This window comes from Motacilla alba, chromosome 12, assembly GCF_015832195.1.
Source record: "Motacilla alba alba isolate MOTALB_02 chromosome 12, Motacilla_alba_V1.0_pri, whole genome shotgun sequence".
Classification (NCBI taxonomy): Eukaryota; Metazoa; Chordata; class Aves; order Passeriformes; family Motacillidae; genus Motacilla; species Motacilla alba.
In genome coordinates this window covers 20,813,131-21,098,413 of record NC_052027.1, presented here as the reverse complement: position 1 = coordinate 21,098,413, position 285,283 = coordinate 20,813,131, and the positions used below count along the sequence as shown (strand labels likewise).

General features: G+C 42.7%; 8 protein-coding genes across 29 annotated transcripts in view; 7 read left to right on the top strand and 1 right to left on the bottom strand.

Moving 5' to 3' along the window:
- The window catches only part of MAJIN (membrane anchored junction protein), a 21,303-nt gene extending 11,381 nt beyond the window's left edge, over positions 1–9,922 (top strand). For all 3 annotated transcript variants that reach the window (XM_038149577.1, XM_038149575.1, XM_038149576.1), the window contains 6 exons: positions 287–318; positions 1,109–1,224; positions 3,655–3,709; positions 6,950–7,022; positions 7,128–7,272; positions 8,061–9,922. In XM_038149577.1, the coding sequence (XP_038005505.1) occupies positions 287–318; positions 1,109–1,224; positions 3,655–3,709; positions 6,950–7,022; positions 7,128–7,272; positions 8,061–8,106 (467 nt within the window). In that variant the 3' untranslated portion in view covers positions 8,107–9,922. The remainder of the gene's footprint in view (positions 1–286; positions 319–1,108; positions 1,225–3,654; positions 3,710–6,949; positions 7,023–7,127; positions 7,273–8,060) is intronic.
- A 2,408-nt stretch (positions 9,923–12,330) lies between these two features.
- LOC119706243 (T-cell surface glycoprotein CD1b-3-like) lies at positions 12,331–15,472 on the top strand. Of its 2 annotated transcripts, XM_038149569.1 has the most exons (6): positions 12,331–12,523; positions 12,840–13,097; positions 13,257–13,538; positions 13,643–13,927; positions 14,034–14,130; positions 14,299–15,472. In XM_038149569.1, the coding sequence occupies exons 1-6, from the start codon at positions 12,445–12,447 to the stop codon at positions 14,357–14,359; spliced, it is 1,062 nt and encodes a 353-aa protein (XP_038005497.1). In that variant the 5' UTR covers positions 12,331–12,444; the 3' UTR covers positions 14,360–15,472. The 2 variants fall into 2 exon arrangements, with proteins under 2 accessions (XP_038005497.1, XP_038005498.1); XM_038149570.1 differs by lacking the exon at positions 14,034–14,130.
- A 2,331-nt stretch (positions 15,473–17,803) lies between these two features.
- Positions 17,804–23,466, top strand: LOC119706244 (T-cell surface glycoprotein CD1b-3-like). Of its 3 annotated transcripts, none has more exons than XM_038149573.1 (6): positions 17,804–17,905; positions 19,555–19,812; positions 20,356–20,640; positions 20,745–21,029; positions 21,152–21,248; positions 21,373–23,466. In XM_038149573.1, the coding sequence occupies exons 1-6, from the start codon at positions 17,833–17,835 to the stop codon at positions 21,416–21,418; spliced, it is 1,044 nt and encodes a 347-aa protein (XP_038005501.1). In that variant the 5' UTR covers positions 17,804–17,832; the 3' UTR covers positions 21,419–23,466. The 3 variants fall into 3 exon arrangements, with proteins under 3 accessions (XP_038005501.1, XP_038005502.1, XP_038005499.1); XM_038149574.1 differs by having other exon boundaries at positions 17,812–17,905; positions 19,636–19,812; XM_038149571.1 differs by having other exon boundaries at positions 17,813–17,905; positions 19,552–19,812.
- A 5,146-nt stretch (positions 23,467–28,612) lies between these two features.
- Positions 28,613–84,973, top strand: BICD2 (BICD cargo adaptor 2). Of its 2 annotated transcripts, XM_038149037.1 has the most exons (8): positions 28,616–30,807; positions 61,356–61,568; positions 64,457–64,609; positions 67,316–67,768; positions 68,747–69,766; positions 70,819–70,970; positions 79,591–79,801; positions 82,900–84,973. In XM_038149037.1, exons 1-8 carry the CDS (start codon positions 30,568–30,570, stop codon positions 82,903–82,905), a joined length of 2,448 nt encoding a protein of 815 aa, XP_038004965.1. In that variant the 5' UTR covers positions 28,616–30,567; the 3' UTR covers positions 82,906–84,973. The 2 variants fall into 2 exon arrangements, with proteins under 2 accessions (XP_038004964.1, XP_038004965.1); XM_038149036.1 differs by having other exon boundaries at positions 28,613–30,807; positions 79,591–84,973.
- Positions 84,974–96,256: 11,283 nt separating this feature from the next.
- On the top strand, positions 96,257–196,778 carry FGD3 (FYVE, RhoGEF and PH domain containing 3). Of its 6 annotated transcripts, none has more exons than XM_038148832.1 (23): positions 96,469–96,583; positions 122,876–122,923; positions 123,041–123,141; positions 123,274–123,473; positions 145,471–145,641; positions 150,002–150,170; positions 151,083–151,680; positions 159,149–159,238; positions 160,411–160,547; positions 161,838–161,994; positions 165,929–166,067; positions 166,856–166,914; positions 168,499–168,645; positions 169,307–169,399; positions 171,301–171,380; positions 171,811–171,841; positions 172,310–172,411; positions 176,519–176,581; positions 180,979–181,101; positions 183,370–183,522; positions 185,060–185,200; positions 189,368–189,456; positions 191,023–191,247. In XM_038148832.1, the coding sequence occupies exons 3-23, from the start codon at positions 123,113–123,115 to the stop codon at positions 191,099–191,101; spliced, it is 2,850 nt and encodes a 949-aa protein (XP_038004760.1). In that variant the 5' UTR covers positions 96,469–96,583; positions 122,876–122,923; positions 123,041–123,112; the 3' UTR covers positions 191,102–191,247. The 6 variants fall into 6 exon arrangements, 5 of the variants coding, with proteins under 5 accessions (XP_038004761.1, XP_038004760.1, XP_038004758.1 ...); XR_005258354.1 differs by having other exon boundaries at positions 96,470–96,583; positions 189,364–189,456; positions 191,023–191,245; XM_038148830.1 differs by lacking the exon at positions 189,368–189,456 and having other exon boundaries at positions 96,470–96,583; positions 191,023–196,778.
- Positions 196,779–201,387: 4,609 nt separating this feature from the next.
- On the top strand, positions 201,388–218,167 carry SUSD3 (sushi domain containing 3; the record flags this gene model as incomplete). Its single annotated transcript, XM_038149440.1, has 3 exons — positions 201,388–201,880; positions 215,490–215,683; positions 218,034–218,167. Coding segments are annotated over 3 exons (729 nt in total), but the record flags the coding sequence as incomplete, so codon positions are not given.
- A 17,665-nt stretch (positions 218,168–235,832) lies between these two features.
- Positions 235,833–248,324, top strand: CARD19 (caspase recruitment domain family member 19). 10 transcript variants are annotated; one of them, XR_005258362.1, is made up of 8 exons: positions 235,841–236,253; positions 236,653–236,700; positions 238,976–239,118; positions 241,021–241,174; positions 243,364–243,423; positions 244,335–244,462; positions 244,990–245,061; positions 245,768–245,837. XR_005258362.1 is itself a non-coding variant. In XM_038148849.1 (7 exons), the coding sequence occupies exons 1-7, from the start codon at positions 235,923–235,925 to the stop codon at positions 245,878–245,880; spliced, it is 921 nt and encodes a 306-aa protein (XP_038004777.1). In that variant the 5' UTR covers positions 235,859–235,922; the 3' UTR covers positions 245,881–248,324. The 10 variants fall into 10 exon arrangements, 4 of the variants coding, with proteins under 4 accessions (XP_038004780.1, XP_038004777.1, XP_038004779.1 ...); XR_005258361.1 differs by lacking the exon at positions 244,335–244,462 and having other exon boundaries at positions 235,840–236,253; positions 243,364–243,491; positions 245,768–245,800; XM_038148849.1 differs by lacking the exon at positions 244,335–244,462 and having other exon boundaries at positions 235,859–236,253; positions 245,768–248,324.
- Positions 248,325–254,564: 6,240 nt separating this feature from the next.
- NINJ1 (ninjurin 1) lies at positions 254,565–270,288 on the bottom strand. Of its 2 annotated transcripts, XM_038148854.1 has the most exons (4): positions 269,713–270,270; positions 262,435–262,669; positions 258,125–258,286; positions 254,565–256,250 (listed from the first exon to the last, which is right to left on the bottom strand). In XM_038148854.1, exons 1-3 carry the CDS (start codon positions 270,175–270,177, stop codon positions 258,132–258,134), a joined length of 855 nt encoding a protein of 284 aa, XP_038004782.1. In that variant the 5' UTR covers positions 270,178–270,270; the 3' UTR covers positions 254,565–256,250; positions 258,125–258,131. The 2 variants fall into 2 exon arrangements, with proteins under 2 accessions (XP_038004782.1, XP_038004783.1); XM_038148855.1 differs by lacking the exons at positions 254,565–256,250; positions 258,125–258,286 and adding an exon at positions 258,294–261,007 and having other exon boundaries at positions 269,713–270,288.
- Positions 270,289–285,283: the final 14,995 nt, after the last annotated feature.

Here is a 285,283-nt window from a genome sequence, read left to right as displayed (position 1 = left end):
ATGCTAACTATTCTTCAGGCCCTTCTCTTCTAAAGATACCTTTGACTTCTTTAAGACAAGTAATTGTCCCATCCCATTGATATCTGGTGTTCATAGCCAGGAATTCTGGTTCAGAAAGAGCTGTATTTGAACGTTTTCTATTTCAGTGTATCATATGCAGGTCCACACTGTTTCACAGTAGTTTATCTTGCTCCTGGAAGAGAAATTGCAGTGCAAAAATATACTTTTCAGTTGGTTAAAGAAAGTTGAGTCTAAATATTCATCAAGTTTTATATCTCTGTTGCAGGTAAAGAAGTAAACAAGGGCAGTGATGAGCTTGTAAGTTGTGCATTTGGTTTTTGTTTTGTTGTTTAATTTATGTTCTAAGTATTCTTGAGAAACAGAATATATGCCTTTAGGCGATGCTAGAGTTCTACCATTAGGAGTTAGGCAGTGTAAAGTGGCACCAGATTCTCACCTAGAACCATCCAAGGGGAGCGATGTTCTTCTGGCAGTTCTGCTGGGCCTGGAAAGCAGTCCTGTATCAGGACCTAAGAGCCTGCTGCCTTTCAGTTCCGTGGATTCTCTGCAAGCCTGACTGAGTGAGCTGTCCAGTGTTTTCATCACTGGAAGAATCTGTGAGGTTCATATTGCTGAGTAATTAAGTAGTTCCCTAGGTGCTGTGTCATAAGCAGCAAAGCTATGCTTAATTGAGAAGTTTTTGTGTAATGAGAGCTCAGGATAGGTTAATTTTCAATATAGGTAAGTGTCTGAAGTGAATTAATGAAGAATAATTCACATCCAAATTCCCCCAAGGAAGTGTCCAAATTCCCCTAAGGAATTTTTTCTATCTCTGCATTCCTGCTATTTACGTTCCTTGGCAGTCCTCTGAAAATGGAGAAAATAGGATGTCCTAGAAAGAAATACTTTGTTTAAAACTATTGAGCATAATTCTCTGGCTGACCTTCCAGTGCTTGTTTTAGTCCTGAATCCTTTTTTTTGTTTGTTTTCAGAGTATAAGCAGGAACAATTTTTGCAAAATATGAATGTACATTAACTATGAATTTTGTTATGAAATAGAAAAGTCAAAATCAATTGTTACCAATACCAAATTTGCAATCCTTTGAAGGTCAGGAGAAGAAATGAAATGTCAGAATGTACTGCAACGAAAGAAGCAGTGAAAAGGAGAAGAGTGGAAGTCAGAGATGATACCTCACGCCCACAGTCTTGTATGGATATGGACATGTAAGTTGACTCCAAAAGAGTCTCCCAGGATACATATTAATATTTTAATGTCTCTTGTACGTTCTTCATGCTTCATTTCTGTGCAATCCTTTCCCCCAATTTCCTTTTTCCTTTTCTTCCATGGCTTACAGAATCTAAGCATCATTGCTCGTATTGGGAAAAAAGTGGTCCTGTACTTTCCAAGTTCCCATACTATTGACCAGAGCTCTGCCTGTTTAATTTCTCCTGTATTTGCATCATCTTTTGAGTCACAGTGAGGTGATAGCTCAGCGGCCAGACAGAGCAGTGCACTGGCTTGCACACCTGAGTCTAGGACAGCAAGGGAAGAACTGGAACCAGTTTTCCACCTGCCTCCCAGCCTGCTCCATTGAGCCAGCTGATAAATGCTGCCCTTTTGGCTTGAGGTTGATGGCAAGATGCCTTGGAACTTGCTCTTTTCGAAGTGTTTTAAAGCCTCATGAAATTGCACGTGTTGTGTGTATACATGAGGATTGTCACACAACTTCACCATGTTTCTTCAGTAGCTAAACTTCTCATGGTGATTCCCAAGTAGATCTCTATCTCTGGATTTTACGGAATGGTTGAGGTTGGACAGGTCCTTTGATATCATAAAGTTCAGACCACTCCTGCTCAAGCAGGGTCACCCAAAGCAAGTTCCCTCAGGTCTTGAGTAGACTCTGAGGGTGGAACCTCCACAACTGTGGAGAGCCACTTGCAGTGTATGACCACAGTTGTAGTAAAAAAGGTTTTTCTTGTGTTCAAATTTAATTTCATATTTTGCAGTCTGTGCCCTTTGCCTCTTGTCCTGCCAGAAGACAAGAGGGTTGAGGAGAGCCTGGCTTTCTGTTCTCAGGTGTACATTGGTAAGATCCCATCAGGTGTACATTGGTAAGATCCCATCCAAGCCTTCTCCAGACTAAACAGCCTTATCTCTCAAAGCTTCTCCACTTGAAAAAATTCCCCAGTCCCATTATCATGTTTGCACATGGCCCTTTGCTGTGAGTCCCAGTCATTTACTGGGGTTTCTGGTCCAGACTGGGGCAGAGGGGCCTCAGCAGCCTTGAGCAGAGGGGAGAGATCACTGCTTGAGGGCAGTGGTTTGGCAGACCTCTGCCTAATTCAGCTCAGGGTGAATCACTCAGCTCAGCTGAATCACCCTTCCGCATGAGGGTACAGGGCTGGCTCTTGGCTAACCTTGTGCTTAGTTCTTGACTACCTCTCAGATACCCAGTGTTACTTACAGGCTGGCAGGCTTCTTTCTTCTTAGAGTGTATTTTTTAAAAAGAAGAAAATCTGCATCTATGCTGAATCCTCACAAGTTTGTGGCAAACAGTCCTGGATCCATTAGTGGTCAGAAGTGTTTATGCACACCTTTCCCCTCCCATATACAGACTAAATCCAATCATCTACCTTGGTGCCATATATCTTACCCAATTCCCAAGTGTGTTTCATGCAGAGATATTAACAAAGTCTGAAGCCAATTCTTTTCCTGCTCATGCGAATGTACTCATTTAATCCCACCCCCATCCCCCTGGCCTGTTTCTACTCACAGTACAACTGTTGGATATGAGGGAGGAATGAACCCAGGATTCAGATTGTTTTCTGTTTTTTTTTTCTTTTAGCCAAAGACACAAGTTGTAGATTAATAAAATACAAGGTCAAAAAGGGCTATTTCATGATCCAGTCTGGCAGTTCTCTCTAGGTCCTGAATCTAGCAGTTATCATTAGAACAATCTGTAATTCTTAAGTGTATGCTTGAATTCAAAATCAAATTGGCAAGCACTAGCTTCAAGCCTTCTGTCATTTTTTTCAGTTGCTGTTAGACTGAAGAGTTCATTCAGGCTGAGCACTTTCCCTGCCCCAGGAAGGAGTGTGTCTGCCATAATGAGACCACTCTTTGTCTTCTCTTCTTTATGGACCACCTCTTTTTCTCCTAAAATGTCTTGGGGGATTTGGGTTTTCTTGGGGTGGTACTGAGTGTTGAGAAATCAGAATCTCCAAGTAGCAAGTGATTCTGATCACCTCAAGTGAAGCTAAGATGGTTTTTCTGCACATGCATCCCTTCATACTTCCCCATATGGAGTTTCCTCTGCCATTTTAATGCTCCTTGACCAAGTCTTGCAAGATCTTTCTGTGGTTCTTTGCTACCTGCCCTTGTAACCTTGCAGGATTCACAAACTTTCTCAGCTTTCTCTGCTCATCCCCCTTTTCATGTAACACTTTTTAACTGCTTGTTTGTCATCATTGAGAAGCAGAATGAGTGCATATTTTCATTTTTAAGGAAGACTTTGAAACATGAGTACAAATATAGATTAAGGGTATATATCTTGTTGAGTCCTACTAAAGTCCTGGTTTCTAGTGAAGTACTTGGAGTGGCTGCTTCCTTTTTGTGACTTTTTGTAAACTCAGTTTTTGCTTATTTTTCTTTAGAACTGGAGCTAACTGTGTTCACCACATGAGTAAAGCAGAGCAAGGATTTGAAAAGGTAAGCTACAGAATATTCAGAAAGAGACAACAGCACCTATTTAGTCCTGGACCCTTACAGTGGCAAGCATAAAAATGCCTGCAGGTAATTTGTTTCCTTTTTCCCTGCATCACCTTTGACATTTTTGACTCCTTGTGAGACTTAGCAAAGGGATGAGTTATATTTTTTTTGAGATGACGCAAACTTTTCTGATTGTCCAGCTACAAGCTTAGGGGTAAGCTCAGCCTCTGAGAGATGAGCCTGAGGGAATGCCCTGTCTTTTCTCCAGGTCTCCAGTCCTCTGTCATCTCACATGGCCCTTTATGGAGAACTTCACAAAGGGCTAACAGTGAGTGCTGGCATCTTGTCACTGGCTTTGCTGTGACTCTGTGCCACTCCCCACCAGTGTCCCTCTCTCTGCTGATGACTGTGCAAGCATCACCCTGTTCCTGAAACAGTGCCATGCCTTTTCTCACTTTGTCACCAGAAGGCAGATTCATGACAGGATTGTTCCAGAGGGATTGGCTGTTGCTCTGTTCTCTAAAGACCTTGTTATGAGGAGAAGATTCTTTCTCTTCTAGCCCGCAGGTGTGGTTGTGATATTTTATGAAAATCCCTTTGCTAGGATTTTCTTCTGAGAAGCTGAGAGGGCCTCAGCTTCAAGTGTAAACAATTTGTTATCTGCTACTGTGGAATGCAGCAGGTGCTTCCTCGATTGGTCAATGTGGGATGTTTCTACTTGGTGACCTATCAAGAAAGCAGCAGCTCTTGGACTCTCTGAGAGTCAAAGAACTTTGTTGTTCATTCCTTTCTATTCCTGTCTCGCCTTCTGATGAACCTTTCTCTCTGTTCTTTGTAGTATAGTTATAGTGTGATCTTTTTAAATGTAATATATATCATAATATAATAAACCAGCCTTCTGAAATGGAGTCAAGAGCTCTCCTTCACTTCACCAAGTCCTGACTGCCCAGAAGACCCACAGTAATAAATGGTGACCCCAGACATGGCAATACACAGGCTCCAAGCCTGCTCAGATAGAGCTGCTCTTAGTCACACTCTAACGCCCTTGTCCTCCTGGATGTTGCACATCCTTCCAAATGCACTTTATATATTTTCTGGATACCCATTCTAAATTTAATTCAAATCCCTACCACACTATCACTTTTCTGGCTTTTCCCCCCCTCTAACTTTTTGGAAGAGAGTTTTTTCCAAGGAGGCAAACACATTTCTCTTGGGTTTGCTCACAAAGGAAGCCCAAAACATTCTTTCAGAACAGGGTTTTTTGACAGGTTTGTTGGATTTGCAGGATAGAAGAAGACTGCCTAATAACTCCTTGGGAGCATTCAGTAAAGAATAACTTACCTAAAACAAGCAGGTTTATTTGTCTCTAAAACTTGTATCCCTTCCCCCCACCCCCCCCACCCCGCTTATCTTTGCAGTATAGGTGACAGGTCTCTACACATATCCTCTCTGGCTTCTTTCCTCAGATACTCCAAACACTGTTGATGAGATAAGGATCATTTTCTAAAAGATGCTTTTTTGTTCTCCACTTTGCTATAATCAGTGTTTCCAGAATTCCTCTGTTGTTTGTACAGTTTTCAAGACATTAGAGTCCTTGAATGCTGGAGCTCCAGGTTAGCAGCTTGGACTCTGAGAAACAGTATGACAGGTGGCAGAGGTTACTCTAAGTTCTTCTTGTGTTAACTAATGTGGGAGGGCGTGTCTTGAGTGCTTTCCAGGTAAACTGGAACTGTCATGCAAAAATAACTCAGCAAATGCCAACTCAGGTGAGAAGAACCTTCTCTGGAACAGCTGCTTGTGATACCATGACTTGTCCTCGAAATTGAACTAGTTAAAGGCACTGTTAAACTGAGAGGATTATCTGGACACAGACTGTTCTGTTGATGAACACCAGATCAGGTGTCACAAGTACTGTGTGAAATCATGGACAGAAGGTCCTCTTACTAAGTCCTAACTTGCTTTTTTTAGAAGATGAAAGCCAAATATTTCTGTGGCATGCTTTCCATTTGGGTTTTGTTTGGTTTTTTTCTTTTAATTTGGGATGAGAAGAAAGATTAGGTTTCGGATAAAAACATGGCAGTAGCTCCTGTACTTTATTGGAGTTTTTCTGGTTGGTCTTCCAAGGCTCTTTCTCAGTTTATCAACAGTGTATGGCTTTGGTTTCAAATCCACCTGGTATTTTATAATGCTTCTCAAAAAGGGAAGGGTTTCATTAAACAGGAAGGAAATCTGTCTACGTATTCTGTATGGGATTGACTTATGGTTGTCGGGTTCAGCATGAGGAGCAAAGAAGTGCCACAGGCGCATGACTGTTCAATGGATTGCATTTTCAGCTCTCATCCAAATGTCTCCCAGGCCTGTGATGGTGACATCTGGTCAGGATGAATGTGGTCAAACCTGCACATCTTTTCACTTACACAGTGCACCAGTGAGAGTCAAAGAAAGAACGAGACTCAGCCTGTCACTCCAGAGAATTTTCGTAACTTAGTTAATGCTCTCAGACTAAACTGCAAAGATCTCAGGCCATCAGAGGCTTGGAATTTTGTGTTAACCTGAGCTTAGATGTGGCATTTGGGGACATGGTTTAGTGATGGCCTTGGCAGTGCCAGGTTAGCAGCTGGACTCAATTTTACAGGGCTTTTTCAACCTAAATGGTTCTGAGATTAGTGCAAGGGAAACACCATGAGGACTGTCATTGTTTTAGGGTTTACTCTCTTTTAGAAGTTTACCTGCTGATTTTGCTGTGTTTCTATATGCTTATTTTGTTTTGTGTGGTACTTTGTATTGATGATCACCTTCCTAATGGGTATTCCTGGCCCACCTCTTGCTTCTGGAACTTTTCATTTTTGTCCCTTCCGAATTAAGTCTGTGTCCTAGGACTATGTTTAGAAGGACGAATGTCCAGGGGCCTGCACTGTCCAGAGGCTGTCGTTTCCCACAGCTCTTCTATTCATGTTTTTTTAAATCTCTGCCTATTCCATAGCTACTATTAGTTCACTATCTGGTATGCTAAAATCTTCTAAATAAATTACAGCTTTATGTGATGTCCTGATGAAGGAGGTGTAAAAATACCTTGGTGAAGAAAGTCCGCATCGTAACAGGAAAAAATCCCCAAATGAAACCACACAACAAAGACTGTAGACCTTGCTTTTTAATACTTTTAGGAAGCAAGCTAACAAAAATCTCTGTACAATAGAATTCGGCATTATGTAACAGTTCTTGGGTTCCTTTTCCTTTTAGAATTCCTCCAAAGCAAATGAGCTTGAGTTCAGCCCAGCATCCCTTATTAAAGACTGTGACCAACTGAGCTTCTGTGAGTAAGGAATTCCTGGTTTCCACTGAGTTTCATTCCCCTGGATATGCAGGGAGTGTGTAGAGAGCGAGGTTGTGGTTTTGTTCTTGCTGCTGTTTCTTACAGGGGAGCCTGTGGAATTTGCCCTTGAACAAAAAAGAGTAGCCAGTCAGGCCAAGGGTGCAGTGCAGCTGCAGCAGCAAATGGACCAAACAGGAAAGAAAGGAAACATGAAGTCAGAAGGAAGAGGTCTCTCACAGTTCTGGAGAAGGTACTAATCCTACACAGATGAGCAGAGGGCAGTCCTGGCTCTATCCAAGCCTGTGTCAAAGGCCGATTCTGGCAGTGCCAGCTTGTCTCCATAATTTTGAAGGATGGAGACATGTTTTCTGTGGTTAAACCAAAATCTCCCAAGGCAAAAAAAAGGGATATCATTTTATCTCATGCTAAGGGGCAGCATTACCACTAAATGTTCCTCTTCTGAGCTGTCTTTGGGAAAAATTCATAATGAGAGAAGGTCACTGAACCTCCATCACAGCCCTTATACAAAGTAGCTTTTCTCAGCTGAGAAGTGCCAACTAAAAGGGTCTTCCTGGATGGATCATCAGCCCCATGAAGCTGCATGTGACCTTTATTTGGCCATTGAACAAATCTGGACTTTGTAACTCTGACTCCCAAAGGCACCATTTTAAATGGAAATCAGTAGCACTGTTCAGACACCTGCTGGCTGGCCAAAGGGGTTCTCTCATGCAGCTGAGGCTGGATGCTGTGAGTGCCATCCATCACTGCACAGAACCAGGTGGATATTGGCAGCTGCTGTTTTTGTTATTTAAAAAAAAAATAAAACTCCTTGTTAATTGTAATGTGTGCCATTCCTTTAATGACTGAGACCAGACCATTAGTGCACAAGTTATTGTTTCCTCTGTTTTTTCAGTTTCCCTCTGTATTGTTTTGTACTGGCATTGTGTCCTTCTGTTGGACAGAAAATAGTTTTTTTCCCGATATTTAGAGAAGTATTTTAAGTCTAATATGCTCTTCTTGTTGTTACTGTTTCCCCAGCATCATCTTTTCGCCACTACAACATCTTTTTGGTGGAAAAAACTGACCTGGAAGTACTAATTGTTCTGGAAAGGTAGATTTGTAGTATGGATATTGGGTTGCACTGTTTCTTCTGTAAGCATTGTCAAGCTTTCTTCAAGCATTGATTGTCTCAGCTATTAAATGCATTAAATTAAATTCTACTTTGCTAATATTTTCAAAGTAACATTCTGAAGACATTGGGTTAGAACAACATGTTGGGGTTTTCTTCACATCTTAGAGGTTTGGGAATAGAGCAATAAACTTTTAAGATTTTGATGCTTAAGTGTCATAAATTGTGAATTTCACGTTATGTGGTATTCTAATAAAACAAGTATCAATTTGGAACTGTGTGTTATTTTAATCAGACTTACCCATGTAGAAGATACTCTTTCCCTCAAAGAAGCAGCAGAGGTTTCTAGTATTAGATGGACTTCAGTACTATGCTTCACAGCTTTAAAAGGGTCAAAATTAAACATTTTGCATTAGATATTGCCACTGCACTACAACTTGGGTAATTATTTATGCATTCAAAATATAATGGGATGAGGTTGGAATTGAAGATTTCAAACATGCCAAGGCCACACTCAGGCAGCTTTTTGTTGCCATGCTTATGATTTTTTAATGATCTATCATTCTTGAATGACCCACTGAGCTGGGCAGCTGGCTATAGGTGACTCTGCTTGGGCAAGGGCTTGGGCCCAATGGCCTCCAGAGTTTCCTGCCACCCTTGCCCCCAGTGTAATATGAGGAAGTGTTTCCTGAGAAAGTTTCTTTCCCTTGTTAAACTGTCTTGTGTCTTGACCCATGAGTGTTTTCTCACATTTGCCTTTGTTACTATCTCCCCTGTCCCCCTGAGGGAGTGGGAGTAGGCAGCAGGATGGGGGGTCACCTGCCAGCCAGAGCCACCCCCTCCCACCCCTGAAGGGACTGCAATCTGCAGAGAAGACAGGTGGGAGCACAGGCAAAGCAAGAGCCCACACTGTACGCAGACCTTGTACCCTGCACTTAGGTAGTGGCATCGAGTGTGACTTGCAGCTGTAATGAGCAAGAGGAGAGAAGTCTGAGGGAAAGCTGAGCCTGGGAAAGGGCAGGAAGGAAGATTGGCCCACTTCAAATAAGCATGTGTCCTGGGTAACCCAAGATGTTATTGTAGTCCATATCTAGCTGTGCCCAGACTTGTTTACTGTCTCTTTAAGATCCAGTGCCATGGATGGGAGTTGACACACAAGGGACAGGGGTTGCTGGGGTTCCTTTTCAAAGTCAGGGGTCTCTCAGGCAGACCCCTCTTGCTTTGTTATATTTGCTCAAGGCAGAATCTTTGAGGTTTTTCTTTTTCCCCCTCCCTTTTGTTCCTCTTTTGCATCTTGGCCTGCCTCAAGGCAAATTCCAGGAGTATCTGTCAGCAGCACTGTGCCAGAAGGAACAGAGTGGCCCTGCTCCAGTCTAAGTTGCCCATAGCTTGCCAGCAGTGCCCAGCTGAGGCAAAAAGGCACCAAGTCACTCCAGCCCAGCTGCTTTGCCTTGCCATGCTTTGCCTTGCTCTTCTCTGCCACAGTGAAGGCAAAGTCTCTCCATGAGTTCTAGCTGTTTGCTGACTATCACCTGCTGGAATGTGCCAGCCACCTTTGCTGATGGAGATATAAGTAGGGAGGAAGGCTGACTGTATTTTCCCTTTGTCTCCCTAAGCATGTTTGCCTGTGGCAGATGCCATCTGGAAAGGGGGGAGTACCCCGCTATTTTGGGTTTGTCTTTGTTTCTGTGGAGTTTGTGGGATTTAGCAATTTGGTATCTAGTGATTATTTCCACCAGTAAGGAGAAATGAAATATGAGTGTATATATAAGTGGACTGTAGGTATGATATTTTATGAAAATCCCTTTGCTAGGATTTTCTTCTGAGAAGCTGAGAGGGCCTCAGCTTCAAGTGTAAACAATTTGTTATCTGCTACTGTGGAATGCAGCAGGTGCTTCCTCGATTGGTCAATGTGGGATGTTTCTACTTGGTGACCTATCAAGAAAGCAGCAGCTCTTGGACTCTCTGAGAGTCAAAGAACTTTGTTATTCATTCCTTTCTATTCCTGTCTCGCCTTCTGATGAACCTTTCTCTCTGTTCTTTGTAGTATAGTTATAGTGTGATCTTTTTAAATGTAATATATATCATAATATAATAAACCAGCCTTCTGAAATGGAGTCAAGAGCTCTCCTTCACTTCACCAAGTCCTGACTGCCCTGAAGACCACCGCAATAGTGGACTGTATACGCTGGACCTCATCTTGACCTACAGGGGGCTGCATGTTATTTGAGTTTTGTCACATGCACCTTCACAGGACAGAGGGCTGTGAATGGCCTCTCAGCTGCTCAGCAAGAAGTGACCAGCAGTTGTCTCAGGGGAGACCATGGGGACAAGTGATGACCTCACAGGACTGCAGAGACAAAAGCCCCCTTGTCTCTTCTCTCCTTGGCTGCCCCATGGCTGCACTTTGCCATCCTGACAGCCAAACAGTTTCCTCTGAGTCTAGGACTAGGGGGAGGGATGTGGACCTTGTGGTGGCATAGCTGGACATCCCCTGCGTCATGCTGCTGGGGAAGTTGGTGTCATTTCTGGGCCTACCAGGCCGCCACAGCATCCCTACTTCTCTCTGGGACAGCTCCATGGAAGGGAAGGGGTTTGTTGTCCTTTTGTCCCCATATCTGACTCATTGTCATGGGATGCTGGAGCTCATCCTGCAGCATCCCCATATGGACTTTCCCCATGTCCCTACAGCTGGAGGCGCCAAAAATGGTGACATGGAGCAGTGACACCTGGTCCCAGTTGTGCTTGGAAGGGTCACATACCAACATGGCTGTGTTTGGTTGTTATCACCTCAGACTTCCCCTCTGCTGTGGTTTCAGCTCTGCCTTCACCCTCAACATGGGCACCCCTAGGAAAGGGGGAGAGAAACTGCAGGAGGGAGGAGCAGTGGATATGGGATTGTGAGGAGAGGCTGGCTCTGGTCACCACATTGTCCCTCTAGCACTGGACACTGCTGCCAATTTGGACAGAGCAGGGGCATGGTTCCCACCATTTTTGTTCCTGTGCACAGGGGGCTCTTGGGGAGGGGGACCGGATTCCTCACCAAAGCTGGTGGGAAGGAACGGGGAGTTGCCAGGCTGCAGCCAATCCTCAGACCCTCCCCAGCTGGGGCGTTTAGGGCAGACTTCAGACTCCCCTACACTGCAGGGTACAGGGAAGCAGAGAGGCAGTTCCCAGGCCCCATGACATTGGATAGAGCTTTGTGGAAAGGGGGAAGCTGCATATCCACTGCAACTCCCTGGAATGGGCTTGATGGTGGGGTCCCATGCCCATCCCAGCTTGAAGATCCTGTCACTGCCACTGCTCCAGAAGTCTGATAACTGTCAATGAGAGACAGTCCTTTCCAGGCCCTGCAGCCTATCTCTCCCCTTGGGGACCACCACACTATAGCTGCTCCACTCTCTTCACTTCTTGCACCCCAAGAAGAGCTCCTGAAGAACTGCTTCTTCAGCCATCCCTGACCCCACAGCTGTGATCCAGGCTGGAAATGCTCATCACCTCAACTCTGGGAAGTCCCTTCCCCAGGATGAGACCAGCAGTGCTGAGGGGTCAAGGGATATTACCATCAACTTTGCTCCCTCACTCTCTTACCCTCTCCAAGCTTTCCAAGGCCACGGCCCAGCTCTCCTGCAGGTTTTCCACATCACCGGCTTATATACCTGTGGCCCATCAGAGTGGCCTGGCTGTGGGATGGTTGGGAGGTGACAAAGAAGCATGGGACCAGTGCACAGCCTTGGGGCATAGAGAGCCCAGGCATGAGGCCCTGTGGTCAGCATAGGGCTTGCCTGCCCTGTGGGAAAAACAAGCATGTTGTTGTGAACCTGGCAGTGCAGAGCAGGTGGCAATGTCTGTTCTGTGCAGGGCCAGATATGCCAGACATAAGTAAGGGGATTTCCTATCAGGGCAATTGATGCAGCACATGGCCAAGAGACACGTTGACCTGAAAGGGGCGTAGAACAGAGGACTCAGTTCATCCGCATCACCCTGATTGTCAAGGTGCTGCTGCAGCCATGAGGGACCTCTCCTGTATGCAATGGAACAATCTTGCTCACAATCAAATTCCCCTAGCACTCACAGCCGTATTCAGGATGCCCCAGTTCACTCCAAGTGGGAACCTCAGAGCCCTCCCCTAAACCTCAGTGCCAGCCCCATTGGCTGCCAGGGCCATTAGCACCAGCAGAGCTGCCCAGGGAGAGCTAGCCTGAGGACACATCTGAGGCCACATCTCTCAACAGTCTGTTCTTCCTGCTGCTGCACCAACTGCTGCACACTCTGGGCCTCACTGCTGGAATCATGCAGCCCCCTTGCTGCTGCCTTCTCTCCCTCCTCCTCTACCTCTTCCTCTTCTCTGGGACATGGGCAAACCTGGAGGGTAAGTGGGACCCCTGGCTCATACACACCTACTTCCATGGGACTCCATGGGGGAGAGGCTTCCTGCTTCCCACCCACCTTGAGCACTTGCTTCCTCACTCCTCTTTGTCCCTTGTCTCCACACCTCCTCCTCAGCAGGGATGCAGCCACCCCAGGTGGGTGCAGGAGATGGGAACTGGGGCTGCAAATGCTGTAAGGGGATTATGGGGAACCCACAGATCCCTGCAACCTCAAGGACCCATCCCTCAGTTCCTCCACTTTCCTCAGCCCTCTTCTCCCAGTGCCATCTCCTCCCTGTCAACCCTTGTCTCATGCAGGGACCTTCACTGTCCGGCTGCTCCAGACCACCACCTTCCAAAACACCTCATTTGCAGACACGGAGGGGCTGGGCCTGCTGGAAGACATTGAACTTGGTTCTCTTGATAAACACACATGGTCCATCCGCTTCTGCCAGCCCTGGGTGCGCCCAGCCCTGCCCCGTGCTGACTGGGACACCATTGAAAACCTGCTTAAGATCTATTTGCAGCAGTTCAACCATCTAATCAATGAAGGGGCCATGCAAAGGGACATCCCCTGTGAGTGCTCAGTCTTCACTGCATCCCCTTTCTTGAAAAGCAGCTGGGAGGTGGGGGAGGATCTGATAGTGCTGGAGCTGTATAGGAGACACTGACCATGTCTGCAGGAAGGCAATCCCAGCCCCTCACACAACCTCTCTCTCCTCTTTGCTCCACCAGACCCCTTTGTTGTTCAGTGCATGGCAGGCTGTGTGCTGTACCCCAACAGATCCTCCCTGGCCTTTGGCTATGTGGGTTACAATGGTCAGGATTTCCTCAGCTTCGACACAAAGAATTTCACCTGGACCCTCTCCCAGGACACGGAGTTGTCACGGTATGTCCAGTCATTTCTCCAGAACTACACTGCCTTGAGTGAGCTGGTGGAAACTCTCTTCAATGATACTTGTGTTGATGACATGGAGGTGCTCCTGCACTATGGGAGGGCAGCTATGGAGAGACAAGGTGAGACCACCCTGACCCTGCAACAGCCACCCCAAAGGCCTCCACACTGGGGCCCAGCTGTGCGTCACCAAGGCTTGCCTCACCCCTTTGCTCTCACTCCCCAGAGATGCCTGTGGCCACGGTCTTTGCCCGCACCCCCAGCCTAGACCAGCTGCTGCTTGTTTGCCATGTCACTGGCTTCTATCCCCGTCCCATCAGTGTGGCCTGGCTGCGGGATGGCCAGGAGATGCCTCCGGGCCCAGCGCTCAACACCAGCACCATCCTGCCCAACGCTGACCTCACCTACCAGCTGCGCAGCGTCCTGGCCGTGGCCCCCCATGATGGGCACAGCTATGTCTGCCGTGTGCGCCATCACAGCCTGGGCACCCGCAGCCTTCTCATCCCATGGGGTAGGTGCCATCCATGGGGAATGAGATGGGGGTGCTGAGCCACCCTGCCCCACAAGATTGAGCAAACCCCAGAAAGTTCATGGCAGCTTCTCCTTATGTTTCCCAGGGAACTCAGAAGTGGTGCTGATCACAGGGCTCATGGCCGGGCTGCTTGCAGCCATGGCCGTAGCTGCCATGTTGGTGCTTTGGGTGTGGAGACAAAGGTCAGTCCCTGTCTGCCCCACGGAGCAGCAGTGAGAGAGGAGGAAAAGAAATGCTATGGGGATTTCTGCACTGGGCAGCAGAGCTCTTGCTTGGGCCCTGGCAGATGCTGTCTGCACTCCTACAAGGTCTCTGCCATGGAGTATGCAGCCATCCCCCTCTCATTTCAGAAAGCACCAGCAGATGGAGGAATCAGAGTCCAGGAACTCCATCCTGAGCAAAGAAGCTTAGCTCAGAAGAGAGCCAACAGTCCGCATTCCCTCCCACTGCCTACACAGTAACAAGAACTACCTTTTTCTGCTTCACCTATGTTCTGGACATTGCCAATTGCAAGACTAACTTGATTCAGAGATGCACAAGAGAAACCTGGCAAGAGAAATATGAGCTTTTGACTCACCTGAATTTTCTAGACGCAAGTGCACATCTGCGACCTCCTCACTTGTTACACATGATCATCGCTTGTGGCACTAGCCAGTCCACCCACTGATGCTGTAGGGCACCTCAATACACAATGGCAAATTCTTCTGGTTCTGCTTCAGTAACACTTTTGTCAGAAGGTGGAAAGCTGTCCTCTTCTACTGTCACTTTCTCTTTGGTTTTTTTTTCTGAAAAATTGCCTTTATTAACCATATTCCAGAAATATTTGTGCTGAGACTGAACTGTTCCACACAGACTAACAGAATCTGGCCAGAAATGGCTTTACAAAGTGCTGAGTAACACTGAAAATCTGGTGTAATGTGTGGGAGCTGCATATGTGTATGAAATGAAAATAAACCATTCATATTTTCACTAAGATAATGTGCCTTTCCTTAGCAGTTCAATGGGCTTGGAGAGGTTTTGATCAGCCATGTATGCAAGTTGAAACACCGCTGAATTATTGGCACTAATTGCAGGAAGCACCAAGGCATGGAGGAAAAACAATACATGTGTGCCTGTGTATATATGAACATGTTCTCACATACTGCATGGAAATAAACAACTGTGCACATGGGGGTAAAGTGACCCCAAGACTCCCAATAAAGAAGAAAAAAGAAGCCCATGTCCCATGAAAGATAGCAGAGTTCACACACACACAGAGGAAGGCACGTAGTTCATGCTCCCAATCAACTTGAACATGTAGCTTCAAAAGGTTTGGTTTCACTGGATAACTTCCTGCAGTTTCCCAGGATAAGTCTGGCAGCCATGGCAAGCCAGAAAACTTGGCTGCCTCGTGACCATATCCATCACAAATCCAATGGTGTTTTTTCTCCCCTGGCGAGAACTTGGAAACCACCTGGAACCAACCAATGCTGGGGTAATTACTGTGTTTCCCTAGCAGCCAGAGTCACCTGCTGGCATCACATGGCTCAAGGACCTCACTGCAAGAGGGGTGACATCAAGCCTCTCCCAGCCCCTGCCGACTTGGGACAGGCAGATTAAACACTTAGGTGTGGGCATGCCTCCCTGCAGCCTTGGCACCCACAGGGCAAATGGGGCAATTCCTCTCCCAAGCTGAGTGGAACATCCTGCAGCACTCATGGTACCAGGTAGACTTGGAGATCAGGTGCAGCCAGTGAGGAAACCTGTTGACGAAAGCTGTTCATGTGAATGACCTCCCAAGAGACCCTACAGTAGCACACCCACAAACACCTGGTAGCAGGGGAGTGTCTGCAAGTGTTTGCTCATATCCCCTAAGAGATCTTAAAATGCCTAAGAACCCAGGCATTTTTAGAGGGTTCTTAAGGCACCTTATCACAGCCCAGTGCAGCGGTTGCTGCTGTTCACCCACCCATCCAGTATGGCACCCAGAGGCACTCCATCCCTGTCCACTCCACTCCAACTCCCCCAGGCACAGCTTGGGGGGGTTACAGACTTCACCTCAAGGGAGATTGCAAGGACCAATGTCACCTGTGGGGTCTTTGAGGACCAGTGGCCGCATGAGAACTTCAAAGTCCAATAGTGCTCTAGGGCAGGGGTGAAGTGAGGACCAGCAATCACTTCAGAGGACTGTAAGGACCAATGTCACCTGAGGAAACTGTGGAGACCAGTAGTAACCTGGGGGTGACTCTGAGGACCATGGTCACCTAAGAGGATTCTGAGGACCAATGGTCTGTGTGGACCAACAGCCCCCTGTCTCCTTGGGTCATTTTCAGACCAGAGAAGTGACAATATGAAGGAGGAAGAAGTTGTGAGAAAAAAGGAAGTGAAAAACCTCCAAACATGAGAAGAACATTCAATAGAGAAGAGGAAGGGCTAAAGCAGAAGTTTAAAGCAGATCCACTGAGAGAGTGGGAGACATCTGAAGGAATTTCCGAGGGGGCTGAACGCATTGTGACCACCCATACAAACCAGGTGCCTGCTCCTGTCCTATGAGCAACTCGGACAACTCACAGGACAGAGGGCTGCACAGGACAGAGGGCTGTGAATGGCCTCTCAGCTGCTCAGCAAGAAGTGACCAGCAGTTGTCTCAGGGGAGACCATGGGGACAAGTGATGACCTCACAGGACTGCAGAGACAAAAGCCCCCTTGTCTCTTCTCTCCTTGGCTGCCCCATGGCTGCACTTTGCCATCCTGACAGCCAAACAGTTTCCTCTGAGTCTAGGACTAGGGGGAGGGATGTGGACCTTGTGGTGGCATAGCTGGACATCCCCTGCGTCATGCTGCTGGGGAAGTTGGTGTCATTTCTGGGCCTACCAGGCCGCCACAGCATCCCTACTTCTCTCTGGGACAGCTCCATGGAAACAAAAGTATTCAGTGTTTGGACACTACCGAGCTGCACCCCTCAAACTAGCCCTTGGTTAGGATTTTGGTTCTGCCTTTGCCTCCAGTGCAGGCACTACCCAGAAAAGGGGATGAGAAACTGCGTGTGGAGGGGAGGAGTTGGGGAGGAGCAGTTGATTTGGAACATTGTGGGGAGAGGCTGACTCTGGTCACCACATTGTCCCTCTAGCACTGGACACTGCTGCCAATTTGGACAGAGCAGGGGCATGGTTCCCACCATTTTTGTTCCTGTGCACAGGGGGTTCTTGGGGAGGGGGACCGGATTCCTCACCAAAGCTGGTGGGAAGGAACGGGGAGTTGCTAGGCCCATCCCCAGGTGTTTAGAGCAGAGTAGGGGCTTCCCAGCAGTGTCCTACAACTTTGGTCTGGGTGGAACAGCTTGTTGTCTCCTCCCTAGGAGCCCCATCCCCAGGATTAGGCAAGTGATGCAGGAGCAGACTGAGCTGGAAGTGCCAGGAGAGGGAGGGAGTATCCTTTCTCCCTGTGTAGGGGTTTAGAAGACAGCAACTGTCTTTCTCCAGTCAGGTCTGAAATCCAAAAGCCATCATCACCTGCATTGGTGCTGATGCATCCCACAAGAACAGGGATAGGACAATAGGTGGGGAGGGGGAGTCAAGAAAACTCAGCTTAGATGCTTGAATATCTATTTTCCTAGTGCTGTTTCATGGGTCTCTCTTTCCCTGCCTTCTCCTTCTGGCTAGGCTTTCCCCAGCCCCAGCCTATCAGGGCACATTGTGCTCAAGACCTTATTTCAGCTTTTGTTCCTCCCACACGTCCCCAGCCTTCAGCTTGGGACCTCTGGGCCCCTCCCTTGACACATTGATTCTCCAATTGGTGGAGAGCCACCGCAGTGACTGCTGGGCTGGGTTGAAGCTTAGGTTCCCACAGGTTCTTCCTCCTCCCACAGTCACTGCTGCTGCTTCTTCAGCCTTGCCGCATGCACCATGCAGCCCCCTCATCTCCTCCTCTTCCTCTTTCTCCCGATCCTCTTCCCTGGGATGTGGGCAGACCCAGAGGGTAAGTGGGAGCCCTGGCTCACCTCAACTGCTCATACTGCCCCCACCCTGTCAGAAGACCCCACAAGTTCTGCTCAGGGGAGGCATGGCCAGGCCACTGTGCCATATGGGGGGGTGGATGATTCCCAGCATCAGAGGGCCACGTCCCATCGTGCACCACCCAAACATGCCTTGTCCCTGCTCAGCTTCTCTGTTCCTGCCTCCAGCTCAGGACTTCTGCCTCACCAGCTCCAACACAGAGCCTTGGGCACACAAGCAGAAGAGACAACAGTGGTCCCCAGCCAGACCTTGGGTGTGGAGTTACCCTGCAAGATGTCCTCCCCTGGCAGGGAGCCCATGGGTGCCAGGCAGATCTCAGCTCCACATGGTGCTGAGGGCCTCTTCCAGCAGCCTCTCGTTCGTTAGGGAGCTGCACCTGCCAGAGGTTTTTTTGGGCACCGCTGCCACACAGAGAGTTTTACCACAACCCTGTGAGACCTTACGCTTCCGGGGCAGACAGCATCAGACACAGAAAGTCAGGACTGATCTCTGGGCTTGGCTGGTGTCCTGGCTCTATCAGGGAGCCCTAAACCTGGACAAAATGCCCTTTTCCATCAACCATCCTCCATATCCTCTGTACCATGTCCAGATCTTTGGCATATACAGGTCCTAGCACAGATGTTTCTCCTGGGGGGGAAACATCACCCCAAACAAGCAGCAAGGTGCTCTTCTATCTGCTCTGCACAGTCAGACAGCAGCTGTGGCCAGGAGGGAGGCATGGAAGGGAGGGGAAAAAATGCCTGAAATCCTCTGCAGGAGGCAACCACTTCACTGAAAGTAAAATAGAGAAGGAAAAAGAGCAGTGAAGTCAGAGGAAGTTCAGACAGGAAAGCAACCCTGAGCAGGATGAAGAGCATAGAATCACAGAAGCGCAGAATGATTTGCAGTGAAAAGGACCTTTAAAGGCCATTTAGTCCAACCCCTCTGCCATGGGCAGGGACACCTTCCCTGCTCAGAGCCCCAAACAACCTGGCCCTAAATGTTTCCAGGGATGGGACATCCACCATATATCTGGGTAACATGTACCAGTGTCTCATTACCCCTCTATCGATGCAAAGGTGACTCTGATGTTGGTGAGGGAGAGAAAATGATGGATCTGACTCCAACTTATTAGAAGGCTAATTAATTACTTTATTATACTATACTATCTACATTTCATCTAAACTGAATCTGCCATGCACTCACTCTTGCCCACAACTGCACAGAACTGCACTCACCATCTGATTCTCCCGTGACTGTCTCGTCACAGTTCAACGCACACACATCTCTTGGCCCTAATAGGCCAAGGAAGCAAAACATCCTCCCTTTGGGTGGATGCATACTGCATTCTACTTTGGCATAACACAGGCACAACAAGTGATAAGAATTGTGTTTTCCCTTTCTCTGATGTTCAGAGAATGTGAAACCCAGAAATATTCCTGGGAAAAATTGTGCCTTGCTTTTCTCTATGAAGAGAATATGGCAACACCCCTCACTTAAAAAACTTCTTTCCTATTATCTAGTCTGAATCCCCTGTTTCCCCTCGAGCACCTCCACTTCATGTTTCCCATTTAGCACCTCCACTCATCTCCTTCCTGCACCCTTTCCTGTCTCCATCCTCTCTCCTAGCAGAGCCACAGGTTATCCAGTACCTCCTGACTAGCCTCTTTGCCAACATCAGCTCTGCTGAGGTGTCATGTGTGGCACTCGTAGGGGACATAGCCATCTTAACACTGGATCCGGCCAACTGGAGCATCCACTTCCACTGGCCCTGGGTCAGCCAGGCTGCAGCTGAAGGCGACGGGGAAAAGATGATGTCCCAGTACAAAATTGCTCTGCGCAATATGATCCGATTTGTGCATGACACAGTTCAGCAGACAAAACAGCACTGTGAGTACAGAAACAAGCCCTGCCAGAGCCCTAGTCCCTCTCCTCAGGTTTTGGCTGCGGCCTCCTCCCCACCAGGATGGCATTTGGGGGGGTCTCACAGGAGTGCAACAGCTCCTGAAACACTGCAGCTGCTGGGAAATATGACTAGCAGGAGCGGGTAAGGCAGCAGACCAAAAATACCCCTTGGGGCTTCTGCCATCTGGCACAAGGAACCCCTCTGTATGTCAGGGAGCTGCCACCAAATTTCCTGGAGCTGAAGGACTGACACAGCAAAGAGCATGAAAGAGATAACTGGGGGCAAATACTTTGGGGGACAGAATTCTTTTTAAGCAAGCACCCCACACCAGTATCCACTCCATTCTTCCAAGGGGCCTGAGGGCTTGCAGGGTGTCTGGGGTCTCCTGAAGCATGGCCTTATCCCCTGCTGCCCATTGCATCCTGCTTTCCACTACATCCCTGTATGTGCTCTCAGACACATCCCACCTCATGCCACCCACGTTCCACACACTCATGAGACCTCTCCATTGGCTTTGCTGTTGACAGACCCATTGGTGGTTCAGTTCCGTGCAGGCTGTGTGCTGTACCCCAATGCGACGAGCCAGGGCTTCCTGAATGTTGGCTGGGATGGCAGAGACCTTGTAGCTTTTGACGTAGATAAACAGGGCTGGGAGGCCCAGCAGCCATCCCACGTGGCAGAACTAGTCAGCAAGAGCCTCAACAGGCAGAAGTCTCTCAGAATACTCCTGGAGCACCTTCTCTCTATCTGGGTATGTCAGAGCAACTTCCTCACCCTGAAGAGGTATGGGAAGGAAATTCTAGAGAGACAAGGTGAGGCCACCCTGACCCTGCAACAGCCACCCCAAAGGCCTCCACACTGGGGCCCAGCTGTGCCTCACCAAGGCTTGCCTCACCCCTTTGCTCTCACTCCCCAGAGATGCCTGTGGCCACGGTCTTTGCCCGCACCCCCAGCCTAGACCAGCTGCTGCTTGTTTGCCATGTCACTGGCTTCTATCCCCGTCCCATCAGTGTGGCCTGGCTGCGGGATGGCCAGGAGATGCCTCCGGGCCCAGCGCTCAACACCAGCACCATCCTGCCCAACGCTGACCTCACCTACCAGCTGCGCAGCGTCCTGGCCGTGGCCCCCCATGATGGGCACAGCTATGTCTGCCGTGTGCGCCATCACAGCCTGGGCACCCGCAGCCTTCTCATCCCATGGGGTAGGTGCCATCCATGGGGAATGGGGTGCAGGCAGCAGATAGCAGCCACTGGCCCTGTGAGGGGCAGCTCCTGACTGGCACTGCCACCCTCACACAGTCGCCCCCTTCTATCCCTATCCCAGAAAACCGCAGTGCAGCTCCAACCATCAGCATCACCATTGCAGTGCTGCTTCTTGTGGCCACAGCCTTTGCTGGGGGATTTTGGTGGTGGAAGCGCAGGTGAGCTCTCTCTCCCATCAACTGCTGTAAGATTTATGGGCATATAGGTCAGTTCAGGGGTTGCAGCAGCTCTGTAGCGGTGAACTCCCTGAATGTCACCACAGCTCACACATACCTTTTGCAGGAAAGGTAACGAGGCTACATGGGAGACCCAGGAATTCATCATTTGAGGCCTGGTTGCCCACACAGCAACAGCTGCTTGCTCTTCATTCTTACTTCATGTCCCACTCCTGACCTATCAGCACGAACACGATTTTCTTCTGGAAAACCACTTCATTAAACAGCTACAAACTTCTTCTGATACATATGGCTCCTGTGTCTCTCACTCTTCTTCCCCCTCGGAGCTTTTCTCAGGAAAGCCCTTGGCGCACTACAGATACTCCATATGGCATCCAGAGACTCTTCCTTTTCCTGGACTCTGGTTGGTCTCCACCTGGCATGTCAGGAGAAGCCAGTCCTCTGACAGCCTCTCCCACATCTCTCCATGGCCAGTGTCTGTTCCTGACAGGGCAGTTATAACCCAAGGCCAGACCACTGTGGGGTTGCTGAGTGAGATGTGGGATGGAGCAGGCCACAAATCAAGGAGAGATTGAGAGATGCGAGTTCTTTCACTAGGGAGAGAAGGGAAGGGAGGAACCAAGTAGCACCCTTGACATCCCTGACACATTTTGAGCACATTGAGCTGCTCCATCTCCAGGGCTGATCTCACCCTCAGTCCAGAATGGTTTTAGATCAGGATCTCTTCCACTTCTGACTTCTGCCCCCATGCTTGCCTCTGTAAAAGCTGGAAGGATGTGGGCTTGTCACCCTTCCACTATGCCTGACAGCTATGAAAGAACCATGCTGAGGCTCTGGGAGACTCTGAGCAACACACCCCACAGCAGGATGTGATTGTCATCAGCTCATTTTGTATTGTCCATTGTTCCTTCCTCCTCACCCTGCTCCAGTGTGGAGTTCCACTAACAGGAGACAGTGTTCCACAAATGTCTCCAGCATGGGTCCTTTTCATGGGCTGCAGTTCATCACAAACTGCTCCAGCATGGGTCCTTTCTATGGGGTCAGTCCTTCAGGAACGGGCTGCTCCAGTGTGGATTCCCCTCAGGGTTACAAATTCTGCCAGGAACCTTGCTCCAGCACAGTGTCTCCATAGGGTCACAGTCTCTCTCAGGCACACTCACCTTCTAAGGCATTGGACTCCTCCAAACGCTGCAGGTGGATCTCTGCAGGTGTGGACTTTCATGGGCTGCTGCAGGACAGCTGCTTCCTCAAGGTCTTCAGCACGGGCTGCTTGGGCACCATCTCTTCTCAGTTGCCTGGAGCCAACAGGGTCCCTGCCGGGTCCCTGCCGGACCGCTCCCGAGGGAGCTGCCAATGGTGACCCGGACTGCACCTGACGTCACCTGGTGCCCGGTAGATCCCCGGCGCCTCTGCCCCGCCCGGCTCACGCTTCCATTGGCTATGCCACGGCCCGTTCGCCAATGCCATTCGTGCTCCTCCTGCGTCACCGGTCACCGGGCGAGCGTGGGACAAGCACGGCGGGGTGGTGGGGCTGACCCGGACTCCCAGTCTTTGCCCTCGGCCCCATCCAAACCCAGGCCTGCGCTTCCAAGCACTCACTGTGGCTTCCCGCCGATTCCGCACGTCCCCGGATCCAGCCCTCAGTCACCCCCAGCAATGAAGAGCCGGGGATGAGCTCAAGACATTTCTCGCCTCAGCTCCAGATTTCAAGATAAAGGCAAAAAGCCAGGAAGATGTTTGCAATTGTCAGGCCTGCTTAAAAACCCAAAGCCATTCTCATCACCTGTCTTGGGGAGCCAGAGAGACATGGCATGGTGAAATAATCGAACCATTTGGTCCAGAATGATAAGAGCACTGTGGACCTCATTGTCATGACATTGTTTCTCTCTTTCTTTCTGTATGCATATACCTATGTGTATGAATACAAAGCTTGTGTATAAAACTGCTGAAAATTTAAACTTCTAAATTTCATACCAAAGCAATAAAATCTCCCTGTTTGGGTGGGTTATCCTGCAATTCCCACTTCTTTTGAGAAACATTTCTTGCTAGTGGATATGCCAGGCAGAAATTTGAGACACCAATGTACTATCATCTTTGGGGACTGGCACCACCAAACTGCTTCTAATGAGCTCCAGGGTAAAGCCTTTATTGTAAAATAAATTAATTGATGGATATTATAAACTGAAGAGATTAAAGCTTACCTGATCTGTGATCCTTTTATCCTTCATTCAAACATGGTCTCTGGATGCTTTCAAAACCATCTGGCCAGTACCAGTTTATTTGCAGCTGGCTGCAAACCAGGAACAAACTTCTTAGGGGTCAGAAGGTGCCTTTGAATGGATACTTACTCTGATCCAACCATACCCTATAGCTGTACTGACGACCTTGAGTAAGAACAAGGCCTATACACTAATGATCAGGGTTTCTTAGGCCATTGGTTTCTCCCAGATAGTCACTAATCCCCAGAAAATGCTTTCCCACCTAAGCTGTTAATGCCTAACAACACCCCACAATGGTGATATCTCTGCCTAGATACAAGTTTTCTATTCCCCCTTAAAGGCATTGAAGAGTCCAATATTTCCCAATCAAGGCACACACTTTCCAAGAAGCACAGCAGCCCATCAGTTACACTCCAATTACTGGGAAATAAGATCCATGTGGAGTATACATATGTCAGATGACACTTTGTACATCTGCAGAAAATGCATAGCCATTAAAAACCTCCTCATCCTAAGACTGCATATACATTCCAGATCACTCTCTCAATGTCCCAGTGGAAGTTACAATGCAGATGACGACTGCTTTGGTAACCTTTCTTGAAATAAATGCTTTTTCAGGACTTCCTTCAGCTCAACCAAGCCAAGCAGAAAAGAGCAATCATGATGAAGTGGTTAATAAATTACTTTCTTTTCACTCCTAGTGGGCAACTCAAGTCTTACTTCCTGCATCCATGATAACTGCAAAAAAAAAAAAACAAACAAAAAAACAAAAAAACCAAATCCTTCTGATTATTGCACACAACACAGGTTTCACAGCATCTTTTTCCAGTCCTGTGGAGGGGTGGGATATTTGGAGCCACATTTTAGAGAGAAGGAGCTAAAGCAAATGGAGAGGGGGGTAATCCTCCCTCATTTTGCATGCTCTGGTCAAATAACCTGATATGGTTTTTCAGAGCACATGGAAGAATGTAGGTTACCCCTCCACTACTCCTCATATAGGAGAGACATCACATGCATCTCTACCAGCAGGGTGTAAAGCTTTTCACCTGATGACAGTTTCTCCAGACCTGCTTTTTAAACTTTTCTGTCTCAGGCAATTTCTCCATCACATTCTTCAGCAATGCCTACCTTCTTACTGGTCTGCAAAAATGAATTACCACCTTCCCTTCCATGCTTTCCACAGCAGTTCAGGACAGTGGAAAGTGCATTTGCATCCACAATTTATGACAGAGAAACCTAAATTATTCTTTCTAAGGTACTTCCTCTTTGGAGCAAACATATTTAGATAAGGAGAAAGAGCCATCTCTCTGTCATTTGTTTCCTTCAAATAATCTGAACTTAGTAAATTCTGGCCTGAATTTTGGAATCACATCCATCCTTGGTTAATAACACATTTCTTTATTGCCTTCTCTACTTTTTTATTTCTTGTCCTCTTGAAATCTCTCTAAGAGGCGCAGGGCCGATGCTTGTTGTTCACATGAGCTGCCTGCACCATGATCCCAGAACTGAGTGACTGGGAAAGGATGCAGGAACTGTTTCAGTCATGCTGCAAAATGACTTGTTCCAGATATTTGCTTCTGGAAACATGTTTCGAATTTTAATAATCATCTCAAAATTGGACAAGAGATAATTTCTCTCTAATAGTGACTAAATAGACACTCTTCCTATTTCTCTTTCCAGGATAGAAACTGGGTTAAACATGCTGAAAGCATCCAGCAAATTATTACAGCCAGCTTGACCCCTAATTGCTCTTGTGCTTTCCTGAAGGTAAAAGAAGAAGCTCTTAAACTCTATGTTCAAGGCCACAGCAACTTACCAGACAATCATCACACATACCAGAGAAAAAAGGGCCAGGAATCCTGGTGGATCCTATTAATCCTTTGCCATTACTATTTACCTCAGTTTAGCCCTTTTTCTGGTGGTTTTGTTTTGTGTTGTTTTGTATTGTTTTGGTTTTTTTTTCTGTTCAGCCCATGTATCTGAACCAGTAGCACGCCTATTTTACCTGGCAGCTAGAATCACTCAGCCCCATACCCCACATCACCTTCCACCAGCTCAGACCCATGTCCATGGTTCATCCAGCTCTCTTGGAATATTTCTCTGACTACAGCTTATTTTAGCTTCACTTTTGCTACCCACTCACAACGGTCTGTACTGGGACTGCAGTTCCTGTCAATCTGTGCTTGTGGAAGTGGGTTGTGTCTGATGTTTTCAAAGTATTTTTCCCCAGACCTAAAGGCAGCATCATGTGGAATGGCAGAGAGATGGATGGAGGACAGCAGTTCTGCCATGGAAGCCTGGGACCAACAGCTCTTGCCACTGGAGGTGACAGTTTGCCACCTGGAAGTTGCTTTTCCTTTCTCATGCTGTTGGCAAGAGCAACAGCTGTCTGTGAAAGGAAGAGCAGCATTTCAACTGGCAGTGAGCAAAACTGAAGGCAGTGGCTGCTCTAGCAACTGTAATTTTGAGGGCAACAAAGATGGACTTGAATACCAGAGTAAAGCTGAAATCTGAAAATATCCCTCTCTCTCTTTTTCCTCTCTCATTTCTCCCTCTCCTGCCAGCCAGAGCGATCTGAGCATTTGTGCTAATTCATCAGCTGATTCAGCACTTTGCTTGGAAATTTTGTTATAGATGACAGAGGTCACCTTAAGTCAACAGAGTCCCTGTGATAATAGCCTGAGGATGGAGATATCAGCTCCCTTTCGGTACTGGGATCTGGTTTCCTTCATGCTACTTGTCTTTTGGCAGGGCGAATTTTTCTTTTGGGGGGTTTTTGTGTTTTGGGGTTTTTTTAAATTTCTTTTGACCATCTGTATATAAAGACTTCAAACAAAGACAAATACATACTGTACTGAACAATAGTATGTTAAATCTTAATCCTCATAGCTGTGATAAACAGACAAAGAGCATCCAAGTCATTATCAACAATCTTCATTAAGTATATTGGTGCTGACAGACTATTTCTCTGGAATTTACTGGTTGTGTAAAAGAGAAGGAAAAAGCTTTTTTTCTCCTAAAACCCCCTTTGAGTATTTCCAAGGTGATCATGCAGTTCCTTTTTTTCCCTCCAGAATGAGTTTTAATACTTTGAAAAATAATAGAGGGTTTTTTTTTTTTTTTTTCTGACATAGGCTACATATACTGAACAGTCTAGAGGATTTTAAGTTCATTTTCACCTAGGGTCATTACCATACCTTTACCAAACATCTTAGCAGTCCCAAAGTCTTATGCCTAAAGTTGGTTTTTTTCCTGTAGAAAATAAGATGAGAAATTTGGAACAGCTTGCTAGGGTTTCTTACGGCTCTTTGAGGGCCAACTTAAAAACTTTATTGTTCTGGTGTTTGCTATAGCTAAGCTGTACACAAATGCAGTGGATAAAAAAAGAGATTGAAATTATGATGTGCTGTACCACCCTAATTGTGGTCCACTTGAACTTATCCAAAGTAATGTATGAAAAGAAAGACATCTAGGAGTTTCCTGTCTGCAACGACACCAATTTTAAGCACAGGTTAGATTGGTTTACACATTCATGTGAAATACAAAGCTGTGTTTCGTGTCAGGTACATACAGACAACGTGTGTGCTTGTGATTGTGATATGTGTGGAAACTGATCATGGGACAGTTATAAAAATGAATTCTAATAAATAACTGAGGGAGTAAAGCATGGAATAAAGCCTTTGAACTTATCCTTTGTTTGCAATTAACTTTTATAGCATCTGAATTAAAGCTTTAAGGATGTTGCTGCTGGACAGGAACTTTCTGCATGTAGCTAAGCATTAAACAGCTTTGCAATAATAACCTTTTGAAGTAGAATTTTAGAATATTGCTTGTAGTCAGGAGCTTTGAAACTATAGGTTTATAATATATAAAAAGGAAACATGCTCATCTTAACACCTTAGCAAAACAGTAAAAAGCAGCTTGAGAAAGGAAGATGAACATCAACCCAAGGATTGATAGTTTTGACCAAGGGAAGCTGGACATCATTGTTACGAGATTTATAGTCTTTGCAATTAAAAGGTGGGCCCACATCTGGAGTCTGGACCGCACCAGCTGGAAGACCTCTTTCTTCTTTCGGAAGCCGGACCCCACCATCTGGGAATACTCCTTTCTGGGGTACGTCCTGAGAACAACTAACTCACAATAGTGTATAGAATTGTGATGTAAAAATTGGGAATAGAAACTGCTGAGAAAGCTTATGTGTACCCCTATATATATCTGTACACCTCAACAATCATTGCGCAGCTGTAGGGAAAACTTCCCCCACTGTACCCAGCGCTGTTTTGCTCATACTTTACCATATTAATTAATAACTTGATTGCTGCTTGAATATTGGCCTAGTCAAGCTTCTTATTTATAACAATCAGATACCTGAATGTTTTCCAGAATAAAAACTCTGAATTAAAACCCTCCATCAGAACCGACTCCTTCCTTCACCATTGCCTTAAAGATTCTCTGTCAGTGGGAACCTGAGGGGCGGACCCTCTGCAAGAGGAAAACTCCAGCTCCGGCATCCCTGGACTTGTCCTCACGTCTCTGCTACAACATCCAGCTAGCCAATAGTGTCTCTGAGGTGAAACACCTCTGATGTCGCTTTTTGGTTCAGATGCAGGGCCAGGCAAGCCAAGGCACGTCCCTTCAGCAATATTGGTAATATTCCAATAAACTTTGACGAGTTACTCCAGTTTTCTGAAAATGGGCAGGAATGCTTTCAAATTAGCTATTGCAGTGTTTATAATTTCTGCCTTTGTACCTTGGGCAGTTTATAAAATAATAAACTTTGAAACCTAGAAAAAAGCGATAGTTCTAAATATGACCGAGAAAACAAATTACCCAGTGAAGTCTCTTGTGCTACAATGAGTTGATCAGCTCATCTCTATTAACCCCTCAAACTAGTCAGATCTCACAATTCACTTGTAATCCCAGAAATATTCAGGATGTGAACTGAAGCTCTGTGTCCTGTGAGTAAGTCATTACATGCAGGTTTCAGTTTAGGAGAGGGAGGAGCACTGGAAGGTAGCTAATGTGCTTGAGCACAGAGCTGCAGAGAAAACCTGGAATGAAGGCTCAGAAAGTATGAGGTAAAAGGAAACAAGCCAGTATTTATTATTAAAAATATCTTAATGATGAATCAGTTGTGAATGGGTGAGACTAGCAATGCTACCTGCTTGGGAAGACAGAAGAACATAAAAGGCCATGAAGAAATCCTAATACTGAAAAACAGTGTGTGGACGAGAGGTAGTGCTGTTATTTTCCTCACTTATATTTATCAAAGAATCAGAATGTTTAAACCCCTAAAAACATTCTGTGACAGTCATGATGGTACAGAGGCACACAAGAGTGAAAATGCCTTCTACTGAGAATTTTGACAGTGAAAAACGAAAAGAATTTCACATGCACACTCTAGGCTGAGGACATTGATTTGCTGCTTCTAAGGTGTGGGTGACTGAGTGTCACATCAGTGCTCACAGGACAAATGCATACCTGCACTTGATGCACAGGGAGCTCCAGACAGTGTCAGGACTCTGAAGAAAAATTGACCAAGGCAGCTTCATGACTAACAGGCAACATCCAACCATGACACAGCTTATTAAAGGAATAAGCGCACAGACAAAAGTTCAAAGTAGCTTGAAAAAACCCTGCAGCTGTGAGTAAATATGTTGCTTTATGTTTGAGACCTTGTGGAGTGCTCAAATACGTAACTGTTTTTATGATGCTTGCTATTTGCTCAGCAGTTAATTACAGATTATTTTTGACACTGGAAGAAAATCCAAGCCGCACTTGCTGTATGAAGGGATGATGAAGCTGTAGGGCTTCTGACCATGGGAGTGAAGTATCTCCCCACTCCACAGGGACACACACACACACCACCTTTATGGGGCTGCTTAGGAATTGCAATGGTCTAACTACTAGAGGTTTGTCTCTGTTCACTCATCACTATGCTTTAGAAATTAGTTCTACCCGTGGTGCCCCAATGAGTGTCCCAATCCCTGTGCTTTTGCCACCAAACGTGCCCAGTGGGTGTGACCTGGGGCAAAGACTGATGCCATTTTCTTCACAAGCTGGCAAATCCTTTTCAGGCAGCACAGTACAGCTGCCTAAGTGTCACTCTCCCATGGCTGGTCACGGCACTGGCTCTTGATGCAACCTATCCCTCCTTTCATCAGGTAGCTCAGCCATAGGGGAACACCTTGTCTCGCGGCCGTGGTTATCCCCGAGGATGACACGGGGGACATGGTTTGGTCCTGGTCGGTGAGCAGAGAAAACCTCGTAGCAGATAGTCCACCTCTAGATGCAGAACACCGGGAACAGTGAGATGCTGGAAGCTCTCGTGTGGGGCTGGCTGGTGTGGGACTGGTGCCAGTCTTCTGTGACCCTCTGTCCTCTCCGTGCTGCTGTGGCACCGGCCGCCGCACCAGAACGTCTTCCCCCCCTACACACTGTGGTGCACGGTCCTCATCTTTCATACCCAGCCGTTCCCGACTCTTTCTCAAACACGCCACGAAAGCCCTCCTGAGCATGGTCCTGGTCGCCAGAGCGTGTACGCAGGCTGTGTGCACGGGGTATGTGCCCGTGGTCCCGGGGCCTGTGCCCGAATTTGTATCCGGGGTCACTGGGGGAGCCCGGGGTGCGTTCGCTGTCCGGCCAGGCCGTCCCCGGGCGCCGCCAGCCCTACGCTCTCGCCGTCGCGCTACCCCACGCCTCCCGGCAGAGGTCGCTCTCCTCCCCGCCCGCCATCACCCCTCTCTTGTCGCGGTGCTTGCCGGGAGTTGTAGTCCGGCGAACAGCGCAGCGCGCGGCGCGGCGAGTACTGAGGACTCCCACTCCCAGTGTCCCGCGGGGCGCCGGCCCGGCCGTGCCTTTTGAATGATTTCACTGCGTTCGGCGCTTGCGGCGGCGGCGGCGGGCGGGATCCGGGGAGGATCTGCGGCGGGAGCGGCGTGCGCCTGGCCCGTCGATGGCGGCCCGAGCGGGCCCTGCCGTGGCCGCCGGCGAGTCGTGCCGCTGTTAGGAGTGGTAAACGGGCTGCGCGTTCACCGCTTCGCCTACCCGCCTCGGCGGCCGGCGGTCCCTCCGCCGACATGTCGCTGGCCATGGAGGAGGAGGAGTACGCCCGGCTGGTGATGGAGTCGGAGCCCGAATGGCTGCGGAGCGAGATCAAGCGTCTCTTCCAGGAGCTGGGCGAGACCACCCGGGAGAAGATCCAGGCCGCGGAGTACGGGCTGGCAGTGCTGGAGGAGAAGCAGCAGTTGAAGCAGCAGTATGAGGAGCTGGAGCTGGAGTACGAGACCATCCGCACCGAGATGGAGCAGCTGAAGGAGGTGAGGCGGGGCAGCGGCAGGTGGGCGGCCTGGTCCTGAGTGCGGCCGTGGCGGGTGGAAGGGCGAAGGCAGCGCGGAGCGGTGGGAACGGCTGCTTTGGAGGCGGGGGGCGGCAGGGTGAGGGTCCCCGGAGCTACTGTGGGGCGATCGGCGGGTTCCCGATGTTCGGCCTGGCTCCGGCAGGAGCCTCTGGTTGCCCCTTCCCCAAAATGACAGCTCCGAGGTGCCTGGCTGCAGACCGGCTCAGAAGAGGGAAGGGATGAAAAAAAAAAGGCCTTTCTGCTCCAATCCCCGCTGTGAAAGGGGATATGCGAGGAAAGCGAGTAGACGCTTTTTTCTTTCTCTTTCCGTCCCGTTCCGCCTCGGGATCCGGTAGGTGGGCCGCCCCAGGGCTGCTGTAGGGCGAGAAGCCGGCTCGGGGTTGCCCCTCCCCGGGGTTGGGGCTGTCCCCGGGCAAAACCCAAGCAGGCGGCGGGGGGCGAGAGCCAGAGCCAAGGTGCGGTGACAGTGCTGCCATATGCCTGCTTTTGTGTGGAAGGAGAAATCTTACGTTGGTGTTAATCACTTCCTCAGTGGGGACCACCACGAAAATAATACAGCAAACTTCAGTTCATATAGCTTTGTTTTGGTGCAGGTCCTGCCGTTGGCATATTTTTTTTATTAGTTTCTATTTTAAGGGACATTCCAGATCTAATCTGTACAGGAGAGTAAAGTTTGTCAATAGAAATGCTGTATTAGGCAATTTGCACATTAAGTTTTTCTCATGCAAGATCTCCTCTAGGTGTAGAATGTGGGAAAAGTGCTGCCCGGGGAACAGTCAGAGAATGCATAGTGGTGGTTTGCGCTCCTTATGAGCTGATCCTGTCAGCCCACTGTAGAGCATGGCCCATGGAAACTTGACTTCGGATAGCTTTGTTTGGTTCAGTGATTTGCATGCAGGCAAACCTTGTGCTGCTTTTCGTCTGATTTACGCCTTGCCTTGATTGAAAAACATCTGATACAGCCTAAGAGGTGAATATAGGTGGATTTGACCTGTACAAATTGTATCCGATGGGGGCTTAGTTTATTCAGTTGGAGATGGATTTTATGTAAAATCAGAATACAGTATTTCAAAGGAAAAATAAATCCTTATAACAGACTGGTACAAAATTAGCTGAATTGGTGAATGCCCTGCCTTCCTGCTTACTATATATCTTTTGGTCTTTTAAATAAAGCTTTATTTTGCTTTGATTGCATTAAACAAGTATAAGCAAGGAGGTTAATTACTTTGAATTACATGACTATGAACTTAACTAAATATGCAAGCTGAACGGATGTGCTGCTGTTCCTAATGCCACTTGAGACCAGCACATTTACAGCAGCATACAGGAAGAGAAACTTGGAAGTCAAGGGCAGAGGCAGTTGTAGAGTTGAGCTCAAGGGAGAGAAAAGTCAGTAAACCCAGTTGGTAGGTGGAATGCAAGACATAGCGTGGAGAAGTTACGGGATTGGCCCAGCCTCATTCAGGAAGGCAGTGCCTGACACACCAGTGGGAGCCAGGATGCCTCCATCACAGGTAGTGCTTTAGTCACTGGGGCTGTGCTATGTGTGTTTGGGCATTACATGTTTTGACATGCAGATGGAAAAAAGCTTGATGATACTGTCTTTCATTTAGGGCTGTAACAATTGAGAAGCTTGTAAAAGAGATTAAAAAGAAGAAGAAAAAAAAGAGGCAGAATCAGCAATGATTCACTCTTTTTTGCTTTTAATGTTTTGAAGGATTTGCTTTGTGTGTTCGTGTCCTGCTCTAATTAAGTCAAAATGTGGGAAGCAGACAATTCTGGGAACAGCTTGAGGACTCTGATAGCTTACTCAGGGAAAGAGCATTGCTCCTCTAGCTTTCTTGTGATGCTGTGCAGGAATCTGGTTTGCTGTTGATCTTGTAAACCTTTAGCAGATGTATGAAGCATATGCTTGGAGAAGGAATTTGTCATCTTTGCTGTTTTATGCAACTTCTTGTTTTTCCCACTCAGCTAGAGGAGCGCTGCATATGAGACTTACTACATGTCGTGCTCCAACATAAAGGGACTCCACCTTGGGTTACTTAAGTTGTTCTTGGAGAATGTGGGAGATTGATGTGAAACTAAGAACAGTATTGCTTTCCATCTCTTGCTTCTTAACTGTGAGTTCATGCAGCCTTTTAAGATATAGTCCTTTTAGTCTCTATAGAGCTTACTTTGTTCATCTATGTTGAGAGAGCTAAGCGGCACAAGCAAGGCCCTGTTAGGCCGGGTGTGGGGCAAGCATGCGGTGGCTTTGTGTCCTGCTGGGTATTGTAGATTTGGATATGCTTTAATTAGTTTAATATTATTAATAACTCTTGTATCATGGCCCTATTCATACCATAAGTTAATGGGTTCAGAGCGCAGGAACTTTATCATGCAGTTGGAAGTACAGGCTTTTCTGCTATAGTCATCAGATCTTTCTGGCCAGATTCTCCTCCCTGCGACCCAGTCCCCAGTGTGGCAGAAATTCAGAGCCTTAACCTCCACTGTTGTATCCCTTTGGTGAGTGTGAATGGCATTGTCAGAGTGGTATCCCATTTGGTAAAGGTGTCAGTGTACTCTCAGTATTTGCAATCCAAGTTGTCATGGTGAAAATGGGGAGCTGCTCTGTCCTTGCACTGCTGAGCCGCCACACCAACCCCTTTTTAACTGGGGTCAGGTTTTCTCTAAGTTTGTTCTTTTACTTGTATGTGTGCTGACTTGATCTCATGTATCTTTTAAGGTACTTTCTGCTGCATTTCTTCTGTCATTTGATTTGACAGAACAAAACTGAAATACAAACTGTCTTCCCAGGTAGACTTATTGTTATTTGATGTACCACCTTTGCTTTTGTAAAAAGGAATTAATTTCAAACTGCCATAAAGATTATGCTAAATGTTTTCCCTAGTTCAGAGAAATAAGATACTGGTTTCTTGTGGTAAAATACTACACTGTGTTGTGAACATATAATTTTATTCATTTTTTACTTCCTCTAGGAGGTGAAGTAACTAAGTTTTTTCTGTTGGCTTTGTTTCAGCTGGTAAGTCACCCTGCAAGCCTTTGTGATATTGCTAATTATATAAATGACAGGGTTGACTACATGCCTGAGCTAGGACACTTTTCTTACATGGATGATACATATGATCACGCCTTTGTGCACTCTAGCTCACAGAGTGATTGTCTGAGGATTCAGTTATTGCTTTCCTGATGATTTGTGGGGGAATGTGGCATGGAAGGTTTGCTTGAAAAAGAGGTTATCTGCTTTGCTCAGTACTTCAGGGTTGCTTCGAGATGTCAGATTCATAACCAGCTACTAGCTCAGTTATGAAACTGGCTGCTATCCAAAGCTCCTTTCTGATTAAGAGGTTATGTTGTATTGGTGGTTGTAGAATTGTGTTTAAACCCTTGGAAAATAAGGGTGTTATGATTAATTGTTTCTGTAACACTGCAAAAATGCATAAGTGCATTATGTCTATCCTTAAAGTCTAAAAGCACATGTCAGTAGGTCACAGTTAGTGTAAAGTAGATGGTTTGTGGTTTTTAAGGGTGGAACAAGCTTACAAGAGTACTGGCAATGATCTCCACAGGGCTCTTAATTTCTTTGTATTGTAACAGTGGCCCTTGTTTCTATTTTTTGCCTTTAAGAATCATGTATTGACTTTAATGCCATTTTATGACTTCTCTGTAGGTGATTCCTGGGTAATCGTGCAAGCTGACTTTGAAAGAAACACTCAGGTAACACCTTGCTGCTTCATTTCCCATGAAGCTCAAGTGGGGTGTATGATGCAGCTTAGGTGATGTGTCCCAGGCTGTAATACTTCTGCTGTTTGAGTTTATATGGGAGTGGGGTATAGAAGATCTGTGATCCCTGACAGAAGTTTTGCCTAATTGACTTACATATGTACTAGTTAATTTGGTACATTATATTTCATCCAGGCTGGTTTAACATTTCATTATGTTACATTTCATTAATGTAACGTTCAACTGTGCTTCTTCAGAAGTGAAGGAGAAATCTTCACCTTTCCTGTCTACCTCATGCAGTGCTGTGTACCTTGTAGACAAACATTGTGAACTGCTTGATGAAGTAGCAGTGATTTTCCCCACTGGATTTATCAGAGTATTTTGCCAGTTTGTACAGCTGTGCTCATTTTGTGTGTAAGAACATAAAAGCAAAGAGGGAAGAAACAGCTAGGCTAAAGGTACCTCACAAACTCATGACAGACTGGGATTAGACCCTCTGTGCACATGAGTCAATGCTGTATTGACCAAGTCTTTGTATTTAATCATGGTAAATATGATGTTCAGTTTCAGTACCTCTAAGGCCTCAGGTACATGTCTGCAGCCCCTTCCTAATAAATATTCAGGTGATATATTGATTCCTGCTGAAAGGAAAGGATGTTAATGTTTTTGAGTTTACCTCTAACTTTGCAGTGCTGTTAAAATCAAAGGATTTAATGCATAAAATAAATGTTTATTTAAATAGACCAGCTTGGGTGAAATTTAATTTTGGTTATACAGATGTAAATCTGCAGTAGGAAACTTACAAGTGCAAATTGAATTTAGAAAACTGATAGCAATTTTGCACATACTAACTGAAAATGGTTATGTTTTCGTGAATCTGTCTTGGGGACTTAGTGGTGATTGTTACTTGGACTTCAACAGCTGCCACACTTGAAATGTTAGAACACAATTGCCGTCTCTTCTGTCAAATCAGACTGAAAGCTGAAAATATTCCTGTGTAAATTAAGCCTCTTATATTTTGATAAACCATAGTTACTTTATTTGAAGAACAGAGGCACCCCGATATTAATCTGATATTTGCAGTGATATAGACACTTAGTACCATGTTTTGGAAAAGCTACTTTTCTCACATATCCTTATTTAGGAAAAAAACAAAATGTGAAAAATTAAACACTCCAATTCCTCCTGGTATACTAGAAATAGTGAACTGTAATGTTTCGTGTTACTAAATTAATTTTCTTTGCCAATGTTCTTTGAACTGCCTTTCTTAAAAATAATAAATAATGTTATTGAAGTGATGATTTCATATTATTTTATGAAATTGCTGGATGTTCTTCTTGGTCTTTTTCTGATAAAATTAACCATACCTTATTTATTAGAACAACCATAAGTATTTGGATGAATAGTAAGGAACTTCAGGTGGAATTGTTTTAAAAAACCCTATGTTTCTGCAGAAGTGGTTTTCCCTAAACTGCCGTAGTCTCATCTGAGAGCTGGGTCTTGGGGAAAAGTCATGTTTTACTTTTGGTTTGCAATGTTTGTGCCTTGGCACAAAATGAGGTCTGTCCCTGACCTCTAGTAAACATTAGATAATTTGTTTCTAAGTTTCTTCATTAAGTTTAACCCAAGGTTTCAATGTTTGGCAGCAGTAGTGCAATTTGCTGCCTATTTTTTCCCTGGAGGTGTGGCAGCACTGGGTGTTTGCTGTCATGTGGAGGGGATATAGTAAAACTATGCTGTGGAACTGAGCCAAATTTTCTTTGTTATTTTTCTTTCTTTCTTTTAGTTTTGTTCTTAAGTTAGGTCAGTACCCTACTTTGGGTCACAGGCATGTTGTACATGGCTGTGCAGGTACCATCTCACCTAGAGTGTGTTAAAGCAGCAGCAAACAAGGAATGAGAAGAGCATCTTCAGCTAGTCTTTCTGCTGAGCTTGGCAGTGAAGCTGCTGCCTTAACAGCACAGACAGAGGCTGCACAGTGAGCGGGGTCTGTCTGGCCTGGCTGCTGGCAATTAGCAGTCCTAGGGATGCTGCAGTGGCAATGTTGTTCAGGCTGGTGGCTTTGGTTGAGGTCTGTCCTGGGATGTAGTCTCTCTTGTAGCATTTCTTTGTCCTGGGATGTAGTCTCTCTTGTAGCATTTCTTGTGTTTAGACAAATAAATTGTTCATTAGATCCTTGCATTTGGCATCCTTCAATGTGCAGTACCAGATGAGGGTACCTGGGAGCTGGGGCTTGAAGGTGGGATGGAAGGCTGCCTGGGTGTTCAGAGAACCGGGGCAGACCATCTTCGCATAAGAAACACTGGAGCAAATGCTGCACACTTGTGGCTTCTCTGCACAGGTGCTGCAGGGGAAGATTCCTTCCAAGCAGTATTGCTGAGGACTGGAGTGAACTCAGAGGGCTTAGCAGTGGGGGATATCCATGTGTTCCCACACCTCTGAAGTGGAAGTTTGTGCAACCCCTGATGTGGCAGATGTCCTGCCTGGAAACTGAAAGTCTTAAACCTAGAGTCACTGGTGTTTCATCACATGGGCTGTTGTGGTTTCCTCATTTCAAATCTTGATTCATCCTTTCAAAATCGATGGAAACATGCTTGCTAGTTTCAGGGGTATTAATACCCAATATATCCCTTTGACCAGACTTTCTTCTAGTGAGCAGGGGAATTCTAATGATTTGGAAAATTGCCTGATTTTACTAGGAGGAGGCAGGAGGGTGGGAACAGCAGTTCTCAAGTCTATGCACTGCTCCCAGACTTAATAGGTTCACCATTTCCTCTTTCACTCTGTCATATGTGAGCTTGTGACTAATGTGTAGCCACTTCAGGCTGTAAGATGGCTTCCAGAGGGTGATGCATACTCCAGGCATTCATTTGCTTTCTCTCTCTGCTTTTGGCGGACTGCAGAGAATTGTTTGTTCAGATTTGGTAACCCAGCAACAGAGGAATATAGTGTGGGTTTGAAATATGGTCTACAAAGCCTCAGCAGAGCGAAATGACATAGATCAACTTTGCCATCCAAATGAATGGAGGACCCTCCATTGCAGGGAAGAGCCAAAGTTTTAGGTCTAATAGCTGTAAACTGTGGCTTTTTTTTCTTTTTCTTTCCCCATTCTCCAGTTTTAATGCTGCTGGCTGGGCTACGGGGTGTACCCAGGAGCTGCATCAAAGCCAGATAGCTCAGCTTGGAGGAGAGCCAGTCAGCCCAAGCTCTAGCAGCACCTCCAACCTGCACCTTAGCAAGCCTTTAGTGATATTCAGCTTTAGTGATTCTCAGCTCATTAGTGATTTCAGCTCTTAGGCTTGCTAGGCTCGGCTGGGGTATACAGCAGGCATTCGGTAGACCAGGAAAAGATGAGAGGAGAGAGGCTGTGTGAAATATTCTGCAGCGATGTCCTTTATTATCTTCTTTCTGCAAAGGGGTTCAGTGACAGCTCTTCTCTGATGAGCCGGGCAGAAACAGGGGTTTATATAGGGCAAGAGGGGATTGAGAATTGTCCAATGGTAAGGGTTAAAGGAAAGTGACCTATAGCCTTACAGAGAGATAAGCAAGGGTCCGAGAGCAGGAGAGAGGGGCTCCTATGGTCCAGTCATCGTGACTCAGCATTTTACCTGTCCTAGGCCTCTGAACGCCAAGGCAGGTTTGCCTGCGCCTGCTACACTCCAGCTCTTTCTACCTCCTACTTTCCTCCCCCTCCTCTCTTCTCAGCTGTTTTCTGGCTGAAATATACACCAGGCAGCATATGTCAGGCTCACCTCACTTTGGAGTGGGGATTTACCTGAGGAGTCTTCAAAAGGGTGTGATCTGTCTTACCCACCGATGGGTTTGCCACTGGGGCTCTGAGCAAGCAGGAGTATGGGGCTAATTTGGAGTGTTTGGCCTCAGCATAGTTGAAGCTCAGTGTGGGAACGGATATGGATTCTCTGCAGTCCTGTATCCATGTTTGGAAAGCAGCTGTGCCATATGAGGCCCTATACAGCTCTCGCTGAAACAAGTGGTATGTCTGGTGGGGTGCTGAGTCATGCTGGATGTCCCAGACTCTGCAGCATGCTGCAGTCCTTGGTCTCCTTAAATGATTTTTTTTCACCCCTCAGTCATTGCCAATGTGCAGTGTGGGGCTTGGCAAGTTCCTAGCATGGTGTGCAGAGTGCTGTGCTGTAGGCAGTGAGACAGTATTTGGTAAGTTCATTAGGAAGTCCTTCTGCATGTTCAGTGTCAGTGCTGTACAGAACTGGGCCTCTAGTTCAGCTCTGGCTCCAAGGCAGAGAAGTATACTGACCTAATACCATAACTGGGATCCAACCTGCCCAAACCAAACAAGATGCATTGCTTTCTGTGCACAGAGAATTTGTTGCATCTGATTCTCCAAGGTCAGAACCCACTGTATTTTCTGATGATGAAGAATGTTTGTTTGGAGCTTGTTGTGTTGTATGAATGGGTAATTCTAAACCAGAAGGGATTTTCTTGCATCTTGTTGCACTAGGCTGTGTGTGTTTTGAGGGAGAAATTTGGTTGTGATGCCCAAAGTGGCCGAGTGGACATATCGGTAGTCCACTCAGCCCTCTAGCTCTTGGAAGCTATGGTGAAACCTCTCAACAATGTGATACTAGGAAGGAAATTAAAAAATGCATTTTCGAGCAGTCAGTATATAATTATTTAGTGGTTTTCTACAATGTCATTTGGAGAGAGCATTTGGCCTCTGAAATAGGAGTTGGCTGTTGTTGGATGAGTGTGACTGTCCCCAGCAGGTCATAAGTGGTAACAAGCATGTCATGTAGCATGTGCCCTCAGCTTTGGTACATACTATCAAGTGGAGAAAGGTCATCTTGCCAAAACGTACTTTCCTAATAAATGCAGGTCTCCGATTCAGCAGAAATCATCCAGCAGAAGTCCGGATTTGAATTTTTCTCTGGGTCAGTTTAATACAGTAGCTTTATGAGACTTGTATCCATTTGAATAAAAGCTTCTGTCTAATTTGTATCTTGGTTCGCTGTGGTCAACAGCTGTCCAAAGCAATTCCACTTGGCTTCCTTTTGGGGATACTTTCAGAAAGTATATGGTTTTAACCAAGAAATGGCTAACTATCTTCACATGAAAGTTTGTCTTTGCAGACAGATAAGTCAAGTCTGTCAGTGGTGGAGAGCTGATGTTGGTCTTACACCAGATTTGCCTGTTAATAGCTTGGTGTTCTCTTGCTCAAGGTGGTTTATTGGGGCAAGCATGCTAGGTCCTGTGATGGTGAGCAGCAGAGGTGGAATGTTACCTGGGAAGGTGCCACACTGAAGCATATAGCTGACTTAGAAACTGGTGAGAGATTGTATTTTTTGAGTGAGATTCATGTTACAGTGGTTGGCATAGATTTAAAGGGTTCAGGCTGTGCTGTTGAGTAGCATCTGCTGGTAGGAAGGTTCATATGGATGCACTAGACACTTCTGGCTCTTGGTGCAGTTTACAGGCTTGAGTATAACATCTGCTTCCACCTGAAGCTCTGTCAGGTTGCCTTTCAGACACATTTGACTCGGAGACAAAATGCAAAATAGAAGGCATTTTTGCAAGTTTCTTCTTTAGGGGTTATGGATACCTCCTTTTTTTGCATGTATGTTTTATACTAATTGAGTCCAATTCAGGAAGCTACTTCAAGGTGGGCTGAAGCCAGGCTATCCAAACTATTGCCTGGGAAACAGGACCACTTGCACTTAATGCCTAAATTAGGGCAGTGTTTGGGGAGTAGGATTGTTTTAAAACATTTCCCCCTCCCCACAGTGGATACAACAAAGTCTTGTTCTAAGATCATTCAGTAGTCATAGAAATATTTTAAGACCAGATTTGAGTCACTTGGAGGAAATCAAGCTGTGGAGTTGTTCACCTAAAAAAAAAAGTTGTTCACCTAAAAACTAAAGACTGAGCCTTAGCACATACATAAGTAACCACAAACACAATTTGGCATATGTAACTTATTTTCTGTTCTTTGCCCATTTGTTATGTGGCCTTCATCTTGGGAGTCACTGAAATCCCAACTGGACAATGTCCTGAGAGTGTTTTTAGTGGTGACCCTGCTTTAAGCAGGGAGGTCGGAGTATATAACCTTCAAAAGCTCCCTTCCAGTCTTTGGTATCTACAATTCTGTTACTTTGTTGCTTACATATGTATGTTTTTTACATACTGTGCTTTAAAATATGCCCCATAGTTTAAATTCTGAAGTTAGAACTAATTTTTATGGTTCACCCTCTCCTGCTCTATTTACTCAGTGAATACACACTAAAGGATTGAGTAGCTGAATCTACATTTTACCAAGTGGAACATGTGAGACATATTAGTTATGTGTCTGGACTTCAGGAGGGCTGATGGAATGCTGTCTACTGTGATACTTGCAGTATTACCCCTTAGGAAAGGAATGCAGAGAAGCGTTAAACATCTGTCATTGTCAGGCATTTCACGGATTTTATAGTTTTATTCCTGCATGTAGGCTTTTGCAGTGATCCTACCAATCATTCTGATGTTTGGCAATTTTGAAGCCCTCCTCTCACCTCTGCATATGTTCTGCATCATTCAATTTTCTATACTTGTAAACTGCTAATGTAACTCCTTAAACAATGTGAATGAATTGTGATTACCTTTAACTTCTGGGGGGGTTCTGGGGTGGGAAAATCCATTATTTCAGGATTAATTTTCACTGATGTGAGCTGTATCACTTTTCTGTCTTTCAGGGTTCACAGTGGAGGTGAGCATAGTAGTGAATTGGAGTGAAACCATAGCTAGGACTCTTCATGGATTGACTGAGGCTTAAGTACATACCTTGTGATCTCTTCTTTCTGAAATCTAGGAGGGTTTTAGGAAGTAGAGAGGGCCTCTGAGGGCTGGGTTGTAGACTTATTGTCAAGGCTGCTGGGATAGTGGACTTGAGCATTGTCTGTCCTGGAAGTTTGGAGGAAAACTTTCCCATTGAAATATTCTGTTTTCCAGGCTCACATGGAAAGGAAGAGTGCAGTTTTCCTGGCAGTGTAATGTTTCAGACAGCTTTTCCACCTGAGCACTTAATAAATCAACTTGTTCTTATTTTCTCTCTGTAGAAGGAGACAGTGAGAAATGCCTACTCATTTCACTTGGGAAACAGGTAGAAGCCAAACAATAAGAGTACAGTAAAGGAATTTTGTGGGGAAGAGCAGCTATTATATGCAGACACACACACACATATGAAAAATAGCTACTCCTCTTGTTTGTAGCTGATTGTTCTTATGTAGCCTGTGTGGCCAAGTGCGCTAAAATATAAATGCCTTATTGGGACTGAAGCAAATGGATCCTTTTAGTGTGACACAAAGTCTGTTAACCTTAAAATTGATCTGATGTTCTTTTTACCTCCCTGTTGTTAGGGGTTTTGGGGAGGATAGTAAGGCATAAATTGCTTTCATGCTCCTCAGTGTGAGAGACTACAGCTGGGGAGTATCTTGGAATCTGGCTCATGCGGGAAGGCTTTTGGGGCTGGCAAAGCCTCTGTGAGGCATCTGTTTGCTTTTAAGGTTCTTGGCTCTCAGAATTATGAGAACGGGCCTCAAAGAGCATTTATCAGTCCTATGATCTGCCGCTGTCAATGTAGCTGTGTATGCTCTTTTTCCCACAATAGACCTGAAAGAGCATTAAGGCTGACACTGTATTTCTATGTATGCTTTATGAGAAATGTATTTTTTGGTTTATTATCATTGTTCTCTGTGGCAAGGGTCATCTCCATAGAAAGTGATTAATTTGATGAAAGTGTTTTTCTTGCCGTTAGCATCATTTGTTGCCTGGTACCATGCTGCGCTAGTCATGTGTTAGTTTTGCCTTACTGCACATAACATTAGGCTTTGTATGAAGAATGTGGCCTTAATCTTCTGCTGAACAAGGGAACAGAGCCTCCATGAGATGTGGAGTTCAGGCAGATCTAAGTTTTATTGCATTGCCTCTTAGTTCAATAAGGCTCTAAAACTAGATTTTACTTCTAAAGGATTCCAGAGCTATCAGGAACAGCCTAGTACTTGGTGTCTGTGTACCCAGGAATGCTCTCCAATGCTCAGGCTTAGGTTGTTTAACTCCTGAATTGTTTAACTTCTCTTCTTGTGTTTTAAGAACTGTCTTAATGCTGCCTTTGAAACTGGTACTGCAGCAGAGTGTAGTTGTGGTGTTTTCCTATTGGATTACTGATCTAGTGTCTTGAAATTTCAAGTCTGTAGATAATAGGTATGTGTCTGTTTCTCTTTGTTTTTGCAGTGCAGAAGACTGTAGTAATAATGGAAAAATTATGTTTGAGGAATTTGAATAACATCTATGGGGATGGCTAGAGTTCCTCTTACTCAATTTCTTGCATTTTTTCTTTAACTTTGTGGCCTTCATGTGCCTAAAACTAGTGTCTGTTTATAATGCAACAAATCAGCTTGCTGAAATTCAAGCTCTAAATATGAAATGAACTCCCAGAGAGACAGAATTCTTCTTTATGTTCTTAAAAAGTAGCACTGTTCTGCTTCAGTGTGTCATATAGTACAAGATGCAACTCTCAGTTCTATGTTGGGATCAGAATTTTATTTTGGATTAATTGTGCTTTGGACATCAGTCCTGTATAGATGTATCCAGTGTTTCATTTGAGAATGAGCAGCAAGGGTAGCAGTGACAGTGAATGCAAAGTGTAATAATGTCCAAGGATAACTAATAATATACTCTTGAGTTTTTTCTAAGGTGCTCTTGAATGCAATGCCAGGTTACTTGGTGTTGAACTTTGAAAACTTGGAAGTTTTTAGAAAGAATGCCCTGAGCAAATTACACAATTACTGGTCAGATTTTCTTCCAGGGTAGGAGACAAACTTCAGCCATGGGCTAAGAAAATGGAAACAGGGCACAAAGAGGATGAGGCTGCCCTTTCATATCTGAAGTAGACAAGCAGCAAACAGGCTCATGTCTCTTCTTCCCACTCCTACTTCATCCTGTGCTTGGTTTTGTTCCTCTTCATTGGTTTCCTGTTGAATTCCACTGTAGTCGCTGATCATCCTGCTGTTGTTACCCTGTGTCACTGTCTTGACTGTAATCTCTTATCTTTTCCTTTGAACACATGCTCTTTGCTTCTTCCTTACAGGACCTACTTTCTTCCTTGACACTAGTACTTCTCATGGCTCCTCATCTAATCAGTCACACAGTTTTCTTCTCCAGCTCCCAGCCTCCATGCCGCAGAGTTCTTTCTCCCCCTCACTGGTTCCCAGTAAGCTGAGATGGCTCAGCCAGCTGGACAGTGCCTTCATCTTTAAGGCTTGAGGCTGTCAGAAATGGCAGGCACTGCCTGGCATGGATAAGAAATTAAGAGGAAAGGGGTTAAACCTTGATTTAAGGCCTTTTCTATGCATAGAAATTATTACTTTTCATTGAACTTTTAAAAATAAAGCTGGCCTGAGTTAAACTGCTGTAGGTTTTGGAAATTTGGATTAATCCAGTGCAGATGTAAAACACACATTACTGCTGCAACAAAATCTGTTTGAACAAGAATTACATTTTCCTGAGTGCCAATCTGGAAGAGCATTTAGTGTTGCTCCAAAGCAGAAGACATTTGTAACAGGCTCCTGAGCAGCAATGGGCCACTGGGAACCCTTGGCGGGGATCTGGCAACTTTCCACCTGAGGCACGTCAGGTATCTGCTTTAGCAGAGTTATCAGTGCCTGAAAATACAGCATGATACCTCTCTTGTCCTGTCACTAGAGAATAGCAGAGCTGAGGTCAGTGGGGATCTTCCTCTGCTGACTGGGCCAGACTGATACCAGAATGGAGGAAGTGGGCATATCCCCAATACTGGATCTTTGCCCAAACCAGCTGGGTCCCACGGGGCAGAGGTCTGGGTGGTACTGGCAGCTGAGCCCTTCTGACAGCTTTGGCTCCTCAGTACACTGTGGCAGCCCCACATACCCTACCCAATGAATGCCAATGAATAAGGGCTTTGTCTCTTCAGTTTTAATGCAGCTGTGTGGCCCCCGCATTCTGCTCCATCAGTCCAGTGGCCTTGAGCAGCTGGCTGGGGACAGCATGGGCCGGCTCTCTGCTGCTGGCCTGGGAGCTGTCACTGACTGCCTGGAAGCTTTGCAGGATAAAGGCTTTTCATTGCTGCCAGTGTCTGCCAACTCCTATTGCAATTAAAGGGTAATCTTTTCTAAATGGTGCTAAATTAAGGCTTAATCCCTCCCTCATGCCACATAAGAGGATGAATCCCTGATTTTCTGAAAACAGCTTATTGTTTGGGCCACTGTCCAACCACCCTGTACAACAATGGTCCTGGATGGTTTGTGTGTGGAGAGGACTCACACTTTTTTATCGGTCTGCCTGTAGATGCAACTCCAAAGTCCCATATGAGGTGTATGGAGGAGTAGTTATTTACCACTTCCTTGTATGGCTCATACCATATGAAACTTGGAAGGTACCTGTTGCTGAAGTCCTGACCCTGGATGCTGTGCTGATGGGAGATGACTTTGCCTGTGACTGTGTGTGCGGGGTCCATGCTGTTGGCTGCCCACTCACTAGCCACCAGCCATGCTCTGTGTAAGTGTTGCATGAAAACAAACAGTCCTGGCAGTATGGATTGGTTTGTTTTAATCAAGACAGCTGTGTGCATAAAACTAGTTTAAATTACTGTTGTTGCATGAGGCTACTGCCACAACATAAATCAGTGAAGGGGGGTTAGCTTTTCACTACTCTTGGAATTACTGATCTGGATTAATAAACAACAAATTTCACCTTTGGGGACAGGAGGAGACTGCCTTTCGAGCCCTTGTTAAGACTAGGCTTTTATGCCTCTCCTTAGGGGAACTACTGTGTCTGTAGAGCAAGATGCAGTCAAAATATTTATTTGCTCATAAATATGTGGATTTGTTTAGAGAAATGTGGTCAAATAGGATGGAGGGAGGGAGCAGTAATGGGGACACAAGTTTTTGGGCATCTCATCAGTGGAACATATCCAGAAGCTTGCTTTGATTCCATGTTTTTACACAAGCTCTTTGAGGGGAAAAAAGTAATTGGGAGATTTTCAGTGGGATTCTAGCAATAGGATCTGAAATATACTATTATATAAAATCCTCTTAAAATCCTTATTATCTAAGACTTTTTTTTCCCATTCTGTTCACTTATGATTCTATATAGCAGTGTCTGTAACATTACTACAAAGATCAGACTTGATGTGGGCCTTCTTGATCTGTCTGCAGCCTAGGAGTAGATGGCTCCTGAATAGTTTGGTCCTCACCCAAGTGCAAGAGTGAGTGGTGCTGGCAGAGGGGTTCACACGTATCACCTCCTCAGGTGTGTGACCTTGGGCAAGTAGAGATGTTTAAATTATTAATAGAGGCAACAAAGCCTGTGTTGCGTTCCTACTGAACATGAGGTCAGAACTTAAGTCAAGGTGTGTTTATTTGTTTTAAAATGTGTTTTCAGTCAGCAACCACATGAAGGGCCTCTGGCTGGAGGATGGTGACAGACATGAATGAATCTGTGACAGGCATTCCCCATCTAAGAAAGCAAAAACATAGGCAAAACAGAAGAGCTGGTCAAACAGCTGTTGTGGTGACAAGTGGCCTTTGAATTAATGCTTGGAACAGTTAAAGAGTGATGGTCCCTTACATGTCCAAAATCCCAAATGAGGTTTCCTGTATACGGTTTTTTAAAAGATGATAATAACATTGATATTTTTTCAGTGGATCTGGCAGTGAGAGCACTGGTCAGGAATGTAAACATTCCTTCTGCTTTCTGCTGTTCAGCTCTGCTTTGCTGCAGTGTCCTGCCCTGCTGAAATCAGGGGTGTGATGAAATTATGAGCACAAAATAAAATCAGATCCATTATTTGGAAGAAAAATGCTTCCTTTTTATTTTTGAGTGATACTTTATTGTCTCTTCATTAGTACTCCTTATAAAAAGAGAGTCTGAACTTTGCCCGTACCTCTGCGTATGCAGTTCTGTCTTGTGTTGTTGCAATCTGGGATCTGCTATTCGTGGTCAGGATTTTGTGTTTCTCGTGGTGGCCGTATTTATTTCCTGCCACACAAACCACATAGTTCTGCACACCTTTACACTGGAGGTGTGAAATCATACGGGATGTGCATCAGTAGAACTTCATACCTGGGTTTGCAGTTGGAAGTGAATAACCATGGAGATTCTTGTCTGCTGAGATGATGAAGAACATGTAATTATTTTAAAATTTGTCTGGAGGGGGGAGAAGATAATTCCCTTATGCATACCTACAAAGTCTCAATATTATTAGTTGGAAATTAATTCTTTAATGAAATACAAGATTTATTTATTATTTGACTTAGCTGTGTAAAGCTATTTTAGGAGCTCTGTGATCTGCTTTCAAAGTCTTCAAAATTCACAGACTTGATTTACTGCCCTTTAATTCTGAATGTCCAAGGCCATAGGATAAAATAGCAATGTAGATTATTCAAGTTTCTTGTCTTCGACAATTTCCTTTCTAATGGTTTTGGCAGTTTCTCACTGTGTGTGAATCCATCATGCTCTTCCAACTCTTCCTTGTTTTCCACTGGATCCTCTGAAGCGCTGCTGTCATTTCAGCTTTCCGACCTTGGCCTTGGACTCCCAAGACAGCTTTTTTGAGACATCCTTTGGAATTTATAAAGATCCATATTTTTGTTAATTTCTAGCTGTAGTTAACTGCTTTGCTGTGCAATTTTCTGAAGAGTTTGGTAATTCCATCTTTTCAATGTTGAATCCTCTGAGTTTTTATGCATTTTATGCAAGACTTTTTATATGAATTTTATAATTTTTATGCAAGAAGTTTTATGCAAGAATTTTTATATGTTTTTCTTCTCTGACAAGGTGCTATACAGTTCAGCCAATAATTTAAAAATCTACACAACTTCTCTTTACCGTCTTGTAATTAACAAAAAAAGACCACCCTTTGCCATGTCAAATAATAATCAGGCTCTTGTCCTGTTATTATTCAGTCATTTATTTTAACTAATTCTGCTCTCTTTTCAGTAGCCAGCAATTGTGTTCGATTAATTTGAAATCTGAGGACAGCTTTTCTTGACCCTTTCCTGTTGCTTGCTTGCTGCTGCATTCCTGGCAAGGACAGAACATTGTGGGCTTTATTTGGGTGTTTTCTGAAGCCCCATTTTGGTTTCTGGCGGGGATTTTAATTTTTTTTTTCTTAATTTTATTTTTAATTACAGTTTCTGTGAAAGTTTTCTGAAGTCAGGAACAGACTGTGTTCACAAGCTATCTGTGGGTTTCTCAGATTGCATCCAATTTAGAGAATTCTCAAGTTTATCTTGATTTTGGACATAGGGCATTGCTGAGGTAAGGTCTCCCATTGCAATTGGCAGCTCTGTCTTGTCTCAGCAAGCAATGAGACTCATTGACTTCCCATGGTACCATCAGGCCTGAACTTTGGAGACTCTAGGTTTGCTCATAAGGTAGAGAACAAAGCTAAACTTAAATAATGAAAAGTATATGAATGTTTGGAGAGAAGAGGCACTTGCTTTGCAGCTGGTAGTGTCATGGTGATGTAGGGCGTCTCAGATGGCCACAGAGTAGTGACACATCCCAGGATAACCTGCAGTCTCTTTAGGTGTGCTGGATGCTGCTAGAATGGGCTTGAAGAAAGGGGCAGGATCCATAACACCTTCAGCATGTATGTGATGGTGTGCAGATCTCTCTGTTGGGCTCTCTGTTTTAGCCAAAACTCCTGCTCTTGCCAGCAAGGACAGTGCCTCTTATTGCTCAGTTTTTGACAGGTATTCTGCTCCAAAATGAACAGTGACTGCTGTAATCCTTACAAGGCCCTGTAAAAATAGCTGCCAGCATGTTTGCACTGTCATGTGCTGAGGGGCTTTCTCCCTTCCTGTGCAGTGCTGCTGGGACCTCTCCAGGGATGGGCCCCTAAGGGAAGCCTCTGTTTCCTGTTTGCCAATGTTTAAGTCATGCACCAGGGCTTCACTTCCTCCTGTATTTTGTATCTCTCTTTCCTAATCCTCCCCAGAGGATTACTCCAGAGAGTGTCTCATAGAGTTGAGCAGACAGAAGTGTACTTGTCCTCCCTTTTTTAAGCAATGGTAAAACCCTGTCTTTGAATTGTTTCTGACACTGACACTACTGTCAGACAGACATCTGAGGGCACTGGGCAGTACCTCCCCAGCCACATCAAGTATCAGTTGAGCTGTGTCCTCCAGATTAACTGGTGCACATCAGTGACGTGGAATGTGGCTGTTGCAGCTGGCAGTTGCTCTGTACAGGGTACTTGTAGAGATTGCATTGCAAGAATAAGACTGGGTTTTGTCCCTCTCTCTTCTTGCTTTTTAACCCAAACCTTAAAATACAGGCTCAAATATGTCTAAAGTTGTTTTTTTTAAGCAATACACAACCATGATGGGCAGTGGTAAGTGAACATGCTCTACTTCAGTGAGAAGCCTGGAGGTAGGTTGTAAGCAGAACATGTCAGGAGGAATCGAGAGACTCCTCTGGAGTTTGTTGAAAATACTGTCCTAGTAGGACACAAAAGATTATGCAGTTGTATTTGGGTTAAACTGTCTGGACCTTTGCTTAGGTTCTAGGGGAGAAATAAATTTGTTATTCAGGTGTAATGAGTTCTTAATGAAAGGGCAATTAGATAACAAGAAAATGTCTGCTTTTGCCATGCAGAACTAGCTACCAATGGTACATTGGATGAAATGCCTTGTGCAGTTGTGCACGTGTATGTGTGTGCACCTCTGTGAGAATGATTGAAGACAACTAAAACCAGAAAGCCTGACTAGTAGTTTTGGTTTTTATAAAGCTTTTTGCGTAAAAGTACATGAACAACAGAGCTCACGTGAGCACAGGTGACTTTGACATATGCAGGAAGTGATTCCACACAGCATTAGTCTCATTTAATACTTCAGTAATTAAAAATCTGCTTAGGTATTTTAAATAATTAGTTGGAGATTTAAGTTTTTTTTCCCCCCCCAAAGTGCCTCATGCCCTGGTTCATTCTGGTACCAGCAACTAGTAGGTATTTATATGTACTGGGCTGTGTTTATGCAGCCGTATTTCTGACTCCTTGTACAGCAGGGTTTGTTCCTGGAAGCCTCTGTTATTGTCACATCAGGGGAAGCCACTATGCTGGTAAATAAGTAGCAGTGTAATAAGCTGTACATTACATATGTTTTGCAGGATGCAACTTACTTCCTTGTGTTATTTCTAGAGTGGATGTGCCTGCACAGCAGGAAAGCTTTGTTCTTAGGAGGAGTCCTCTTGCAATGAGAGCTGTATGCTATTAGCTATTGTATTAAAAAGAGAAAGGAAAACATTTACTTGAGTATCACTGGAGGATTTCATGCTTACTGTTATCCATACAGATAAAATGTCCTTGGTTTGCAAGCAAAGCCATTGAAGAGGATGGAAAGCATTCTCTATCACCACTGTGTGTGTGTGCTCCTTTGGTTACCAATAATTAAAGAGTGAGTGGAAGCCGTGTCTTCTCATCCTGAACCTCTTAGTCTTTCTCCCAGTTAAAACAATTATCTTCTTGGTTCTCTAATTTCAAGTGCTGAGTTGGGGCAGAGGAGGTGAGAGAGAGGTTAAACTTAATTTCTTGGGACTGTCTGCTGAGCCAGGGAGCAGTTCCTTTGGTGCCAACTTAAACTCTTGGTTGACCTTGTAGAAGCCTGCACTTCAACATTGGTTGTGTAAGTGGATTGTGCTCATATGTAATAAGTAATCTTTCTTGTGTGGAGCAAGGATATTATATCTTGTGCTTTATTTTTATGTTCCATTTATAGAAAAGTAGTTCATAATCTTGCAGCAGCTTTTTTGAATTCTGGAGTTAATCATGTTGAAGCATGTTCAGCAGGCTTTTACAGCCGTAGATTGGTAGCCTGATTCTCCAAATTTCTACAATGTCACTTTGTTTCCTTACAGTGTATTACTTAGCAGGTACCTAAGAGGAACTGAGCTCTGCTGTAGGGCTGCGCTGCCAGGCCACTCTGGAAGGTATAATCCTTCTCCAGCTCACACCACAACATTTTGTGGAAGGCAAACTAGAATTACTTTGGGTGTTAACTGGGCTTTCTCCAAAGAAAGTCTAAACCATTATTTTAACAAAATGAAAGCCAGATCAAGGACTGGACTCTTTCCTGGAGTGTGCACAAATCTTCACCCTTGCATGACGTTTTGGAAGATGCTTGATGTCAGTATGGAGTGACATGGTGAGAAGTGATGTAATGTTTTGAAAAGCCTCAAGACTTCCCTGAAGGTACCAGATCTCTTTTGAGCTGTTGTTTGTGAGTCTACGCCTGCTGTGTAGTTTATGTTTGTGTTTGGCCCCTGGGGATATCTGTGTGTGGGAGAAAGAGCCTACTCCCAAACTCATGGAGCTCATGTGAGAGCTTTTGCGATGGTGAGGAGCAGATGAGGAGCTGAGATCTGTGTGGCTGTACTGGCGCCCAAGTGGTGGCTGGCCACAGGCTGTGTGTGGGCTGGACTGTGGATGAGAGAGGTAGTGGTGCTGGTCTGGAGATCCAAGGTTGCCAAGAGGAACTCAGTCACACCTGCTACTTGCAAGGCCACACACATTCCCAGTGCATATGCCTGACAGACTGCATGCAAATTGTTGTGTTCAAATAGAAAAAGAAAGATTTTTAATGCAAGTAGTGTGTGGGGCAGTTAAACTATTTCCGTTCTGGTCTAATGTGAAAGACAAAATGCATATACTGGCTTTGTGAAGTATAAGTTGGTTTTAGTAAGTTTATGAGTTGTATTTGGTAGGTATAACTCCTCCTAAATTTAAATACAGACACATACATGTTTAGAGGACTAAGATCTCATTTGATTTTTCTTTCATGCTGTTGCAGGATCTTTTTGTGGAAATGTTGTGTTTTAACTCCATCCAGCCTCCAGGCACCACACAGCCACAGGATAGGTTAAGGTGGTACCAAAATTGGCCAGATGAAAACTTTCTAATACGGTTTTGAGTATTAGAAAGCAGATATTCTTTATTAAAGCTGTGGTCACTTGGAGGATCCCTCCTCTGATTGAGTGCCCTGGTAAGCAGAGATTTTATGGTACACTCTGATTACATGTTCATTATCTGTGCCTGCTTACTTGATGCATCTGTGATACTTTCTTTTACATAGTTCCCCCCCTTATTGGAAGTCCTTCTGTGTTCTTTGGGGTCTTCTTTGGTGGTCTTCAATTTCTGGTGTCCTTTTTACATGGCTGTTTTTCAACCCCCACTTTTGTGGAAGCATAATATCATTGTTTTGCATGGCTTCTGCTTTGTCCGCCATATCTATTTCTCTCTCCAAGGTTACATTGTTCCCTTTATTTGATAAGAGTAAAAAAAAGTATTGTTCTCTTCTACTATCCTTATCAAAGATGAAGGCCGTGATGTCAGCAGAGGTACTCCATGATGCATTTGCTCAGTTTCCAGTGATTTATTGATCAGGCATTTGCTGAACAGCAATGGGTATCATTTGATTAGTAACACTAGATGAAAGTTTTTTTCTTCTGTGAATTATTATAATAAAGGCTGTGTGAGGGACCCTCCATTACATCCTCTGAAGGTTCATAACATATCTTCTCAGGACTAATTATGGGCTTTAGTGAAATTATTCTTTGAGGTCAGCTGCTAGAGATCTAACGTAATACTTACAGATCACTGCGCCTGGTTTTCCGTTTCTAAAAATTATTTCATTGTAGATAATATTTACATCAAGTTTCTGCACAATTGTTTGTAATGCATGTCCTGACAGGTGCTTAGCTCGAATGTCTGCAGAGGAGAGACAGTCTTAACAAGACACTACTCTACAGAGTCCATTTGCAGTCACTTCTCCTTTCATAATGTAGGGGAAGTTGACCCAATGACCTGCTTAACAGGATCAGCCAATGTTGTGAACTGGCCTGTACAAATAAATAACTCCATCAAATTTAGCAGAAGGGTTTAAAAATCAGCACTTGATGATCAAATTTCCTGCAGTGTGACTTCTGGGAAGAGTGAGTTTCAGCTATGTTTCAATACCACAGTGGGCAGGTTAGGGTACCCTTTGCACTTGTAAGTAGAAATCTCTAGTCTCCTCTGCTGTCTAGCTTCTAAATAGCGCTGCTGTTCAGCAGCATCAGCTCCTTCTCCTACACATGTCCATCTTTCTTTCCTTTGAGGCTTGGTCTGGAGCTGTGTAGATGTTCCTGGTAGTAGTTCATTGATCTGTTATGATGCATAGCAGAGAAAGATAGCTTGTTTTATGTTCTTCCTTAACCCATCAGACCTAAAGTTATCCTGAAAGGAGTACTTTTTTCTGTTGACTTGTGTGTCATTCCACCTCACCTTTCTCCCCTCTCATGCACCTTTATTTATAAGAAAGCAGAAATGAATGCTCATCAAAACTTCCATTCCTCTCTGGTTTAAACTCAGTGGAATGCAGTTGGGTCCTTTTAAATTCTACTTCCCTGTTAAAGTTATAGGATTTTTTTCTTTATAAAAACCCAACAAAACAACAAACAACCAAAACTAAAACCCCAGGCTTTGGCTGACTGCCTTATTGAAGTTGCTGACAACAGCTGGACTTGCTGGTGGGCTGTGCAGGGGCCTGCTGGTTGTGTGGGAAGGTGGCTAATGATGAAGGTAGCAGCAGGTTCTGCAGTGGCCATGGGGACACCATCCTGCCCACTGTCTCCAGAGCAGGACATTGGGGATGAGGAAATGCTCCACGATGTCAGGAAATTACTTTTGATGTCAGTAGTCGCATGTGTTTGTAAGTGACAGAGATCACATTTTGGGAGGATATGTATTTAGCTAATTTATAGCACAAGCTTTGAAACAAAAGTAGCATTCACATCCTCAAGAGCAGCTATGCCCACAGTCTTTCACGGCAGTGATGAATGACAGTGTTAAATTAAATACTTAGTGACTAATGTCCTTGACTTTTAACTCCCAAGTTTTCCAGGACCTCTGCTTGGAAGTCAGAGTGGACAGTAATGACTCCTGGCAGGGCTGGCTTTGTTCCCATACACCAAAGGGAGAGAGCATGTGTACCTTGATCACAGTTTCATGCCTGTTGCTGAAGGAGGGGAAGGATGAGTGCTGATCTCTGTTAATCGGTAGAAAGCCTCCTGAAAAAAGACTCGAATCTCTCTTGAGAAGTGGTAGAGAGCACCTGAAGGAAAATGTCTTGTTTGATGTTTAGTCTCATAACTTTTATCCTTATTTTTTTAAAAAAGGACATCTTGATTAATAGCACCTTTTTTATTGGGGGTTTGGGTTCTGTTTAATTTTTATGGGTAAACCATTCTTTCACTGCAAAAGTAGCTAATGATAGCCTTCTAAAAGGGGCAGTTTCTGCAAAATCCTTCTTGATCTTCAGTACAAAATAAACAGAAACACATCTACTAGAGTGCTCTCAAACGTCACCACAAAGGTGAATAGGCACCACTCCATGTGTTTCCTCTGGTGGTGGATGTACATGGTACTGCTCTTCTGGTACATGCATGCACATGGGCATCACTCTGCTTTTCAAATTTGATTGGGAAAGGCAGGGGACTCTTTTTAGACAAGCTCTCCTTTATTGCCGTTCTCCTGTGTTTATGTCAGCTTTTCTTGTCAATGAGTTTGAAAGTAATTCCTCTTCTCCCTAATGTGCTTCTTGGAGGAACTTGTGCTCGTTCTGGTCTGCTTGTGGTGGTGCAGCAGCCGTGTTAATGTGACTGTGATAGCAAGAAGGGCTGAAGCATCACTTAAACATCACTGTGTGAGTGAAGGAAAGGGTTAATGCTTCATGCTGCTTCATCTGTTGAGGATGATTAGCATCATATAGCAGTGTTTCACTGCAGAGAAAAAGCTTGTGTGACATTTACTAAGGACTGCCCTTGCTGCTTGACATTTTCAGCATGGTGTGTGACTGGATACACAGCCTGGAAAATGGGAAGAAATGAGGTGCACAGGCAAAGGAGTCTTCATTGGAGAAGAAATGAGCATAGGGATCAGTGATGTCCAGAAGTTGATTTGTATTGTGGAGTTCTGCGCTCTTTTAAGATTTTTCTCCCTCTTTATTATTTTTTCACCTCATGTATAAGCAATTGTCTCTCTCTGCTCCCTCCCTACTCCTTTAAATGGAGAACACAAGTTCAGGTTTAGATGACAAATGAATTTTTAAGCAACTTATTTTATGAAACTCCATCACTGAAATATTTGTGTTGTTCTCTGTTTGTTTGGGTGCATTTCTGCATGGCACAGGAACCTCCCTGTGATTTTGACTGAGTATGAGTGGGATGTCACTTCCTCTGTTTGTTCATCTGTGTCTTCTAAGGCCAGTGGGCTGTGACTTTCCTTGTCAGTATGTCTGCTTTAAGCATCTATGAGACTCTTTTTCTTCCCTTTCCTAGTTGCTGTTGTTATAAACATAATTGCCAATTAAATTGAATCAATAATTTGCGAGAGCCAAATTATGATAAAATAACAAAGTATAAAATTTATTTCGTGTTCAAATGACAAAATCGGGTCAGCCATGGGTCAGCCATGGGTCAGCCACGAATCGAATCAGACAGAGTCTAGCCTGGGACTAGGCTCTGGGTGACACACCTACACAGCTCTGAGCCCCTGTATGCGTCAGAGTGGTAGCGGCACACCATAGCTGTGTCCAAGTCCAGTTCTTATACTCCTTTTCTTGCCGCAGGCCAGGATGTTCTTTGTCCTTTTCTTAATCAAGTAAGTCCCAAAGCTTCTCCGGTCTCAGGATAAAGTTATCAGATGGAAGACAGTCCAGTTCTCCTATGAATTATTCCCAAGAATAATTCATAGGCTTCTTGTCTCCTGCTAGACAGAACTTGAGAGCCACGCTTACAATACACAAAACCCGCTTCTGGGAAGATATACAAGTTAAACAGTCCCTTACTGGCAGTTCTTTGCATGTTAAAGGATTTCCCAGAAACGCACTATAGGCTTGAATGGATTACCATCGGGATATGTCATCTCCTGTATCTGTAGCCAGGTGTGCGACTAATGGCTTACTCTTTACTTAGTTAGAATTTCTGAAATCCTGTGCTGCTTCCCCTTCTTCACATGTAAATGTAGTAAGGCTGTGTGTGGTATGTGTATGACAACAGATTTCCCAACCCCTGAAAGCCACTTTCCTTAGCTTTTGGGAACTTGCCTGGGCAAGCCTCCTGTGATAGTAAAAGAGACCCCAATCTTCTCATAACCAACCTTAGCCTATTCCATTATGTTCACATTTATAATTATATTACATTCAGCACATCACTTTATTTTCCTATGAATTTTGACACATTTATAACACTGTGGTTCGATGTGTTTAAGAGGACAGGTACAGAGTGAAGGTAGTGACAGTTCAGGGTAGCCTCCCGAGCCTCTAACAGTCCCTGTGCAGCACCTGGATTCTGATCAGCTCTTGACAGGCCTTTAGGAACATTGGCTCTTTGCAGAGGTTAGTAGAGGGTTTGAGATCATACTGGGTTTGTTCAGAAAAAGCCCTTTCCAGCATCTCTTTGTGAGGTTTTATTTGATAGTAGCATCCCAGTATTTTGTGTTACTCTTGTTTTTAGCAGTCTAGTACAGGAAATATAAAATATGAAATATTTTCCCAGAAAATATGGAAGCATAACCAGCATACTTTGGATGACTTTTGGGCTAAGTAGAGGTCTGGAGTGACAGATTATAGAGGCAAATAAGGCAGAACTCTTCTGATTTTCCTGAAGGCCTGAGAGTCTTGTTTTGAGCATGACTGAGATCAATCTGTGCATCTCCCATATCATAGCAGCTCTTCTGGGAGAAGCATTTGGAATTCTCCAAGAAGCATGTTTCAGAGATTCTTCACATTTCATGTATTCTGTGAACAGCTGCACTGTGATAAAGAACTTCTTTCAAAATATCATGTTTAAAATTTTAACAATGTTTTTAAGAACCTAATATATTAGCAGTATGCTAAACTTCACAGAATTGGGAAAACTTTCTTCTCAACACTTGGAATTTTATATGAAAGCATCCTTCAGTGTACTGGGTTTCATGCAGAAAACTTATCTGCATCTGCGTGACTGAGATCTTGTTCCTCCTGCAACATAAACATAAACAGATGGATCTTTGTTATCATCAAACCTAAAGGAAGCGTCACCATTTTTTAAGTCTGTCTTTTGGAAATCAGTACTTTAAACTCAGTCTAAATGTAGCTTGATCCAGGGCTTCATTTGAAGTGAACTGGGTTTGACCATTTTTATATAACATTGCAGTTTTTGGATGAGTCTGCCTCATCCATTTGCTGTCCAGATTCTTTTTTCCATTCATAATGGTTGTGGAGAGCTTTGAATTTTTTGAGATTTAAGACATTATCATCTGAAATTTGTAGTAATCTTCTTAATTTAGCAACGTTATTTTCTGGGCTATTTAAGAATATGATAGCATGAATTTTCTACATGCCTTGAGTCTGCTATGTAAGTAATTCTGCGAACATGAAAAAAATCATTTAATAGCATTTTCAGTACTATTTTTGGTAAACCTTCACCAGCAAATGATAGTAAATTTTCCATATGTGTCAGAGATGTTGTAATTGGCCTTTGGGCAATGCTGTCTATTGTATTTGAAGGAAGAGAGGAGAACAACCTTACGGACTGACGTGGCTGGTAGGGGATGGCAGCTTGACCAAAGGAAACCTGTCAGGGTTTCAGTTGATCTGCAGCTTTGGCAGCAGGTTATGAGCAAGGACCAAAAATTAACATCTGAATGAGTCAGTGCACTTGTACCACATAACTGTGAGTCCCCACTGGGAAGAGTTTCATGTTTGCCTGGTCCAGAGGTAAATGGCTATACAAAATTTGGAGCTGTGTATTACAGAATTTGAGGCTGTGTGTTGGGGGTAGAGGTTCATTTATGTTGGTTTCAGATGGTGTTAAACCCAAGGAGGGCTTTTGATGTGTGTCCCATGCAGCTTTCTGAAGAGATAGTTGTGAGTAAATTTTACCTTTGTCCAGAAAAGTGCTTTCCAGTGCACTGACAAGCACAGCTAAGCAAATAGTAGGACAGCATTTTGGTTCATGAACTCTTTGATTTTGCTTTTGCCCTGATCTTGGGAATCTGGAAGATAAGAATTTTGATAATCCCTTACATAAATGTCTCGTAATTCCTAGAGGCAGCTGCTGAGCAGAACGTTTTGAGCATGATGTTTTGCAGCCCTCACATCAGAAACTTTCATTTTGTGAAGAGATACTCCAAAGTATATCATTCCAGTATAACTGTGAACAGTTTTCTTCCCTAGTAGATGGAAGTAGAGGTTTTGGAAGAGGAGGAGGAGCAGGGTAACTTTGACTTCTGCTCCTGTGTTTTAGATAATGTTAAAGCAAAAGTAGATGGGCAGATGCTGGACTCCAGCATGTATGAAGGTTTAGGGGTTTCAGGCATAGCAGTAAAAAGTCAGCTTTCCTAGCTTGATTTAAGGCAGGTCTGGGCTGTAGCTATGGCAGGTAATTGCATTGCCCTGTAATTTTGCACAGTTTTGTTAAAAGTTAATTCCTGTGGAGAACAGGAAATGTATGAAAATGGCTTGTAACAGTCATGTCTGAGATTGTTTCTAAGTACACATAAGAGAGATAACAAAGTTGGAATGGAAGTGCTTTTCAGGTGTTGGAGTGGAAGTGCTTTTCAAGTGTTGTCTTACAAATGCATGTGGCTTGTATTGTTCCAGGCTGTCTGTTCTGATATCCATGATTCTGAAGGAGGTGTCTTGTGTTCTGTGTGTGTCAGAGGCTGTTTCACAGTTCTGTACTCCAGCCAGCAATACTCAAGCTAATGGCAGGGTTTCTGCTGACACTTCACAGTCATGCTGGCTGAGAGCAAATAACAGCCTTACTCTGCAGAAATAACTGGAGCCCACAGGAAGCAGCAGCATTCTTTGGTAGGAGTGACCATGAGCTTGTTTCTGCAGTTATTTTGTGTGAGCAGTTCCATATGGTTGGGTCAGCTGTGCTAGCTAGGACAAGCCATAATAAAAGGCAGTTTCTGAAAAGGGAGTCTGACTGTTGTAGTGAATGGAAAAACCTCTCACACATGAAAGTAGTGATAACTTACTGAACTTCACCTTGCCATCACCAGAGACTAGAGAGTTGTGATTTATGTCTCAAAAAATAGTGAGTGATTGACAGCTGACCATGGAATTAACACCACACCTTCAAGCCTCTGAATAAAAATATGCATTCTTTTATTGAAATATGGGAAACTTGTAAACTGATGAAAAGCTGTCATGTAAGAGTAAGATTTTATAAATATAGAATTCATTGTTGTAGGATTTTACTGAGGCCAAAAAATGCAGAAACCTCTGAAAAATAAGGAGCTATTTTACATGGGTAACTCAAAGTTAGTAGCTCTCCCAAATTTACGTTAGGCATTCTCCTCTGAGGCTTAAGGTAATCCCCAGTTTGAAGAGATTATGTGGTTTCTTGCACCTTTCTCTGAAGCATCTGGCATTAGCCTCTGTAGAAGACAGGATATTGGATTTTTAAAAAAGTCTTATCCTCTATGGCAGTTTCTGTGTTTAAATACTCCCTGTCAATTGTGACTTGGGCAAAATGATGACATTTTCTTTTCTGATGTTAAAGAAACCCATGGCCTAGCATCTGCCTTAGAACTTTCATGAGCAAATAAGTCATTATTTGTTGCAGCCAGAATTGCTGCTAGTAAAGTCCAGGGTAAGGAAGCAAAAAGGACCTTTGTATGGTATCCACAGATGTTTTATTCAGCTGCCCGGTAAAATGTTCAGGTCCCAGGCACACACACATGGAGGGTCCACGTTTTTCTCTCCCGAGGGACGCCGGGGCTGACCCTGGTCTCGGGGCAGTACAGAGATAAGGGCCAATCAGGGAATAGGGAGGGTGGGGCTCAGGGACATAGGAACAAGGGAAGGAGACAATGAGGTCTTAACAGCTTTTTGCGGAAGTTTCTTGTGTGTCCCTAAACCAGGAAATGCCCCCCAGGGCCTCCACAATTATTCTTAAGAATCCCTCCTTTAGCGACATTACTGAGCTCCTTGATGGAATCATGCTGGACTCTGAGGTCTGGCTGATCAGCTGTGGCTTTAAGCGTCCTGAACTTCCATTTGCTGTTTTGGCATCCTGCAGCTGAGCAAATGGTGGTACTTCACTGGGCAAAGAGATACCCATTGTCCCTTTCTCTGTGCCGGAGATTTGTCATACATACTGGTCTCTAAAGGTGGATCTTAGTTTATTACAGGAAAAAAATAGTGTATTTGAGGAGCTAGTGTGCTTTTTGTTATCCCTTTAACATTTATGGAGATCTTGGGTATTAGGCTTTTAAGCTGCTTTGTTGAAATTCATTTGACAAGGACTTGACAGCACCAGATGGTGCTTTTTGTCTGAAATATGACACTTTTTAGTTTCCCTTAGTATCTTGGTGAATCTGACTAGAATTTCTCCAGTGGGTATTTGTCTCCTATATCTCTGACTTGCTCATTTGAAATAGAATTTAGTCTGATAGGAGAAATATCTGTGTGCCTTTAATCATAGGCACAGCTAGCATACTTGATCAGCTGTTTCAGCCCTGGTATAGTCAGTAGTTTCTGTGCTATTAATGCGCCTACTGCAATATACAAAGTAATAAAACACTGAAATCTGTTTCTCTTCAAAGCATTTTTTTTTTACTTCTCTGACAGAATTTTTCTGAAGAGCTGGCATCAATTGAAAATGCATGACTAGATAAGGAGGTCCATGAGATGCTTCTCTGTCCTTTACTTGGCCTGATATTAACATTGACTAGGAAAATCTGCCATGTTTCGGCATCCCAAAAAGATGGCACTTTGAAAGCTCCCAATATGCCTTGGGTTGCATTGTGGTGCAAACGTGTGCAACACTTAAAAGATCACATTTTTAATGTTGTTGAATATGGCCAGTCTGCTGGGCCATGTGTTACAATTATAACTACTGGAAGTGGCCAGCTCTGCTCTCCAACATGTGCCAGTGACAGCCACAGGCTATTCCGTACCGCAGCAGCTGGGGTGTCTGTGGGCCGGGGGCACGTGTGGACAACACTACCACAGGGACCATCGCCTGCAAGGGTTTCAAGCAAAATGAAGACCCCCAAAAGAAATGTGAGGAGGCAAAATAATGCCAGTGTTAGGACTAGCCGGAGGCAGGCTGTGCCGAGTGAGTTAGACTTCTGACCTGCTTCTGAGTACCTTTGCTGGCACGCTGCTGGGGATTGATGTCTCGAGCTGGCTGGGAGATTGTCCGCTGACCTACTTCAGCCAGTGTGACCCCACTGGCTTAGCCTGGATCTGGAGCAGCCCTGCCAACGTCTCCATGCCCAAGGGAGGGGGCTGTAATCTACCAGCCAGGAGCTGCTGCTGGGAGTTCCCATCCTGGGAAAGGGAACAGGCTGCCAATGCCATATGTGTTCTCAGTGATTCTGGTTTTGCAGAAGTGAATCTAACCCCACTGTAGAGAAAATGCACGTGCAGCAGTGTCTGGTCGTCTTGCAGTCATCTGGCTGAAAGCCAGTCATATTTCAACAGCAGAGTCTCTACATTGTTCCCTCCCACAAGGGTTTATATGAGGTTCTACTTAAGCATTCTGCATCACAAAACACTGTGTAGATGCTGTGGTTTACTTTCAAGAGTGCAGTGTTGGCCACTTATTAGGATTTGTAAATCTGAATTGGAGGATGTAGGAAAAGGTTACAAAAGGTTCTTGCCTTGAAAAACTATATGAGGGTAAATGTTTTCAACTATTTAAAATTGAATTTACTTATGCAGAATTATAGGTAATAAAAGATGTGTTTTCTGCCTGTCCTAGGCTTTTGGACAGGCCCATACCAACCACAAGAAGGTAGCAGCTGATGGAGAGAGCAGAGAGGAAACCTTGATTCAAGAATCAGCTACCAAAGAAGAGTACTACATGAAGAAGGTTATGGAGTTGCAGACAGAATTGAAGCAGATAAGAAATGTCCTTGCCAACACACAGTCTGAAAATGAACGCCTTAATTCTGTTGCGCAGGAACTGAAAGAGGTGAGTGAAGATGCACAGGGTTCACTGCAGCTTGGATTTGTTACATTTTCTGGTGCTATTGAACCAAAAAAAGGGAAGATTCTTGAGCTGAAAGGCGATTTGACAGACACATGGCTGCATGTTTGGTCATGCTGATCCTGTGGGTACTCACATCAGTTCCCTCAGTTCCAGAGTTGCTGCCTTAAAAAGCAGAGGAACCTGTTTAGGCCAAGCACAGAGACCCTTGGATGTTCTTTGCTGCTTCATTCCCAGTGCAGATTTTCTGGCTGCAAAATATTTGTGGTATAATTTCTCTTTTTATCTCTTTTTCCTCCCTAATTTCTGAAAGTGTGGGATTATAACAAAACACTGGAATGCACAAAGAGAGGGATAGTCAAGTTTATAGTCTTATGTTTTCTCTCATAAAGCGGTGGCATTTATGTAGGTTGCTTTACATAATCACTTTGACCTTTTATTGTTTTGCTATTGAAACTACATATTTTTAAGGGGAAATAATTGCTGAGAAGTTACTTAAAGAGTTTAATTACTTACAAAATCTGTAGTTCAGCAGAAGTCTTTGTGGTACTGGTGCAGAAATGATTGTTTTGAGAGCTCAAACCATTGCTTAAATTCAGTCTGTTAAAACTACTGAGACTGGAAGCCACAGATGGATGGATAAAACAGTCAGCAGTTATTACTCCTGAGCTTTCTTGCACCTTCCTTTGAAGCACTGGGGACTAGTCTTGTCTAGTCCTAAGCTAATCAGCTGGCCTCCCCTGCCAGGAGGGAAGGCTATCCAAGAGCCCACATCTGAATCTCAACTTACTCCATGTGACCTCAGCTGCAAGTGTCAGCTGCAAGTGTCCAATGTAATTTCTTTAGGACATAGTAACAAATATGGGGATAATATTTGGTGGTAAAATGGATGAGGAAATGTGGGTTACTTCTCTGGAGATGTGGGGATTCACTGTGCCTCTTGTTGGGGTATGACAGAGAAGATTTGTGGTACAAGCGGTCACAAGTGATCAAACACTTACCAGTCAACTTCTCCTTTAACTTTGTAGAACAGAGTTGGAATCAACCCTTCTCCTTAGACAGGGAAACAGTTTGAGAAACACAGACAGAAACTTTTTGTCTGTATTTCTCGACCTTTAAGACTAGCTTAATAGAAAAACTGCCCACCCCAGAGGCAGCACGGTGTCTGTGAAGGATTCTGATCCCTTCTCAAAGTGTGCTGAGCAGCAGATTTCTGGTCTGCTTCCAGTGTCACTGCTACTGAGGCGGTTTTTCTTTCCAGATACTGCCACATTCCAGTCACCTTTTAAGGAGACATAAAAATATGAATTTATGTCAGCCCTCAACTTTCCCTGTGGCCCTGGGTTTGTGCAAAGATAGAGAGACAACACTTACTTAGGCATGGAATATGGGCTATAGCAACTTGTAATTTGTATTGGTGTACTGTAGTGTCTGATTGCAGCAATTTTGATTTCTTGGTGTGCTGTGAAGTTGTGCTCTCTTTGTGGCTAAAAACAAACAGACAATCTTATATATAGTCTAATCTTTACCTGATGTGTGGGGGTATTGTAATTTAAGTTTATTAGTCTTAACAGTTGCAGGTGATTCAGTGTTTGTATTCAAAACATGCCAGATTCAGTTCTCGGCACATCCTCCAGCTGCAAACATTTCCCTTATCTCAGTGTGCTGTGTGTGCCTGTTAGTACCTGTGTGGTTACTCAGTGGACCCCTGCTGCACACTCACAAGGGCTGAGACCATATTTAGTCATCACTGATATGCCTGTGTCTGGTCAGGTGTGGAGAGCTCGGAGGAAATCTGAGTTTGTACGCCTGAGGCTGAAGCTCGCTTGGGCTACAGGACAGGTGAGATCAGGCAAGAGGTCCTATATGCCAGCTGAAGTGACAGGCTGCCTCTGTCAGCAGCTAGCTGTGGTTTTGAATTAGAGGTGTGGAAAACCACTCCATTATATCATGGGCACAGCTACAAAAATACTATTTTTTTAGGCAACTATATTCCCTGTTTGCCTATATCTGAAGCTGATTCTGTTAATGTTTTAGAATATACTTTTTCAATTTGTATTAATTGTTTGAAGATAGGACTTGAAGGAAAATAATATTGGAAAAAATAAAAGCTGAGTGCAGTGAGCCATTTCTATAGCTCTGTATGTTCCAGCTCAATTTATTCAAGTGCCTGTACATTCATGAAAGATCCCAAGGTCATACTACACCAATATATCGCTTTTTACTTCTTATCTTTCAAAATAATGGCAACTTTTTCTTTGAAGTCTTTCATTAAGTCCTGCATAAGTCTTGGGGCTCAGGGAAGGGAGTATTTTATGTCAACTAGTTTCTGTTTTTTCTCAACCTGAGATCTTAGATTTCATGGGTTTTAAGTCAGTGTCTTTCTCCAAAAGGATTAATTGTATCATGTTTTCAACTTATTCCTCTGGTTATAAAGAAAATGTCTGTTGAAAAGCAGCAGCAAATACCTGTCCAAATAAGAACATCTGGAGTCATCTGAATCTGTCTTTCTCTTGTGAAAAACCCCTTCTTGTTAAAGTCAAAACAGATTTGGGTACTGACTTCTGGTCTGGAAAAGTTTTGCTGGTTGCTACAGCCAGTGAAACAAGACAGGTGTAAATGCTGCTTTCCCTGCTTGTTTCTTGACTTTTTTTTTGAGTGAATAGTGAGAATTTGTAAGAAAAGCAAGAATATAAAATCTAATTACTGTGTAAATGACTTGGTTTTCTGTAATTTCCGAGGGGGAGGGGAAGATATATCGTTTCAATATAATTCAGTTAATTAGTGCATATAAAAAACCAATAAAATTTTGCAATTTAATTGTAGTTGATCCAGGTGCCACCATTTTTGTTTTGTTTTGTTTGTCTTTCCAGGTCAACCAAAATGTGGAGATCCAAAGGGCCCGCCTGCGAGATGATATTAAGGAATATAAATTCCGAGAAGCACGTTTGCTGCAAGACTATACTGAACTTGAGGAGGAAAACATCTGTCTCCAGAAACAAGTGTCTGTCCTGAAGCAAAGTCAGGCAAGTTTTCCAACCAGTGGGCATTGCTTTGGTAGCACCAGTTAATTCCTGTGTTACAGAATGGTTCTGTTTCATGAGCATCCAACTAATTATTTTCTATCTTTGTACTACTTTTGAGACTATAAGCTCTGTATTTTAGCACCAAGACTTGTCCTTTCTGACTCTATTTATACACATTCATAATACTTCATTGCTTCTACTTTGACTTCCAAGTCCTTCCATTGCCTTCTCTTTCTCTGATGAAAGAAAAGGCTCTATCACTCTGCTTTGTTACTTGTTTTAGTCTTTTGCTGCAGTAGTTTTTCAGTGTCTCTTTACAGTGCTATCCATCCACCCATCTTCCATCCTTCCCCTTCTACAGTATCTGGAAATAGGAGTGTTTCTGAACATGTTACTGAAACATGTTTTAATTGCTACTTTATCCTTACCTTCTCTCTCCATTTCTATGCTACTCTTCTAGCTACTTTCAATAAACTTGGAATGCTGTTATAGTTGCTCTACACTGTCATATCTGTGTGACTGCTTGTCTGAAAGGTCACATTTAATTGTGCAGTTCCGGCTATTTCCAGAGTTTTAGAAAACTGCATTCTTGGAACTTCTTAAGAGCTTCCCTGAGTTATCATTTGTGGAGCTAATTAAGATTAGATGTGGTCTTTGGCATGGTTCACTTATCTTCATCTATCAGTGTGGGACTTGCTATTTTTATTCTTCAGGTAGCTCTCAGTCCCATTGCATAAATAAATCTCAGTTGGGAAAGTGAAGCACATAGATGCTGCCAGGGCTGGAGCCCCTCTGCTCTGCAAACATGTTGGGAGAGCTAGGGGTGTTCCGCCTGAAGAAGAGAAGGCTCCAGCCCTGGCAGCATCTATGTGCTTCACTAAGCTGGAAAGGGACCTTGGACAAGGGGAAATGGTTTCCCACTGTCAGAGGGCAGGGATAGATGGGATATTAAGTAGAAATTTTTGGCTGTGAGGGTGGTAAGGCCCTGGCGCAGGTTGCCCAGAGCAGCTGCAGCTGCCCCATCCCTGGAAATGTTCAAGGCCAGGTTGGGCAGGGCTTGGAGGAGCAACCTGGTCTAGATGAAGGTGTTCCTATCCATGGCAGGGGGAGGAATGAGATGAATTTTAAGGTCCCTCCCTGCTGAAACTATTCTCTGATTCTACAATTCCATGAAAATATCCCTAAAATCAAAGTTTTTTAGAAAACTCACTGTTAATACCATCTGTTGTGGTCAGCACATAGTAAAATGTCTGTAGAATATGCTGCAGAACTCCTTCAGTGTAATGAATGAAAGCTGCCCTGTCAGGCTAGATTTGTGGGATATCTAATGTATTTTATTTATGTGCAAGTGAAACTCTGTGTCTCTGTTTATTACTTTGGGCCTCACTGCGCAGAACAGGATTCCAGGTTGGACCTGTTCTCCTCTGCACATATTTGGTTTAATTATGCAGTTTTGGGCACTCTGACGTCCTGTAGTAGGGACAAAAGGAGCTGTTGTGCACTCGATGCAGGCTGGAAGAGAGAGGGAACTGGTAAAATCAAACCTATGTAGTTGGTTACTTTTGGGTTTTACCTTTTTTTTCTCATTCATCATATTCAAGGCAGCAGGTGAAAGTTCCCAGCTCCATGTTCACATTCTAGAATAACAATACTGGAGAATGCTGTCATTCTGGCCTGAGATAAATTTAACCTCAGATGCTATCTCAATGTTTGCTAGTAGTTATTGACTGCTGTATTTTTATTCTGGAAACTTTGAAAATAGACTACAATCTGAAGTATTTTATCTTAGTGGAAGTATACAGAACCAAGAGCTTGTTCTTTTTATGGCAGTGGATTAATTTTCTACCTTATCCTAATCCTACTTGAAGAACTTTTAATTATTCTAGTTTTTAATTGTTCTAGTTACTCATGCAACTATAAAGCAACCGTCAAGTTTTCCCAGGCAACACTGAATTAGCATACTTGATTCCTGATTTGTAAGTTGGGTGTGGTTCTGCACTCCCAGGTTGCTCTGTATTGACATCTAAAATTCATTTAACAATTGGCAAAAATTAAATAATGTGGCATATCATGTGGTATGAGTTCCTTTCTTTCAGGGTAAAGAAGAATATTTTTTGTTTGCTTCCTCCCTGCTACCCCCAAGTGATTAAAAATTTTACATGAATTGTTTGTGTACATAGTTTCAGTGCAGGGGAGGTTTAAAAAAGTGCAGTACTAGACATGATAGGTAGCATGCCATCAAGCTCATCAATGTGGATCTCAAGTGTAGAATCTGAATTGTAGCCCTTTCAAGATATGCTGAAATGATGATGAGAGAAATGTTAAAGCATTTTAATTTGAATATATAAAAACAGAGCTTGATCACAGTTTCAACACAGTGGTGTATATTTGAATGGCAGTGAAGCAAAGTGTACCTTTATCATGCCAGTTTTGGAAATATGAAGCTTAACTTTGTGGGAAGGCTGCCCAGGGAATTTTTTAATCAAACAAATGTTTGCATGCAGAGCTAGGAAAGAGTCTCTGTAAAGGTAAATTACATAAGCCATGTTTACAGTCATAGTGCTAAAACTGGACTCCAGAAATGGAAAAAGTATTCTATTTCTACAATACTTAAGTGCCATCAAACATTCAAAAGCAAAATGACTTGGTGCCTTGCAGGCAGACATTTTCATTAGAGATTCCTCCCCTCCATTTGTATATCTCCAGGTGGAGTTTGAAGGCTTGAAACATGAAATCAAAAGGCTGGAAGAGGAAACCGAGTTTCTCAATAGCCAGCTGGAAGATGCCATCCGGCTGAAGGAGATCTCTGACCGCCAACTTGAGGAGGCCTTGGAAACCCTGAAGACAGAGCGGGAGCAGAAGAACAACCTTCGAAAGGAGCTGTCTCACTACATGAACATCAATGATTCCATGTACAACAGCCACTTAAACATCTCTTTAGATGGGCTGAAGTTCAGCGATGAAGCCACGGAGCCCAATAATGATGAAATCATGAATGGATTTGAACAAAACTGCCTCAGCAAACTCAGCAATGGCAAAAACAGTACTTCAACGCCCAAGAAAAATGAAAGCTTCCCTCCAGCCCCAAGTCTGGTTTCAGATCTTCTGAGTGAATTAAACATTTCTGAAATCCAGAAGCTGAAACAGCAGCTTGTGCAGGTAAATGGGTTTCCTAAAGAGCTGTGCACTTCCAAATAGCTCCCAAAGTTTGTTTGGGATGTAATTTCAGTCTTTTCGGTATCTCACATGGTACTGTTTTATACTGTATTTTTAAAGGCTTTAATTGATTTAGAATTTGAGGATGTTAAGTGTTTGTCAATGAAAAACCACAGCTTTTTTTCTTTTCCTTTCTTTTTTTTTAATGCAATGGAGTTGGCAGTCATATATTTTCCCTGGTGGAAAGTTATAATGCATCTCCTTTGCAATACTTGCCGTGTCTACTTCATTACATCACTACCAAGAACAATAGTGGTTTGTTTCAAAATTGAAAGTTACTCCAATCACCTTCCTCAAAAGAAGTTTTGTACTCATGTTTTCTGTAATTAGTTCAAAGAGGATAAAGTCTTAATCAGCACCAAGCATTTCTGTGCTATATTTGTGCAATTAGAAGGTTGGAGAGTTTAGAACAAGGTGCACATTTCTGTTTCCTACTAATATTTTGTCAGACGTGTTTTAAATTATGTTCTGTAAGAAAAAGCCCTTATGCAAAAAGCTGTCAGAATTTTTAGAAATGGGAAATTTAAGAGGAGAAACTTGAAAAAGTTTTGGTATTTCTGAGTCTTTCATGAAGTTCCAAGCTTTCACTGTAGAGTAACTGTGTGTTTCCTAGAATTTACTCGATAATTTAGAAGAGAGCAATAAACTTGTCATTAGCTGAAAGAAAGTTTTCACAATGAGACCATCACCTAGGGAATAAATGTGTAAAAATGTGCATTTTGATGAGGAGATAAAGAATTGGCAATGAACACTGTAACTTGAGATAATTTTAGACTACATTGTGGAGACTTTCACATAATGTGCAAGTGATTGGTTTTCTGTAACCATATGGACTATTGGCTAAGTTGCTGTCTCTTAGAGTTAAAACCATTTAAGTGATACAATTCCCTTAACATAGATGTCTCTGTTCCTGCATTTCAGATGGAAAGAGAAAAGGTTAACTTGTTAACAACACTGCAGGAATCTCAGAAGCAGCTGGAAAATACACGGGGGGCCCTCTCAGAGCAGCATGAGAAAATTGGCAGGCTCACTGAAAATCTGAACGCCATGAAGAAGCTCCAGGCCAGTAAGGAGCGTCAGTCTGCCCTTGATAATGAGAAGGACCGAGATAGCCATGAAGATGGAGACTATTATGAAGTTGACATCAATGGGCCAGAGATCCTGGAATGCAAGTACAAGGTGGCTGTGGCAGAAATTACTGACCTGAAGGAAGAGCTCAAAAATTTGAAGGCAAAATACAAAGAATGTGAGTCTAGGTATGAGGAAGAGAAGAGTAGATATGAGACTGAGAGCCAAGCTCTCACTGAAAAGATCACCTCACTGGAAAAGTCCAGTAGGCATGATAGAGAACATATGGCCAGGCTGGAGAAGGAGCTGAAGAAAGTCAGTGATGTCGCTGGAGAAACACAGGGCAGCCTCAGCGTGGCTCAAGATGAACTAGTCACCTTCAGTGAAGAGCTGGCCAATTTGTACCACCATGTCTGCATGTGTAACAATGAAACTCCAAACAGAGTGATGCTGGACTACTACAAGGAAGGTAAAGGTGGACGCAGTAGTCCAGAGGCCAAGGGAAGAAGGTCTCCCATTCTTCTTTCTAAAGGGCTGTTAACTATTGAGCTGGGAAAGGCAGAGAATGGAAGTGGTGACAACAGTCCATCCCCAGTGTCATCTCTGCCATCCCCTGTGTCAGATCCTCGGAAGGAACCGATGAACATTTACAACTTGATTGCTATCATTCGGGATCAGATCAAACACCTGCAGGCTGCTGTGGACAGAACAACTGAGCTGTCCAGGCAGCGTGTTGCTACTCAGGAGCTTGGGCCAGTGGTGGACAAAGACAAGGAAGCTCTTATGGAAGAAATCCTGAAGCTGAAGTCCTTGCTGAGCACCAAGAGGGAACAGATAGCAACTCTGAGAACTGTGCTGAAAGCCAACAAACAGGTAACCAGGTCTTAGAGGTTTGAAGGTTACAGTGTCAGGCAACTAGGTCATAAGCACAAGAGAATTTTTCTTTGAATTCATTCTGTCATTCCCTCAGTTCTGTGCGTTGCTGGTATTTGGCTAGTCTGAGGCTGAAGTTGGCTGTTCCATTAGAGGCACCCAGCTGTCCCATGTAAAGATGAGCACTGGGGCTGTAACTGACTTCAGCTTCTCATGTACTCCTGAGACTTTATTAAGGTTAAGGTAGCTTCAATCTACTGTCTGTCTGAATTATATCAGGTTATATTTAATGTAGGACACCTAAAGTGAAGAGGTAATCTTATTTTCTACTTGAAAGCATTCTAGTAGTTACCCTTAAAAGAGTTCTGAAATTTGAGTATTGTTCTCTCTCAAACTCCAAAATAAAAGAGAGCCTTCCAAGATGAGAATGTGATATAAGAATGTGGTCAAAATAACAGAGGTGAAAGGTAAAAATAGTCTTTGGGGATTGGACATCCAGCATTAGCAGTGCAGTAGGTGAAAATAACTGCCATTGAAGCACCACATGATATGCTTCATCTTCTTCTCTACAATTAAATTGTCTTAAAAAAGAAGTAATTTCGTCTACTAAACTACTAGTGGTGTTGTTTAAAAATGAAATAAACACCTTAAGTTTTCTTTTGCACATTTTAATAAAGGTGTCCCAAATGTAAGATAGGTAAAGTGCTATAAGAGAGAACTGTGCTAGTGATTGACAAATTCATTTAAATATTGAGATACTGAGTAGACTGTTTTGTTCCTTTGTGTTGCTAGTAGATAGGTTTCACTATATCTGTATTCTGTAACTTCCTTGATGCTGCTGCATGGATAATGGGAGCAGGAGACGGCTATGTCTGTTCCCAGTGTTCAGAAATTAAATTTTATTTTATCTGTACAAGATAGGTTGACCACAAGTTTAACATTCCAGTACAAAGTAAATGTTTCATTATGTCAATAGTGATTGAAAATCTTTTAGCCAGCTATTTGATGAAGAGTTTCATTAAATGTTATGTTTCTGTTCTCCCTGGTAACAGACTGCAGAAGTAGCCCTTGCCAACTTAAAAAGCAAGTATGAGAATGAGAAAGCGATGGTTACAGAGACCATGATGAAGCTGCGAAATGAGCTGAAGGCTTTGAAGGAAGATGCTGCCACCTTCTCTTCCCTGAGAGCTATGTTTGCTACAAGGTAACAAATATAATGAACTCCACAAAATTTAATTCCTTGCTTGTGTGGGGAAGAGTTGAACATCCTTCCCATCCACCATGCAGAGGGTGAAGCAGTAGGTGCTTTTTCCCAAGGTCATTGCTTGCAGTGTGTGTGTGTGTCTGTGATATGCTCCTATTGATGAGGAACATGCATGGATATAGTGTACTGCTACAAAACATAAAGCTGTTGTGGCAATATTTATTCAAGTTGGCTGGGAAATTACCTGTTATCCCTTGTTCTTGAAGCCATTAGCTCTGAGAAGGAGTGACATTTAACAATGCAAAATGAGCATTTATTGTACACTGAAGATGGGACTCTGCTTTACTTTGATGATCTAGGAAAAGGTAAAGTTGTTGCAAACATCCTGGTGTTCTTAGGCTGTCCATCCTGCAGTTGGTATGTGTCATTTTCATTGACCTGTGTCAGCTGATTTGATTGCTTTGTCTTTGGAACTTGCTTCTGCTTCTTAGTTGTGCTTTGTGGCGTGATACATAGAATCACTAAATCATCAAGTTTGGGAGAGATCTTTAAGATCATCAAGTCCAACTGTAAACCCAGCACTGCCACTTAAACTCTAACCCACATCACCCAGCACTGCATCCAGATGCTTTTTGAACACCTCCAGGGAGGATGACTCCACCACCTTCCTGAGCAGCCTATTCCAATTCCTGGACACCTGAACAGTGAAAATATTTTTTTAATACCTACTCTGAATCTCCCCTGTCTCAGCTCAAGGCCATTTCCTGTGACCCTCTCGCTGCAGGCACAGCAGAAGAAACTGGCCCCACCTCACTACCGCCTTTCAGGCAGTTGTAGAGAGCGATGAGCCTCCTCTTGACAAGACTAAATAAACCCAGCTCCCTCAGCTGTTCCTCATTAATATTCAGAAAAACTAGACACAGAAGATGTGACTGAGCATTTTCAGAAAGGGATTCCCAGATGGGAATTACAGCATTTACCTCCTATTCCTAGTGCTAGATCTAGAGATGATGAATGGTATCTAGAGACTAAAAAAGGTCTGGGCTGCCAGCATCCCTGTGAAAGCAAGGAGATGTCCAGGCAGGATAAAGGCATTTCACTATCCAATGGACATGCTACAAAAACCCATAAATGATGTTGTGCACACACTCATATTTACAGCACTGAGGTGCCTGCTCTAGACTCTGTGTCTGAGAACCAAAATGTAGTGCTGCAAATGTTGAGATTCAACCTTGGTGAAGGTGCCTCTTGTAGATAGGCCCTGGACCTGGGTTGTAACACTCCTCTTCCAGAGATTTGTTGAGGTGTCTATTTCCACACCACCTTCCCGTGTTCCTGGTTTTCTGCTTGAACGCTGCTACTAAGGAGAGTGAACCACAGGATGCATTCCTGTGAAATAATAATGATGCAGAGAGTACACTGTGCCAGCTCTTGTTTGGCAGTTTGTCTGCCCTTTTGGTTTTAATCAAAGTGAAAAGTGAGTTACTTTAAAATACAGGAGATTACTGCAGCAGCAATTATTTGTCTCAATGGTTTAGATTCATAAGTCCTGGTTATGTTTGACAATTCATAGAAAGTGTCAGTGCTTGTATGATGTAAAAAGCACAGCACATACACAGCTTGACTGGCGTGGGGTGGGGAGAGTTGAAGAGCTTGGAATTAGAGCCTGGGGTAAGGAAAAGGTGGGGGGAAGGTGTTAAAAATCTGTCTTTAGTATTAATTTCTAATATAAAGATTGAGTTAGAAGCAGCAGGTGGCTGATCTCTTACAGCTGAATGCAGTCAGTGCTCATTTTCATCTCATTTTAACTTTTAACTGTGTCTCTGCTAATACGTTTCGTAGTTTTTAATAAAGCTGAGAAATTTTGATTTTAATCCTGCATGTTTGAATTTCCTCAGTGGGTTGACAGTTTAATGTCTCGAGGTAGAAGTATTTGATGCTTCTCTCCAGTGCCTCCTTCAGTCACTCTTGAGTCACCTGTCTTGTTTCTTTGGAAGTTGTCACGTGGTCTTCATTGATTGCAGGGAAGCGGGGGAAAAATATGGGTATGCCCAGGTGCATTTGGTTACATCACTTTTTCTTTTTCTTTTTTTTTTTTTTTTTTTTTTTTTTTTTTTTTTTTTTTTTTTTTTTTTTTTCTGGAACAGAGCTTGATTCACTAATGAATTGACATATAAATGGTATTTAACACTCAGGATATTTATTTTCTCGGTGTACATATTTGTATATAGCTGGTGTTGTTTTTAAAAATCTAGTTGATGTTTCCTTAAGCTTCTTTTTTTGTTGTTGTTAATTACCAGTACTAAGAAAATGGGCAGCATCACAGCCTTGTGTTCACTGTCTACTTAGAGCTGTAAATGTGTGAAAGTACAGCAGGCTGATATTAATTTCACATTGTTTCTAAAAGTGTGAAAGCTAAATGATCTTTTTTCAAAGGTGTTTTTAAAAGAAAGACATCTTCTATTCTGACTTTATTGAATATATAGCTGGAAAGTAGCCTAGCACATGACAAATGGCATGGTAAAAGGGAAGGAGCCTTTATTGTTCCGTCAAAGCAGTAAAAATATACAGAGCACAAAGGTATGCTGCCATAGCTGCTGCTGCCTGGTCCAGGTCCAGAGCAGGTCCAGAGCCTGTGTCGTCCTAGATGGTTAGGGAGGCAACATTACTGAGTTTTGGTTTGGGGTTTTTTGAGAAAATTAAATTGAGAGTCAGTGAATCATGAAGGAAGAAGCATCAGCATGAAGCATGAGCGTGAAGGAAGAAGGTGGTGCAGATCCCAGTCCACCTCTGTGTGCAACATCTACAGCCACTTCTAGGAAACTTCTTGTCCCTTCATTCCAGTTAATGATTGCTGTGCTTTGTACAGTGTGATGTTCCTTGACTTGGGACAGCCATGCTTGCACCAGGACAAGGTTTGAGTTTGAGGCTATATGATTCCTTTTGGATTAAAGAATCAGGAAAACAGGTTCAGGGTGCAGGATGGTGTGTAGGCAGAGTAGTTAACACTCCTCCTTCTCCCCAGTCATCTCTTCTATAGGAGAAAACAGTTGCTCAGGTACAAACTGCAGGTGCACATATGCTACTGACAACACTTCCCTTTTTGTGGGGGAGAAAGGAAAAATTCCCCAAATAGAGTTCTATGGAAAACAAACAAAAAAAAACCCCAACCAATTTAGGTATTTGAAATAGTGAATACCTTGTAATTTCTAGGGACAGTCAGTTAATGTTGTAAACTTCTGTGCTAACAGGAAGCTCTGTGAGATAATGACTTGCTACAATAATCTTTTGGTGAGTGAATTCTCGGTGTGAGTTTAAAGTTGTGTCTCCTTTCAACAAATCTGCCAGAGGATCTAAGTCCTGATTTGTAATGCCTAGTAGTGGACGAAGCCAGTTCAGAGTCCCTGCTAGCTGCTGCACTTCATTCACTGTCCTTGGATTTGTCCTTAGCTGGAATGGTTGCGGAGTTACTGTTTGTTCTGTGATCCTGTGTCCTTAATATTTCCAGGGAGGAAGTGTCTGTATTTTTTCCTTTGCTACTGTTACTCCTGCTTTCTCCACTACTGAGATGACCTGATCTGTTGTCTCCTGCATTGATGCTTGGTCCTTTGTTGCTACTAAAATATTGTCCATATAATGTAAGATGAGGGAATTTGGGTATTGTGCACGAACTGAGGAGAGTACTTTTGCTACATACCACTGGCATATACTGGGGGAATTTCTCATTCCTTGTGGAAATACATGCTAATGATATCTTTATTTAAAGGTACTTTCTGATTTATAGATGGGATGGAAAAGGCAAATCTTGGTGCGTCATCTGGAAGCAAAGGAATATTGAAAAAACAGTCTTTTAAATCAATAACAGTTAACTTCCAATCCTTTGGAATCATAACAGGAGAAGGTAAACCTGGTTGTAAAGAACCCATTTCTTGAATTACTTCATGAACTTTCCTAAGGTCCTGCAACAACCTCCATTTCCCACTGTTTGGCTTTCTGATTACAAAAACTGGAGTGTTCCAGGGGCTTGTAGTTGGAGTTAGGTGACCTTTGTTTAACTGCTCCTGTACCAACTGCTCTAATACAGCAAGCTTCTCTTCTGGTAAGGGCCATTGGCTGACCCAAACAGGTGTATTAGATGTCCTTGTGAGTTTTAAAGTGTTATGTCTATCAACAGCTTTTGTTAAAATCTGGTTTCTAGCCTCAGACCCCATTGTGAGAGAATGTCTCTTCCCCAAAGAACTATATCAGCTCCTACAATAAATGGTCTGGTGGTGGCAACACGACCTTCGGGTCCCTCGAATGTGACAGAGTGCAAGCTTCGAAAGCTCTCACAGTGCCCACCGATACCTGCCAGTTGATCCAGCATAGGCACGATGGTCCAGTCCTGTGGGCACTTCGATTTTGATATCAGAGTGACGTCTGCTCCGGTATCTATCAGGCCCACGAGGGTGGTGGTTTTCCCGAGGTGCTTCAGGACACAGGTGAGATGAGGCCAGCTGTGGCTGATGAACCTGGTCCAAGAGATGAGAGATGTGTCGCTCTGTGACTCTGGTAGGAGAAAAGCTTGTGCTATGGTTAGTGCTTTGGGTAAAAAGCATGGAGGGTCTGGGCATAAAGCTAACACAGTGATCTCCTGTGTACAAGTTACAGATAACACAGTAGGAATGACATAGAAACCTTGTGCATGGGATCTGTTCACTCCCACTATTAAGAACTGACGTGGTTGTGGTTCTGGTCCCAGCTGTCCTGTGGATACTGTGTGAGCAATGGAATTGGTTAGCATCACTGGCTGGGCTGTAGTCAGCTCCAGTCTGGTACCTGGGGACATGGCGGTCGGAAGTCCTGCAACAATCCAGTGCAGTTCTGTGCTTGGTGGCCTGTGGTGATTTCTGGCCTCTGATACAGTGGTTCTTGTGTCCTCGCAGCCCACTGAGCAGTGCTCAGCTGCAAGTTTCCTGGCAGATGCCATGGACAGCCCTGTACTGGGCGAAAACTGTTAGTATGGTGACAGAGACCTCTGTAACCACTGTTTCTTGGTGGTCTTCTTCTGATCCGAGGACATCCCCTTTTAGAGTAACCTTCCTGGCCACACGAATAGCAAATATCTTTTGGGACGTGTTGCTTTTCAATTGCCCCTTTAAATGCTGTCAGAGCCTCTGCCAGGGTTTGCGTCTGCATTTCTACAGCCTTTTCCTGCTGCTTTAGGGTGTTTTCCTGAGCTGTTGTGATGGCACTCGCTTGCACCTCTGCCTGCATTGCAGCTGCATGCTCAGGTGTACCCAAGCGATTGCAAGCATCCACCAACTGTGTTAGGGTGGGCTCAGGATCTTGTGACAATGCTCGTAAAACCTTTTTGCAGCTTGGATTTGCATAAGAAATAGCAAGCCATTTTAATAATTCTTGTCTGGCACGGTCTATTGGGATTTGTTGATCTAATGCAATTTTTAAACGGTTCAGAAACTTAATGTAAGGCTCATCCATCCCCTGTTTTATTTCTGTGAAATCTAGTTCTGGTTTGTTGCCATCAGGGACCTGTAACAGAGCAATTTTTGCTGCTTCTTTAATATCTTGTACTATCTGCCTATCCAGTGTTCTGGCTTGTGCCTGAGGATCAGTATGAGCTCCTTCACCTGAGAGCTGATCTAGAGTTAAATTTGCAGTGGCTGGAGTTCCTGCATAACCTCTTGAAAGGTCATTTTATAAACGTTTCCATGCTAGCTCCCAAAGAGAATATTCTGTTGGAGACAGCAAGGATGCACACAGCTGTTTTAAATCATGTGGAGTAAATACGTTAGCTGCAAAGGTTGCTTGTAATATACTTCTGAAATATGGTGATTCTCTCCCATGCAACCTAGAGGCTTTGCATATCTCTTTCAATTCTGCAAACTTTTATCTGTTCCCATCGTGGTTTTGGCAAAGCCCCTGCAGTGTATTTTACTGGAAGCACTTTCAGTTTTGTTGCGATATCCCAGTCCCCTTCCTGGACTGCATCCTTTCTAATCGCCTGCCAGGCATCTGTGCATTTTGGTGTATGAAACTCTTCCTCAGATTTTTGGCAACTACACTCCTTTTCATAGGAATCTTTTGTTGCTCTCTCCGGAGCTATCTCCGATACGGCCGCCGCCATCTTGTATGGGGTCACTTCCGGGGCATGCCATCGGTTCCCACGCTCTGCAGGGAGGGGGCGTGCCGTCCCGGGAGTGGGCGGGGAGCAGGGGCAGGGAGAGCGCCCGGGCACGGCCCACAAAATCGGCGTGTCCCTCCAAAGGGAAGGAGCTCAGTGGCGAAGCACTCAGGGAATGCTGGAACCCGAGGAGCGTGGTGGGCTACACCCACGAAGGGCAGAGCTGCCCTCATGGTCATCGTGGCCACTATCTCCACGTGGTGCTTTGTTATCGGAGAGGATACAGTCAGCTTGGCTTTTTTTTATTTTACTGCCAAAATTCACCGATTTTGTGCGTCGGAGGCAATTTTTTAGAGGAAATCGGGAGTGTTTCTCTGGGGTAGGATATGTTGGAGAGGTATTTTTCAGAGAAACTTGGCCAGAGCATCTCTGATTCTCTCTCTCTCTGGGGGGGGGGGGGGGGGGGGGGGGGGGGTGGCTGGCCGGGACACCTTCCTTCTACTCCCTTTGTGTCTCTGGTTTTCGGGTCGGGTCGGGAAAGGGTTGTGATTTGCTCCGAATTTTCCCTGTGTCTTCCTCTCCTGCTGCCTGCACTGGCTGCTGTCTGCTCTGTCTCTGCTGCTCACCTGCCTGTGGGCAGTTCTCGCCTCCTTTTCACTTTCCATAGTTACAAATTTTAACACCGTCCTGAATATTGGATGCAACTTCAAGCTGGACTTCTTATTCTTTTCCAAATTATATAATTTCAGTCCAACTGTGCCCCAGAATTCTGGAGTGAGTCTTTGAGACATATCTAAGTTTGGAAACTCCTCTGACACCCATCTGATTAGCTTTTTAAGCTGTTTCTTCTCAAATTTTGTATCTTGAATTTCTAGCTTATAGTTTAAATAACAATACATTTCGTGCTTAGCTACCAACAACTTAGACCCCATTTTTCACTCACGGAGGTCGTTTTCCAGTTGTCCCCTTGGTATGTCTCTCCGAGCTGGATTTTGCAACACTGTTTCAGCTTAGCAGAAGGGCAGTCCTCAAAGGCTTGCCATGCAAACTTGGGTCCCGTCTCCGGTTCCAGCCTCATTTCACCGGCATGAGGCTTTGCTTTGAGCTCCCCTCAGAACTCAAATCCCTTTCCTGGGTTTTCTTTTTTCTTAGTAGGCGCCAAGTGCAGGCCTGCTCTTGAAAAACACAATTACCAAGGAAAAATGTCCTAATTTTGATTGAGGGCAATCAAAATATTCCTAGACTGTCTCTCTCAATATGAGAAAAACCTGTCCAGGCACCATGAGTTACGTTTCTCTGGGGTTTTGAGCCGATCTGATAAGCTCTCAACATCCAGATGTAACACCCCAAGATAGCTTAGCTTCCCTTGGGGTGCATAAATGAGCAGGAGGCTTCTGTTGCAGCGTTTGGAAACAAAAAGGGTTTAATAAAAGGCAAAATAACAAACAGAAAACCGAGCCAGGTTCACAGGTCTGTGCTCCTGGTAAAAACACCTCACAAAAGCGATTAGCTTCTTTGTTCTTCTCTTTTCTACTAAATAGGCCAGGCAGAACTTTTTGGCTTCTGTCCAATTAGCTGTCCCCAAACATGAGGTGAAGTCCCCAGGGTTCTATGAGGTGGATTTTTTACCTAATCGGGGTAGAGAAATTCTGGGCTCTTTCCTTTTTGGGGGACAGAGGATGGTTCTGTCACTCTGTCCATAGGGGGCACATTCCTACATGAATATTTACTTCTTTATATGCACCTACAGGTAGACTTTTAATTTTTTAAGTTAAGCAGCTTCCAGACTCAGTGATGATGACTGTAGATGGAACAGCTTGAGGCATTCATATAGCTTTATCACAGCCTTCCCACTAACACAATTCCTTTAATTGTTTTAAAATTTATTTTGATGGTGAGAATAATTAAATAAAGGCCCCTTGCTATTGAGAAGACAGCCACTACTTATAGCATAATCAGAGTAGGTTAAAGTAGAATTCTGAAGGACGTTTGTTTTAAATAGTACTGTTCAGTCACCAATGAAGATTTGTTACTTGGACTTTGTGTAAAGTAACAAATGGCACAGTTCAGATGGCCATTTCACAACACTCCTGTTGTCGCCCTCAGACCCTTCCCAGCCTGAAGCTTAGAACCACTCTGTAAGCACAGACAAAAGTAGTATGACTGCATGGGGTCTACTTGCTATGGGAGGACATCTCACTGACATTCAGACATGAGTACAGTTACATCAGGCTCCACACTTCCTTTCTCCAAGGAGGCTGTCAATTATACACCATTGTGAAAAGCACCAAACGTGAAGTGCTGCGTGTGGGATTCTAAGAACCCCAGTGAGAAGTAGTTGGGTTTTCTACAAGTTTAGTTGAAGTTCCTGTTTAAAAGTGTGTATATAAGCAGCTGCAAAGCTATCACTGCTGTATAGGCTGGACACAAAGGCTTTTGTTGGAAGGTGTTTATAATGGAACCAGGATTGCTAAAGATTGATGTATTTCATTGCAGATGCGATGAATATGTCACACAGCTGGATGAAATGCAGCGGCAACTTGCAGCAGCCGAGGATGAGAAGAAGACTCTGAACTCCTTGCTTCGGATGGCTATCCAACAGAAACTGGCCTTGACCCAGCGCCTGGAACATTTGGAACTCGACCACGAGCAGTCCAAAAGGGTGCGCACAAAGTCTGCCTCCAAAGCCAAGGGCAGTAACCCCAGTGTAAGTCCCATTTGGTCCTGTGGAGACAGGTCTGAAGGATCTGTCCTGAACAACCAGGTGTTTTGTAGTGAGAAATATAAAATCTGTTGTGACTAGGACACATGTCTAGAAAAACCATATTCTGCATCTTATTTTATGCTGTAACTGTCAGCGTAAATCCCCACTATCTAACGTCACGATGAGTTGACTCGTACTAGTATGTTGTTGAACCAGGTAATACAGATGTATTACAGTGGTCCTAACTGTAACTAATGCATAAGTATGGGGATACTATTAACAAGTTAGTAGTGGAAACCAGTTAGCTTTTTCCACAATTAACATGTCTGGGGTTTGCTGTTTATGGTAAGTGTTAAGAGTACACCTGATAGAGTATGTATCTGGTGTTACTTACTGTATTTTCTATAGCACAAATGTGATCCTTTCTCCAGGGTTGCAGCATACTTCAATAAATGCTTTCATAGGCAGAAACAAATGGAAAACCTTCTTTGTTACTGTGGCTTAAGTGGTGAAAAACAAAGGTTAAAATTAGAGCTGTCTCCAGAATTCAGAGCATTTGGAAACTGGAGTCAAACTTAATTTGCCTGTTGTAGCGGATGTTAAATACTTGCTGTTGTATCACCACTAACCAAAGTCCTAAAGCTTTTATAGGCTATAAAAGCTAAAACAAAACCTGGTACATTATTTACACTCTGCGTACCTCTCTTTAGAGGGATAACCAGAAGAAACTTGCACATTTATATTAAAAATATGCAATATTAACTCCATCTGATACAAAATTTAAAATGTTAAGAATTGGGATTCTACCTGGTAGACAGTTCCACTTTAAGAAGTTATGTCCTGAGAGGTTCTGTGTGGTTTTATGTTGCTCCTTGCAAGCATTATACTTTGGAAAGAACCCATCTGAGATATCCTTTACAGGAAAGTAGCCACACAATATGTATGTGTAGAATTAATGTGACTATGGTCTAGCATTGTTGGTCACAAACAGTTTTTCTCAGTATTAACCTAAATAGGTAGCATTTCAGAGCTCTGATCATTTTTTTAAGTAAACGGAGGATACTGCATTCCATATGCAAGCCATGTGTTTCACAGGGCTCTACATTAGAGGCACAGGAAATTGATCCAGATCATCCTGCTAATAATGATTTATGAAGTAGCTTAGTGCACATATTAATCTTTAAAAATCAATAAACCTTTGTCTGATATTGAACTTTTAAGGGGCCTTTCTACCCACTTAATTACAGTAAGTTTGACAGTATAGAAGTGTACTTTCTAATTGGTGCCTACATAAGAGAAAAAGATTGAAAATGTTGCTTCTAAAATTGTGGAAATTTTGTGGAGCACAGAAAGGCACAGTTCTTTGTTTCACCCAGAGTTTAAAGTGCCTAGCCTCAGACTTTATTTTAATGTAAAGCCCTGTTCATTTTGTACTCTTTCAAATACTTTTGTATGCCTGTAGTGTTACTAAAAGAAATGTGAGCCTGTGCTGGTGAGTGCTCAGTAGCATGGTTCCCAAAGCCATTCTGACCCTGTGCTGTGGTTGTGCTCCCCTGCCTGTCCCTGTTGATGCTCCCAGCTTGCTCCATGCGCTGCCCATGCACACACAGGAGATATCCCAGTGCTAACAGAAGCTAATAAGAGCATAGCTGGTTTTCCCACTGAGGGGAAACCATGGGAAATTTTGGCTTCCCAGATATTTTTAGGCATGTTGGGGGAAAGTCTAAATTACGACAGTGAGATTTTAAACAAATGGAACTTTGCTACAAAACTTGGAACCATGGAAATGCTGCAGCCCAGAGCCAGAATTTTATTTATTGATTTGAGAAGAATCAAAAAACCTCAAGTGATTCAATTCTAATAACATTTCTAAAACATGACTGCTTGGGGTTTAAACAAATTTCAGTTCGGGTTTTAGAAACTAGGCCCTGTGTGTCTGTTACTACTTCTTTTAGAAAATACTGAATTCTCCTGAATTTGAGCTTTAATATTGCTAAATAGCATGCTTGATATTTTAGAATAGATATCTTTTATAATTTTCTGTCCTGCTTTTCTCTTTGCTGCACAATCTTCCAAAAGGCCTTTATTCTTCTCATTCCTACATTAAATATAATTTAAAAGTACATGGTGAAAGCAGGCTTTTGAGTACTAACTTTCTCTGCTCCAATAGACTCAGTAACAATTCTGCTTCCACCATATGGGAGCTTTAACATAGTTTTTACTCCTTCCCTGTCTCTAGTGACAGTACTTTTGCAAAATACTGATGGCAAAAAGGTAAACTGGAGAAACTAATTGAATGCATTCTTAGGTTTTTCTTCGAATTACTTGAAATTTTCTGTAACAAATCTGGTGTTACCAGACAGTGACTATTGCTTTCAGGCTTGGCTCCTTCTTTCAATTCCAAGTATGAGCAATTTTGCTATTAGCCCAATAGCCTTAGTGATCATTTCCATCTTCAGTCATTTCTGCAAATATTTAAAAAACTGTAACAGCCAGCCTGACTGCTGTATCACCATTATGGTTTATCCTGTCAGAAAAAGAACTGAGGTGTAAAGTGACTTGATCCTGCCGTTTGTATTTAAGACTGAGTCTTTTAATTCTTGATTAGCAATTTATTGAGATGTTCATTTACTGTAAGTCTTTCATATCAGTCTCAATGGGTTGGGGTAAAGCATGGAAAATTCCTTAAGCCATCACCTACCTCTGCAAGTAGGCTCTTCTGAATGATTTTCTGCATAGGCCTGCACGATATTCTGACCTGCATGTTTCTGGAGAACCTAAAGCTTCACTGAAAATATTTCTTGCACACTCACTGCTTTTAACTTATGCTTGAATAGCAAAGCTGTATTCAGTACTTGTAAGAATCCTTCTTTCTGCAAAGCTGTTGCTTCCAGGCTGACCCCACAAAGCCTTGTTCACCCACTGGGAAGCCATCTGCGGGCTGGAGTGGCTGCTGTTTCCCCAGTCAGCTAACAGACCCTCAGCCAACTAACCTGCCTGTGCAGCACATGGATGGGGTTTAAGTTTTCAGTTGATTGAGAAATAAACACTGGTTTCTTTTTTTTTTTTTCCTAATGCTATTTTATTTTTCCATTTTTCAGCTGTAGAGTAGTCCCTGGAGAAGGCCTTTCCAACAGTGCAACACATTTCTTAGCCCTCCTCACTCTGGTTCAAAGTGGTGGCCCATTGCACACAGAGTGGAAACCACTGATCTGATCCTAACTTTTGAAAACACCTTTTCCTATTTACTACCTGAAACCTTCCCTTTCTGCCTGAAGCTATAAAACAAACAAGCTTTACCTATAAGTGCTGCTGCAGTAAGAAACCTTACAAGTGCTGAAGAAACCTACTTCAAATGTAATCCTCACCATATTAGTCTGTGCTCTCCTAGAAATGTTGGATGGGGGAATTTGCTTCATTGCAGATGCTCATTTTTTACCTGATTGTTAAACCTGTGCACTTTTGATATTTTTCTTTAGCTTCTTTAATTCCTTATGTAGAAGAGTTTATATAAATGCAGTGGTTTGTGCTCATAGTCTCTCCTATTTGAAACTTGTGACTTATGAATAATGTATCAGCATGTGGCAGAGATTTTGGGGGGGCTCTAGTTTGTGATTAGAAAAGAGTTTCAACAAAAAGCAGGAGCTCTGCTAAACTATGTGCTGTGCTTCAGCATCTTTTTTTTTCTATTAAAATGTTATGCTTTATATGTTTAAATTACTGATTTTTTTAAACTGCCATATTCATTAAGAAATCCAGGGTATTCCAATTCTGGGGTTTTTTCATATTGTATTATTATTCTTAGGAATAGTTCAATGTAACAAGAAGAAAACTTGACTTTGCTCTGGTTAAAACAGTAATAGGCACTTGAAAATATTAAATAAGTAGTATTACATATAAATTCCAGAATTCCTGGGTTTTAGGAAGTTGAAGTATTATCGATTAACAGAATTTTATACAAAAATACCATTTAAATTCCAAATTGGAATTGTTTTGTTACTTTTTCATTTTACTGTGCCAAATTATGGTACATTTAGGAAGAAAAATTCTAAAGTGGTCAGTGATAGGGTGTTATCTGTCAGCACCTTTCTGTCACTCATTATTGCCAGTAGTGCCTTTGATCATTTGAAAGGAGACTCTTAGTGTAGTGTAGGCTAAGTTCTATCACTTAGGAGGAATGGAATGGCTGGTTTGGAATTTGTTAAAGATGTGGAGCAATAAGTGCAAAGTGAACTCCCATTTCGCACATTTTTAATGGTAGGTTTACTATACAGTTTATATATTCAAGGAATTGTAAAAAATTCTGTTAGTCAATAATATTTCATCATGCAAATCCTTGCAAATTCGGGGGTATAGAGGGGGAAAAAATCAAACCCATGAACCTGAACAAACATGACTACACTTTGGGAGCCAGATGGACTCATCTTGAACAGATGATCAGTATATGACCACATTTATGGTATCAGTCTGGGAATGCGTCAGGAATGTTGCTGACTGTGGGCGGTGGTGGGGGCAGGATCCACAGCACTGTGTGCAGATGTGAACTGCAGCACATTGGGATCTCCTTTGCATGTTGTATCTAATTGTGATTTCAGCAAACAGAAAGAGAGAAGCTCATCAACAAGCCATGCCAGGTTCTCAATGGCTTGGTGAGGCTCATGTGGATGATTGAATTGGTACTTGCTGTAGGGGAGCCCTCCCACTTCTCAAAAAAAGTACAAATTGAATTAATATTGACAGTGCAGAAAAGATTTCTGTTTGCTGGAAAAAGCATTATTATTCCTAGATGTGGGGACTTATATTTCCATCTTCTGTTACACTATTGATTCATAAGAAATATTGTTGCATTTAAAATTACTACATTTGTATGTGGGTATTTATTTGAAATGATGTCAAAGTACTGTATTATGTTCTATGTACATTACCTTTTAGTGGTGGGTTGGTCTCCATTTAACGTCCTGTGCATGTATTCTTGCCAAGTAACCTTTACACAGATCTGAAAAACAAAAAAGTTAAGCTTCTTAGACTGATAACTATGTTAATTGGATAACCTTAGGAGGAGGGGTGGAGGTCAAAACACTGCTTCCAGATTAATAAAACAATTTTTAATCTAGGAAAGCAATGTGCCTGCGTAAAGGTACTCCCATTGGCAGGAGCAATAAAAGACAAAAGGAATTGCGTGTTCTGCCTGTTGGTTTTGTGGTTTAAGAAGGTGCTGGTTTAAGTAGTTGGCTGAGGGGATTTTCAGCCGGGGGCCAAATAAATACTAATTTATCTGAAAGAAACTGAATACGTCACATGAAGTTTTCTGCAGAACTAGAAAATTAATTATTTGTGCTCACGTTCAGGAAGCACCATCCTCTCCTATTCAGTGACATATTCATGGATTAGTTTTGGCCTGGATCTGACTGGTTTAATGTGTCACTCAGCAGCCTTGCAAACACTTTTACAGGGAAAGTAAGGGTAGAACTAAGGCTGTGGTATCAGTGTTGACAATTTATCCTGAAATTGCATCTTACTTTCTCATATACTCTTCAAAATACTCACATACTGTTTGGACCCCATCCAGCCTGGCCCTGAACACTTCCCTGGAAGTATTTCCTGTCTTGGCAGTGTTCCCTGAGCACCCTGGTCTAGTGGGAGATGTCCCTGCTCATGGCGGGGCCTGGGGGGGAAACAAGATGGTCTTTAAATTCTCTTCCAACCAGTCAGAGATTCTGTGAAAATCCATGAAATTTATGTTTGTCCAGAAGAATTAGCAAACAAACTCACAAGAAGCCCCTGAAAGAGAATGCCAAAACTCTGAGGGCAAGGCTGAGGTTTGCCCCATCAATAATACAAAGATATTCCTTGAGCAGTGACATCATGTTGTCCCCTAGAAACATTCAATATAGTTTTATACTCTAGTTTAACAACTCTTGTGCCCTCAGGTAGGATTCTCAGAACCATTCTGTAGGTTGTTTCTCTATCTGGTAGCAGTCAGCTGCATGACACCAGCTCATCAGCATAATTTATAGCTGGAGCGCAAGATGCCAGTTTTTCCTTGGGCATTGAAAATGCTTGTTCAGGGGTATACGGTGAACTAGCAGAGCATGTGTGCTGGGACACTTGCCCTGATTGTAGAGGTCTGCGTTTTCTATAACAGAAGCTTTACCTGCAGGATGATCTGCAGAAGAAATGGATGTAAATCCATCTGCATACACGTGAGAGCAGACCTGTGAAACAGTAAAAAAGGATTCAAGAATGCTTTAATAAGAAAGAAAATGAGAAAACTGTCAAATGAGAATATTTACATTAAAAGGTTGTCTAGTGAATGGCTATTAATGAAAACATGCATTTCTTTGACTCTTTTCTGTGTAGAAAAATCCTCTCCCTAAGCCCTGGGGGAAATGTTACCTCTTTAGAGATGGAGGGTGGGTTCAGCATTCCATCTGCAGATGTGGCTGGACTTAAGTCTCTGGGAGAGGAATCTGCCAGCAAATGTCACACTCCTGCTTGCTGTGGAGTCAGTAATCCAGCAGTGATCCTTTGTTTCTTGTAAGTGAGGCTTGAAAACAAGTTGCTCACTTCCCAAAAGAAGAACAGGGCAGATTTCTGGAGATACCAAGATGCCTAAAGATTAGAGACCTGGAAGTTCCCAAGGTACCTGGTTTTGTGGGATGAAGGCAATGGAAATTAAGACTGAGGTGCTTTTTGGAGATCCCACTAGATAACATGGGAAAATTCGGCTAGACAAATAATTACAGTAGTTAGAATTTAAAAAATATATTCACATTATTGTGATTTTTAAAGGATCATGTAGTAGATGGGCCTACAGGATCAGGAAAAGGTAGTTTTGCATCCAAGAACTTTGGAGAAACAATTAAAAACAATGAAGATCACCTCTGGGTGCTCATAACTAAGCAAAGTGCTAGTTAATGTGATTATTCTGAATGTTATTATTTTTGAGTGTTATTTTGAATGTTTATCTATAAAAGTTTCAAGCAAAAATTCATTAGTCATTGTAGGGAAAACCACTCAAACCACTCAAAAGATAGCTTCATCTGTCCTTTCCCAGGAAAGGAGGGGAGGATACTGCTTCCCAGAGCAAATGCAAGTTTCCCCAAGAAGGAAGTAATCACAGCTGAGGAGGGGATGTTTTTCATTATCCTTACTGGTATCTCAGAGGTACCTGAGAGCTGATCTGCCCCTTACCTTACCCAGCCCTGTCCCTACTTTGGGACGCACTGCTCCTGAACTAAGCCATCAGGTTTGATAGTTACCAAGTGAAAGGGTTGTAAAATGCCCTAGGTCCATCAACTGTTTAAAAAACTCAAAAAGCCCAGGAAAGCCAACTAACAAGCTGGATCTGGTTCTAGATTTTAGAGTACTTCTGAAGCAAAGGTAATGCACTGAGTGGGAGCAGTGTAATGAACGCTGATTTTTGTGACTGTGCCAGAGAAAACCTGAGAAAAAATTTAAAATTTAGATCAAATCTATACTGATATGTAACTAGGACAATGTATGTAATGTGTTACTTGCAGTTGAAAGTTGCAGACGTGAGCAAAGCTTGAGTTAGCTAGATGTAAATGAGGTGAGTTTAAGGCACGCTGAAGTGAGTTAGTGCATGTCCAGACCTCCCATCAGCCTCATGAGAATAAGAATTTAAATAAGCTGAAAATTACTTTCAGGGTAGAACCCGCAAACACTGTGGCTTTTGACTGAATCAAGTGTCATATTAGAAGTACACTGTGTGTGGCCAAATATCTTCCCATGTAACTATCTTTAGATTTCAAGAATCTTGAACAATTTTATGCATTTGAAGCATCTCTGATGTTATTTTTAAAAGAAGTATCAGCAGGTAGACATTTGGGCTCTGAATGTCCTAGGCTAAAATACTGTAGCAGGCTTAACAGGTGGAGAAACTTCCATACTGGTGATTTAGTATATGGCTTTAAAGCAATCATAAGAGGAAGAAAAAGTGTTAAAAGAGTGAAACTTCTAAAAATAAATTCTTACTAGCAATTACACAATCCATTCTCAATAACAGCATTTAAAAAAATTTTTAAACCGATCATTTCTGCTTTTCAAACAGTAATCTATCTGAGGAATTACAGTCCTCCATTTTTAAGGAGAGAATAAGAAACAATTCATTTAACTATATGCTTCTTCATATTGCTTGATGTATTTTCTTTTATATCTTCTCCACAAAACTCCCTTTTTTTTACACAGAAACTTTCAGTTCCACATTGTCTCAGCATTCAGACCCATGCTAACTCAAATTTAGCAAAAAAACTCAATTTGGCAGTTCTTTAATAACAATTTCCCCTTAATTTCTGGTGGTGAGACTGCTACTAACTATGACAGTTATTTCTAATTATATTGACTGAACATTCAGGCAGCTTCTACCAATCTCAAATGTTGCTTAGCTTTTTTTCCTCTGTGGCTTCTACCCTGGAATTCAAATTAATGCAGCTCAAAGCTTTATCAAGGGATAAAGAATGAAATAGTTGATCCAGCAGTGAATCATCAGATTCCTGCTGTTGCCAGATGAACAACAAACCTTTATTGAGCCATGTATCAGAGCCCTGGAGCTGGAGCAGAAACCTCTCTCCTGTGTAGCAGTCAGATGTCTCAATCAGGGAGCAGAGTGCTAACATGCCATTCACAGTGTTGGAGGGAGGTTTTATCATGTGATCTTACCTGGCTCTAAGGAGTATCCTAAAATTACCCTGCCTTATTAAGATGGGAAAAGCATTACTTCTTTTTAGCTGGTAATTAAGAGGTTGTTTAGTAACAGGTCTTAAAAATAAGCTTCAGTTTGTAAAAGTAAGTTCCTTGTGGTTTTGTTTTTCTCCATAGGGACAGAATTCCCAGCTACCAGCTCTCACCAGTACACATAATTACCAATGTCCAGAGCAACTCCCTTTGGAAGTCATCTTGGAGAAATAACATTGACTGTGGTCTACATGAAGGGAGGAGAATACATGGTGGGAGTTGAAAAATAGTAAGAAACATAAAAGGGATGTGGCCCTTATGCCTGAACATGCAAAATATAATTATTGGCAGCTGTGTGGAATCAGGGAGCAGTTCTGGCAAAGAACACGAGATGGCAGTGCCAGACAGGGCCTGACAGAACCAAACAGGGTCAGACAGACCCAGGCAGGGCCTGACAGAGCCAGACAGGTCCAGAGAGAGCCAGGCAGGGCCAGGCAGCACCAGCCAGCAGGACTCATCAACTCACAGGACCCCCTGCTGCTTCAAGGAAAATGGGAGCTGAGAGCAGATCAAAGCTGGTCACATTTCTACACTAAGAGATTTGACTTTTGTCTCAAGAATTCTCCCCTTCACCCCTGCCCTTCTCCCTTTTGTTCAGGCTTGCCATGGTTACCCATAGTTTTGTACAGCTCACCTTGGATGTATTGCTTGCACTTTCAGCAAGTCACTGGCTTGACAGCTCAGTAGTATGAAGCTTTATGGATGGATACCAGTGCTGCAAGTGATTACCCAGAGTCACATGACAGACAATAAATGAAACCACAATTGTGAAGAAGTTGGTGGGTTTTTTGTTTGGGTTTTTTGGGGTTTTTTGGTGTTTGTTAGTTTTGTTTTGTTTTGTTTTGTTTTGTTTTGTTTTGTTTTGTTTTGTTTGGGGGGGTTGTTGTTGTTGTTTGGGGTTTTTTTGGTTTTGTGGTTTTGTTTTTTTTTTTTTATTCCTCTGGTAACCCAGTACACTTCCTGAGTATTCACCCTTTTTCCATGTCTCACATAACTATTCTGGGCTTGTGCAGGACCTGTTCTGCATAGAACTTGCCCTGCTTGTTAATTTCAGTGCCTAGCAGGAATGGGTTGGGGCAGCAAAAGCTGTCTTCAGCTGTGTGTTAGGTCACAGGTTTGACAGAGTGGTTGGCAACCACCAAGAGTTCAGTCTGCACCTTCCCCTTTGCCCATCCATAACCCCAAGTCTGAAAGCACTGCTTCAATCAGCATGACCAAGGTTTGATCCCAGCTGAGTCCAGCAGCCAGCGGCCTGGCTGGGAGATGTGGCTACCTATAAGTGAGCACTTCCACATGTTCTCTGCTCACCACTCACTGGCATTGCCAGCTTGCAGGGCGGCTTTCTGAAAGGTAAGAAACCCGTCAGGCAATGCTGAGGGTCCTGCAGCAGACATCATCGTATTGTGCAGAGAGGAACAAAGCTAAAATTACTGAAATCAATCAAAAATCTCATTATGTAATGGATAGCATGGCCATATACATGCCGCATACATGGCTAGTTTCACTAGTTTAGGCAGTTTTACTGCCAAGAGCTGATGTGGAAACTACAATAATAAATCCCAGTGGCATAGCAGCAAAAATTGGTGTAATTTCTCACTAGCAGATCAACCTGCTACATGAAAAGTAGTAAATAATTGTATTATTTAATCAAAAATTAAAGGCTAGTAGCTCTCCTGAAAAGATTTGATTTCTTTCAAGGAACTCCACCAGAAACTCCACTCTTGGATCTTCAGTTCATCTCTAATTGTGTTTTTTGACTTGTGAGTGAAGGCATATGGTGGAACAGTTGCTGCTGGTGGAAAGGTATTTAAGCCTCACAAATGGATTGCTAGTGAAGACCACACTACTTAAAGCCTGCCTTTGCTCATCATAGTGACAGCTAAGAAAATATAGATATGAAGACAAATGGTCTAACATCTCCTGTCTATTAAGTATATCCAAAATGTCTACACAAGGTAAAAACTAAATCGAGTATATATTTCGAGAGATAAATATCTAGAAATAAAAGTGCTTTGGCTAAAAATCCACAGATTATAACTTTAAAGGAAGTTCAGGCTTTATATAATTAATATAATTTATATCTCCCATGTGACAGAGAACAGGCGTGTCATTGCAGGGCAGGAGCTGTATGTAGACCTTTCCCTCTGCCTCTGCTTTATGACTCTGCTAAGCCCAGCCCAGGCTGGGCAGGAATGTGGTGATCACGCTGGGCTGCTTGAATAGCTCATGACACTATTGAAATCACCAAGATCCTGGTAACACATAGACCAGCCAGGTCTGTGAGAAGAGCAATTGATGATGGTTGGTGTGAAACTTTATGAGAACCTTTGAGTAGTTTCATGAAGAATCATGGAGAATCTGTTTTCAAAAAGCATACATCTGTATTCTGGATAATTTAGTAATAGATTACAGAAATATTGTACCAACCATTTTGCTTTGGCTTTTTTTCAGAGTTAAGTTTTACTAAATATTTTGGCTTCAACTAATTTGCTGGGTCTCCCTTCAGTAATGGAGTAATTCTATAATTGATGAATTGTGCATAGAATAACAAAAATAAAGATGAGAACTCTTCTATTAGAATTCAAAATGAGTCCGTGTTTGTTTCTGAACCCAGATTAACAGTGACTATGATGACAAAAATCAAGTGCTGGAATTCCCTCTTTCTGTTTAAAAGCTGTACCTTATAAGGTATAGCCACAAGCCAGACCATTGTGGCATGTATTAGAAATCAACATTTCTGGAGTAAATTTCTAATCTAGTGGTGCCCAGGAAAAAACAGTATTTCCCTCTCCTGTTTGACAGAGATTCCAGTTCTAGTACCTTTTTAATTAAAGCAGCAATGTGACAGAATCCCAGTTTGGCTGATTTCAGGGTGCTGAAAATCTTGGGTAAAATGTGCAATGCCCTTTAGATTATTTAATTTCTGAAAGGGCTTAACTCTAATTCTGCTCATTGTTAAAAGCACTTAGGTACTGCTGTGCTTTTTCCTTTTGAATAATGAGATTTGTGTTCCTGAAAGTCATTGATTGCGAAACACATCACCCTTGATGCATGATTCAATTCTTAAAGCACATCTTGTTTTTGAAGGTAATGCAAAAGTCAGTGTTGTTTAAAAGTGTGTAATTGAATGGTGACAAGCTATAGCTCCTCATTTACCTTATAATGTGATACAAGAATAAATTATGAAGATGGACATGAAAGGATCTTCTGGGTCACTGAGTTCACCTCCACTGCTGCAAATTAATGTGCACATCTGACAAGTCTACAGCTTTAAGTAATCCAAAATATAAATGCAAATCCACAGTAAACAGAACCTAATCTATACACAGAGGTTTCTATAACACTACTGTGCTCTGTCATGAGTTCATCCCTGGTATTCTGGTAACAGCCAATAAACAGAGAGACACCATCTGAACAGGTAAGGATTCTGGCGTCTGTCACACATGTTAGCTGTTTACTAGTGGTCAGCAACACCTCCTCATCCTCATCATCCTCCCCGGTGAGGATGGACAGTCACACATCAAGTGTAGCCTTTCTGGTCAGCATATTATGAGTCCCCTAATGATCCACCTTCATTTTATACCCCAGAGACAGAAGTGAATGAATCCACCACCCTTGTATTGTAGCTCATTGTTTTTTGTCAAGCAATGGCAAAAGGATTATTGTTTTCCCCAGCCCAGCATTTAAAAGGTGAAGAATGGCTCTTGTGCCCTCCTTGGACATAGAGGACATTTTCAGTTGTGAAGATCAGGCTCAGGTGGTGCACTGATCATTCATTACCTGTTGTATGAACCTAATTCTGCTTTCAGTGAGCCAGAATAATAACTCTGAGGTATATTACCTTAGAAAGATATGAATCAATTTAAATAAAAACAAACAAACAAACAAATGGTTAAGTCAGTGTATAAATAATACTAGTGATATTAGAAAGTCCAGGATTGGAAATGCCTCATTGCTAAGAAAAATTCACATTCAAGCCCCAGTAAATAGCTACGTTCAACTACTTCATGATGTGCAGCTAAAATACTATTCCACTCTGCTATAAAAATCTCATGCCAGAGTTTAAAGGCTGCCACAGGTCCTGTGTCCCAAATGGAGGGCTGCTTTACTTTTATCTGCAGTTCCTTATTTCTGTATATTGTTCTGTGGGTTTCTTTCTTCTGGATTCTTGGCTGCTGTGGTAAGAGGGGTTTGTGAATATGGAACAGACTTGCTTTTGCCTAAGATATCATTAAAAAAACAAACAAACAAAACCCAAACCCTACCACAGTAGAGTTTTGGCTTAAATAAATTTTCCCTTGAAAACTAGCTTTGATCAATCATTTCTTTCTGACTCTTTTTTTTTTTTTTTTTTTTTGCCAAATTTAAAAGCAACAGAATAAGTTTCAGTGCTGCCATAAAATTTATTTGTTTTTATTGCATTTTCTAGTAAATGAGAAATAAAGCAGTTCTGCTTTTTCTGCAAGTGCAAAGGCCAGCCTCAAAATCATGAGAATGAGATTGCACAAATACTCAAAAGATGCCACAGTAATCTTCAAATCTTCATTTTCGCATGAAAAATAGTTTTTTCAGAAAGGGAAGAAACTCCAATCAAAATTCCAAGATTTATAAATAAGGACTCTGTGCACAAAGGAACTCTGTGTTTGCTGTAGAGTGTCATGTGCAAAAGCACATGAAGGTCATCCCAAGGATTATGTGATCCAGAACAAAACACAACATGCATCTCCTACAGGAAAAGCGTGGCAGAAAACCCCCATGTATTTGCAAAGTCTTGGCTTTTTGGTCTCCAGTGTCTTATTAAATCTAGAAGAGGTTATTCTTTCCCTCATTAAATCTATCTTTCCTGGACATGCAGTGGTAATCCTCATTGAACTGCAAAGCCTACCATGAAGAAGATTTCCTTTGTATTGGGAGAGCTCATCTTGTAACAGAATTTTAATACAATATGACAGGCAAGTTTTTTTATTTTTGGAGAGAAAGAATATCTATATGAACTTTGCTAACTGCTCACACTGCATTTATTGGCCCTTTACTCTTATTCTTGCACATATGTGCATTAGATACCAAGGGATTGAAAACAATTAAAACTGGCCCAAGATAAGGACCATATTTAATGACATTGCCCAGTGCTTCAAAGCTTAAAGAAGCTTTAAGCCCATTGTACTGGGGCCAAAGTAGAATTCGCAGCTAACATTTAATAAAACAAAGACCTTCAGGTCCTCAGCAAGGTCCAGTTCACTGCAGGAGGTTTCCAACCAGTTTCTAATCTATTTAAGAGAATCTTCAACTTCTTTGAGACTAACACTGTGAATGACAGAAATGACAGAAATGTTGACAAGGCAGATTTGTTTCTATTATGACTTCCTTCATAAGACATGAAGGCAAACAGCTCATGTAACTTCTAACCTAACTGAGGTTAGAAGAAAAGGGCTTTATAGACCTGGATATATATCTAATGCCTGCAACTCAGTGAAAGGTGGCATCCCATACTTGTTACTCAAGAGTCCCAGGCACATTTTGCTCCTCACAGTTTTAAAGCATTGTATGCCTCTCAGTTCAGGTGAGAAGAAAGTTCCAGATTCAGGGGAGGTGTCCCAGCAATTTCTTTTGTCTTCCTAAATCTGCTCTGTTTGCTCTTTTTCTGGCAGTGTCAGACCACCTTCTTAGCTTTTACTCCTTCCAATCCCTAGCAGAGCTGCAAAGAAGAGCCCTTCTTTTCTTTGTTACTTATCTGCTGAAACTTCTCTCTGAGACCACAGGACGTAACCTTGGTTGGAGACATGGCTTATTTCCCAGATGTAAAGAAACTGACACTGGCCCTCTGTTACAATTTTGATGGTCAAAAGCAATGGCTACAACTTGCATAAATTGTTAACTCACTCCTGAGTAACTTAACTGATTCTGGTCAGAGAAACAAATGCTGCAGGTACGCAGACTGTAGATACTGAGTGCCTAAAATGAAAAATGGTCCAATTCTCTAGGAAAAAAAAACAACCAAAAACCAAACCAAATCAAAATGCTGGCTAGGGTGGGGAAAGGTTTAGACAGGATATAAATAGGTAATTTTAAGGGATGCTTGTTATTTGGTGTTCTGGTGCTGTATCTAACAAGTATAAATGCTTAAAATAAAGCTTGTCTCAGCTTCACACTTTATAGCATGGGCCTTGCTTCCATGAGAGCAAAAAACCTGGGAAATTTCCAACAATTTGTAAGTTTGTTTCTGCTGCTGTATCTCCATTATACCTGATAACCATGCAGCAATGACTGGTGAGCTTGGCTCTGTTCTGGTGAAAATGCTATAGAGAAGACTCGCCTCACTGTCCTAAAGGACAGGACTAATCTAAGAGAGCCATATCCATTTTTAAAGTAATATATTTCTGAAATAATTTGTTGTGTATTAAATTTGTGTATGTATATTAATGCTTTAAGGCAGGATTGGGAAAGTAACAGGTTGGATTTTCAAAGTGACAAAAAATCCAGATTGGTTCATCACTGATGAATTTGCTTTCTTACTCTGGTTTATCTAGACCCTATTCATAGAGTTGACAGCTACTTCTTTTGTTCTGGAATGATTAGTCCATGGAAATTATTTTGGGAATGTCACTGCAAAACTGTGTTTCCATTCCACTACACTATTGAAGTGCTCAACAGTATATTTCCACACTAATGCCTGCATCAACATCGGATATTTCAGGGGAAAGGTAAAGAGCAATGACAAACTACTGGGTAATAAAAAGTAGAAGCCCAACACAGATAACTTTTCATTTTATTGTTTTGTTGTTTTTTCCTTGAAGGTAAATGCCTTTGTGAAGACCATTTTACATGTCTTTTACTTTCAGAGATAGATTGCTTGATAGATACTTTTGTTTTTCTCTGTATTATTTACTCCTTGTGATAAGAAGCTGGGAAATCTCAGAAAGCTCTCCTTTAGATATGTGCCTCACCTGAAGAGGCAGGGTTTTACCTGTGTGGAAGGAGCACTTCACCAGGGCTACAAAAGAGAGCATCAGCCTCCAACTCTGCTGCAATCCCTCCTACCTACAGCATCCTACTCCTTGTCCAGGCACAGAGTAGTGAGTCAGGTGGGCCTTCGGGTCTGACTATTTAAGAAGCTCTTGTTTTTTGGAATGGTTCTGGGAGCTGGGAAGAGGCTGGCAGGGTTTGGTCCCCTCAGACAAAATTCGTATCTGAATTGCTCTCTGAAGAGTACATGGAAGAACAGGTGAGCCAGAGAAGCCGTGCACAGCTCCGGGTCTCTCCTGGGCCTCGGCATGTGATCCACAGCCGCCCCAGCCGCTGCATCTAGCAGCTTTTGGCTCCAAGGGCAACAGCCTATGTAGAGCCTGTAGCCCTTAGATTTCCCTTTCTAATCCTTGTGACATGATTTTGAGCTTCTCCCTGGGTTCATCCACTTTCTTAACTAAGGGACGCATAAACACCTTCCCTGTGGCATGCGAATGATGAGGAGCTTGTGCGCCTCTTGCTCCCTGCAGCTGCATCCCGGAGCCCACCGGTTCACTCGGGGAGTTGTGGGATGCCCCCGGTTAGCCTAGGACCGGTCTGGCTCAGCGGAAGCTCCTCGTAAAGCTGCCCAGGGGCCACGCAAGCGGCAGGCGTTACTTCCCCAGGGTCGGGCGGGAAGGGGGCAGGAAAGGGTGTTTTCCCCCCTCCCCTTGGCCCCCGCTCCCGGCCCTAGGGAGGGGCCAGCCCCGGCGGTTGTGCCCTTTCCCCGCCGCTGCTCCCGGGCCGGGCGCAGCACTTGGTCTCCCGGCAGGCGGGGCGGCCCCTCCGGCGTGTCCCGTTGCCGCTTGGGCCGGGGCCGGGCCGGGGGCGCATCCCGCCTCCGCCGCCTTCAGGGGCGCCGCGTCCCGCTGGCGGCGCCTCATGGCGCGATGCAGCTGCAGTGGGAGGGAGAGGAAACCCACCCCCCTCTCCCGGCGGCCGCCTTTGTAACCGCCCGGCCCAGCTCAGCGCGTAGCGGCTCGGGGAGCGCCGGAGCGCGGCAGCGGGAGCAGATGGAGCCGGAGGGTAAGGCTACGCCCAGCCCCCCGCGCCCCGGCCGCGATTCCGAGAGCGCTGGCCCGCCGAGTTCTCGGTGGAGGCTGCGGCGGCCGCGGGGAGCCGGGCCGGGGGCGAGGCGGCGCAGTGGTCCCGGCGGGCCGCGGGGTCTCTGCGGCGCGGGCGGGGAGGCTGGTTCCCGGGTGGGCCCTGCTCCAGGTGTACAGGCCCCCCACCGCCGCCTCCCTCCCCTCGCCGGGCTAGGGGGCGGGCGCGGTCTCGCCGGTTCTGCTGGCGCCAGGGCCCCGCTCCGCTCGCGCCCTCGGCGGGGAGCCTGGGGTCGGGCCGCTCCGCCGCGGGGAGGCGGGGGCCCAGCGCAGCAGCTCGCACGGACTCGGGGGCGCGCTCAACTAACTTTCTTTCTTTAACTGATTTTTTTTCTTTTTGTTCCCTGCCCCCGCGAGCGGCTGGCGCGGTTCTGATGCAAACCCATCGCCCGGGGGGCCGGCCCGCCCTCCCCAGGCTGGACCCGCAGCGGCGCTGGCTGCGCTACCCACGGCCTCCCAGGCGCCAGCTGCGGGCTCACCCCGAGCTGCCCCCGCGCACACACCCTGGACCCGGCGATCCTGTGCGGCTCGCAATGGCCAGGGAATCCATGTTTGAGTAAATGCGGCACTGAGTTGTGTAAATATATTTTTAGTTCTCCTAAAACCACACAAAATCAGTTCTGTTAAACATTCATTTCATTAAGACTGCTATTAACTGTAGAGATTAAATTTATTTCCTGCCAATCCATATTTAGGCACTTATGAAATGCTGAGGGTTTTTTCCCTCTCTCTTTTTTAAATACCTTTTGGAACTGTTAGTACTCTAAACATAAACCATTTCTAGTTGCAAATTGGAAATCTCTGAACCATAATGATCTGTTATGTTTAGCTGGCTGTCTCTGTAAAACCAGCATTCTCATGGAAAAAAACCCAAAAAAACCCCCAAAAAACAGAAACAATGAAGGAAGGGGGGGGGGGGGAAAGCCCAAGAACCCAGAATGGGATTTATGTTTAGAAAACTGGCCGCATGCATCGTAGCTGTTTTTTAAACCTCAGTACCTATGTCACATTTTCCATTCCCAATATTAAGAGTGGTGTAAGTATGTTAAAGGGATATACTCTACTTTCCATTGCAAGCTTTAGGGAATTTTAACACAAAGGAAAATAGTTCTGCAACATAAAAGAATCTTGCAGTGCCTGATACACAGCGGCACCGAGGAATGGGAGAGACTATTGGCAATTGTTAATGACCGGAATTGGTTTTGTTGAGAAGCATGCAAAATGGAAGAGGGTTATGTGTGGTGACTAATACATTGGTAAAAGGATTCTTGCATTCTTTAGAAGTTTGTCTTTCATAGAAAGCTGTTTTTCACAATGCTAGGAGGATGATTTAGAGTTCATACTCCATCTAGCAGAGCTTTGTTTATAATATCCGTTGAAATAAGCAAGCTGTGTTCTTGATTTAGCTCATTTGTGACCCAGTTTGTTATGTTGTAAGTGTTCTTAGCTTAATAACGCTAAAGAAAAATTATAAAAATGAAATTGAATTTGAAGGAACTCCTTTTAAAGAAATAAATTCTTATTTTTAAAAAGTGGAAGTTTTCTGCCCTGTTTTTACCTACAATAGCTGGATCAACCTAGGAGGGATTATGGCGAGTTGCAGAGCTACTGAAGTTCCCCACCTGCCCTGGATCCAGAGATATTCAGGCAATCTGACTTGTGGCACCTCCTGGACTTTTGGGTACCAATCTTCAGTACATTAATTTTTAGAGTCTAGTCCTCCCACATGGGTTGGAGCCTGCAGTAGCTGAAATGCCCATGTTAGCAGCCTCCTGCTCTGTTAGTGAAAGAGCCAGGGCTCTCATGTCAGTTGCTTGTAGATTGCAATACAAGCAGTACGTAACTGCAATGTCAGTTGCTTGTAGATTGGTGCAGTATGTGTCCGTCTGTATGTGTGTGTTTGTGATTTCCTTGAGTGTGGTGCATCTCACTGAAGAGCATCAACCCGTGAGCTTTACTCCTGTTTTCAGAGTCAGGGGACTCAGAGTGTGGTGATATAAGGAAAATATGTAGAACTTGTTTGCTCTTATGGCTCTGATCTGATGTGCCCTGCTTGCATAGTCCTGGCTGGAATCGTTCTTGAATGGAGCTGGAATTGCTGTTGTTCAGTCACATTTGGCACAACTTCCTGCATTTAAATATATGTCTAAAACTCTTGCTGAAAGTGGAGTCAGGACTTTCTCTTTCCAGAGGACCTTTGCCTCTTGCCAAGTGTGCAGATCTAAGGCCTGTCAGGTATCTTCCACAGAAGCAGGGAAGAAAGATGGAGTTGATACTAGGTTGCCCTTTCCTTAAGGAAATCCAGTGAAGTGTACTAACGCTACAGAAATACTGACCAACACAATTCTTGTGGGTGTCTGCCCAGCTCCCAACAATGGCTGAGGTGATAATGTAGGACAAGGTTGGGACTGCAGAGTGTATTTGGTCTTGGAGTGTCTTGGAGGTGCAAGAGAGAATATTACATTCAAAACAATAAAAGCAGTAGAATTATAGTGATGATGGTTCCCATGGCTTTTTGTGTGGGATGAGCTTCTGTAGTGTGATAATGAGGAAGACTGCCTTAGGTCAGTGGTAGTGGAAGCAGGATGTTGAAACCTTGTGACACCAGGAGCGACAGACACGTGAAGTCAAAATCCCATGTGATGATTTTTCAGTTGTGCATTGTTTGCACTGCAGTGTTTAGAAGGCAGTTTTTGTCACTTGGTTTTCCAAAGTATTCCAATAGTTTTATACTCTGAGTTCCCCGATCAGGTTCGATGTGTTTGGTTCTGAGGAAGCTTTGTTCTCAAACAAGCTATGTGAGGTGGAGTGGTGTGAGCAGTGCTGCTCTCTGAAATATGACCTAAAGTCCAGCTGTTTCCTACTGGTTTTCAATGAAAAATGTACAGCTAACTTCCTGCAGAAGTTTTGGGAACAGCTCTGTCTTCTCATGTGTCTGTAAGCTCAAAAAACACTGAGTGTTCCTAACTGAAGCATGTCTGTTCTTGCTGACCAAGTGCAATAATTATGGATGCATGGGGTTTTTTCCAGATTGTCTGGTCGTTTGTTTTTAGGGATCTTGATAAGATTATTGCAGATCAATAATGGTCCTGCTTTGGTCAGTGAGTGTGACCAAGGGGTCTGTGTGAGAATTGAAAGGGCAGGGAGTATGCATGCAGCAATGATGTGATTAATGCTTTAGTCCCTCTGACTGCACACTGGTTTCTACTAGAGCTATGAACTTCTGAAATGCTTTTGAGTAAGATTTTGAGTAAGATTAATTTTCTTCTTCAAGCTGTTTTGTTGAAACTTACATTTTAATTTTTAAATTTAAATTTTTCATTTACCAGAAACTCAATTTGAAACTAAAAGAGGTGACTGGTAAAACCTAAGTAATGAATATTTCTAGTTCCCTGTATACAGATATTGTGTTAGACATTTGAGCTACTGATTGCATAGATGTTAACTTGTTTGAGTTGAGTGAACAGTGGCAGATTAAAATCAGTAATAACTACTGTGGTATCCATTTGTATTGGCAGTATCAGATTTCAATGTGAAATTTGATGTTTCACTTGAGAGACTGGCAGTGACTTGCGATTCTTACACAATGCTGAATATTGATACTCTTTTGAAAATATGTCTCTTGTTCCAAATTCTCTGAACAAGCTCAAAGTTCCTTTTAAGTAAAAAATAATGTGACTTCATATATTCCTCAGATGTGGGAACAGAGCATATGACATAACCTGAGCTAAGATGGACTTGGACATGAGTGAGAGAGAGGAGGGGGAAAGTAAGAGGGAGTATCGTTGAAGTCCTTTCCATGATGTGACAGCTCTTGAGCCATGCTGCATGCCCGTCACCAGCTCTCAGGGCTCTCATTTTTTTTGTCCTCTGCCAACCCCTTTGAACACCCCGTTGAGAGCTGAGCCTGGCACCCCTGAGCACAGGACCCCAGACCTCCATGGTGAAAATCCATGTGAAATTGAAAATAAATGTCTGCAGCTCAGTGTTGCATTCTCTGGAGCATTTGGGAGGCAGTGAATTCACAGCACGGAGCTCTGGCTGGTTTGGAGGTTATGAATGGTGAAATTTGAGATGCCTTTGTTGGTGGAACAATAGTGAGGTATACTGGAAAGTGCTTCCAGGAGAACTTTTTTCTCCTCCCTCTACTCTCCCCCCTCCCATTCACAGCCAGCTCCTAAAAGCAAGGTTTATTATAATTTGATTTACATTTTACACTTTCCAGCATCTTAAAATTTTATGGATCTTTGGGTTTTATTTCACAATTTCTGGTTGTTCATTCTATCTGTGCTGCCTGCAGTTAGGAGTTCCTGATATTACAATACTGAGTGTTTGCTTTACCTGGGTACCCAGTGAGTGCTGTGCCAGCCTGTGCAGAGAAGATGCGCTGGTACATGGTGTCCCTGCCAGTGATGCTAATTGGAGTGACAGCCTCATGCTCATCTCCACTCCCTTGGTGGTGTGGCTGTTACTTTTTCTGTCACTGGTCACTGTGTCCTTCTATGAGAAATACCCAGGTCTGCAGTTGTGGTCTGGCATCTCAGGGTTAACTTGTTGAGTTTAAGTGGCATTATTTAAAGCACATTGCCTCTGTGGTTCCTGACCACTACCTCACAAAATGCTATTCTCCCTGCCTTTTCTTCTGGTTTTACTGACTTCTGTTGCTTTTTTTGTTGTTCTGTGAAAGAGTTTATTGGTAATACCTGCTTCCTTGTTTTCTGGGTTGCACTTTTCTTGCTATTTGTCTGTGGTTAAGACCCTTGTGTGGGACAGAAAGCCAATGATTTAACTGCTGTGAGAGAGCTAGGTGAAGAATTGAGGTGGAAGGCTGAGAAGCAGAGGTTGTTGGCATAGCATAATCTCAGCCATGGCATAAAGGACTCCCTGCAGGATCCTTAAGGGGATCAGCAAAGTTAGTTCATCAACTCCTCATCTGTAGTCCCTCCATTAACAGAGAGAAGAAATTCCTATCGTGAAGCCAGGCCAGTTGAATAACCTTTCAGATAAGGGCACAATACTTTTGTCCCTCATTCTTTCTTTTCTCCCTCTTAGTATAATTAATTTTGTGGTTATGGACTCTTAAAAACCAACAGCTCTTCCACAGATAACCATCAGCATAAAAAAGTTGCAGGAGTGCTAAAATGGGATTTTTCTCCTTTGTTGAGGAGCTTGGTAGTGCTTGAATGATGTAATGTATGTTAATGGTGGGGCTAGTAAATCTGGCTTTACTGTCACATGGCATCCCCAAGAGGCATTGCTGGTCCTGCTCTGTGCTCCTGTTGGGCACCAGTAGCCTGAGAAGGATGTTTTGTGTCTCAAAGAAATATGTCAAGTGTTACCAACTTTAGTGTCTTAAATGCTGATGACTTTCTAGAGAGCTCAGAGTTACTAGAGACAAGAATAACCGTTTCTAAATTTTAAAATTTCATAGGCCTCTGGAGTACCTTTAAATGTGCTGGAAATATTGATAGCTGTTCAGAGGGCACTCTTGAGGTTGGGTCAGAAGCAGTCGTTGAGCAGCAAATAGTCATGTAGAATTAATGGTCTTCAAATATGTTGATTTTTTTTTTCCTTAGTCATAGTAAAAATGCATCTTTTGGGATGACAGAACCTTCGAGGTACTAGCAGGGACAGAGCAAACCACTGGCCATTGCTGTGAGAGGTGAGGAGCTTTGAAACTTTTTAGGTCCTCACGCATTTCATCATAGCCATGAGCAATTACTTTACTGTAATTGCATTTTAAAATCCTGAAATGTCCCCTTTTGAAAGATTGTTCTAGTTCTTTATTTCTTCTTTATTCTTCTAACTTGATGCTGCTTCACAGAAGTTCTTTTGTTTAAGGAATATTCAAAGAGAGAGCATTTTTATGCTGGACTATTGAATGAATCAATTGCACATGAAATTTCCCATTTTTCTCTCTTGAAGTATTCTCCACTGAAGTATACAGAACCACTGCTAAAAGTGTAGTACCTTAACAGGTAAGTTCTGGTACTCATTGAGCTGGTTAATTAATATGAATGGCTAAAACATTAATACAGAGTCCAAAGCTGACACTGGTTAGATGTCAGCCTGTTATTGGAAGCCCAGCCTCTATCCTTGGGATGGAGCATTTGGATACAGTGTGTACAAACAGCATACACATCTCTACATGGCATCATGGCAATGTGGATGGAGATTTTTGGAGGATAGCAGTCTTCATATTAAAGAATCTGATTTCTAAAAGTCTGAAGAACCCAGTAGTCCCAGTATTTTTTGAAAGACAGGGTGACATCTAAATATCACTTGGATGTCGGAGGTTTTTCCTCTTTATTTCATACTTCTGACAAACAGGCAGGTGTCTGACTATAATGAAGGAATTTAACACTGGGCTCTAGTTTTCTTAAACTCTTGGCCTCTTTTTATTCTTTTTTTGGGGGCTTCTTCTCTGAGCAGAAATTCTCTCTTGGTAATTTAACTCTAAGCAAATATGTACATTCATGAGATTCTTGCTACTTCAGTAATAATTTTGAACCTTGAGGTTGAAACAGGGTGAAAGTTAATGTACCAAACACTGGGGCAAGGAACTGTAAAAGGAAGACCAAAGAAGCCTCCAAACATGGGTTTACCATGTTTGATATGAATCACCTGCTAAGTGTAATTTGGTTGTCACTTCAGAACGAGATCTACAGAGATACTGTGTTTTCTGTCTCTGACCCTATGTGTCTGATGGGGGCTTGTGATTTGAATTTCACTCACAGCTTTAAAAAGCTGAATAAAGCTGTGTAAAAACTGAAGGGAATGAAGAAGTAGAATAGAAGACTGAGATAGAAAAGAAGGAAAAAAGTGAATACAGTGCAAAAAACTTCATAGGGGTGTAGGAAGAGATTTTGAAGAAAGAGGGTTTTAAAGTCATAATTAATAAGTAATCTGAATTTTGTGGAAAAAGGAAACCTGTACAAAATGCTCTGGGAAATTAACCTGTGGGCACTGCAGAAGTAAGGGAAAAGTTCTCCAGGGTAACACCAACAGAGAGCTGAAGAAATGCAGTAAAGGAAGGAGTGATCTCTCTGCAGACCAGTGAATGAAAATACCACCAGATCTCAGCTTCCCGTGCATTTGGTTTTTTCCCTGGATTTTGCTGTTTCAATCCAGCATCAAGCCCTGTGCTGGCTGCAGTGTTTCTGGGAAAGACCGGGGATGAGAGTGTACTTTGTAGGTATGATATTTTATGAAAATCCCTTTGCTAGGATTTTCTTCTCCTGAGAAGCTGAGAGGGCCTCAGCTTCAAGTGTAAACAATTTGTTAGCTGCTACTGTGGAATGTAGCAGGTGCTTTCTTGATTGGTCAATGTGGGATGTTTCTACTTGGTGACCTATCAAGAAAGCAGCAGCTCTCGGACTCTCTGGGAGTCAAAGAACTTTGTTATTCATTCCTTTCTATTCCTGTCTCGCCTTCTGATGAATTTTTCTCTCTGTTCTTTGTAGTATAGTTATAGTGTGATCTTTTTAAATGTAATATATATCATAATATAATAAACCAGCCTTCTGAAATGGAGTCAAGATCTCTCCTTCCTTTCATCAAGTCCTAACTGCCCTGAAGACCACCGCATTAAGTGTACTCAGTTCTCACACCTTTTGGGGGAGAAATATGCAAGGTGTCTCATGGAGGTTCTTGGTGAAGGATGGAGCTTCCTCATACAAGCCCACCTTGGCCACACATTTTGAGATGTGTTTGGAACCCCAGGGATTTGGTAGTGGTGTGGCCCTTGAGTCAATCACTGCAGCTCCATGCTGCTGCTGGTGAGCTGCCAGGAGAGCAGGGTTGTGTGCACCTGCATGGGATAGCTGAACACATAACCCAGTGCAAGCTGGGCATTGTATTCCCTCTTAAATTGGATGGAAAAGGGGATTGTGCCCTCATAGGTAAAATTGTGCTGTTGGTTGACATGGTTGTACTGGAGCTGTGACTGAACCTACAAAAAACTGACAGTGATTAAGGCCCAGTCCCCAGGCTGTAGTAGTGTTGGGTTTCACCCCTGGATTGGGGTGACCCCAAAAGATGGAAAAGTCTCTCCTCCAACCCGTGCCTTCAAAGAAAGACTCAGTAGTCCTCTGTTGTCCAGTCTCAAGGTTGTTTATTGTTGGTTATCTAAAAGATTCTTCTCCTGAACTGCTGTGGCCCGTTCAGCAGCTCAGACAAAGGCACACTGCCCTCCCAGGGGGCTGGTGCCATCTTTTATATCACACATTACATGTTACGTGTTTATACTTTTCCCCCAATACCTACTATCTATATTGAATAGTGACTTTCTACTCTAAACCAATCTGTGAGTGCCAACATCACCAAAGACATGGAGGCGAGGAAGGAGAAAGAAGGAGGACAGGGCACACCCAAATCCCTCCATCTTAAAACTCCTGACCCCCATGTAGAAAACTTGGACCCCTGGGTACAAGGCTTAAAATCCCCCTGTACAGCAGTCAAAAATCCTTCCTTTCACTTTGTGACTACTTCTACTACAATACCTAAACTTGTGTGCCTTGTAATTCTTCATACAGAGTTGGTAATTTGCTCCACAGGCTAAGATCGAAACCCCACGTGTCTTTGGCTGCATGCCAGGGTCTCAGAGCCCCCTGCCAGTGGTCTGGCCATCCAGGGCACCCAGAGGGATGTCCTGGTTCCAACATAGTAGTGTACATCTTGGAACTCTTAAGGGTTTGTATTAAAGTGACCTATATGGTTTTTCTATTTAATTTTTTCCCCATTTTTTCCTTGTTTATTGATTGTCTGCAAAGCCCTTGACTGGGGGTAGATGAATTTTGCTGGAGGAAACTTCAACCATTCCAATTTCCTGTTGGAGCCAGGTGTGCCACCTCTGTGAATCACTCTCACTGGCTGTGGGAGTCATCCATACAGAGTGAAGTTTCCCACTGAGGAACAAAGGGTGCCACCTGCTGAGCTCTCCTGGATCTGTTTTACTAATTGCTATTGAAATTCTTACAGCCTGTTTCTTGGCTGTAGAAATGCAGGGCCAAATATCAGCACTGTTGGGAGAAGTCCCCTTCTAATTGTTGTGTGGTTGAGAAATGCATTTCTTAATTTTTTTTTATTTTTCATCTTATGCAAATACATGCCTTGCATTGCCATTTCTAATCTACTGTTGGAAGTGCAAGTGTTCCCAGCTAGGGGAGAGTAAGATTTCCTCAAAATAGTAAAATAAAACCAGTAATTTAAAAGTAATAAAAATAGTAATTTAAGAAAATCATCCATGCTGTGTGGAGTTGTTGGAACTGGGTCTTTGATTGGAGTTATGGTTGCTTGATCTTGATGGCTGCACAGTCAAAAAAGTTGTTTCACTTGGAATGCAGAGCAGATGCTTTTCTTATTCACTTGAAAGGATAGTCTGGTGTTTTATTGGTATTTTCCAGACCATGCAAGTCCCAAAAGTTATTTTTAAAACTGCTAATCCTTTTAGGACAAAGAAACTGCTGAAGCAAATGTTGAGGATAGGAGAGCTGCTGTGTTACTTGTCCATCTACTTTGGGGTTCTGGCCACAGACCGAAAAGCTTTGTAGCAAATAGTTATGGAATAACTGGCAGCAAGAGGTGGTTTTATTATTTCTTTTGTTCCCCCTACTCTCAATTGTTTAAAAATTCCATTGTGTCTTAAAGCTGGAGGGTTCATTGACTCACTGAATTCATGGCCTCCATGGAAATTGACATTTTCTTATGGCTGGTAACAGAATTTCTAGTCATTCATAAACTGTATACAGAGTTGTGCCACTGTTTTACTTGTATGTTTGAAGTGTTGAAATGTTGTATCATGACAATATATCCTGAGGGTGGATGTTCCAACCCCCTCCTCTGTGCAAAGTGTTGAATTTTGGGGTTGAGCTGATTCATTCAAAGCTGTAAGGAACCCACAGGTGAGTTGCCTCCAACTGCACAGTGTGCACTGTTTTATTGCTCCCTTTTCTCTACTCCCTCTTTGTTGGATTAGGTTTCATCATAGAGAATTGAGCAGGATCTTGCTGAATGATTTTTGATGACAGCGGAGCCTCTATAGGGTGGTGGCTTCCTCTCTCTTCCATGGAGGGTCAGAAACCCAGGTGGTGCCTGTATTCTGGGAGAGGCTTGGTGAAATGCTCTTAAAAATCTTAAACTGTGAGAACACAGGTTTTAAATTTGGTTGTTTGATTCCCCTACATCTGCTTTTGCACCTATATTGCTTGGGTCTCCCAACCACAAAGGTATTGGCTGCTAAGACTATATTCCAAATTTGCCAAACACATTAGGTTTTCCTGTTTCCTGATCTGTTCCATCAGCTTTATAGGATGAACATCAAACTCCTGTTGAGTCCTGGTCATCTGTTTGTCCCACTTCACAGTGCCTGTGGAATCCTCGAGTACTACTGATGTGGCTTAGCATCAGTAAAAAAAACCTACCACTTTTTTTTTTTTTTCCTCATTTCCAACTGTTCTTGGTGTCTTCCCTCTGACATATTCAGTTCTGAGTGACACAGTTCTGTGGAAACTCTAGGATATTCCTGATGGCATCTTTTCCCAAAATGTTTCTGCTGTGACATCTGCTTGGCTGACTAATAAAATTTAATAAACCCTGAGTTACTGCAGTTTGAGCTGAATTTAGCCTTGATCTTCAGATCCTTCTGGAGACAAGATTGCAAAAATGTACATTTTTGTGCATTACTTTCGGCCCTCTAAAACTTTTAGTTGTATGTCCAAGAGTTATTGAGGTTTGGATAGACTGTGTTTGTGGAGTTATGATGACTCTATGCTGCTGTTTCCCTGATTTTTAATTTAATTTCACTTAATTCCCATCCCCCACTGAATTTATGTTTCTCTATCTTGTGATGGAAGAAGCGATTTTACGTATTAAATGAGACTTTTGAGCATGTAATCTCTTGGTGTAGCTTGAAGAATTCTGGGTGTGGTGATATGATAAATAACAAAATCCATTGTTGTCATCATTCCTTAGTACCATGCATCCCACAGGGAATCCCATCAGGCATCTACTGAGGAAGTGCTTGGCGCTAAAAGCTGATTTTTTAATTTCACCAAGTAGTGGGGAAAATAAGATGAGACTTAATCTAATATCCATTTAATTGGTAAATCAATATATTGATCTATCTTTTGAAATGCATTAAAGATGTTTAAATGACATGTGCCTTAGTTTCTAAAAATACTGCAGAATTATCATTTGCAGTAAAGGCCTTAAAATACTTTTTTATGAAATAAAATTCTTTTTTCTTTTTAAAATGTTAGTAAGAGTTTTCAAAGGGAGCACAATTATAGAAGTGGGAGTAGTTAGAATGTGATTCTGCAACTTCCATTTTGGTTTTGTTTGTTTTTTTAAGACTTGAAAATCAGATGGTGGTTTAAGGGATTGCAGTGATGTGCCCTTGCTGAGAAGGCTTGTGGCAGACCTTCAAATCCAAATCCTTATTTTTTAGTCTGGTGTAGTGAAGATTACTGTCATTTATTTCACTTAGAAACAGAGTAGGCTTTTCAGTAACTTTGGTGTTAAAAGACACGACTCAAAGAAAGTTTTCCCTCTGATGATTCTGCTGCCAGATAGATTTATTGGAGAGAGGTCACACTTCCAGGGATTACACAGGCTGGAGCAAGATAAAGCCTTGTCTGAACAGAGTAGGCATAGCTTTGCCTGGGTATTGCTCCTTAGATGTCTTCTAATGCAGTGGGTAACCAGTACAGGACTAGAGCTGATCAGCCAGATTTCATGCCCAGAGTTTCCCAGAGAAGGGAAATCTGTTGGAAAAATGCTTTTCCAAAAAGGGAGCCTGAACTGGAAATACGGTGGTAACATTCATCTTACTGATGGATTTATAATCACAGTTCTGCTTAAAATGATGCGTCTTAAATATATGTATTTTTAGGTTGTGTTACAGCTGGGTGATAGACTTGTGTAAATGTGTCTATTGAATGAATGTGTAATTAATGTCCAGAATAAAAGAAATGTAATTAACAAGATTTTTCTTCATAAGGATCGCATTTATCAAATAGGTTTGTCTTTTCTATGTTAGCAACCTGGTCTAGTGGAAAGTGTCCCTGCCCATAGCAAGGGGATTGGAATGTGGTGGTCTTTAAGGTCCCTTCCAATGCAAACCATGTGATTCTGTAATTCTGTGAATATGCAGAAACTGGATATAGATTGTTATACTTCCTTGTTTTGTCTCTGATTTGTAGTGGGTTTGGTTTTCAGTGATGAAAATGTGTTGCTGCATCTTTAGCTGACTCTTCAGCTGACTCTGAATTTGTCCCCACAGCCTGCACCCAGCTGGCCTATTCAAGATGTGGTGTAGTCTTCATTTCCACTTGCTGATATTGATTAAACTGTAGTGCCCAAATTTTTTTCCTCTTCCTTTTGGAATACATTAAATGCATTTTTAAGACCTGGATGTCACAGTTGCAGGATTTGAACTAGTTTGTTTAAACAAAAAAACCCACAAAAACTGGAAGTCTGTATTTTTTCTACAGACTAGAAAAATATAAAAATAACTATTGTTATTTTTAGGTTTATTTAAGGACAGTCATGATGGAGGCTGATTTATGCAGGATTTGAAGTGTAGCTCAGATGTGGATTTCTACAGCAGTTTATAGAAAGCGTAGAAATGTTTGTAGAGGCTAGATAGTGACAGTGTTAGGTTCTGTTGTTTGGCTGAAATACGTAGCATACTCGTTAAAAGATATTGACATCTCTGGTCTCTTACTTGAAATTAACCTAGATAGGTCAGTGTTGCTGCTCTCTGTCAATCCTACAGATTATATCTGTTCTGATTTTCTGTTTTTGTTGATTACTGATATTAAATCTAATGTGTTTTTTGGCTAGAGTTTTGTCTTGTAGGGTTGGGATTTTTTTTTAACTAATTGCTTTTTGAGAGAAATCAGGAGTACGGCTTCCTTCTTTCTAGTTTTTTTTTTTTTTTCAGTGCTGACAATTGTCTCTTGAATGCTATATCTGAGCTGACAGATCCACACTCCATTATGCAGACCTGCTTCTGAATACATTCCCAGCATACTAACTATTCCAGAAAGTTAATGCAAACACCTCCAGTTTCTTTCCTTTCCTCAGCTTCTGTCATACTGACCATGTAGAAAAAGCTATTTGTGTCTAGATTTGATTTGTTTCCCTGTGCTAGTCTCCAAATTTGGAGCACTCTTTAAGCTCTCTTCTGCTAAAACAACTTGCAGGTAGTCAGCTCTTTCCTTTTTGGGGCTGTCCATGTAAACTCAGCTGGGATCTAGCCAGCATGGCTAAGGGTCTTCTGGCTGGGAAGATACAGGAATCTTTGTTACAAGTACTGTTTTGGGGGTGTTTTTCTTGTTTTTCTTGGGGGATTTGTGTTGGGTTTTTTTGTTTGTTTGTTTGGGTTTTTTTGTGGGAGGAGGATGTTGTGGTTGGTTTTGTTTGATTTTTTGTTTGGTTTTTTTCTTTTGTTTATTTTGTTTGGTTTGGTTATTTTGTTTCTTTGGGGTTTTTTGAGTGTGTTTGGTTTCAAAGAAGACCTTTGAAAATAACATTATGTGTTGTATACATGCTGGAATAGCTTCATCCCAGTGAAGGCAAACAGCAGATCCTTGTCAGTATGAGCTCAGCTTTAGTTTCTGTTATATGCTATTTGATCCTTGGATGGATTTTCCCCTAGAAAAAAGCATTATCTTCTGAGTTCAGGTAGGCTAAGCCACTATTAAAAGTTGGCTTGCAGTGTTTGTAAATGTGGGCACACCATAGTTTTAGATCATGTAGCCAGGATTATTATAAACAGTGACATGTTTTCTGCTCTTTGTAGACATGCTTAGTTTCATGGTGTCATGGTTTGGGAATGGTACTCCCCAACTAAGTACTCCCACCAGAGCTCTCCAAGCCATGCTCCACTTGCTCTCTCCCTTGTGGCAGCTGGATAGGAGAATTGGAAGCACAGCAGATAAAGATCATGAGTTGAGAGAAGATCAGTTTACTGAAAACAGCAATGAGGTTAGAAAATTAACAGTAAAGGCAACAACAGTAATACAGAATAAACAGGAAAGAGACCAACAGTTCATGTGCTCATCACCATGCAGGACACTTGACAATACCTGACCACACTATGCTGTGCCACCTCGAAGGGACCCCTTCCTCCATCCTGGAAAATGATATGAAGTGGTGCAGTGTAACCTCTGGGCTCTACAGTAAAAATTAACCCTATCCTGGCTGGAACCCAGGACAAGTGTTCTTTTTGGAATGACACTTGAGGTTTTAGTGCTGTATTCAGCCTGCAATACTAAGCAGACCCAGTACAGCAGAGGAAAAATGTGTGTCTTGTTAGGGAAAAAAAATATTCTCAGTTTATGGGGGTTCAGTATATTCCCTTGCAAATTCAACTTTGTAAGAAAATGGATTTTTATTTTCTCCAGATTTAGGTCCCAAATATGCTCGGACATCTGAACCAAATGTAGAGTTCTCTACAAGTCACGTTATGAGTGTTGTCCACATTCAAATGTTGGGTGATCTCCTTAGATTATCTTTAAAAGTGTTTCAGGATACAAATTGTAAAGTAATCTTAGCTGAAGATCTAGGGTGCTTAGCAATTGAGGATTGTCTTCAACATGCCAATATCATTAGGAAAAAGCCCAGGCTATTCTAAATAGTTCTTCTATTATATTTCCACTCTCTATTTACAGGCTTGATAGAAGTTTTATTGTTTATGTGGCATGAAAGGCTTTGGTCCATAAGAGCAGGAAATGACAGGAAAAAAAATGTTTACTGCCTGTTACACCACTCTGTTCCAATGGGAAAATAAAAGTAGGAACAAAATTTTGGTTTCCCCTCCCTTCATTTTCCTCTTTGTTGGAGGGGGTATGTTTGTTACAGTGGAAATTGACTGAAGGAGTTCCTTTTGTGCTTCAGCTTGTGAAGCACATGGGTCCATGTGGAAATACTAGATTTCTTTCAGTTTGGGAGATTAGGAAAAAATTGCAGCAGTCAGAGAAAGGTATCTGTCATTCTTGAGGTAAATATAAGATGTTTAGTGATCAGTGGCTCAGGTAGTTACATGAGGGCAAGGGAAAAATGTAATGCTGAAAAGTGGGGGAATTTGGGTTCTGCCAAAGAAAAGAGCTTTGTGATGGTCTTATTCATTGGTGAGTAGTATAAACTGTTGTCTCTGCAGAGTTCTGGGGGTCCTGCAGTCACAGTGGTAACAGAGGTTGTCTTGGCTTCTTATAATGGCTGATCGGGTCTGAGAGAAGAAAATAATTTTCTGCATTTCAGAGCTGTTCACCAGTCAGTGCTTTGCTGGTGTTACAGGAAACTTCTAATTGCTAATATTGTCAGGAAAGCTCCTCTGCCTCCCTCCCCCATTACAAATTTGAGTTGCTACTGTACTGGCAGCCAGCAATCTTGACACCAACACCAAAGGCAAAACTAGAAAGATGAGTCTTTAATGAATCTGTAAGATGTATGTCAGGAAAAGATTCCTTTAGCTAGAAGCTGGTGTCATGGTGGCTTTACATCTTTTGGTATTGGATAAAGTGGCATTTGATGGAGTCACCAGAAGACCACAGATCTTCTCCACTGGAAAAAGTGGGTGTTGTAGGAAACTCAAGACATGGCCCTGCTAATTCTTGTAAATCTCTCAGCTTCTTTCCATGCTCCTAAACACAGGGTTTGCAATCCCTAATTGGGCATGAGGACTCCTCACTGAAGTGGCTTTACTTGTCACTGTGGTAAGACATTCTGTTGCCCTGAGCTGTAACATAGCTTAATTTTGGCACCGTTGCTGTCCTGCAGTTTGTGGAGGAGGGCTCCTCTTATTATATATGTAGAGTTTTTTATTCTACTAGGACTAATAGCTAGATCATATTTACAGAGGTCAATGCATGGTATAATGCAGTAAACTGATTAAAAAAACCCAAACTGTATTAACATCTTTAGCTATCTAGAGTATTTTTAGATTTCACCCAAAACAACTGAGCCTGGAACTAGGAGGTTACTGAGAGGTAAGGTGCTGCTCTAGTGTTCTAGCTTTCTCTGCAGTTAGGCAGACCATGTTTTGCACTTGGTTGCTTGAGGGTTTCTAATCAGGAGAATCAGAAGCTTGTCCTGTTTCAAGTACTGACTTATACTGTATAATTGAAACAACTGACTTTCAGGTGTTAGTATACAGTGCTTACACTTTGACTGCATCAGCTACCTCTGAATTGAGCTTTGAGGTAGTGCTTTTTGGTCTTTGTGGGCTCAGTTGGATCTCTGACAGCAGTTGAGAAAGTCAAGAAGGGGATTGGCTTTGTTTCCTCTGACCTCCTGAAGCTTTTTGTCTCTTCCATAATTCATCTTGGTCTGTTGAGGACTTCATTTGAAGTCTGTAAAAAACAGGTTTAGGTTATTTGAGCTGTCTGGAAAACCCTGTTGGACTTGGATCATCTTTAAGGCCACCCAAAAGCTTGGGCTGGATATCTAGGCTAGTGTGTTGCTGGCAAGACACCTCTTGGCATGAAGATATGTCTTGGTGTTTTGGATAACCTTTAAGGTTTCAGCTTGATCCAGAGTGCGCAGATACACAGTCTCCCTTGCAACTGGATGGATTCTCTGCATCTGTAGCATTGGTATTTATTAGTGACAACTGTGACTTGGGATGCAGAGACTAACAGTCTCTTACAAACCTTTTCTTAGTGAATGCTGTCTGTTGGAAATTCCTGATGAGAAGTTTGCTCTCAGTTTCTCCTAGATAGACTGGACTTAATGGTTGCCTTCTCTCTTGTGTCAGTTTTGGGGTAAGACTGGATTTGGCTTGTAAAGGAGGAGTATAAACAATTCTTAGAGTATTTCTGTTTCTCATTCAGGAGTGGGAAGCAGTTATAGTGGACATTGTTCTGTTTAGGATGTATTCTTAGTTTTTGGTATTTAGTGGTAGATTTTGCTTAGGTAATATGTTTACTTAGAGGTTAAAAATATCAAAGAAAGGAAGAATAGCTTGTATTTGCTATGTCTACATCAGCCTATGGAATTTGATCTGTGGAAAGAAAGTGGTGCTAAGGATCACATCTGCCCTGGGTGTGAGTGTGAAGGGCTTTTAGATCAGCTCACGGTAGGCCCTGAAAGACCACGTGCCTGTCTGCTGCTGTTGTGTGCTTGATGTAGTCACCGAATGCCTGTCCTCTTGAGAGACAGCAGGTCATATGTTCCCAGGCTGTGCTTGGCTACAAACCAAAACACAATAGTTTGAAGTGAGGTGGGAGATAGCTTCAAAGGAGCCCTCTGGCTAGCACTAAAATGGAGATGGTGACACATCCCTTGTCAGTCCCTGGAAAACCTGCACAGTGGAGTTTGACAGTCAGCTTGGTGGGGCCATGACTCAAGGCTCAAATTGAGCCTTGGCCACTCTTCACTTTGATCCCACACAGGAAAGAAGTGTCAGAGAGCAGATTAATTTTGTGTCTGTAAGGTGTTCTTTGCTCATCAAATTGACTTTGGATAATGATAAAATTGATGGAGTCTGACTGCATAACACAGAACAACTCAGTCTAACACAGAACTCAGCCACTAGACCCAAAAACTAAAGTAGGAGAACCTCAATCCATTGCACTCCTTCTGGTTTGATGGCAGTGACAGCAAGAGATGCCCAGAGCCTGGAGATGGATCACAGGATTGGAGCCCTCTGAGACATGGAAGATGTCCCTGCCCATGGCAGGAACACCTTGTTGAAATGAAACAGTCTTTAAAATGCTGTTGAGCCCAAATCATTCTAGGACCTTGACAAATAAAGCCATGCTGGGCTGCCTTCTCTGACAGTTGGCTTTTGCTGTGATTCCAAACAATTAAAACTTGCTTTAGTGCCATCAGTAGCCATGACCATGACCTTCCACAATAAGCAATGAAATTGTTTGAAAGGTCAGGAAGATGTTGCTGTTTTTTCTGCTCCCTAAGTTGATCAACACTTGTCTTCTTCCTAGAAACTGGAGTGTTTCATGGAGGTGTGTGCCCAATTGTTTGCTTATCAAGATTGCTAAATATATTTTAAAATCAATGTCTTTAAAGTAATACATTCATTGGAGGGGGGATTACTTTGAAAACTGATGCATTACAACTGATAGAAAATAATTTTGTGGTGATCCTGGCAATGGCTCCTTTTTGTTTGTTTATTTGTTTTGTGGGGTTTTGTTTGTTTGTTTGGGTTTGGTTTGTTACAAAACTTATTTGTCACCAGGAGCTTCATTAGTAGGAGTTTCTTGTAATCTATCTTTTTCTTTTTGGCTCAGTCTCTTAAGTGATAAAAAAGGAGATGATTTCTGATTTTTAAAATCATGATATCAGAGCTGATTAATGTTGATTTAGAGAGACGCACAGGATATATGTTTCAAAGGCACAGAAAGAAATGGGAATTTTGATTTCTAGTTAAATATTTGCTTTTTTTAATTTAAAAGTTTGCAGCATCCCTGTTCGCCTTGATTAAGGCATCAGATTTTTGATTCCTTCTTTGAATTTTTTCTTTTTTCTTGATGAGGGAAAACAGCTTGACATTTTACCCAAGGTGACAGATTTCCTTTAAAGCTCCAGTTCTAGATTCAGGTAGTTACTTATGGATCTCAGATTAGATTAAAAAACTAAATAATTTTTAACTGAAATTTTTCAATGTATTTATTGGAGGCATACAGCTTTTTAGATAGTAAGTCATAAAAAAATTGTGTTTCCCAAATTTCAGAGGGGTAAGTCCACCAAATCCCTGGATGTGTTATTAGAATCTTATGGCTGATCTTGTAAATACCTGCACCTGGCAGAGGTTTGGACTTCAATTCTTTACATCTCTGAGGCCATAGGTAAATATTGTCTCTGTTTAGTTCATTTATTTTTTCCTCCCTAGCAAAATTTTTTGTGTGAGGTTCTTTGGTGCAGTTCTAAGTCAATCCACCAGATGACACAGGATGCTTAAGGATGAAAACATGAGTGGTCCTGCATGAAAAATTCTGTATTCCTATGTTGATTTAGAAAAAAATTCAGAACATCTTATTTCCAAAAAGTTTTCATTTGGTACTGGTAAAATTGAAGGGTGTGTACAAATGATACTCCCCATCCCTGTGAGTGTTCAAAGCCAGGCTGGACAGGGCTTGGAGCAACCTGGGATAGTGGAAGGAGCCCCTGCCCATGGCAGGGTATGGGATGAGATGAACATTGAGGGCCCTTCCATGATTCTATACTCTTGTTTAATGAGAGGTTACTGGTGGGAGTAAAGACCCTCAGAAGGGTGTTTTCTTACCCTGTTAAGCTCATCAGAATGTGAGTAGTTTTAATATCCATTTGTGTGGTGGAGCCCTGGTGCCTTTGCAGGTTTTATCACAATATTGACAGAAATTACAAATCCTCCAAGCTGGGATTCTACAGGCCATAGTTTACAGGACATGGTATGCATTTGTTGTGTTCTTTGCTGCCCTCCCTCTTCCCTTACCATCTGTTCCCCAAAGCTTTTATTTTTCACTTTCACTCTTTTTCAAAACGTTTCTTATAATGTTCATGGTCAACTCTTTTGTTCCCTTCAGTTTTGTATCAAAACCCCATAAAAGAATTATACCAAAATCATAGGGTAGTAACTGAGACAAATTGAGCTTTTAAACTGTGTTCAAAAGAGATTTTAAATTGAACAAGGGGAAGTTTATGCATCTCTAATTAGAGGCAAAGCTAAGTGAGCATGACAGATTTATTGATGATAAACCTCAGTCCTGTTTAAACATCTGTTGAAGCCCAACTTAATAAGTAATAGCAGATTATTGCTGCTTCAGATGCAGTTCCTGGGTGCCTGTGGGACTCTGAAGGAGCTGCTCTGTGGTGTGTTTGCACGACCAGTCCAAACAATCCTGGGGCTCTGTCCACTGTGCAAGGTTTACTACAAGTGTCCATAAAATTGTCTTTCTTAAAATCAACGTGTTTCACTAAAAAAAAAAAAAAATCCAGGATATTCTCAAGGTATATTACTGAAGGGGACAAAAGATGCATTATTTTCTTTTGGATTAAAGAAGATCTGAACAGCTCTTAAAGTCAGGCAGAAGACTCTAATGTTCCAAGGGCAACAAAATATTTACTTTAATATGAATGTGAAATTACTTCTGTGGAAAATCATGTTTTACAGGTTGGGGAAGAGTGAAGTGGGACACCAGTCACGGGGTGGTTCAGTGCGGCTCTGTTTTAGTGCTGTTGGCATTAACTGAGGGCATGGGTGGTTTGTTTGACTACATTTGCACACATTTTCTCACTGTGGGAAACTTGGGAATTTATTGGAAGTGGTGTTCTGCCTTTTCTATCTTCACTTGCGCCCTGCTTTTTTTCCTGTAGTCCAACAGGTCCAAGTTTCATAACCAGTACAGTAGTTGTCCGCCTTTTTCATACAGAGATCCTCATTTTTCATATTAATTTAATTTGGAAGGATGTTTCCTTGAAAAAATGTGGGATTTTTCAGCCAGGAATGCATTGCCAAATGTTTGTCTAAAGGATGTCACTAGTATGGAGGGAACAAACGATAACCATCCCTAGTCCAAACCTCTTGGCAGCAAGCTACAGCAAAGAGCTTTTTGGACTATCTTGTGCCAAACATTTAAACCTGTGTGAGAGGCTGTGCTTAAAAGAACAACATTCAAACCAAAAGCCCTGGGTGCCATAAAATAGGCATCTTAGTGCAAGACAAATGCATTGTGACCTTGTTCCTCAAACCAGGGTGCAGTTTCATGGCTATTTGAAAAATCAAAGGACTAAAGTAAATCCTCCTTCTGCAGGTACTGAGCTAGTTTTGGGTCCAGAGCATCTCAGAGCAGGCTCTGGTCACAGAGCAGTGCTCTCCAAATTGCCATGCTCAGTGCCCAAAATAGCAGCTGGCAAAATTCAAAACTGAGTCTCTTGATTTGTAGTTCTTTGTCTGGGTCCCTTCACCAAAAGCTTGCAAAATCTCAGCTGGGAGGTGTTTGAATGTAATTGATATATTGTTTCATGTGAATGGAAATGTTACTTCATGAAATGCTTTGGGATTTTTGGGGGGTTTTGAAAAACACCTTTTGTATATTAAGATTATTATTAAGCCTCATTAACTATGATTGAACACATTCCAAAATCCAAGATGAGGGCTCTAAAAACTACAGGCTTGAGTTGATTTGAATTTTGCAGATCTTTGTACAGGCATTGATTTTGGATCAATGCAATACTGAAAATAATAGAATTTTTTTTCCTTTTTTTTTTTTTTTTTTTTTTTTTTTTTTTTTTTTTAATTTGTACCTATAAAGCTTTAACTTTCCCTTTGGTGTACCTCTTACGCCTGGTGAAAAAATGACCAATTGAGTGAATTGTAACTGCTTTCTTTACAGCAAAGGATAAATTGAAAGGCAAAATTAAGCAAAAAGCCATTTGCTTTGTTTTTCATGAAAGCATGCATATGTACAACTAATTACAAAAGCTGCAGAATAAAGCTTTGAGTATTAAAGCTTTTTCCATAAACCAGAAGTAGAGCAATAGTCCATGTGAAAATTGCTGATATAATCACAGGCTCTTTGTTACTGTACAAATTTCTGCAGAGTATTTTGTCTTAACACCATTTTTGGTGTTTCTGAATTAATTTGGAAACTGAGTAAGAGAAAGAAGGACCACTGGTGGTCCAGTTGTATGTTTGAGTAGAGGAAAGCAGTGTAGCAGTCTGCCTGCTCCAGCAGGAGATGCTGCACTGAACCCAAAAGAAGCCCAGAGGGGAAGTCTGTTTTTCCCCTGTGCTGAGCACTGATGAGGCTGTGCTTCAAATCCTGGGTTCAGTTTTGGGCCCCACCTTGAGAGTCTGGAGTGTGTCCAGGAAAGAGAACAGAGCTGGGGAAGGGTCTGGAGCACTACGGGTGGCTGAGGGAGCTGGGGGTAGTAAAGGAGGGTCAGGGGAGACTTTGTCTCTCTCCACAACTCCCTGACAGGAAGGGGGCAGCCAGAGGTGGGTCATGATCTGCTCCCAGGGAACAAGGGACAGGACAACAGGAAATGACCTCTTCTCCACCAGGGAAGATTTAGATTGACTATAAGGGAAAAGTTCCTTCACTGAAGGAGCATTGGACAGGCTGCCCAGGGCAGTGGTGGAGTCACCATCCCTGGAAGTGTTTAAAAAAAATGTTGCTGTGGCACTTGAGGACATGGTTTAATGGTGAACGTGATGGTGCTGACTTGGCAGTTGGACTTCATGATCTCCAGGTCTTTTCCAGCCTTAATGATTCTATGGTTGCAGGGTTCTGTCACCCTTAGTCATGAAGAACAGACGTTAACTCAAGGAATCCTTCCACGTTTTTTTGTCTAAGGCTGCTGTATTATGGAATTTGGATGGGAATTGGCCCTTGTTTGGGACATCTCATATTTACATTATAGATCGTTACAGAAATATGGTTTCTGTTCTGGATGGTGTTACTTTGATATAAATCCTTATATGAGCCCACCTGACTCTTTCCATGTGCTAACCAGTATTTTTAAAAACAATTTTTAATGGGCTTGTGAAAATCAATCCAAGGCTCTTCTACTTGTGGAAGACAAAATGTTTGATCTATTAAACCTTGTATGACGGCAGCGGGATGACCCTGTTTCAGTATGCCATGAAGAGCATTGACATTCTTTGAAAAACTTGAGGTTTTGCTTGGAAGAACTGATTTAAACCTGATTTTTTTCAAATACACTTACTGCTCAGTGCAACTGAATCCATACGGTATAGTACTCTCTTCTTTTTACTGCTTCTTGCATGAAATGGTACTAACTTCTCTGGATGGTGTCAATCTCTCTGTGCTTCTTCCCTTTTTTTTTTTTTCCTGCAGTGGGCTGTGACTAATGTACAGATTTGCTTTCTGTAGTGCCAGTGATGTTCTGCCAGTGTTTTAGTAGGGGATTCCCACAAAAATTCTCCTGCCCCTCCCATGTGGAGGAGTTGTGTGCACCAAGAATACATATACTTCAGTTATTTACTTTGTGGGGTGGGAGGACAAAGGCCCCTATTTACTTCTTTTTGTTTGAAACAATACTACCAGCTTGCTAACTGGTGCTGAAGGGAGTTAGCCCTGTCCCAGGAGCTGGGTAGGACACTGGCCAGGAGTCCATGCTACGCTTCTGTTCCTGCTGACAAACCTTAGCAACACTTAACATTTTAATTTTTTTTAATTTTTTTTTATTTTTATTTTCAAGCATTCTTTGTTTGGAACCATGAGCAAAGCCGTTTTTAGAAGTATTTGTACAGTGCCTATCTTGTTGGGCTCTGCTTCCTTTTGGGATTGTTGGGTGCCTTTGTAGGAATAATAAAATTATAAATTGCCAATGGTCCAACAAGCTGCTATCAAAGCGCTCTCACCAAGAGCAAGCCCTGGTGTTCCACATCCCTGAGCTTCCAAAAAACTGTGAAATCCCTGGAAATGCCGACTGCAAGTTGCCTACATTATACATACGCACGTATTCAGCTAATTGCAGAGATTCATTCTCCTCACTGATGACTTCAGAATGTCACGGACCTGAGCCCAGTGTGCTGCTCTTGTGCCCTCTCTGCTATGGGAGCAGTGATAGGGATTTTAGGAAGAAAATTGTTCAGTGATGTTATTTGTGGATAGGTTTATAGTAATATTTTTCTTAAAGAGATGATACATAAAATTAATCATGACCAATTACTGTAACATTAGCAAACTGTCTCCTTAAGTTTGAAGTTATTAAAGGGAGTGGTTGTCAAGGTGTATATGTGTACATATATGTATGTATAGTGTATGGATGCATATGTACATGTATTAAAAATTAAGAATTACCTATAAGAAATTAAGAATAATTGGCCTGACTCATGCTCTTACTAAAGCTGTGTGGTGTTATGCACCATTCAGAGCATACAACTGTTCTTCCCCTTGCACAAAGACTACCTTTGTTTTTTGGGTGAAGTCATGGTCTATTTAGAATCTTGTGTTTTAATAATGAAGTTCACTGTAAACTGAAGGAAATGAGACCATGAGATTTTGTCCTGATAAAAACCAAACTGGATCGTGCAAAATCAACTGTGAATAAATGTGCATGTCATAGTTTATGGTTTCTGCTTTCGAGTCTGGTTCCTCTTTTCCAAATTTTTTGGAAGAAATATACAGCTCCCATCAGTGAGCTCATACAAATAAGTTCTATTTATTTTCAAGGCATTTATTTACTATGAAAATAAAATGAAAGTGGGAAAAGGCACTTCACACCTCTCATATTTGTTTGACAGATTTCATTGAGTTGAACTTCCAGCTCTCCCTGTTCCTCACTTTATGCTGGCTTGGTTCTGGATTTTCTCCTGGTGTGATTCCAGAGCAAAACACTCTGGGGACACGCAGCTGGAGGATGAAACTTAGAAGTGTTTGTGCTTAAAGGAATGGTTAGAACTGCTGCACTGCCTGTCTGTTGTCAGTGATGATAATAGTAATTATAACCTATTATTAGTACAGTGACATTTAATGCATTATTGAACATGTGGTATGAAATGGATGGATCAAAAGTCTCTGAAGACCCATTTTCTAGCTTTATTGAGGAGTGATTTTTTTGGTTGTTTTAGTAGAAAAATTATCCAGTTTAAGTAGGTGAAATTATTTGGCTGTTTAACCTTTTTTTGGCACCATTTAGACCATGTAAGTGATTTAAACCTCTCTTTTTATTTTCACTGCAGGTCTTAATGTGGGGAGTTTCTAAAATAAATTTCAGAAATTTGTATGACCAGGGCAAAAATTTCTGTTTAGTTTGTTTAAGACTAAAAGAGCAAAGATATTGAGTTCTTAAAGGAATGTATTTTGGCAGCAGAGGTGATTGACAGCAGAACTACTTCCATTTTCTTAAAAGTTATTTGGTTTTCAAAAGCTTCTCTTGCAACAGAACAGTGATAAAATCCCCTTTGCTGTCTTAATGCCTTTAAGGTAACTCCTAGTGGATTAGAATGATCAAGCTTTAAAGTTGCAGTGCCTCTGTAGTGATTGCACATGCAGGGGGAAATAATAATCAATGAGCACTGTTTCATATCGCTTTTTAAAATTGATATTTATCACAGCCAGGGTCTGTAGGGTAGCACCTATAAACCTTATTAGTGCATATGAGGAATTTTTCTGCTGCCATATGAGAAGGAAATGCTGGGTGTTAGCAAAGATGTTGTTTAAAATGTTGAAAAATCTAGGAGAATTGTGAAAAGTCACCTTTTAAAAAATCACTTCCGTTTCCTTTCAGGTGACTTGGACTAGGTCGAAATACATGACAAATCTGTATGGCTCACAAAAGTACCTTGAGTGTTCTGCCTTCCTAACCAGTTAGCTCTGCACAGGAGAAAATTATAAAAATACATATTGCAAACCACAGTGTGTCCCCAGATGTAACTGGAACCTCTATAAATCTCCATTTCCATGGGCTGGTGTGCCATTTCACCTTTAGTGGTGTTATTTGGGAACTAGATAACATGATGCACTTGTGCAGTTCTCAGACAGATTAGTAATTGTATGTATTTTTGTTTGTTATTTAAAAGATATTATTCCATTAAAAAAGAAAAGGCTCTTTTGCTTGCTGCACTGTGGCTTGAATGATTCATTGCATCTTATTAGTTTGGTTTTTTTGTTTAATTTTGGTGCACGCAACTAGTGACAGTATGAATATACAGCAATGTCTGCATCAGATGTTGCAGTTAGGCAAGCTGACTTTTCCTTTGTTTCACTGGCAGATGAATGTAGTTGTCAAAACACAAAAATATAAGGTAAACAAATAATAGATATCAACTTGATCCCTGTTTTTCTGGGTACATTATTTGAAATGATAGTTTATCCTTAACAAAGTCTTCTTTTTGGTTTGGGGTTTTTTTTTGTAATTTTATATCTGTTCTTCCAATAAGAGGTTATCAGTCATCTAAAAGCTACCACCAACCATGACATCAACTCTTCATTTCTTTGCACATGCACTGTTCTGATAAAAAGCTTCAATAAGATTGCAGGAGGATCATGTAATAATGAATAGCCAGTCATTTGTCAGTTTTGTTCCATTTATGTTTTTGCAATAAAAGACTGAAGTATTTTTTTCCCCTCAGCTTTGCACATCTGATACCTTGCCTTGTTATTAGGAGACGAGGTATGATTTTTATGATGTGTATGTTTCTCTCCTGGAGTACAATGGTTTTAGCCACATAATCACAGAAATCAGTCTGTTGCTATTTAGCTGTTAGAAAGTCTAAAACAGTGATGCTTTTTTGTTTGTTCAGGGTGGCTTCAGAGAAATCTCCTGGCTGCCCTTTCCAAGACATACCTGGGTATGTACGATACATATAGAAATCAATATATTCTTGACTTTTAATAATCAAGATATGCTCTCCCTGCAATTTCTTGGCCTTCTGCTCAGCCTCATGTATACCTTTGTCTCTCCCTAGGAGGTGCCTTTTAAAGAAAAGAATAATCAATCTGAGCTGCTCCCTGGTCTTGTTGATCTTCCCTGGTAGTTGATGGTGTGGCTTTTAATCTGGTTTCCTGAGTAAGTGGGGTTTATGAATTGTGCTTTCTGTCCCTTCTTGCTCCTCAGGCTCATTTCAGAGTGGTCAATAGAAGGGGTAAGGAGCTAAATAATATTTTTTTTTCCTTTCTGTTTTTCCCTAAAATTTATTAGCCAGATAGACTGGTTCCTAGAGAGGAGACAAGTGGGCAGAAGCATCAGAATGACAGCTGCCAGCTGGACAGTGGACATGAGTTGCTCCGGACTAGCCCCATCCTGCACTGCTGGGTGCCTGCTGGAGCTGGGAGAGGGGCACAGTGGAAAGCTGGCATGGTGTGAGGCGATGTGGCTAGAAACATGTAAGCCCATGCCAGGTGAGCCCTGCAGAGCTGCTCTGTGATTTTAGGTTGCTCTGGTTTCTGGCTGTTTGTATTTTTAAGCCCTTTCAGCCTTTCCCCATTGCTTGTGTGTAGCAGCTAGTGTTTTATAGCACTTTGCTGTGTTTGCATTGGCAGATTTAATTCTGCTCTTCCTTGACTTTGCGTATGAAGTGAGATTTTGCTGTGAGTAAAATTTTGCTGTTGGCAGTTATAAAGACATGCTGGCGAGGCCACCTGGGGGAACTTGAGAAAGCATGGAGAGTTGTACTGTGTGATCTGGAACAGGTGTGATCAGCAAAACTGATTTTTATTGTGATATCATAAAATGAGATTTGTGTTTTATTTGTATTAGGGTTTTTGATTTGTGGCCTTGTAAGGAAATGTTGGACTCGTATTTGGCTGAGGAGGAACACAGGTGGAAATAATGGGTTGGACTGTTTGCTCTCTGTTTCACAGGGAAGTGGACCTTCCCTCAGGTCCAGGAGGGGTTTCTCCACTCCTGGGCTGGCAGTGTGTGTTCTAGGGATTTTATATGTGTGAATATAATGTATTAGTTCATCTTACTGCTGTGACATGTTCCAAAAACCATGTTTTCATATTTTTTTTCTTTCTCTCAATTCAGATTGGGGCAGAAATTGCTGCAAGTGAGAGAGGTGTCAAAAAGGGACCTAGCTTAGGTTACTTCTCAAACCAGTTCTCCCCTGGTCCCACTTGGGTAGAAGATTTCAGCCACTTCTCTTAGGGCACTGGGACTTTGGTGATGTCTCTTTTTCTCTGTCATGGGACTGGAGAGATGAGGGAGCTCCAGGGAACAGGCAGCTGCGTGGGGGCTGGCGGGAGCAGCTGTGAAGCAGGCAGCACTGGGGTTTTCAGAAGAAACTCCAAAGCCTGACAGGTTTTTTCCAGCCTTGTGCCCAGCTGGCTTGTAATTGCTCTCACAGTGTCTCCACCCCGGCTTTACTCCATCCTTCTATACGGCCCACAACTTGCTTACCTCCTCTCTTTTTGGCTTAACTTTCTAAGCAAGACCATTGGAAATGATAAGTAAATAAATGGTGGATTTTCAAGTGGATTGCCTTTAGCTGCTGTTCTTGCAAATCAAAGTGGTCTTTGTGTTGGTGCAGGTTTCTTGGTATCCTCTGCAGAGAGGCTGAGGAGGGAGGAGGTCTGGCTAGTGTGCCAAGGTGGAGCTCTCTATTAATTAACCACTATTCAAAAACTTTTTCTGTGTGTTCAGAGACAGTGCTTGGAGAATTTTTTGATGTGCAAAATTAAATTACATTGGTAATAATCCATAGTAAACTGATGACTGTGAAAGTTGCTTTGTTTTGTGGCAAATATTGGACAGGGAGTATTGCACTTTGGTTGGAGCATTGTGTTAATATCACTGTAGTGAGCAGCTCTTACCTCTTTCTGATGTTTGAAGGGACCTCCAGGATCATCAAATCCAACCTTTGTCTGAATCCTATGATGGCCACTAAACCATGTCACTAAATGTCATGCTTCCTCATTTTTTGAACATTTCCAGGGACAATGACTCCATCACTGCTCTGGTTTGCCTGTTCTAATGTTTAGCCATTCTGTTTCAATGAAAGAATTTTTCTTAATATCTAAAAAATACTACTAATAATATCCTAAAAATACTGATTAAATTTGTATAAAATATAATCAATTTGATGAAATTGTATTGGCTGTTCTCACTGGGATTTTGGTGCCAGGCTTCCACCTCCCATGGATTATTTTGGTTGACTTTCTGTGGGGACTCTGACAAGATGCAAAGAGGGGAAGGGTGGCGTTGGTGTGAGTCAGGATCTCATGGAGGAGCACTGTGGAGCAGTGTGTCACAGTGTCCACCCTGCTTTTGTTGATGAACTTTTCTCAGTTTCACAAGGGACAAGATCCTTGAGGTGATCTATTTCATACTATGTGCAAGAATTTTTTGTAAGAGAAAGGCTACCTTGTGTTTTAATGATAAGGTGATGTTTCTTATCAAACCTTCATAAAACTAGTTGTCCTTGCTACCCCCTCAGCTCTGCAACAGGTTCATCTTTGTCAATCATGTTTTAATTGCGATTGAGCATTAATTCCCATCTGTGTAAATTCCAATATGTAAATAAAGTTTCTTCAGCTCCTCATTGGAGGGATCTCACACCGCACTTGTTTCAACCAGCATCCTCTCAGCATCTCAGGGCAGTTTCATGCTTTTCAACTATGTGAAATTTGGTGCAAATGAAAGGAAGTGCAGATAAAATTATAGTAGTAATAGTAAAACACATTTTCTTCTCCTGGACTACACTCCCACACAGTCTGGCTTTAGAACATCTCCACTGAGTAGCAGCAATTGCCATCAGTGAAACCCCCTCCCCTTCCCACATTTATTTCCATGGTAACCCAGAGAAGGCATTCTGCAGCCTCAAAACTACTTTTGCTCTTTCATCATGCAAGCTGGCATTGTCAAGGGCTGAGTGTATTCCTACAGCTTTGAATGAATATAAAAAAAAGAAAAAGCCTGAATTTGGCTGGGCAATTTTTATTTGGGAGGCCCTGCAGCAGGAAGGAACGGGAACCTTCAAGTGGCCTAGTGTCCATACATTGCTTAGTAAGGAAAAAACAGTCTTGCTTCATTAATTGATTAACAGGGAGGGTGGGGGTCATCAGAATGGTCTGTCTGTGAAGCGAATGTAGTGATTTCCTGAATGCTGGGGGGTGGCGGGCAAGGACAGATGGCTGGGCTGGTGAGCTGCCGGTAAGTGTGCATGCTGTGATCTGTTAAAATAGAGCTTTCTTGAGGAGTCTGTAATGCTTTTTCAGGTATCATGTAGAAAATGGTGTCTTACTAGATGCCTGCTCCTCGACTGTGTTATGCATTAGCCTTTTCGTGGTGTAGAAGTGGGGGGATTTGGCAGCGTTGAGCAGTGTTTGCTGAGTGTGAGCAATTTAGTGCTGGTAGTAAAACATTTGCTCTTTCTGTACAGTTCCATAATGAGCTGTATTGATGTTATGCTTTTAAAAATCCATATTTATGAAGTATTTGCATGTAAATGTTGAGAGGATTTTATGTTTTTTGAGCCAGCTAAGACTGTTTGATTGCTCTGTATGATAACAGCAGCATGTGAAATGCATAGTACTTGGTAAAAGAAAACCAATTGCTTGCAAACGGTATCTGCAAATGGGGGATGAATGAAATGATGTTGTAAGTAATTATTTTTTTAATAATCTGAAAGCAGGAACCTGTCTGATCCAAGTGTGTTCAGAGTCTTGTATGATAAAGGGATGGATTATTAATTAGAATTTTCTGCTGATGTCTGTTTCCATGTTGTCTGAGTATCTGATTCACAGTGCAGGAAAAGTATTGGTTAAAATATTTCATAGGTGCTTCCTGATCAAAGGATTTGGTTGCCATTTGGTTGGCTTGGGACAAGCTAGCAGGATTTTTTTCCCTTTCTTACATTATTTGGTGGGGAGGAGTGAAAATATAGCTTTTTTCTAAATGTGTCTGAAGTACATAAATGACTGAGAAGTCACCATGACAACATGGGGACCTGGATCAGACTTCTCTCCATGCTTTTGCTGTTTGATATTTTTTAAAATATTTGTTATTTGGGCATTCCCTAAGGTGTTTGAGGGAGTACCTTACATCTCCTGTTGGACAGGACTTTTAATGATATCCAGCTCTTAAAGTAAATTATGTATGCAGGGCTTTTTTTGGGTTAAGCTCAGTCTGATGTATTCAGTTTGCTGTACAATTAAGGTAGGATCTAAATAAGGCCATGAGCACCTTCAGCAGGAGTTAAGGGTCTGCCTTTACTGCAATTTTGGTGGTGCAGATCTGAAAACTTCTGCTGAGCTCTTCCATGGTCCTGAGGATTCCTATGTGCTTTTTGTGGTGTTCCCATGTAGGACCCAGAGCCTGGAGATTCCTGAAAGTTATGTGCAAGCTAAGGTGTAAGAGAATCTTTGTACAGGAGTGCCTGGAGTTAGGGGCAAGCTCAGGGACAACAAGACAAAAGACTGATCATGGTCAAGAAACAAACAGTTTTTCTTTGCTAAGGGGTGCTGAGTGTACCTCTCAGGGAGGAAGAGGGTTTTGCGAGATATGTTGCTGGCTGTTCCTCTGCACTTGTTGGGATGTAGTGAAGTTATGCTGCTGAGGGGAGTAAGGTTTGTGTTCAGTTCCTTTCTTCATCACCACTTACAGATTATGGAGTGGTGAACACAGATTATGAGAAGTTGGACCATACAGGGCATTCTGAGCTCTCCTGAAGCACTGGCACTGTTCAGAAGGGAATGAAAGACTCCCTATGTTAGAGAGGGTGTGCAGGGAAGGCAGTAGTTGCAGCACAGTAAAAGGCTTTGATGGGGAGTTGTGGAGTTTGATTTTTGGTCTTCACTGCCACAGCTGTGGGCACGTGTGTGGAATTAGATGGGCCTATTTTTGGTTAATATTTTAGGGTGATCCAGCTTAGGAATCTTCTAGAAGAGTATTTACTTTAGGAAGGAGATATCTTACCTGTAGATCTCTCCCTGGCGCTGTCTTCTGCTCCTTCCTGGCAGGGTTACTAGGGTTGGAGAGGTGTTTGTTTCATACTTATAGCAGCAACGTAGGTAACTGATAGTGAATTTGGTGGAATAATGTACTAGATGTCTGTGGAGGTGACGTTTCAGTGTCAGCAGAGGAGGGTAATTACATGCTTCTCAGTTACCATCATACTACTTGATGGGAAAAAAACTCACTATAATTTGGGTAAATGAAAGTAAAAATCATTGCAGTTGTCACTTGTGTCTATCTAAACTTGGAGGGAAAGTAGGTCTGTGACATTTTCTGAGAATGTATGGATTTACTTGCCCTTGTGGCAGAGCTGTGAGTATGTTTCAGTATTGAGGCAATTGAAAAGTAAGTACAACATGACAGTGACTTTAACCTTGTATTATTATACTACATCTCAACATGAAAATGTGAAGAACCACACATTTTCCTCTTGACACCCATTAATCTAATGTTTTGTTTGATGCCAAATGTATAATAAAATTACTTTTTTATTTTGGAAAAATGTTGAGTTCTGTCTTATGCTAGAGCAAAATTTTCAAGTAATGCTTTAAAGAAACTTTCTACATCTGGGTAGGATTATCTCATTTGAAGAGCCATATGTCTGTGTCGTGTAGCCTATTTTCCCTTTTTCTTGAAGTTATCTGATGTTATAATTTTGAATATAGAAAATGTGAGGAAAATTTTGTCCTTCAGAAATTAATCTCAAGTTTCTGAGAAAAGATTTCTTTTGAGCTAGAGGCTCAAATGATGAGATAAATCTGTTATGAGAAAAAACAAGTAAGAGCAAGAGACTGGTGGAGTTAGTTAGACAGGCTTCTGTGGTTACATACCTTGTTTTCAAGATTCTTACAGTTAGGATACATATCATAATATTAGAGGCTAAAACTTGAAAGTCCTGAATTTAGGAGTAGCTAATAAACAAAACAAACATAAACCCACCCTTCCTTTCCCTGCCGAAAAACCCCAACTGCAAACAATAGAAGAAACATCTTCTTACTTCTAGGGTTAGAGTCAAGCTTGATGCTGTAAGGAAATCAACACCAAGAGAAATCTCTCTAACATAAGAAAATCCAGTGAGGACAGGGCAGAGTGACACTGGTGATGCCATTACAGCATTCTTGGTACTTTAGGTTTCTGGTGATGAAAATGATGCTTTTTACTCTACCTGCTCTCAGCTGTAGTGCTCTAAGAGCTCAATGACAGTCACCTGAAATCAAGGCATCTGTATTTTTTTTTCTTATTAATTTTGTTTATTTCTAAGTGGGGAAAGAAAAGTCTTGGTTTCAGTCCTACAAAATAGGATTAAAATATTTTGCAGTATTTTATTAGGAACAACCTTGTTTTGCTGTGTGTCAGAGACTGGCACTAGCTTGCAGTGTAATCCTGCTTCTTGTCCTTTCCTAGTACATGGAGAGTGTGCATGTATGGACGACCATGAAGCTCTACATCCAAAGTTTAAAAATTCTTTCCCACTTACTGGGTCCCACTTACCACCCTTTCAAAAAAAGGGAAGACTTCATCATAGTGGGTAAATTCACAATTCAATGTTAAAACTGAATCTTGTTTCTTATAGAGCTATTGTTCTTTGCCTTGCTCGCCCACTTCCCCCCCTCCAAAAAAAAAGAAGTTTCTGCATATGCAAGTTCCAACAGGAAGCCAAAACTGAGCCTTTTCACTTAAGCATGGGATCAGTTGAAGTTTAATTTCCCCTATAAATGTGATATGGCAATGAAAAACCCTTGCCACCAAAATTGTAAATGTCTGGAAAACACGCTTCAGTGAAAAAGCTCAAGGTCTTGACCTCTTTGGTTACAAAAGGCAAACTGCTTTAACTTGGGTTATATTTAGTGAATGACTTGTAAAAATGCCATGGTCTGAGAAGGTGGAAAGATCAAACTGGAGTTGTTTTCCTTGTAAAGGTGACTTTGCTTTTAAGAGGTATAAATTGTATCAGTTTTCGAATACTTCTTTTAATACTTGTGATTCCCAGTGAAAAAGCATTTTGTTGCAGAACAAGAGGTTTTGATATATTTTTTCCATGCCATTAGGTAATAATAACTGAGATGAAGTGTTTCTGTTTGCTGGCCAATTTAGTTGCAGTAAACTATGTCATTCCCAGGGTTCTGCAGAGTGTAGGACCTGTTACAACAGCAGCCCTGCTTGTGGTACCACTGTAGAAGATGCTTCCAAGCCCAATTCCTCTTTCTGCTGCCTGTGGTCTTACTGGCTTCCATCCTGAGCACAGCTTTCACACCACTGCCCTATGCATGGGATCAGCTCAATCAATTCTGAGTTGGGTCAAAACCTTCCAAGTAAGAATAATGTAATGCCTATCATTGAGGGAGCAGGGCATGAGGACTCTTTCAGTAGGAGGACGTTAAGGGTAGTATTAAACCCACCATTAGTCCCACCACCTGTATCTTGCACCTGTGTAAAATTCTGTCCTTTAGCCCAGGATTTACCATTTCTATCTACAATTGGGTGTTTGGTCTGGTTTGTTAAAATGGGAAATACTGCCATGAGAAGCAGAATGACAATGGATACAAAACATGGAATGCTAGTGGTGCTCATGTGCTAGTCTTACCAGGTGTTGAGTTTCCCTTCCAAAGGAGCTGCCCAGTGCTCTTGTGTTTCTTCTGACCAGCCTGGATGGAAAAATATGAAGGGCTTCTGGACTGGGCCCTCAAAGAGGTAAATACAAAGAAGTATTAATCAGTTAATGTTCAGGTCATGAAGGACTGAGACTGGAGAAAGGCAGAACATTACTGACAGCCAGGGGGTTTATGTTGGTAATGGACTGGGGAATACCTTCTGTCTAGTAGTAACGCCAGACTTTGACTTTGTAATTGTAGTTTCTGTTGTGTTTATGTTCTTAGTTGCATTGCTGTTGCTTTGCAAGAGGTGAGATGTTTAATAAGTCTCTAAGTGGGCTTTCTAGAACCATTACTTGTGTCTTTCATCATGTCCTGCAGCACTAGTTAGAGCTGACTTCTTAGTAATTGCAGACATTTTGAAGATTACCTTTAATCTTCAGGTAATTTGTAGTCTTTTCTGAGGAAATGGTTAGAAAATTCAATGTCTTACTGACTTTTTGCAGGGCTCTAACCCATAAATCACTTCTCAGTGACATGGATAGTTCCAATTTGAAAAGTGTGGTATACAGGCTTTGCCCTGTCCTCGAAGGCTTTCGCTTTCGTTCCTTAGGGCAGGGCTTTTTAGTCTTATCTGTCTGTAAAATGTCATTGAACATCCATGGTGCGATCTACATAAGAATGGTAACACTGTGTGTATGTCCCTGGGGAGAGAGGCAACTCCTGCCTGCTGTCCCTGATGCCCAGATGGTGGTGACTCCTAAAAGGCTTGTTTGCATCCTCTTTGAACACCAAAACTGCTTGAAGCCTTTGCCACCTTCAGGTGATTAAACAATCAAATTTAACAATTTGTTTGTTTAATTGTTTAATTTTTTTTTTCAAATATCAAAACCCAGTAGTTTTAATTTAACATTATCATGTGTATTTCTAATAGATTGCTGAGTGGATTGGAATTTTATGCTGTTAAATGTTATTAAAATTTAGATTATTTAGTCCAAGAAGCCAATATATTGTTATGGCTTTTATCTAGCTTTTATATTTTTAATTCTGAAAATGTTTTGAAATAAAGCATATCTTACTGTATAGAAGAAGGAGGAACCCCAGTGTATAATATAGTTTAGAATGTGTGATAAATTGAATTTTACTTGATATGAAGAAATTTGTATAGTTTTCATAGCTAGAATGACTTCTTTCATGGAACTGTAATCTACCTGTTGTAATTCCATCATCAGATCAGGTCACTAAACTGAAGTATTTGGAGAACATCCCTGGCTGGGTCACTTATTCTGAAAACTGCCTGTGCTTTGTGTATGCTATGCATTCTGGCATTCAAATGTTATTTAATGTTTTTAAATGACAGGTATGGAATTGTAAGATTGCTACAACATATATTGGGCATCCACTTGTATTAAATGCAAAAAGAACTGGAGGTTGATGCACTTAATGTTTGTTATACCAAGCTAATCACACATTCCTATTATCAAATGTATCTCCTTGTAGAAGATTAGTAGAAGATGAATGTAGTAGTCCTCAGTAGAGTGCATCTTGTGCTCTATGCCTTTCTCAACATATATCTGTAGCAGGGGATGTTGCCTTTTTGTGCATCTGAGAATTCCAAACTGGCTGCTCTGAGGAGAGGAAGAGGGATCTGTTCAGTCCAAGAATGCTTTTTGTAGATATTGGGTTGGGAATGCTGTAGGAGTTGCATTCAAGTATCTGGGCAGGAAGAGAAGGTGCACCATGGTGAGAAAGAAGAAACACTCTTGGATCTGTGACTGGAAAATTGGAGAGATTACCTAGGATTTTCAACTTGTTTCTAGTTTTATTTTGTTTGTTTTTTCACAAGGCCAGATTGGATGGGGCTCTGACCAACCTAGTCTAATGGAAGATGTCCTTGCCCGTGGCAGATGTTGGAACAAGATAACCTTCAAGGTCCCCTCCAACCTAAACCATTCTGGGATTCTGTAACTGCAGGGAGCAAAATACCCAGTTCTTCCTGACCATTAGTGCAAATGGGCTTTTCAGTTAAAAAACATCTTGAAGCAATTATTTTGCTTGACAGTCTGATTTTTCCTTTGCCAAAGTACATCACAGAAACTGATCAAAGTGTTCCATTCTGAGAACACAGCTTTAGCCAGTAGACACTGGAGCTCAGGGCTGGTCCCTCTGAGTGTGTCTCTACGGAGTGTTTGCAGGAAGCTGAGAGGTAAGGCAGGAACACAGAAGAGGAATGGCCCCACAGCACAGTGGTGTGTTATGGAGTGAGGGTGGGGAAACAACAGGGCTGTGTTCTGGTCTGTGCACAACAGGACGTGCACAACAGGCTGTGCACTTAGCCTCACTTAGAAACTGCAGCAATCCTGTTTGGCTTCTCTGAGGAGAGCTGTCCTTCCTGAGCAGTGCAGGTGGGGAGACATGGCTGGTGCAGACTTTGCATATATTTTTGAATGCCAGATTTGAATATGGAGGGAATGACACCTGAGCTCTAAGCATCTCTGAATTAGCCTCAGTTTATTAGTGACCTAGGATAACATGGCTTAAGGTGCCTTTTGAGCAGTAACTTTGTGTGGTGACAATCAGCACAGTGTTTTGAGGGCTCTGCCCATCATATGCAGAAGCTGACCCGAGTGCCCCAGGGGAATGTGGCTAAGGATTGTGCCACACAGTGTCATGATCAATGACAGTCAATGAGTTGGTGTGTATCGATCATTCCCAGAGTGGAGCAGGGTGGCCAGGGCATAATCAGACCTTATTGCAATTTGTGTATGCATGTGTTTGGTGATTTTTGTTTTTCTTTTTTGGAAGGGCTATGGAAGGCTCAGTGGTGTTTGCTGACATCAGCATGCTGTAAAAGGAAGCAGAAAGTGTCCTAGGCAATTTGGAGATGTATTAATGTTACTGTTTTGTTCTTTATTGATGGGTGCCAACTCAGATCCTCGCTTGACATGTAAAAATATTACTCTGAAAGGTGTCTTGTTCCTCTCCTTGTGAAGTCGGCAGCAGTTAAAGCTCTCTAGGGCCAATATGCCATAATAGATCTGAAAAAACTGCCATCAAACAAAAATTATTTATCCACAACCCATTCTAAGCAACTGATAGGATTATGATGTTATTATTGAATTACACTTTCACTGTCAATTATTATAAGAGCTCAAAATTGTAAATTCATTGAAAGAGTCATTTATTATCTGAAATGATGTTGTAATGATCTTTTCTTTTACTGTTTTTCTTCTACAGTGAAAATTCTTTGCATTTTTCTTAATAGCATCTTAATTTATGTAATGACTTTTATTTTTAAATCCCTCCAGACATCCTTTCTTAATAATGCAGCTTTGCCAACAATCATTCATTGTATGCATGGAGATTTCTCCAATAATGAAAGAATAATATGGAATAATGTTGCAGAAATTATATAGAAACCAGTAATTATTGAAACAGTGACTGCCATGCAGTATATGCTGTTTTATGCAATATAATTTTAAACACAAATATTCAGCTATCCTGTGCAAGTGACATAGTTTATAATTATCCATGTTAGCTATACATATATATTGGAAAATGCTAGTTGCCTGTTATATTTTATGTAATGATAGACCACACTCTAAGTTAACTTCAGAATTGAAAGCTATCACCTAAGCAAGACAGAACATGTACTATTTTCACAATAATAATTTGAATGCATATTTTGGGCTAATGATCTGATTCTGGGATTCTTGCCTGTCCCTGTCCAGCTTGAGCTTCCAATTTAAAAAATAAAAATATTTAAAAATAATTTCTGGCACAGTTGTAATTCAATTTTGAGATGAAGTGCGTTGTTTTTTCTTTAGAATGAAGATTTAGCAGTCATTTACTAGGGTTTTATATTTTGTGATTTATAACTGATGTCCCAAATGATAACTTGGGTTCTTGAAAAATGTCCTTGGTTTTCACATTGTAGTGGCTATGGATTAAATGAAAGTGCAATTGTAGATAACTGGAGAGATGGAATAGCTGCTATAGATACCATTAATTAACTGAAGCTTTGTTGGGAAAACTAATACTAATTCCTTTTACTCCCGTTTTTCTCTGTACTCTACATTACAGGCCTTTGATCTGGTGTTAGTTTTTTTGGAGCTTGTCAGGCTGAAATAAAGGATACTTTATCCTATCCTGTAACTGGGATCCAAAATACTCAGCTGGTTCAGTGATTTTCAGTCTCTTCCACTTTATTTATCTGTGCATTGTTCCTATGGACTCCTGTAACCTTTCCCAGGTTCTTTTTCTTGATCTCACTTTGGATCTTAGAGGCTGTGGATCACAGAGTGAGGAAGCATCGATCTAAGCTAAGGAGGTGGTTGTGCAAGTGAAAGAATGCTCTTTGCTCTTGGTTCCTCCATCTTCAATGTACAGAATATGGTTGTGTGTCCCCTCAGAGCTGGAAGAGACGTGGAGCTTGACCTCAGGGGTGGCTCTGGGATAACCTGGGTATGTAGGTCTCTGGAGGAGCAGGGTGCAGAGCCCAAGGCTGCAGAGAAGGGTAAAGATTGTGTTCTCCAGTCAGCTGAGAAACCAGTGCAGTGTAGTGTGGACCTTTGGTCAACATCATAGGCTGCTCTAAAACAGAGACTCACAGTGGCTAGACCTCTCCAAGGCTTTTCTCACACTGGATTTGCAGTCATTGTGTGAGATTGCTTTGTTGGAAGTATAGATATGAGAAAGAGGCATGGGACTAGGGATGCTTTTGCTGTTAGCCTCTCAGTGCTGTCCAGGCTCTTAAAGGCTCTTCCAAACTGCGACTGTCCTTTTGTGAGCCCATGTGGCACTCAATCATCCAGTCTGCAGCAGAGGCACCACAGTGACCTATTTGCTTCTCATTGCTGCCCATGTTCAGATCATCAGTCAGAAATGTTTTTTTTTCTGTGTCCTTTTCTCAATAAAGGACTTATTTTTTGAGAACATTATTTATTTATAATTTACATTGTTATTTTGTTACATTTGTTTTTAAAGGGACAAAAATATTATTATATATGTCACACTGTAATATGTGTGATTGACCTAGTCAAACCAGGTCCTGAGCAGTCTACTCTGAGTGGCCCTGCTTTGAGCAGAGGGGATGGACTGGGTGATCTCCACAAGTCCCTTCCAACCTCAAAGAATCTGTGGCTTGGCTGTTTTCTATCTAAGCTCTCAACTTCAAGTAGGGTGTTACTGAGCCACACTGAGAGCTGAAATATGTCTTCTTTTAGTGATTGTTGTGAAATTATTCTGGATTTTAAAACATGCAGCTCTGCTGTCAAAATAGTGTAAAAATACTCCCTGTGCATTTCAATAGTGAAGTTGTATTTTCTTAATTTCTGCAGTGTGGAGTGACAGCACTTTGTGATCACACAGAAAGGCTAGTCCTACCCTGCAAAGCTCACTTCTGTGGCAAAGAACCTGAGCTCAGTTTTGAGCTACTTTTTATTTACCTGCTTTTATTTAGTACCTAAATACACTTTTAAATCAGCAAAAGCTAATTATTGGTTTACTAAAACTAATGAAACTATTCAGGATTATAAAGAGAAAGCCAGTTGGTTGGGACACTGTTGGAGAGGAATTATATTGTCATTAAATCTTAAATGGAGGGTAATTTTTACTTATCTTGCTGGTTAAATAAGATCTTATACATTGCAATGTGTAGCATTAAGAAGATGCACAGGCACATCAACTGAGCAGAGAGAGATCTTTGCATGCTGCTTTTGTCATTAGGAATAATAATTTAATAAGATGAAATTAAGAACATGAAGCATTTTTTGGCATGGTTTTGAATGAAGGCTGGAATTTGCTCATAGGACTCGATTGGGCTGTTTCTCATCATTTTGTCTTTTAAATCACTGGAAGGCGGGCAGTGTAATGTTTTTTTCTGTTTGGAGAACAGAGAAACTCTTCCCGCAACTCACCAGTTCTGAGAATTGGAGATCTGCCATCTTTCTCTTTGTTCTTGGGAGAGAATCCCAAGGACAGTAAATCACACAGCTGCAGGTAACCTGAAAGGAACAAATTTAGATGGCTTTGGCTGCAGTAATTTGTTTGTAGAATAAATCTCTTTGGGTTTGCATAGTAATGGATCTCTCTGGTGTTGCAATTCCTGTGTTAAAGTAGTACAAATGTGAAGTTGCAGGTATATTATTAGGCTGAAGTAGTTCATGATTTGCAAAATCAGTGCAAATATTAATTGGGACTCTTTCATCATGATGAAAAGCCTTTTACTTGTCGGGGAAAAAGAAAAAAGCAAATCCTGTGCTCTTCTAAGAGGAAAGCCTCAGGAATGCTGAATAAAGATTCTGCCTGCATCCCTTCATCAGGATCCAGTATGTGCATCTTAGAAGGAGGGTCATCCGGTGGGGGCATCTTAGAGATGGCATAGACATCTGACATCAGTGAGGGCTCTGAGGCAAACAGGCAAAATGCTAGCTTCATCTTTGAAAATCTGTGGTGAAAATGCATTTGTAGCTGCAGTTACACACTGCACCTCATGCTCAGCTGCCTTTGGCTGATCTCTGAGGACACTGTAGAGAGATCAATTTGATATGGGGTGTTCCCTTCTGGGACACCTGGAGTTGTCCATGGGTAAGCATCCCTGTGTCATGGAGGAAGCAGCCAGACTAAATCTGGAGACCAGAGATAAACCAAGTTAATTACCAGACACATGAGATGCAAAGCGAGTTTGAATGGGGAAGAGGCAGGAGGAGGAAAAGTTATGTTGAAATGCTGCTGCTGTGCTGAAAGACCCCACAGTGGTGGTGTGTGGGACTTGTCCTGTAAGTCAGAGAAATGCCTTTGCTTATGCTCTTCTGGCTAGAATGAGAAAAAATGAGGGTGAAATTATGGTGAGAAATACTTCACTATAACTAAAATTTCCTTAGAGAGAGTTCTAGCCTGTTTCAAGTGCTTACTTTATTTTTTACTATGTGCATGTTATCTGCCCAATATTCAATCCTGAACTCAGGAAAAAATTAGAGAAAGGCCCACTATCTTCCATCTTCAATTAATCCTTTTGCAAAAGAGAAATTCAAAGCAAAACACACTCTTATGAATTAATGAATTCTGGGTTTCATGTTAGTTATAATGAAATATATGAATGAAAACCAATTCCCCTTTCCCCTTCTAAATTAAGCACATGCAACAACTTAAGATGGACCTTGATATCTGGACCTTGGCATCTGCACCTTGGCTAATGCAGGAATTGAGTCTTGAAATCTACTGCTGAAGTTAAACTAAGTTGCTTTGCATTTCATCACACAAAAGTAGGACAAGATTTGTATGTGCCAAAGAAATGAGTCTGGCTGCTCATCCCTTCTTGCCTCCATTTCTCTAGTAGAGGAACAGTGTTTGACAGTCCCATATGATGGCTGAATCTCCTGATGTGTGCAGCATTCTGGCAGGGCTTTTGTCTCCTTCAATGTCATGGACACCTACCCCAGGCTTCTTCTCCTTTTCTTTGTCACTCTTTATGCCTCAGTCTTTATGTCATCTTACCTGCTTTTCTTACTAGATGGAAGAGTCTCAGGGGTTTTTCTCTTCTACCTTTGATCTTGTGTCACAGAAAGTAACTGTGGTGATTATTTTAGCCTAATTAAACCATTTCCCTATTTGAGGGGAAAAATCAGCTAAATGCTTCCTCCAGAATATACTTTGTTAGATCATAAGTGTTTGTAACTGCCTTTCGGTTATGGGGATTTGATGTTCAGTATCCTCTAGCATCTATTTTCTGTAGGTCAATATGAAGAGCAGGCCAAATGTAAATACTGAGAAGACTATAGCTATAAATGCAGGAATTTGCTTACCAATGAATAGTCTCCAGCCCTAGACAGAGACATTAATCATGTTTTTTTCAAATTGGAAACCTGTTTCCTGTGTGGGAATGTCACTGGACGTTTGAAATCATAATGCCAAAGTTTCAGGGACCAGATCTGTAAAGATATGCCCAAATTCTGAGGTATGATAGAAATGCTAATGCAAAAGTTACTGATGAGCATCTGTGTCCAAGTCAACTGAGAGATGAAACCTAAGGCCAAACTGATACTCTCCAGAGGGATACAAATATAAACAAAATATGAAAGAATAACTTTGGTGCAAGTTTGTCACAGAATAGCATGGAAGAACTTGAGAGTCGCCATTTAGGTGGGTGTCAGTCTCTTCTCCCAGGAAGCAAGTGACAGGACAAGATGAAACAGCCCCAGGTTGTGCCAGGGGAGTTTAGGTTGGATATTAGGGAAAATTTCTTCACTGAAAAGGAAGTCAAGCCCAGCACAGGCTTCCCAGGACAGTGATGGAGCGCTCAAAAAGTGGAAGTCTTAAAAAATAGTCAAAAAAATGAGTAGAGGTGACACTTGGGGGACATGGTTTAGTGGTGAACATGCAGATAATTGGGGGATTGATGGTTCAACCTGGTGCTCTTAGAAATCTTTTCCAATCTTAACAAGTCTGTGATCCTGTAATACTATGGAGAAGCACACAATGTTGATATTGGTTCAGGACATTTACTGTAGTTCATTATCACACTCAGCAGCACTGCAGACACAGATGTAGAAATTACAATATTTGCATTAAACCACATGAACATCTATGACTACTTAAAAAAATCTCCCAGGCCCCCATAAAATCCATCAGTCCTCATCTACTCTCCAGCAGAGTTTAAATTATAATCACTTAGAAGTTTATTAGCAAAGAAATAATTACATGTGTAGTTTTCCACTCTTGGGACTTGCATCCATCTAGTGCTTTGATAACAGTGATGCACAGTGAGGAGCTGCTTCCCCACAGCACCTCCTTCTCTGCAGGAGATTGTCAGCCTGGTCTTGTCCCTGGAGTACCAGCTGGATGAGCCAGGTGCCTTCTTACAGAGAAGTTTCAGTACAACTGTCATTTGGGGCTGACTCCTGTGGCTGAAGGGAGTCTGCTGCTGAGCAGCAGACTGCATGTCCTCAGTCTGTGTGGATGTTAACACAGGACTCAATTAAAACACAGTCAGTAAAAACACAAGACCTTTTTTTTTTTAACTTTGTACCAATAAGCCCAGGAGCTGAAGGTAAGTTCTTGCTAACTGCAGTACCACATCCTGTTTCAAACAGGAAAGAAAAATATTTTTGGTTTGGGGCTTTATTGTGCCTGTTGTTAGTTCTGGAGGAGAATATATTCTGTGGTGCTTTTTCTTTCTCATTTTCCTTTTGAGCGAATTTATTCTGTTCTCAGTATGGCTTTTCTGGTTGTTGCTTCCACTCCTCAGGCCCCCTTGGAATCCCTAGGGTTGGAAGCTGGTCCTTCTTCCCATTCAGTTGATGTGTTTTTCCCCTTCACTCATTTTTTTGACAGAATTTGCTTGGCAGCCTGCTACAAAATAAAAATAAAATAAGAAATACCACTTTCATTCTTTACTAGGGAAAGATGACCTTCCATACAGTTAATGATAGATTCTGATTTTTGTTCTGGAAAGGGGTTTAAATTTTCTCTGTGGTAACTTAGTGGCAAGTTGAGTTGATCCTGTATTACATCTCAAAAGATGGTATCATTGCCACTGTGGTAGAATTGATGGGGCATATTTGACTGGCCTTGGAAGGATCCTTGCTTTGTGCTGTCTGTGGGGGATGTAGTGGCCAGCTGCACTCAGAGCAACATAAAACACTTAAAAGTAGAGTGCTTGATTTTTTTGTCTGTTTTCTTTCCTTGTCCCAGTGTAAAATTGTATGTAATGACTTTATAGCAGCAGGATTTCTGAGATGTGCTTGTATTTTTGCCTTTTCTTTACCTTGTCATTGGGTAAGTATGAAGATTTTGTCAGGAATTTCGTTTCCACATCTGTGTTAAGTAGTGATGCAATAAAGAATTAGGTGTGGAAGCTTCTCATTTTTGTCACTCAGAAATCTTCTCCTGACCACTGTAATTACATAAATGTAATGTAAACACTTAAAAATCAATTTATAGACAGTTTTCAATAGCAGTTTGCCAGCTAACTCATGTCTGAGGGAAAGGCCCTAGTGCCCAAGCTGCCCTTGCAATGGTGGGGGGCCAGAGAGCCTGTACTGACACTGCATTCCTGTTTCGTGTAGAACTAACAGTGCCAGCAGTGTTTCTAGCTGGAGAAATGTGAGTCTGGAGTGTGAAGTTTTTTAATTTACATGCAAGATAGAAAATGGGGACTGTGCTGTAGTACCCTGTCTAGGGAACATTGAGTGGGACAAGGAGTATACTTTATTGTTGTGAGGAAAGGGCTGATGAGGGTCTGTTGAAAAGCTAATTCTTCAAATGAACGTATACCAGATTAAATGTGTAATGAAAATTCTGTAATGGTTTCTTTAAAGCAGTTGTGGAGAAATCCCTTGCTGCAGGATCAAATGTGAAATGTCCCAGAGGCAGAGGAGTGTTGGAAAAGCTTTGCACACGTACCTGGGTTATGTGCTGTTCTGGATAGGGCAATAAAAACAAGATTGCAATGACAGATACAGAGACTGCACTGAGTGTGTAAAAGAGATTTTTACTCTATGTATGTAAAAACCTGTTCAAGAAGAAGTCAGAGCTGAAAATTCCTTAGGAATATGCCTGCTGTGATTTAGATGATGAGAGATGTAAGGTGTGTGCCAGTGCTGGTAAAGCACAGCCTTTATTTGGATTAGCTTGCAGGAATACACCATAGGAGAATCTAATGAGAATAAAGGTGGGGTATTTTGATCCAGGCTTATGGAAGATACAATGACAATGATGTTCAGTGGTGACTCTCGAGATGCTATGAAACATCTGTTAGAGAAAGCATTCTCACCTAAGGCAGTTAAAATTAGTCAGAACAGGATAAAAGTACACCAAATCCCAAATTCCCAAATACTGGTGTTAAAGGTCTAGGGAAACTATTGGTCCTTCTTGTGCTTTACATGCACAAATTTGTTAATTTCAGCAATGTGATTGTTTCACAAAAAACTTTTTTTGTGTCTGTATTTCTGTGGTGCTGTGAGATGAACTGAATAGACCAGATTTCTGGCAGCCCTGCTCAGACTGAGCAATTTGTCAGGGTTTGTCAGGTTTGTGTTTTTTGTAAGAACTCAAAGCAGCAGCCCCTCTGTGGCTCCTCAGAGATGGAGTCTGCCCTGCAATGCAGCATTCATTCAAAAATTTTAGATTTTGCTTCATCCTTTATCATTTCCCACGGAGATTGTGATGGGAGAGCAGGATAGGGGAAGAAGAAGCTTTGAACATTTTCAAGACATTTGATGTAAATCTTTTAGCAAGCTCCATCCCATGCTGGTAGAATTGCATTTATTGTCACTTTTGTGGTCCCTCATTATTGCCACTTTTTGTGGTCCCTCATTTCCCTTCTCAGACTGTGAAGCAGACTGAGAGTTTGCATGCTGAGAACTGTGTTTTTGTTTGTTTCCATGACATTATTGTTGTTACTGACTGTTCTTGTATTAATATCAAACTATATTTAAGCAAAAAAAAAAACTCTATAAAAATATGAATGCCTACAAAAAGAGCTGGAGAGGGACTTTTTACAAGGGTATGTAGTGATAGAACAAGGGCGAATGGCTTCAAACTAAAAGAGCTTAGGTTTAGGTTGGATGTTAGGAAGAAATTCTTCTCTGTAAGGTTGGTAAAGTCCAGGCTGCCAAGAGAAGTGCTGGCTGTTCCATCTCCAGAAGTGTCCAAGACCAGGCTGGATGGTACTCTGAGCAACCTGGTCTTGTGGAAAGGGATTGGAACAAGATGGTTTTTGTTTAAGGTGCCTTCTGCTCCAAAGCATTCTGAGTATCTCTGATTCTATGATCTAGCTTTCTCTTTTCTATTTCAGAAGATTCAGGCTTCTAAACAATCCACATCCTTTGTGTATTGCCTTTCAGATGGTTTGAAACTCAAACCTAGCAGTAATCTCCTGTGACTTGTGCTTAGCACAGCTCCTCCATGGGCATTTGCTACGTTTATATGCTTTGACTCACCAACCGCAGTGGTGGTCGGAAGTGAGCTGGGGGAGGTCAGTTCCTGTGAACATGGCATTTAACCCATGAAATGAGAGCTGCAGCAGGAGCTGTTCTTCCTTCTTTTTAGTTGTCTTACAGCTTAAGTAAGAAAAAATGTGTGAGTCTCTGCTGAAGCACAAGTAAGTGATATGCCTCTCTTTTGGTGGGGAATTGCAGTCCATGCCAGATTCTTGCTTGCTTTGGAACATAATGTTTGTTTGATTGCAGCTGTTTCTGAAAGCTTATGGTGGTAACTTTGCTATCACTCTTTTTGCTGAATTTGATGTTTTGGAATGCCTGAAAAATGTAAGGTAATTGTTGTCAGTGTCACTGAGCTGGGTTATGTAGCAGGGCTGTACAGCCCCAGCACAAACACTGCCTTAAATGCCTGCCGAGGTCTCAGCTTGGCCGTGGACAGGAGGAAGAGATGAGCTTTAAGTAGGTTTGAGGAAAATGCTGGAGCTAATAAAGCGGCATAAGAGGAAGAATTTATGTGTGAATTTATAAAATAAGGGTCAAAACTCCCTACTTCGCAGTACTGTAATAGCTCATAAGAGGTTTTAACCTTGACAAAATGGGTGTCTGTGGTGCCACACATTTGAAACCAATGACAGAACCACTAGCTTTTGTTTTCAGTATAAATGTAAGGTGGCTCACAGCAATGAATCCCAGGAGGAAAGAAACAGGAATTGGGATTTAATTCCTTTTGAAATTTCACAAAATGATACCAACAGGATAGTCGTTTTTTTGGGGCAGTGGTTGAAAAAGAATGGGGAATGCTTAGGGTAACTGGTACAAGTCAGCATGGGGTAGCTGGGCTCAGCTTAGGATGTCCAGTTGGGGATCTCCTAGGGATGTAGTGCCTGAGGGCAGGAGAAGCTGTGGCTGTCCTGCTTCAGTGACTGTGGGGGAGTGTGAACGTGTCTGACATCTACCAGGAATTCAGTGCTTTGCCAGAGCTGAAACCAGTGCTGTTCTTGTGTTATCACAAAACAGAGCACAGGTTAGAGGGGTCTTCTCATATTTTCTAGAGCTACGGTAGGTGCAGAAATTTGTTCACTGAGGAATTGGATCACTGAAGCAGTTTTAAAGAACATACAACACTGCTAGATTGCATTCCAGTCACATGCTGGTGAATACCTGCTGAAATATTTGGCTCTGTTTTCTGCATGCTGCCCTTTTAATTTTGTCAAATTCAGGCTTTTCCCCTGTGCACTGTTTTAATTTCTGGCTGTGTTGAGCTACTGCTCATAAGGAAGTCCTAGTCCTTCCCCTTAAAATCTGACCTGTGGCAGCACTGCTACTGTCACAGGGGGCTTTTGGTATCTAGAGCCAAGCCATCAGCATAAATTCTGTCAGTGATGATGTGTTTGCAGTAATCTATTAATCTGCTCTAATAATCCTCTGTTTTCGCCACATTTTTCTGTTAAATGAAATTATATTTGAATAGAACTTAATACTTATAATTTCCTGGTTTTAGCTGGAAGGATGTTTTAATAGCTGGTCTCAAATCTGCTGAAAAGAAGTTATTTGTGGTAGAAATGCTAATGAAGCTTCAACCAGCAGCAACTGGCAGCCATACATGGGGAATTCAGGGTTTGTATATTTGGGTGGCAGAGATCAGTAAGTAGATTTGTGCCATCTGAATCTATTTTTGACAACAAAATCTGCAGTCTGCATGGCTCAGACTCCAGGAGCTTTATTCAAAAGGTCACATCCTGATTGAATACCATTAATATAAATCCAGGAAAATTTAGTTTATGTGAATGGGAGTGTTTTTCCTTTCAGGTTTTTGATCTTAATAGGAATCTGGGTGAAAGTAGGTTGCATTTTTGAAGCTAAAGCCATGTTGTTGAAGACATCACAGAAAGGCAAAGACTGTTTTTTCACCTTTAGGTGAATCCTTTCTATGTGATGTAGGCTACCCTCCACTCTGGTGAGATTCTGGTAAATTCAACTAGTCCATTTCAAAACAGTAATAGGGAGAGAATGTTTGTCATGTTTTCTTTGCCCTTTTTAATGCATTTATGTCAAATTTCTAAATTTGATGTGTTTTTCATTTCTGAGTACTGCCAGAACCCCGTATATTTACATGTTCAAAAGCAGCAACTTTAAACCACATTCCTTTTCGAATTCTTTTTTAACCTTCTTATGACACACTGTCAGAAAAGCTGACATGAGGGTTTTATGTAGCCTTGCCACAAGTCCAAAAACACTCCAAATCAAATACTGCAGGGTCCATGATGGTTTGTTTTCCAAGTCTTCACAGAATTGAATCAAGAATGTAAAATGAAAGACCAACAGTCACACTAATCACTTCTTTCTCTCTGTTGCCAATGGATTGTATCTTAACGGCATCTTCTACACTGGAGCTTTTGCAGGCATGTTAATCTTTTATATAAGGAGGAGTAATAAATAACTTGAGTGATTAAATCTGAGGAAATGGCACTTGTACCATTCCCACCATGTGGAACATATTTCTGAATCATCCTAATACAGTTGTATTTTATCAAGTAACAGAACAATATATGCTACAACACTTGTATTTCTGTTTGGAGAAATAATTTTGAAATGCTTTTAAACTTTTTATATTTGCTCTTTTATTCTGGGTGTCTGTGATAAAGAAGTAAATAATAATTAAAGACAGGATTGTGGAAATTCTGTCTGTCTTACCAGTCAGGCAGTTTAACAGCATTATTATCGCTGGTATATTGATTGTAATAACTTGTAAGTGAATGTCTCACCCTTCTCCTTCCCCCTTCGCTTCTTCAGGAACTTGGATGAGTGATATACTTCCAGAAGTAGCACAAATTTTCTTCAGGATCAATAGAACAAATACTAACTTACTTCCTTCCATCCTTCCTTCCATCCTTCCTTCCTTCCTTCAGGTTGCCCTTGTTCTCCTTTTCAAATCAAGTGTCACATTGACACCAGTCCCGTGTTGGAAGCATGTGGGGACCTGCAGCACATCAGCTCAGTGCAATGTCTCCATCAGGCTGGAAGGAAGCCCAAAACAAAAACTGCACTGGCCAAAATGCATCCTCTACAGAAGCCCCAAGGTAAGTGGCTTTGTCCTTCTAAAAATTGTACAAGTTTCTATTGCACAGGAAGTATAATATTTTAAAATTATTGTTTCAATTTGAGTCACAGCAAAACGGTTACTTTTACATTGTAATGTATAGCTGGTATCATTTTATTATCTTCATTTTCAAATGTTAGATAACCACTTAGAGAAGCCTTTAAGAAGAAATTGATTCAGCAATAACCAATTACTTAACTTGTCACTTAATATTTCTTGTCCTGTTGGTATGCCTCATGCAGCTGTGAAGTGTAAGTTGAATTTAACAACATTGTTTATATTTTTGATAAATTTTTAGAAGTATTTTAGATAATAATATCTTATTGTTAAAACATGGTCTGTTTTCCATTTATTGTAAGAACTATGTATGGCAACAGGAAATGCCTAAATAGAACAAATGTGTTTTGAAAATATGAAGTAGAAGCTAAACCAATCACCTGTGGGTTGTGGTACTTCCACAGAACCACCAGCTAATAATCAAATAGGTGGCAAACCCAAAATATGATGGAAGATGAGCCAGGAAGTAGTGTGTTCCAGCTGGTCTCCAGTTGCTCTTCAGAAGCCTGATCTCCCCAGGCTTCTGAATTCTACAAAAAAGATTGCAGGAAATTTCTTGAAAGAGTAGAAATTGTTTTCATGTTTCTTCATCAGTGAAATGACATGTGTTCTGTCTTTGTAATGCCAGCTTGCCAAGAGTCCTACTCTCACCACCCCATGCTTTGTAGAATTGATTACACTTATGTATGTAATGGGTGCTTGCCTCAACGGAATTGGGGATGCAAAAAGCATGGAGCTTGAGAGGTGTTTGGAACAAAGGAAGCTAAGCCTCAAGAAGATACTAAGTTCATAAACCAAAATGTTTACAAGATATGGGTCCATGTGCTAGATGGTCATTGTCATCTGAAAAAGAAATTTTTGTGTTGTACACACTAAGCCATTGCACTACCACCCCATCCCAATTAAAATATCTATACAAAAGCAATTCAGCCTTAAACAACAACAAAGAAAGCATTGTATTTTCTGCTTCTGGAAGTAAACCTTAAACATTAAGTTAATATACTACTTCATGCTTGAAACATCTCACAAGGTCTGTGTCTTTATGGAGCTTTCACCTAGAGGTCTTGGTAGCCCAAGTTTAATTAGTGGTTGTTCCATGAATGTTGTTATTACTGGCAACAAAAAGGAATGGCGAAAAGTGTCTGTTCAGTGAGAACTGGAATGAATTCATCTGGTGCAAATACTTAACTGTTGTATTCATGGGCACTGATTTCCAATCACTGAGGATGTAAACTATTTTTTCTATGTGTGTATTTCAGAAAGTTGGAGGGGCCCTAGTTAGCTTGATTCAAAGCCATGAGCTGCTGTGTAAAACCTACAGGAGAAGGAGGAATGAGGAGATACCTTTAGAGCATGTGGCTTCAGCCTTCAGGCAGCACCTGAAAGTGCTTTGTAATGTTGGTATCTTCCATGTAGCAAACTTCTAGTTTTAATTAGAGCCAAAGAATCACAGTTTGGGTGGAAAGGGAAACAACTTACCTTGTTCCATCCCCTGCTATAGGCAGGGATGTATTCCACTAGACCGGGTTGTTCCAAGCTGTGTCCAACCTGGCTTGGACACTTCCAGGGATAGAGAGGCCACAACTTCTCTGGGCAAACTGTGCCGGGTCCTCACCATCCTCATGGGGAAGAATTAATTCCTAATATCCCATCCAACCCTGCTGTCAGTCAGGAAGCCATTCTGTCTTGTCCTGGTGCTCCAGGCCCTTGTCCAAAGTCTCTCTCCAGTTTTCTTGGATCCCCTTTAGGCACTTGAAGGGGCTCTAAGCTCTTCCTGGAGCCTTCTCTTCCCCAGGCTGAACACCCTGCCAGCTCTCTCAGCCCATCTCCAGAGCAGAGAGGCTGCAGCCCTTGCAGCACCTCTGTGGCCTCCTCTGGACTGGTTGCAACCTCTCAACATCATTCTTGTTTTAGGGGCCCCAGAGCTGCAGGTGGGGTCTCACCAGAATGGAGCAGAGGCAGAGAATCTGCATTACCTGCTGCTCATGCTATAGGTCGGGATACAGTCCAGGACACAGCAAGGTTCTGGCCTGTCAGTGCATGTGCTCAGGTCATGTGAAACATCTTGACAACTACACCCCAAAGTGCTTCTCCCTGGGGCTAATCTTGATCCATTCTCCACCCAGTCTGCATCTGGGATTGCCCTGACCCAGGTGCACTTGGCCTTGAACCAAGGTGGACTTGAACATCTGGTGTGGCTGAAATTTTTCTTGCTAAGTAGTCCTTGGTAGGGTTAGTGGCTTTGCCTCCATGTTGAAGTCTTCATTTCTCAACAGTACTTCAGTAGGTAAAAATTCAGAATTAACAAAAGTGTTTTCCTGCTTCCTTTTGTTCCAGTGCAGAGTGTGTTGTCTGAGGTGATTCAGATGAATCCACTAACATGAAAGACATCAAATGTTTACATGGACAGCACTGAGACCTAGTGTAAATGCTTTGATATTATTGTAAAACCTTTGGGTGTATGGATCAGGGCCAGCTTTGGAGGCCTGATGGGGTATGTGGGGTAGGTTCTGACATGTCTGCCTGCTGCACTACACACCCTCTGTAAGGAGCACAGAGCTTGTCTTTGGTAGATGGGCCAGATGGCTGTGTGGATACTTGTTTTTAGGTGGTTTTTAATTTTTACATGGAGAAACACGGCCAGATGCTCACTGGTCACATGGTGTGCACTTGAAAACCTGGTGAACAAAACACAGATCTTCACCATCCCATTTATATGCAAGAAGATTTTATTTTCCTGTTCCCTGTTATTCCTGTATAAGATAGGGCTTGTAGAGGTCTTTTCAGAATTGGACTTAACCATCTTTATTTTACGATAGGAATTTCAGATAGTTTTGGAGACTCAGCAAATCAGTCCTCTTATAGGAAGTGTCTTCTTAAAGCTCAAATCCTTAAAAAATTTAATTTTATTCTTTCATGCTGAAATAAACTCAGTAATGTAGGAAGTTTAAAATCTGACCTATACGTAGAACTCCAAAATGCTTTAACACCTCTTCATCCCTGACCTCAGACACTGTCTGGCTACGGACTACTATTGCAGCTGCCCATCCGCTGGAGCGGGACAGACATCTGAGCTGCTGTGGATCTTAGAACAGATGCAGAGTCTTCTGCAAGGAAGGGACAATTGGAATTGACTTCTTGAGTGCATATGCCTCTTTTTATCCTCCTAAAGCAAGTAACCCTGGCATTACATTCAGAACAGTTGTTAACTCAAGCCCCATTACAATGCTGATCACATGTCTCAGCTGGATGATCAGTGTCAGAAATGGTTGAAAGAAACTGTTTTCAAAAATGTTTTTAATACAACATGTAGTTAGAATTTCCTCATTTAATGTGTCGACTCATTGGATAATCTAGATTGGAGGGCATACTTGGCAGTCCTACTCCATGCAGTATGTGCTTTGGGAACAATCCCACAGTCAGTTTTCCTGCCTTCCAATGTCAGTTCTTCCTATGGGAGTTTTTTTCCCTATATGAAACCACGACAGCATGGGAACCTGTTGCCATGAGTTACTGCCTGTATATGATAAATCATTTACTCTGCAACCAATGGAAGATCTGAATACCTTTTTAGAATGACATTACATTTTAATGCCATTTTAAAAAAATACTGTCTTAAACTTTGTACCTTGGCTTCCTTGTGAGTCCTGAAGCAGAATGTGAGTGTTCTTACAATACTTGTGTTATTTATACCATATGCAACACAACATAGAACCAAAAGAGGAAGGAAATTTGTGAAGACTAGTACACCACAGAAGAGAGGGGGGAGGGAGAATGAGAGGAAGAAAAGCCATTATATTCAGCCTGTGGCATTTTGGACCAAGTAAACGCAAGGCACTGAAATCCATGCTGGGGTTGGGTTTTGAGGGTTTATTTTGGGATGTGGTTCATCCCTCTAGCTTTTTTTCCCCAATATAAGGCATTCAATGGGGTGCCAGAATTTTGAGAAGTCATGGAAGGGGAAGCTCATTAGTGTGATTGAGATGGCAAGCAAACTTGCAAACTGAAGTGTAAGCTGTGCATCCTGTTTGGTAATGAGGAAGCAGTGCAGTGCTGCAAGCCACTCGGTTTGTTAGCATGGCTAAATCAGCTGTAGAAACACAAAATACTGTCATTTTTCTTTAGCAGCTTGCTTTGGTGTAAAGCAGTACTTCAGGACTGCCCCTGTGCTGCTCATAAGAAATGAGGAAAGAATGCATACCTCTTGGTCTGGATCTTGTTCCCCGTTTAGGATAAAGAAGATGGAGACTTACCCTCCTGTTTTTTCCCTTCTCTTTCATTAGTACCTCCTAAGCCTGTCCATCTCAAACCTGGGCAGGAAAGAATTCCTCCTGCACCATCTCGGCCTTTGCCAGCTGATCCCAAGTCATCAAGAAGCTTAGCACCTGGAGAGGAAGAAATACCAATATCAGCAGGAGTCAACACGCTCATTGAGAAATTTGAAAGTATTAGGTAAATATGGCTTTGCCAGATCTGCTCTCCTCTCCCTTTTCTGCATTTTTGACTTAGAATATAATAGTAGAAAACATTAACTATAATGATCCCCTGGAAAGTCCTCTTGGAATGTTTTCTACTGGAAGTGCAAAGTTTCACTGAGGACAAAGCATATTTTTAATAAAAGCAGCAAATTTTAGTTTGTAACACACAGTCATGCTTAAGGAGCTTAAGACCTGCTGGATTTGGTAAGATTCTAACAGAGGCAAGTAGCCCACTAGTCTGCTTTCGGTAAGTTGGCTAGATGTGGGAATTGCATCATAGGAATATATATTTTGCTGTAAAACCAGCTCATTTTACAAACACATGAGAACTTTTCCTGAAGAACAAATCTGCCTGATGGAGCTAAGTGATGGTTTTTTTTCCACAAAGAGGGAGATGCAGACAGGCATTGTACTGTGCCTTGGAGTGTTATCAGCTGGGTGGACCTGGTGTCTTTCAAAAAGGAAAAGTAGTGCTTTCTCATGCTTCAGTACATCCTCTCTGGCAGAAAATACCTTGCCAAAAGGGCTTGGTTCTGTTGAAGAATGAGAGTTTCTGTTTAAATGAGCCCAGAACCAATTGCTTCTTTTTAAAGGCGATTTCGTCTTCTCCAAACCCTCAAACCAGACTGTTCTTCAAGGTGACATGGAAAGCACTGAAGCCCAGGATTCTGGTGGTGCCATTTCAGTAGAATGTAGGGGTGATGTTTTTTCGCTGGGTGTTGTTGGATGATCATTATTATTGCAATGCGCATACTCTTGCCTTCTGGGATTGTCAGTGGAGTGCAAGAAATACAAATTGAATCAAATGGCAATCACACCCTCTCTTTCAGGGCACTTGTGCAACCTGAGTATTAATATGACTGTGGTGCTTTCTCTTTACCCACAGGCAACCTGTACATATTCTTCAAAGAAACCAGCTAAATTTAGCTCTTAAAATGGAACCTGGCCTGGACTCATCCAAGCAGACAAGCTTGTGTGACCGTGACACAGTGGCTTCCAGTGACTCTTCCACAAATTACAAAACTGAATTGGATGAAACTGAGCCCAACATACCATGCAGCACGGATCTAACTAACACAGACATAATGAAAATTAAAGAGCTGAGCATAGGTGATAACAAAAACCATGAAGACTGTAGTGCTGTGACTGTGAGCAAAGAGTCCCAAGAGGAGCTTGGCAATAAAGACTCAACTGCAGAACTGAATGGGAGTGGTAAAATTCCCAACAGAGACAGTGGCATTGACAGTCCTTCTTGTAGTGTGGCTGGGGAAACATTCCCCAGTGAAGAAGGGGCAGAGCAGAAGAAGCCCAGCATGGCTGGGAACCCAGGAGAGGTGGAACCTGACAGAAAGGGCACCAAACCTTCCTCTGTGGAGCAGAAGAGAGACTCCACACAGGATGACGACAGTGACATTGATGAAGGAAGCAGTGAGGAGCAAGAGATAGCAGAAGTTCTAAAGTTAGAATATTTGGATGTGAACAAGGTAAGAAAGTTTGTTCGTTGCTGTCGAGTGCTCAGAAACCAGTTCCTGACACTTGCATCACTTTAATACATTGTTTGGATAATTTGTTTGGTTGGTTTTTCATCAAAGGATCATGATAGTCAGTATTATTTCCTGCTTTATGCAGGTTCTAACTTATTCCTGACCTAGATAGTGTTATAGAAAGGTTCCCAGCTTGCTTCAAAAGGTTTAATATAAGAGAATCCATCACAGCGAGAGGTTAGCTGTTAAAATTCAAATACTTTTGTAGGTCAAGACTCCTACCTTGTGTTTGTTGCTTGGGTTTGTCTAGATTCAGCTTGTTAGGGCATGTTCTTTTCCATGGAGTTTTGTGTTATTCAGAGAGTTAATTGAATAGTGCATCTTGCAGGTTCAGGACCTTGCATCTGAGTAGAATGGGCAGGATCAGAATCTTGTCTTACACAAAATTTAGAGTGTTTTTTTACAGAAACCTGTGCTTTTGTTGGTGTGACCACTTCTTGAGTGCGAAGAAGTTGTTTTAATAGTAGTTATGTCAAATTACTTTTCAGGAAACTGTAGCTAGAAAAGCAATTTTTCTTTGATTCCAGATTAATGTAGTCCAGGCTGTTGTGTGTTTGCAGCAGCTATGTAAGATTATTGACAGATTCCTTTGATTATCAGCTTATCAAGACAGTTATTTTTAGAAATAGTGCTGTTGAAAGGGATTAGATTTTTCCAGAAAAACAGAACAGAATATTGCAAAATATCTGCAAAATATTCCACTTTTTGCACTTTTTGTTTGGTGACTCTTTTTGTTTGTATTTGCAAGTGTTTGGGTTTGTTAGGGTATTTTCCCCCCCAAGCCATGATGACAGTAAAGTTAATATGTGGGATTTTTGTGTTTTAAAGAATATGATGAGCAGCTGCAGCTAATGATCTGTAGCTAGTGAAGTGTAGTGTCCACACCTCAGTTTTTACAAATCGGGTGGTTCTGTTGAAATCACCAAGTATATAATGATTTGTGTCAGTCAAGGGCTTGTCCCTTGGGAAATGTGGACATTAAAATGCATTTCTTAGTTTCTAGGTCAATCATGTGGTATAAATAAAAGAATGATGAAAACGGCATGTAAGTTCTGTACCTCAGAGCTTGACAAGTGTGTTTATATCTACATACACACGGTGACATATTTCAATTGTTTTATGTTCATAATGTGCATGTTTGTGCATGTGTGCCACTGAAATATTATTTAAAAGATATGTTATTAGTTGCAACAGGCCAGCAAGAAAGCCTAGAACTGTAGAATTTCCTGAGTTGGTAGGAACCCATAACAATCATCAAAGACCAAATCCTGGAAAATAATATATTACTTTTAAAAATCTTTAATCTGGTAATTAAATGTACAGTTTGGGCTAGGAATGCTGTATCAAACCAACTGTGACAATCCCAAGCTGAACCCTTTACCATATGATTAAGAAGTGCTTTGTTGACAAATACCACTATTTCGTACGACGTCAATGATTTGATGGCTGGTTTTGAGTCTTGTTCCTTAGGTTATATGTCCATATAGTAGGAAATAAGGATGACAAAACACAAAGTTATGAGGCTGTAATTCTCTGGAGCTCACCTGGTGAATTTATGAGAGGTATCTACAGAAGAAAACTAGTTTGCTTTGATTTTTTTATATTCCTACTGAGGTGCATTTATGTGATGCACTGCAGGTTTTCCCATGCAGCTTGAGTTGATTTCCCCTTCCAAAAGGCAGTTTTGAGGCTCACCAAGCTACTCTAAGTTGCCTGGTTTTTGCAGTCGCATAGAGGAAAAAGGCTGAGAGAGCAGCTACCTCTTCTTCAGTGTAAAGATTGTGCCCTCTTCTGGGGACACATTGGGTGAAGCCAATTTCTGTGTCAAGTGTCCACATAAAATCACAGAATCATTATGGTTGGAAAAGACTTCCAAGATCATTGAGTCCAACCGCTGCTCTGACAGGTCCACCACTACACTGTGTCTCTAAGAACCACATTTGCCTGTTTTTTGAACATTTACATGGGTCGTGACTCCACCACTTCCCTGGGCAGCCTCTTCCAATGCCTGACCCCTCAGTGAAGAAACTTTTTCCTAATATCCAATCTAAACCTCCCCTGGCATAACTTGAGGTCATTTCTTGCTCCCCCCTTTGATTCTATTGCAGATTTGGGGCACTATGGACTCAGGGTTAGAGTGAAAGGCCATAGCATCCAGCAAGGAGAGCTAATGTGATTCAAAGTTGACTTGTTCCATGGTTATTCTTAAACTGGAATTTCACATCACCCTTGACAAAACTGTTAATTTTCCTGCTTGAAGGAAGAGAGAATTCAGTTGGCATCAGCTGCTGGCTTGGGAGCTGGGGAGCCCTCATATCCTTCAAAAAGCTTTAATTTGGGAAAGCATTTTTCCTGCATTCCCCCTCCTACCCTATACCAGGCTTTGCAGCTACACCATGAAAGTAACCAGTGGTCTCATTAAATATAAAAGCTGTTATAGTTGGGGGAGGAGCATAAGTACAGCTGCAGAGTGATTTAATGATGGCTCAGTAAACTCCTAAGACATCGGTATAAGTGAAGATCATGAATTCTTTTCTACTTCAGATACCTCTTTATCTTCCACCCACCCAAGCTTGCACACAGCTCATGGCTGGGGAAGCTAATCTTGCCTGATATGTGAGTGGTATTGTTTTATTTAGTCTAGGCTTAGCTATGCAGTGATTCTTTAGGAGTCTGCAGCAGTCTAACAGGGCTCACTATTAGCACAAATTATGTTTTAAAATCTCAGGAGTGACTTACTGGGATTTCCAGTTATCTTTTATCAAAATAAAAATGAACCAAGGGGAGGTTATTGGTTTTGATAATGTCTTAGAAAATGTCAGGAGCTCCAGGAAGTGATGCACATTAACCTGGATGGTTACAAAGATGGTTGCAAAGAAAAGAAGTGACATGAAAGTGAGACTGAAGGACTGTTTGCTCGAAGTCCAATGACTTCTGCTGACTGCCTGAGAGCCTGAGTAATGCTTCTGGGAAGGGTATCAGTGCTTCATAGGGGATTTTTTTAGGCATTTTTTCACTAAGAGTAATATAAGCTCATTTGTAATCACCGAAGAATGCTTTTCTCCCTCTGTCCTGCTTCCTGCTCTGTAAATAGTAACAATGGAGCCCCACTTTGGTCTCATGCATTCATGGACACATGCTTCCATTCTGCCTGTACGTGGCTGGAGTTTCACATCTGATTTCATTGTCCAGTGTTGTAAAATTTGGCCTGCAGTCCTGCTACTATGACCTTTGGGTGAAATTATCTCCATGTATATTCAGAAAGTCTGTATGTCAATGTTTTAGTCATAATGTTGGTTGAGAAAATTCAGATATGCCATCATCATCATATTTGATTTAAATATCTTAAGGGAATTGTGATTTCGGTGCAATAAAGACAACTAAGTATAGGATAACTTTTCCATATTGTTGTCGTGGTTTGAAAGGAAGTGAGTTTTTTGGGAGGTGGTAGTCAAACCAATAGGTGCTCATATGTGAATATTGGCACCTGGTTTGGCCACTGAGGATATGGATACGCCTCTGAGAACACAGGGGTTAAAAGCGAGGAACTCCCAGGAGAACTCTCTCTTGGTTCCGGTGGATGGAGAGGTCAGACCTGCCCTGCCCAGCTGCGGGCTGGGCGGGGGAGGGGAGAGGCCACGAGGCCGGAGGGAGGTAGGCCAGAGCCTTGGGCAGAGAAGGGAGGTGAAGGCCCCTGGCCCCGGCAGGACAAGAGTGAGTTCCCTACAGAGGTGGAAGGGTGGAAGAACTCTGTGAGTCATCAGGCGGCCCCCTTTCCCAAGGGTGGAAGGAACTCTGAGAGGCATCGGGCAGCCCCCTTCCCAGGAGGGAGACATAGATGGAGAGAGAGAGAGAGAGCCTGTGCCACCTTGAAATTTGATAGCACTGGCCTGGCCGGGAAGGAGAAGGGGGGGGCGGCAAGAAGAGTGCCCAGCAGGGCCAGCGTGGGAGTTCTGGACAAGTAGAGACTGTGATTTTAACCCTTCTATGGGATGATAGAAACCTTGCAAATGCTGATCCTCTGGGAGCTGAATGAGAAGAGAGATAGGGATGAAATAGGAGGAAATGGGCAAGTGTGATGCAAGTTGGGCAAGTGAAGAATGACCTAGAGAAGTTGAGAAGAATTCTAGGTGGGAGGAGATGATGGAGTGGCCTTTGGCTGGACTTTTCTTGTATGGCCATGGACAGAACCATTTTTCCTGTAATACAGAGAGTGCATTTTAGGGGGAGGCGATGACTTGGTGCTGAAGGAGTGATGTGAGCAGAGACGATGGGTGAGGAGGGTGGTGGTGCCCTCAATTTTCAGTGGAGAGGAAGAGCTTTGCTCTCAAGACCCCTCGGCCCCAGGGGGTGAAATTTGGGGGGGACTAGTGTCCCAAAAACTGAGAGACTGTCGTTTTTCTCCTGGAACTGGGCAAAGCATCCTTGAAAAGAGAACCCTAAAAGCAGCTCTGGTCCATGTGCAGTGGTGAGAGCACTGAACATGGAAGGAAGAAGTCATGAAGGCGGTGCTGAGTGACGTGGAAACACAAAAGGACTCGGCTGTGTTTCCAGGGGAAGCCTGTGGTGCAAGAGGGACTCCTCTCTCCTTGATGAAATGAGAGGTGATTGTCTGAAGGGTGGAGATGGACTGAGAGCTGATTATCTGAAGGGTGATGATTGGGTAAAAATCTAAGGTTTTGTTTTATGCTGTGGGAAATTGAGTGGGGGGAGGAGAAACATTTTGAAAGGTTTCCATTTTGCTCTGTGTGTTCATTTTATTATAGTTGTAAGGTAATAAAGTTTTTTTTCCTCCTTTGTTCACAAGTAGAGGCCTGCTTTGCTCTGTTTCTGATCGCATCTCACAGCAGATACCAGGGAGAATATGTTTTCATGGGGGCACTGGCATTGTGCCAGTGCCAAACCATGCAATTGTTTTCAGCATTGTTGAGTAGGAAGTTGTCTATAATCTTTCTGGGACTTTTTGTGGTCTTTACAGGGCTGACTGGTGGGGTTTTGAAGCATAAACATGTATGATTTTAACCTAAGCTCTATCCCAGCAGCTCTCTTGCAAGATTTGCTGAAAGCCCTATCTGAGACAGATGCTGACTGAATGTAGTTGTGCACACCCATTGTACGAAAAATGGTTGCTGCAAGATTTGAGGTGCAAATGCATTCCAAGTATGAATCTGACCTTTATGAGAAACTGGTTCTGTTTGATTTCAGGCTGTTTTTTCTTTTTATTTAAAATGTTTTATGGACAGTTGCAGCTGAAAATGAATTTTTGAATCTTTCACAAAGAAGAGAAAGTGCATCATGCTGCTTCGAGCACTGGAGTGAACTTTCTGTGTTGTGAAGTCAACACCTCCCTCTTCAGTTTTCTCATCTTTCTTGTCATCCCACCAGCCACTCTGTTCCGTCCAGCCTTTGCAGTAGGTGTAAGGTTCTAGGGAATGACTGCAACAGAGATGCTGTGGCTGTGGTGAGCAGTCACCCAGCAAGAGCACTGCGCAAAGCAGAGCATAATCTCAGTTTGCAGGTTTGTTTTACTTTTCGTTTAGAAACATGGACCATGAAATATCTTGCTCCTAGTGAACTGAATGATGGCTCAGGCTTTGTTAAAGCTGTCCCACCATGGCACAAAATGAAGTTAGAAGAATGGGACTGCCTCACGTTTAATTAATCTACAATTTCATTTAAAATGTTATGCCCATTGAAAGGCAAATATGTTGCAAATTTGTCTGAACAATGTGCCTGTCTCTCTGCCTAGCAGAGAGAGCAACTGAAGATAGTCACTCTGTAAAACTGAGCTCAAGCTGAGTCTATTCAGCTCTTGTTTGGTATTTAAGCAGATGTCAGCAAGGTTTCTTGAAATATAAACTGAATTGCAGATGGTGAAAGTCAGGAGTTTAAAAAGTGCCTGTGCTATGTAAAGATTTACTTCTGAGTACAGATTTATTTGGCTGAAAATAAGTATTTTTCCAATTCTGAATTCAAACAACTCAAAGGATGCTCTTGGTGGCTGGCATGCCAGCTGGTTACATCAGTGCCTTTCATTTGAGCACTCCTTTGTGCCCAGCAACACCAGCAGATAAATTCTTTCTCAGTGAGAGATCATTGTAGTTACTGGGTTTGACTGGCCAGCAGGGCACTTCAGTGTAAACTGTAATAAGATGTATTTGCTTGGAACAATTTCAAAACTTATTGTGCTGTGGGTTTTTGGTCTTTTTTTTTTTTTTTTTTCACTTCCCCTAAATATTAATACATAGTGAACAGAGCAGGATGTTGTGTAGCATGTTGACAGACTATAAAAGAGTATTTGAATTGACTTGGAATAATTTGAGAGGCAGGGCAGAGAGAGTCCATGTCAAAACTTGACTCATGGCATGTTTGCCTGTCTTCAGATTTGTGCCTGGAAATAGAGGGATTGCTTCAAAGGAAGCAGCCCCTGAAGGAGCAGCTTGGTGATTTTATTTAATGCCCTTCAGTTTTCCCATAGAAATAGTGATTAATTGCACCCAGTCAGTGTTCTCCATTCCAGGAATCGTTAATGCACCTCTTACCTTCATTGCATTTGTCTTTTTTTCTGGATTCAGCCCAGTATAGTTTCCCTACATTTGATCGTCCTTGCTGCCCATTTTCCTTGCTTGTATTCCTACAACACAAGCTAGCCAATGCTCTGTTCTGGACTGGTTTCATGATATGTAGGCATGGTGCTTAAAGTCTAACACTTTAAAAGATTGTTGGAAAGCTCAAGCCTGTATTCTAGTAATTCAGGTATTTTTAAGCACTTAGTGAGTGAAGGGTCTATGTAGCTTTTGGCTGAACAGTGCCTGAAGTCAGTGCTTTAGAACTGTATTTAGAGCTTTTAAGCAGTCTTTTTTTTTTTTTTTTTTTTTTTTAATGAGCTTAATGAAAGGTTTCACTGAGTAATTTGGGTTACCTTGCTGAAAATCTGAAAATTCTTAGAAATATGCCATAGAGAGTAATGCTGTGCTGGCAAGGGTAGAAATCTGGCCAAACAGCCTGGTTACTAGTTTTCATTTTAGTTACAGGACCCGAGTCCAAAAAGGAGAACAGTTGATTTACAGTCTATTGCCTTATTTTTCAAATTAATTAGACTTATTTCCATGTTTAGAGGTTGTTTCTGGTTCTTTTTATAAAGCCATAATGATCTCAAGTGATGTCCTGACCAGCCACTGATTGCATTATTAATTGCTCTTTCAGAAAACAGCATTAAAATGTCTCTGGAGCAAAGTGATCTTTTGAGAGATGTGGAGCACATTCTGAAATGTATTAACCTCTTTCACTCCAGGCTCCTCTGCTGGTAGGATTTTGGCCACAGACAAAATGAAAAACAGAACAGTTAGTGGAACTTAGATGTGGAGGTGCAGATGGATTGTGTCATTCGTAACTTTTTTTTTTTCAGTGTACAGAGCCCCAAAAGCTATTCAACATCGCCAATGAGCTGCTCCACACAGAAGAAGCGTATGTTAAAAGACTCCATCTCTTGGACCAGGTAATTCCATTTTTAATTAACTCTCCTTTCTTTTCAGTGAGCAGCGATGATGTCTCCTGTCCATTTCCTAAGCTGTAGCTCAATACAAACGCTGTGTGTAGGTGGAAGATGGAGTTTGTTTGTCAGGCTGTGTGCTGTGGATCCTAGATGCGAGCTTTGAGCAAGAGGGTTCTCTGAAAGGAACCAGAGGATTGGGATAGCGGAAAAGGAAATAGGAAAGCAGCAGTCCAAGACACAGACACTGCCAGCATTTGGTTCCCCCCTGGGTGTATGGGGAGAGGAAATCACAGGGACAATGAAGGCACGTGCAAGAAGTTGAAGTTTTACTAAAATCAGGCCACATGTGTTAGCCCTGTGCCTAGAGCAAACTATTTTTTTACTGCTCTGTTTTGCAATTGTTGCCCATCATGTTTACGCATGGGAATGAAGTGAAAGTGGTGTGTTGAGTCTGAACTTTCTTCCCCATAGACTTTGAGTTGACTGTACACAATTCAGGCATTTCTATAATTATCTCTAAGAAAAAACCCATGAATGTGCAGGAAAGAAATAAAAATGAGGACAAGACACATTTCTATCAAGTGCTTTTTAAAAATGAGTAGAAGGAAAAAAAAAATAGAGAACTGTTACCTGGCAAGAAATGCTGTTAGAAGCTGTAACTTGGAGAATGCTTCACCCTACAACTCTTGGAGCTGTATGGAAGACTTACAGTGCTTGTATTAGATTAACAGAAACTGTTTCTAGACCATAGAAATCTAGGGAATGTCTTTCCCTTTTGTTCAGTATAGTGTAATTTTTCCTACTGAGAAAAACCCAATCACATTATTTATTTTGCTTTGTGTAAGTAGCAGCAAATGCTTTTCAGGGACTGGATGATCTCTGCAGCTTGCACTCCAATATAAGATGTCTGATCTTCTCAGTAATTTCAATCTTTTTTGAATTACAGCTTAGATTTTCCTAGTTTTTTCAATAGCCTACAGTGGTATATCTAACCCTGGGTGACAGTGGGCTTAAATTTTGTGAACCTCCTTAAGACTCCAAGGATTGGCTACCAGTGGTCAAAACCTGCAGCTCTGTTCTAAGCAGTCAGCTTTGCAAAATTGCAATCTAAAATCAGCATGTCTAGGACTGTTTTTCATTTAAAAATGTTGGTACTGTCTTGTTGCCTTCTGCAGGTTTTTTGCACTAAATTGTCTGAAGCAGGGATCTCATCTGAAGTGGTAACAGGCATCTTCTCAAATATTTCTTCCATCTATTGTTTCCATGGACAATTTCTTCTTCCTGAGCTCAAAACAAGAATTACACAAGAATGGTAGGTAGCTGTCATTACAATTATTTAAAAAATACATTTTCAAGAAACTGTAGCAACCATAAGGCCTAGTCTAATTCCAAATTTTTTATTGTTTAATGCAGTAGTTGCATTAGTTATTTACTAACTCTCAAACATTTCTGAAGTCTCTCAAACATTTCTGACTTAAGGAGTAGGCCTGAGCACTCAAAACTTCCAGAATACGTTGTGAGCAATTTTTAGTTGGAAGTATTACCAGAGCTGTTTCCTTACTGCATTCACACTCTCCTATTATTCCAGTACTATGAAATTACAGTACTAGGAAGGAATGAAATTGCTTCTTTTGGCCCCATAGCTGAAATAAATATGCTCAAATACCAATTAAAATTTGGCTACTATAAGAAGTCGAAGGTAGGACTTGTTGGTTTTAGAGGTCTTTTCCAAGCCTAATGATTCTGATTCTGTAAGCTGTAAATAAGGCAGAAATGCAGTGATGGGTAGAAAGGTTAATTATAAGTCAGATCTAGGAAACCCGATTTGAGGGGACACATTGGCTGCATGGTATCCTGCAGTGGCAGGTGCAGATAGTGCTGATCTTTCCAGGTACCCAGATTGATCAAGACAAGACCAGGGCTTGCCTCTCTCTTGGCTGAGTCCAGTCTTCACACATTCGTCAGTGACCAGGAGTAAATGAGTCTCAGCACCTCTGTGCCTGACTTGCACTTGCAGGGACAACTGTAAAATAGGGGAGGCAAACTGCAGAGTCTGGGAGTCAGAAGAGGATAGAAGCTTGTCAACTGGCTAAAGAGGGTCTTGCAGGCAGACTGGGAGAGAATGGCTGGCTCACTCCCTGGCCATGACTTAGGCAGAGAGAGATGTGTGGCTACTGCTGCTCCAGCCTGGGGTTACTAGCCCCTAGGAATTACCATGCTGAACTGAACCATCTCTTTGCATTAAAACCAATTCAGATGTTTGGCAGAGAGATTATTTTTAATAAGAGATTATTTTAATAACTAAAAGTTTCCCATAAGATTTTGTGTTGGGCAGAAGTTCTTTTAATGATGTGTAGTCAGTCTGCTTTTCACTGAAGACAGTGAGGGGAGAAATGTCATTCCTTGTACAACAGGATTCATGTTTAAAGTTTCATCTAGGATATTGCATAGATTACCTTAAACTAAACTTAACCTGTCTTGATTGCACATATGTGTAAGTGCTTGTGGGAGACAACTGTGGAAATCTTACAGCTGTGTTTTCTCTCTGAAGATACCATTCATTTCCAGAGATTTCAGTACTTACCTGCCCTCTTTACCATAGGAGCACCAACCCACGGCTGGGAGATATCCTGCAGAAACTTGCTCCTTTTCTGAAAATGTATGGAGAATATGTAAAGAACTTTGACAGAGCAATGGACATAGTGAACACATGTATGCAGCGGTCCTCGCCCTTCAAAGATGTTGTTCAGAATATACAGGTATGTTTTTAATTGGCATAATAGGACTTGGAGATTGTAATGGTTTAGGAATGATACTCCCCAGTTTAGAGACTCCAAAACCACACTGCTACTCCTTTGCTTTTCCCCTCTGCCCTTTTCCTCTCCTCCTGGAGCATCTGAAGAGGAGAGCTGGAGGCACAAAAGGCAAAAATCATGGGTTGAGGTAAGAACAATTTACTGGAACCACCAATGAGATAAGAAAACAAACAGTAAGAGCAACAATATTAATAATAAAAATAAAGGTGTACTAAAAAGAGAGTGCAGAGCTCAATCCAGCTGCAGCTACGTCACCTAATCCACTCCCTCCAGTCAGGACCAGCATCACTCAAACTGCTCCATGTGCCACACTTGCTCCACCGTAAGGAACCTTCTCTTCTGAAATGAGACCCTCTCTTCCAGCCTGGCAATGACCTGAGGTGTCATCCAATAACACTGGGGCCCTGGCCACACCCCTTCTGGCTGCTGGAAAAAATTAACTCTCTGCTGGCTAGAACCAGGAGTGAGAGATCCTCACTTAATTCAGTGTGTTTATTTGTTTCCCAGTTCATGACATACGTTGTCAAGATAATAAGACATACTAAAATTACACAATTTTAGTGGCATTCCTTTTTTTTCTCTTTTTCTGGTACACAGTTTTCATGCACAGCTTTTATTTCACTCAAGCCTTTTTTCTTTTTTTTTTAATATGGCTTTAAACTTACAGAGGGCAGGGTTAGATGGGATATTGGAAAGTAATTTTCCCCTGTGAGGGTGGTGAGGCCCTGGCACAGGCTGCCCAGAGAAGCTGTGGTTGCCCCTGGATCCCTGGAAGTGTTCAAGACGAGGCTTATGTGGGGCTTGGAGCAACTTGGGACAGTGGACAGGGGTTGGGCTGGATGGTCTTCAAGGTCCCTTCCAACCCAAACCATTGCATGATTCTGTGGTTTAAGAGGAGTATCAGATCACAGAATGAAACTTCACCCTTGGCCCTGTAATTCTGACTCTTTCAGATTTGTCTTCCTCATTTCTAACTTTATTTTTTTTTTAATAAATACAGTTATTTCAGAGGTGGGTGTGCTTAAGTTTGGATATGTCACTGACAGCATCTGCTGTTTGTCTGGTTTTCCTGAGGCTTCCAAAGTGGCAAGCAGCTCTCAGGATCACAGCTCCACAGGAGGATGCTTAACACGGATTTTCGTGTGTTTTCTCATAATTGCACAAAAAGCTGCGCAGGGAGAGGGGAAGGCTCCGGTTTTGCTGATGTATCCATAAAACTGCTCTATCCTGCTCATCTCCTGGGCCAGCTGAAGGGATGCAGGCTCCAGGACACTCATAAGCATCCCTGTGCCAGTCCTGGGAAGGCAGATACTGTCCTTTGGGAGGGGGGGACTGGCAAGGAGTGGGTTACGCTGAACAGGGAGCACAGCTGCCTGCCCTAAATGGGAGGACTGTGGCTGGGCCAGCTGTTGGGAATGAAGTAGTCCCCTAGCAAGCTGGGACAGGAAAGGCCCTGTGTGGAGGTTTAGGGCTGTGTCAGTGACTCAGACAGAAGTTTGGAGAAGCAAGGACTGGGGGAGGTCCTTTCCTGCCATGCTGCTGCTCCACAGGACCTTTTCTTACCCTTTTTCTGCCTGTACTCATCCTGCTCCCACTAAGGGCATGCACACCAGCACTGTGTTTTGCTGTCCTCAGCCTGTGGCAAGCCATGACTTTCCGCAGGGTAATCCATTTGGGACTGTTTTCCCTACAGCACGTGCAACTCCCTTCTCTAAAATTCACCTGTCTCTTCCCACCAACAAGCTTCCAACATAAATGATGTATGTCACCTGTCGGTCTACACCAGTTCCAGACCATGGGCAGCTCGGCTGTTGCTTGAGCAACTCTTACCAGGCAGTGTGGGCACTGGTGATGCAGGCAGGAGATGCACCTCAGAAGCCTGCTGATGACAGAATTGCACTGTAGGTTATTTAGTCACACCTACACAGCACCTTTTGCTCTGTTGCTCAGTGATCATAGCTGCAGGAGGCAGAGACTGGACCCAGAATGCTTAGTCCACTCATCTGACATATCTCTGCACTATCAAAAGCCACTGATAGTTTTCAACATACTAGTTGAAGTGTGTTGTGATCCTTCAGGGATGCACTGTCTACCTAAGCTGCTAATGGAATAGTGTATATATAATATACAGCATAAGTTACTAATTATGTTAAATTAGGAAAAGCAGAAAACAAAAATCAAATGTTACTAATAAGTTGATGACTGTGACTTATCAAATTTAGTCCTTTGAATTTCTGGAAGGATACCTAATATTTTTCTCTCAGACATTCATCTCATTATCTCCAGTCTTGCTGTGAGAATGGAGCGAGTCAGCAGTGTGGTGTGGGCTGGAATATTTTTGAGGAAATTGCAAATACTTCAAAGAAGTTCTTTTATCTGAGAAATGCACAGTGAAATTAACATGTTGAAGAGCAGCTGTTTACGTGAGAACAGACCACATTAGTGGGCTGATGTAAAAATAATGCTGTGTAGAAGAGCGTGTTCATGTCTGTGGTTAACATGCTGCTGTGGAGTCAAATTACAACACTAGCAGAAACTTCCTGTGTTTTAAAGCAAGTTACTGGTTCTTACTGAGATTCTCATCTCTCCTCTTTTAAACGGAAATATTCTTTTGCTTCACAGGATCCTATGAAAACAAGTACACTGCAATACTAAGTGCCATTGTAAGCAGAGCACATTGGTGCCATATTGGATGATGTTTAATGTAACCAGACTCAAACCTCCTCCCCTTCTTGGCTAAGTGAAAAAGAAGCAGAATTTGAGAGAGCTCTGCCTTTCAAAGCTGATGTTTGAGCAGCATGTCTACTGCTCATACAGTGATCTCTGGCAGGCGATACATTCCTGGGGGCATTCTGATTTTGTGAAGTTGGGAGAACAATGCTGCACAGGGCCATGGATGGGAAGAGCTTTTCTAAGCCTTCCGAAAGAAGATAGTTGCATATCGGCAGAAAATGCCAGACAGGGGATGAAGATCCACGGAAAACCTGCCAGATCTGATATCTGCTGTCAGGCTCTCCAGCTCTGGAGAGGCTGGATCCGAGGCCAGTGATCTGAGGTTGAGCAAAGCCAAGTGCCAGGTCCTGTCCTTGGGTCACAACAGCCCCTGCAGCTCCAGGCTGAGCCAGAGGGGCTGGAAAGGGCTGGCAGGAAAGGCCCTGGGGGTGCTGGTGGCAGTGGCTGAACAGGAGCCCAGGTGGGTAAGAAGGACCAGGGCACCTTGGGCTGTTCAGCACTGGTGTGGCAGCAGGGCCAGGGCCATGCCTGTCCCCTGTGCTGGACATTCTGGGGTCAGTTTTGAGCCCCTCACAACAAGAAAGAGCTTTGAAGGGCTGGAGTGTGTCCAGAGAAGGGAACAGAGCTGGGGAAGGGGCTCAGCCTGGAGAAAAGGAGGCTTGGGGAGGGCCTCAGGAGGGACCTTCTCACTCTGCACAACTCCATGACAGGGAGCAGATGGGGGGTAGGTTGGGCTCTGCTTCCAGGGAACAAGAGACAGGACAAGAGGAAATTACCTCAAGCTGTGACAGGGGAGGGTTTAGATTGGATATTAGGGAACATTTCTTGATGGAGAGGGCTGTCCTTCCCTGGCTCAGGCTGCCCAGGGCAGTGATAGAATCACTGTCCCTGGAGGGATTTAAAAGACATGCAGATGTGGCACTTGGGGATTTGATTTAGCTGGCCTTGGCAGTGTTAGGTTTATGTTTGGACTCAATCATCTCAAGGGTCTTTTCCAACCTAATGAGTCTGTCGACCTATGATGGCTTGAGAAGCTCCTGTACACTCCTCTAGCTGTATGTGAATGGTCATTTTTCATTGCTGTTATACACCAAAGGCAGGAAAAAAATCAAACCCTCCTGTTCTTGTTTTCTCTCCATTACAGAAACAGGAGGTGTGTGGAAACCTGACTTTGCAGCATCATATGCTTGAACCTGTGCAAAGGATTCCTCGTTATGAGCTTCTCCTGAAAGACTATTTAAAGAAACTTCCAGAAGACTCTCCAGACAGAAAAGATGCTGAAAGTACATGTAAACGCCTCTCTGTCTAAAAGCACAATGAAATCTTGGGCTGTTTTTCTTCATGTGTTCAGATACTTACAACCAGGACTATGGTAGAAATGGAGATTTGAATTAATCAAATTATTGCCAAAAAGGGGGATTTTGAATGCTTTTGGAGTTGAGAAGAAAAGGATTGGAATGCCTGCTCTAGGAATGAAAGCAGCTTTTGCAAACAAACAGTGACAATATGTTGAAGTTTGCTGTAGTAGAACATCTAACTTTTTTGTTTAATCCATTGTGTGGCTAAGGACAAAGGCAGGAAGACATCCTTGCAGTTGCCAGAGGAAGAAAGGAAGAATGGTTTTAAATTTGTATTTTATTTAAGTGTGTATTTCTTGCCAAGAAAGCCAGATAGACTCTGTTTATATGGTGAAACAGGAGAAATGGACTTCTCTTGATTACAAGGAGTTTTTGCTCTCAACCAAAAGAGTGTCCGTTTCACCATAAGCAGGCAAGCCCTGTTTTAGGAAAACAATCTTAAAAATATGCTTGGGAAGACTTAAGTGAGACTTGACTTTTAATACATGATTCCTAGAAAGTGAGGGTTCTTTGTCACTGTGTGCTTTGGTTCATCTAGATTTTTAGGAGAGAAAGATGAAACAGATCAGTTGAGCAGGCAGAATTGATTGTGTCTATAATTGCTTAGGTATCATCAATAGGAAAAAATACTCAGAGCGGTGAACCTGTCCCCCAAGGTCCTATTAAAAAGATATTATCTAGAGAATGCATAACTGTTGATACCTTTATTGCAGAGTCACTGGAGCTGATATCGACAGCAGCAAACCATTCCAATGCAGCCATCCGGAAGATGGTGAGTAGCAATTCCAGAACGGAATTGTGATCTGACTGAAGCACTTGGCTAAACTGAGGGCCTCCCATTGCAATCGGCTCAGTATGATAACTGGAGAGGAATATCTGCCTGTCACTCAGGCTTTAAACATGTGTTGGATGTCTGAGTTCTTTCTATTGTAAATGCAGTTTTCTGTGGCTTGTTTGGCTTAAATTCCACCTCCCTCATTCTTAAGGACCCAATGAGTTGAAAAAGGAAGTCTGCATAAAACTCGTTACTTGCTTTTCCTTGAAAAGTGTTGGAAGTATTCCAATTAGGCCCATTCACAAAGTGTCCTTGCAGATTTTCACACTGATTTTTTAGTCCTACAGTTCTTCAACAGAATGAAGGTTGCTTTGATTTGATTTTGGCCCATCTTAAGTTCACAGAATGTGCATTTTGCATGCATCAGTAGCTTCAGAAAGCTGTGCTTCAAAAGCCGGGTAGTCAGACTGTGGAGATTTTGGACATTAGCATAGATTTTACATATAGAAGAGCTAGTGCATTACTGTTAAAGTAAATGGGCTTTACAGCTGCAGATGTTATCCCTTTGGTGCACCCAGGTGTCTCAGGACATTTTGTATCAAACAGACCTGAAATGCTGTCTATCTGGCTTTAGCACCCATTGAACATTTGGGGGTCCAAGGTTTATATTCACTTCCTTATCAGACCATTACTTCATCCCCCAGGTGGTGGGGACACCATGAGACCACATTTCCTGTGGCTGCTATGGGGAAGTAGCCAGCTGATGTCTGTGTATTGCCAGTATGTCTGAAAACATAGTTAGGAAACCATCTGTTTCTATTTGAGTCTGGCATGTTCTCTTGATAAGGATATATTTTGGTGAAATTTTTTCTGGTTTTGGGCCCCTTAACTCCTGGGAGCTTTGTGCAGTATCTCTGCAGATATCAGGAATATGAAACAACTTGTTGGCTCATTGGTTTCTGAGTCAGTTGCTTTTTCTGTTTGTACACAAGAACCCATTGGAAAAGGCTGCTATAATAATTCTGCTGCATGAGGTCCAAGCCAGACTGAAAAGAAAGAGAATGCTGTAGCAAAATCCCCAAAAGTTAGTGGAGGGTTGATTTAATTAATTGTTGTCTGCTTACTCTTGTTGTGGTGCAGTAGAAGAAATAAATCATGCTTCCGTTATTTGGTAACGTAAAGGTCTCCAGCTTGGCCATTGATTTTATTGGACATTGCTTCTAAAGTTCCAAAGATTAATATTTGGACTTGATGATCTTAGAGATTTATTTCAACCTTTATGATTCTATGATACATATTTATTGTTGAATAGTAATAGTCTAAAAGTATCAAATAAATTTATCTCAAAGTGTCATTAAGTGGTACAATCCAAGTATAACTAATCCACTATGACTATTCCAGAGTGAGGAATAGCCCTGAAGAGTATGCAATGGGTTTTAATATAAATGCAAAGCTATAGTGGAAGTGAAAGACTGTTTTCTTTCAACATACATACATTTACCATAGAAATTAAAGAGTGGGCAGTAGACCACATGCAATTTTTTTTTTTTAATTTAAATTGCTGGGGGTTTGTACTGGCAGGAAAAGATGCACAAGCTTTTGGAAGTCTATGAGCGCCTGGGTGGTGAAGAGGATATTGTTAACCCAGCCAACGAGCTCATTAAAGAAGGACACATTCAGAAACTTTCAGCAAAGAATGGCACAGCACAGGATAGATATTTATTCCTGGTGAGTGTTTCAGTTGCTCTTTTATTTTCAGGGCTGTGCTCAGGTTGGATGGGCCTTAGAGCAAACTGGTCTAGTGGAAGGGGTCCCCTCTCATGGCACAGGGTGGAATGAGATAGGCTTTAAGGTCCCTTCCAACCCAAACCATCCTTTGAATCTATGATTCTGTGGTACATTTCCACCTTCCTAAGCTTAAAGACAAAAAGCATTCACCAGCTGAGCCCAGCTACTCCTTCTGAGCAGCAGTTTTCTCTTGTAGCTTTTTCCTCAAGGATTTCCTTCTTTCTTTCATGCTGTGCCTTTGCTGGCCCAAAGAGGTCTTTTCTATCTCCCTCCTCAGAGGCTGAGGTTTTGCAGAGTGCCGCAGGAGGTGGTTTCCAGCCAAACCACCTTGCTGCAGGAGATGGCCAGCTCTCACTGGCACTGGGAGAAGAGCTCTCATGCTTTCAAGGCAGTCCAATTCAGACAGAGGGGCAGAAGGGAGAAGTGACTGGCTGAGGTGTTTCTGTCTGCCGACTTCTTTCAGTAATGATCCATCAGTCTCACTTTCACCTTAAATCTCTTCTTGCCCTTTCACCGTAAATCTCTATAGAGCCCTAAACTTTCACAGTGCAGGCTGTGTCCAGCCTGTAACTTCCTAAGTTAAACTCTTGCCTCATTGCAGTTTAACAGCATGGTGCTGTACTGTGTGCCAAAACTGAGGCTGATTGGCCAGAAGTTCAGTGTCCGAGAGAAGATGGACATTGCAGGACTGCAGGTTTGCATCTCTTCTTTTCCCTTTTTTTTTTAATGTTCTGGTTGATAGCTTTGGATCCCTGCTGAATCTAAATACATAACATTATATGAATGTAAAAATATAATAGAATTCTAAAACCCAGCTTTGGATCACTTTGGATCAATGCAGTTTTTCCACTAAAAGAAAGATCTTAAGGTGCTGGAGTGTGTCCAGAGAAGCAAAACAGAGCTGGGGAAGGATCTGGAGCACAAGTCTGATGAGGGAGCTGGGGGGATTCTGTCTGGAGATAAGGAACGAGACCTTCTTGCTTTCTGCAACTGCCTGAAAGGGGGCCAGGTGCAGGTTGGCCTCTTCTCACTGGTGACAGGATGAGTGGAAATGGCCTCAAGTTGCACCAAGGGAGGCTTAGGTTGGGTATTAGGGAATATTCCTTTACTGAAGTGGTTGTCCAGCCCTGGCACAGGCTGCCCAGGGAAGGGGTGAAGTCACCATCTCTGGAAGTGTTCAGAAAACATGTGGATATGTCACTTGAGAACATGGTTTTGTGGTGAATGTGATGGTGCTGTTTTGATGGTTGGACTTGAGGATCTTAAAGGTCTTTTCCAATGTTAGTGATTCTATGATTTTATCTCTTTTTGGGTTTTTTGGTTGGTTGGTGTTACAAGCCGGTTTAACACAGAAGACCATAGGAATCTAAGCCTCTGTGAATAAAATGGATCAAACCCAGAAAGGTTCAAACTATACCCCAAAACTTGATTAAAACCAAATGAAGTTAGATGTTGGTGCCAAAAAAAGGTGATATATTTTATGTAATAGTAAAAGAGGCAAAGAGAAAGAAAGAGAAAATAAGGACAGAAATAGAAAAATAGGTGTGCCTGGATGGGGAGAAAGGGAGAAGGTGACACCAGTTAGGTGGAAGCATATCACCCTTCCCAGGGTCCCAACAACATCTCATTGCTCCCTTCCACCTGCTCTTAGTGGTGAGGGTCCCCCTGCCACCTGTTGCTGGAAAGTATGGAGTCCAGTGGATTAATAAAGTGGTTTGGGCCAGGTGGGAATGCCCACATGCCTTCCCTGAGTAGGGCACGTTTTACACTGTCCTTTGCAGCACTATGGATCTGTTGCATCATCTCCGGTGCAATCTCAGGGTCTGGGGACTCCTTTGGGTGGGGGTCTTTGATGGGCCTGGACTCTGCTGTCCTTCATGTGGATGTGACTTTTGCCAGGATGAAGGGGCCCACAGCTGAGTTCCTCAGCACAGCAGAGGATGGGTGTTCACTGCTCAATCAGAGGCTTTTTCATCACACACCCAAAGCCTCTTGTCCCCCCACCCTTTGGTGTGAGGGTCTGATCGAGCCTGGCAGCTGATAGCCCCGAGGTTGTGACCTCCACCCTGAAGGTGCTAAGCTTGATCCCTCTCTGAATGTATTCTTCTCCCCTGAGTCACTTTATCTTATCTTCATCAATGAGCAGTGTAGGGCTCCATTCAGGGTTTTGGTGGTTTTCTCCTCAGCTTTTGTAGTTTTGCTATAACAAGCAAAAGTCTTTCATGAAGATGTTTAAGACATAAATTATAACTTTTCAGTGTCAGACAGCTGGGCTTTTAAAATTTTTATAAGAATCTTTCAAAGGGGAGCACAATAATGGTGACTGTGTGACATGTTTGGATTGAGAGCCTTACCTTTTCCCCTGGCTGGCACACCTCCCCCTACTGCCATAGGAGTCTGATTGGTGATACAGACACACAAGTTTTGTAGCAAGACAGGTAACTATGGAAACAGTCCCTTATTTTTTCTACTTCTATACTTTATTCCAAATGATCCTTTTGACTAAGCATTTCAAAGAATTACTATATTTATAAGTCATTAAAATTGTTGGAAAGACAAGTTCAATGAGTGAAAAAGATGATGTGCTTTTTACAGGTCCAAGAAATTGCCAAGCAAAATGTGGCTCATACATTTTCCATAACAGGAAAAAAGAGATCATTGGAACTACAAGCCAGGTATGATACTTGTTCTGTCTTTGAAGGTTTGTGAAATTGATCTATGGGCTGTGCTAGTGTGACAGAGCTTTAAATCACGAGGTTAGCAGCAGAGGTGGGTAACTTAGATATGTAAGAGAATGTTGGTCTTTAGTCAAAGTGTGTTGATTGCCTTTATTGAATGCTTACAGTGTTTATAGTAGTGCTTGTAGGGTCCACTGTGTCAATAATTAAAGTATTTTTGGCATTAATTATTAAAGTAATTATTACTTATTAAAGTAATTATTTTGGTAATAATTACTGTCAAAAATTGTCAATAATGTTTTTTAAATAGTGGATAGCAAAGCTAAAAATCTAATGAATATAAAGCTGTGAAGCTGTGAAATGAATTTACTGAAAATATTTTAAGTAGAATTATTATATTTTCTCTATTTTTCTTTTGTTTTAACAGGACAGAAGAGGAGAAGAGGGAATGGATTCATGTTAGTACAAAGCACCAATGATAAGGAGGGCAATCACCATGCAGGCAGCATTTGAAATCATCATATTGGGGTTCTGAATTAATGTGGCTGTGCAGGGAAGCTGGGTGGGCCAGTGTGGTGGAGTTGCTCATGGAGAAGTGTGGAGCTCAGTCAGGGTCCCGGTGCTGACCAGCTGGCCCCAGAAAGTATCTGGGGGCTCCAGCTGGGCTCCCCTTTCCTGCATTCCTCAAGCCCAGTATGAGAAGAGACTGAGGCATCCCACCTTGTATATTCTTCCAGTTTGACTTGTAGAGATACTGTCTGATGGCAGTCTTAGTTTTTAACTGAAAAAATAATGGGTTTAAGAGCACCACTTAAGGTTTTTAAGTTTCCCTTTCATTTATACAAGTGTAAACGTTTTTCACCAAATGATAATTCTACTGATCTTCCATTGAGAGAAATATTTTTGTGCTGACATCTTTGTCTCAGGTCATTCAAGCCACAATAGAAAAGCACAAACAGAACAGTGAGACCTTCAGAGCTTTCAATAGCTCTTTTTCACAAGAGGAGGAGCATCCTCCTGATTCCTCAGTAAGTATCAGTGCTTCGTTCTCCTTTGCCAGAACAGTTTTACCAGCAGTTTAGACTTGCACAGCTAACTTTAAAATAGTGGAGTCTTGTTCTGGATATATGACATTACAGGGCAGTAATCTCCATTTCTCTGGCTCCCAAATGTGTATCAGTCACAGTTACTCAGCCATGCAGATACAGAATAAATTACCCAGGACAATTCAATTGCCAGAGACCCATCAGGCATGTTTTCCAGGCTGATGGCTTTTTTTAGCAGAACAGGTGTAATTTCTCAATGTTATAAGTGCTTAGCAGTCTGGAATGTTATTTGTGTCCCTGAGGGATTTTGTTCATTACTTTTCCCCATCTCATCAGAGATGCATTTTGGGATTATTTCTTTGATGTTATTTTATTATTATTTAAAATATGTTAAAGACTGAAGGAAAATTATGTATTTTAAAAGGATCTTAAAATACTGTCTTATAGATAGTAAATATATTTCAGAAAAATACTCTTCTACTAAATATGTAATAAGTCTTGAAAGTTTATTGTTTCTCTACAGCCATAAGGTATCACTCTGTGTTTGCTAGGAATTTTGTTTTAGAAGAACTGACATCAGAACCGTATCTCTCCATTCAACTTGAAAATGATGGTGATAACCTTAGCCACAGGCATTTGCTACAAACTAAAGAGGAATGGGGCCTGAGAGAGTAAAATATTATGAATATCATATGGTGCTGCCTATGACTTTTATGACTTCAGACATGGTAGGTCTTGGAGCAGAGGGAGAGAAGGTCCATCTGCAGAGATTGAATTTTGGGAGCTTTTTATCTTCCCCATCCCCTGCCTCCTAAATTGTTTGTGTGGGGTTTTTTTGTTTTGGTACCTAGCCATTTTTGACATCTCTCCTTGGACATTCAGGACTGATTTGGTGACTCAGATAAAAAAAAAAACTGGATTTTTTTATCTGCCTGATTTCCCAGGAGCCTCAGGAGAGATATTGGATATGCCTATTATCCCCACATAATCAGATTGACAGTGAAGATCGTCTCAACACTCCATAGAGTCTAGAATACTGCTACTGATAGCCACCAGCAATGAGCCATTTTCAGAATCTGGCGTAGTTTACTTATCCTGAACTATTCATCAGCTAAAAATACTTGGGGAAAAAATAGAAAATAGTCAGTTCATGCCTATATTTTTCAGTTAACTTATGGCTGCATTCACAGCCAGGCTGCATTCAGAGCCCAAATAATAAGCAAACTAATAAGCACACTTCTTTCTATATAATTAAAACACAGCATCTGGTCAAGTTAATTATTATTATCTTGCTTTGTAAATTCAATTTGATTTTGCTTCTGTGTTCATGGTGTAGCCTCATATTTTTATTCTACTATTCATAAAAACCAAGCAGAGCAGGAGTCTGGTTTATCCCTGGCTGTGATATTAATGCAGTCTATACTGTAATTTCTTTAATGCCAGAATACTAACCTGCATTTTTAGGAGATGATCTTCTCTAGGTAATCAGCTTTGAAACTGATGTCACAGCTAAATGTGACAAATTGCTGTAAGTTAAAACAGGCTGAAAGTATTTCTGTAAGGAAAACTGGACAAATACTGAGAACATTCTAACTGCAATACACTGCACTAGGTAGCATCCACCAGACATATCATCTGTGGAATACTGGGCAGCAACTTTAGAGGGAAAAGTGACCCTTTTTTTTCTCTCAAGAAATGGATATGCACTCATGGATTCCTGTCTGGATCTGTATAGCTACTGGAAATTAGCCTGTAGAAAAAGAGTCAAATTCGTTTTTTCCCCATCCTTGGTCAATCATTTTCTCTGTTACAGTGCTTAGGACTGGTTACAGTTCATGACCAGTGCATGCAACTCTGACCATGCTTGTGTTTCCCTGCTGACTCACATGAGCTCATACCAGCATTTTGGGTTGGTGTCAGCCTGAAATCTGCCTACAGAAGACTTGTGGTTTCTGAGAGCCAGAGAGATCTGAAATTTGACCTACTCTTAAGATTATGCCTGTGCAGGTCTTCAGCAATTAATGAACTCTCACCTGTCAGGAGGGGACTATACAGTGTCATTGCAAATCAGTGCCAGGCTAGGTAATATAGCAGCAGTAATTTTAAAAAGGGTTTTTAGAAAGGTTTAGGGTTTCTTTGTGGTTTAGTTCCTCCATTTTCACCTGCAGCATTTCCAGGCTATGAGAAAGGTGTTTTTAAAACCATCTAAAAATGTTTCCAAGGAAAAGGACCTCTTTCACCACTGCTTCATCTCAGAAGAGTTGGAGGATCCTGGTGTGGTGACGGACCCAGGTTGTGCAGTCTTGGAAGGCTGGCAAGGAAAAGTGCTGCAGAGAGCTGAGCTCTGTGGAAGTGACATCCCTAGAATTTGAGACTGAGAATGCTTCTTTTAGTTAAATCATGAATGTTAGATGCCGCTGTTTCTTTCCCCATAGATCTGTGAGTTTCTGATAAACATGTCAATAACTGTATTGTTACCAGCTCTGAGATACTGTGAGTGGTAATGGTAACATAACAGGGAGAAGTCCTTTTGAAATATTTTCCACGTAAGAGTAGAGGGTATTTGATTTTTAGCCCATTATTCCAAAGAAACAGACATGGGGATCTGAATAGGCAACTGGAGGAATTTACTCTTTTCCCTAAATTTGCTAGGGGTTTTCTCAAGCTCTTCTTCCAACCCTGTTTTTCCTCCACATTTTTCTTTTTCCAAGTCCCATCACAGCACACAGATGCCCTTTTACTAGGCAGAGTAAAACCCTGGGTTGATTAGGATTCCAGTGAAAAGAACCCCCTTTGCAGAGGACTGAGGAACAGATGATGTGCACACCTCAGGGTTGCTGGGTTTTTGCAGAGGCAGAAATAGCTGGTTAGAGCTGAGTAGTGATGCTTCCCTTAATTAAATTATATTGCCTGAGGAAGTGCTCTAGGGTGGCACAGCCCTGGTCCCAGGGGATGCATTTACTCCTTTCCTTGTTCTAAAGAGTTGATTGATTGTATTGGAATATAAATAGATCCAATGAGGCATCAGAATGAATAGCTCTTCAATTTGGCCACTCAAACAGAGATTAAACATTCTTGCTTTAAAATGAAATGAAGCCAGAGTGCCAAAATGCACTGGCCATTAGGATAATCTTGAAATAAGAGATGTTGTCTGATTGGCAAAGGAAGAATGATCCATGGAGAATTTATCATAAAGAATCTAATCATTTGAAAACCTCATGTAAACTAGCAAACTCCCTGTAAATTAATTTGCAGATAAGGTGGTTTTCCATTCTTTTTAGAATGTAGCCTGTGATTTTGGTACTCAATGTACAAAGCTTGTTTGCCCTTTATATGTATTGAATACTATTGAATGTATATATATGGCATATAGATACATGATTATTATATATGAACTCTCTAGAAATACATATATAGATATAAAAACATATATGTGTATTTAGTACATATACATCTCCATAACTATAAATGGAGATGCCACTTCGCATTTATTTAGGGATTGAAATGTATTATGAAGAAGAGAAACTTAACTGTATGGTGTTTAATAGAGTAAATTTTGTTCCTCTCAGAATCAAGTGCCTTCACAGAGCTTTTGCTGGTCTGGCTGGCAGGCTCCAATAGAGAAGTGTCCTTCAAACTTTGGCACTGGCTTTCTGCAGCCTGTGAGGGACAGGCACAGGTTGCACCCAAAGGAAGGTTGGCAATTCAGTGCCATCTGTAAAATCACCCACATCAGAGCCCACCCCATATCTGAGGATGGCTGAGCACATGTTCAACATGTGCACCTGGAGTAGTGGAAGGTGTCCCTGCTCACGGCAGGGGCCTGGAACAAGATGAGCTGTAAGGTCCCTTTCAACTCAGACCATTCTATGATTGTGTGATCTGATTTTATGAATTAAAGTGTGCTCACAAGCAAAGAGTTGAGGGGCTGAGAGCAAAGTCTTTTTCAGTTCTCTTCTCCCCACCACCCCCACCTTGTTTTTCTTTTTTTTTTCTTTTTTTGTTTTTTTGTTTTCTTTTCAGTGTTTAATATATTTGAGGAAGAATGTCCACATTGAAACTGTTCTGTGTCATTCTCTTTCTCCTCAGATAGCCGGCACCAGCTCAGTCGAATCAATGCCAGGAGCAGATGGTGGTGGTGCATTAGGAGGGGTGAGTAATTTGAAGCTAATACTTTAGTCAGAGCAGTGTTGGGAGGTGGGTTATGTTTATTTTATAGGAGGAAAAAAATAATCATACTTCAATATAGGTTTTATAGGGTTTATATCCTGCTGTCTGTGGCCTCAGCTGTGCTGTCATTAGTTTCCTGGCCAAGTTATACCCACAGCTAGTTGCCATTTGCAGCATCAGGGAATTTGAATCCTGCTCAGATGTGTCACAAAACCCAGGAAATAAACTCTTCAACCAATTTGCTGGGTTAGAAAGTCGACATTACTTTATTAACAGTGCTGGATGCGAGGGGGTTTCTCCTCAAAGCATGAATAGACTTCTTGAAGCAATATAACTCCTTTGGTAGTGGATATATGCTGCACGCACATCAGAGTTGGTTCCTTCAGTTTGTAGCACTGGGTTTGGAGAGGGGGAGATTTGTATGGGCTTTTTTTGTTGGTTGTTTTGTGGGGATTTTTGGTGGGGTTTTTTTGCGCTTTTTTGTTGTTGTTGTTGTTGTTTGGTTTTGTGTGCATGTATTTAAATTGTGATAGGGAGCTGCACTGATTGAAGGGAGAAGGACAAAAAGATACCAGGAAATCTATCTGATTAATGCTGTTGCATTGTGTAACTCAGAATTTCATATCCAGAACCACATTTTGAGTAACACTTCTTCCACAGTACAATTTCCATGTTTCTGCTAGTGCAGAGGAAGAGATGATAGTACTTTCATATGACTCTGGCCTGTAAAACATTGGCTGCCATAAAAGCAAAATATACTTTCAAAGGTATTATTCATTTTGCTCAGTAAAATGGCTATAACTGCTGCTGAATCAAACCAAGGGTTTGAGTCCTTAATAAGATCTATTTTTTATTATTCTTATCTCTCTCTTCCAGATTAAAAGATTTTCAGGAAATGCCTAGGTTAGTTGAATTTACTGAAAAATAAGCCTCAACAAGAACAAATAACCACCAAAAATACCCTTACCTGTAGAGACGTGCTGTAGGATGTTACGTATTACCGGGACGATTTTAGTAACAAAGGAGCCATTTAGCAGCACCTCCAGACCTCTTGCCAAGCCTGGAACCTTCTGGTAGAGTGCACAGTGTCAATGCAAAGCTGTTAAACAAGCCAGCAACCTGACCTGTAAAAAAACCAAGTTATAAGAGTTTGTAATTAGTGTGCTCCTTGCTGGTTATTTTTTGTCTTCACTTAATATTTTCCCTTAACAATTTTTAATTTATTTACAGTCAATTTTGTGATTAGTGTTTTGTGCCTTGAGTTACAGATGCTGTATTTAGTGAGCTACTTAAAAAAAAAAAAAAAGATGTTTTATAGTATTAAAAAAAACCCCAAGCCTACATAAAAATTTTTGTTGGTCTTAAGTATATACATTTTATTTGTAATTAAATAAAAAACATGTATATTTTTAGTTGATTATAAATTGTTGTGTCAGTGATTTGCATATGATAGCATATCTTGACATGTTAAGTAATTTTCCTTAAATCATGTATTTAAAGAAAAATGTAATTCCCAACATAGAAAAAAAAAAATGGAGTTGATCAAAAAGACAAAGTTAAAAATACCCCAAATTGTGTAGTATTGATTCTGGGCTCTAATTTTGCTAAAAATGAATAATATCAAGAGAATAATGAATAAAAATGTTAGTTGCATCTTCAAAAAATTATGAATTTTTAGTGCTGACATCCCTTTAGTACAGCTCAGTGAGAGCACAAGCAATACATTGTGTGCTCAACAGCTTCACGTGCAAACCACTTGGTGGCAGTGGTGGCCAGCACACTGGGAGCTCTTTCCTGTGCTTCCCCAGCCTGCCTGAGAGGCTTCTGGGATTTTCTTCAGCATTCACATTCACGTTTGCATTACCAGACAATGAAGTCCTACTGTAGGAAGGCTCATCTGCTTGTCTATTGCATCATGGTACCTCTTTGCTGAATTCTCTTGCTGCTCTGCCCTGCTAGTGCAGGTTATGCTCAGACTTCTGTATGCAGGAGGAAATATGAGCCTGTGGAAAATGTCTTACACATAGTCTTGCCAGTATAATGTTGGCATGTAGAGAAACAAACTAAAAGATTACGAAGTACAAAATCTGCTATATAATTTTAAAATATTTTTCACTTATAGTAAGCATTTCCATAAACACTTGCTGATTGCAACCCCATTGTGGGTTGCTCCAGGTAGTTAATTTATAAATGGAAAATACACCTGTAAGAGCATAATGAGAAGGAAAATATTTAAAACTGCTTTTTAGCTCATGTGTCTGCTCATGTTAGAGTCTTGTCAGACTGTATGAGTCTCATGAACAACATTGGGGCTGAATTTCTACCTGCTGGCCCAGACAGAATGAAATACCTGGCGCAGAGCAGCTGTGGCTGCCTCTGGATCCCTGGCAGTGTCCAAGGCCAGGTTGGACACTGGGGCTTGGAGCAGCCTGGGAGCAGCCATGGCAGGGATGGAACGGGATGGGCTTTAAGGTCACTTCCACCCCAGACCATTCTGGGACTGTGTGATTCTCCAACTATATAGCTAGTAATAAATAATGGTAACAGCAGTCTCCTAAGCCCACTGCTTTTCTTTCTGTTCCTACCAGCTTTTTGGTGATTCTCCCCTGCATTTCAGAAGCAAATGGAGGCTGCATAGTTCACTAAGTTCAGATGTCTGCTTACTCAGAAGGCCTGCCACAGGCCTTCATCTTGCAGTCACCTGAGGTGTACCTCTTGCTGGGATACATGCTATTTTTCCACCAAAATTTTAAAATTCAAAGAAACTGTTGAGATTTAGAGAGTTAAATGCAGTAGAGTAAAAGCAAATTAGTACTCAAAACAGCCTAGTCTGAAAGAAGTAGATCCTGGCTCTGAACAGATTTTATGTGAGATTTTATGTTTTTTCCTGTCAGACTCAGTGGCTTCAAAACAGAGTTGGGTATATTGAGAAAGGTGAGAAATATGGCAATTATTCAAGCTCATTATTATCAAGATGCTGAAGCAAGGGCAGCTCTGTGTTAGCACTTCTTTTAAAAGGTATCAGCAGTAAATAAAGTAGCTTGTGTAATAAAAGACATAGTTGCAAAGTGACTGTTAAATTTATCTGCGATGAACAATGTGAGTTACAATGCATATCCTTGTTTGCTACTAAAGCCTTTTTGTTCAGACTGTGTTATGAGTCTGTGGTAAGGTCACCTGATCCATCACTGGGTGGGATGAGGGCACTGCCAGTGCAGGAGGGTCTCCTCTTTTTCACAGGAATGGAAAGGAATTTTTTTTTAATTCTTTTTCAGTGTCAGTAGTTAAATAACATTTTGTTGAAAAGGTCTTTCTTTTATAATAGCTCTCTGGAATTTGCCAAGTAATAAAGACTTTTTCATTTTTATTATCTTTTCTGCATCTACAATAGCAATGTTTCAAACTCTTCTGTTCTCACTGTATTCTGACAATGTTGAGAAATACTGTGAAATATTGCTGGCATTCTTCAAACACTTAAAGACATCTTTATACAGCACGTTGTTTTTTTGTGATCTGCACGTTGGCATGTTAATCATAGAATCATGGAATAGTTTGGGATGAAAGGGACCCTAAAGATCATCTCATTCCAACCCCCACCATGAGCAGAGACACTTTCCACTGGACCAGGTTGCTCAGAGCTGAATCCAACCTGGCCTTAAACACCTCCAGGCATGGGAAGTCCAGTTCATGCTGGATCCAGTAATGCTATTCAATTTATCAGGAAATTGTGCAATAGGGTTTGCTGAGTGACTTTAGGTATTGGCTTGCATTTAGAGGCTAACCTTGCCTGGCCACCTAGACAGCAGGTCCCAGATAGTGCAGGTCCCTGGCGCAGGTGTCCCTGCTTTCCTGAGGAGCCTTGTGCTTCAACTTGGGCTGGGAGGGAGACTAAGAAAACTCCTAAATTAAGCATTTGATGTTGGGTGGTGCAAAGTCCACTCCTAACACCATTCACTTCTTCAGTCAAGCCATTTACCCCCAAGTCTTCACATCTTCCCATCAAGGGAGGGAAGTTTACAGCGCACTCACGAAGTCAACATGTACCTTGAAAAAGGAAGAGGTGAGTGCTGGAAGGGAAGTTTTCTTGAGACGCCCACCTTGGCCATTCTTATACCTCTGTGCTGACAGACAGGGAGAGGAGATTGCTCTGTGGTGGTAAGGAGATGAGTGGGCAGAGATGGGCTGAGACCACATCATGTCCCCCCGAGACCCCTGATGGTTGAGCCAGCCCTCCAGCTGAGGCAGGCAGCAGAGTCATGCAAATTCTTTCCTAAAATGGTGTGAACCCCAAAGAGGATCTTTGTCAGTAGAACTGTATGAATAATGTTGCCATTATTTTTTATTATTTTTTAATCACTTACTTGTACTTTTAATTTCAGAGTGATTCTTCTAGGAAATCTTCCAAATCCAAGCGAGACAAAGAGAAACAGTCTTGTAAGAGCTGCAGCGAGAGCTTCAACTCCATCACAAAGAGGCGGCACCATTGTAAGCAGTGTGGGGCAGTAAGTATCCCAGCATGCTCAGCTCTTGAGTTTCTTCTGCAGAGACCATAGAAGACAATTTTTTATTTTATCAGGGGACTAAAAGACATTCTGGTTCATGGCAAGTCATTGACAGAGCAGGTTTTTTCGCTTGCTTTACTCTCTGGATATCAGGGGGGAAAGCAGCAAAACTGGTTCAAGAGTCCTAGTTTGTGCTGGTTTAAAGGCAAATTCAGTGCCTCAGTGGATAGAAAGAAAGGTGGTGCTTTTCCTGGGGGTGAGTGTGTATCTGGGGAGGGGGTTTTAGTTTGTTTGCAGAAGCAGTGGCCTGGAGACAGGCTCACTTCACCCAGACAGCAGCTCTTCTAAAATGAACAGCTGAACATGCAATATTAAAGATGGTATTAAGCTATTAGAGAGCATCCAAAGGAGGGCAATGAAGATGGCGAAGTGGAGCCATGTGAGGAGCAGCTGAGGGCACTTCTTCTCTTTAGCCTGGAAAAGAGGAGGCTGAGGGGAGACTCACTGGGGTCAACAACTTTCTCTGAGGGGAAGAGGGGGGGCAGACTCTGATCTCTCTCTGTGATCTCTTTCTAGAATGCAAGGGAAAGGCGTGTGTCGGGGAGGTTTACGGTGGATGTTAGAAAGAGGTTCTTCCCCCACAGGGTGGTCAGGCACTGAAACAGGCTCCCCAGGGAGGCAGTCACAGCACCAAATCTGCCAGAGCTCCAGGAGAGTTTGGACAACACTCTCAGGCACAGGGTGTGATGCTTGGGGATGCCCTCTGCAGGGCCAGGAGCTGGACTTGGTGATCCTTGTGGGTCCCTTCTCGCTCAGCATACTCTGATTCTGTGTTTCTTTCCCTAAAGAAATGTTGTGCAAAAGTGTTTTCCTCCTGCTTGGGAAACCAAAGAAAATCCATCCCAGAGGGCTGGGTAACTGAAGGCCCTTAGCCACCTCCCCTAGAGCCATTTATCAATGGCTGAATTCCCTTTTTTTCTGTAAATCACAACCATGGCCAAGATGAGATGGATTTCTGCAAAATTATTTGAAACCTCATTCAGTGTTCCTAATGTAACTAAGAGTAATGTTATTTAAATAATGTTAGTCATTTGAAGTAGAGATAAATTTTCAGCTGCAGAGAGATCTAAATGTATAGTTAAGGTGTGTAAAGAAAGCTCAGTCTCAGCAACTGAAATTAAATTGTGAAGGAGGCATTTCTACCCTAGAGTTCGGATTTTCAATCTTCTGGGTTTGCTTTTATTAAATAATGAAATAATTTCTGGGGGTTAAAAATGTCCCATTGCAAAGTCAGTGTTACTAAAGAAATGAAATAATGGCTTTCCCCCAGGAACAAAGAGATAACAAGAATTACAAAATGAATAATTTATCGTTAAACCATCATTTGTTGTGCAATGCCTTGTAACATGGCAATAGCATTCGAATTAAAGAAGTTAATTTGTCTGAAGGAAAGACTGTCATGCTGCTAAAAATGCTGTCTTGCTTTTGTTTGGGTAACACTTCCTGAATTAAGGCAGTCCTCTTCATATAGTAATTAAAGTCTTACAGTGAACCATCTAACAACATATGTGTGTGCTTTGCATTTTTGGTTATTATTGTACAGAAATTCAGAATCTATGTCCATCAGGCTGACACCCTGGGGACAGTTTGTCTCCCTGGATCAGGTGTATTAGAGACAAATGTTTAGCATGAAAACAGGTTCTGGAGCTGAAGATCCAGCATTGTTTCCAAGCACTGGTTCTTCGGGCCCAATGTGCCATTGCACGCTCTTGGCAGCTGAGGCAGACAAATAATTTTTAATGGATAATATATTGGACTGTGTTCTTAAAATAGTTGGTACTTTCTGGATTACTCAGTTCTTCAGGATGTTCTTGATTGATGAGGAATGTCAGCCACTTTCACTCTGAAAATGAGTCCTTCTCAGACCATTAAAAAGCACTAATTGCTTTGCCAACTTAAGCTCTTTTTGACTTATAAAATGTTGTTTGAAAAGGCAAGAAAAGCAAACTTGTATGATGTTAGTCATACAGTATTTCCCCAAAGACATAAGTTTTCCTTAACTTGGTATTTTGGTATATGGCATAGGATCACATGCACATTAATTATTAATAATGGTAGATATAGTGAATATTATATTGGTCTCTCTATCTTACATTTAGATAGCTTTCATAGAATTTTGCTTTACTAACAACCATTCTGCAAGTCAATTTCTTTGATAAAGGGTTGTGTTTTAAACATGGCTAATTAAACACCATCTATCTGTTGCAGGTGATCTGTGCAAAATGCTCTGAGTTTAAGCCACTTGCAGATAACAACCGCCATAATCGAGTGTGTAAAGAGTGTTTCCTGCAGCTCCCAGCAATACCCTGCAGCCCTGGGATGGAAGCAGTTGGGGAACAGAAGAAAAGACTAGCTGCAGAGGTATAGTCTTTGGCTAAGAAACTTTGTGAGACTCTCTCTTTTTTTAGTGTACTCATTAAAAGTTAATTAAATTAGTTTTCTTTTCTGCCCCACCACACTATTTAATCCTCTGTATACTCATTGAACACGCCTGCAGCCTGGATGCTGTTTGTAGATGGTGAGCATTCATCATAGGATGCTGATCACACAGTGATGCATACAGGTTTGGTGGCTAAGCTTCAGCTTCCAAACTTACAAAAAAAAAAGGAAAACCCTCTGACTTCTTTTTATTATGGTGTATTTCCAATCTTGAGCTGTGCACAGTAACTATTAAAAAAATAATACCTGTTTTTTTGTGTTTAATGTAGCAACTCTATTTCCTGGGGGCTTTGACAGCTTTGTACCTAAACATGTGCGAGATCTCAGCAATAGGGTGGGATAAAGCCAGAGGTCCCCCTTGGCCTGAGCTGCCAGGTCTGCAGAGCGCAGAAAAAGTTCCAGATCCAGAAACTGACCCCATCAAAACCTTCAGATATGGTATCAGATATTGTCCTCTGTGGCAGGAGGTTGGAATGTGATGGTCTTTACAGTCCCCTCTGACCCCAGCCATTCTGTGATTCTGTGATATATGTTCCAGCTGTGACTACAGATGATGAGCTCTTCATGGGTGCCAATGCAGTCTGTGATATCTCATGACAAAATTTGCAGCACTGTTTCAGTAGGAAAAGTTGCAGGCGCAAACCTGCACCTACACAGGGAAGAGAGAGCCCTGTTAATCTGAAAAGCTGAGAGGCAAACCAGTGAAATGGGACCCAGGACTTTACTTCAGAAAGCAGATTACAACAAAAAGCTGTAAAAACCCAAGGAAAAGTGTTATTTTTCCCTCCTCTGCTCAGGCTGCTAGTTTTATTGTTAAATCTTCAAAGGATAAGGTAAAATGCAAGAAAGCCAGTGTATAGAAAGAAAAGATCAGAAAGGCTTTTTCTTTCCCTTCTATTTAGATTAAACTTTTTTAACAAGTTTAGTAGAAGCTGAAGAGATTGCCACTTAACAAATGTTATTAGCATCTGCCAGAAATCTTCGGAAGGCTTCTGTGCAAATCCTAATGCAAACAGGAATTTTGATTTTCTTTGCTTTCTATGAGAGCACAATTTCTTCCAATTTTATTTTTTACACTCTGATTTGGCTTCACCATGCACAAGAGGTTCTGTTAATAAACCTTTTGCATTAATTTGAAGTCATCTCCCAGCCTGCTTTGCTAAGCAAGAAATGAGGTGCATCATCTTAATTACCATTTTCAATTTATGGGTAGAAGTTGAATTTAGCTTCATGTCTGCTGGGAATGGTGGTTCTGCCTCTGTTACATGGAATTCTGCTATTTCTTAATTTTATATAATAATTATTAATTTCTTATTTGGTTATGACCTACCCCACATTTGCCCTCAAGTGTTATTTGACTCTGCACCACTTGAGTATTTTATATTTAATTCTAAGTATTTTGCACACTTAAACATAAATGGAAACAGCTCTGTTTTATTTTTTTCCCCCCATCATCCAGAAGCAAAGCAACCTTGTGGCTGAAAACAGCCTCTTCAGCAGCTACCTCCAGTTCCTTGAAAAAGGGAAGACTTGGTACAAAATGTGGGTGACCATCCCCAAGAGTGAACCTCTTGTTCTGTATCTGCAAGGAAGCAGCCCGGTAAGATGGCATTCATGAGGGCTAACACACAGAAAAAGAAAAGCATAAGTTTAAACATGTCGAGCTGAGAAATGAGGCAAAGGATTTGGCTTGGTTTCAACAACAGAACTGAATTTCCTATTCTGGATATGGCACAAAGCCTCAGAGATTTTTAGGTTACCTTGTTACCTGTACTTACTGCTGATACAGTTGTGAGCAAATGTTAAAGCTCGTTGCTTTTGCATTCAAATTTTTAACAAAAAAAGAGGACAAAACAAGGATAATTAGGTTATGCTTTAGCTTTTTTTAAGGTTTTAGACAGGTGTAGTCAAGGATTTTATTACACTGTCATTAGGGAAAGCACTTTCTTGTTAAATATAAAGAGCTGCAAGGGAGGTTGAATATTGCAATTGCTGGAACTGCTGGTTCAAGCGTTTGTTTTTTTTTAACCTAGTTCTGGGTTGATGGGATAGAGGAATTTGTGAAAATGTAGATGTTCTTCAGCCTGAAAAATTATAAAGCTCCTTGTCATAGCATCATGGGGTTTTAACTTTAATTGAAATACTTACATTTATAAAAGTTTTTTGTCTCTAAATGTACTGTTGAAGCTAACTAGCATTTGTGTGTGATGTAAATCAAGGGAAACATCTGTGTCCAAACTAGAAATATCTGTCATGCTTCCTTAGCACTGAAGAATGACAATGCTGAAAGGCGATTCTCCACATCCAGTTTTGCATTTGGCATTTGACACATTTATACACAGCTTTGTTTTATCTCCTGTGTGGGATGGAAGTAGTAATGGAACTGAATTCAGGTAGCAATTACCCTGCTGTAGTTGTAGTGATAAAAAGGTTTTCTTTTTATTAGCATCTGTTTGTGGCTAGGATCAGTCAAGGAAATAAATTTTCCCTGTGATTTTATAAAACATTTCAGAGTAAAGCTCACCCTGTATCTGATCAACAAATACTACACCTTGTCATTAGAGCTGTGTTCATTTCACAGCTTCTCAGCAGGAGCACGTCTGGCTTTAAGTAAGTTTGTGTGATGTTTGAAACAAAATGCTCAAAGAGGCTGAAAGCTTGAATTTGGAGCTTCAGCCCCCTTGGCTCCATCTGTGATTCCAACCCCACAATGGGTAAGCCTCCAATTTGTCCTGCAGACAGCAAGCTGCCTGGTTTCCCTCCTAGTCAGCGGGACATGCCTGGCTGAAATTACACATTGGAAAAGCAAACAGCCTTGGACAAGGCACTAAAACAAAGGCAAAAAATCCAGTCTTTGGCTCTCTCTGGAGCCACGGTCCAGAGAAAGGAATAATGCTTTAAAAAGCCAGGCAGAGAGAACAGCTTCACCCACAGAACTTTCCAACTGATGCGCAAGCTGTGCCTCAGCCAAGGGCCAGTGCAAGCCCTGCATCCACACAAAGCAAGCCATATTGTCTCACACTTGGGCAAGGAGAGTGGGAATAGAGGGAGAAAAGTATAAATTCTTTGGCCTTCCTCACACAGAAACAATGTGTGTCATCTAAAAAGTGGTGGGGGGAGAAGTTGAGATGAAGCAACACCCCTTACACAGTATGATTGAGAATTTCTCCTGCTGCCAACTGATTGTTGCGGTACAGCACAAATAATAATCCATGGACATAAATCACCTGCATTCAGTGCAAACTCAATGATGCTTGATTCTGCAGGCCCGACCTGACAGTCATGCAAAACCACAGATGGAAGCTGGAGGAACTTCTCTGCTTCAGTTGCTTTGTCCATGTCCTGCCAAATTTGATCTAGAGCCTCTGCTGATATTACTAGTAAGATCCTATTTTTTAGGGGAAAAAAGTGCCTTTGGCACTGATCGTCAATTTTATGACAGTTAAATTTAGAGGTTAGTGTCCTCAACTATTTCAGGGGTGAGAGAATTCTTCCAATAAAGTATCAAGAAAGCAAAAGAACAAGGTTATTTATCTTACATTCCAAAACCAGTATTTACTGTCAGGAATGAGACTATAAACAACAAAAGTTATTCCTTTCTTCAAGGGCCTGCCATTCCCATTTGTATACTTCAATTTGCATCCAACTGCAAGAAAAAATTAGGAAGTCCTATATCTTGATATTAATCCAACATTTTGTTAATTCTGGTTTACATAGGTTACACTAAACTTCTGAGGAAAATCTCTTCCAGAGCATCATTATTGGTGTCTGGATGTCTGGAATCAGTTGGGAGCCACTCATATGCTTAAATATTCTTGTCCCAGGCATAGTTCTATTTGCATAACCACCTCTGTGGATCTCACAGACCTCTTTATACCTGCGAAGAAGCATTTCAGTGCCTGAGATGTGTCTTTTGGGAATAATATTGCCAACAATAGTATTAAACTCTTGAAACACAGAGTAAATCATGACTGTAGGAGTTTGAAAGTCAGGGGATTATTGTTAAGAAGAACAGAAAGAATAGATGCCTCTTGGGAAGAAGGAGCAAACCAAGCTGAATCTGGAGCTTTGAATACAGTGAAAGCTTCTTCCTCTGCACCCCTGGCCCTCATGCCAAAGGGATGCTAGTGCAGGTAGAAACCAGACTCACAGATTTAAAATAGCAAGAAAACTGTTCTTCTTGCTCTTTTGTTCCAAGAGAATGAATTAATCCCCTGAGTGTTCACAGTTCAAGTCTTGCATAAAACTTTAGGCATGAGGTTTGCCACTTATTTAGGTTTGGGAATCATACCAATTTGATTTGTCCTCAAATGGAGTCACAATTTGTACAGCTTTTTGTCATGCTTATCTCAGTGAAATTATAAGAGTTATAAGCAAAGACCACTTCAAGTGTAAGAAGCAGCAGTTTTAAGACAAATTAGTCTTTTCAAGGGCTCCACCTGGACCTTCTGCCCCCAGTGGCCTTGTAAAATGCACAGCTACTTGCAAAGCTCTGACATGATCTTACCTGAGTGAGATGTGCAAAGGCATCCAGGGTAGCAGCAAAAGTAATGGATTTTGAAGAAATATGAAGGGTAAAACTAGTATAGGTAAAGCTATACTAGTATATTAGCTATATTTATGTATATATCAGATATATAGCTATATTTATGTATATATCAGATCAAGCTTGATCCAAGAGAAAATTTTGCTTTATAAAGTAGAGAAATTTTCCATTCATCATGTAAATGTGATTTACTTTTAGAAAATAAGGGAGTAGCTGAGTTTGAAATTGAGCTCAGGGTTTTTTGAGAAGTTTTTTTTTCTTTTGGCTTGCCTGTTGATCCTGTTTAGTAAAAGCTTTACCTGGCCCTGCACTAAACTCTGCTTGCCCTTTTTTTGTTCTGAAGATCATAGGAGTTTCTCAATGACTTGTGTAAGGTTGGAGTTAGATCATGAGTGGATAAAGAGTGGAGTTTGGGTAGAGAAAAACATGGATTTTCTAAGCCCACTCAGAAGTAGGAGGGAGAAGATGCCACTGGTGGGTCATTGTTGTCCAGAAGGGCCTATACACTGCAAAGAGCTGTGCAGTGGTGGAGGCATGTCTGTATGCAGGGGTGCCTGAAACAGAACTGCCTGTGTGGTGTCACTGAGTATTCTGTTGCCAAATCTTAAACCCTGGGTGTTGCAATGGCTGTAACAAACCAATAAATACATGCTGGTCTAATGACCTAGATAAATAACACATTTGTGTTGTGCTGCTGAGGGTCAGGATGAGTGCACAGTGCTTGTGATTGCTGACAGTATTACACATCCACTAAATTTTTATCTATCACTCACTCTCTATCTGAGGAAAATTATTGTAATCAGCCCTAAAGTGAAGCTCTTTCAGCACTGGGTATTTTGGTTTGATGAAATACCAGTATCATGCAGTCGTACTATGTTGCATGCAGAAATACTTTTTTAAAATACAGTCCAACCACCCAAATCCTGTAGGCTCTTAAAACAAAAACATGAATTTCATCTTTCTTATAAGGCCTGTAAATCCTACTTACATGCTCAGTATAAAGCTGGAATTCCTCATGGGTGCATAATAACTGCTGGATTTGCTAGGCTTCAGGTGGGAGGGATGGGCTCAGCAGCAAAGGACATCCATGGATGCTGCTGGTCCCAAAGAGAAGTCTGGATTGGGGGTGGGGTATTCCTCAAGGCCAAGTGCTTCACCTTTACCTCTCAGTAGTACAGCTTTTCAGAGATAATGTAAATACCTTCCTTTTGGATCAGGCAGGTACAGACAAAGTGTCAAGGGCAGCCTATTAAGGGAGGATGCAAGACCAAAAGCAGACTGCTTAATTTGCCTGTGTCTGCACATGTTGGGTAGGTGCAACACATGCAATCCAAACATCAATTTGCTCTTACAGTGCACTTTGTGGCTACAAATAACATCATTTGTCATTGTCGTGGGCAACCTACAATTTTCCATTTGACAAGTCTAAATGTCTACTCTTCCAAACCAAGACCAGTGAAACAGGCATGGTTGAGCATGCATGTGCTCTTGTACATTTGTGTTCATCAGTCTCATGTTTGCTTGCTTGAGCAGTGCCACGTGTGCAGGAGCTGCTCCGTACATGCCAGTTCTTCTGCATGGGCAAGACCTTCCTGTTTTTAGGGATGTGGCTGTGGTTTCAGGGAATAGAAACTGTGCTGCATTTAGGACAACTAGTTACACTCAAATGGGAACTGAGTGTAACTTCAGTGTTTAGCCTAAAGCTGCTGTAAATCTCATTTAACAGTGCTTGGTCTTCAGGCAGTTGGACTCTGGCATTTTTGCATGACAATAACAAGCAATAGATGAATAAATGAAGAAGCCTGTATTGATAAACTGTGATACATTTTTGACTGTATTTCTTGCCCATTTAGTTAATGTATGTGTCTGCATTAATGTGAGCAATTTTGATACTTGAATTACTTTAGACAAAGTGTGAGAAAAGTAGGCATCTTTTTTGGCCATTGTTCTCAGAGTTTTGGTCCTCTTCCAGATTTACCAAGTCATCTGCATTTGGTGTGGGCTGACAAAAGAATGACTTTGCCTCTTCTCTGTGGGATGCTTCGTTAGCTTTGGTATGCGGCTGCAACACAAGCAGCTGCTACAGAAGGTGACAGCTTTGTACAGATGCTTGATGCCTGTGTGATTCAGACTTCAGTTTGGGGACTCATCTTTAGAAACACTCTGCTGGGAGCAGTTGAAGAGGTTGCTTGGCCATGGCACACCTTGCCTTGCTAAAATATATCTTTCTTGAGAGCTTAGGAGAGGAGTTGGTTGATGCTCAAGATGTGACTGTTAGAGAGCTGTATTGCTCCTTAGATCTGTGAGTCAATCTGGCTTTGAAAGGATGGTCAAGAATTTGAGCATTGGCTTTCTTGACATGTCTCAAAGGCATCATCAATTACTGAAAATCAAAAATTGTCTTTTCTTTCAAAGACTTTTCCCTTGCCCTTTAGTTGCCTTGGTATCTCACAGGGCCCAGCTTTGCTTAACTGCTTCCTTTTAACCAATCCTACAAAGTATCCCAGATGTTCAAAAGGAACAACATCAAACTCTTCTCAGCTGGCTCCCACTGCCTGTACCTAACGCAGAGGAAGTTTTGTAAAAGACACACACATAAGTTATATGAAATTGTATGAAAATCCCTGGCCATATTTACTGTGAAAGGAAATCAGTGAAGTAAGAATAAAGCACCAAGTCATTGCTTTTTGCTGGTGTAAGCTGAGCAGTCAGTACAGCCTTGTCCCCGCTTCCTTCATTGCAGCGCTGAACAAGGAGCCTGGGACTGCGTCTGTGTGCTTCCTGCAGTGTGCCTGCTGGCTTCATGCAGTGTACCCCCTCTCTCTCCTCAAACTGCATTTGGTCCTGAATCCTTGCATTTGTTTTCTCTCCTTTAGGATGGACGAAGCCCACGTCCAATCCCTCTGCCTGGCTATGAAGTCAGTTTACCAGGTTCTGGTGAGAAGTTTGATCTGAAGCACGTTTTTAAGCTTTGCCAGTCCCATCAAACTCTCTATTTCAGTGCAGAAGATGAAGAGCTGCAGATGAAATGGATGGAAATTCTCACCAAAGCTGCCAAAGGGGAGACTGAGGATACAGCTGAAGGGCTCAGCAGCCCATAGAGCAAGTTTCATTTAGTTTCTTTCCTACATACTATAAACCATCACTTGAATTTGGTATTCATGGCACTTTGGAATCTATATGGCTTTCTATTTTTATGTGTCTGCATAGGAAGTTCTGTGGTTTCTTACCTTTTATTGTACATTTTTCAAGTACAGTAGTTACCTGCCGTATATTATGTTAAAGAAAAAAGTAGTTATAGTTGTTGGTGGTGTCAATGCTGGTTTTAAAACAAAAGGCAAGGAGCAAAGCATTAATTTTTAAAAAGGTAATGGAAAATCATCAGTCTTGTTTTCCTAAATGTATATTTTCCAGTCCTTTTGATTGCTGTTGAATGCAGGATGTGTATATTCTGTGATTAGTTCTATAAATGCTGCCTTTTAAGTTAAATGTAAAGGCTTGTGCTGGCCACTGACATTCCATTCTCAGCCTCACCCTCCTGGTAAGGTCTTTGTGATGTGTGAGCAATGTACTGAGTGTTTTCCTGTTGCTAAAACCATGTCTCTGCTGTTTTGAGATGAGCTGTTCAAATGACAAATAGTGTAGAAGGGACTTCTAAAAATGACTGCAAATCGTGCAGAACAGAACATTAAGAAGTCCCATTGATTTTAAGCATTTATTATATTGATTGCTTTCTTCTGGAAACAATATCTTCCTTCCTTCTATTGGAACCCATTTTGATGTAAGTGAACAAACATTTTATACTGAAAACTGGGTTATGATCAATAAACAAAAACATTTTTAGTACATACCATACAAAAAGGTGACTTTTTTGTTGTATTGGTTAATTTAAGTGGCCTAGATTTTATTTATATAATTTGTAAATAATGTTTCATAAGTATTTTTAAGAATTTTTAAAAGACCTCAGCTAATTAACAGGATTTAGTACATAGTGTAAGAGATATTTGTATGAACCGAATTTGTAATTTAATTTTCCTGTTCACCTGTTTTTATCTTATTTTCAAACATAAATGCTTATCTATTTAAATAAAAATTCCTGCAGTTAACTCCTGAGCCAGATTTCCAAGGCACAGCAAAGTTTAGATCAACATTTAATATAGATTAAAAAAAAATATAAAAGTCTAAAACAAACAAAAAAAAGGCATGTCTGTTCCTAGTTGTAGTAAGCATGTAGTATCTATCAGAATGAAATAAAATCTGTCACAGTACTGTATTTTTAAATTGTTTGGTTTAACTTTTATTTCCTCTTCAGCCTTCTATATTTTCTGATATTGATAGAGAGGAAGAAATGCTCCATATGGACAGAGTGGTTTAGAATTTTTGAAAATTAGTGGTCTGCATCAGTGAGTATTTTTTGGACCTACAGAAAAGGATTTATCCTTGTTTGGAGTTTGGCTTATTTTTTACATTGGTGAATAAATCATATATCTGAAGTCCCTGATGATAAAAAATTAGAGGCCATGTATTTGATTATCTACTGGAAAATTTTCTTGAGACTTGCATCTTTCTTCCTTATCCACCCTCTCCCAACAGTCTACACAGAAGAGATTTCTTGAAGAGTAGCTTTTACCATGAAAAGGAATTATTTCCAGTGTGTGTTATTTCTTCTCCCAAGCTTCCTTGAAAATGTAATGATGAAGAGTGCTTGAAAATTTACTCATTTAGTAACATTTCTGGTTTGGAGGTGGGGTTTTTGTTTGTTTTGTTTATTTACAATGTGTTAACATTCTCTCATTATATGATTTTAAGCAATCAAGGGAAATGTGCATAGTGAACACATTAACAAACCAACATGCAGTAATGCAAGAGCAAAACACCCTCAGAGAATAGCCCCAGGCTACAGAATGCTGTTGAAGGAGAGTCTCGCTTGGTCATCATTGATTGACCAGCACAAGGTCCCAGAATACAGAGCTGCTGTGAAATCACAATCAAATGCTCTGAGAAATCACCACACATCTCTGAAGGCTTGTCCTAAATTTACAGCAGGATCTAATCTCGTCTAGATCAAAGGCTGGAGGGTTAGGACCTTTTTTTCATTCTCCTCCCTCATCTTCTCTCCTTTGGAAGGAGGTAGGAACTTCAAAAGCTGAAGAAATAGGTGTTGCTGACACTATTTGTCATAAAAGCTGTAAGCTTTAGACTTTCCTTTGTCATATAAGCTGTTCTTCTGAGCTCAGTCTGCTTCTGTACAGAGGGTAAGCACAGGGATTAAGCATCCCATAAATACTACATGTGTCTTTGTATTAGTGCATAAATAAGATTTAAGCAACTAATAGCCCCTTTCTAGCTCTACATAGAGCTGAATTATATACGCTGGCCATGATAAGACCAAAGAAAAAAATTTAGATGTGGCAGCAGCAGCTAAGTTCAACCAGGGGACTAAATTGTGATTAAGTGGGGATTGAAAGTACAATACCCATAGCTGTGGTGTCCTGACATCAGCACATTTCACAAAAGATGCCAAAATCTCACAGTAAGCCAAGAACCTTCTCTGTGCATGAGGGATGTGGCCTGTGGAGCTGCACCAACAAATCTTCTCCACTTTGCTGCTTGCAACCATGAAGTAAAACCCTCCAGGTCTTTCTGACTCTGCCTGTCAGGTCAGGCACCAGACCCTACCTGCCTCATAGACCAAACATTCCTGCTCTGAGCATGGCTGGAGCAGAATTAAACCACACTGTGGTGCTCTAGGCTCTCAGGCACTGAAGCATGCCAAAGTTCTGCTGTGTTTGGGAGCTTGGAAGCTAAACCTCACAAATCTTGAGAGAGTTTTCTTGGTCCTCACTGTCAACAGCTGGATAAACCTTTCCTTTGCTTCTCCAAGAGCTGCTGTCTCTCTCCAAGGTGCCCATCATCTCTTGCCTGAATTAAACTGATGTGTGTCATTTTTTCCTGTCTTTTTTCTGTAAATTGACAATCAATTAAGGGTTAAGGTTTGGGTTAAGGGTGTGAACACCCCTGGATTTGTTTCAGGAAGATTTCATTAACAAATCAATTAGCTGTATTTAATCTCATTCCCACAAATTTTTCATTCAGAGTGTTTATTTATTAATTTTCTTATTAAAATGTCGTGTTTTGCCTTCAGAAAGAAGAGCTGGCAAATGCAAAAGTACAAAGAACTGGCAAGGGAAAAAGGCTGTGACAGAGCAGACAGATGGGGCCAGTCTCCAATTATTTATTTCCTTCCTAGAGGTGGGATGCATGTTGGTAGGTGGCTTATTTTGCAGGTGATGAGAAAGTGAGGTGATCAGGATGAGGAACAACATTGAACTACGACTCGGACAGACACAGCATTCCAGAAATTATCTGGATCCAGTTGATTCACCTACATCATCTCCACCTACATTTGAGCCTTTGGTACTGTAGGAGCAATAGCTGAGCTCTACTGCTGTCATCCTTGAGCTTGGACAAGACTCACTGTCAACACCAAGACTACACAAAATCAAACCAGTCAGTTAAGAGGTTTTATTTGAAATCAATGTCTCCATTTAAAATGATGAAGAAGGAAGTTGTGGTTTTGCTAAATGATGTGTGACCTTTTAATATCTCTGGCCCCAAATTGCTCATGGGTATCTAAAGGATCGGGGTATTGTGTCCAGGGTCCATCACGGGCAAAGTCAGCATGGACAAATCTACTGAGAAACAGGAAAACTCTGGAAATGGATGGTCCTTACCTGCTGTGTCTGCTGCGGATCATCAGCACCAGGGAATCTGGGCCAGGTTTTCACAGAGGCAAATGGGACTGCTCCATTCAGATGGACTATTTATTAATCTCTTATAAAAAGGCTAGATTTCAGTGTGCTCATTTGGTTTACTTGTTTTCCATCCTCTGTTGGCTTGGATGGGTTACACAGGGTTCATTGACTGAGGGTTTAGGAGAACTAGTGCCACCATATCAATGCCTGGTTGTGATCAAGTAAGGGTTTTGGCTAAATCATAGAATCACACTTTTGTTTGGATTGGAAGGGACTTTGAGATCATCTTGTTCCACCTCTTACCATGGGCAGGGACATCTTCTACTATCCCAGGGTGCTCCAAGCCCCAGTGTCCAACCTGGCCTTGGACTCTTCGGGGATGGGGCAGCCACAGATTCTCTGGACATCCTGTGCCTGGGCCTCACCACCCTCACAGGGAAGAATTCTTTCTCACAGGAAGAATTAATTTCTTAAATCTGGACCCCATGAGTCCCCACGAGGTGAGCACAATCATATACATATATGTAAAACTGCTTCTAAAGGTGATGCAAGGGAGGGAATCTTTTTTCTGTTTTCATGGAATTCTTTGTCACTGACAGATGCTCACAGCTGCTTGAGAGAGAAAGATGACAAAGCTGTGAGTTTCTTGTTTGATGCTGGAGCTGCTCAGAGAGATAAAATACAGTAGAGCAGTGAAAATGAGGGATATGCTTTTATGTCCATTATAAGAATCTTCAGAGACGGAACAAAGTAATCACTTTGCTGGAGCACACTGGGGCTGTGTGTATATGTCTGTCTCCCTTTTCCAACACTGATGTGGAGATGACACTTGTGGTTTTGGGAGGTGACCACCTGTACCTGCCCAGAGCACACAGCATAGCCAGGTAAGGAACCTGTCTCCAAAGCAGATGTGAGGGAACATGTATGGATGTGTGACTGCCAGCTGCCCGATGCTCAAAGATATCCCAAGCTAGAGATGGTACCTGGTCTTTAATAACCCCTTAGAGGGTTTTTGACCTAGAACTTAGCAGATAATATTTTTCACTGTGCCTTTTTTTTTTTTTTTTTTAATAACCACAGTATCTTGTGCCAAAGAATTCTGTACCTAAACGCCACCTTGGCTAGAAAGTTTCTTCCCTTTTTTGAAGTTGTAGTGCTAGCACCTCCCAGGTCTGGCCTGGGAAGCAGCACTGAACAGCTTCCCTCTAACCTTCCTCAGGACCTTGAGGTTGCACAGAACTCTCCTGGGTCTTCCCAGGTGTCTCTGTAGCTAAAGAGTCTGTTTCTTTGTCCCTTGCTGGGTAGCTCTGATCACATTTGTTTCCCTTCCTTGAGTCTCCTTTCTTCAACCACACAGGACATGAGGTGGCTCAAGAGCAGATGCTGGGGCAGGGAATTTTTTTTCTCACATTTCTGTCCCAGACTGTTTATATCTGAGACAAAGAATACTTGAATATTTTCTCTTTTCAGCATCTTGTGCCATTTTGACTGTCTTGAACAATAGTGATGTGCCAGGGCTTTGCTGGTGGGCCATATTTCCCTTGTTCACTCCCTTAAGCCAGCTGGAAGAAGAAATATTAACCAATATCAGCTCAGTCTGTTTTGAAGTTGATGCTGGAGATGTACATGCATATCCTTCAATCACTGCCCTTTGCTAAATGAGAAAACTGCCAATGCTGCAGAGCATCTGTGCAATTATATTTGAATGCACCACTTACAGACTGTGACAAATCCATGATGTGAATTGAAAAGTGCAAAACGTTAAAATAAAAATCGCTTTATAAAATTGCAACAATCCATTTAAAATTGCACAGAGGAAATGCAGAGCTGTAAAAAGCACTGAGCATCCACCATAAAATAAAATAAAATAAAATAAATCTTTATTTGCTAGAATGGGTACTGGGCAGCTCCTTGGCTGGTACAAATGGATGGACTTAGTTACAGCTCTCTATTAAATTAGCTAAGGATCCGACCATATAGCTTTGTTGGATCTTTAAGCATTTCTGCTTCCTGCCAAGACTGAGATAACCAGTGATTTACAGCACAGCTTTTGCTGTCCCTAGATGCACAGGAAACTTGAGCAGGATGTCCGCTCCACATTTGGAGACAGGGCCCAGTGGGTTTTCATTGGTCTTGGCTTGCAAATAGTTAATGTTCTCCCTCTACAGTGAATTTCCCGCCATTTCACCTAGCACAGAGAAAACCTGACACTACAGTATTATTCCAATAGCTGCTAAATTTTTTTGCCTGAGAGATCAATTTTGTGTCAAATTTGTGGCATGTTAGCAATTCTTCCCTGATTTCTGAAGTATGCACTAGGTTTAGGATAATAATGCATTTCTGTAAGTCAGTAATGAAATTGTCACTTAAGAACAGCACACCTACACTTTACTATGCTCCTTAGAGATTGCTTCCTGTTGCTGTTTGGAAGGGATAAAAGCAAATCTAATATGTGTCTTGTGCAAGGGTCTAAAGCAGTTGCTGGTGTTACATGAGCTCAATCCTCTTCTGAATTATGCAGATCAGATCCCCAGGATTTGATCACATGTGCCAACTTTACTACACAAACCTTGCCACGGCACTGTGGTTCAGGACAGGTTCTGAACAGGTTCCACCAAGTGAGTAGTGTTTCTCTGAAATGAGGGAAATTTACTTGATATTCACAAGGGCATAGATCGATAGAACAAGGGGAAGTAACTGTGAACTGAAGGAGGGCAGTGTTAGACTGGATATTAGGAATAAATTCTTTACTAGAAGGGTGGCGAGGCCCTAGCACAGGCTGCCCAGAGAAGCTGTGGCTGCCCCATTCCTGGGCGTGGCCAAGGCCAGGTTGGATGGGTCTTGGAGCAGCCTGGACTAGTGGAAGGTGTCCCTCGCCATTGCAGGGGGTGGAACTGGATGTACTTTAAGGTCCCCTAACCATTCTGTTTCTATGTTTACTTGAGGCTTATAAAATATAAAGCTCATCTCTGGTAGAGAATGACCAGGTATAGAATGAATATCCTGACATTTGTAAAAAGTAGATATTAGGATAAGGAAATTAAATAAATTAAATGAATTTAATGAAATTAATTTGTAAGGCCATGTCTGCTTAATCGGAACCATGCTGATTAGCCCCAAACAATGCTGGAGGAGACAGCTTTTGTGAGTGTTCACAGCAACATTTTATCTTGGACTGAAGACACAAATGGGTGTTCTCAGAGTGTTTGTTTTTCCAAGCTACCAACAAACAGAATGTGTATTGATGCCACTTGGCCTGTCACACTGTATTTATTCATTTCTATACAAGCAGGAACAAAAATGTTCCCTCCTCAAATTAGTTTAGCATTTTCAGGCTCCAATGGGATATATGTACCTGTGTGCTGCTGTGTTTTTCTATACTGTGGCACTGGACTGCACTTAATGATAATATAAGAAAATAGTTCCTGAACTGTGGCCCCAAGCTGAATCCACCACCTCCCTAACATCTACTAGAAACAAGCAAAACACACTGGAATTTGCAGCAGGCAAGCAGGTCACATGTTATCAGCCATGAGCCATTTTTACACAAGCATGGCAGAGCTCTGTGCCACTGACAGCCCAGGGAGTCCCTGGAAGAGCCAAAATGGAGCTGGGCATGAGCATACAGTGTGCCCTTGGCAGAAAGGAGTCTCCAGGTCCCTGCATGCAGTATTCCCTGGTACAGGAGCAGGTTGGTTTCTTCCACACTGGGGAGGATCACTCCTCCCTGCTGAGAGAAGCCACACTTTATTCCCACATCTATCATAGAATCACAGAATGGTTCGGGTGGACAGTAACCTTAAAGCCCATCTCTTTCTATTCCCTGCCTTGAGTGCTGTGTCCCGTTCTGAGCCTCCCAATTTAGGAAGGACATAGAGGGGCTAGAATGTGTCCAGAGAAGGGCAACAAGGCTGGTGAGGGGTCTGGAACACAAGTCCTGTGAGGAGCAGTTGAGAGAGCTGGGGTTGCTGATCCTGGAGAAGAGGAGCCTCATCAGACCTCATCACTCTCTACAACTCCCTGACAGGAGAGTGCAGCCAGATGGGGGCTGGGCTCTTCTCCCAGGCAATCAACATGAGGATAAGACGACACAGCCTTAAGCTGCACCAGAGGAAGTTTAGGCTTAACATAAGGAAAAGATTCTTCACAGAAAGAGTGGTTTGGCATTGGAAAGGGCTGCCCAGGAAGGTGGTGGAGTCACCATCCCTGGAGATGTTTAAGAAAAAACTGGACGTGCCACTCAGTTGACAAGGTGGCGTTAGGTCATAGGTTGGACTAGGTCATCTCAAAGGTATTTCCAACCTCCTTAATCCTGTGATACTGTGAGTGAAACTTATAGCTGGGAGAGGAGGAAGAGGAAAAGTCAGGGGGCAGAGTGAAGCCATCTTCCTGGGCCAGCAGCACACAACTGACCCAGTAATGGCAACAGATCTGACAACCCAACAGATCATTTCATGTCACTTCTAAAGGTCACATTTTTGTTTCAGCAATCTAATTGCTGAGCTTTTAGCTACCACACCTGTGCATGTATGATCTGACTAAACAGAAGCTGAGGCTGAGAGCTACTGTTCTCCTTTTCAAGAGTTACAGAACAAGCAACAGGGTCTGCCTAAGGCTCTGAGCAGTGTAGGCAAACGCAAGAGTCACTGCCTGGGTCTGAGGAGCTGATGCTCAGCTGAGCCAACCTCAGCTCCTGAGGCTCAGGGAAGAATGGGGTGGCAGCAGGGCCAGCCAAGAGAGGAGAAAGGGAATCAGCTTGCTGCTGCTGGAGGGCTGGAAAGCTGCCAGCACCAGGCTGGGATCTGGGAGCATGTCCCTGTTTGGGCAGGCAGCAAGGGGCAGGCAGTCCCTGCCTGGCACCTGCAGCCATCCACGCAGCTTTGCTGGGGACTGTCACTTCAGTAGTCTTGTGCCCTTGGCATGCCTGGGGCCAACTCAAATAACTAGGATTAAAAGAAAGGCAATGTTTTAGGGCAGTTTAGTGAAATCCAACAGTTAAATAATCCCTAAGAAAGAGCAGCAAGTGTCTGGCTGAGGCTGCATAGCTTCCATTGATGCTGAAGGTGAAACCAGAGGCGTTAAAAATTATGAAAGCACTCACCTGCAGCTAGGGAGGTGAGTGATGTTCTTGGGTGTCACACGACAGGGCTGCCTGTGGTGTTCCAGAACATGTGGAGCAAAACTAGCGCTGTTGGGTTATACATTCCCTTACAAAGCAAATCTGAATGCTGCCATGAGGTGAGTGGAATTCAGGTGCTGCTGTTTAATTTTCTTCTGTGAGTGCCTGTAAGGAAAAATTTGACTTGCAACACACTTGTGTTCAACTTGAATTGTGTAGCAGTAGCTGCAGGGGTAGTGGTTTACAGAAAAAAAATACTTCTCTGTCTTTGGTATTCCTCTGGTTTCACTGGACTTGACTAGAGGAGCTACAGTTTCTTTTTGACTTAGATTGATTAATATTTGGCATTACTGGAAATACAAACCTAATTCATAAGCTGCAGCATTTTCAAAAATGCTGGAGTTTTGCTATAATGTGACCAAGCATTGCTTTTTGAATGTGGTTTAGTAGTAGAGATGGAAATAGCAGTCCCTGAGGCCTCCCTGACAGATAAGCTCATAGGAAAGAGTGCTATGGCCAGCAGCACATTGAGCTGTCACCATTTCATGTGGGCATGATCCTGCTCTATTTGATGTTTCCAGAAGAGCCTTAAGAGGTTTTTCAGTCTATTTGGGTTTGGTGTACCTTGGAATTTAATCTCTCTAATCTGCTCCTGCAGACTATTTTTTCCTTCTAATTCCAGGTGAAAAAAATAATGAGAGGGCATAACAAGTGGAGAGAGTGCTAACAACTGCAGTGCTTGGTGTGGGCCTCAGACTATAGTCTCAGCACCAACATACAGAGATTCTGCAGTACAGCCAGTTGTTCCTCCTCTTGTTTTCTGTGGACACACAGTGCGGACCATTAAAGGCCTTTTTTGGATCCACTGCCAGTGTCAGCAAATCAAGGATCTCAACAAACGCTGTTGAGACCCAGACTCACTAGGTAATGTTGCAAGGGCATTAAGTGGCAGGGGGTGACATGACCAGGATGTGACAAGAACCAAATGACACAGGCAGCATGTGCAAGGCATGTGCAAGGCACTTGGGTTTCGCCAAGTAGCCTGTGCGTTGTTTGTGTGTGCCACCCAGCTCCAGACAGGATGAGGGATATGGGAACCATCCAGTGGCTTTAGTTCCAGATCCCAGTGAAAACAAACACAACTTTGTAGACCATAAACTGAATGTATTTGAGAGATTCTGCTCCTGGAATATAACCACATAAAGAGCAGAATACCGTGTTTGCAAGACCAGACGCATGAGAACCAGACTGGGGTACCTGAGCCTCTGCAGGCTTTGAGCACCAGCCTGGCCGCATCGGGGACTGATGGCAGGCAGTAGAGGACAGGCAGCGGCGGGTGGGGGGGGGGGGGGGGGGGGGGGGGGTGAGGCAGTCAGGAAGCAGGGCAGGCAGCGGGCAGGTTAGGCAGGGTGGGAAGCGAGGGGCAGGCAGTCTCTGCCCGGCGTCGCATCCCCGCCTGGCCGCTCGTGAGGGGGAAGGGCCAGGCGAAGCCCCGGGGCTATCAGGGCACTGCGCTATCCCGGGCCCCGAGGCTCCGGCGGCGGCCCGGCTGCGCCAGCTCCGAGTGGCCCCTCCTCTCGCTCCGCTGCCCCTCCTCCCCCGCCCCGCGGGTGTCGCGGAGGGGCCGCGGGGCGGGCGCCCGGCGGGGCTCCACGGGATGGGCCGTGCCGCGCTGCTCCCCGCGGCCCGGCCCCGGTGGAGGGCGGGCGGCTGCGGGTGCGGTGCACCTGCCGGGCGGCTCGGTGCGGCGGGGCTCGGCGGCGCTCGGCGGGGCCATGCCGGCCGCCACCACACCCGGGCTGGACGCGCCGCGCACCTCCGCGCTCGGGCGGGACAGCGGCGGCCCCCGCGGATACACAGGTACGAGCGTGGTCCCGCGTCTTTCCTCGCACAAGTTCCCTCCTGCGCCGCAGCAGAGGGGAGGGAGGATGTCAGGGTGCAGGATCCCTCCCGCGTAGGAATGCGGGGTGACCGGGACAGGATACGGTATCCCTGGACAGAGGTGTCGTATGTCTCCGGGAAGGGGCACGGGAGACGCAAGCCGGGGTTGCTTTACCTTCCCACTCAGCTCCGGAACCCCGCGCCGGGCAGGGGCCCCTCCCGTCCCACTCCGTGCCGCCTTCGGCCGGTCCCTGCAGCCGCGGAGCGCGGAGGGGACAGTGATCCGCGTCCTGAAGTTCTCGGGCACACCTCGAGACGGGTGTCCCGGAGCCACCTCAGCACGGGGGGGTCCCGGCGGGTCCCGGCGACCGTGGGACAGCTCTCCCGGGGCTGCAGTCGGGGCACCGAGCGGGGCCAGTGCTGGACAGCGGGTCGGGCGGAGGCGCCGAGCACCTGCAGCCATGGTGCTGGGCTGCGCGCAGCAGCCGCACTCCAGAGCCATCCGAGCGGCTCACCCGAGGGGCTGCTGGGGCCCTGGGTGCGGAAGGGGGGTGGGGAGGGAACGGCTATTGCTCCTAGAGAGGAGGCGCTGCGGTTCAGTGATAGAAGTTTGGGGTTCGGTCTCTGGGATGGCCACGGCACAGGGGACGAGTGCATGGGGGCAGAGGGGAGTGTCTGGCAAGGATGGAAGGTGCTGGTTCTCAGAGACATCGCTCCTGAGTGCGTATCACCCGGCTGGGAAATAAATTAAGATATCAGTGTTTTAACGGCAATATGGCAATACATTGAGGGGTGGAATGAGAAACCAATCAAAGCTTTTTCCTTCTTATCTTTCTCTTCCCTGGAGTTTTGTTACTCAATTTGATTGCATAAACCATAGCATCCTTTCAAAACCTCTTTGGCTTAAGTGGGTTCAATAATTGGAGGTAATGCGAGGTGGCAGAGGGTCTGAACTGGTGGGAGATGCATGCTGCACAGGGCTGTGGCGTTGGTGGGTGTCTGGGCCTGGAGGGAGCAGAACCATGGTCTGGACCTTCTGGCCCAGGCAGCAGGAGATGCATATTGCCAGCCACAGCCACCTCTGGAGTCCAGAACCAAGGTGAGATGGAAGCATGCTGTAGCTTGGTGCAGCTGTGGTAACCTGCTGCTTGGCAGGGTTTCTTCCTCTTTTCTTCAGATCACAGTGTAGATGGGCTTTTCTGTGGCTTCAGTGGAAGCAGAGCTGGGTGTTGCTGAAATCCAGAGACCTCCTTCTCATGTGCCGCCTGTCCTCTCATATCCTTGCAATTTATTTGGCTTGTGAAGTTTTAGCAGACTTCATTAATGACCTGATTTTGTTGTGCCTATAGAAATTGGCAAATGTATTTTAGCTACTAGCATAGCAATACTTTAAATTGTATCCTCTGAAGGCGCTTGACTGTTTAATTTGAATTTAATATAGCAGTTAATTTGAAAACGCAGAACAAGTTCTGGGAAATGGGCTTAGAGAGTTAACTCAAACCCAAGTGTAGACCCTGTTGCTCTAGCCTGATAGTGTTGCTAATTAGTGACTTTTCTCTTTTTTAAAATAATGTATATTTGGCTGCTTCTATATGTTGTGTCAAAGTCTTGTGGGGCTGGGTTTGCCCACACTAAAAGGAGTTTTGGAAGTGGCATGTCCTGTGTTATGCTCAGCCTTTATGATTCTGTGTAGGTTAATCTTGCTTTGTGTAGATCTGTGGCAAAACAGCTAGGGATGTCAATCTTCCAAAAACTATTTGGTGTTCAAATTAGAAATCCACCCTCAGTTAATCCCTTGGATATCTATAGACCTGGCACCTCTCAGCCGTGTCTCCAGCCAGAACAAAAAAGACCATTTTTTCCAAGCCAACTACACCAAAACTGTGAGCAGGAGTTCCCAGTAAGGTGCTAAGTTGGAATATGCTGGGTCAGGGCTTGGTTGTGCTGCATTGCTTGTAGGACCAGCAGTGATGTTTGAGCAGCCAGGGCTTTGCCAGACCTTTGCCAGATGTCGGCTCTTCACCCTCTCTGCTGCTTCGTGGGGCTTTTCCACAATGCAATTCCACCTTCACGAAAAAACCATTTGGAACAATTGCGTCAGGTGGATGTACTGCTGGCAGCCCTAAGCAGTTTAGATAGCTAAAATGATGATAATTTTATATTAAACTCTTGTTCATCTAAATGTGACCATGTATACGTCAGTGTTTGCTGCCAATTGTTGCACAGTATTTATACAGTATCTTTCATTGCATCATGTCCTTATTGGTGATCCTTTCTGATGCTGAGTACCCCCTTACATTATTTCAGACCATGAGCAATAAGGTGATAATAAAGATTTGCACAGATAAACTCCCTCATATGGTCCTTTTGAGAGGATGAAAAAAATGTGGCAGGATTTCCATTTGAATTTATGCATGAATTAGAGAGAAATTAAAGGAAGTTCCCTAGTACAGCCCTGATGCCTGTAGTATTTTGAGGTCTTAGAGCTTCCTGAGACACAGCTGTGAGATTCAAACACCCTGCACTTTTCCTGGTCTTGCCTTCTTTTGAAGGACTGACAGGAGCGGGGAGAACGATCCCACTCTCTGATTGGGGAGGGTCAGCAGTGTGCTTCCCTGAGGAGCTGTAGGAGCCTGACTTACCCTGAGGGAAGGTCAGCAAGTATGTAGGGCAAGAGCATGGGGCAGGGGAAGAGCACAACAGATGTCTGGAGCTGAGAAGAAGCCTTCTGCACTGTGGCTGTCGTGCTGTCACAGCGGCATTTACGGTGTTACTGCCGTGCTGTGGTAGTGTTCTGTGGACACTCATCAACCAGTGCTTGCCAGACTCGGTCAATTCCTCTGAGATTCTGAAAGGCTTGTGTCAGGTGACCTGAGCAACTCTCCTGCCCTGTGGGAATCACCATGTAGCAGGGTGCTGTCAGCCCGTCTCACTGAGGTACTGGTGCCTCTGAAGATGCCCGGATTATACTGGGGACTTTTGGGTGAAACAGGAAAAAGAGAGAGGAGCCCAAAGGCATATCGTTATTGTTAGTCCTTTTGTTGCTGAAGTGGGAGGCTCTGGCCCTCCAGTTATCCAGGGTGGTACCTTTTTTTTTTCTGTGGTTCCTCTCATTCCTTAATACCCTCCTGAAGTTCTTTCAGACCAGGTAGCACATACTTCTGCCAGCATAGAGAAGCATTGACAAACACATCAGTGCAGCCACAGACAGAGGGACAATAAATGCCGGATCGGGCAGAAACACTCATGATGACAGGTTTTAAACTAGTAGGTCTCACTGCTGGGCTGTTGTCTGTAGTTGTGGTTCTGCCTTGTTCCTCCACTTTCCAGACCAGGGAAGGGGAGAGGTTTCATGAGGTGGGAAATGCTGCAGGCTACATAGAGCAATAGAATGCTCTATTCATACCTAGTTGTGGAAAGAATTATCTAGCAGATACCACTGAAAGAAAGAGATAGGATCTCTTGTTTAGAATAGATAGAAGTTGCAGTTTGCTAGAGGATAGGGGCAGGACAGCATGTATTCATTCAGTTGTAGCCTGGATGTTGGTGGCAGTGGTGGGATGCCAGTACCAGGGTGGATGTAACTATGGTGTGACATAAGCTGTCTGTTCTTTTGTTGAGAGCAACTTTATTTTTTCTGAAGTGAGTTTCCTTGGCAGTGCAGAAACTGAAATTATGTTACTAAGAACTTACAGTTGCTCTTCCAGGACAGCAAAAACAAAGTTGTTCTTTGAAGCCAGGAGCACTGCTGCTCTGCAGTACAGCTGCATAGAATTTTATCACCTTGTCCCTGTGATCCTCAGATGTGGTTCGTTTTTAGGCTGCAGAGGAAAACATGGATCCCAAATTTCCATTTCCACACGACAGAAGGTGATACAACTTGGAATATATGGGCTTGTAATTTCCCCAGGATTATTTCTCCTTTCTTGTTTACCCATGAGCTCAAAGTCAAACCTTGTATTAAGTAATGTAAAAGAAGTGACAGTTGCAGATTATCAGGCTTTATCTCCTGTACTGCAAGGAGTTAATCTGGGTGGTTAGGCATTTGCACCAGGCATTGATACTGCTTTGAGGGAAGGATTTTTGTGCTTGTCTTTAAAGCATTAGAACAGTACAAAATAGAGAAGGAAAAGCTTTTAGGTTTTCTGAGTCCTCCACAGTGCAAGATTATTCCCTGTGGTATTCTCCAATGCTTTGTCCTAGCTACTCTGAAATTACCTAGGCTAGAGAGACAGACTATCAGTAGATTCTGAATTTCAGCTAATGAATGAGGTGAGCTGAATGTTTTGGATCCAAAACACTGAAATTTAAAAAAATCACAAGTCAGTCTTAAAAAACAGAAGCCCCCCAATGACAGTGGCTAACCCAGCATTTTCTGGGTGGTGTGGTCTATTTTAAAGGGCAAAACTGCTGCCAGTTTTGCTGTTCCCACTGTGTCAGAGCCAGGACATCCTTGGACTTTTCCCCCGGAAAAGCAGAGCATCCCCAAGCATCACTGCAACTCTACAGCAAAGAGATTTATAACTATGATAGAATTGGTGTGATTTTGCTTATTAATGATGATTGCCACTGATTTTTTATGTGCACTATAGAGTCTTGCCTTCAATATTATGATGGAGACAAGCTAACACATAGGAGAATTGTTAGTTTTCATTTAGGCATTTTATTGACTCGCTGTCTTTGAAATGCAGCTGCAGATGAGTAAGCATGTTATTCTAAAGATCAGTTTTGACTGGCCAAGTGGATCAGGATTGGCAGAGAGGAGATTTTGCAGTCTGCGTGAACATCTGCCTCTCGTTTGGTTGTCAGATGACAGAGGGAAATGCAGAAGTTGCAGAATGAGCAACTGCTCCCTAAAATAAATCAATTCCTGTGTCTGCTGAGGGTCTCATGGATGGGGGTTGAGCTGGTGCCTGGATTACAAATGAGCCTTTGCAGCAGAGCAGATCCCCTGTGGCCTAGCAGCATCTTTAGGGGGGTCAGTAGCTGCTTGGGGGGGGCAGCAGTCACAGCTACCTCAGCCCAGATTGGAGCGGTGGTGGCTGGTGGAAACAGTGTCGGGGAAAGGGATGGGTTAACTGCTTGCCTTTCCTCCAATTGACCTGGGAGAGATGATTCCGTTGTTAGTTCTGGGATGAAATAAAGCCAGTCACAATGCTCTTCATGTATTCCAGACTCCTAAGCAGAGTAGCTTTGATTGGGAATGAATTTGAGGAGAGGTCAAAATAGAGACAGAAATTGAGTAGGGTGAAGGGATGGTGTACAAAATTCCCTGAGTGCATGTGTGGGCTGGGAACAGTGTGTAGGAGGATGATTTGGCCTGTGGGAGCTCAGGGAGGTGCAAAGGGCAAGTTTTAGGGTTTGATTTTTCCTGTTCAGAAGAGCAGAAATCTGTACCTTCATAAAAGCAGAATTACATCCAGGAAGGTTTCTGCTTACAGCCACAGTTATTTCCAAGATCTTTCCTAGTTGATTGGGTCAAAAGAGGCATCTGGACTGGACACAGGGGTTCTACTTTGCTCTAAGAAGTGGTGCCCCAAGAAGTGGTGCCCCACAAAACCAGGGGCAGTTTTGCACAGGCAAGAGAGCTCTGGTGCCCATTATTCTTAATACCTGCAGAAATTTAGATTAAGACTAAGGTTTTTATTCATTTTAATCTGTTTCAGCCCAGAAGCTGAATTCTTAAATGTAGCCCTGAGTTTCCTAGCTATGTACAAAGGAAACGCCGGACATGGGGCTGCCGTCCTCTGCTCTGCTTTCTCGAGCTGCTTGTCATTCTGTGCATAACTCACCTGCAGTCCTTGACTTTTTAAATGGGAAAAAGCAAACACAATGCACTGGTTCCCTGTCCTTATACTGGCATTCTTGTCAGTCTTCATGCCGTCTTGCAGCAATTCCTTTGTACAGGGAGGCTGAAAGCAGGTGTGTTTATTGACTTGTGCTGTTAATTGTTGCTGTGACTGAGGAGTTCCTGGCAGGATCCTGTGTGGCTCTCACCGAGCATTTTGCAGGTTGCTCTGGTGGCCGTGGCCAACCTGCTGGCTGCATATCCCTCTGTGTAAAGCCCAGAATAGGAAAGCCAAACTCTGTCAGGAAAAGAACCAACCAGGAGAGAAGAAAAATAAAAAATGATAAAACTGCAGAATCGGGTTTTAAATCTGGCTGTGTGGGGGTACAGAATATAAGAAAATAAAGATAGTATAGAAAGTAATCTTACCCCTAAGGAGTTGCAGCTGGGTCAATTATCCAAGATTAGGAACAGGCCGGACTTGAACAGGCCACAGCTGTCACCAATGAGAAGAAGAGTGCTATAAGAGAGTGGGTTGGCTGGTTGAGAAGGAAACTGGAGTCAGTTGGCTACTGTGTGGAGAAGAAAGAGTCAGTGCTCAGAGGAGCTGCCCACCAGAAAACACCAAGAAAGTATGAAACTTTTGTGAGAAGGAGACAACAGTATGGAACTGTTACATTAAGATGGCAACATGGCTGTTGGTTTCTCAGCCCATGAATGACTTCTATCAACCATAATAAAAGGCATACTATTGCAAACTTTTTCAGACTGGTGTATGAAAAATCAATTATTCACAGAAATTCTTGCTGACAGTTGTGGATGCTAGGTCACAGCTCTGTGGTGTGCATTTCACAGCTTAGCACAGCAAACCAAGGGCAGGATTAGCTTCAGATTGCTCTTGGGAAAGACTTAGGGAAGCCAAAGTGGGTCAACCAGGGGGAGGGAATGCAGGTAAGGTCTGTAGCATCCAGGCTTGTTTTGCTTAACAGGGTAGTTGAAAATTCCCCATGAAAAATAACAAACCTGTATTCCATCATCTGTTTTAAAACAGAGAAGTAGTTTCAAAGATAAAATATTGAAACGTTTCTATATTCTTTACAAATCAGTTCTTTGTGGAAATGCAATTCCTGTGTTTTAAGCTTTTTGGCAAAAAATTAATATATGGCCATCAAGTAGCATGCAGATCTGGTCCACCTAAAATTTCACATTGGGGGTGGATTTTTAATGACTGAAATTTTTTTTGTCTCGCTCTGGACCCTTCCTCCTTGAGAACTTTTTTGGTCAAGGTAGGTCAGTGCAATGTGGCCCCAGCCATCCATAGGGGTTGTGCCCAGTCTGGCAAGTGTCATGCATAAGCAAGAGGCCACCAGCCACATCATCGAGGCACATCTGCTCTTATCAGCCCTGTTCAGTGCTCCAGCATGTGCATGTCACTGTGCACAAGCCAGATCAAAGAGCTGGTGCAGGCAGATAACCCAGAGCCAGGCAAGGCAAATATGCAGCCAGGCTGAGCTCTGTGTCCTGCAGCACCCAGAGTGGTGGAGGAGAGTGGAGCATGTTGAGGGTGGGCAGTGGACACACAAGGATGCTGCCCTTCCTCCAGGGATGCTGCAGGAGGTTTCCCATGGGGCAGCACACAACCTCTGTCCTGTCCACTTTTCTGGTGGGGCATCCTTCATCCTTCCTCTATCCTTGGCTCCTAACAGAGATGTGTTTTCCCTGTGGAAATACATCTGGGATTCTTTTGGCTTCTTCAGTGGCTGGCTTTCCAACTAGTGGAAAACTTTGCACCCTCTGCAGAAATGTTAAAATTGTTTAATGAATGAGAGCTTATTCATGAATACTGGGAAAAAATAATGGTGAAAGTTGAAATTATAAACATACAGACTTCACTGGCCCAGTGAAGGACACCAGCAAGGATGTGCCCACCAAAACATGTCTGAGAACAGAGGGAGCTGGTGACAGAGGTAAAGTGCACACTTGCCCTAGGACTCCCATGTTGCAGGTCCTATGGTGACCTGAGAGAATGGTGAGGCCCTGGCACAAGATGCTCAGAGCTGTGACTGCCCCTTGGATCCCTGGCCAGGCTGGACAGGGCTTGGAGCAACCTGGGAGAGTGAAAGGTGTCCCTGCCCATTGCCGGAGATGGAATGGGATGAGCTTTAAGGGTCCTTCCAACCCAAACCATTCTGTGATTCCGTGAGAGCAGTGCTGCCCAAAATGTGATGGACGTGGGAGTCTCAGCATCTGAACCCTTGCAAGTTGAAAATTACATGTGCTGAAAAATCAGTTTCACCTACAAAACAGACCACAGAATAAAATGAAGTGGGTAGGAGTGAGCCTGAGGTATCTGCTATAACAGAGGTGGGAGCAGAGAGCTTATTTGAGCATGGATTTGTAAATACAGAAATAAACTCTCTTCAAATACCTTTTTGCTCTCCTTCTTAATTGCATGGAAACTACATATTAATGGGAGAGCAAGCTTTTCTGAAAAGGTGTTTTTACAAATGTTTAATGGTGGCCTGTAAGAATCATCAGATATTGGGTTCCCTCTATCACACTTTAAAAATAGTTTGATCAATAGAAACGTGAAATTTTTTATGGGCAATATTTTCATTCAGAAATGCTGATATGAGGCAGGTGCCAGAACCATATATTACTAAGCTGCATTTCTTTTGTCAGGTAATGTGCTGTGACAGATGTGTTCCTTAGGTACCTGCAAGTTTGACCCGGTGCAATTGTCCAGATGTTCCTCTATGCGACTGACCCAGAGGAACAGTCCTGTGGCTGCTGTTCACTTCTTGTAGGTCTTCATCAGAATTTGGGGTATGAAGCTCCCGGAGCAGTGATGGCCAAGCCTGACCCTGCCTCTGAGGTGGTCCTTGCAGTGATGGGTGTGCAGAGGGCTGTGTTTTGGTGCACGTGGTTTGTGCCACACCTGAACCTCCAAAGCTTCTCCCAGGGAGTAATTTCATAGAGCTGTACCTGTGTGTTGGAAGGCAGACAGGTCTGTAAGAGCTTTCCCACATTTCCACAGCAGCTGCCCAGGGACTGCAGCACAGCTGGGGACCTCGGTTAATCTCTGCATCTTCTATATCCTGTGTCTCGCCCTGCTCTTTTACTGTAGGTCTGGTATCATGTTTACACTAACTTCTTTAAAAGCCATCCCAGCATCTGGATTTTTCTCGTGGGAGGATCAGATCCTGGTGGCCATTTGTTGGTTTAAAAGCCCAGCCCCAGCAGCACTCGAGGCCAGCTCCACAAGGAAGCAAAGGCATGGTGGTGAGGAAACCAATGCCAGAGCCAGACAGTTTCACTTTATACAAGATGCTTTGTTACATCTGCTTTATTTCATATTTCACTTCTAGCTGCTTTTCTTTTGCTTTTTAACACACTGAGCTCTTCCCAGAGCTCTTCTGTGAGATTGCTGTGGATGCTTAATGTGCCTGTGATTTCAGGTACACCAGTTTCTGAGGTGTGCTTCTGTAGGAAAAGAGACTTGCAGCAATAATATTGATGTGTTTATTTTCTACAGGGTTGATAGAGCCTAGTGTTCTCTTTCTTTCTGGCATCTAGTTATTCCAGCATATTTTAGTGGTATTAAATTGCCAACAGTAAGCAATGCAAAGGGGTGCCCTTTGTGTATCTGGGAATAATGAGGCGAAGACATGGATCACTCCCTTTCTGCACAGACAGCCAGTGGCAGCCTTGCTAACATGCTTCCAGATAATTACTTCTGTAGTTTAGATCATTTTGGTGGATACTTATGCAATGTATTTGATTTTACTCACTGTTTTGCTGTGGAAGTGGCACAGGAAATGTTTACCAGGCAGGCATGCCTAGGTTGCTCTCTTATTTCTTTTTTCTTATCAACAAAACATAAACCCACAGCTTGCTGACAGTGAAACCATATGTTTCCACTTTTTGACAAATCAATTTTGCAATACAGGTAATCCTGGCTGTACACGAGAAGAGATATTTTGAACTATTTTAATTTTTACATTACTCTCTATTTTTCACTGTGTGGAAATTATGTATGTGTTTATTTCTGAACCCAGAGGTTGGGTGAATTAAGAGTTTATGGAGGACACTATACTTTAGTGTCTTTCTTTACTTTGAGAACAGTTATTTGTCATATGCAATAACCTGTTTGTTGTAGCCAGTGCCATTCTGCACTGCCAGACAGCAGGATCAGATTCAGAGATTTTCTGAACACTGGATATTCTCTCAGCATGAGGCCAAGCTGAGAATTGCATTTGTATAAATCAGCTCCTGCTCTACAAAAAGCTGCAGAAATAGCTGCAGAAATTGGAATCATAGAACTGTAGAGTCACAGGAGGTTTTGGGTTGGAAGGAACCTTAAAGCCCGTCCAGTGCCACCCCTGCGATGGGCAGGGACACCTTCCACTATCCCAGGCTGCTCCAAGCCCTGTCCAGCCTGGCCTTGGATACTGCCAGGGATCCAGGGGCAGCCACAGCTGCTCTGGGCACCCTGTGCCAGGGCCTGCCCACCCTCCCAGCCAGGAATTTCTTTCCAATATCCCATCTAAATCTACCCTGTTTCAGCCATTCCTCCTTGTCCTGTCCCTGCAGGCCCTTTTCCAAAGTCCCTCTCCAGCTCTCTTTTAGGCCCTTTAGCCACTGGAAGGGGCTCTAAGGTCTCCCCTGAGCCTTTCTCCAGGCAAAACAATTTCTCCAGGCAAAACAATGCCATTGCTTCCACCCTGTCTCCAGAGCAGAGGGCCTCCAGCTCTCTAATTAGGGGATTTATTCAGTTGTACAGTTTTTCATTTTTACATTTCTGGGTGCCAGTTATGCAAACCAAGACCTGAATGTGACATTTTCTAGATATTTATGAAAGAAATACTAATTAAAATGTAAATTTGGTCAGCAGAAATGTTTGTGTTTTACCAGGCAGCAGTGCAGCCTCAGACACCAGTCTCAGTTGAAAACAAAATAAAATTAATTCTAATAATAAAAACAATGATAAAATTCCTGATTGTAGTAGATTTAGTCTGATAAACATACCTGAAGAGTATTCAAAAAAGTCAATATGGAACATCTGCTTATGTAAGTATAAGGATGGAAGCTTACTTAAACATTATTCTTTGGAGATGTAAAGGTAAAATTAACCCAGCAGAAAAGTGAATGCCATGGCTAACTACAAAAACATTATAGGTAGCTAATAGTGAAGGACACTAGAGCTTGCAGGAGAGTTTTCCAAAAGTGTTTTTAGAAGATAATTGATGATTAAAATTAGGGCAAATTTTATGCAGAGAACCTGAATCTCAGCTTGGTTGAAATTTCAAAAGGTCTTCCTGGCAAAACTCCATCTGGGTGTCTCAATAAATGAATTTGTGAAAAGCAAAAAGCAGTGACACATTTAAGTTTTTGACTTTGGTGGGAAGAAATGGCATTGAAAGCTCTTAGAAGAACAGTGTTTCTCCTCTGCACAAGTGCTGGTACATGAAGTTGTTGATGAACTTTCAGCTCAGGTACAGAAGGTTTTGGATGTGTAGCTCTCATTGAGAGGCACCTCTGTGGTTCCAGCCCCAAATACATTCATATATGGGAATGATCCTCTGGGCATGATCCATGATGCTGTTGCAGCCCAGGGCAAAGCATGGAAATACCCACATTTTCAGGGGATACTGGCTAGTAGACATTTCTGTAGAGCTCAAGTGGAGCAAAAATAATTTAAAGCCCTCCGCTGAGGAATGGTGCTGACAGGGTCACTGCCATTCAGAGGTTTGACGTCTTGGCAGACACCATCTTGGGCAAGGATGGGGCAGGGAAAACACTCCAGCAGCTAGAGCTACACGTGTTACTCAGGATGGTCAGTGCTGGATTAAAGAAAATATGTCTTGAAAGAAAGGATCCAGTGCCAAATTATTTGTTCTTTGGAGAACAAAGAGTGAACAATGAGTCCAGGTAAACTGGCAGGTGTACTGAATGCCTCTACTGAGGCTGCATGTGGTGGCCCAGCAGGGGTGCATCAAGTCCAATTCAGCTCTAATTACTTTTTGCATCTTGTGCAGCTACAAGAGTCACAATGTGAAATCTAAGAATGTGGACTGATCTCTAAAAATAGCCTTGAAATTGTAAAATAAAATTTAAAACAAAAACAAAAACCAAATAACTATATGTAAAATCTTTATTTTTACAGATAAGGACAATGTTTTCTCATGGTAACCAACAGATTGATTAAAATAAAAAGAAAAGCCCAAACTCGTAACACTCATTTGGAATGAGAAGGAAAATTGTCCAATGCATCCTGAATGTTCCAGGTATGGGATGTGGGCAGGAAGAGATGAAATCAGTCCTATAGAAAATATTTGCTCTCATTGAGGCCAATTGCTGCCGTAGTAAGTGGCTGAAAGAAGTGGCAAAACAAACAGAAATAATCAGCATGGAATTAAATAGCTATGGTTTTAAAAGCTAGTGTTTGGTGCATATTTACTCAGTAAATTAGCCTAGTAATTGTCACTGGGATTTCTGTTTGGTCTTTTCTGAGATTCCTTTGGGTTTGTTTTCCAGGGACAGGGATTTTAAGAGCATGAATTGGAGATAGATAGGTGGGACGCCTGCCTGCTGTGGTATGATCTAGGGGCTTAACAACAATAATGACATGGGGTGAGTTTTAGCATTCAAAATAAAATAGATTTGCTAACAGCATGTGGTTCTGTCAGGATGTTCTCATGGATGTTGAAATTTCTTTTTGCTGTTAGGATGTGGAGAATATATTTTCCATCTTTAAATAATTTTTGTACGTGTCATCATAGTGCTTGCAGCACTATGCCTCTGAGTTTTCTCAAGTCTTTGGAAATCCAGTGAAAAATAGAGAATTTGGACTCTGATGCAGAAGCAGTGCTGGTATTCTGTAAATGTTAAAAATACCTGAGTTTCTAGATTTTGTCAAAAAGTACATGTACAGACCCAGAAAAAGTATTTGTTACCTTTGAAGTTATGTAGATGTTATATGTTGTTTTAATCATCTCTCATTGAAAGTTTTGTTTAAAATTACTGTGAACAAGGAATGTTGTGACAATTAAACTTAGTGTATGAAGTTAATGGCTAACATTAGATGGCCCAGGGGAGAACTGCTCCACAGCTCAGAGAGCATCTGTATAAACAACAAAGCAATAGAAAAGGGGAATGAACAAAAATGTATTAAAAATTAGTGATATACTGTAAAGCAGAGTTTGTCACTTGAAAAGTGAGATAAGTTATATGTGTATGTCTTTCTATGCTCTTCTCTGTGGTTTTGACCCCGCTGATCCCTTTCAGCCAAGCCAAGCAGACATGCAGTGCTTGTGAAGATAAGAAGCTTCAGTCAGATCATGCCAAGATGCTGCCAAGTAGGCTGAACTGCATGATCAGTCCAGTAGATCTTGGAAATTTGTGTGGGGGAAGACACGTAATGAATACTTCCAGCCAGCCCGAGTGCTAAATTAATCAGAATCCAACAACACAGGGATCCAAGGGACCATGCCACTCAGAAATTACTTTTTTTTAGTGTTTTTAGTGTTTTAGTGTTCAACATGTACCAGTCTGAGCAGATAATGTCACAACATCAGTTGCTTTGTGCTGGGGATGAGGGCAGAGGAGCTGTTGAATGGCACTGATGGAGGGTAGCCGTGGGCTGATGCTTGGCAGAGCAGCCAGCATCGGCCACCCCGAGGTCTGGTATTTGTTTTGACCATTAACTGTGACTGATTTACAGTCTGGTGTCAATAAAACCTCAGTGGATGGCTTCACTGTTGGCGGTGGCGCTGCACTGTGTCTGTGTTTGCTCTGCAGGGCAGTGCAGCCGCCTCCTCTCGCCGCAGCTCGGCTCACTGCAGGTCCTTCACGGCAACGGCACCGATGTGGGAACAGTGGTCACGTTCCAGTGCTCCGCCGAGCACCAGCTGGAGGGAGCGGGCATCGTCACCTGCGTTTGGAAAGGGAACAGCACGCAGTGGACAGCCGGAGTGCCCTCCTGCAAGCGTAAGGTTCTTCCCAAACTGTGCCCCTCCCTCTGGGATGCGGTGCTTTCGTTTTGTCCTGCCTGTCCTGCAACGTTACGATTCTTTCTAGACACCTGCAAAGAAAAAGACAAATTCAATTTTCTTCAAAGTTGCCCCACTGATGGTAATTCCACTCCATATATGTTCTGACGTGCCATTATCATGAGACACAGAAAAGACTCTTCGATTCATCCCTGATCTCAGGTCACTCATAGAGCCTGGAGTAACTGTGCCTCTAGCTAAAAGCTGTATGCCTCTTTAGAGAATGTATGGGTGTCTCGGTTTAGAGACAAGTTTAAGAAAAAAAAATGCTCTGGAATGAGTGTTTCCCCTCTAAAAAAAAGGGTTCCAACAATCCCTTTCCACCAATAAGAAATGAATACTAGTGGATGAAAGTGAAAAAACCCAACCGTTTATTGGCAAACAGATTGCCCACATGGCATGGGAGAAAAAGTAAATAAATGCTAGATGTTGAACTGTCAGACCTTAACACACACACCCTCCTGCCCCGGAAAAAACCAAAACCAAACCAAACCAAACCAAAACAACAACAAAAAAAACCAAACCAAAACGCCAGAGCAAGATAAAAACCCACAACGGCTGGCAGCTGGGTGGAAAGAAAGATGTCACCAGCTCCTGTCTCAGGACAAAAACCAAAAGGTTCACGAAGCAGCTCGCACAAACAGATAGGCACCCGATGAATCTCTGGTGTTAGTCCCCTGTCCACAGCCGCAAGAGGTGAAGCAGGTGTGCTTTCCCTCCCCGGCTCAGGGTTTTTCCCAGGTCTGGGGCCAAAAAGGAGCAGCCCCTCTCTCCCACCGGGCCCGGCCTATTCTTCTCCTGTCGCTTGTTCTCTCTGATCTTGGACCAAAACCGAACGGTCCAATTCACCTCGAAAAGCAGCTGAAGGATTGCTGCTGCAGCCTCTCCAAGCCCAGGAAAAAGAAAGAAAAAAATCAAAACAAATTTCCACGTGGGCTAACAAAAAAACTCCAAACTAGCCAAGCAAAACCCAGACTGCACTACACCCCCCCATCCCCCCACCCCCCGGATGCCGGGGCAGTGAGGCTTTGAAAAAGCAAAGGGCCCCAAGGCTCCCCCTTCCCCTGGACCCACCTTAAAGACACAACAGCCATTTTGGGGCATAAAGCAGAAGATCAGGGAATAGACATCATAAATCACCCCAACACTATGGGAATGACCAACTGATTTGCAAGTGTATTTGCAAACCTCTTCTCTCCTGGCAGTCTTTTCTGACAATGTTTTTGCTGTAAAGAAGCATGGTGATATTTTTTTAACAATTCTTGGTTGTTGCAGCTGCATGGAAAATTTACCATATAGAGAAATGATGTCTGAATTACAGCAGCATTAGCTACCTTTTAGCTGTGTTTTTGCTTGTTTATTATAAAGTTGCTAATAGTTTGACCAGAAGTAGACCCAAGCAAAACTTGGTACCTCTGAGCTTTGAGATGCCTCAAACCTCTTGTAATTTCAAATCCCCAGTGGATACATTGCTCTTACAGACACTTAGTGCTCTCTCCCACACTCAGCTATTCTTACCTCTTCTTTGGAGATCCCATAAACGAAAAAATGAGAGAAATCCTTCCCTCAGAGACTGCAGAAATATAGTGCTTTGTGTGGAGCTCAGCTGAACCATTTGTGATGCTGGTCATTGTGACATTGGGAGAACTAGCTGAGTTTTGAAGCAAGACATGCTTACTGCTCCAAGTGAGTTGGCAGAGATCTGCGTTTGCTGTGCCACATCACATTCCTACTCCTCCTTTTGTCTGGATGACTCGCTTCCAGCATCAGATCCCTGTGAACGCTCAGCCCTGAACATCACTTCTTCCATCCTGCATCCTTCCCCAAACAGAGGAAAACCTGTTGTTTGCTGCCTGCCAAAGAAGTTGTAATTACATGGAACTGTCCTTGCTCTAAATGGCTTCTTTAAGCCCATTTACCCATGTTAGTATTCGTTTCTGTAGCTTCAGTCCTTGTTAATAAAGAGTCTGCAGCTCATCTGCATTTGATCTGCCAACAGACTTGTGCTTTTAAGCTACTGCAGTGCTAAGGGCACTGTATTTAATTAGTTGCAGTGGTGAAATGCTTGTGAACAATTCCTTAGTAACTTAGGAGATTTTTACATAGTCTGGTTTGAGGCTTGCATAGGTCAAAGCTGAAGCCAAGGTTCTCTGGTATCTTGACACATAGTAATGTGGAAGTCCTCACTGAGCAGAAGTATGAAGCAGGCAGGCTTCAGCATAGTTTAATAAAAATGTGAAAGATAAATTCATGGACTGATCTTAGAAACATTTCTGTGTTTGCTTTGCTGCAGCCATATCAAAATACGAGACTTTTGGCTTTAAGGTCGCAGTGATTGCCTCCATTGTGAGCTGTGCTGTCATTCTGCTGATGTCCATGGCCTTCTTAACTTGCTGTCTGATCAAGTGTGTGAAGAAAAGTGAGAGAAGGAGAACTCAAAGGTATGTCAAGAAGACAGTTTTAATAACAGTGTAAGAGTGTACATCATATGGACCCCATTGCTGAGATAACAAGTGCTTCAAAAGATTTGCTGCTTGCAGCACTGCAATGATGTTAATTACTTAAAATTCTTAATTTGTAGGTCAGGCTTTAGGCATAGAAAGACTTGTAATTTCAGAGTATTTAAATACCTGATGCCTGTTATGAAGTTTTGTAAAAACTAGCCATTCTCATTATTGTGCTGACTTGATATTTTTCCTCTTACAAAAGAAAAGCCCTTCACACTGGATATAATGACCTGATTCTGTCATCAGGCTGTAAAGTTATTCCTTTTGCTGAGACCTTCTCAGTTTCCTGCTCCCCTGTGCTTCTTTCCCTGTTTCCTGAAGGATCTGCTCCATCCCAGCAGAACAACAGAGCCCAGCTCCAAGGAGAAATCTGGGGGCACTGCAGGCATTGTGAATCCTATCCCTTCTGTCAGAAAGAATTGAAGTAATGTACAAACTGTCCATATCATGGGAGAAAAAGTAACACAACCCTGTGCGAAACTTGCCAGGTGGAGTGGCAGCATCTCTGTTGATAGTGGAGGTGGAAAAGTGGATGGACATCTGAATGCACAAATTATTAATCTGACAAAAAGCTGCAGGCTTGATAACTTAATACAAAATGAGATCTCTTGGGGAGGAAATAATGAAATAAGTGTCTCTTAGACCAGATCTGAAAGATGAGGTGATCTGTACCTATGGAGCAGAGACGATCTCCTCACCTTGCCTGTAGCTCTAAGGTCTGCATGTCTTCTGGCTCTTAGTTGGTCACCTGAGAGATAATCTCTGCCTGCAAACCTGCCTAGCATAGTGTCTAATGATCTTTGAAGTGCCATCTTGTGTTTAACAGAATCATAGAATCATTAGGATTGGAAAAGACCCTTAAGTTGAACTGTCAACACAGCACTAACACGATGTTCACAGCTAAACTACCACATCCACATGTGTTTTGAAGAGAAAAGGGACGAAGGCTGCTGAAAGTCCTCCCACCATTCAGCCTCCTCATAGATCTTGTCCACTGAGGAAGTGTAATGCCACTCGCTGGGTTATGGGGTGTCCCCAGATGGCTGCATCAGAAGCCAGATAGCTCAGTCCGGAGCAGAACTGCCTGTCCGAGCTCTAAGCAGTGCCTGGCAGCCAGCTGCCTTAGCAAGCGTTTGTGATCAAAGCTCTTGTGATTTTCAGCTCATAAGTGATTTCAGCTCTTTAGCTTGCTAGGCTCTGCTGGGGCAGGCAGCAGGCATTCGGCTGACGCAGGAGAAGAGAGGAGGAGAGGCGAGTGAAATTCCACAGTGATGTAAGAAGACAGAAATGGCACCAAAATCAGTGTCACCAGTTCTCACAATTTGATCTTCTCCTATCAGGCAGTGAGAGTGTCTGTGATTCTGTGAGTCTTAGATTTCTTTTAAAAACAAGAAAAGAAATGGTGCATGTTTTTTTCTCACCTCAGAGTTGCAGAGAGCAGCATGAAAACAGCTCTGAACATTTCCAAAAGAGAATTCTGACAGTGAGGGAATATGCCCTCAACTGTCTCCTTCATTTTTAAGTCAATATCTTTTCAACCTGCCTGGTGATTTTGGAAACATTAAGAATAGCAGTGATGCAAAAAGTCACAGAAAATATTTTTTTCCCTGAAATAATTTATCCCATAAAATGGAGAGGATATGAAGTATTTTCACACACAACAGGTTGTAGCCTGATATCACTGTTGAAGGTCCATTAGAACACTGACACGTCATCCCACCTCATATGACTTTTCTTACTACATGATGTCTGGAAAAACACTGAATCAAATGGACATAATTCTTAGAGGTTTATTTCTTTGAACTATCCACTGGTGCTCATAAGAAAATCATTCTCATTTTCTTGTTTGCTTGCTTGTTTTTCGAGGAGTGGTGGACAGTACTTAAAACAACACTATTTTACACAATAATATTTATGCTATTGAAGAACTCTCTGTCTTAGGGTGTTATTTAAATCTCTACAAGTTTGGCTTACACATGAAGTTCAGCACGTGTTTAAGTGCTTTTTAAAGTAAACCTGGAATGAGATTTAAGCTCTAGAAACTCAGATCTGTGGTCAGATAACAGCTCAGCTCTACAGCCATATATCACAATGCTGTTTCTACTGCTTGGTATATTCACAGAGAAATGCAGCTGTGGTACCAGCTGAGGACTGAAGAACTAGAGCACATGCAAGCTGCTTACTTTGCTTTTAAGGGAAGGAACAATAACAACAACAATAAGAAACTCATGAATACATCTGTATTTGGTGACATGACTAACATGGCATATGATGACCAAGGCTTCTACAGGTAAGGCTGTGTCATGGTTTGGTGCTGGCCCAATGCCAGTGCCCCCATGAAAACATATCCTCCCTGGTGTCTGCTGTGAGATGCGATCAGAGACAGAGCAAAGCAGGCCTCTACTTATGAACAAAGAAAAGAAAAAAAAAACTTTATTATCATATAACTACAATAAAATGAACACACAGAGCAAAATGGAAACCTTTCAAAATGTTTCTCCTCCCCCCACTCAATTTCCCACAGCATAAAACAAAACCTTAGATTTTTACCAGTCCATCACCCTTCAAATAATCAACTCAGTCCATCTCCACCCTTCCGACAATCACCCCTCATTTCATCAAGGAGAGAGGAGTCCCTCTTGCACCACAGGCAATTTCCCCTGGAAACACAGCTAAGTCCAGTTGTGTTTCCCCGTCACTCAGCACCACCTTTGTGACTTCTTCCTTCCATGTTCAGTACTCTCACCACTGCACATGGACCAGAGCTGCTTTTAGGGTTCCCTTTTCAAGGATGCTTCGCCCAGTTCCAGGAGAAAACGACAGTCTCTCACCTTTTTGGGACACTAGTCCCCCCCAGTATTTCACCCCCTGGGGCCGAGGGGTCTCGAGAGCACCATCACCTCATCACCTGTCGTCTCCGCTCACATCGCTCCTTTGGCACCAAGCCATCGCCTCCCCCTAAAATGCAGTCTCTGTATTACAGGAAAGGTTCTGTCCATGGCCATACAAGAAAAGTCCAGCCAAAAGCCACTCCATCATCTCCTCCCATCTAGAATTCTTCTCAACTTCTCTCGGTCCTTCGTCACTTGCACAGCTTACACCACACTTGTGCATTTCCTCTTATTCACAACTTGCACCACACTTGCGCATTTCCTCCTACTTTATCCCCGTCTCTCTTCTCCTTCAACTCCCGGAGGATCAGCATTTGCAAGGTTTCCATCATCCCATAGAAGGGTTAAAATCACAGTCTCTACTCGTCCCGAACTCCCACGCTGGCTCTGCTGGGCACTCTTCTCGCCGCCCCTCCCCTTCTCCTTCTGGGCCAGGCCAGTGCTATCGAATTTCAAGGTAGCACTGGCAGCTCTCTCTCTCTCTATCTCTCCCTCCTGGGAAAGGGGGGCTGCCCGATGCCTTGCAGAGTTCTTCCACCCTTCCATCTCTGTGGAGAACTCACTCTTATCCTACAGGGGCCTTCACCTCCCGTCTCTGCCCAAGGCTCCGGCCTACCTCCCTCCGGCCTCGTGGCTTCTCCTCCCCCACCCAGCCCGCAGCTGGGCAGGGCAGGTCTGACCTCTCCATCCACCGGAACCAAGAGAGAGTTCTCCTGGGAGTTCCTTGCTTTTAACCCCTGTGTTCTCAGAGGCGTATCCATATCCTCAATGGCCAAACCAGGTGCCAATATTCACATCTGAGCACCTATTGGTTTGACCACCACCACCTCCCAAAAACTCACTTCCTCTCAAACCACGACAGGCTGTTAAAATAAAGTAGGTTTGAATGAGTTGATGGGATCCTGGCTAATCACTAACCAGAGCTAAAACCAGCTATGAGAGCAGGTATATCAGTCTCTGCACCCTTAGCCAAAAGTCTAGCTGTTTTGGGTATGGAGAGTGGGCACTGCTTCTAATCAGAGATGGAAGTGTCATTAAAGGTGATTCTGAATAAAGCTGTCCTGGAATTGCTCTTGGAACAGGTGTGACCCTTCCTCATTTATATCTTATTCTCTTTTTCCACACAAATAAGAGCTGTTTAATCAAGTAATTTAAAGTGATTTCTTTTCTTTAATTCTGTAAAATGAATAGACATGCAAGATGAGATGTGAGAATTCTACTAACAGATTTCATAAAGACAAAAAATGGCCTGTCTGTTTTGTATTTCACTTGCAGGGTTTTTTTAAGTGTGTGTAACAAATTAGGCTAAGTTTCCTCATCCTGTGTTCATCTGGCTTGCTGGGAACAGGAGGACAGTGCAGGCACTGGAGAGGTGCAAACATGGAGCTGGGCTGTACTGGGAGGACCAGAATGAAAGGACAGGTTACCTGTCTGGGTGATTGCTGTGGTACCATTTCCCCTCCAGTGTGAGGTGAGAATGTTGGCAGCCTGTGCCTGGAGGAAATCTCTAAACCTGGGTGTGTGTTGCTGCAGTAGTGAAGCTGTTACAGTATTGATTGTCCAAAGAAAGAAATAAATACAGGCACGTGGCATGGTTGGAAAACAGCAGAAAAAGTGAGGGCAGGCAGTCCCAAAGGAAAGATTCCATATATTTCTGCATATCCATGGTCAAGAACCAAAAGAGAATTTAACCAAGATTCCTCAGGGAAGGTTCAGACTTGACATGAGTAGGCATTTGTGTACCAAGAGGGTGGTCAGAGCTTGGAACAGGCTCCTGGAGAGGGGGTCAGTGTGATGGCCCAAATCGGCATTGCTCAAGGGGCATTTGGACAATGCCCTTAGTAATGAGGTTTAGTTTTTGGTCAGCCCTAGAGGGTTCAGGCAGTTGGACCCAATGATCCTTGTGAATCCCTTCCAACTGAAATATTTCAGTCTAGTCTAGTCTAGTGTAGTTTACTGTAGTCTATCAGCACCCTATCCCTATTCTATCCTACCCTATCCTCTTCTTGTGTTAAGGTTTCAGACATTTGGAGGAATGCCCAATGCATCATGAGATCTCCAAGCTCAGCAGCAATCCTGCTTGGCTTTCCTAGGCAGGAGCTGTCTGAAGAGGCACAGGGGATGAATCCTCTCCTCCCTGCCTTTTCCAGGGCTGTGGTACGTGTTGTTTTCTGCAACCCAGCCATGGAAGTGGCTCTGCAGCCCACTTAGAAGGGGAAGTTGAGATGAGTGCTGCCCATATCTGACAAGGGAGTGGGTGGAGGCCTGACAAATTCAGTCATTTTTACAATAGCTTTCTCTCTTTTCTTGAAGAAACTGTTCTGCTGCTTCTGGTAGCATATGAAGTATCTGGAAGAGTAAGAACTCCTCCACCCTTGAAGAAGACCCTCTTGAGTATATCTTAATTTATTTTTGACTAGGAAAGCATATAGGTTGTGCTACTTTTCAGACTTAATTTAATAGATTTTGATATTAACATTTTGATCCAGTACTTTAGGGTCAAAATACTGTAAGAAGAGATAAAATTAAAAGCTAATTCTTTTAGGTAAGGCAATATAAAATAAAAATTCAATTCTTTCAGGTAGGTAAGATATTAACAAATACAGGTTTACAAAACAAATAAAGGCTTACAGACAAATTAGGATTAAAACACTCTAATCAGTTAAAGAGGGGCCTTAGTATGCTGACAAGAGTTTTGGCTGCAATGAGGTGACACAATGTGGGTGCAGAGTGCTGATGTGCAGAGGTTATAAATAACAGAGAAGCCCAGCTGTGTGACTGTAGGGGCTCCACTGTGCTGTTCTGAACCCAGGTGTTCTGGCTGCCACAAAATGAGAACCTTCTCCCCTTGTGTTTGAAACATATCACAAACATCATGAATATGTAGTTTTGCAGGGAAACATTGAATTTTAGTGGCAACTGTTTTAATTATAATGATCCTCATTCTGACTGCTTGTCTGGTTGAACAAATTGCTTTAAAATGATAAGAAATATGTGTACAATACCGGGATCATTAACTACAGAGTGCTGTCACTCCAGATGCCACCTCTTTCATTTGGATGTAAAGAATCATAATGAGGATGAACATACCAGTTTTTAGCAGAAGGTCTTATATGCATGAGCTGCAAGTATTTACAGCATATATGCTCTATTATATTTTTGAAAACACTAAATAATGTTGAGCAGGGAAAAACAAGTTACAGATCATGGTGCTGCTGGGAGGAAGGTGTTTCCCCAGCATTGCTTCTGAGAAGTTCAGAGCAGCACAGATAGCAGTTTTCTCTGTGGTGCAGAGGTTTGAGCCAGATTAGCTGAAAACAAGGGTCTGTGTCTAGGGAAGGGAGATTAGCTGCAGCGCTGGGCCACGTAGTTAGACAAGAACAATGCCCATGAGCATCCAAAGCAGTCCCCGGGAGAACTGCTGGACAGAGGGTTTGTCAGCATGTTGGGAATGGCTCTCAGAGCCTGACTGCAAGATGTACTGGGATGTGTTATTTTTGAGTCAGTTATATTCTGATGAAGAATAATACCTGGCCCTGAAGTAACTTTTCCCTGGAGCACTTGCTTGGGCACCCACCACCTGAGACAAACAGCCCTCTGCCGTCCCAGCAAGCAGCAATGTGGAAGAGCTAGGATTAGGCATCTGCACAAGAAGGTAGGTTGTTCTCTGCCCCATGACAGGCACAGGGTAAAATATCAGTAAAGAGAAACTTAATGGCAGCTGTCCTTCCTCTGTGCCAGCTGCTAGTAGTGTTTGAGAGATGGAGGTGAAGGTCACTGAGACGTTATGTTAAAGAAATGGGTGTCCAAAAGAAGAGTGGGGTCAGCTTAATGCTGGCAGGGCTCACTCACCCACTGCTCACGGTCAGCTGTAGCTGCTCCCCAGGTGAAGGTGTTCCAGGGCTAGACAACTCTTTCTGAGAAGAATTTTTTCCCAATATCCAATATAAACCTCCTCCAAAATGACAGAGCTTAAAAAGTGCCTTCAGTTTTCAGCAAGGAGGCAAAGCTTCACAGTAAACTAGTGCAACAGCCTCAGCGGAGCTGTTGCTCTAGGAATACAGGGTGAGGAAATCCAAATAAGCAACTGCTCTGATAAACACCATTGCCAGTTTTTAAATCTGTAAAGAATTGTCCTGTCCTGTCCACTGCTGTAATGTACATCAATTACATTTTAAGCATCCATTCAGGAAGAGGGCTGTCCTGTGCTTGTTTAAGTAGTTTGTAGCATTTACACTTGTTCTGTAAGTGAAGCCATCAATTCCATAAAAAACACAAGGAAGTGCAAGTGTTCTGTGCCAGAAATGGGATCCTGAATCCAACTGGAACCACTTTTAGTCTGACAAAATATGCACAACCTAGTCTAACATTGTGAGAGCAAACAGCAAACCCTTCTGGCATGAAGAGACATTAAAGAACCAGGCACTCCTCTTTTGGAACCTATTTATATATCAGCATGTGTAGAAGATACTGTCCCAGGAGCAGCACAGATAGCAATTTAAAGAAATTCCTGAGAGAGCAATTTAAAGAAATTCCTGAGAGAGCCCATTTCAGTTTACATCATCTTCGTAGTGATGGTCAGAAGCAGCCACACCTTGGCTCTGTTGCTCTGCTTTTCAGTGTAAAAGTCCTGTAAACTGTCCTGGAATAGATACTCCCTTGACTTAAGGGATGTGCTGATTTTTTGTAAGGGAGAATTGATGATCCAGCATTTTCCACACTCAGGAGAACTGAATGTAGCTGTACACTAACTCATTTTCCTTCTCTGTCACCTAAGATGACAAACAGAAAAAAAAAGTAGTCCAGCTCAAAAATTCAATATAAAGAGAATCAAAGAAATTTGGTGTGGTTTTTTGTTTAGTGTGGAAGCATTTGGAAGAAGTTGGGCATTTCAAATTTGGACTGCTTAGAGGTGAATTATTTTTCACAGCTCTGAGTCAAGTTACAAAATATTCTCTGTGAAGTAGTTGATCTGACTGCAGAAGCTAGTCAAATGGAAAAGCCCATGTCTCAGTAGGGTTAAAGTCCTCCTTTCAGCTATTCACACAGCTGGAGCATAGTACCAAGAATTAAAAATCCTTCTGCAGAGAAGCAGGCTGGTATATTCTCCCACAGAAGGTATTTTTAGTCACTGAAATTTTTGTACCAGAGACCTTTCTGACTACAAGATGTTTTACCATTCTACCCAGCAAAAAGCAAATAAGGGCAATCCAACAACAAAGAACTCCAACTGAAAAGGTTTTGGAAAAAATCACAAAGCCAGCATGCTATTAGGAGAGGCAGCTCAGCATTTTCAGCGTCACTGTGGGGTTTAATGCTGCATCACATAGAGCATCCATTGATACAACTGTATGGAATTGATACAGTTCCCTACATGAAATGTTTGATTGCCATGAAGGGAAGGCACCAGCATAGGAGAGGGGCAGATTTCCTTTCCCTGCTTTTCCCCATGACTGCTCCAGCCTTGAGCTTCTCTATTCATGGAGTTGTTCTTTTTTTACCTCTTGTTTTTCCTGTGCTCTGTGTCCCCACCACCACCTTTTAGAGGCTCAGATCTTCCCAGTACATGCAGGTTTCAAAGAAAGCTGAGACAGGCAAAGCGAGCTGTGGTTTCACCTTGGGGCCCTGTTAGAAGGGTAGGATAAACTGGCTTTTAAGTTACACCCATTTCTGAATTTCAGTCTTAATTGTCATTGCAAGAGCTTGAAGGGGGTATGTACAGCAACATGTGCTTGCAATAGAGCTGCTATTATTGTTTTCGTAATGCTTTCCTGATTACCCCAGGGTCTTGTACAAAGCCACTAGGCATATAGCAAGAAAAAATCCCCTCCCATCCTCTAGTATAAAAGCTGTTTTGAGAGGCAGTGCCAACACCAGGCAGCTTTGTGGCTGCGTTCTTACATGTCTCAGATGTCCTGTTAAGAGTGTTTTCCCTCCAGCAAGAAGCATCTCTCAAGTCACACAGAAAAATATTCTTGTGAATCCTCTAAATCCCATTGACAAATGCTGTGATGGCTATTCTTCACCTCTGATGGGAGTTCCAAATTTTATCTGTCAGATAAAGGCTGTCCTTGTAAAATGCATCATGCACTTGGCTGTGCAATACCCGGGGCAGGTTTATATAGCCAGGTAAGGGTGCAGAGAAGGGTTCTGATCCTCTTGCTGTGGTGTTTTGAAGTAGCCCAGTTGGGAACTGGAGTTAAGGAAAGTTGAAGTGCTTGAAAAACCAGTCATGCTTATTCAGGACAAAGAGCTTCCAAGGATGAGAGAGCAAACTGAAGACTGTGTCTGACTGAAGGTCATGCACACAGAGCAAAGCCCACTGCCTGCACAGTTGTCCCTTGGTGACACTGCAACCCTCTTAAGAGCTCTTCTCATCCTCTGCTGAGGTGAAACCCCACTGCCTTCAGTGTCCCTCTGATGTTCTCAGGGTTTAATCTATTGCAGCGAAGAGAGGTGCCTACTATCTCACCCTGCACTTATAGAATCACATAATGATGGGATGGTTTGGATGGAAAGGGGCCTTAAAGACTATCCCATTTCCCCCCTTGCCATGGGCAGGGACACCTTCCACTAGACCAGGGTGCTCCAAGCCCCATCCAGCCTGGCCTTGGACACTTCCAGCGATGGGGCAGCCACAGCTCCTCTGGACACTCTGTGCCAGCAGATGTCAATGAAAGCTTAATAGTTCCTGAAATGGGAGGAATGGGTTGCTAAGCCAGGAGTACATTTCTTCTCCAAGTACAGTTTTAGCCAGTGTGGGTTCTTGAGTGGTGGACTATGGGTAATTGAAGTGTTTCACAACATAGAGCTTTATAGGGGAAGACATCAGAGTGGGATGACTTCTGCCCAGGTGGACTCTATAACCAGCATACCTAGACTTTGAGCTATAATCCTGGCAGAACAATTTGCAAAGACTTCTTTTTTTCAAAGGTTGTTTTGCTGGCCCAGGCAAGACTTTACTCCAGTCCTTCTCTGTCTATGCGCTGCTTTGATTTGATTTTTATTTTGACCTTTGACTACCATCTCAAGAAAATGGAACCGAGTTCCTTATACTTTAAAAAAAATAAATAAGTGCACAACAGCAAGTATCTCAGAAGATTTTCTTTTGGCAGTGAGGTGCGCAGCATTACTCCATGTAGCTTCTGTTGCCTGATGGCAGGTCATAGGGGTGCTCAGTGCTCGGTTGGTACCCCAAGTAAAAGGTACTTGAGGCCTTGATGGGGCTTTTACAGAGACACAATTATTTGCCCCACTGCTGCCAACTGGTTTTGATGCTGGGAAAAGCAATTCTTCATGTTACAGCACAAGTCATTTGTGAAACACTTGATGTGCCAATAAAATGCACAAATTCTGCACCTTCACCAGAATTAATGAAACAGAAATAACTTTTCCCTTTGTGCTTACAGGTCCCAGGAAGAGTGGACTCAGGATGTTGTAGTTCCTGGGTGTTGTAAAGACAACAGTCACCTGCTGAAGGTAGCCAAGAGCAGTGGTGCACCTGGGACACACACAGTACTGAGACATAACAGTGCACTGCAGACGGTGAACTCCATACATGTTGTTGAAGTCTACAGTCATAAGGATAGTTACAACAAACCAACCCACCAAATACCTGGATAGCTGGTGTCTGAAATGCAGCTGCTTCTCTGGACCAAAATGAAATGTTGATAGAAATATGTGCCTTAAAGACAACATAGAAAGTTCATTATTCATATGAACTGTAAGTTTTCTATATTCCAAGATGGTTATTTAAGAGAAATGCTTCAAGGTCTGATACAAATAAAGATACAAATATTGGGGCTATCAGTCCAGAGCTGTTCTCTGCAGTGTGACTATGGCAAAAGCATAATGCCCTCCAGCACAGCTAGAGAGGTGGTACCCAGTTTGCATATTTGCCTCATATTAAGTTGCTGATAATAACTACACACCTGTCAGATTCCAAAGTTTTCTGAATCAGTGGGTTTTGTAAGAATTTCAGAAAGAAAAGTCCCCTATACTTTTACAACGTAGCATAATAGAACTACAAAAAAAATTGGTTTTAATTAAATGTCCCATTGTTTTGTATCAGAAAGGTCTTTAATTCATCTGCTCTGTGTTTAGAGGCCATGTGAGACTGGGTGCAGTAGAGGCCCATCTCTAGGTCTACCAGCCTGTGGGAGAGGAGTTGGCACATGGAGGGATGTGGTGTTGTGCTGTGGGACACCTTGGGGTCCCCACCAGTGACCTCCTGTAGCTTCTACTGGTGTCCCCATGTGAGAGCAGTTGGTGTGCAGGTGGGGACAGCAGTGCAGCTTTCCTGGAACAGCCAGTTTAGGATTGCTGCAGCATCATCCTTATGAGACCTCTCTAAGTAAAGGGCTGAGGTAGCTTTTGAAAGCCTGCCTTCTTTTCCTGTCATTAATCTGTACATCATGTGAGGAAACAAGGTGGTTTTTTTTCTTGTTTTGTCCTCTTTGAATAGTTAAGTAACAGATACAGTGCTTTTTCTACTGTTTATATGCAAATACATGTATATACTACTTAGAGTTATTTTTGTTCCAGCCTTACTTAATACTGTCATCTGCTGTCTGTTTAATGGGTATCATAACATCCCTCTTGTGGGTAGAAACATGACCTTATAGCAGGCTGCAGTAATTGTTTTATGGTATATTCCCTTGGTATGAACCAGGTATCATCTCACAGCCTGCAGTTCTGAAGCTTCAGTTTTGAAATTCAAATTACTGTAGCTTGCTGGCAAATGCCCTCTTCTATCCTGGCCATACTCTGCAGAGATCAAAAACACATGCTTGAAATTCAGTAAGATGGACGTTTCAGCAAAAGAGCTTTTTTCTTGTTTCTAATAAGCTCAGTTCTACTGTACATGACACCAAGGTGCATCCTGCAACACACTTCTCACTAGGCACTACAAAAATGAGAATGGATGTACTTCCCATCACTCCACCCAATTAAGTTCTCAATTCATCCAATTAATACTAGCTAGTGTTTATCACAATATAGTTGTGCTGTGAACTATTCTGCCTGCAGTTTTCAGTCATGTGTCAGATCCAGACAGCTTCTCTACCCAGCAGTGTAGGCAGCAGGTCAAGTGAAATGGTTCTGTCCTTCTGCTCTGCTCTGGTAGGATCTCATCCAAAGCTCTGTGTCCAGCTCTGGAGCCCCAGCATAGGAAAGACATGGAGCTGTTGTAGAGAGTCCTGAGGAGGCCCTGGAGCTGCTCCAAGGGCTGGAGCCACTCTGCTCTGGAGCCAGGCTGGGAAAGCTGGGGGTGCACACCTGGAATGGAGAAGGCTCCAAGTACACCTCAGAGCCTCTTCCAGGGCCTAAAGGGGCTCCAAGAGAGCTGGAGAGGGACTGGGGACAAGGGGAAATTATTTCTCACTGCCAGAAGGTTAAATGAGATACAGGAAAGAAATTCTTGTCTGAGAGGGTGGTGAGGGCCTGGCCCTTCGGAAATGTAAAAGGGCAAATTTAACTTTAATAAGGAGAGAGAAAAGCGAAGCGAAGCGAAGCGAAGCGAAGCGAAGAGAAGAGAAGAGAAGAGAAGAGAAGAGAAGAGAAGAGAAGCTCAAAAGTACCAGAATGGAAGGGTTTCTCTGATCCCCTGAAGTATAGAACAAATGGTTAAACAAGTCCTTCACAAAGAAGATACATCTCAGCCTAGGATTAAAAAGAGTTATAGGCATGAGAGGGAGGTGTTCTGCCCTACTTGCAATATTATGCTTAAGGTACACATGTGAAGAGTGGCCAGGATATCCTTGATCCTGCCTGTCTGTAGCTCCTTTGAATTTCCTTCCTCTTCCCATCTCTATGATTATGTTCACAGAATTCCATTATTTAGTTCCCTGGTGTTTTAATTTTATTATGTGGATTTAAAATGCAATAATATGACTGCAAGTGAAATACATTCCCTGTTGGGATGTTTGGGTCAACAACTCGTGTGAGCAGACAGCCTGGCTCCTGTTCTGCATGAGGAGAAGCTGAGTAATGTTGGATGGGACAAAAAATGTACCCTTGAGCTGCCAGGGATGCTGGCAGCCACGGGAAGCACCCCAGAAGGCAGGTAAATTCACTGTCCCTGTGCCAGAGCTAAATGACTATCATTTATTTGGGCAGCTAACGCAAGAGGCAGCAAAGTTACACCAAGATAAGGAAGCAACACCCAAACTGTTTGTGGAAGATCTGTGGCTTGGCTCCCTCTGGGACTGTGCTTAGTTCTGATGGCTGCACCCCCTGGAGTTAGCTTTATTGCTCGTGCAAACATAATTTATTGTCGGAAGGGAAGTAAGTGCTGTGGAGGAAGGAGATGAAAGCAGCTGCGCCTCTAAAATAGACATTTAAAACCTTGTAACCCTTAAATGTTTGCTGGCTGGTGGTTCCAACGGGATTCAAGCTCCTATTTCTGCTACAGAACACTTGCATTTCCTTGTGTATTTTGTAAAACTGATGACTTGCACACTGCTCACAGAAGCCTTTCCCACAGGACTTATGCTGTATCTATGAGCTGGAGTCTGCAGTAGCTTCTAACCTGTTGCAGCATGGGGAGATGGTAGGTTGCGGAAACCTTCCTTAAGTGTTCCCACGAGGACAGCGCTCCACCAAGCACACAGCACACTCACACTCAACAGCTGGTTATGTGAGACAGTGGAGGCAGGAAGGGCCTTTGTATAGATTTCCAGTGGTAGCTTATTTCACCTGCACACCAAAAGCGTCCAAGGACAAAAACAGGGAGAGGTAGAGGGTCCAGGACTATATGCTGGTACAAAGGGGCAGAGCCAACAGCAACAACCAATCACCTGAAGATGTCAGCGGGGAAAAGGATTACAGTGACCAAAAGGGAAACACAAGTGTGAACAGACAGGGGTAAAGAAACTGCTAGAACCTTGACCACATATGGTTAACAGGACCACATATGGTTGAACAGCTAATGGGCCAACAGGGGGAGTGGCACTGGGGTTTACTGACATCATGTCTCAGGACTCCATGGGAGAGGTTGAGTCCAGTGGACATTCTTCCAGAGCATAGCCCTAGCAGGCCCACAGGCCTCCATAACTCCCCTTTCTTTATTTATTAAAAAGGCCTCTCCTACGTATTTCTGTAAACATTTAACTAAACAGGAAACATAAACAAGACTACAACTAAAATCCCCAAACCACTACAACAACTAAAATCCCCAAAATTCCTTTTACAAAAGATAAAGGCATCCACCCATCTGAGCAGACCATCGCACCCTAGCAACTCTCCCTCAAGGATGACCCAAGAACTCTAAGGGACCTACACTAACCCACGCCCAGGGCTTTACTTCACACAGGCTGCACACCATCCTCCCATTCGTTCCTGGCTGTGGGGGTCAGATGAGGCCCAGAACTGGCATAGGGATGACTTCCATGTGAGGACACGTACCTGAAGTGGTTTTGTTCCCACAGCTCTGCAGAATGTCAGTTTGCCAAATCTGTCAACTGTTTATTTATGCACCTATTTTAAGGGGAGGATGCTCTAACAGCTTTGTTTGCTTCCTATCTTCAAAGAATTCAATTGTTTGGTTTTTAAAAAATAATTAGCTGAGTATTTTTCATGGGAGCAATTTGATTTGTGCTTTAATAGGGAGCCAGGTGCAGTATTGAACATGTTTGTGAAACTGGTTGTTCATTCTCCAGAATCTGTGCAATATTTACCAGGACTATTTGTGATCAGTATACATGAACTTACTCTAGATGCCCATTATTCTCTTGTGGCAGGAATAAGAGATACACATTTTTTTCATTATCTGCATCATCTTCTTGTTTTACTAATGCTATTAAAATTTCCAATGATAGGGTATCCCAGAGCAGAACCAGGGGTGTGTAATTCACCAGGTACAAGGTGAATATACAGGAAGTTTAAACTGACCAGGGGTTTCCAGACCTGTGGATGCTCCAGGCTATCATAGAATATCCTGAGCTGAAATGGACCCTGAGGGATCATGGACTCCAACCCCTGGTCCTCACAGACCCCCCAACAATCCCACCCTGGGCATCCCTGGCAGTGCTGTCCAAACCCTCCTGGAGCTCTGGCAGCCTCGGGGCAGTGCCCATTCCGTGGGGAGCCCGGAGAGTGCCCAGCACTCTCTGGGGGAAGTTTCATGCAAGTCAGTTCTGTTCCCATTTCATGGTTTGGCTTAACTGGTTAGGAATAAAGAGATGGGAATTTGCATCACAGCTTCTGCTTTTGTGTTTGAAGTCAGAGAACTTTTGTTCTTCATCTCCTTCTAGCCAACAAATAATAATCATACCAATAATCATACTCTGACTATATAAATAAGATTGGAAAATAACCCATTTTATATGCAAAGCAACTCTGGAAATTATTAGCATACACACAAAAAGCCTTCATAACTCTGAGGAAACAAACATCTTGGTTTTTAGAGCTAATTACACGTCCCCTAAAATCACCAGCAAATTGCTGCTGACTCCCAGGCGCAGAGGAGCAGTCGCCAATCGCTCCCAGCGGAGCTCGGCCGGCTGTCACGACTGGACTCACTCCCTCCCTGTTTACTTTCGTTTCTCCAAGTTGCCCGTGACCTCCGCTTATCCCGTCAAGGAGAATTGCACTGCGACCGTCCCGCGTGGGACGTGTGCCGGGCACGGCACACACCCACCCTGAAACCGATGGATGATGCTCTACAGAAGCTGTAAGTGCACATTGGTAACGAGGAATTTGGGCAAAACAAGGGTCTGAAAGGTGCAGGAGTTCAGAGACAGAGAGGCAGTGGCTCTGACGGGAGTGGCCAGCCCGTCACTGCTTTCACGTTTTCCCCCTTTCTTAGAGCTTTTTTTTGTAAATTATTGACTGAAACTTACTGAAGGGAGCCTAGTGCGCTATCTGACCTTTTAAGAAATACTTTATTGTGTTTTCTTAAGCACAAAGAAAGACTGTTAGAGGAAATGCTTGCGCTATCTAGATTTGTTGCTAAAGAGATTCAGTCCTCTGGCGGTGGGAAAACAACAAAGCGTATTGTGATCCAACAATTAACAGATTAAACAAAACACTACATGATAATGTTGCCAGGACAAGGGTGTTATTTAGTAAGTCAAATAATTCACTCAAATAAATCGGTCGCTTTAGTGGGGGGAAACAGTACTGGCTTTTGAGATTATCTAAGCAGGAAATCATTCTGCTGGGAAATGAAAAGTGCAGGTCGCTTCGCATGGCCACTAAATTCGGAGGCAGAACTCTGAAATGAATCGGTTTTGAAAGGGCACTGTGCTCTGTCAGGAAGCGGGGGTTCGCGGCGTGCCGCTCTCTCCGGAGCGGTTTGAGGGGCGCGTTTCTCGCCTCGCTGTTCGCGTCGCTCGCCGTCACCGCGGCCGGGATGCGGCTTCCGCACCCGGCTGTGCGCTGTGACTGTCACGGGGTGTGACTGTCACCATGGAAGGGCGTTCGGGGCCAGCCCCAGCCTGGTCCTTCCCTCCCGGGGAGCACCGGCACGGCGGCGGCCTCTGCTGTGAACGTGTGGCTCCGCAAGGATCTGTCTGTGCAAAGCGAACCTGACAGCGATCCTGCTGCAGAGGTCTTGCGTGCCACCGGCATGAGGAGGAGATATGTTTAACCTCTGCTTCTTGTGTGTTTATCTGAGTCTGAAGACAAAAATATCTCCAGGCAGTGTGGCACTGTACATCGCAGCATTCCTGAGGGGTTGATTTTCGCTTCCACTTCACTCACTGTGCTTTGAATCACTGTGCTGAAAAACATTTAGATTTATATTAGAGATTTCAGTCCACATCACACTAAGATGACCAGGTTTGCTGTTTAGTGGTTTAGATTCGATTAGTTTAAAAAGTTCTAAAAGCTTTTAAATTTAAAACTTCTAAAATTTATAAAAGTTTCCAGGGAAACTTTTTAGCAGAGCACAAAATGCAATGAATTCAAAGAGGTATGAAGGGGTCATAAAAACAAATCCTCAGCATGGCATTCTTCCACTGCTTCTTAGTATTAGGCAACCCCTCTTGCTGTAATGTTTTAATATACATATGGAAGTGAATCATAGAATACAAGAATGGTTTGGATTGGAAGGGATCTTAAAGATAATTTTGTTCCAAACCCCTGCCATGGGCAGGGGCGCTTTCCACTGTGCCAGGTAGCTCAGCTCCATCCGAAAACCCTTAAAAATATATCACAAAAGAATTACAAAATTCCAAGTTACTTTTCACAAAGTTCCTGTTTCTTTACTAAAATACATTGCCAAAATCACACCAATGCAGGCATGATCAAGGTCCGCATGTGCAATAATAATAATTTGAAAATGTATTTTCATGCTGTTAGGAAGATCTGGATTCCGGAGGGTAAATAGGATAAACTCAGGATGTATATACTCTACCGATCTTCTCAAGGATATGCACCATGAATGTCACAGCAATTGGCAATGCTTCAATCCTCTGCAGCATTTATCCCTAGCAAGGCATATTGTCCTCCATTCCTTGCTAGGTAATTAATTGTTGATGAAATTTGGGGCAAATAGCCAGTTTTACATCCACAGATTTGCTTGTACTTTGTCACTCACAAAGTTAACTATCCCAATTAATTATATGCTTCACTGAAACTTTTTCTATGAGAGAAATTGTCCCTGCTCTTTGGGCTTGAGTTACTACCTGCCCAGCGTACCTTACATGTCCAGCTGCACTTAAATGCGTGTTGTGCTGCAGCACAAGGAAAATATAAATTCTACATGGATGTTGTGAAGATGTAGACATGGTATTTTGGACAGTGTAATTTCTTCTGGAAAAGGAAATCGCGGCTTTACTAATCATGCATTGTTTAAAAACTTGTGGTTGTGCAAGTGTAAATTCATGCTTCTACACGGGACGGGCTATTGAGGACAGACATTTGAAGAAGCGTTTTACGTCGAAGGTCAAAGTGATGGGAACGCCGATGTGGGCTACGGGGGGCTCAGGGGGGCCCGCCCGGTTACCCCCAGCCCTGCGCTCCGTTCCCCCCGCCGCCTCCGGGCCCGGGAGGCGGTGCCCAGCGCCGGCCGCTCCGCCCCGCCCCGGCCCGGCCCGGCCCGGCAGGAAGGCCGAAGGCCGCCGTCCGAAGGCCGCAGCCCGCGGGCCGGGCGGGGCCGGGGCTGCCATGGCCGGTGAGTGCGGGACGGGCAGGGTCCGGGGACCCTCGGCGGCTTGGTGAGCGCCGCCGCGCTCCCAGGCCCGGCCGGAGCCAACGGGGCCGCAGCGCCGATTCGCGGTGGCCCCGCGCCCCGCGGTGGCCCCGGCGGTTTTGTGCGCGGCCGCGGCCCGGCCGTGGGTCGGGGTGACCGCCTCGGGGCATGGCCCGGCCCGGCCCGGGCAGCTCTGCCGGGCCTCGCACGGGCGGGCCCCTGGGACGGCGGGCGGGGCTGGGCTAGGCGCGGGGCTCGGGGCAGCGGGCGCCTGCAGAGGCCCGGCCTGGTGTCTCCGGTGTAGCCGGGCAGTGCCACGTTTCACACCCTGACACACTGGCTGCGTGTTGTGTGGCAGCGAAATTTGCTGTTTACTCCCAGCCTCCATCCAGCTCGCTGGGATTGTGCCTCTGCCTGGGGAGCGCACAGGTTAGTTACCGTGGTAACTCGGGGGTCTGGTTGTTTTAGTCATCATATGTAGCCTGGAGGACTGGGACTGTGTGTAACCTAATGTCGCACTCTAGTATCAAATACTTTTTAATATTTTGCTCACTGCAGTTGTTGAAGTCTACAATTCCCTGACAGGTGGGTGTAGCCAGGTGGGTGTCAGTCTCCTCCCAAGCACCAAGTGACAAGATGAGAGGTAACAGCCTCAGGTTGCACCAGGGCAGGTTTAGGTTGGATATTAAGGAAAATTTGTTCATTGAAAGGATTGCCCAGGCCTGGTATGGGTTGCCCGCGCCTGGTACAGGCTGCCCAGGGCAGTGGTGGAGTCACCATCCCTGGAAATGTTCAAAAAACATATGGATGTGGCACTCCAGGACATGGTTTAGTGCTGAACATGGTGATGATATTGGATTGATGGTTGGACTCAATAGTCTTAAGGTTATTTTCCAACCTAAATGATTCTTAACTTGCTGTCAGAGGCCCTTGACTTCTGGTAACTTGCCTGTAGCACATGGCAGTGGGTGAGAGTAGCAGAGGAGGATGGTGTCTTGTTTTTCATCTCTCTCTCATCCTTTCAGCCCAGATGAGCAGACCAGTTGCTCTTCATGGGTGCATATGGTAACCAGTGCCATCTGATCATCTCAAGACCATTTCTCTGCAGCCAGTCTTTTTCTTAAATCCTTGGCATCCCTTTCTTGGGGTCTTGAAAGGGAAAAGGCAAAACTAAATTAGTGTTAAGCTAACATTTTGTTGAGAGAGACTTTTTCCTCTTTCCTGAAATGCTTCTGAAAGGAGTTGTCATGAACACATACAAATGGTTTGATCGTCAGATCCAAACCTTCCAGGTTTTGGTTGCCAGCTTTCCTGTATAATGTTTATGAAAATCACTCAGGGGTTTTACAGGAAGTAGCAGCTCATGTTTGCACTGCACAGCAGACACCACTGAGGTTTCTGGAATGGATGTTTGCAAGTTCTGTGTTTTCCAGAGAACATCAGAGAGCTGTACTGCGTTTTGTGTCTGTTGTTTAAATTTATCTCCTTAATGATCCTGTTTGTTTGCTTGATAAACTTAAGAGGGCTTTTAAGGGGAAAACCAACCAAAGATGAAATCATATATAAAGGTACAGTGGTGTCAGAGACACTGTCCATAGTCCTTATGTAAATACTGGTGGAGTTATTAATTGAGAGTGTGTACCTGCCTGGCTAAAGGTGGCTGGCAGCTCCCAGGGCCTGGGTGTGGATGAGGGTGCTTGCATGTTGCAGTGGGACAAGGAAGGGCTGATCTCAGCCTACAAATTTTAAACGCAGCTGTATTTATTAATTTACTGGGATAAATATGAAGTGGCAGTGCAGCTCCTTAGGGCCCTGTGGCTTTATCCAGAAAGGCAGTGAAAGTAGATCATGAAGAAATGTATGCAGGGGATTGTGACAAACAAAATCCTGTTTGATGTTTCTTGTACAGAAAGCAACATGAGGGTTTTTATGCTAAAAATAGTTAAGCGGAAACAAAATTACAAAGGGGTTTTTGGCAACCAATATAACTTGAAAGTTCTAGTTTGCGTTGTGCCAGTGGCTAGTGACAGCTTTCAGGGGCCCACACACCTCAGAACAGGCATATAAAGCAGGAGCGCAAGGGTTTGTCCAACATTCTGGCTGCTGCCAGGGTATGGCATGTCCCTTCCTCTGTTAGGAATTGTGAAAAAAACAAACTTCCTGTTTGAAGAACTTAAGAAAGGGTGTCCCTGATGTTTTTTCTATAGCTGCTCTAGCAGACAGTCTGGCACCTTATGGTCATGTATGATAAGTTTTTTTATGAGCCTTGTTATTTCCAAGAGCAGAATGAGAGCATCCCATTGGATGAGAGAAGCATCTTACAGGTGCCTTAAACGTCATAATATGACTTTGTAAGTGATAGAGTATTTATCTTCTGTGATTTATTAACTTTAAGGCTGTATTTGATAAATATCCATCAGAGCTTGACTTTGAAATGATTTAAAGCCTTCTCTCTTTGGAAGGAGAGAGGCAGTAGGAGTGACCAGCCAGAAGTTCTGATTTGTGTAATTTCAAGTGGATGAGTCTTTGAAAGCACATGGCAGTGTTATGTTTCCTTAACACATAGTTCAGCTTGCTAATATTAGGTGGTGTTGATAATTTTATTTTAGCTATTTAATCACTGGTAGGAAAATTAAATGTATGGAATTTAAAAATGGCTTATTAATTAACTGCTTTGGTTTCTTCTGTGTTATTTTATCTCTAGATCAGTCGTATTGTCATCGGCTGCAGCATGACATGTATTTCCTTACAAGCACTAGCCGACTGAATGAGCAAGTGGTTGATAAGATTGTTCTTCAGCTCAACAGAGTCTATCCCCAAATTCTTACCAATGAAGAAGCAGAAAAGGTAATTAGAGGAGTTTTGCTGTGTCTCTGACTGTTGTGTTGCTTCTGCAGGTCCCTACTCCAGCTGCCCTCTTCCTGACACAACTCTTCGTGCCACATGCAGCCAGCCTGCCTCACCTCCTGCTTGCTGACCAGTTGTGTCTGGCATCTCATGTAAGAGGAGCAGTCACAGGGCTGGCACGTTCCCTGTGCCAAGTGGTCATGGGAGAGAATGGTCTCTTCAGCAGCAGTTTAATGCCACAGTCCCTGCCATGATCAGGGGCACACAATCGTGCAGCCAGTCCATGGGCAGGAGGGCACTCATCCTGTGACCACATGCCTGGCGTGCCTGTCTCCTCCCATGAGGTGGAGGAGACAGGCGCGGCAGGCATGGCGTGAGGTGGTGTGGAGTGGCACACCAGATGATCTGTGCTGCATCCTTCTCTGCCCACAAAATCATCTATATTAGCTCAATCAGTTTTGGTAACCAATTAATGATTTTAAGTATTGGTAGAGAAGTGGGGGGGGGGTGTTAGTCCCACTAGTAAGTGTGGAGCTGTTGGAAGTGGGTGGAGTTAATAATACCTTGCAGTGGTGCCGCCATGTATGGAGGAAGGCCACCCTTCCTGATGTGAAGCTTTCAAAAATGGGTAGCTCTTTTTAGGGAGAAAAAACTTCTAATCTTGGATGGAGACAAAATTAAAGTCAGCTAAGGGCTTCCACAATCCTACTTATAATAGTTTGTACTTACCCTCTGCTGGCTTCATGTCTGCAGAGAGTTTTGACGTATAGTATTTTAACATCAGGAAAAATAGGTCCAGTTCTACCAGAATCAAACTTCATGGGGACAATTAGTGTTTTGTGGTGTAGAGCAGAGCTAGATCATTTACTGAGCCAGTCGTGCCACTTCCCTCAAGAGCTTCAAAATAAACCCATAAAGAATCTGAAACATGATTTGTGACTTCTGCACTTAGGCAGAAATGAACTGCTTTTTTAATAGATCAGGCAAGTTTGTGTCAACTCTATTGAATGTTTAGGAAGCTTATAATCTCAGCTGTATCTGGTAGACCGGTGGGAATTTTGTCAGAATAAGGAGTATTGTGTAACATCTGTGGCATTCTTGTCCCCCTCAAGCAGCAATTGTTCCTAACTCAGTATGCTACAAAGGTTTTCCACTGTGCTGCTATGAAATATGATGCTTTGCTGAGAATGGCTTTGGATTTTTTTGAAATAAACTGAAAACGGTTTGATGTATAAAGCTAGGGATGAATTTTCCTTCTCTTTGTAAGGTCTCCTAATACTCATCGCATTTAGCACTACAGAAAAAATGTATTTCCCACTGCAACTATTTGCCAGCCTGAGTAATGGGAATTTGTGCCTGTTCAAGTGGGTGTACAGCAATTAATTGGCTGGAAACAACAAAAACCATGAAATACCAATCTTGGGATAATGAACACTCCCGTACTGGGACTAGAATAAGCAGTATAAAGTGCCTTTTCAGGGATCATTACTAGGCAGTTAAGGGCAAACTTGAATGCATCAAACTTTAGTTCAAATTATAAGATTTGCTGAAATATTCTATCTACAGCTGCCAGAATTAAACTGTAGAATAGCAAGTACCATGTCAGCTTGGATGCAGGGAAGACATCAAATGCATCAAATCCCATCTTTCACTTGATTGGGACAGAAAAAAGCAGAAGGAGAGGCAGAGACCATATGCTCTTCATCAGACACTGCTGACCACATGGAGCTCAAGACTGTGCACTGCATGTACTTTTTAGGTTTCCCTTTTTGGCCCATTCTTTTAGTAAATATCAAAGAAGCTCCATAAAGAAGCCACATAAGTGGCATAGTGATGTAAAATTGATCTTTTAATCTCTCTTCTGTTTTAATCTCTTTTCTGATGAGCACTTTTCTCTTGCAGTTCAGGAACCCAAAGGCATCACTCCCTACCAGGCTCTCAGATCTGTTAAAACACCTCCAAAAGAAAGGAGACAGACACTGTCAGGAGTTTTACAGGGCTCTGCAGATCAATGCTGAACAGCTGTTTAATGACCTGCCAAGCAGGAAAATCTTGAGTAAGTTGACTTGTAAGTTGATTGAGTTGTGGATTTCCTCACCAGTGTATTACAAAACCTAATTTCAGATGCAATGTAGGTCATTTAAACAACCTAAACAGATTATAAATAATACAAATAAACAAATTACTTAAATCATTTTGGGGTATACTTTAATTCCTTCTGACTTGAGTTTTCCAAAAGTAAGGGGAATTTGTAATGTAAAATTGTAATTTCCTTCATTTTGTCTTTCATTTTGAAAGAAGCAATTTGGATCTACCCAGCACAAACTGGTGGAGGACCATTTTCTTGCCTGCATGGGGAGGCTTCAGAGTTGCCCCACATCCATACCTGAATGCTTTTGAACTGGGGAAGTCTGGGCCCATCCTGCCTCAGAATCTCAGATGAGCCCCAACTGACTGAGCCTCACAGCAGCTTGAAGGCAATGTTTTGATCTTCTAAATGCAGGCTGAGCTGAAACAAGCAGCATTACAAACAGCTGGAGAAATTATCAGTGAGGACATGGATGGTTCATGGATGAACTCCGTTGTTCTGTAATAGATTACATGCAGCTATACATACGACAGATTTTTTCAGCAGAGGAAATACTTTCAAATATTTATTTTTCATTTTTAAGATAGCTTTAAAATTTGTGCTAGAACAAAATTTCTTTGCCTGAAGTGTAAATTGCCAATGAAGTGTCTGGTAATGTCTGAACATTCCCACTAGAGGGGAGGGAAGGCACATGGTATGGGCAGCTCAGAGCTGTTGAAGCAAATGGGAGTTTCCAAGGGACTCAGAAAGTGTTTTTATTTCTCTCCATGCTGAAATAGACTTAAAGGATAAAGGCCTGGATCAGCCCTGTGCAGCGATAGAAGTGGCAGAGATTTGTCTGTGCTCTCATGTGCAATGTGAGGATTTCCTACCTGGAATTTCTAGGAAGGACATCAGCTCCTCAAAGGGGCAGGCTGGGTGAGGCTGCTAGGGGCACACCAAGCTCATGGAAGCTTTGCAGCAATCCTTGCTGTTCCGGTGACTCTCAGGCGTCACAGCAAAGGGTGCCAGATGCTTCTGTCCTGCTCCAGGGCCATGCCCTGTCCTCCACAGAGCGAGATATCCTTAGCAGGGGAGATGGATGTTCCCCTGTCGCCCCTGGATGTGCCCCTGGACAGGGCAGTTTTTGAGGCACTTCTCCTACATCCTGGTGTCATGTGAAAGAAGGAGAGCAGTTGAAACCAATCAATCTTAAATTCTTCCCTATTGGCAGCCAGATTCAGAGCTTTTACTTTTTTCCTTTCCTTTTTTAACCCTCCTAGCCCTTTGACAGCTGGACTTGGTGATCGTAGAGGTCTTTTCCGACCTTTATGATTCTGTGATTGCATGACTACAGAAAGGTTTGGCTAAAACAGTTGCAGATCAGTAATGTGTCTGCAGATCGGATGTGTCGTGGAAAGTCACGCCTCTGCTGTGTCTGGTGACAGCTGTGCATCCCCCTTCTGCAGACAGCATAATCTCCACATCTGTGTGGCAAAGGCAGCTCTGAAAGGGTCTTTCTGCCCAGACTGGAAACTACTGAACACCTTGTCCTATGGCCAGCCTCCTTTTCTACTAGAATTTGCAGAAAGATAGGGACTGAAATTACTTGTGCCAAATGTTAGCATGTAGAACCTACAGAGTTTTAAAGGAGGTGGGCATGCCTTCAGCTGAGACCTGCATTTAGTAAATAATCTACACCAATAAGTTTTTTCCTATGTGCTTTACCTGCTGAATACATCAGTGCCCGGAGATTTGCTCAAGAACAAAGAATGGTGATACATTAAATCATAGAGGTGTCTTGAGATTAGTGCATCTGTTAACAAAGAGTTTCTGTGTTTTACAATGAAAACTGCTGGTATTGAGAAGGATTATCTTCTGCTTTCCTAACTTAGGAAAAAAGTGTAATGTTATTTATGTGGTCAGTGCTTAAGTTGATCAGGGTGGGGCTGCAGCTATTTGTAGTTGCATTCAGATGCAAGACTCTATGCCTATGTCTTTTGGTCAGTCCAGCTTTAACTCTAGCAATGGCTTACCATTGTAGGGGTTAATACTTTATGTCAGTATTGGATATTTTTCTGAAATGTGGTGTTTTGCACCATTTTGCACGTGCTGATTATGTTTGTTTGTTTGCTTGAGCTGAGTACTAACTTTTCATGTGTTGCTTTTATTTCTAGAAACCCCAGATCCCACAGAGATAGACACTGACAAGGAGCAATATATGCTAAATGACAGGGGTAAATAAATCATACAGTGTCACCGGATGGAATGGCTTTGCAGATTATGATGCAATTTATTATATCATGTAATTTGCACTGCATATAACAATTACTTTGGCTTATGATGTCTTTACTGTCACAAGTTAAGTAGAATTAATGGAGGATAATGTACTGAGTTACTGTCAAGGAAACCAGTGCCAGGAAATTGAAGAGACTGTAGAGTTTAATCAATATTTACAATGGTATTACTTACACTATTACAGCTGTGCGCGTAATTTCCTGTGATTTCTTCAATGCCTGAACAGTAAGGTCTATTCATTTTGCATAAGGCCATCAATAACTTTTTGATCTGGCTTTCAATTTTTTTCAATTTTTTTAAGCTCTCAATTTAACTACAAGTCATTTGAAAGCAATGACAGAAAGGAGGGAAAAGCTTAAATATATTTTCCTTAGGAAAACATATTAATTAGTTTCACCTTCCTCTGTTCAATGCCAGATTACAGAGACAATTTTTTTTTATGGCAGGATATTTTGAAAAGGAAGATCTCAAAGATGAAGCGTTCTCACAATTTATAATGAGCTATTGTATCATTTAAGCTCAGTATTTTATTTAGAGATTTAGATACAATAATGAGAGATTCAAAGCACCTTCTATGAATTACACCTTTTTTGCAGTTTCCTGAGAGAAAACTGAAATAAGTAGCAGAAACACTGTTTAGCTCAGTGTATATTTTTGCCTGTGGTGGTGGTGTTTCTGTGAATATTGAACCAAATTGCTCTTCAGACTTTACACATTGCTGTTGCTGTCTGCAGCATAGCAGTACAGGATGAACAGAGAAAGTGCTTGGAAATAAGAAAATGAAGTAGTTTTGGGGTTTTTTTTTGGTTTTTTTACTTATTACCTTTTTTTTTTTCTGACCTGGCCTCAGACTAGAGATTGTTTGGCCACTAGCCACCTTCCTTGGGAGGTTACATGCCAAAGAGCAACCAAATCTGTGCTCCTTTGCTGTTTTTCCAATGTCCTTGTCCATGCAGTCAGCTCCAGGAATTTGTTGAGGTAGTACACTTATCCTTAAATTGATATGTGTAGCTTAATTGTATCTACAAGTAGATGTGTAATTTAATTGTATCTCTGTTTCTAGTGAGATAGTAACTACAAACAGAGTATTAGGTAATAAAGAAGCAGATGTAAATCTTCACGCTGTTTTGTCAGTGGATAAGTATGAATTAGAAAGATTTTATTGGACATCAGTACTGACCATCACCATTAAACTGTGTGTAATTCCAGGCAGGCAGTTTCCAGGAGATTTGGTTTGGAAACTTTTCCTTAAATACCATAGTCTGTAGCTAGATGAGGAGAGGGGAACAGGGAATGGTGGCAAAGCAAGTGTAGTAAAAATTAATTGCAGTCTAATAAATGTGCTTCACTGTACATTAGCTACAGAACATACAGAATTGTGACTATGTTAACTTCATTTGAATATGTTTAATTATGCATATTGATAGCAATTGATGATTTGGGAACTGAGCTAAACTTCTGCTGCCCTGCTCTGTCTCAATATATTTTCTTGCCATTTTCTGTAGGCCCAGTGTTCTTCCTGGCGTGTTTCAGCGTGGCTGCAGGACTGGCCCTTTTCTGGTACTGCTGTAACTCGGGTGAGCTTCTCAGGGGCTCCTCCTGGCTGCCTTCCCTCAGCAGAGATGGAATGAGCTGGGCTCCTCATCTGACAGGGCTCCCTAACGGGGTGGGTCAAGGTGATATCATTCATTAATGAGCTCCAGATACAAATTGCACAGCAAACATGCTGAGGTATAAATAATGGATATTTTGCCTACAGAAGATGCCACAAATAGGGGCGCTTTTTAAATACAGTAGTCATGTGAAGTCCTGTTGCTATAGCAATGGGTCATGATTCCCAGTAGTCATGAGACAGACCCAAAACCTTGTGGCTCCCATACCCCTTGGGAGCTGGTGGAAGCCTGGCCAGGGCTGGGGGATGCTGGCTGGAATTGCTGAGTTCCAGCAGCTACAGCTGTCCCCATGCTTCTGGCTCTGGGTGTTAGTTCTGAGTGCCACCTGATAGTCCACACTGGTTCCACACCATCCAGTGCTGTGCTCAGGAGTGAAGCTGCCCCCTTCCCTAACTGATCAATCTCCTCTTCCTGTCTCAATTGTAGCAATGAATCTGAACAGATTCCTTGTTTGCCTCTCTTGGCAGTTGATTTCTACAAATTGAAGGAAATGGGCTTTCCTCTAAAGTTATTTTCAATTGGTTTTTATTTTTTGCAGATGCTGCTTCCTAGCTAAAATGAAATCTAACTGTGTTCACTTTCTCTTTTTCCTCTCATCATTCTGTTTTAGAAGCGCAAGTCATTGGAAGAGCCAGGAGAATCTTGGGTTTTTCTCCTATTATCATAGGAAGACATGTTAGAAGTATTTGTATGTTGTATTTGGAAGACATGTCAAGAAATTAAGGAAAAGCTGTTTCTTTGCTTGTCTGTACAGTACACCGGCCAAAGGAAGCCAACAGTGGATAAAAATGTCCTGTACTCATACCAAAGATTTTATTAACTAGCTTAATCGATAATTGCCTTGCCTCGCCTCCAGATGTATTCAGAATTTCTGCTATAAATGTCCTTCTTTATGGGAATGGACTGTTTATTTTTGTAAATGCTTGAAGTATTTATTGTTTATATAAAAATATTTTTATTACAAGCTTTAAAATGATCTCGTACGTGAGCATGGGTCTGAAGCTATGTTTGCATATGTGTTTTCTATACTGGAATGAAGGATCACAACTGTTTGAAGAACTCTGGCTTTCCTTTTGTGAGAATTAATTTAAGAAAAGAACTTAAATACTTGTACTCAAAGCCCTTACCAAGAAATGGATCTCCATGTCAGCACTGTTTTGTCTAGACCCTTTATAGTCACTGCCTGAGCTCAGGTGGGTACTGGCACCTGTGAAGTTTATTTGGGCCAGTTCCCTTGATGTGTGCCTTGAGTCTTCTGATTCCCTGTTGATGCCTCATCCCAGTCTGCCTTGTTCCTGGTCTGACACAGCTGCTGGCCCTGGTTTGAATGCCCTGAGGCTGTTGCAGGCTGCTTCCCAGCCCGTGGGCTGTTCCAGGGAATGGAATGTCTGACCTGAAGCACTTCAGACTACCAAGAAAGTGTTCCAGATTCATTTAGCTTTCCCTTTCCCAGTGAAGTAGAGGGAGACTGCAGAGAGACCTCGACAAATGGGAGGGCTGGACAATCACAAACCCTGTGAAGTTCTACGAGGGAAAGTGCCAGATTGTGCACTTGGGATGGTGCAACCCTGGATGTATGGACAGGCTGGGCAATGAGATGCTGGAGAGCAGCACCATGCAAAGGGACCTGGGAATCCTTATAGATGGAAAATTGGAAATGAGTCAGCAGTGCCCTGGCAGCCAGGAGGAACATCCCTGTTCTGGGGGGCACCAGGCCCAGCATGGCCAGTTGGGCCAGGGAGGGGATTGTCCCTCTCTGCTCTGCACTGGGACGGCCTCACCTCAAGTGCTGGGGGCAGTTTGGGCATCACAATATAAGAATGATATTAAACTACTAGACAGCTTCAAAAGGACACCTCCAGGGATGGGGCAGCAATGGCTTCTCTGGGCAACCTGTGCCAGGGCTGGGGGAAGTATTCTTTCCCAGTATGGTACAGGAAAATTTACTATGGCTAAGGCTACATTTTCCTTCCTTCTTGAGGTTGCTTGAGATGAGGATGTCTCTCAGGGAAAAAAAATGATCCAGAATGAGCTATGCCAAGGGTTAGAGCTGGAAGGAGGAAGAAAAAGTGAGTCTGGGTTCATCCTAGTGTTAAAGGACGTAACAGCAAAGAATAGAGAACAATTTGTTCCTTCATTAGTGCCAGTTATTAATATGAACACTGAATGTCAGGCTGCCTGTACAATTGGCATGTGCACAGGCTGGGAGACATTCTTAGAATATTTTTCTTTCAGGAGCTTGCTTCTCTGCAAGCACATCTATGCAGAGCATATGGACAGTGATAATTCCATTTTCAGCTCCTGGAGGAAGCACATGTGCACCTGCATGGGAGTCAGGTCCTCCTGGGCAAACAGTGTTACAGACTTGGGAATAAATCGAGCAGGGTCTTGGATGAAGCTGTTCAGCTGCAGAATTCTGGTTTCCCTGGCAAATCAAGAACAGCTTGGCCTTTGCTGCTGAAACTGTGCTGGTATTAATTTATAAACATGGTTCAGACTTTGTGCAGGGAAGTTGTCCTGGCTGGGTTGTAGGTGGTTCCATGCCGAGGGTGGAGGCCATCCTTGTGAACACTGTGGCTGCTATGCTGTAGGCAGGAATTGTACAGGAGCTTAGCAGGCCTGAGCTGTGGAAATGATTAAGGCGGAGTATGGGACCATCTGTGTGCAGAGAGCTGGGAAGCAGTGATAGATCCTACAAAGAATTTGCACAATTCTTTTTAAAGCCAGACTGCTATCTAAAGGACTTGGTGAAGGGTGATGTGCCTGATGAGCTGGAGTAGGAATGAAGGGATGATTCATTCTGGGATGCACTGGGCTGCTTTACAGCTGCTGGATGGAGTTCGCAGTTAAAAGTGCCTTTTCCAAGACAAAGTTATTCCTTTTGTTTCTTTCACTTGTTGCTATTTTTTTCATATTATAATAAACTGAAAACATATTTGATCAAAATGTGCCATTGTGGATGCTTTTCCCTGCCAGTCTGTGTGCACAGATGTTACTCCATGTTATGCCATGCCTTGGCTGTGGTGGCAAGATTCAGTTTGCTGCACTTCACAGGGCCTGTGTCCTGTATTAATCTCTCTGAACGTACATCCTTTAGAAATTAATGTATTTCTTTTTTCAATGGGGTGAAGCTGTCAATTAAATTGAAATAAAATCTGAGAGAAGAATGCTGCTGCTTTTCTTGTAGTTAATGCAGTGCTATTTCTTACAGGAACACCCCTTGGTTGTTGCCCTCCTGCGGCTGCTGACTGACCCCTCCTGGGCTCTTGCCTCTCATGGTTAAATTTTTCAGGATATTTGCACCAGGATTTTTAACGTTTTCACCTGATTTCAAAATTGTGCTTTTTCTGCTTAGCTTGTTTTGGGATCTGGAGTTAAACAGGGCTCATAATTTCAAAGACTGGGTGTCTATGGGTTAATCCTTGATGTTGTGTCATTTTGGGAGTTCCAAGAGTCAATGCCCATGAAGCCTTGGAGGCGCACTGGTGCTTGCTGTAAAGGGACTTTGACACACAGTTCATTTGAAGTGCTACTTGGACCACCCAAAAAGGGCCTTCATGTAAGGAAAACCCTGTAGACCATTTTGTTACTGGTCTGTGCCTTTGGGTAAGGGGGAACTGCAGGCCTGGGTGCCCCTATGAGCAGTATTGAGCATCCCACCAAAGGAACTTGTTGCTGTAGCAGGAGAATCATGGGATCATAGAATTGTTAAGGTTGGAGAAGAGCTCAATATAATCAAGGCTGATCTGGCACCACCACCATGCTCACCATTAAACCATGCCCTAAAGTCCCATATCCACATGTTTTTTAAATACTTGCAGGAATGGTGACTTCACCACTGCCCTGGGCAGCCTGTGCCAGGGCTGGACATTCCTTTCTGTGAAGAAATATTTCCTAATATCAAATCTAAATCTCCCCTGACACAACTTGAAACCTTAAGTACAGTCACTAACCCACAGCCAGGATTGCATCTGCTGCTACAAGACTCTTTGGGGACAAGAGGAGCCCCAGAGCTTGGCATTGGATTCTGTTGAATAGGACCTGAGTGGTCATGGAGGAGGATCTCTGAGATAACTTCATCAGGAGGAGAGATCCTCTTCATCCTGTGTCCTTCTGTGGACTGACTCCCTGATGAGTGGGAACTGGACTCCCCTCCTTGCCCGCTGGTTTGTGGCCCTTTGGGGAGAGGAGCAGCGGTTAGTGGGAGGCTGTCCTTGTGCTGGTGCCTGTGCTGGACAGCATGCCCCAGCCCTCTGCCTCTGCAGGAGCAGCCTCGTGCCAGGCGCCAGGCAAAGGGACCAGAGCAGAGCATCGGGGCATCACCAAGTTTTGGACATGAGTGAAACAACAGCCTGATGAAAATTCAAAATTATAGGATTCAGGGGAGGGGGTAATTTTCTATCTTCATCTCACCCACTGCATAGGGATGTTATTAGAGCCAAATGAAAGAAAGAAATCAGAGGCAGGAGATGAGACAGGTATGTGGCAACATTGCTCCAGTTTATTCAGTACCATTGCTTTGGCATAAAAGAACATTTTGGGTGAATCCTGAGCTGCCCTTGCTATTTTGGAGCTCAGGCCACTTTACACTGTGGTCACAAGGAAAAGCTTTCTGCCGTGGTGCTGTTGATAAATCTTTAATAACATTGTGTCTAGTAAAGCAAAAACCTTTCAGACTCAGTCTGTGCTTCATGAACTGGTAACAGGTGAAGTTGGGTTCCAGCAGCCAGAGTGCCACTGCACATGAAGCTTGGATAAATCACAGGCGAGATGTGTTCTCACAGCACGATTTACAGCAAATCCTCTCTTCTCCACAGCAAAATATTTCATCACACTCAGGTGGCTTTTTTTTTTTTTTTTTTTTTTTTTTTCCTTTTTAGCCCTGGTTTTAGCTACCCTGGGGGTCCTTCTAGTGCTCCACCCCTGTGGGCGCTGTCCCGAGGCAGCTCTGTGCTGTCTTGCAGTGCCTCACTGCCGGCCACGCCGGCCCCAGTGATGGCCAGTTCAGAGAGGGCTGCTGGGTCCCCGTGGCTGCTCCCTGCTGAAAGCTCTGCTGCAGCAGAAACAGAGAGAGCTGGTGTTGTTTTTCCTCTGTGGGCTCTGAGCTGATTCATTTTCAAAGCTCCTAGTGAAGGCTAGAAATATTATGCCTGTGCCTATTAATTATTCCTGATCCATAATGGTTGCATAGAGCTGGATTTTGTTTCACCAGTGCCTCTGGAGCTGGCTTACAGCCAATTTAACATGGGTACTTTGCTCTGCAAGAACTCTGTTGTGCCAGGAGGTAGGGAGATAACTTACATCAGATTGGAACCAAATTCAAAGTCCAGGTATAACAGGTAAAATTATAGCAGAAAATAATAATTATTATTAATAGTAATAATTTAGATAGCAGTTTTCTATGAAAGAATTGCAATGATATCTTTCAGGGTATTCCCAGGCCAGGAGCCCTGTGAGATATTAGTGAAACTCATCTTGGTGATCTCAGAGTCAATAAGAAAACAAGTAGGAAGTAAATTCCTCATTCTGAGCTGGATGAAATTCAGCCCTGGATGAGTCTAGGCTGGTCCTGACTTAGAAAGATGAACAAGACACATCATTCCATTACACCCTGTGTCTGCAAGTGAAGAGGACGTGCAAATTAAGCAAAATATTATCAGTGACATCAGGTTTGAAGATTGCAGGACCTCTGTGTGATAACCAGGGTCCCTTCAAGAGGCTGTGAGGCGTCCTACCAGTGCAGCTGTGGGATTTGGGGCTTTCAAACCAGTTTTTCTACCAGCATGGAGAAGAAAGAATTTTTATGGAGTACGAAGGAGGACAGTGAACTGTCATTATAGAGTGTGACAAGGTGCAAAGCACCAAGACTCCATCAGAAGGGTGTATAAGAGAATTTATTAGAGCAACATGTTGCTTTTATAGTTTTTCAAGATATTTACATTTACTTAACAGACACTTACATTGCCCATTGGTCATAAGAAAGAAACAAAGTTCTCAATAGGTGAACAAGGAGCCATGTCATTCTGTGAGCCAGCCAAAGTCCGTATCTTTTCTCTCCTTCATCACATTGTCCTAGTGACAACCTTGGTGTCTTCCTCGAGAGAGATACAGGGCTTTCCTTATCATCAGAAAGCTTTTGCTGGCTCACAAGAACAGCATGCAAACATCTTTCCTACAGTGACCCACACAGGCACATTGTGGCTTGCTCCCAATGGTCCCCAGTTAGTGCACTTCACACAGTTTGTGAAGTTCAGACATGTTCCCAAGTCACATTGCCAGGATTTGAAACTCTACAAGGGATGGAGAGGCCTGAGGGGAAACAGTCATTTCTTTCCTGAGCAATGCTCTCCCTGGCATGCCTGGTGAATCATGTTTTCTGATACAGAAAAAAGTAACTCCTATTTCAGGGTAAAGACACATAGCTGTCTCCCTCCATATCTTCCACATGTCCAAAACAAATCTGAAACATAAGGCCTTCTCAAGAGTTTAGATTATTTTCATCCTTCATGCCAGAAATCTGTGGTAATGTTGAGTGGTGATGAAACTGATTTATTCTCAAATATTTTTGGTACCAGTGAAAATGTTTTGCAATGTTTCAGTAATCCTACTATGGTGCTTCCTAGCGTGGCACCATATTTACACTCACCTCTCAATTAGTTAAAACTTGTACCATTAAAAAGGGGGTGGGGCAACTTCTAGGCTGGAAGACTGAAAAGAGAGGAGTGGAAAACATCAGGAAGGAGGCTGAATGAAAAAGGAGCCTGAGTTTTTGCAATCTCCATTTCTGACAAAGCCTGACTTGCCTGATGAGGAGCTATTGATAAGTCTCTGTTCCTGACTGAGAGCTGTGGCACTCTTCTTGGGAAGGCAGCCAGGTTAGTAAATAGTTCTCGTTATGAGAACCCAAGGGGATAAAATGAACCATGAAAACAGACCTTCAACAGACTGTGGAGGAATAGTGAATTCAAAATAACCCATAGTATCCAACAGGAGGGCAGTTAATGTTTTGTCACCACCCTGTTAGGAAGTTGGATAATTATTGGTTAGATATTGTTTTGAAAAGATTGTATCCTGTGTTTCACACCCTATCCTGCACTGACACATCAGTGACCTTCCCACTGGCACGGCCATGGACTACAAACATCAGGAGGGAGGATGGGGGGGAGCATTTACAGGTGGAGTCACTCAAAAGTTGGACTCAATGATCTTTGATATCTCTTCCATCCTAAATGATTCAGTGATTCTGTGACTTCATGATTTCATACAGTGAAAATAATTTGATCAGTGTGAAAATAAGAAATTCTGCCAACAGCTGAAGCCTTTATAGACCACATTTTTTCCTGTCTCTTTGCTGTAGATGTACTTCCAACAATGTGTGTTTGCTTCCTGACATGCCCAAGAGCTGTCTGATTGGCTCAAGTTGTTCGGTCAGCTCTGCCCATGCTTCTGCCTCCTCTGCCCTCCCACTGCTGCTGGATGTGTTCCAGTGTCAGGATAGGAATACTCAGTGATGGGGAGAGGAGTGAAACTCCAGGTACAGCTGACATGTCACGCTGCAGCACTTGGATGCAACCCAGACTCTGATGGAAACTCTGCCCTAAGGCCTGCTGTGAGCATGTCGTTATTTATCTCTTCCTGGAGTACGTTCTCTCATTTATTTGAGTTTACTTCTTTCTCTAGGGACATCTCAGCTTCTGGTTCAGCTCTGTTGATCACCTGTGAATACTAACAGGCTCCAGCAAGACTGCTGTGTGCACTGGGTGGTGGGGCCCTGGTGGTGGTGTCTCCTGCAGCCCCTTTTCAAATTGCACCATGATCTGAGAAACGCACCTGGGCTCAGCTTCTCTTGGGCTTATCAGAAACACCACCTATTCCAGGAACTGGTGCTGTCCAATTCCTCCCAACACCCCACCTGACCCTCCCCTGGCACAGTTTGAAGCCATTCTGTCTCCTCCTGTCCTTGTTTCCTGGGAGCAGAGCCAGAACCCCCTCAGCTGCCCCCTCTTGTCAGGGAGTTGTGCAGAGCCAAGAGATTCCCTCTGGGCCTCCTTTTCTCCAGGCTGAGCCCCTTCCCCAGCTCCCTCAGCCCCTTCCCCAGCTCTGTTCCCTTCTCTGGACACACTCCAGCCCTTCAAGCTCTTTCTTGTTGTGAGGGGCTCAAAACTGACCCCAGAATGTCCAGCACGGGGACGGGCACTGCCCTGGCCCTGCTGCCACACCAGTGCTGAACAGCCCAAGGTGCCCTGGTCCTTCTTACCCACCTGGGCTCCTGCTCAGCCACTGCCACCAGCACCCCCAGGGCCTTTCCTGTCAGCCCTTTCCAGCCCCTCTGGCTCAGCCTGGAGCTGCAGGGGCTGTTGTGACCCAAGGACAGGACCTGGCACTTGGCCTTGCTCAACCTCAGATCACTGGCCTCGGATCCAGCCTCTCCAGATAAAACTATGGAGCCTTCCTGCCTGACAGCACATCAATACTCCCAGCAACCTTAGTATCATCTGCAAACTCACTGAGGGTAAAGAAGTTGTTAATTCAAAGAACTGAATGGCAGTTGCGGGGATACAGAAACCAGGATGGTGTTTTCTGCTTCAGCCCATTTTATATAAGACTCAGCATCAGAATGAGCTCCAGCAGTGATCTGGTTTGGAAGACAAATACTCGGAGTGTGTTCCTTTAAATATGGTTGTTGCCACCTGCCTCAGCTATGCTGAAAATTCCAGCCGAGGCTATTCTGCATGCTGAAAGGTCTAATGAGAAGGACCATGAGCAGTGCTCACCCTGCCCAGAGCTTATGAAACAGGAGCAAACGGCTGACCTGGCATGAACTGCTTTCCACACAGCCTGGAAAATTCATCTTGCTTCATTATTGATGACCTCTTTTTAAAAGAGATATTTGCCTCCAATCAAGAACTCTGAAAAAACACAGCAAACCAAAGAACGAGTCCAAGAATGAGTCAAATATATGTATTTGTTTGCTGCTCCTCTGAGATACTTGCCTGGATTTTAAAGCAGCACCTGACTTAAAGGAATAATAATCCTGTGATTAAATTATTTATACTTGAAACCAACTTGCAGATGCTTCTGTCTGCTAAAAAATGCATGAACCCTGAAGGCTTCAAAGACTTAAAATACAGATTTCATGTCTGAGAATGTTTTGCAAATCTTACTTAATCACAATAGAAGACATGGGAAGCAGCATCAGAAGTGTGACAGCCACAAGTGGGCATGAAGAGTCCTACAGCAGTTGGTGGTTTGTGAAAAATAAATACAGGAAGGAAGTTGTCCTGCGTGCTCATTCAGAACTTGTTCTGAGTTATATTTATATTAGTACAGCCCACAAAATTAAACCACTGCCTGCTGGATACCGGTTAAATGCATGTTACAATGGAAATGAAGCAACAGAAGACAAATTAGAAAATAAAGAATATCTATTCCATTACTAATCACATGAGTTTGATTTGTTTTCTGTTAGTAATTCTTACAGAATGTATACATGAATGTTTGGTACATCAGTGGGCTTTGAGACATAACCAAAGAGAAAGGTCAGTAATAAAACCTATAAATGAGATGAGACACATGAAGTCAATCTTCTATTCTTATGTACAAAGGAGCTTTTGAAAATTAATGCCAAGAAAATTGATTCATACAAATCTACATCTTGCATCTACATATAGATGCAGAAAAAAATTAGAAAAAAAACCCTCGAAAACTAGAAAACTTAGATTTTTCTGACTGCAGGTATGATACTTTGGAAATAAAATTACTAAAAAGTTTTTTGCTGAAGAAATTCTTGTAACCTACACCATTATTAGCAATAGTGCATTTAGAAAAAGTGTAAGTCCCTGAGCCAGCAGGTAAGAGACTAGAAGATATTTATAACTCTCTCTCTATATATATTTTTTAAAATAAAAATGTAAAAATTTATTTTGCTTTTAGCCATAAACTTATAAAAGGAACAGAACTGCAGCAATCGATGGGAAGAGATAGAGGAAACTAGAGAGAAAAACTCAGTTCATTTTGCCATTTGAATTGCTGCTGACAGGCACTTGGTACCAGTTTAACAGTAAAAGTTCACCCTGGATCCTCCAGTTTACCAGCAGAGCCTAGAAAAGGTGGCACTTCTAATAGAGTTTCCAGAAATTTGATATAAGAAAGAACCTTTTACAATGAAGGTGGGCAGGCCCTGGCACAGGGTGCCCAGAGCAGCTGTGGCTGCCTCTGGATCCCTGGAAGTGTCCAAGGCCAGGTTGGACAGGGCTTGGAGCAACTTGGGGTAGTGGAAGGTGTCCCTCCCATGGCAGGGGATGGAACAAGATGACCTCTAAAGGTCTCTTGAATCATACTTACTCTATGATTCAAATACTTACATATAATGCACAGAATGCACAGAATAGCAGTTCATGGTAAGAAACCATTAACAATTAGGTGATTTGTGTCTGTGCATGAAGGACAGGACATTTTAAGTGTGTCCAGAAGAAACAATGGAAATTATTACCTGTGAACAAAACTGGACAAAAGAATGCTGCTTGTTTCTGTTTGTCTCATCTTTCCTTTAGCTAGAGTGGGAAAAAAAAGCGAAACAAAAAGCTGTGCAGAAGCACAGCTACCTTTACACACTGCAAAGGAAGAGCCCTGCTGGGCTACAGAGTACAAGGGCTTGGTGCCAAGCTGTGAAATAAATGACAATATGACCATGCCAGAATCAAAGGCCTGACATTTCTTACCATCATGGAAATGATAAATTGCCACAAAAACCAAAGGCATGTAAAAGAAAAGTCCTGTGAAATGCTACCAGATGATATTTCCTTGTTTCATGAATTTATGTCACTTCTCTGAAAAAAAATGGAAGTTTCTTCAGAAATTGAAATGTCAATATTCCAGAAAAAAACAGCATCCTTGGGGCAAAGCTAACCTTTTCCTAGATGCCAAACAATTTAAATATTAACACATGGGAAACTTTCAGGTATACAAGTGTGCTGGAAGCTTGAGAAAGCTGCTTGGTGTGTCCAGCTTCTTCAAATTATTTTTCTTTCCCCACTGTGTCCAGTGTAGCTGGCTCAACTGCAAATGGCATCTAAAATGAATGCTCCAGGTCTCTGAAACACAAAGATATTGATATTTTAGTGATACAGGAATTATAACAAATATCACATTTACTTTAAAGGGGGAATTAAGTTTTCTGTGGAAAAGGGTGCATAATAGTAAAGGTGAAGCCAAAACATGATGGCCACCCACTTCTTTCAGGGTTTTGAGGAGACTGTGGCAACAGACTGAAAACCACTTATATTTCAGGTTACATTCAGATGACCAGATGTTTTCAGCAAGAACAATGGGTACAAATGAGCAAACAACAGCTGTAATGTTCCAAAGCAATACAGAACTTTTACACTTAACAAGTCTGCAGCAAAAAATAGGTTCTGGACACCACATTTGGCTGTTTAATTAGGAAACTGCATGTGTGAGAGCATGGAGGCAGGAACCCACAGCTTCTGGCTCTGTTCTGAGCTTCCTCATGCCTATTTCAGATCCTTGTCTCTGCCTCTGTCCCTGGTATTTTGTGTGTTCTGTCCCATGAAGGCAGCTAAAATTCCAATAATCCTTCATGCAGCTCTCTTGGTTTTGCCAGTGTAATTTTGGGTTTAGTGCTTCAGTACTGCTTTAACATGTAGTGCTGAAGTCAACATTCTGCCTGCATTTTCAATAATAGCTCAGATAATCTATGTGCTCTTCACTGTTAAAATTAAGTACTTATTAGTCTGTTTGTAGCAACTATGGCCAGAAAACACATCAGAACGATCTTGTTTCACTGCCAGAATTCCACAGGTTTTGGTTAAAGCAGAAAATTACACCCACACCCTGAGATAATTTACTGTAGTTCTTAATTTTCCTAGTAATTTTTTACAATGATTTCTCCCCATGCTGTTTTGACTGATGATAAATTTTGGTTTGACTCCCAATTTTGTTACAGATTTCTGTTGCATCGTTCATCTACAGATTAATGGTTTAAAGGCCTTGTATCTTCTTTTTCATGGAAAAAGGGTTTCCTGTAGAAGTTTGCACAAAGCAGTAATGTAACTTGCATGGGCTGTCTGTGTAGTACAGAGTACAACCATGGCCTGTGAGCCCAGTCATTCCTTCTTCAGCAGGTCTCTGACCCTAGGCTGACAGCTGGGAGACCAAGTGCCAGAGAGCAATGTTGGCATGCACAGACTTAGCAGTGCTACTTTAAAGGCAGATGTTGATCTTGGTGCTTCTTGCATTACAAGTCTATAATTTAGGTTTATGTCCTTCCAAACCGCTCATCATAGCTATGATGCTAGGAAGATACCCAGTTTGATCCCCACAATTCCTGTATTTATCCTTCTGTATAAATAAAGAACAAAGCTGCAAGTGCAGGTAGAGCAACAACATTGTCCTAAATGGCCACATAGGGCTCATCTTTGTGAGCTGAGTCCCACAGAGCAAAACCCTGTCCTGTGAAGGACAGGGGAGCCACACAATCTGGAGCCAGCACAGAAACTGGGAGGCTCTAGCGTGTGCAGTGTTACATGTCAGATTTAACAGCCCTAGCTACTTGGAAACAGATTGTCTTCAGCATTAAGTAACAGACTGGATGCAAACCTTCCTTAAAAAAAGGAGAGGCATTTGGAGAAAGCAGAACAACATTATTTCCTTATTGTCTCAGTCAGCAGTAAGGAAAAGGAGTGGCTAGGCCAGGACAATCCTTACACTTCCTACGGGTGACACATGTGCTGCCATCAACTTTTGAACTCGACATTCACAAACACATTGTAATAGCTTACCGGTTCCCAGCAGCTTCTGCTTTTGCACTAATGGGAAGTGAGCTCAGGTATGTGCAAGAACTTCAACAGTACAGATCAGCTTGTGGCTGCTTCTGAAGTGCCCCAGTGTGCCCTGCATTCCTGGATGCAGTGCTCTGCTAACTCATGCTGCAGGAGACCACACTCACCTGGTCCTTATTGTCTTGATGCTGGCTCAGCAACTGGTTTCTGCACTCCAAAGGCAGTGATAAAAATATTCACAACTACTATAATGAATACTAGTCCAGTTGCAAGGTTGTTGAGGAAATTCAGCTTTCCATGTTTTGCAGGGTTGTTAAGGTCATATTTTACTTCAAAGAGAAAGGAGAAAAAAAATGTTTAATAGTATGTATATCTCAAAATCCAGAATAAAAGGTTTCATACCGCTGCAGTTACAGAATTTATCTTATGCTAAGCTATTTGAATCAGTCATATTTAAAAGGGAAGTCAGATTCTGCAGTGTCAGTGAAAGTGCTAAGGGGAAGGTCTGTAACAACAAGGAGCTTATTAACTTCCAGTAATTAGCATCTAATCTCTGTGGAGACACATGGGAAGTAATGGATGCACTAACATCACCAGAAATCTTTCGAGTTCTTGATGTTTTGAAGCCTAGCTTTGTTGCAGACTTTAAGCATTTAAAAATTATTTCAGTCTTGAATACACGAAGCTTGAAGCCCCGACAGGATGAAGTTAAATTTCTCAGTTAAAATTCTACAAATCTCATTACCAGAGCTGGATTTTTTTCGGTACTGGTGCCTTTCCCCAGCTTGTATTCCCTTGTACTCCCTGCCTTTGCCCTGATTCTGTTTTTAGAAAGCAAGGGTACTCTATCTGTTAAACAGAAGGAGGTGTCACAACAGTGTAGGTGCAGTCCTTTCTATAGAGAGCATCTGCTGTGTAAACATTTTCCTTTGTTTCTTGCACATGTTTTTCAGTTGAACTGCTAAAGGGAGTGAGGGAGGCTCACACAAACATTAATGTAGTGTAAGCTTGGATTCCAGGCCTCGTGATAGCATACAAATCAGTTACATTGCGCTGATAATAGGTTTGGTTTAAGACAGTGAGAAGTCTGGGGCACTTGCCTGGCATCATAGAATCATTAGGGCTGGAAAAGACCTCCAAGGTCATCAGATCCAACATGGACCAAATACTATCATGCCCACTGAAACACCATGTGAAAACCCAAGAGTTTCCTGTCTCTGTTCTCTGGCATCAAGGGCCCTGCAGCTGAGACCCTTGGCTACATTTCTTTGATGCTGATGGAGTGAGTGCTGATGAATTCTGGAGCATGTTTTGACAATGGGTTTTGTGTGTTGAGACTCCAAGTTCTCAAGAGCATATATCACTGGAGCTTGTGTCTGCATGTGCACAACACGTGAGAGAAAGTTTATACTAGACACGTTTTTACAGCAACATAAAACTTAGAGCTCCTTTTGATGGGCACATACATAGACATACAGCTTATGACTCTACCACACAAAATACATCTTGTTCCTTGCTTATGCCATCATCAGCATGTTCCATACTGCAGAAGTGCACCACTGAACCAATATCCCTTGTTCTTGAAGCACTTAAGTGGTTGCAAACACACTTGTGGTGCTGAAGGGCTAACAGCCTGGGGTCCCTAATAATGCTGTTTTGGTTTCAAGGAATTATGAGCACCTGCTCAAGTCCTGTTTGCTAAAGCAGTGTAGTCAAACATCACAGACCAGGCAAAGCATTGAAGAACAGTGTGGGGGAACTGCCCTGAGAAGCTACTGCACACCTCTGCAGGCATTAAATAATTTCAGTAGTATTTCAACCTTAAAATGAGTTTCCACATCTGTAAAGTACCTGGAGGCATGTGGATGCTTGCACCTCAACAGGACCTGGAAGGACTCTAGGTACTGCCATGTGAATGAAGAATAAATGAAACTGAATCATTAGTTCTGAAATATAGAATAAGAGCATTTGAGACAGTGGGATAAAAATAGAAAGGCAATAATGGCCTGATCTGTTATGTGAGTTAAAAGGAATCACGCTGAAAGGCAAACTGACACTTTCAGAGCTGCCCTTTTATCCACAGGAGGGTCAGAGAAGACAAGTAATACTTGTCAGTTTAGGAACTTTGAAGTAGAATTGCAGTAATCCTATCTTTGTAATTACAGCACTAAAGATGAGGGTGTTTCTGAAAATGTTCTTAAGAACAGTTATTCTTTAAGTATTTTATTATAATGGATTACTATGATTTCATGCCACTGAAACTATTTCAAGACATTCTTTGCTCTTCTTCCAAGAAGTTAAGGTCACCAAATCCTTTCCAAGGACAAGTTTGCTGAACATTTCTCACATTGTTTTTGTGAAAGGCTCTTTAGAAGGAGGAAAAGCTTTTAATACCTAGTAGAAACTGTGAGAACTGGTAGCTCCCAGGATAAAACCCTGACTCAAGGAAAGAAACTGGATGGTGGCACAGACTCTTGTTTGGCCATGTGAGAGCTTGAAGAGACAGAATTTCATGGCTGGACAGAAACAAACTATTCCTTCAAGCCAAAACTATAAAATATACATTGTGAAAAGCAAGTTCTTGCTCTGATGCCTGTATCTTCATACCTTCGTGTCCTGTTTCCTGTCTTCTTCCTGTCTTTGACCTTAGCAGGCCAACACTGCTCCAAGAGTGCCTCATCATAAGCCAAGGGTTCTGTTACCCTCAATGTGACAAAGATAAAATTGACAGCAATTCATCACAGTAGAAACTGTCTTGTACTGGGCAAGTAATTTGGCTATAAATAAGAAACCCAACTGGTTCCATAAACTAGCTCCTGCTTTGACAGACAGGAACCTCAACCAATTACGTTCCATCCTAAGCTGCAGACATCTCACTGGTCAGGAGCCGGGCTGTGTGGGGATCAGACCAATTAGCAGTTGAGACCAGGGTTTTCAAATTCCCTACATATTCTAGGTTTGGACACGCAGAACATGCTGTTTGTCGCATGGAGCTTTGAGGTGTGTGTGTCGTCCTTGTCTCCAGCCACCAATGGGACTGAACATGAGGCCTGTAAGATAATAGCAATTGAAACCATTTCAGCAGTGTCTTGCAGAAACAAGCATTAAAAAGCAGTATCTCAGCATATACCGAGAAATTATTGCCCAACAGAAAGACAGGGAGCTTGTTTACAGCCTCAAAGCCTGCTGAAGCAACCACAGAGATGCCTTCAACTGAGGAACATAGAAGTATTTTACTGATTTTTCCATTACTCATTTCCTACACCTGCCAGCATCAACAAGTTGGCTTTTTTTCCAGTCCCCTTCTGCAACCTCCTCTGAGCCAACACCTGGATTCTGCTCTTGCACCAACTCTAACAATGAAGAGACAGCTGTATTCCATCTCTTTTGTAAGAAAGAAAAAAGCCACATCAACTGTGAATATTACAAGCCACGTGTATCCTGGATCCCTAGGAACTTTCTCCTTGAAGAGAACATTGTTTTTCAGCTGTGATAAGAGAGTAGAACACTGAAAGATTGACATGGATGCCAAAGGTGGCACCCAAAACTCATTAAATGCCATGTGTGAAGTCTGCCTTTTCATTTACATTAGGCCCAAGGTCAGTTATCTAGTTCAAACTAAGGTAAAGGATGAGATTTGAAAAATGTTATGAGAATAAATGATCCCGTATCACTAGCAGAAATGATCCACAGCTGTTTCCTACCAGTGGCGGTGTCATTTATTCCAGGTGGGCAATGGTAGATGCAGTTTGATTGCAACACAGCCAAGCTAAAGACAACATGCCACACCAACATGACGATGGACATTTTGACTTTCACTTCCCTTTTGGAGTTCCACATTCACATTATTTTCTTATATGATGCGGAAGAAATACATTTCAGTCATAAGATTAAGTAACAGATCTTGCCAAAACCATTATTATGAAACTGGATAGACTGCATTATCCTATCTGGTCTACTGATGTTTCTTTTACAATATTTCATAACTTTCCTTCCTCCTCAGGCTTTCTGGAGGAAGAAATATTCATAGTATGGGCAAATGAGTAGGAGGAAGATGATAAAAATTGAAGATTTTACATAAAGTTGCCGTTCCTCACTTTGTTGCAGTATTTCTACGGTTTCAAGAGAAAATCTGTATTTTTGGATAGTAGGAAAAACTTCTTCACTGAAAGGGTTATCAAGCATTGGAACAGACTGCCCAGGGTAGTGGTTGAGTCACCACGCCTGGAGATATTTAAAAGATGTGCAATTGTGATGTTTATGTACCTGATTTAGTGGTGAACAGGGCAGTGCTGGGTTAACTTTTGGACTAGATGATCTTAGAGGTCTTTCCCAACCTAAATGATTCTGTGATTCTAACCTGAATTGGTTCTGAGATAAAGGCTTTTTAAAAGCAAAGGGTGTGTTTATTCACCATCTTATAGGCTGTGTCCTATAAGAAAAATACAAGTCAGTGGTTCTTGCTGTTGCTACCTACCAAGGAATATCAAGAGCACTCCCACCATAACTTGCAGGGTGAGCGACAGACTGATGAGAATGATCAGCGGGATGTAAAAGGAAAAGGAGGGCCCTTGCTCCATGACAGCTTTGAGCTGGGAGGCGTTGGCCATCAGCAGGGCGATGTCCAGCATGCTCTCGGCCGCGCTCTTCTTGTTGGCGTAGTGGTTGATGTTGATGGGTCTGTTCCTTTGGAACCACTGCCACCTTCTGTGCTGGAGCCAGCAGAGAGGAAAATGGTTATTCACATCTCTTACTTGGTGGTGAGTCAGACATCCCACTTGGCCCATCAATGATTCCTGTGATCATACAGGCAGAGCTACAGCAGTGCTGAGATCTTCTGTGCAGTTTTCCCACTGTTACCCCTGTGCTCCAGAAGGAGAGCAGAAAACAGTGCCTGCTTCTACTGCCCTTTGGCACTTTTTCCAGCTTGCCTATAGGATCAGTTTAAACAGTCAGCATGTTTCTACCCTGGAAAGAGACTGGAAAGGCTGAAAAGTTTGCACTGAGAAAAAGTTGGGAGGGAAAAACCACTGTAACACAATCCACCAAACAACAGGTTGTTGAGACTAATTTACTCCTGAAGGCACACTTAAAAATGCATTTAATATTTATTAAATTCACTTTCTCTCTTTACACATTCAAAAAGCTCTTTCATTACTCATGAGTCTTCTTTTAAGGACAGATGTGAAGTTGGCCACTGTGTGAGCTTTGCTTGTCCTCCTTTCCTTGCTACTCCTTCCTCCACCATGCCACTGTCCAGGGCCATCCATACACCCATACACAGATGTTTTTCCACTTAACTGTCATATGATGTGCTGTTGCCAAGAATTGCCCAATTACAAGGGAATCTTTTTTTCCCCATTTTCACATCAGCCGGTTTTGGGTTGTTTTTCATTTGTTTGTTTTTTAAAATTGCTCTGCAAACAAACAGCAAAATAAAAACCAACTGCAGGGCAAACTTAGGGCTGGTTAACCCAACTAGATGAATATATGAGTGTTTCCTGATGATGATTCATGTGACCTGACTTGAAATTTGACTGCTTGTCTCCCAGAGGTGCCTAGTTCTCTATGGATTAGATGCAGCTTAAGGTAACTAGGTTAGACTTAGCTGCCCAACTCCATAAGGAAGAGTAAGTGATCCTCTATCCTGCTGTCTCTGAACAGGTTAGGAATTTCATTCTTTCTACTCTTACTTCTAGATTTTAAAAATAATAGACAAATATAAGAAAAGAAAGCTTATTCTAGCTGTCTTCTTTAAACCTACTTCTTAGAGGCTTTTTTACTGCCCAAATGTGTTTCTGCAAAGCCAGACTCCTGTGAAAGGAGTCTGGCTTTGCAGGTTAGCTCAAATGCAGAAGACCCCCTCTAATTACTCTCCTCAGCAGCACTAAACATTATCAACTCCTAAGCCAGGCTTGCCACAGTCCAGACCTAAAAGCCTCCTTTTAAACAGGGTAGATATTCATGTACACATTGCCAGTTTTTTCAGGGCATTTAAATACCAAACTTGACCTGTTTTCACCAGATATGTCATCCATCACAAGCCTAAATGTTTGAGTCAGTGTAATAGGGCAGCAGAAAATGTCAGAGCTTTTTCTCAGCCTATGATCTTGCCTTCACCAGGAAAAATGACCTGTAATCATGAAAACCCCAGAAACATTCACTTCCTGTCTCCTGGCTGATGTTAGAAAACCATAAAATAAAAATTAAAAAAAAAGAGCAAATTAGCCTTGTCTTCTGGGAGCAAGCTGAAGGCCACTGCCAGAGGTACTGAAGCTGATGCAGTTAGTACTACATGGGCACTTTTTAAGATCAGACTGTGTGTTACACAGCAATATATACACAGGTAATGGAAGAAGAGATGTTGCCTTAACCTCAGGAGAGTGACAGTCTACAATAGAAATTATAGAAGAACTTGGTTATGTGGCTTTACGTTTTCAGGGGGATCCCAGGCATGCAGCAACGTGTGTAGCCCACAGCACCAAACTACACTTACTGTGCTGTGATCACCCGTAGGGCCATACAGAGGGACAGTGGAATGTCTGGAGATTTTGTAGGATAAACGTAAAGGAATGCTTTTCCTGCAGGTGTCACTTGGCAAAAGAGCAGTATGCATTGCATGAGGCCTGCTGCAGTCTCAGTGCAACCAAAACACCTCCTCACACACATTCAACATTCAAATTCCTTAGTAGAGACAGCTAAGCCCTTGTGTTCATGTCTCCAAAGGAGTTTGAGCAAAGCCAGCATGTGTGTTCACATGTGTGTAAGAGCCATGTGCAGCTGGGACTCCATTCCCTGCCTGCCTTCAGGTCCCCAGTGCTGCAAAGCTTCAGCCTCACAGCACAACAACCTGCCCGGCTCGTCTATGCACAGCTAGACAAAGGACAGAAGTGAAAAGCCTCTCCCTCTTGCTCCATCTGTGACTGGAAGAATACCATGGAAGAGCTGATTTTTGCAGTGACATGGTGCTGTCTCCACAGGCAGTACCACTCTAGGTCTCCTCACAGAAGCAGGGGCTGTTTGCGTGCCCAGAGCACTGCACTCTGCAAAGATAAAGCTACAATGCCATGTCATAAACAGACATGTTTTTGGTTCTGTAAGACAGAACCTTCACTCCAAGATTGCACAGCACTGGTTCACAGTCCCTCTGTGTTAGTACACACTCTGCGTCTGCTTTGCTTCGCTCCCCATTTCAATGGTACGCCCAGAAAAACTGAGTCCCTTTCAAGTACAGAAAGGATTTATTGGTTACATTTATTAAAAAGCAAATACAAGTGGCTCTGCAGCAAATGTCCTTAGGTGCTGAGTGAATCACAGCTAAGCCCCACCTGGTGATTCAACAGGAAGGAAACAGCACTGAAAATGGAAATATTTGAAAATAATAAAGTATCTTTGCTAAATACAGTGAATTGTTATAGAAAGGATTACAGCAGTTTTCTTTCTATTTGGGGTTAGTTATTAATGCAATTTTATGGGCCAACAGCTTTGATTGAAAATAAGAATGGACCAGAATGACCTCTGGGTTTGTAATGCCACAGAGCAAGCTTCCTGAAAATCTCATGTTTAGGAATATGTCTGAATTATAAAACAGTGGAAACTTGCTAAATAATAATGAAGCTGTGCAGAACTAAAGCTGAGCCATACTGAATTTAGTGGGGCAGCTCTTTACTGTGTTCTGCAATAGTCTTCCCAATCAGAACTGTTAAAAAGATGCTAAAAAGCAATTTTGTTTAAGAAGTAATTTACTAAAATTTTGAAGTATTAATCTTTAAGAAAAATACCACATGGCTGGTTTTTCCAGATCTTTGAGGGAAAATTTCATGTTTGGAAAAAATTCCAGTTAAATCAAAAAAGAGATGGATCAGACATAAAAGGAATAATACAAGACTAAAATAGAACACCATTTCAGAACTTTTATTTTTTTCGAAGATCAAACCTACAGTTACAGGATTGAACTAGCAACTTTGCATTAGTATTTAATAATACTTATAGTTGTAGAATTTCTGTCCATATCTCCATCACCTACACACTGAAATTGCAAAGGGCCATATATGGCCACTCTGAAGTTAGACTTCCCCTCCATCTCAGAGATCTTGCTGATCTAAAAATAGCCAGGTAAAATATTCAACAAAGAAAAAAAGTATTCATCCAACAAAAATATTTTAAGTCATATCAGTCATGTAATGGATGATTACAGAATCACAGAATAGGCTGAGTTGGAAGGGACCACTCAGTACCCTAGTCCTGCCCAGACCCCTCAACAATCCCACCCTGGGCATCGCTGGCAGCGCTGTCCAAATGCTCCTGGAGCTCTGGCAGCCTCAGGGCTGTGCCCATTCCCTGGGGAGCCTGAACAGTGCCAGCACCCTCTGGGGGAAGAACCTTTCCCTGAGATCCACCCTAATCCTCCCTGACACAACTTCAGGCCATTCCCGCAGGTCCTATCACTGGTCACCACACAAAGACATCAGTGCCCCTCCTCTGCCACTCACAAGGAAGTTGTTGACCCCAGTGAGTCTCCCCTCAGCCTCCTCCTGCTAAACAGACCAAGGACTCCCCTCCAGGCCCTTCACCATCCTGGTGGCCTCCTTATCTCTAATGGATCCTTTGTACGCTGCCTCAGAAGATGCTCTGTGGTTTATGCTTCAAAAAAACATTAGATCACTTGTTCAGCTTAGCACTGACTCAAGAGAGAAAAATCCCTACTCTGGCTCTGGAATGAATCATCAGTTTCATTTCCCATGGAAATTTCATTTTGAGGAGAGGGGGGAGATGTTCACCCAAGTACCAACCCAATGTAACACTAACTAGTTTGTGAGAACTCTGCAATCACATGCTGTGGTTGCAGGCAAATATTAAAAAAAAAAAAAAAAAAAAAAAAAAAAAAGAAAAAAAGGGAAAAGCTCAGCATGTATTTGTATTTCATAGACATCATGCATCATGATTTTCTAGCAGCTCCAAAATCCTGTGCTTAAGAAGAATCACTTTAATACAAAAAGAATATGCTAGAAGGACACATTAAGAAAAAAAAACGTGGCAATCATGTTGACTCCTGAGAGCTAAAAAAGTTAATATTAAAAAAGGGAAAAGTACAGTCTGCTGAGGGCCAAGCACTGTTCTCCTAAAGCTGTACTGGTTCCAGGATCCAGATAAAATATTTCTACTCATTAAATTACGGTACAATAATCAGCACACCTCATGACTAAATTTGTGAAACAAAAGTGTAACTTAAATTTGTTCACACAGCTATTTAAATAGAAGTTTGCTCCTGTATAATTTTTTCTGCCTTGCATTATTACTACTTATTCCACTCATTTGGTCTCACAATTGTATTATGTCTCACAACGGGGCTGTGGACTGTCTATATTGTGTGGTTAACACTGTTTGTTTATTCTAGCTACTTTAAAAATATGCAAGCAAAAACTTAACACCAATAGTATCAGTATTTGGAGTATACAGAACACTCCAAATTCAGTTTGATATGAGTAATGAGAACATACCATTTCATGCTATATGCAGCAAAATAATTTCAAATTCCTACAGGCTGGTTATTTGCAGTATGATGCTAAGAAACTGCCATGTTTCAAATTACTTTCATGTTCCAAATTTCTCCTGAATTAATAGATGAACTTCAACACATTTTTAGGAATAACATGATTAAAACTGTTTATTTCTACTATCCAAATCTTGTTCACCTTTTTCATAGCTCTTCTTTAACTCCTTCATCTAGCACGTCCTGTTATCTTGGAAACACTAAACTATATTTTACAACATGGTGGATGGAGAGTGTTTCAAATGGACTATAAACAAGGAAAGCGACTAGATGGATGAAGAAACAGTTATAATCTGTAATTGTATTAACAGATCCTTTCTCTCAAGAAGAGATGAGATACTTCTGTCAGGTGTAATCACACATATTAGTCAGTGAGATGTGCCATGCCAGTCCAATCCTAGAAGCAAGGAATTTCTTCCTTCCGAAAGCCTGACATTTGCTAAAAAGAATTTATTCAAATGAATGCTGGAGTAAAAATAAACCACATCAAACCACTGTGTGACCACTTGATCAGAACTACTGAGAGTTTAACTGGTCTTTTAAAAATTTTTATGCTTTGACCGCTTTGAAAGTAACAACTACACCTGCATTTCATGTCAGCTCTTCTGTATGATAAGGCAGTGGTCTGTGGTGAAGGTGTGCAAGAGAGTCTGTTTCGAGGAGAGGACAGATGCTGGGATGGGCAGAAAGGAAACAAGAGTGACCCATGTTCCAATGCCTGTGAGCATTCCTCAAAGCAGACACACTTTTGACTCCAATACAGAAGATTCAGGCAGCTGCAGATGGTCTCTCCAGGTTTAGGTGGCTGCTGAGCTGAGGTGTTCTTTTATTTGTGGGAACTGTGAACACTGGTAGATTTTTTAAGGTATCTTCTATTCAGAGATGGGTTTTTGAAAAAACTGTCCCCATTTGTTTTACCTTGCATATACTTTGTGTGTGTGTGTGTGTGTGTGTGTGTGTGTGTGTGAGAAAGAGAAAATTTTAAAAGTGTTTATGAAGTTCATTGAAGTGCCACTGTATACCTTTAAAACAATGGAATAGCATGTCCCACTGCTTATTCTTTATATGGCACTAACTGAGAACCTGAGTTTTGATGGGAAAGATGTAACAAAATGAGGGTTGCTTGGAACTGAAGATGAAGTAAAACAGGAAAGTTGCTGAAAAATTCTTGGAGCAGACCATATTGGGAAAAAAAACCCATGAAGAGTACTTGTGATGCAATCACAAAGATGCGTCAAGAAAATGAGAGAACTCCTGAGAAGTAAGAGGTTTAGAGGAAACCACTCCAGACCAACAGTTTGACCTGCATATCCCAGCCTTGATTAACTTTAGGTAAGATTTCCAGGATTTATTAGAGACAGATTTTTATTTTTCTTGGTTTCATATTCATGACTCCAAGGGTTTGTTAGGGAAGGAGGGCTGGAGGAAGGACAGATGTGCTACACAATCAGCCCAGTCTGTCTGTAACCAGAACATTTTACCAGTGACACCGAAGAGAGTTCAGTACAGCAGTTTCTGTGTGGCAGAGACTTAGGCTGGAGTAAGAGCTACCTTTAGATTTCAGACCTTTCCAAAACAAGATAAAAGACGCTCTTTTACCCATCTGTTTTCTTCAGATAAGTGATATCTTCTGCAAACATCATTTATACTTAAACAGAATGTGGATGAATATTTCCCAGTGAGGATGTCTGGTCATGTTTTGACTACACATAGTATGAAAAAGCTGGGTATTTTTGTTTTTATTTTGATTACTGCATGGAAATTAACCACACAGGCACAACCACTTCAGTAACTCCTCCTAGGTTTGTAAGCGCTTATTCTGCGCGGATGTCCTCTCCCAAGCCAGCTGGGTGGGCAAAGCCCTGCAGGTGCGGCGAGCTGCGGGCGGGCCCCGGGCGAGGAAGGCCCTGGTGACAGGTGACAGTGTAGGAGCCAGGAGCGGCCGGGGATGCTCTGCCCGGCCCTGCCTGGGCACACGGGCCCGCGCAGCGGCCTCCCGGCAGGAACGGCGCGGAGTGCGCGGGAGGCAGGCTAAAACCCAGCAATAACCGAGCAGCAGCGACCACCACGGCAGCTCACGGAGTCCCCGTCCCACCCGGCCTCGGGAGGGACGCGACGGGATGGACACGGCGCTGGGAAGGACGCGGGCGCCGGGAAGGACGCGGGCGCCGGGTCCCCCCGCCCCGCCGGCCCGGCCCTCACCTGCTCCTCGGCCGCCGACTCCGCGCCCTCCGCCGTCCCGTTGAGTTCGTGGGTCTCGCTGCCGGAGTCCATCGCGGCCGCCCGGGCCCCTCTTGTCCCGGGCGGGGGCAGAGGAGAAGGTTCTTCGCGGAGCACCGTCTCCCGGAGCTGGCCCGGCCTTCCCGCACGGCGCCCGGGGCCACTCCCGCCGCCGGGGCCGCCTTTCCCCGCTCTCCCCCGCCTCCTTGCCTGCCTCTCCCCGGTCTCCCCCTCCCTGCCCGCGGGTGGAGGTTTCCGCGCAGGGCCGGCCCCGGCGGAGCTTAGTGCTCGCCGCGGGCGGGCGGAGCGGAGCCGAGTGGAGGCTGCAGCGGCCCCGGGGCGAAACCCGGCCAGCCCAGACTGGGCCTCAGTTCTCAGTGGTGGCCAGGAATCACGCTGCATATTATTCTGTATGTAGGGAATTGTTAATGGATGCAAATGGCTCATTTCAGAAATCTGTCTTGACAAAGTGGAAGTCTAGAGTTTGATTTTTGAGAGCTCTGTGATCAGTGTTTTTAGGGTTTCAGTATCTTCCCCCCCCCCCCCCCCCCCCATATATTGTCCTATATATTTTGTCTCCCTATGCTTATTTTCCTACCTCAGCTGTGACAACAAACATGTACAAAACCAATCAACATACTGGTTTGATGGTGAAGGGCTATCAGAAGAACACTCAGATGTATAGAAACAACTGCCAGTGAGAGCAGTAAGGTAAAAAATAAATATAAGTAATTGGGTTTTATATGACCACATGTAATCTCTTTTAAAGCTTGAACTGCTCATCTGCACCGAAAATGTTAACGAGTAGTTGTTACTGCAGTGGGCTAGGAAACCCTAATTTGGAGAGAGCAATACAGTTTGTTGTTATAGTCCATAGAAAATGGGAGAAACAAGGTATCATGACAGCAAAGATGTATGTGTATAAACAACACTGTTCATAACTAGTCCAAGGCTTAAAAAGGCACACTGCTTTCCTTAATTTTTGGGTTTGTGGTAGCTAAACTTCAGTAATACGCTCAGCTAGGCCAGCCTTTATCAGCTATATTACCTGTTCATTTAACAGTCATTAAATATGTATGAACCGTAATTGTTGCTGCATTTGGATCCCAGGACAACTTGGTCAGAAACCTCTCTGGTTGCAAGCAGCCAGTGACATTTTCAGAGATACTGCTGTATTTTTAATGACCCCTTTTTCATCTTCTGTACCTCCTTGCAAATGCATTTTGAGAATCTTGTTTGGCAGTTGTAAAGGTTTGATGTGCTCTGGTGAAATTATTCTGCCCTTAGTCCTAGAAATGAGAGGTCTGCTCTTTGGACATGACAGTGATAGCGCTGAGTGATTCCTCCTAACTCCCTTTGTGCTGCGCAGTCACGTGCCAAGGAGACCTGAGAGTAGGACCTGTTCTTAATCCTGTGGGAAATGGGTGTCATTTCAGTAGAACTGAAACAGCTGAATTTGTATTTGTGAGACATACAGTCTGAAACAGTAGTTCTCTATTGAAACTTTGCATTTGTCAGTCCAGTATAATTTTTTCAACAATAAAATTTCCTGTTATCCAGCCTTTGAGTTAGTTCTGTGGGTTGAATCTGAAAAAAAATATTTTGTTGCTTATGGAAAAGACCCTGTGCTCCCTATGTGGAAACAGCCTCAGACTCAGACTGTGGTCAGAGAGAGGCAGAGGTGATGTGATCAATCTGCAGCCACGGAATGAAACAAGACTACACTCCGTGGTAGGTAGGTTTTGTTTGCATGTCAACTACAAAAAGAGAAGCCTGCAAGTGTTGTCACAGGAGTCTGAGTCAGGGGCTCTGGTGAGTGTTTTGCAGACCAGATACTGGAGTGTGCAGAGACAATCCTTCGGACCACTGTCAGAACAGCCATTAAAATCTGGATGGGAATATTGAAAACAAAAGTAAAACCCCACTGCTCTGCATCTTAGCTATGAAAGGAATTTCCAGTCTCTATTAGACTCTCAAGCTGTTAGTTATCATTAACCATTTTGAGGTTTTTTCCCTCAAAATAACTCTGATGACTATGTGACAGGCACAGAATGATCATAAATGCGGAAACAATTAGAAAGGACAGCACTTCTTTGAAATGCTCCAGAATAACTTGAACTGCAGGGCTGCCTGGCAGCCCCAGGAATCAATGGTTATGTCAATATCAGAGTCCTGAAAGTGACCTGGATATTTTTATTTACTCTGAGCTTTCATGAAAAGCCAATGATCAAGGCAAGGGATAGTGCCCTTCCTTCTGAATCAGTAGGACCTGGAAAGACATTTCAGAACATTTTCCAGACATTCTGGAAAGACATTAGTGGAAGGTTCCCTGTCCATGGCAGGAGGGTTGTGACAAAATTATCTTGTGGCTCCTTACAATCCAAAACATTCCATGATTCTGTGACTTTGGTTTTGCCTGCTCACATGCAACTGGTGTGGGCTTAATACCTGAAGCACATAAGGCAATATCCAGCCTCTGTTATTGGGAAGATCAGTTTCAGCAATCATGTTTCTCCATTTTGGATTTAAAATCTTGAAGCCAGTGATTAAATATATTTTTTTTGCTTAAGATGTGCTGCCTTGCTTGGCACACACATGTTTGGAACAGACTTTCTGAGAAAGAGGTTTCCAGCAGTGCTGGACTTGTGCCATAAGGAAATGAGTAAGCTCTTATGTAGAAATAAGCAGGAACATCTATGCAAGTAATTTAGCATTAAAATGGGGACGTCTGGAGTTTGTGAAAATGCTCTGACCCAGAATATACAATTTACAATACTCTTTTGGATTATTTTTTGATGCATTCAGAAGTGTAAGGCAGTTAATTTTCTCTGTAAAGAGCAAGTACTACCCATTATACAAAGAACTTCTCTCACTTCCCCTGGGCTTGCTGCCCTCCACACAGTCACACATTGCTGTGCAGTGTGCTGTGTTCATAGCACATCAGTTGAACACTCGTATCAGCCTCTCAGCTGCTCTATTCTGCCTTGTACAAACAGCTGTTCCATAGTCTGAATGCTGGGTGCTGTTTGGTGGGCAGCTGACATGCCTGCAGTGCAAATGTCAGTAAGGCTATGCCTGGCAGGGCTGATTTTAGGGAGAAGAGGGACCCGATGTCTCTGGGCTCCTCTGGAACAGAAGGGGCTGGGAGTGCTTATGGGTATCTCATCTGAATGTGAAGTACAAATTTGCAGCATGGCCGCAAGTCATCTGGACACCATAGAATTATGGCTGGGCCCAGCATGGCATGGCAGTCTGACTCCAAACCTCATGTTCAGAGACAGCTGTGTGATCCCTCAGCCTGGCCCTTTACACAAATTATTGACATTCCTCCCTGGAGAATTTGATGATACGTTTTTACATATTTTTTTAGAAAATGATGGCAGCCTGCCAGGTTGTCAGGTGATTGTACTGTTCTCTAAGTCTGGAGCACACTTCCTGAGGAGAACTGGCACTCCTGGCTTAAGCTTTCTATTAACTCCCTTCTGGAACATCTGCTTTGGGGTGTGCTTATACTGCTGCACCTTTCCTGCTTTAGTGAGTGTGACAACACAATGCTATCTGAGAAACTCAGTACAGCCTTGTACTTAAAACAGGAAAGACATGTCAGGAGTTTGGATAGAAGAGACTTACTAGCAGGAAATAAAGCTCCTATTTTTATCCTTGGTCTTCAAGACGTCATAACTTTTATACTTTCTGGCTGAAATTGCATAGCTTAGTCTATTTCTATATATTAATTTCTTCTTTCAAAACTCCTAGTAGAATCTCTGCACCTTTTTTAACCACAGCACATACGTGTGTATATATTTACATGCTAGTACAATTAGAGGATGTGGTTTTATTTGCAAAATTTGTTGAGGAAATTGTAGAGCTGAAATGAAATGGTATATAAAGTTGCAAATTTGGCATGGTAAGCCTGGTCTAAAAGTTCTGCTGTACTTCAGCATTGTCTTTTTTAAAACTGTGTGTTAATGATTTCTGATAATCAGAAATCATCTGTTAATGACAGCTGGTAAAGTGTCTTGCTCAGAAAATCACATTTGCATGTGCCTGAAGCTGCGTAACTTAGCGATTTCTTACAAAATACAAACAACACAGTGTTTAGGAGGTGGTGGTGTGTTTTTAGAGGATGTACTTCACTTCGGTGTACTTCAGTTCACTTCAGAGGTGCTGAATTTTAATCTAGGTAATGAATGAGATCAGGAATCAGTTGCATTTACATTCCCAAACTGCGTTGTCATTGTTTCATTCTAGCCAACAGAACTTTCTAATGATCAATAAATTATATTTATAGATTTTGTTATATCAAATAGATGGAGAATTATTTAAATACATCTATGTGCAAATCTGGGATTTAATGTTTACTTTTAAAAGGTGAATATAAATTTTTTTCATCAAATGTATAGGCAGTGATAGGTCAGAGATGACCCATTTGCAGTAATATACTCCAAACAAAGAATTCAAAGAAAAATCAAACCTAATGTATTTTTCAGGGTTGTGCAGAAGTGCAGCAGTGGTCTAGAAAAGGGAGTAGAAGGAAGTTATCTGTAAACCAGAGTAAAGAATGAATCCGTTTAAAATGTCAGGTCTCATTACAGGTGTGAATATGAATTGTATGTCCCCACAAAGCTTGTCAGCAAGCAGGGAAATAAGAGAGGAATCAGACCCTAGAGGTACTGTTGGGAAAGGGTAATTCAATGAAAAGACTAATCTAGTAAAATGAAAAGGCCTTTGTGTATGGAATTACTCCCAAATGTAAGTAATAGAACAATGCATGCTATTGAAATACATTAAAAGAAAAGAGAAAAAAAAAAAGAGGAAAGGAATAAAGGAAATAAATGAGCTGTTCAAAGGGTTCTTTTGTATCAGACTCATGTTTTCAGGAGTGGTTCCCAGATTCCAAGATGTACAGGGAGAGGAGGGAGAGAGGAAGGAAAAAAAAGACATTTCCCCACAAAGCAGAGCACCAGCTCCGCAGGTGATAGCAGTGCTGAGGCCCCCAAGAGCCCAAGCACCTGCCCTGCAATCACCCAGAGGGAAAGCTGTAGGAATGTGCCCCCTATGGACAGAGTGACAGAACTTTCCTCTGTCCCCCAAAAAGGAAAGACCCCAGAACTTTCTCCCAGTGATCAGGTAGGAAAATCACTGATAGGACCTTGGGGACTTCACCTCAAGTTTGGGGACAGCTAATTGGCCATGAGCCAAAAGGTCTTGCCTGGGCCATTGAGTAGAAAAGGACAGAACAAAGAAACCAAATTGCTTTTGTGAGGTGTCTTTACCAGGAGCACAAGCCTGTGGCACCTGGGTTGATTTTGAGTTTGTTATTTTGCCTTTTATTAAACCTTTTTGTTCCTGACGCTGTCACATAAGTCTCCTGCTCCTTTTATGCCTCCCAACGAATGCTGAGCTATTCTGGGGTGTAACGTTTGGGTGTTGAGAGCTCATCAGATCAGCTCAAAACCCCAGGCAAAAACGTTATAGGTGACAGCAGTGCTGAGGCCCACAAGAGCCCAAGCACCTGCCCTGCAATTGCCCAGAGGGAAAGCATGAAGAAAGCAGTCTTCATCACCAAGTGCAGCCCATCCCCATTTGTTATGTCTTTTATTAATATTACAAACCTTAAAAACCCACCAAAAACCAAAACCAGACCAAACAAACAAAATTACCAAAACCAACATTAAATTCCCAATCAAACAAACAAACCCACCAAAACCAAACAAACGCCCCCACCCCTCCCCCCCCTCCCCAGAACAACAACAAAAAAACCAGGTTATGTTGGCCAGCTATCCCAGTTTTGCAGCATCAGTCAAGGCTTTAGAGCTGCTGTGCAGCAGCAGGATTGTGTCTGTGCGCAGGGCTGTTTGGCCTGATCTCTTTTGGGGTTTTTATGCTCTCTCAAGACTGAGTTCAGGTTCCACAGTGTGCAATGGGACAAGTTTATGTGCATTGCATGTGCCCATAAATACTGCAAAATAGGCTTGTGAGTGTGACTGATGTGTGCAGCATGGGAAGTCACATGTCTGGAGCGTATAAGCAGTGGGGCTGGTTTTGTTCTCTAGAAAGAGCTCCTAGTTAAGGTTGTTTTTTCCAGAATTTCCAGAAGCTTTTGCTTGATTCTCTGGATAATCCAGGTTGAAAGAAACATCAGAAGGTCAGCTAGCCTAACATTTTGCTCAAGTAGGGTAAACTGTGATGTCACACCAGGTGATTTAGGGCTGGATCATGCTCATTGGCCTTTGAGCATTTTTTGGTAGTTTCTTTGTCATGATAATATTCCAATATATGAATTTGCAAATATAAATTTACATCTCTGCCATGCTTTATTTTGACAGATTCATAGACAGAAGCTTTTTGAAAAGCGAGGAATTTGACAGTATAGTTTTTTATTTGTTTGTTTGAATTTTAAAGAAAAGCACATGAAATCTTTAGGTCTGGATGATTTAAAGTCATGATGATTTGACCAGATAGGTACCAAACACAGATAGTTGTGTTATGAATAGATGTCAAAATTCATATTTATTAAAACAGAGAAATAGATTCAAGATAGATATTAATTAAAGGGGTGACACAGGGGGCTACGTCTGGACATGTTCTCAAGGAAAAAGCCAAAGAAAGTAGTTTGTAAAAGCAGCAAGATACCAGCATACCATACCGATAGACCACATTTACATGTGAAACACAACGGGGATCCTCAGTTTAAATGTTGCAACTACACAGGGAATTATGCCACCGGCAGTACATCTGGATACTCCCGACCGGAGGGGGGAGGGGGGGAAGAACACACATTATTTAAAATTTTAAACTACTTCTAAGAAATCTCTCAGTTTTTAAAAGGGATTTCCAGTAAGAACTGAGTATCGAGTATTCAGGGTGATAACAAAGATATCTCTCTCAGGATGAGACTGTGTATTGTTAAGCTTAGTCCTGTCTAGCACAAGACCAGAAGCCGATGAATTATTCCCGAAGACATCGAGGACCGGACCACCTTCCATCAGATAGCATTCTACTAGACCGGAGAAACCTTTAGAACTTATTTGATTATAAAAAGGACAATGGACTTCCTAGCCCGCGGCAAGAAAAATGGAATAAAAACCTGCGTGGAGGGACACCTAGCTGTGCCGCCGCACTCCGAAGCTGCCAGTGCTTGGGGTTGCTCAGCGCGTCACCCAGGGTCTATTCCCGGGCTAGACTCTGTCCGATCCGTGGCTTACCGAAATTCTGTCAATTTGCGCGAAATAAATTTTGTACTTTGTTTTTATATCATAATTTGGCTCTTGCAAATTATTGATAAAATTAAATTGGCAATTTCATTCATAACAGTTGTTTACTACTGACACACAGTTTAAAATAGTAAGGGGAAATTCAAGCTCAGATGGAATTTTATGGACACAAATCACTATTGTGATAATTTTGCTTGAATTTCATGCAGCATCACTCACAGTTTGCCCAGTAGCTTGTGGTTGAACCAGAGAAGGATAGTTGGCTTTCTGGAGTTCTTAGCATTGCTTTTAAAGCTCACATTAAAAGAACTTGATAGCTTTGGGATGTGGTAAAATCTCAGCCTATAGACTAGACTGGACTGAAACCATTAAATATGATACATAAGGAAATTTTAAAATCCGTTTCACCTTGAAGTGCTGAGTGCCCCCAGAAGAACCTGTAGACATTATTTCTGCCTATGGTCTGCATTCCCCTCTGAAGTTATGGTGAGGGCTGCCTGTAAAAATACAAATTTTCTGGTGTTTTATTGGCGGACTATCAGAGAGAGATTGCAAATATTTCTCTCTTCTGGTTCCTATCTCCAAAACCTCATATATACATAAGGTTTTTTCTTGCAAGACCTGTTGCCTGATGAAAGCAGCGCCATCTGTCTTTGTCTTCCTTTTTTTTTCACCAAATATTTGTTGCCATGTGTAAAACTAATTTCAACACAACCAGTTTATTAGCACTGTTGCTGTGTTTTCACTTCACTAGATCCTTATACTAGCAATTATTTCCCGTTGTTGGTTTTTCTACTTTTACTTGCTGTGTGACTGTTGTGTTTTTATTAAATCATGATGATTGCACTACTTGTGAATGATTTTCTTCGACTTAGAGTACAGTGATCATGGAGGTAATAGTACATAAAATTAGTACAAAAGGTATCAAGAATATAATAATGTCAGTTATATAGCCCATGGATATATAAACAGCTTGTATTTACAGGGTATTTGTTAAAATTAATTCCTGTCTGTTTTCATAGAAGCTTTGTAGAAACTTACATGGAATGTAAGTTTAGGATAACTGCCCCATTAGGATATTTTACTTTTTTAACTTTGCTGTGACAGTTTCTGCCATTGCCAAACTGTGCTGCCAACATCTCTGTTTAATGCTCCCATTACTCATGTGAAGGAGTTGAACATCAGTCCAGTGTTACTGAAATAATTAGGTGTGGAGGAAATTTCCCATAGATAAATGGCTTAAGATCTGCAAATGTGGTTTTTAAACCCTCTGTCTAGTCAGAGATCAAAATCAATAGCTGTACTTCTACCTAAAGTAATCCTTTCATTGAGCATCCCGCTGCTGAATCTGCCTGAAAGCTGAACCCTGGTTAACTCACCTCCCTGAGGATCTGAGTATGGAGCTGTTCCCCATCCACCCCAGGGATGTCTAGATTATATTGATAAGACTGACGTCCCTCTGGTCTACAGGGTGAAGATGCCATTTTACTTTAAATCATAGGCCTTAGACAAGGTAAGTTGGTAGTACTAGATAAAAATTTGGGGTTGTGCCCAGAAGTGCAAGAAGTTCAGGGTCTCAGCCCAGCACGGAGCTGCTCAGCACTGCTTTGGGAAAGTCAATCCAAAATCACTTTTGCTGATCCAGCAAGTATTTTCAGGGGAAGTGACAGGACTGCAGTGTGAGAGGCAGATCACCATGACCCTGACAGTGACAAAGTCATGGTTATGGTGTGTGGGGCACAGGCCTGAATGCCTTCTTGTTGTATTGTGCTGTTCAGTTGTGGATGTAATCTCAAGTTCAGTTATGATTTTCTAAAAATTGTTCCGGTGTCTCCCTAAGGTAATGGTTCTGCCCCTGTTGTCCCCTCCCTCCTCCTTGTCAGTCTTGTTACTCCTACGCCCAGTTTCCCTAAGGATAGCTTAGTCATCCCCTCAGCTCCTCCCCAGTGTCCTGTCCATCACTCGTCAACCTGTTTCCCCCCCCCGCCCCATTCCAGAAACTTCCACTAGGGGTGTTGAGTGATAGGCTCAGGCACTGAGGTCCCTCCCCTGAACTATCTTTATTGGTCTCCTGGAATGCCAATATTCCCGGTCCCCGCCCCTAAACATTCCCATCGGTGGGTGGGTGATCTCCTCCCCTGTTTCCACCCCTGTTTATGTTGTGTTGCACAGCCCAGTTCTGTGCTTCTGCTGGTTGGTTCCTCTAGGTTGTGCTTATGTCTGGAGCTCTCCTCAATAAACCTGGACTTAACCCCTGACTGAAGTCAACTCCTTCCTTCCACCTTCGTCATGAGTGTCTCACCCAAGCAAAGCCAAAAGTCTTAGCCCCCCTCCCGACCCCCTGAGGAACAGGAGAGTGTCCCCCGCTGTCTGATGTGCTGGCGCGAGCCAGGAGCCTCCAAGTGGACACATGGAGCCGCCAGCGACAGCTTCTGTTGGCAAAGGAGTTAGCTGAGTGCTCTGACAGCTACACTGCTGCAATTTATTAGGCAAAACACACTACATTTCAGAAAAGAATTTCACACATCTGCTGGAGGGGGAAAGCCATTCTAGGCTGTGAATCTTCATTGAAGCTGGGTGACTTGAATGTCTGAGGATAAAAGGAGAAAAAGTTGCTGCCTCAAAACACTGGCAAGCCAGGCATGCTATTGAGAGTAAGCCCCAAAGGGAAATCCAGCACTGCTGGCTGTGTCCAGTCTCATTGTGATAAAACAACTAGGTGCAACCACAGAATCCCCTGATTTGCTTTGGGATCACAGCTGCTTCAGGATGAAGCACTGCTAAATGCAAGTTCTGTAGTGGATCTGGTTCCGAAGGGAGCTTGCAGTGACTAAACACTGGCTACGTCCAGTGCTTGGAGCAGACTCCAGGTTCCTGCATCTGCACACCTGTGCTCTTATTCACTGCCAGCTTCTACAGGTCCAGGGAAGGCTGGGCTCAAGGTGTGGATGCAGGCAGAATTTAATCTTTGGGCTAGAGCTGTCTCTGCTGTAGGGCTGTAGAGAATCACTGCAGTGTGGTGGCTGTCAGGAGGGCGAACTGTGCGGCCCTAAATCAGCGTGATGGATTGTAAAAGGGTTATAATTCAAGGGAAGTCATCAGTCCCTTCTGAGGATTTCCTTCTTGAGCACCATGAAACCATTTTTCTGACTTCCTAAGTAGGCAGAAGGATTGAGATACGAATTTATGTTTCTCTCTGCCATTACTTGCCTGCAGGATTAATATACAAACCAGAGGTAATCAATGACAGAGACAGGAAATGTCCTAATGCTGAGGCCAGGGCAGTTGTGGTTTGGATGCTGTTGTGTGCTGCATCTCTAGGCTCTTGTGTTTTATTTCAGAAGAGAAACTCTAATGGTAGTGTTTAAGAGTAATGAATACTTAAACCACAACACTGGGCAGTCTCAAAAAGCATTGCAACTATAGACTCAAAATACAGAACAGGTATTTTGGAAAGGTTAAAAAAGAAAATGACCAAGACAGAAATTAGCACTTTCATATTTTTAAGAAAGGAAAACACAGAATTTCACCCTAGCTTGGAAATGCTGCATTTTTTTAATATCAGTGGTATATAAAGATGATTGAGGAAGATGAAAAAGAAATCTGTATGTGGACTCCTTAGCCTGGCTGCACCATGCCCCAGCCACTGTGTTTATATTATGGTGTAAATATTGACAGGTATTATTGTCAACAATTATGGTTAGTCTCCTTCTGGGTAAGTAACATTGAAGATTTCCCTGGCAGATGCTTCTGCAGTGGTGCTGGCTGCATGGGAAGTGAGGCATTAATACCTCGAGCATAGACATAAAAGAACTACTGTCAGGAGAAATGCAAAGTGTGAGAGGTAAAACTGCTCTGATGTACTTAATTGCTACTGGTCGGTCACTTACCTCCTAAAACCACATTTCTCCCAAGCCTAGCATATCTGGCATGAGCATGAAAAGCTTAAAACTGGGGCTGTTTTCCAAACTACCTGTCTGAAAATATTGTAGGAAAACTAAGATGTCCAAATGTTCCAACTTGAGAGGTGCCAGTTTCTAGTTACATATATGTTCCAAATAATTTTTGTCTTACTGTATTAAAGAAATCAGAGTTAAAACTCCAGAAAACTTCAGCTTTGATATCTTGGGCCCTTATTAATTTTCTCTTAAAAGCATCTATATAATGAGATAAAATAAGAGGTATATGTATGAGCTAGCATGTAAAGAGATCCATCCTGTTCTGTTCTGGCAGAATAGCAAAGCTGTTAGAAAAAGAAATTATATATTTATTCCATTTTCACTGAGACATGGGATCAGTGTGGCTTTCCAGGAATTTAAAATTATTTTGGTAGCCTTAGGGCAAGGTCTGAAGGTGAGTTCACAATGTAAATCCTCCCAACATCCTGCCTTTAGATGGTTGTTCATCCAAGTCATAGAGAAAACAATGCAAAGTGGAATTGCACTGTTATATGGGATGAAATGTTGGAAACTAACCTCTAGGATTCTATTATTGTTATTGAAATGGCTCCAGTTTATTAAAGGAAATTTAATCTACTAAGTTTATACAAAGCTTGTCTGTCAGTTTCTCTGGCTATCCCACAATAGATTTTTTTTTAAATTTTTTTTTTCTTTCTCTTTAAAATAAATCTGTCAAAAGCAGTAGGGAAGGGCATCTTTGGTCAGTGCTCTGAGTCAGTTTATCCTGATGCTGCTCAAGGCACAAAATACATGATTATGTTACCATGTTGTAGTAATGATCTCAAGAAATTATTTGTTTTGCTTTTAAGCAATGTGCCTCACTGTAGACAGCATTACTGTCCATTTAGGAATTAATTGAAAGTACAATCAAGGACAGTTACACAAGGCTTGAAAAAACCACAGCCCCATAGAGCCAAACCAGCACAAATTAACCAACTGCATGTTGAAGTTTTTTAACCTGCTTTGATTCTTTGGGACAACTTGAAAATGGCTGGTGTGTTTAACTTACATTTTTCACAAAGGTTTTATCAAAACTCTTAAAATTCCTGAATAATCAAAATAAAGGGACCTGTTAAATCATGAGATAAAGCCTGGTTAAGCAGCTGCAAACAAAGAAAGTGATACAACTGTGTCTGTAGGTAATACTGAGTGAGAGCTGAGGTTCAGGATTTCTGCCGTTTTGGGAAGGCTGTGGGGAAAGCTGCTGTCTCTGTGCCTGTGGAGAGTTTCCCTGGGAGCAGATCTGCCATGGAGCTGTGCTGTGGTGTGCAAGGCTTTCCCTGCAGCAAGACCTGTCATGCCATCACATCAAGTGGGCTCCAGATAGGCAGAACAAAAAGCAGCTTTGTGCTGAGGCCATCAGATGCCCTGAGATTTCTGCTGTGCTGAGGAGCCTGGGTATGCACTAAAACAAGAAAGCTGCTCTCAGTTTCCAGCTCAAGTTAGAAGCCAAAAATCAAGAGTATGCTGAAACATGCTTTCAGAAATTACTCATAGGAAGCAAAAGGCTTTTAGTAAAAGGTAAACCAGGCCTGTAGAGAGTACATTTGAGGTTAGTCTTTCAAAGTATGATTCTAGAATACAATCGTAGACTTTTGCACAGGTTTTTCTGCTGTGCCACTGAATTAGCAAAAGGAGAGTACGATTTAAAAAGTATTTCTTGTGTCTCTCTCTCTCTGTATCTGCTCAGGTTTAGAGCTACAGCTTGCTTTGATTTAAAGAAGCTCAAGGATATCTAGGGCCATTCTCTTCAAACACAATTCACTATAGACTTGCTGTGAAAAGCACCTATGTGTTAGTGGAAAGGCCAACAGCCCAATTAAGGAGAAGATCTGCAGACATATGCAAACATAATTGAAAATGTGTTTTCATGGGGCTAGTGATTTGAGAAACAACCTGGCACAGCCAGGCATTATCTCCCTAATATCTATACTGAAAAATGCACTGGAAAGAGAGTTAAATTGCCTACCCCACTTCAGTATTTATATCGTAACTGGGTGGTACTGTGGTACAGAGCACAGCTGGGTGTACTGGCTGCTAGACAACATTCCTGAGTCTGCCAGTGCAGAGCAATCGTCCTGATGCATCTTTAAAGACACTTTCGATTGTTGAGGTGAAGTCACTCATGGGCAGGGAGCTGCTACCAACACGATTTCCAAGTTGTGGATGTGTGGGTGAGCCCCTTGCTTGTCATGCCTGTGTGTACTCTGCATCTTTTATGGGAGAGTGCTCCCAGTGACCTTAGGGAGTTTGGGCTGGGTGAGCCCACTGTGGTCTCTTCCAACCTGACCCATTCTGTGATTCTGTAGTGGAAAGAGAGGCTGTATTTTTGTGAGTTGATCCAGATCTTGTCAAAGTTGAAGAAAATCCTGCAGTGAGCTTTTGCTGTGTTGAATGTGAACCAAGACTGCAATAAAACATATAAAGATGTTTGTGTTAAAATGAAAAAAAATGTATATAAAAGACATTCAATACCTGTTGTGTAGCTTGCATGTTTGATCTCCCTTGCCTACAATAACTTTTCTTTTTTCAGACTTGGTTCATACAGAGTCTGTAGCTGTGGGTTTCCCTTAGCTGGTAGTCTTTTTTAGGAATAATATACACTGGCAGGAAGGAGAACCAGACTGCTTCCAGAATAAAAATATACTGCCTATATCAAATGTCCCATTGACTTGCACAGCCTGCGTGGAAAAAAAAAAAAAACAAACCTTAATTAAAATCTGTATTGCTGTGGGGTCTTGTTGGGGTGGTTTTGGGTAGGAGAGGGTTTTGTGTAAAATGGAAATGAAGTTAAGTGAACATGCACAGAGACAAATACCTTTATGTGTGCTCTCTTCTGCCACTGCTTTACTTCCCTCATTTCTGGGGGACACTCCACAGCTTCCAACCCCAGCTGCAAAGGTGACCTTTGGTTCTGGCAGAAAGTCTTTTTCTGATGAGGTGTAGGCTGGAAGAGCAAAGATATCCTCTTTACAGAGTTTACCAAACCTCATAATTGACAAACAGGGTCAGAGACCACTAGTCAAGGGGTTTCTCTGTTCAGACTGGAGCTGTAGGAGGCATTCATGCAGGTACATGGTGGATTGCTGGCAGCCCTCCCATGGGGAATTGCCACCATCCTCAGGAATTCTAATCCATCACATAAAATGGAAAAGCCTTTGATTCAGATAAAGGTTAGGTGTGTTACTCATTATTCTAGATCTGGGGCTTGAATTAGGCTTGGTAAAAACCCTAATGCTCCTGTGAGCACTTTTCAGCTCTAAGTGCAAGCCAGGTCCAGGGAACAATAATACCCTGCAAGCCCTTGGGAGAGGTGAGGAAATAACTCCTGGGTGGATTCAGGCTGTCAATTAAAATTTAATTATAGTCTTTGGCAATATGAGAGCAAAGGTAGGGTCTAAAGCCTTTGTGCAGTCCTATAAATAAGTTAAAAGCCATTAGGTGCATTGGTCATCATTTACAAGATAGGTCTTGCCAGTAAACACAATCAACATTGAGTGTGAGACTGTAATTGTGAATACAACTGTGCAGTGACAGAATACAGCTCACCATTAGTCTGTTTAATGTAAGATCTCTGCAGCCTACCCACCTTACCCATTGCTTCAGACAGAATGGGTGTGGAGAAAACCTGAAATAGGACTGACTCCCCCTAAAAACCCAGCAGAAGATGTGAAGAGATGGTAAGTCTGGGCAATAGGAGTGTTCCTCCTGAGAGCATCCAGCCCCAGCAGCTTGTTGCTAGGCAGAGGCACAAAGGATACATTGTAGGCTTCAAAGAGGAGTCTGTACATTTGATTTTAAGAAAAGAGCTGAATTTTGGCCAAGATGTTTACATATTTAGTTTTTCGTGCTGGCGTTTGATATTAATTTTAAAAGCAGTCCGTAATTTGTCTTGCTGACTGTTTTGTTTTAACTGTGGCACAATTCTAGCGCCTCCCATTACATTTTTTCACCTCCGCAATTAACTTATGTAAGATCAGGGTTGCTGGGTTTTTTCAATTTTTTTTAAAGAAAATTGCCTAGAGTATGATTACTGTGCAATGGCTTTTTCCAGTGCTCTTGTTCATTTTCTTACACAGTTAAGCATGTGTTCTTAAAATGCAATGGTGGTAATATCATGCAGCTGCAATTTCATTATGGAAACATTATCTTCATGGGATGATGGGACTTCAGGGACACAGCATAGTATAGGTTTCCACAAAAGCATCTTGAGGTTATTTTACCAGCATGATTATGTCTCTCTAAGCATGCCTTGAGACTTCTGCAATGCTCTTGGACTGAATGCAGAATAGTAAAACCTGAAAAGTAGCTTTTCCTTAAACTTTTAAGCAAGTTGACTGCCTTTTTGGAGTTTCTAATAGCTGGAAGGTTTGGACT

Coding starts and splice junctions, on each gene's coding strand:
- LOC119706243 (XM_038149569.1), top strand. CDS start 12,445: ATGCAGCCCCCTTGCTGCTGCCTTCTCTCCCTCCTCCTCTACCTCTTC. Junction 13,098..13,256: donor CATGCAAAGGGACATCCCCT/GTGAGTGCTCAG, acceptor TTGCTCCACCAG/ACCCCTTTGTTGTTCAGTGC. Junction 13,539..13,642: donor GGCAGCTATGGAGAGACAAG/GTGAGACCACCC, acceptor CTCACTCCCCAG/AGATGCCTGTGGCCACGGTC.
- LOC119706244 (XM_038149571.1), top strand. CDS start 17,833: ATGCAGCCCCCTCATCTCCTCCTCTTCCTCTTTCTCCCGATCCTCTTC. Junction 17,906..19,551: donor GATGTGGGCAGACCCAGAGG/GTAAGTGGGAGC, acceptor CCTCTCTCCTAG/CAGAGCCACAGGTTATCCAG. Junction 20,641..20,744: donor GGAAATTCTAGAGAGACAAG/GTGAGGCCACCC, acceptor CTCACTCCCCAG/AGATGCCTGTGGCCACGGTC.
- BICD2 (XM_038149036.1), top strand. CDS start 30,568: ATGTCGCTGGCCATGGAGGAGGAGGAGTACGCCCGGCTGGTGATGGAG. Junction 61,569..64,456: donor TTGCGCAGGAACTGAAAGAG/GTGAGTGAAGAT, acceptor TTGTCTTTCCAG/GTCAACCAAAATGTGGAGAT. Junction 69,767..70,818: donor TGCTGAAAGCCAACAAACAG/GTAACCAGGTCT, acceptor CCCTGGTAACAG/ACTGCAGAAGTAGCCCTTGC.
- FGD3 (XM_038148830.1), top strand. CDS start 123,113: ATGGTGTGGCTTTTAATCTGGTTTCCTGA. Junction 169,400..171,300: donor TGGACATTGCAGGACTGCAG/GTTTGCATCTCT, acceptor TGCTTTTTACAG/GTCCAAGAAATTGCCAAGCA. Junction 183,523..185,059: donor AGAAAAGACTAGCTGCAGAG/GTATAGTCTTTG, acceptor CCCATCATCCAG/AAGCAAAGCAACCTTGTGGC.
- CARD19 (XM_038148849.1), top strand. CDS start 235,923: ATGCATTGTTTAAAAACTTGTGGTTGTGCAAGTGTAAATTCATGCTTC. Junction 236,254..236,652: donor GGCCGGGGCTGCCATGGCCG/GTGAGTGCGGGA, acceptor GTTTACTCCCAG/CCTCCATCCAGCTCGCTGGG. Junction 243,424..244,989: donor ATATATGCTAAATGACAGGG/GTAAATAAATCA, acceptor CATTTTCTGTAG/GCCCAGTGTTCTTCCTGGCG.
- NINJ1 (XM_038148854.1), bottom strand. CDS start 270,177: ATGAGCCATTTGCATCCATTAACAATTCCCTACATACAGAATAATATG. Junction 262,670..269,712: donor AGTCGGCGGCCGAGGAGCAG/GTGAGGGCCGGG, acceptor TGCTGGCTCCAG/CACAGAAGGTGGCAGTGGTT. Junction 258,287..262,434: donor AGTGCTCTTGATATTCCTTG/GTAGGTAGCAAC, acceptor TTCTCTTTGAAG/TAAAATATGACCTTAACAAC.